The following is a 288,358-nucleotide window of genomic DNA, read 5'->3' as shown; positions in this document are numbered from 1 at the left end:
CTAAGGGCCCGGGTTCGATTCCCGGCTGGACTGGAGATTTTTTTTCCGCTCAGGGACTGGATGTTGTGTTGTCCTAACCATCATCATTTCATCCCCCATCGACGCGCAACTCGGCGGTTAGGACGACACTTTCGGTTTGACGCCGCTTCGACGTCTGCTTCATGTCTGCTGTGCAGCGAGCTACGTTATTTAAGTATTCACTGTATTTTTCTTACTTGTCACTTCTTCTTCCTTGTGTTTTTGCTTTTAGGAAGCTTTAATTGTCGAGTGCTATTAATAGTGTTCCATAGATTTCGTGTTTGTTTTGAAATACAGTCAGAGAGAGTCCCTTTAGTCAGCCATAGTGCCAGTAGTGCTAGTGTTTGTTTTCAATACAGTGCAGAGAGAGGTAGTGCTATTTTCATTGTTTTCTACAAGAAGTGGCTAGCAATCACAGTTTAGTCAATAATCAGCCGCCTTTAGTGAATTAGCAGTCTAGTTAAAAGTTGATTAAGTCTCTTCAGTAAATTGATTCCTTAGGATGTATAGGATGTGTGACTGCTGTGTACGGAAGCACGAGGAGCTGGCCACTCTTCGCGAACAGCTGAGCGTGTTGATGGCCGCGGTCATCCGTCTTCAGGCTGCTGCCTCGGAGTGTAGCGGCAGTGGGGAGTCTGGTGCGTCGCAAGGTACACTCCAGGTGTTACATGCTTCACCCATTGCCCCTGCTGTCGAGACATCTGCGCGGGTACCGGGAGCGGTTGGGCCACCCTCTCCCCAAGGGGAGTGGCGGGTTCAGTGGCGTTCGCGGTGCACGAGGCGGAGAGTAAACGTGGATGCTGGCCGTGTGGCATCGCCCGCTCTGCCTGTGAGTGGACATGTGGCTGCTCCTTCAGCAAGGTCCGAGCAGGCACACGGGGGGATGAGTTTATTAGTTATTGGGAGCTCCAACGTTAGGAGGGTGATGGAGCCCCTTAGGGAAATAGCGGAAAGGTCGGGGAAGAAGGTCAGTGTTCACTCTGTCTGCTTGCCGGGGGGTCTCATCTGAGATGTGAAGGAGGCCCTACCGGCGGCGATAGAGAGCACTGGGTGCACCTGACTGCAAATTCTTGCTCATGTCGGCACCAATGATTCCTGCCGTCTGGGTTCAGAGGTCATCCTCAGTTCGTACAGGCGGTTGGCGGAATTGGTAAAGGCGGAAAGCCTCGCTCGCGGGATGGAATCTGAGCTAACTATTTGCAGTATCGTTCCCATAACCGATCGTTGTCCTCTGGTTTGGAGCCGAGTAGAAGGCTTAAACCAGAGGCTCAGACGATTCTGCGGAGATCTGAGGTGCAAATTTCTCGACCTCCGCTATCGGGTGGAGAAATGTAGGGTCTCCCTGAATAGGTCAGGCAGGCACTACACGCCGGAAGCGGCTACAAGGGTAGCGGAGTACGTGTGCACATGGGGGTTTTTAGGTTAGAGAATTCCCTCCCTAGGCCAGACAAGACGCCTCCTGAGACGCGGCAAGGTAGGAGTAGGAAAAATGCAACAGGGAATAACAATATTAATGCGCTAATAGTAAACTGCAGGAGCGTCTATCGAAAGGTCCCAAAACTGCTCTCATTAATAAACGGTCACAGCGCCCATATAGTACTAGGCACAGAAAGTTGGCTGAAACCAGACGTAAAAAGTAATGAAATCCTAAACTCAGATTGGAATGTATACCGCAGAGACAGGCTGGACAGTGAAGGTGCAGGCGTGTTTATAGCGATAAGTGCGATAGTATCAAAGGAAATTGACGGAGATCCGATTTGTCAAATGATTTGGGTGAAGGTCACGGTTAAAGCAGGCTCAGACACCGTAACTGGATGTCTCTATAGGCCCCCGGGCTCAGCAGCTGATGCGGCTCAGCACCTGAAGAATAATTTGGAAAATATTTCGAGTAGATTTACCCACCATGTTATAGTTCTGGGTGGATATTTTAATTTGCCGGATACTGGGAGACTCAAACGTTCATAACGGGTGGCAGGGACAAAGAATCCAGTGAAATTTTTTAAAGTGCTTTATCTGAAAACTACCTTGAGCAGTTAAACAGAGAACCGACTCGTGGCGATAACATATTAGACCTTCTGGTGACAAACAGACCCGAACTATTTGAATCAGTTAATGCAGAACAGGGAATCAGCGATCATAAAGCGGTTACTGCATCGATGATTTCAGCCGTAAATACAAATATTAAAAAAGGTAGGAAGATTTTTCTGTTTAGCAAAAGTGACGAAAAGCAGATTACAAAGTACCTGATGGCTCAACATAAAAGTTTTGTCTCAAATACAGATAGTGTTGAGAATCAGTGGACAAAGTTCAAAACCATCGTACACTATGCGTTTGATGAGTATGTGCCAAGCAAGATGGTAAGAGATGTAAAAGAGCCACCGTGCTACAACAACCGAGTTAGAAAACTGCTGCGGAAGCAAAGGGAACTTCACAGCAAACATAAACATAGCCAAAGCCTTGCAGACAAACAAAAATTACGCGAAGCGAAATGTAGTGTGACGAGGGCTATGCGAGAGGCGTTCAATGAATTCGAAAGTAAAGTTCTATGTACTGACTTGGCAGAAAATCCTAAGAAATTTTGGTCCTATGTCAAAGCGGTAGGTGGTTCAAAACAAAATGTCCAGACACTCTGTGACCAAAATGGTACTGAAACAGAGGATGACAGACTAAAGGCCGAAATACTAAATGTCTTCTTCCAAAGCTGTTTCACAGAGGAAGACTGCACTGTACTTCCTTCTGTAGATTGTCGCACAGTTGACAGAATGGTAGATATCGAAATAGACGACAGAGGGATAGAGAAACAATTAAATTCGCTCAAAAGAGGTAAGGCCGCTGGACCTGATGGGATACCAGTTCGATTTTACACAGAGTAGGCGAAGGAACTTGCCCCCCTTCTTGCAGCGGTGTACCGTAGGTCTCTAGAAGAGCGAAGCGTTCCAAAGGATTGGAAAAGGGCACAGGTCATTCCCGTTTTCAAGAAGGGACGTCGAACAGATGTGCAGAACTATAAACCTATATCTCTAACGTCGATCAGCTGTAGAATTTTGGAACACGTATTATGTTCGAGTATAATGTATTTTCTGGAGACTAGAAATCTACTCTGTAGGAATCAGCATGGGATTCGAAAAAGACGGTCGTGTGAAACCCAGCTCGCGCTATTCGTCCACGAGACTCAGAGGGTCATAGACACTGGTTCACAGGTAGATGCCGTGTTTCTTGACTTCCGCAAGGCGTTTGACACAGGTCCCCACAGTCGTTTACCGAACAAAGTAAGAGCATACGGACTATTAGACCAATTGTGTGATTGGATTGAGGAGTTCCTAGATAACAGAACACAACATGTCATTCTCAATGGAGATAAGTCTTCCGAAGTAAGAGTGATTTCAGGTGTGCCGCAGGGGAGTGTCATAGGACCGTTGCTTTTCACAATATACATAAATGACCTGGTGGATGACATCGGAAGTTCACTGAGGCTTTTTGCAGGTGATGCTGTGGTGTATCGAGAGGTTGCAACAATGGAAAATTGAACTGAAATGCAGGAGGATCTGCAGCGAATTGACGCATGGTGCACGAAATGGCAATTGATTCTCAATGTAGACAAGTGTAATGTGCTGCGAATACATAGAAAGATAGATCCCTTATTTAGCTACAAAATAGCAGGTCAGCAACTGGAAGCAGTTAATTGCATAAAGTATCTGGGAGTACGCATTAGGAGTGATTTGAAATGGAATGATCATATAAAGCTGATCGTCGGTAAAGCAGATGCCAGACTGAGATACGTTGGAAGAATCCTAAGGAAATGCAATCCGAAAACAAAGGAAGTAGGTTACAGTACGCTTGTTCGCCCACTGCTTGAATACTGCTCAGCAGTGTGGGATCCGCCCCAGATAGGTTTGATAGAAGAGACAGAGAAGATCCAACGGAGAGCAGCGCGCTTCGTTACAGGATCATTTAGTAATCGCGAAAGCGTTACGGGATGATAGATAAACTCCAGTGGAAGACTCTGCAGGAGAGACGCTCAGTAGCTCGGTACGGGCTTTTGTTAAAGTTTCGAGAACATACCTTCACCGAAGAGTCAAGCAGTATATTTCTCCCTCCTACGTATATCTCGCGAAGAGACCATGAGGATAAAGTCAGAGAGATTAGAACACACACAGAAGCATACCGACAATCCTTTCTACGAACAATACGAGACTGGAATAGAAGGGAAATCCGATAGAGGTACTCAGGGTACCCTCCCCCACACACCGTCAGGTGGCTTGCGGGTTATGGATGTAGATGTAGATGTAGAAAGACTTGCACCCGGCGAACACTCTACCCTACGGGTGGCCATAGTGACACGAGATTTACATTTTAATGATTCCAGCCACTGGTAGATTATTTTCACGGCACTCTCCTATCTCAAAACTAGTTACCTCTTTCGATCCTGTCTGCTAAGGACCCTGTACGGCAAAACTCCATCGTGATTTAACCAGTCCCTCTGCACCTTGTAATTCTCCCTCGGTCTCTGCCACGGTCTCACTGCAGCCTTGTCCATGTGGTCATTACAGTTTGAGTTGTAACTGAGCCGAAGTTGGAGAGACAAACACGGTGAGCTGAGTTAATGCAACGGGACCATCTTTTTACCGTCTGGTGGAAATGGGAACATTTTGTCGTAGCTCTGCTAACCGTGTGCAATGTGTAAAGCCAGTGCCAAACAAAGCTTTCTCCTGCGACACAAGCTAGTAGGAAAGACAGTACCAGCAGTTACAGTAGTGTTTATGAGGAAAGTTAGGTAGACTCCACATAATATGTGAACTAGAAGATGGACGAAGATTTTGCTACAGCATTGAGGGATGTTTTCAAACTACAAATGGTTCAAATCGCTCTGAGCACTATAGGAATTAACTTCTGAGGTCATCATTCGCCTAGAACTTGGAACTAATTGAACCTAACTAACCTAAGGGCATCACACACACATCCATGCCCGAGACAGGATTCTAACTTGTGACCGTAACGGTCTCTCGGCTCCAGACTGTAGCGCCTAGAACCGCATGGCCACTCCGGCCGGCCTTCAAACTACATAGAGTACTGCAGCGCACAGGTCTTCATCTGTCAAGGTGCATTTCTATCTGTCACCAAAACATTATCTCTATCATCGTTATTTTGTAACATCTAATAGAATAAAACTATGAGCTATAAAAACTTCACTCTCACCCAGTAGAGAATTTGATAAGGTGTTACTGTGTTCCTCTCTTCCGATATATCAAAAACAAGTACCGTCTGTGTGCTATGTGGAGATCCTACTGAAAATATACAGGTACTGCAGCAGGTAACCAGTGATCGAAGTCGCTTCAGCACCTGCACTGTCGGACCACCATATCCCACAGACTATCAATTAAAATAGTGTGTCCCTGGGCGTTTGTTTGATTGTTTGATATGTTGCTTTTCGCTGTAACACATCGAAGCAGTATATGTCTGCAGCTTTGTACACCGCCATACATTTTTCTCTCTTTTTTTTTTTTTTTGTCCACCATTACTTCAAGGTCTGTGTCAGGTGTTAAACCGACATAAACACATTTCGATCCATTGGCTCTCACAGAAAGCTGGACATTGCATGGTGTAAACTATGATGCTGTTCTCACAGCACACAGGATGGTTGAAATAAGACAGAGGCGGTATTTCTTACTGACAAAAATGTGGAAAACATCACAACATGTGGAAAATGGAAGAGTTTGCGGCATTTTGGAGCGTTTCCAAACAGCTATACAGAGGTGATGACCTGTACATTTCATCTCATCTTCAATAGTGATGGGGTAGCAGACGTCTTGGTGTTCCATTATGATTGAAACAGATATCACGTACATAGCTGCAATATAAGGAATCAGTGCTGGTCATCCCTGGAACGTGTTGATCTCATAAAGACTCTCTCCCTCTCAAACAGGTGGAGTCAGTCAATCATTATGTCGTAATCAACCATGTACCAGTAGATGGAAAAGATGCCACCGGTGTACTGTAATAAGCACCACAGTTGATGGTGCTATCAATTTCAGCAATATTATCAGTTTTTCCATAACGTCAACGCGGACCAGTGACTTGGTAGCATGTTTCCCAGGTTCTGCATCATCACTAAACTGCCCCCCTCTACTTTGCGAGTACCATTGCGAATGTAGATAGATGACTGTGCAGTACATCCATTCATCGATAATTCTTGTACATAGGCACCAAAGTAGACCAGACAGCATCTCTACTTATGAAGTTTGATCAAACTACTAGAAATACGTAGATAACCTTAGTGCGTAATTTAGTATTACGATTGCCCATCTTTCCCTGCGTGGATGTGGGTCACAGACTATTCTTGCATTGATTAGATAAAGTTGAAAATTAAATAGGAGACAGTTTGCAGGGAGGGTTGGTCAAAGACAGTGCAAGGAGACCTTTCAATATCCAACTGACTAGAAGTAGGAGGTTATTATACCCATTAAACCCCAGGTCTCGTGAAGGAACAGAGAGAGCTGAATCCGTAACAGATGTTCAGGGAGACTATTCTACACCAGTCCTACTCACAGCGCATCTCCAGATGCAGACATGTCGAAGAGGTTAGCACCCCTTATCGGTGTGTGGTAGATATGAAAGTGTTGTGATGATATAACAGATGGTCATAAAGAAGAAATTTGTGCATGATTGAGCTCCAGACGAATATAGTTTAGAACTGGTAGCACAGTAGATTCATATAAAATATTCCAAATTATTGGTCCTGTGTTTGGTGCCCATACAAGTACGGTATCAGAAAGAGAGAAATGATCGTGGATCATAAACACATTCCAAGGGCTACATGGTCCTGCATTAAACACGCTATAATGCTAGAGCTGTGCTGCTTGTGACTTCTTAGTCGTGTGGAATACAACGCTGTTAATATTCCAGTGTAATAAAGCGCATGATATACATTCTTCCTGTGAGTTTGTTTATGGTGAACTATGGTGACGCACTGTAAGGTGATAAAACTACTACCTACCACGCCAAAGAAGGCATCAATTCTTTGTAAGACAAACACTCCAACTTTGTAAACACCAGGTGTCATACACCTCTGTAAATGTATGAAGCCCAATTACAGTTCAGAAATTGTGATATTTTCACAACAGTCCCATAAAATGTTCTTCAACAGGCAAAAATGCATACGAAGGAACAGCGACATCTTACAAGGAAATAAGCACTACAGGCAGTGCCAGAGAATGTGTAACAGTCCTACAGTTTACCATTGCCCCCTTGTAACCTTCCTCTTGCACACAGAAGTCATGGTCCGATTTTAGGTTGTATTGCTCATGTGCACAATAATATTGCCATCTCCGCTATTAAGGTGTCTTTATGTGGCGCCATTCTACCACCATCCTCCAGAATATGCAGTCCTACTGATTTCGCTAACTTCACATCTCATGGCATTCTTCTCTAATTTTATGTATTTAACTAGTTTTTCGCGATTTTACGTATTTTATCGTATTTCCCTCAATTTCAACGTATTTCACATCAGTTTTTCGTGATGAAATCGGTAAAATTCGAGAAAAACCTGGTATAATGTCTTATTCAATTTTTCGTCAAAGTTTCCCATAAGTGTGGTCGTAGTGCTGACATCCCATGTACTGTCCGATATTCTACAAGAATATTTGCGTTTATTGTACACCAAACTATTAAAAATCCTAAGACTTGCCCTCTCCCTTATGGTCCACATGCATGAATTTTGGATAGGGCGATCATTAAAAATATAGTAGCAGTCGATTAGTACCTCTATGAGACTCCACTACATCCATCATCTGCGCCAGTCGTTGAAAAACAATTCCGTGTGCTGATATTATCCATGAGAGAGGCTGTCTGCAGACTCATGTAGTGCAGCTCCCGTGGCTTCAGATATTGACTTGTGTTGTGCAACCAATCACCTCCTTTGCTTTTTCTAATGTTTAGAATTAGCATTCAGTGTAATAGATAGTCTGAACACAAATAAAATGTGCTAATCAGACCCCTGCTGCAAATATGAACATCTGCATCTCTTGTAGATGCCCTGTGACACCGTTTGGCGCTGATCCAAATCAACAACCTCCATTCAATGGATACTTGTCTGTCGGCATTTACTTCTCACCATTCAGAACTTGCAGACTGGTCTTAAACCCCTGTCTTCCCTCCATCCTCTGTTAGGACACCACAACATTTAAATTCGTGCTGCTAAAGATCATACCATCTTCGATATAATTTATATTACCAATATTTGTGCAAGACATTTCCAGGGGCAGATTTGGACTCTGGCCACAATCTATTGGTTATGAAATGAAGATTAAAGCTGAAGAAATTGCAAAAAGGTGGGGATTTAAGGAGATGGGACCTGGATAAACTGAAAGAACCAGAGGTTGTACAGAGTTTCAGGAAGAGCATAACGGAACAATTGACAGGAATGGGGGAAAGAAATACAGTAGAAGAAGAATGAGTAGCTTTGAGGGATGAAATAGTGAAGGCAGCAGAGGATCAAGCAGGTAAAAAGACGAGGGCTAGTAGAAATCCTTGGGTAACAGAAGAAATATTGAATTTAACTGATGAAAGGAGAAAATATAAAAATGAAACAGGCAAAAAGGAATACAAACGTCTCAGAAACGAGATCGACAGCAAGTGCAAAATGACTAAGCAGGGATGGCTACACGACAAATGTAAGGATATAGAGGCTTATCTCACTAGGGGTATGATAGATACTGCCTACAGGAAGATTAAAGAGACCTTTGGAGAAAGAAGAGCCAATTGCATGGATATCAAGAGCTCAGGTGGAAACCCAGTTTTAAGCAAAGAAGGGAAAGCAGAAAGTTGGAAGGAGTATATAGAGGCTCTATACAAGGGCAATGTACTTGAGGACAATATTATCGAAATCGAAGAGGATGTAGGTGAAGATGAAATGGGAGATATGATACTGCGTGAAGAATTTGACAGAGCACTGAAAGACCTGAGTCGAAACAAGGCCCTGGGAGTGGACAACATTCCATTAGAACTACTGACAGCCTTGGGAGAGGCAGTTCTACCAAATTCTACCATTTGGTGAACAAGATGTATGAGACAGGCGAAATACCTTCAGACGTCAAGAACAATATAATAATTCCAATCACAAGGAAAGCAGGCGTGGACAGATGTGAAAATTACCGAAGTATCAGTTTAATAAGTCACAGCTGCAAAATACTAACGCGAATTCTTTACAGACGAATGGAAAAACTTATGAAGCCGACCTCGGGGAAGAACACCTTGGATTCCATAGTAATGTTCGAACACGTGAGGCAATACTGACCCTACGACTTATCTTAGAAGAAAGATTAAGGAAAGGCAAATCTACGATTCTAGCATTTGTAGACTTAGAGAAAGCTTTTGACAATAAGCAAGCAATAAAGGAAACAAAAGAAAAGTTCGGAGTAGGTATTAAAATCCATGGAGAAGAAATAAAAATTCTGAGGTTTGCCGATGACATTGTAATTCTGTCAGAGACAGCAAAGGACTTGGAATAGCAGTTGAACGAAATGGACAGTGTCTTGAAAGGAGGGTATAAGATGAACATCTACAAAAGCAAAACGAGGGTGATGCTGAGGGACTTTGATTAGGAAATGAGGCACTTAAAGTAGTAAAGGAGTTTTGCTATTTGGGGAGCAAAATAACTGATGATGGTCGAAGTAGAGAGGATATAAAATATAGAATGGCAATGGCAAGGAAAGCGTTTGTGAAGAAGAAAAATTTGTTAACATCGAGTATAGATTTAAATGTCAGGAAGTGGTTTCTGAAAGTATTTGTATGGAGTGTAGCCATGTACGGAAGTGAAACATGGACGATAAATAGCGTAGACAAGAAGAGAATAGAAGCTTTCCAAATGTAGTTCTACAGAAGAGTGCTGAAGATTAGATGGGTAGATCACATACCTAATGTGGAGGTATTGAATAGAATTGGGGAGAAGAGGAGCTTGTGGCACAACTTGACTAGAAGAAGGGATAGGTTGGTAGGACATGTTCTGAGACACCGAGGGAACACCAATTTAGTATCGGAGGGCAGCGTTGAGGGTAAAAAACGTCGAGGGACACCAAGAGATGAATACACTAAGCAGATTCAGAAGGATGTAGGTTGCATTAGGTACTGGCAGATGATGAAGCTTGCACAGGATAGAGTAGCATGGAGAGCTGCATCAGACCAGTCTCAGGACTGAAGATCAAAACAACAACCAGTATTGTCTACATTCTCCAGTAATAATAAACATGCAAGGTGTACGACTGCTCCTATCACACCTCCTTTTATACTCTAAAGATCCACAGTGATGGCACATGATCACCCCAATCAAACTATTTTGTGAGCTGGATGTCCATTGCACTAATGCACCAATAGCCCCTAGGATAATGAAGCATTTTATGTGTAAAACTGTACCCAGTTATAAGAGGGATATTTCCAGAGTCAGTGTCGAATGTTATGAGATTAGGACTGCAAGTGTAATATTTAATTCTAATTACAGCGATAAATAAGTTTTGCTGGTTTCCTAGGACGACGCGGTTTGGAATGCGAGGCGTGTGCCAGAGGTGGCATGTGGCCAGAACAAATGGGCTTTTCTGGCAATCGGTAGTTACAACGAAAAGTTCCAGTAGGCCAGCTAGTCGGTTATTGCACACGCCTATAGGAGTAAGTCCCAGCCACGTCTTTGTCCTATCCCCTCACAGACCCTTCCTCCTCCTCCTCCTCCTCCTCCTCCTCCTCCTCCTCCTTCCGAATGTAGTGGAGAGAACCAATTTAGGAATGCTACAAAGGTTTAAAAATCCAATCGCAATATCCAATTCCCGTTTAATCAATTTATTGTTGTTGCTTTATTGCGAACACACATAGCAGTCCAAACTCTCCACAGATTGTCTATGGACACAGCATGCAGCTGAGCTGAAATTTGAAATTTTCAGCTACCTCCAGCGTAATGGACTTCCTATAAATGACTTAACTGTATCAGTATACACCAATAGGAGGCAACGGGAAAAAAATAACAGTAGGGTTCGGAAATTGGGAAGTTGTAGGATCGAATCCCATCGAATATTCCAATCCTAGTAATTCACCTATAGAAAGCAACGGAAAACTGTCCCACACGAAGGGCATCGATTTAATTAATTAGACAATCAATCTGATGGAGATATTATCTCACTCTAAGAAATCCACAGGTGGGGTTTACTAGGTAAATGCTGCTTTGTGTGTGGTTCGATCCGACCATGGCCAATGGTGCATGCAGTCCTAGCAGTGTTACACTACAGGACATGACCGGTTGAGAGGAGGGGGAGGGTGAGAGAGGGGGATAGGGGAAAGAGAGGGAGCATGTGCTTGAACAGGAATTTCTCAGGAATCAAATAATAAAGGACAGCCACCATCAGAAGCTCTTTTGTTTGGGGATTACTGCCACGTCTGCTCTCATAGTGGCCAGTCACGGACCTGAGCAGGCGTAGCGTGGCCTCCACATATAGTAATACGTGTTGGGGGGCTAAAAAAAAAAAATGTCGAAGTCGTTTAATATTCCAAGTACCTTCTCACCCTCAAAGAATTTGTAGGGAATGGAATCTTGTCTATTTAAATATTTAAAGTAAATAAATAAACTATATGATATACACTGCCTTGCATCCCATAAATTGTTTAAATAAAGAATCTTTCACACATTGTCTTGTCTATGAGAAACAGTTTAACCCTTTATTTGGCAAATGGTGAAAATAAAAACAAAAAAAAATTAGTGCTTATATCCATTTATTATGCTTAAAGAAATACAATTCAGTCAGTTTTAGAAATTTTTGACAAAAATTATGAAAATTATGAAACGTTGCTTACAAGCAACATTGCCAGCAGTAAATCACACTTACACATGTTATAGAAAAAAGGAGTTTGCCGATAACCTCCAGCAAAATGTTTCCCGTACGTGAATAATTTAATTTATAAACACATTTATGCATTCCTGCTCTGTAATAGAACTGTTTCATTTTCCCTTCTAGTTCTTCTTGCAATGGTATTTTTGGAAACAGTTCCTCTTTGGATCGAAGTACAATACTAGATTACAATTGGAACACATGACTGTAGAATATTCAGATGCACAATAACGACAACGACCTTTGGGACCGTATACAGGCCAATGCTCCATATTATCAAATCGGACATCTTGTGTAACAGTCGGAGCTGTTGCCTTCCTCCTCTTCTTTTATGGTGGTGGTTTGTCTATTGAAGGTCTTCTTACTTTCCTTTTCCCTGAAAATATCAAACCATTGGCAGTATCTGCCCTAAATGACTTCGATGAGGTGGTCTTGTCCAGAGATTCTCTTCCAAAAATGCAGGCAAGCATTTAAAACACTCAGATCTAGCATAAATCTAAACCATCTCATGTACCAAGGACTAGTTTTCATTGGTACTCTGTAGACCTCTAGCAGCATACCAGCAAGATCAACTCTTCCCATGTGCTTGTTGTACTGACGTACAATACTGGGACAGGGCACGTCAATTCTTTTTTGATTGCTGTCCCATCGTTTTCCTGTTGAGAGTGGTTGGACACCAAAAAATGAGCTTGCAAGTTCACCATTTTATAGCCTGCCCACCTTACTAAAATGAGGTCTGGGTGACTGTCCTTCCTGTAGTCATAGCTGACTCGTCATTGTTTCAGTAACCGCTTCTCGTCATGTAGAGAATAGTTCTTTATTCAGTTCTTCCTTATGGTGCCCATGGACTCAATGTTTTGATGTTTTTCTAAGTATGTTTTAAGTTCAAAGCTGCAAAATAAATTGAGAAAGTAATGGAATTGGAATACTTTTATTTTGACCTCATCAGCAAGATCAGTTATCATCCCCTTGCCAGTATATGGAAGAAAATCATAGACAACTCTAGACACACCAGCACGAACAAAAATCTTAAAACCCCACTTGTGTGGCTTATTTGAATATATTGGCGCAAATTACCTGCTCTTGTACCTTTATATGGAACCATCTTCTCATGCATAGAAAATGCATACTCTTGTTTCTGCTCACGGCAGTTCTATACAATTGACTCAAGAACAGGTCTTATTTTGAAAAGTCTGTCAGAAGAGTTCACAGCATACTCATTCACAAACATGTGACGTCCAGTGAACGAGAGGGCCATGCAATGTACCCATTTCGGGAGGTCATATCATTTGGAAACAAACGACTGACAATATTCATGCTTACTAGAGCAGTATGGGACGTTGCTCCGTCCTGCTGGAAACATTTACTCCACAACTTGCACACTATGAAGTGAACGATGAGACATAAGTTTTCTAAAACGTCTGCGTATCTCTGCGAAGTCACTGTTACAACTTAAAAAACATTTGGCCTTACGATCCCTAATGAAGACATTACGAACCACACAGTAACTTTTGCCCAGTGCAGTGGTTGCTGATGCAGTTCTCTAGTATTAACGTCACTGCAAAATCGAAAGTTCTGCTTGTTCACATCACCGGAGAGACGGAAGTGAGCTTCATCCCTCACCCACAAACGGTTTACAATGTCCTGGTCCTGATTAATCATGACCAAAACTTCTAATCAGAAGCGGTGCGGATCACATAATCTATTTCCTTAAGGACCTGTACCGTTTGGATTTTGTAGGGGTGAAAGTGCAAATCCTGGCGTAAAATCCTTCCTACCGTTCTCTTTGAAATCCCAAGTGTAGCGCTGTGCCGGCGAACTGAGCGACGAGCGTGTCTCTCAATGGCAACTGTAAAGGCTAGGCGCAGCGCAGCGCGCGTTTTTGTAACTTCACAGGTTCAAATGGGACCGCGCAAACTGCGACGCGACGCGACTGGGACGCGACGCGCGCCTGCGCCAGGTCGCGCGGCTTTGTGGTTGCGGCGCAGTTTCTCGCGCCGCGCGTCACGCGGGTACTGACGGATGTGTGAGGCGGGGAGCGGGAAGGCAGTTCTGCCATATACTCACTTCGGCATGGCGCATACGGACAGTGGAAGTATTGTCCATCCGAAAAGTACGGCCTGTAATGTAAACTGAAGTTTTCTATCACTGAGCAGTGTTCTTTTTTTCACTGTTTAAGCGCTCCGTCCATTTTCGTTAGCACGTAACAGTTTTCATTTACATATATCTGTACAGTTCTTTTGTTTTGTTTATTCTTTGTCAAAAAACCCAATGCACAGTTCAATAACCGGCGAGCCACTAGCCACTAAAAGTATATCGTCTGCCTTATCAATGTTTTCAGAACGTAAGAAGGGACAAACGATTTACCGTGAGGGTAGTGAATAAGGATGTAAGGAATATTATAAAATCGTGTCATCTAGAAGCAAGACAGGAAAGTAAAACAAGGTTATATACTTGCTGCCTCTTATGCTGAAGTATCTCTGCGATCCGTTACAAAAAGTCGGAAAGGCATAATTTCCACAGGCTCCCGGCAAAAAGCGTCCGAGATATGAAGTAGGTAAGTTTTACTATCATTATGTGGATATGGGTCTAATAAGAGACGTTATACTTCGTACATGTGGAAGTGACACATGCATTGCAAGCCCGAAATAGTCGAGAAGCCCTCGTAAATAACGATGTTTTAATCGGCTCGTCGTGACGAGGAAAAGTATTTCAGTGGTTGCATACACGCTATCAGCATTAATAAACTAATTACACAACAGGCTACACAAAGGAATTAGTGGTCGGTATTATTATAAAAGTAGGGAGATCCTGAAAGAGTGTGATGATATGTAGAAATGTAATGGTGACAAAGGCAGACCTACTTTCATGACAAAGTTTTCGGAACGATGTGAACTCTTCCTCTCACAAAACACACTTGCTGGCTTCCGCATTCCTGTAGCGCGATTTATTCGTAGCTGCTGACGATACACTGGCCATTGTGTTGTGCCACGTATCAGTTGTTTACTTTTCTCAGTAACAAATATTTTATTCGCGAACCACGGACTGTCAGTTTGGCAAGGCGTAGGTGAGGAACCGGCATTAGTAGCGTGCGTGGCATCCCGCCTGAAGGCCACGCTCTTCATTATTTTGCTACAGCTCAGACGAAGGAAAGGAATAAAACTCCTTTGGTAAGTTTCCATTTCAGTCGCTCGGTGTTAAAAGTAAAATGGGTTGTGGGTTTCAACCAAAATTCCAACAGAATTAGCGATTTATTTTCGTGTGAGTTGTTTACCTCTTCTCATTCGAAGAAGCAACACCATTTGCGAGTAACGGCCACATTTCTCTTGTTGACGGGTTTGCATAAACTCTTTTTGCAGCAGTTATTGTGACACACTGTTTCAGAAATCTGTCTCATTAAACAAGTAATTGGCGACCAGAGAGCAGAATATCTTATCAAAAAACTCATTGCGACGGTTTGTGGCAACATAAGAGAAGAAATTTCATGTTTACTTTCATATTAGGACACTCTTGTCTCACTAGCTGTCGATAACTCCTAAAAAAATTGTCAGTGGAATGAAAAAAATAAATAGGGAAGTGCAACTACTGATATACCGTGATAGATAAGAAAGCTCAATGTGTTTACGACGTGGCAAAGTATGGTTCAAATGGCTCTGAGCACTATGGGACTTAAAATCTGAGGTCATCAGTCCCCTAGAACTTAGAACTACGTAAACCTAACTAACCTAGGGGCATCACACACATCCATGCCCGACGCAGGATTCGAACCTGTGATCGTAGCGGTCATGCGGTTCCAGACTGAAGCGCCTAGAACCGCTTGGCCACACCGGCCGGCGTGGCAAAGTACTCTCCTCCTTGTGTCGTCATTCGCCAAAATCTCGTTTCGATGTCTCGAGCGGTTTAGGAAATACGAGTGATGTAGGAATATTTCATTCCCGTGGCGTAAGATTGGGAGTGAATGCGCTACATGGGATCCATTTTCTCGAAATCGAAGACAGATGGAGACCTCCTCCCAAGTCTAAACAAAAATTTAATATGTTAGCTGAATTTCATACTCAGAAGCGTATGGTGTAATACGCACCAAACGCAAAATCATAGCGACCCCTATTTTTCATTGCAAACTTTTTTAGTTTTGCGTAGTGACTTACTAAAATGGGTAGATCACAATAAGCATGACCATTAGCGAGATGATGGGCACTTGGCCAAGAAGTTCACACATAAAGCTACAAGTACGGAAAAAAATCAAACATTTTCACTGAATAGTTTCTGTAAATTATTTGAGAAAGGTAAAAGGGTACGCGCGCTCCGGTTCTGTCAGCGCAGAGCGTCGCCAGTCGGCGCGTGCGAAGTATGGTGTACGCGTCGCAATATGCGCTGCAGCCGCGCGACTCGTGCGTGTCGCGCTGTAGTGTCGTGTCAAATCACACGTGCTATACGCGTTTCATTTGGCGTACACGTTCGATGTTTTTCAGGCGAGCGCACAGTTTTTGGTCTCCCAGTTGGCGCCGTCTCCTCAATTTTCCCCAGCCACTTTTTAATCGCCCAGGCAGGTGCACCGGCCGATTTCGATTAACGCTGGTTGTGGAATGCACGACGTGCTAGCTGGTACGAACTACCGTTTTGATAAAATGCTTTGACAGTGTACGCACGATGATGTGACGTCCAGCGCCCCATTATGACTAAATGCTATTTCGCGTCAAACGTAACTGACGCTATCCCCTCCACCTTTATCCGACGCAGCTTGATTCACTCGCTTTTTAAACTCGCTCGATATTATATCTCACAGTGCATAAAACTATAAAAAGGTAGCACGTGCGAGAATGCAATGAATCATGAAGAAATCCCAAGAAAGATCATCGAAATGCCAGCAAGATTATTACCGAAGTAGACGCCTTGTGATTAACCGAAGAATCTTAACTTGGAAGCCACGGTCACATTAGTTGCTACTCGTGGATGTCTGCTCATGCCCGAGAAAAGTGAACTAATAACACAAATTAAGTCCATAATACTGAAGTAGCCAGATCAGTTATTCATGTTTTCCGAGTGAGCTACGTGGTGTGCTCACAATTTAAAGCCACAGTGGCCACAAGACGGCAGCCTTTTCTGATGAACGGAGTGCTCCAGTATTTATCTACAGACAAGAAAACGAAGTAAACGCGCTCTCATACGGCTTGTATTTGACTTTCTCCGCAGGAAAGCCACAACAAACGACAAGACTGAAAAAAAAAACTTGCATTAAGGTCTATGTCCATTCGGTTTGAATGTTTTTTGTTTTGTCATATTTTGCCTGATAAAGAGCTGATACCTCGAAACGTGTTGCAATATTAAATAAGTTAAGTAAGTGAACTGGTAGGAATTTCTGAAAAACCTGTCTGTAAAGTCCTGTGATAATATTCTTTTGTACTCGCTTTCGAAAGATGTATTCGAATCCAGACCGATTGCTTCGGTTTAAGCTTTCGACGGCACCACCTAAGAATGGGTTTTTGATGGCACCGTAGAGAACGTTACAACTACTTCTCACCTCAGCTGTGTACAAAACGGTGGGACCCCGAGCGAGTAAACAAAAGAGTTACTATAACGGATTCAGTTTTTAGACTACAGTAACGCATCGATAACTGATTAACGCCCGAGTGCACGGTTATTGGTTGCGGGACTGAATACACGCAAAAGATAACAGCAGGAACGAATCGCCTTACGTAACAGGTTAAAGAGTGACTGATACGGCGCACTCGGAGTGTCTCTTAAAAACAGTGTAAATTACCAGTCTGTGTGAGAGGATCTCTTGAAAAATACTCAGCCAGTAAGCAACTATGTCGTTCCACTATACGAAAGGTATCGACTGGATTTTTTACCTAATTCTGCCTGAAGTAAAACGTATGAAAATGTAATTTTATTCGCGTTTCGTACGCCTAACACAAAGTACCTCTTAGAAAGCCATTGAATGATTTTATAAAATAAGGGCAACAAAATATATTAGGAAAATACTTTAATCGGTCTTCATGATCAACTCCGTTAGCCACGATACACTTCTGGCTACATTTATAAAGCTGCAACTGCCAGCTCGAACTGTTCTTCGGACAGTTTGAAGCATTACCGTCACACTACTTCGGATGTCTGTTCGGATACTAACCACACAGCTATACCCAATTATCGTAAAGGCTACCTAAACCGTTCTGGATTGAACTATTAGTACTACGTTTTTTTGAGGATCAGCCTCAATAGCCACGAGGCTAACGATGTAGCTTGTATTCTTATGGGAAACGATTTCGATAAAGGAGAAACCACGAATAGATCTTACATCAAACCTCCTCCATCCTTTCTGGTGCGATAGAAACACTTGCATATAATTTTATATGCAGGGAACAAAACCAGATCTAGACGTAGGCTGGAAAAAAGTTAGCATAAATCAAGAGAACCACCCACAACGTTAATAAATATTGAAGGCATCTTATGTTCGTCACTCTTCTTTTAACCTGTAGTGCAAAGTGTCTAATATTTCGAGAGGTGGGGCTGTCCATCAAAACAAGAAAAAAAAATCCATTACACGTGGATCGGGAAACGTATACTTTCTGCGATCTGTATACTTGTCCATAGGAGAGGTCCATCCTGATGTCCACTCATGACATTTCTCATATGAGGTGCTCAACGTGACGTTCCTCCAATGGCAACGTATCGCTCTGATCCTCAGCTTAAGAGATCACGCACTCTCCGAAATACGCTTGCTTGTTGTTGCGTCGAAGGCGCGATCCTGTAGTGTCTGGGTATCGTTGACCGAAGTACGTCGGCTGAAATGTTACAAGCCGTCTGGGTTGCCTCCATCCATTGATAAACTAACACCATCCGCTCCTTGCCATGACGGAGAAATGATGGAACACGATTCTCATCACTTTATTAAACTCTCATTACTATACTTGATTTTCACTATTGTGCCTGATAAAAAGTCCAGAGGTTGTGTGTCTTAACTTACGTCACTTCAGCTGAGAGAATTCGTGGGAACTTCGGAGTTCGTTTCGCCAGGAGTTGTAGAACGTCCGGGGCACACAACAATGGGAATAAGGGAGGGACAGCCTGCTCACCGCTCAGAGCATTGAGTCCCCGGTTGGGGCCCGCATGGGTCTCGCGCCGTTTGGAGGAGAGTGGGATCTTCGTTGTTGCGTGCGCTACTGGCGGCTAGCAGGTCTGAGTCTCAAGACCCGGCGTTAATTCCTTAGCTTTCTGGGATTGTGGCTCGCGACGGCACGCCACAGGTACCCACTGCTGCCGCTAGGTGTCACACTCAGCGAGTCGATACCAGTGAGGGGGAGAGAGAGAGGAAGGCCAACGCCGCGACTGTGCGGCAACCGGGGTTCTCTCCAAGAATGTAGCGGCGCATACGAATGGATGACAGCCAAGCGCAAACTCTGTTGTTGTACCTCTGACACTGAGGCAAGAACGTAAGATCAAATTGCGGAAAATGAGGTAGTAAACGAGTTTTGAAGTATTGTACGCTTACTGAATCTATAATACACCTCCCTAGCGCTATTTACGCTAACAGTGTATACAGTTTTGTACAGACAAAGTAAAAATGTACATACATCAAAAAAGTTTCGCATCACCACGGCTCCAAGTGCTCCGGAACCTGTACACAAAATTGGAATTGAGATCAACATGAATGTCCTTTGCACCCTTTTTATTGCTCATGAAAATCAGGCATTGCATGTTGTACCACCATACAGGGACACCTTCGGAGGTGGTGGTCAACATTGCTGTACACACCTCTACCTCTAATACCCAGTAATACGTCCTATTGCATTGATTCGTGCCTGTATTCGTCGTGGCACTTTAGCCATAAGTTCATCAAGGCACTGTTGGTCAAGATTGTCCCACTTCTCAACGGCGATTGGGCGTAGATCCCTGAGAGTGGTTGGTGCGTCACGTCTTCCATAAACAGCCATTTTCAATCTATCCCAGACATGTTCTATAGCGTTTATGTCTGGAGAAGATGCTGGCCACCCTAGTCGAGCGATGTCGTTATCCTGAAGGAAGTCATTCACAGGATGTGCACGATAGGGGCGCGAACTGTCGTCCATGAAGACGAATGCCTCGCCAATATGCTGCCGACATGGTTGTACTATCGGTCGGAAGATGGTATTCACGTATCGTACAGCCGTTACGGCGCCTTCCATGACCACCAGCGGCGTACGTCCGCCCTCCATAATGCCACCCCAAAAGAGAAGGGAACCTCCACCTTGCTGCACTCGCTGGACCGTGTATCTTGAGGCATTCAGCCTGACTGGGTTGCCTCCAAACACGTCTCCGTCGATTGTCTGGTTGAAGGCATATGCAACACTCATCGGTGGATAGAACGCGATGCCAATCCTCAGCGGTCCATTCGCGTGTTGTTGGGCCCACCTGTACCGAGCCGCAAGATGTCGTGGTTGCAAAGATCGACCTCCGCATGGACGTCGGGAGTGAAGTTGCGCATCATGCAACCTATTGCGTAAAGTTTGAGTCGTAACAAGACGTCCTGTGGCTGCACGAAAAGCATTATTCAACATGGTGGCGTTGCTGTCAGAGTTCCTCCGAGCCATAATCCGTAGGATGTGGTCATCCACTGCAGTAGTAGTCCTTAGGAGGTCTGAACGAGGCATGTCATCGACATTTCCTCTCTCTCTCTGTATCTCCTCCATACCCGAATAACATAGCTTTGGTTCTCTCCGAGACGCCTGAACCCTTCCCTTGTTGAGAGTCCTTCCTGGCACAAAGTAACAATGCGGACGCCATCGAATACGGTATTGACCGTCTAGGCATGGTTGAATTACAGACAAGACGAGCCGTGTACCTCCTTACTCGTGGAATGACTGGAACTGATCTGCTGTGGGATTTCCAGCTATTTTGGTGGAACGAATTATGTTTGCAGAAACAAAATAGTATAGTCACATAAAACTCTCAGAGTTCATGTGAGTAAAGTGAAAGAGCAAATAAATATCGTGATAAGCATCCTTCACAGAAATATATTCTAGTACTTAAAAATTCAAAAGGATAGACTGTATCTGCAGAACAATGTGCTGGTCAACTGCAAATGTATATTGATTGCCCTTTTTGTACATACTCTAGTCACTGTGAATGTCGAGTATTTCTTTTTTCTCCATTCCATGGAGAAACGAACATATAAAACGCACCAGTATTACTGATGGAACTTTCTGGCAGATTATTCTAGTTCTGAGAGGACGTTTCATCGCAGCGCACTCTCTGCTGCAGAGTGAAATTCTTTCTGGGAGTTTGATTCAGACATGTGAAATGACTTGTCTATACTAATAAAATTTTGATTTATTTGATTTGACTCAAATAAAATCGTATTTTCATTACAATATTATAATTCAGTATTTCCAATTGACAAAAAAATACAATATTAATACAATTAAAGAAACTGCTGAAAATGAGGTTCTAATCTCGACACTGTTTCAATATGAAACTCAAATACTTACGAATAGTTTTGTATTTAACTGAGCCGGAAAAAATCTCCCTTTTTTAGAATTAACAATTTTGAGTTTTTTAAAATTGTGTCACGTTGTTTTAGTAAACTGATGTCTGGGCACAGATTTTCGAATTATATAAATGTTAAAGGAAATCGAACAGGGCCAGTCCACAAGCTCCGCTAGTCACATAACAACGTATATATACGCTCACAAGCGTAAAATCTATACCAGCTGCTGTATGAGCAGGGTGAAAGCACATACAGAGCGCATAACAAATCCGGCAATAACTCACGCATTACAGCCATTTTCACGCCTTGAAGAAGAAAGTTTGTCTGAGTCTGACATCCAGTGGCACACATAGTGACGTCACGAGTCACGACCCCAGGAAGCTGAGTGTCTTTCCCGATAACATCTGGAGAGAACTGACCTGTTCTTGACGAGGAGCGGCCTTCTGCTGTGTGAACCTAACCTGGTGGAGTTCAAGCGGCGTTTGCTTGGCTTGTTGGAAATTCTGAGTTGTTTATACAAGGCTCTGATTCGTCTGCTGTCAGACGGAAATGTTTCCGATAGACTTAGAGGGCTAATCAAGGCACATTGTCTCTCTGTAACTAAAATTATTTGTCGCTGCAGTTTCACGTCATTGGACAGAAGTACATAACGTTTTACCTGACATGCTTGTTGCCATGACGGCCCAAACTGAGGAGTTGGATGTGGATGATCGAACACTCTTGGATCAATCGTCGTAGAGGAGACTTCTCGCACTCGATCGCTGAGGGGGGCGATCATTCTGGTGTTCTGCACTGGGAAGTCGTCCCAACAACTTAGCTCGGTCAACAAGTTCCATGGGGGCGCAGACCTCGTGTTGACGCACATCTTAGTGTTACAAGCCCTTTGCTGTTCCTTATCCGTATAAACGATTTGCGAGACAATCTGAGCAGTCGCTTAGGTTGTTTGCAGATGACGCTGTCGGTTATCGACTAATTAAGTTATCAGAAGATCGAAACACATTGCAAAGAAATAGATAAATGGCTCTGAGCACTATGGGACTTAACATATGTGGTCATCAGTCCCCTAGAACTTAGAACTACTTAAACCTAACTATCTTACGGACATCACACACATCCATGCCCGAGGCAGGATTCGAACCTGCGATCGTAGCGGTCACGTGTTTCCACACTGTAGCGCCTAGAACTGCACGGCCACACCGGCCGGCAAACAAACTGCAACGACCATAAATAACGAAAAGTGTGAGGTCATCCACATGAGTGCTAAAAGTAATCCGTTAAACTTCAGTTACACGATAAATCAGTCAAATCTAAAGGCCATACATTCAACTAAATACCTAGTATTACAATTATGAACAACTTAAATTGTAAGGAACACACAGAAAATGATGTGGGGAAGGCTAACCCAACACTGCGTTTTATTAGCAGGTACATCGAAAAAGTGCAGAGAAGGCAGCATGTTTTGCATCATCGCGAAATAGGGGGGAGAGTGTCACTGAAATGATGGAGGATTTGGGATGGAGATCATTAAAAGAAAGGCATTTTTCGTTGCGGAGCAATCTTCTCACGAAATTCCAATCACCAGCTTTCTCCTCTGAATGCGAAAATATTTTGCTGACGCCGATCTAGATAGGAAGAAACGATCACTATGATAAAATATGGGAAGTTAGAGCTCGTACAGCCGGTCGTTGTGGCCAACCGGTTCTAGGCCCTTCAGTCTGGAACGGCGCTTCTGCTACGGTCGCAGGTTCGAATCCTGCCTCGGGCATGGATGTGTGTGTGGTTAGGTTAGTTAATGTTTAAGTAATTCTAAGTCTAGGGGACTGATGACCTCAGATGTTAAGTCCCATAGAGTTTAGAGCCATTTGAACCATTTGAAGAGCTCGTACGAGAAAGATGTAGGTGTTTATTATCCAAATGTCGTATAGCGCGCGGAAATAACAGAGAATTTAGAAGGTGGTTCGAAGAACCCTCTGCCAGGCACTTCAACGTAATTTGCAGAGTATCGATGTAGATGTGGATGTAGATCGAGATGGCTAGTGATTGGTGAGCACATTGTAGCGGCACGAACTTGTCTTGGAGCTTACCATTTTATAGTTGTACACCACTGCAGTACCGTAAGATTCCAGATACGAAGAGAGGTTCTTTTCATTTTAGTCCCGACAAGAAACCACTACATAGTAAAATTCAGATTCGTAGGGTTTATTCACATTATAATGACACATTCCGACGCAGAGACATACAACACCTTAAAGGCTGCGTCAAAGATCAAATTGAGAAGGATGTAGAATATAATCTCTGTAATGTGCATATTGGATTCTCTTTCGTTTCATACTCCAAGAAGGAGCTAAGAGACACTTTCGATTGTTGTCTTCTGGAGGACGGAGGTAATTTCGGAGTGTGCGGAAAGGCAGCCATGTTGTTAGTAATTATGATTTGTGCGACGAGCAGAGCAAGTTTATTGTCTTGTGAATAAATAATTTTCGTAACACTTCGATACTTCTCACTATTTTTTAAAGTGACGTAGCATTGTATTCCCTTGGTTTCCACCGTCTTCGTGAAGTGAAGCGATGACGACTTAGGAAGGTACACACGGTCAACAAAGAGAAGCACATCGAGGGCGACTAATGAATTAATATTGTGGCAGAAGGACTAATTCTACGTCTAAGACGACAACTCTGATTAAATCAACAGTGACGTAGAATTCAAAAATGTAATTAATCGGAATGGTAAATTATATTACAGGCATATTTCACGCAGCACTGAATTTGTCCGCATTCAGGCTGGTCAATACAGCCCGTAAAAAAAAAGGCCTTTCAAAAATTCTGAAGTTACAATTCCATGTCCACAATTTTTCCTCTTTACAAAAAACCAATAAATTTAATTTTTTTATTTATTTCGCCACAACATTGTGGAGTGAATGTGCAGCATGAACACATTATCCTTCCCTGGACATTATGCTTTTCCTGATTGTCTATCATATTAGACTAATGTTGTCAGTTAGTCTATTGGTTTTCTTGTGTACGAAGAAGACTTTTTGCAATAAATCACCAGTTTATTTTTTTTCCTTGAATTTCATTTAAAGAATTTAGTGTTCCTTTCATTTGATTTGCATTATTAATTGTTTTTAAAATACAGTTATTAAGTAATTTTATACAAATTGTTCACCCTAGGACCTCACGTAAGGGCCAAATTTCAAGTAGCATATTTCCATTGTATTATGTATAGCAAAACTGTATCTAAAGGGATTTGTCAGAGTCTAAATAGTCTCCGACTCTCGTAACGATTTCTAATTTCACATACATGTGGTACTGCAAGACTAACGCCTTGAACTGTTCCCATAACCAAAACTACAGAGGACTGAAGTCGAGGGAACAGGGGACCAAGGTGTGCCCCCTCCGCCCCAACCATTCCAAAAGACATGAAGCGTCAGCATCCGATATTCACACACATTGCAGATGAAATGTGCCATAATGCATAAACCACATCGGTAGTCTTTACTGGTGTGGTACCTCCTCCGACAAGGTAAGCAAAATGTTAACAAGAAGTTGACGATAATGGGCTCCATTAAATGTTTGGAGTAGGATGTATGGCCCTAGTAACTTATCACCAAGAATGTCTATCCATTAGTTGACGGAGAAATGAGGTTGATGTACTCTTTGTACAGCAGCATAGGGGTTTTCATAAGCCCACACGTGCTGAGTATGGAAGTTCACAGCGCGGCCCTTTGTGAACCGCACAGGATTAGAGAAATAAATTCTTCGTCGAAAACAGTGGACCTGCAGCACGCTTCTGTATGGGCCAATGACACAACTATGATAGGCTATCGTGGTCCTCTGGCATTAGTGCCTGGATGTGTTGAAGGCGTTACGGATACAGCAATAGCTCAAGCAGTACCAGCCGGACAACAGAATGACTTATGCCTTCTGTTGGTGTCAATCGCCAAATCCCCACACTGCGGTTGCACGTCTTTCGTCCAGCAAATCTGGTATGTCCTCCTCATTCTGAGGTGTGTGAACTGACTCATTCCGTCCACTATTCGTCTTTTGGAAGCTAGAAAATCCGTGTCCTTAAAAAGCCGAAAACTTTGGGTCAACAACTTATCGCATGGTACTCTGCAACGTGGGTATTTCTGCGTAGTGGGAACGGGCTTACGGGCTATTTCCAATTGCTAACCCATAGCAGATAATTATATCCGTCATGTCACTTTAGGAGTAGTACGCTTCCATTGTTAACAAGCAGAAGAGAAAAGGAAAATTTACCAACCCATTCGTGCACAGTGCAGTACAAATATCACAGTGACAGTAAACATTGCGATATGACTTACAGGGACTAGGTGTTTGTCCGTGAATACATGTAATGTAGAATAACGTGATGCAATTCTGAAATGTACTTAAATGCCACACTCCAAATAAATAAATACGATACATACCCATAGTTGCAAGCAATTTACTACAAAATAACACACACTAACAACGCTGAAACTATAGTACATGCAACACAACTGCCTGCAGATTACCCAGTGCTCAGACTTGTGTACATTGGAGTACGTCAATACGGAAAGACACGTACAGTAGTGAACGCCATTGACGGATCATGGGTTGGGGTGCGGTTGTTTGGGGAAGGAGAGCAGACAGTGAGGTCATCGGTCTCATCGGATTAGGGAAGGACGGGGAAGAAAGTCGGCCGTGCCCTTTCAAAGGAACCATCCCGGCATTTGCCTGGAGTGATTTAGGGAAACCACGGAAAACCTAAATCAGGATGGACGGACGCGGGATTGAACCGTCGTCCTCCCGAATGCGAGTCCAGTGTGCAAGCCACTGCGCCACCTCGCTCGGTTCACGGATCATGGGGGCAGCACCTGTGGCCATACAGCATTTGTTCCCTTAATACACTCCTGGAAATTGAAATAAGAACACCGAGAATTCATTGTCCCAGGAAGGGGAAACTTTATTGACACATTCCTGGGGTCAGATACATCACATGATCACGCTGACAGAACCACAGGCACATAGACACAGGCAACATAGCATGCACAATGTCGGCACTAGTACAGTGTATATCCACCTTTCGCAGCAATGCAGGCTGCTATTCTCCCATGGAGACGATCGTAGAGATGCTGGATGTAGTCCTGTGGAACGTCTTGCCATGCCATTTCCACCTGGCGCCTCAGTTGGACCAGCGTTCGTGCTGGACGTGCAGACCGCGTGAGACGACGCTTCATCCATTCCCAAACATGCTCAGTGGGGGACAGATCCGGAGATCTTGCTGGCCAGGGTAGTTGACTTACACCTTCTAGAGCACGTTGGGTGGCACGGGATACATGTGGACGTGCATTGTCCTGTTGGAACAGAAAGTTCCCTTGCCGGTCTAGGAATGGTAGAACGATGGGTTCGATGACGGTTCGGATGTACCGTGCACTATTCAGTGTCCCCTCGACGATCACCAGAGGTGTACGGCCACTGTAGGAGATCGCTACCAACACCATGATGCCGGGTGTTGGCCATGTGTGCCTCGGTCGTATGCAGTCCTGATTGTGGCGTTCACCTGCACGGCGCCAAACACGCATACGACCATCATTGGCACCAAGGCAGAAGCAACTCTCATCGCTGAAGACGACACGTCTCCATTCGTCCCTCCATTCACGCCTGTCGCGACACCACTGGAGGCGGGCTGCACGATGTTGGGGCGTGAGCGGAAGACGGCCTAACGGTGTGCGGGACCGTAGCCCAGCTTCATGGAGACGATTGCGAATGGTCCTCGCCGATACCCCAGGAGCAACAGTGTCCCTAATTTGCTGGGAAGTGGCGGTGCGGTCCCCTACGGCACTGCGTAGGATCCTAGGGTCTTGGCGTGCATCCGTGCGTCGCTGCGGTCCGGTCCCAGGTCGCCGGGCACGTGCACCTTCCGCTGACCCTGGCGACAACATCGATGTACCGTGGAGACCTCACGCCCCACGTGTTGAGCAATTCGGCGGTACGTCCACCCGGCCTCCCGCATGCCCACTATACGCCCTCGCTCAAAGTCCGTCAACTGCACATATGGTTCACGTCCACGCTGTCGCGGCATGCTACCAGTGTTAAAGACTGCGATGGAGCTCCGTATGCCACGGCAAACTGGCTGACACTGACGGTGGCGGTGCACTAATGCTGCGCAGCTAGCGCCATTCGACGGCCAACACCGCGGTTCCTGGTGTGTCCGCTGTGCCGTGCGTGTGATCATTGCTTGTACAGCCCTCTCGCAGTGTCCGGAGCAAGTATGGTGGGTCTGACACATCGGTGTCAATGTGTTCTTTTTTCCATTTCCAGGAGTGTATCTATCTTGCGTGTCAGGCGGACATATTCTCACCCGAACGTCTTCAGCCACTATGGACAAGTGTAGAGATCTCACAAAGTATGCATTTCCAGACCCACGTTCAAGGTATTTTTTCTTGTTCTTGTGGTTGGTATCACCTATCAAAATATTGGCCACTATTTCTCTAATATCCTGTGTAGGTATTCCACCCAAGAGTCTTCAGGCACATTTGCTCTGGTGTTCCGACAGATATTTGCAATTTCGTGTTTGGAATGTGTAGGTGGAGTCAGTCGAAATTAACACTGTTCATTGCGCCTGTCTTGATGTGCCACTGTCGCCGCAAAGCGTCGGTTTGTTCCCCGTTAAAAAAATTTAATTTATTTTCAAACCGGAATTTCACGTACCCATTCGGATGGACGGGCCACAAACTAGTCTACAACGTTATTCGCTTCATCCATTTGTATTAACAGGAGCGGGAAGACGCGAAGAATAACCGATACTCCAACAGCGACAACAAGGCCCTTCCCCAGATTGATTGCTACCGCCACTCTCCGTTTTCCAGTTTTCCTGCTAATACGTATCGCTAAAACGAATACCAAGCTGGACTAATCTCGGGCCGCTCTATCGAATGAGAATGTAAAATTCCGCTTCAAAAAGCATTTCGCGTGTAACGGAAACAAACCGAAGCTTTCCGTCGACGTGATGACCAGTACACGTTTGGACTGACTGCATCTACACATTTAAAATATCTACTGAAAAACCAGAAGAAATGTGCCTGAAGACTTTTAAGAGGGACATACGGTACTTTTATACACTGAAGTGGCAAAAGTCACGGAGCACGTCGTAACATCGTGTCGGACCTCTTTTCACCCAGTACAGAGCATCATCTCCGTGTGGCGTGTACTCAAAAAGTCGATAGAAGTCCCTTGCAGAAATATTGCACGCTGCCTCTGTAGCCACACATAGTTACGAAACGCTGCCTCACCTGTAATCGAACACAGGCAGATGCAGCTCAAGTGCGTTCTGGGTACTGATACTCTAATAGAGGTGGTGATATCTGGCATAAAAGCTGAAACCTTACTGCCTGCAGCCTCCTGTAACAAATCGTCTCGTTTGCTGGATTTTTCCACGTGTAGAACATTCGCACTTACCTTTCTCAGAGATCCGTCCTGTTCCGCACCATTCTGTCGCAAGAGTTCCAGCCACTCATTGACGTTAAGTGGATTATGTTGTGGGTCAGCGGGTTCGATTTTCTCCAACTGTGATGGCCCCGCCAAGACATTCCTATTCTGCTCACTGTCCCCTCGTGAGCAGTCTCTGCTTTCGTGGTGTAACGTTCTCTGGCAGCACGCATCTAAAGTAAAAGTTAAAAGAACATTGCAACAAATAATTTATATGTATTTCTGTTAATAGTATTTCAAAAGGACATTTAAAAGATAATTATGAATTTTGCTATTATAAATGATTATTCAAAGACACTAAAATACTATCTGTGGCGGAGGATGTGAAAACCGCTACAGAAGAAAGGATATGTTATCAAAAACGACAAAGACTGAACAAAAATTAGGTAAGATATAAATAGGCAATATATTGTAATAGAATCGCTTGTCTTCTGCACAGACTGAATGGGAGAGGAACCCGTAACGTTGCATTAGGCTCTTACGTAGTCTTCATTTGTCATAAGTCGATGATCGACGCCATTTGTAGCTGGGATTGTAAACGGTGTGTAAAGATTTTAATTGTTTCTGTTAAAATATATTTATCTAGTAAAATCTGTTTGTCACAATTACTGCAAAGTTCGCACCGGACATTACCCATTTTATTTAAGAATTTCCAGCATTTTATTGGATATCGCTGGCGGTACGGAGCTGGGCCGTGAGCGAGCATTCTGCAACAGCGGCAGATTAAAATATACCATCGCAATAACGACCACATCCTAAAAAGGGTACAGGTAGAGGTGAACAAAAATAAAAAAGTGTTTCTTTTCACAGCATTCCATACGCAGAATACAAAGAGATAGTAGATTTTATCTTTTGCATTCACAGGTGGATACAAGCTGCAGCTCTTTTAAATTTTCATTCAAAAAGTGATAAATTCTGAACATATCGTGAAGTGTATTTAAAAGTGGATAATTCTTCAGGAGAGCTTAGCAATATAAAAAAGAATTCATAAAGTAAAGATAGTCTTATGCTTCAAAGCTAGTCGGGCTATATCCAGTAAACAAAAATCCACTGCAACGTGAAAATCTTTGCTAAGTTCGATGGAAAATGTTATTTTCATTCTTGTACAAACAGCTTTAGACCTTGAATAAAAATAAAACTTGAATCATTATTTTGGGAACTTTCAAAGTAATTCGTTTTTTTAATCTGCAATAGAATATATCATACGTAAAGTAATAATCACAGATGAAAAATTTATTGCAACCTTTGAAACCTCCCTTTAGAAAAATTTATGAATGATTGTGCTGATAATCTCTTTTACGTTATTTGATTTTCAAACAGCTGAACAAAACTGAACGTACTCAGACATTTCTCTTTACTTACTCTGATCATCACTAAACGGACACACAATATTTTTAGTGCAACGCAATCTGACCTATATAATCCCTACAAAAGAATGGCCCCCACTAACAATAACCTATACCTTTCATGAATCACTAACATCATAAAAATCTTCCTTACTCATACTACTGCAATATAGCGAGCGCCAGTACTGCCAGCTACATAAAAGATTCTAACTATTGAAGGCACTATATATATAAAGTTCATGACATCCAGTCCTACAAATTTACTGTGTCTGATGGACACACGTCCAGATCATCCGCTCTCAAAACTCTGCCATCTCTCTCCCCACATCCAACACTGCTGGCGGCTCACCTCCAACTGCGCTACGCTAAGCGCTGTTCACATCCAACTGCCCAACACTACAATAGCGAATATTTGAACAATGCCAACCAGCCACAGACTGCACACAGCACAATCAGTGATTTTCATACAGAGCGCTACGTGGCGTTACCAACATAAAAACCTAAACAGCCTACTTACACCTTTCATTTCTCATGTCCATCCATGTATATGTTAAGTTCAATCTCAACGGTTTCCCAATCAAATTAAACGCAAAAACCAAAGAAAGTTTAAAACCAGACGGTCAGCTATCGAATAATTAAAACAGACAGAAACGCATTAAAGTGGTTTCTGATCCCACTGCTTCCAGGGTTTTGTGATTGCGTTCGTGTGCCTCTTCATTTCTGTACTGATTTGCCCTATCTTTTTCTATTCCCCAGTTGTTCCCAAATTATTGCCACCCGTTATTGCCACCACTCCGCTGATCCCAGCCCGTATTCGGTCTCACTACGACCGTCCGTTGTTGTCGCTACCACATCTACATTTATACTCCGCAAGCCACCAAATGGTGTGTGGCGGAGGGCACTTTACGTGCCACTGTCATTATCTCCCTTTTCTGTTCCAGTCGCGTATGGTTCGCGGGAAGAACGACTGCCGGAAAGCCTCCTTACGCGCTCGAATCTCTCTAATTTTACATTCGTGATCTCCTCGGGAGGTATAAGCAGGGGGAAGCAATATATTCTATACCTCATCCAGAAACGCACCCCCTCAAAACCTGGACAGCAAGCTACAACGTGATGCAGAGCGCCTCTCTTGCAGAGTATGCCACTTGAGTTTGCTAAACATCTCCGTAACGCTATCACGCTTAATAACCCTCTGACGAAACGCGCCGCTCTTCTTCGGATCTTCTCTATCTCCTCTGTCAACCCGATCTGGTACGGATCCCACACTGATAAGCAATACTCAAGTATAGGTCGAACGAGTGTTTTGTAAGCCACCTCCTTTGTTGATGGACTACATTTTCTAAGGACTCTCTGAATGAATCTCAACCTGGTGCCCGTCTTACCAACAATTAATTTTATATGATCATTCCACTTCAAATCGTTCCGCACGCACACTCCCAGGTATTTTACAGACAGAAACGCATAAAAAATGGTTTTTGATCCCACTGCTTCCAGGGTTCTCGTGACCGGCTTCGTGTGCCCCTTCATTCCTGTACTGATTTACCCTACGTTTTTCTATTCCCCAGTTGATCCCAAAGGAACTACGGTGGCCGCATCCGGTCAGTCGCTCTGGTCTAGGTTTTCGACTACGCCCGCAACTGGAATCGTGCGTTTGCGCACCGCATGACTAGATCGTATACTTAGACACATACTGCCCCAAATCGTACTCGAACTCTAATTGCACCGCTTTAAATGCTTCCACATCATCCTTTCATTTTGCAAAAAAATTGCTCTGAGCATTATGGGACCTAACATCTGAGGTATCAGTCCCCTATAACTTAGAACTACTTAAACCTAACTAACCAAAGGACATCACACTGAAGCGCCTAGAACCTCATGGCCACACCGGCCGGCTGCATTTTGCAGCTGGGATGATGTGACATATGTGGGTTGGCATTATAGTCAGGCAAATACTGATAAGCTCTGCTGGTCCGAACGTATAAAATAAAAATTGATTAGCATGTACCATGTGTTCGAGCAAACGGGCGGCGCACGTAAATCCAGAATATTTAAAGAAGAGTATTACGATAGTGTTGTGTGGGCTCGTGCAGCCTTCGACCAATAGGCTGAAAGGAGTGTGTGTGAGTGAATTCCTAAAGTACCAAACTGCTGAGATCATCACTTACACTAACCCCAACTAAGAACAACACACAACCCATGCAAGAGGCAGGACTCGAACCTCCGGCAGGAAGGGCTCTCAATCCGTGACATGGCGCCTCAAACCACGTGGCTACTCCACCCGGCGCTGAAAGGAAAACCTGCCGAAATTCCCTTACTGTTGCACAACGCCGCGATCCGGTCCTCATTGGCATAGCAGGTTCCCCTGCTAAGAAACAACACACGAATTCAGTTGTGTGTGCTGGGCCACACTGGGGAAAGCACAAATTCGAACAGTTCCGAATAGGCATAGGGGTGAATTCAGTTAACCGAGTTCAGGAACAACTCAAACTCACGTAGTGAAAGGAAATGCTTAAAACAGAAGCTTTGCCTTTCTCTCGCGAAAGTCTGTCCTCCGATGCGAGAGCCTCCCGCAACATTGCTTTCCCTGTAATCGCACTTATCCTCCTGTTCCGAGTCCCTCTTTGCACCTTATTCCCTGAGGCTCCACCTCCATCAGCCCCTATACATCTACATTTACATGGATACTCTGCAAATTATATTTAAATGGCTGGCAGAGGATTCATCGAACACCGCGCGACCGTTACGGTCGCAGGTTCGAATCCTGCCTCGGGCATGGATGTGTGTGATGTCCTTAGGTTAGTTAGATTTAAGTAGTTCTAAGTTCTAGGGGATTGATGACCTCAGATGTTGAGTCCCATAGTGCTCAGAGCCATTTGAGCCATTTCATCGTACAACCTTCACAATTCTCTATTATTCCAATCTCGTATAGAGCGCAGAAGAAACGAACATATATATCTTTCAGTGCGAGGTCTGGTTTCCCTTATTTTATTATGCTGATCGTTTCTCCCTATGTTGGTCTCCGTCAGCAGAATATTTTAGCATTCGGAGGAGAGCGTCGGTGATTGAAATTTCGTAGGAAGCTTCCTCCGCAACGAAAAACGCCTTTGTTTTAATCATCTCCATCCCAAAGTCTCCAACATTTCAGTGACACTCTCTCCCCTATATCGTGATACTACACTTTTTCGATGCACCCCGTCAGTCCTATATGGTAAGGATCCCACACCGCACAGCAGTATTCTAAAAGATAACGGACAAGCATTGTGTAGGCAGTCTCTTTAGCAGATGTATTACACTTCCTAAGTCTCCTGCCAGTAAAATGCAGTCTTGGGTTAGCCTTCCCCAGAACATATTCTGTGTGTTACTTACAATTTAAGTTGTTCGTAATAATAATTCCTAGGTATTTAGTTGAATTTACGGCCTTTAGATTTGTCTGATTTATCGTGTAACCGAAGTTTAACGGATTACGTTTAGTACTCATGTGGATGACCTCACACTTTCCGTTATTTAGGGTCGATTGCCAATTTTCGCACCATCCAGATATCTTTTCTAAATGGTTTTGCAATTTGTTTTGATCTTCTGATGACTTTATTAGCCGATAAACGACAGGGTCATCTGCAAACAATCAAAGACGGCTGCTGATATTGTCACCCAAATCGTTTATAGAGATGAGGAACAGCAAAGGACCCTGGAGAACGCCAGGAATCACTTCTGTTTTACTCGATGACTTTCCGTTAGGTACTACGAACCCGGTCTTTGGGTACGGATCTTTCGTCGAGCGAACAGTTGCATGTAACTGTTAAGTATGGAGCTATTGCACCACCACACTCTGATAGGAACCTAATTGGTATACACTCTGGGACAGAAGACTTGCCTTTGTTAAGTAATTCAAGTTGCTTCACTACTCCAAGGATATCTACTTCGACGTTACTCATGTTGGCACCTGTTCTTGTTTCGAATTCTTGAATATTTACTTCGTGTTCCTTTGTGAAGGCATTTCGGATAACTTTGTTTAGTAGCTCTGTTTTGGCAGCACTGTCTTCCATAGTATCTCCTTGCATTGGCGCATTGATTGTGTCTTGCCGCTAGCATACTTCACATACGAACAGAATCTGTCTGAATTTCTGCCAGGTTTGGAGATAAAGTTTCGTTGTGAAAACTATTATAAGCATCTCGCATTGAAGTCAGCGCTAAATTTCGAGTCTCTTTAAAAGATCGCCAATGTTGGAGATTTTGGGGCCGTTTAAATTTGGCATGATTGTTTCGTTGTTTCTGCAACAGTGTTTTGACCCGTTTTGCGTACCAATGAGGATGAACTGCGTCGTTTGTTAATTTATTTGGTGTAAATCTCTGAATTGCCGCCGATACTATTTCTTTGCATTGAAGTCACATCTGGTCTGCAGTGACATTATTAATGTGGAAGGAGTGGAGGAAGATGTTGTGTGAATTTTTATCTGCTTTTTTGAATAGGTATATATTTAGTTTGTTTGTGGAGGACTTGCGGGTCTGGGTACGTTCAATAATACCAGTATCCGTTTTAATCCTCATTACTAGTTCAGGATTATTCCTTGTTAAGAGGTAAAGCGTGTTTTCACAACCTTTTACTATTCATGAAGTAACTGCTCGAAATAGTTGTCGGAGAAAGCGTTTAGCAAAATTTCGGATGATGTTTTATGCGTACCTCCGGAATTAAACATGTATTTTCACTAACATATCAAGGATAGATTAAAGGCACTACGAACTATATTTGTATGAGTCGGGTAAGCGTTTGAAATTAAACTGAACTCGTCTTTGAACCTTTCAGCTACTGTATCATCTGAATTGGGAGGTCGGTAAAAGGATCCAGTTATTATTTGATTCCGGTTGCCAAGAATGTCCTCTGTGCATACTAATTAGCAGGAACTGTCTACTTCAATTTCGGGACAACCTGCTTCGAGGTGAGCCACACGATTTTTCAAGTCACGGGCTACGTATCGTCCCCTCTGGACGAGACCTGGGTATATGCTCACAGTAGCCGGCAGTCTGTTGCTTTACCGCCACCGCCTGCGGCCGAACTGCTGTTCGCTGTCTCTGCAACGTGAACTCCCTGCTCTCGGCAGCTCTTTGGAGCAGGAACTCGGGCGCAGCAAACGACAGAGTACGTATCGCGCTGATTCTCTGCTCTGCCTGACCCTTAGTGGCTTCATCAAATAGCTTTTCATTCACTTTCCCCGGCACAGAAGTTGTTTGAGCATAGTGGAAAAAGAATTTGCATGCCGTTAATACGATACTAAATCTAACCACAGTACATAACATCGTTAAATGAACCTGTATAATTAATCAATGGATTGTGAATTTGGCACATTAGTTCTACGCAATTCCTCTCTCTGGGTACTTCGCTATCACTGTCTTTTTGTGCAGCATATAAAAATCAGGCTAATATTTCAAAGAAAGAAGCCGTTAAGAGCATCGAATTGCAAGTCTGGCAGCTATATGGTGCGTTCTAAAGTAGTTAGAGGACACACGATTTCAGTTTTCATGAAACACATTTATTCAAAAATAGCCACAAAGAATTACGGGTGGACATTCTGTAGATATACTTAAGTGGTGCCTGAACACGAAATAAACTAATCTGATCTGGTAAGAAGAAATTACATAGCGCAATTTAACTATGCATACGTGAGGGAAAATAGAGGAAAGGGAACAGAAACGTATGACTTCACTTATCCAATCAAGCTTCACACGAAAACGACGAAATTCAGAGGAACGTTACCTACATTGCCTGCATGCACTAACTGCAAAGGGGTTTACACCGATTGAAACATCTTGTTACAGCAAATACACCACCTGAGAATTCACGCAAGCATCATGAAAAGAAGTCATCTGAGTTGCACATCCAACTGTTTCAAACAGATGTAAGTGAAAATCGCTAAATGTATACAGTCAATGAGAGAACACCACTGTAAGAACGAATAGATCATGAATCACACCGAATTCATAATAAAACTAGCAAGGCGGAAGGCCCCAATGATTCGAGAAACATATGGCCCCCCATTAAACAAAGGCAGCTGCTACACGTTCCCACAAAACACGGAAATGCAGTAATGCAAATATTCACCCATCACTTATCAGTTAAAATAACACGGACCAACTATTGAGATTCAGTAATAGAGCGCAACGCTCACAGAATAAAGACAACTCGAGAACACAGCAGAAAATAGAACATGCGATAAAAGTACAATACACGAAGTAAATATTGCACATACACGAAAACACAAGTTCTGTCATATTCACAAAGCTTTAAAGCACATTAACTCGGGCTAACCATATCCCGTAGAGCGCATTGACGCCACAATAGTGGAAAGGAACAAAGCAAACTCCGGTTACTGATAAAATCATAGACTCAAGCATTGCCTATCAAGAGCAATATAAAGCAAGAAGTAATCGAAACACTTCATTCAGGCCAAGAGCTTTTCCGAACGGCTCCACGCATGAAGACCACGTTTGAAGCTACGACCTATCTCGTCACTGGCAGGAGAGGGCTCACTTAAGAGCACAGCTACATCCACCGAGTTCAGTCCGCAACCGCGCGACTGCTACGGTTGCAGGTTCGAATCCTGCCTCGGGCATGGATGTGTGTGATGTCCTTAGGTTAGTTAGGTTTAAGTAGTTCTAAGTTCTAGGGGACTGATGACCTCAGATGTTAAGTCCCATAGCGCTCAGAGCCATACATCCACCGACAGCCACCGCTCGGCTCGGAGCGCATGGAAAGCCCACACGGGAAACGGACAATACCAACTTGACAACCACGAAGCTGTCGAACAGCACCGATAGACCTCTTTGTCCACATAAGAGGTACAAAACTGGTTATCCTGTGCTTCTAGCAGACGAAAAGCAGCTCGAGTACCAAACGCAAGACAAACCTGAAAAAGACACATAAAAAGACCTGGTCACACAAGGTAGGCTAATGGACGAACTTTATAAATATGGGTCTCAATTACACATGGAATATAAATGGATCACTTAAAGTACTGACATACTGATGCGCAGAACAAGTTGCTTGCACTTAACGTCAGATTATCACTGAAACTTCTCAGTCCTTCTGGGAGAGTTAGTAGAACCAACTGCAGACAAACAGAATCAAACAGGGCAACAGTCTTATCAAGCGACACTACAGAGACATTTCAACATATCATAAACACACTAATTATAATCCTTCATGCAGTGATTTTTGCGTTTTTCTCTTGTGGAGTTACGAGGTACTTTTATTGATATGAGCGTCCACTATCTACATCTGTATCTACATGGATAGTCTGCAAATCACACTTAAGTGCCTGGCAGAGGGTTCATCGAACCACCTTCACAATAATTCTATATTATTCCAATCTCGAACAGCGTGGCGGAATAACTAACACGTATATCTGTCAGTGCGAGCTCTCATTTCCCTTATTTTATTATGATGATCGTTTCTCCCTATGTAGATAAGCATTAACAAAATATTTTCACGTTCGGAGGAGAAAGTGACTGACTGAAATTACGTGAGAAGATTCCACCGCAACGAAAAACGCCTTCGTTTTGATGATGTCCTCCCCTAACTATGTATCATGCAGTGACTCTCTCTCCCCTATTTCATATTAATACAAAACGAGCAGCGCTTCTTTGAACTTTCTCGATGTACTCCGTTAATTCCATGTGGTAATGATCCCACACCGCGCAGCAGTACTTCGAAAGGAGACGGACAAGCACAGTGTAGCTAGACTCTTCAGTAGATCTGTTATATATTCTAACTGTTCCGCCAAATAAACGCAGTCTTTGGTTTGTCTTCCCTTCATCATTTTCTCTCTCTTCTTTCCACTTAAGTAGTTCGTAACTGTAATTCTTTGGTATTAATTTGAAATTACGGCTTTTAGATTTGATTGATATATCGCGCAGCCGATGTTTAACGGATTCCTAGTAGCACTCTTGCGGATAACCCCACACTTTTCATAACTCTGGGCCAATTGCCAACTGCCAACTTTCGAACCATACAGATATCTTTACTAAATCGTTTTGCAACTGATTTCGATCTTCTGATGACTTTACTAGGCATTACCTACAAACAGTGATCGTAGATGGCAACTACTTGTGATCGCAACAGAGTTTCACTAGACACGGGGAGAAGAACATTTTTCCGTAACACATCCGTCAGTAGTTCTCTTTGATGAACAGGATAAGCTTCACTTCAGCAACTGCTTCATTTCTGCACAACAATAGGGCGTCTCACGGGGACCTAGGAGCTATAAAGGGCTTGGAAAATACCTGTCGGCTAGTCTCATAGTCATTATACCGAAGATGCTTATTTTGCTGTAATTGGTTTTGTGGGACCGAGAATTCATTGGGATCTTCTCTTGCAATGCTGCGTGGTGATTGCCCTTTAATCGCCTTGATGAGCTCCGGTCTTATTGCCAAAGGAAATTCAAACTGAGTTCTAGGATGTTAGAAATGCATAAGATCCAAAGATGATGAGATGTAGATTGTTTACATAGGAAAGTATTACTTTGCTTATGTCACCCAGAAATACTGCCACAGAGTGTTGTGTATAGAGTGACTAACTTATACTTCTCCACAGTACTGCTTGTGAGTCAGGTAGATCTGTGGCACTTAGGTTATCTGAACATGAGAGAAACTACAGATTAAGAAAGAAAGGTTAAACCTTTGCTGATTATCTGATAACAGAAAACCAATAGCTCAAGTTATGTTGATTGTAAGATTTTACATTCTGTAAAGAATATCAAAACGATGATCCTCCTGGAAATACTTGAAATGAAGAAACATGTGACTCAGAAAGTCATGGTAGTATTAAATGACAAAACTCAGTTTCCTTGGGTCTCTGAGTGGAGGACCATCCTGCAGGTGATGTGCTGTTAATTAGGTAGGTTTGTTGCAGATACTGCTCACCTCTCCAGAGGCATATTTTGTAGCGCTGTTCTACAAACACAGTAGCTTTGATTGGAAGCATCAAGATATTGCTATGACATCACAATCGACGATGTATTTGGTATTTATGTATCACAGTGTGGTATTTGTTATACATAGAATATCTTTGGTTGGAAATTCTTTATTATGTATTAGACGTGACGTCACTATTTCTACCAATTTGTTCATTTCTAACACTATAACGTAACACACACACACTAGTAATGAAGTGGTGGCTTAGCAGTGATCCGTAAATCGGGACCATGCTGGACTGTGATTGGCAGATAGAGTCACAATGGCGACGTGACGTCGGGAAAACTGTGGTGGAAAATACGTAAAATTGTGGAAAATCTGGTAGCAATAAGAAAACGAATGATAAATACGTAAAACTGGGGAATATACAAAAAAATATGAAAATGGGTGAAAACTACAAAAAATATGAAATAATGAGAGTACTTCCTGGATGCGGCATCCGCTGGTTCCTCTAATTATATAATACTGGTATTAACAAATATAACTCAAGTGACGTGACTTAACGTAATTCGTTACAAACAAATAGCCACTGGCTGATGCTCCCCCCGTGCTCTGGAGTAGTCCCTCGCACTCAAGTGTCCCAGTTATAAAAGAGGGGAGGAGGGGGTGCTTGATCCTAGTTGGTTAGAGGGGAGAGTAAGTCAGTCGGTTGCCGTCACCTTTGTCACATGACACAGTTGCCTCGATGACTACTCTGGGGACTTAATCAATTCCCACTGGTTCTCGGGGAATAGGGAGGGGGGGGGGGGGGTGTTTACCAAGCATTCCCAAGTTGGTAACCTGACACCTAATGTATGATATTTGCAGATTCGACACACCTATCCTGCAGTCCTCCATTGCCTCAATAGACACCTCTGCTGGCCAACGTCCCGTACTGAACAGAAAGACTTGCTATGTGGGTCCCATTAAATAATGTAGACGGCATTAGCACATCTGCATCTTAGCAGGATGACCAACTGAAAATAGAATGTTTGCAGTGGTGCACACGTACATTTAGATTTGAGATCTGCACCTCAATATTGCACATAGACCGAGTATTGGGGACAGAAGACGCCAAATAAATTGTTTCAGCGCAGTGGCTCCTGGGTAGCGTATGGCATGATAAACTGACCTTATGGCATCTTCCTCAACCGAATCAGTGCATGGCATCTAGGAGAGAAGGAGCGCAACGTCAAACTGATAAATGGGCTCATACTGTCAAGTTGTTTGTAATTTGAAATGATTGTGTAATCACTAAAATAGCGTCCACATGCAGTAACCACTCAGAGACGGCAGGTGCAGCTCTAGCAGTAGAGGGTGTACGCATAGCGTGTCAGGGGACGCGGAAAACGGTGCAGTCATTGATAGAATTCGGAAAAGGAGAGACTGAATTGTCGCCCAAAAGGATACGACAATTGCTTTTCGCGCCAGGGATGGAAACGGGTAAGTTAAAAAATTGTTTGCTGTCACCGTGGCTGAAGCATAAAGCGCACGGTAAGACGGCGCTAACCAAACCTGGCGCCAGTGGAAGTGTAGTGCAGCACGCCCCACAGATGACAGGAGTGAATGATGGCTGTGGAGACGTGTACGGCCGAGTAGACGAGCAGCTGTTGGGCAGCTGGCCGCCCATCCAAGCCGAGGGGCTGCCGACTGCGTTTCCTCAGCGGCCGTTCACCAGACGTTGCTGTGTCTGAACCTCTACAGCAGGCGCCCGCTTCAGGTCGGCATGCTGACCGCTGTTCGTCGTCGACAGAGGCTGGGATTCGCAGCCCAGTACCGTAATTGGATGTCCACCCAGTGGTAACAGGTGGCCTCATCACGTGGTTCCCGTTTTTATGGTCCACTAGACTTACCGCTGCTGGCGTGTATGGCTAGAAACATCTAAAAGAAAACACCCTGCAACAGTCGTCAGAAGAGTCCAGGCACGGAGGCGGGAGCGTTGTGGTATTGGGAACGTTTTCATGGCATTCCCTGAACAGTTTTGTGAACGAAACGGCATTCGTCATCTAACAAGTGCTCCGTTTCACCCGCAGACCAGCGGACAAGCAGATCGCTTCATACGGACTTCCAAATAACAGTGGCCAAGCTTCTCACCACCTACACATACATTTACTATAATACAGAATAAAATCTGATTAATAGTTTAAATTAAAAACCTCGGAATGGTGTTTTATTGTAAAATGGTAAAATTATTAAGATTCTAATTGGGAACAGGCGCTGCAACTCTTTTCCGCCTCATATCGCTCCCACCCACGAGACGGACCATCACAGCCGGAACTTCTGCACGGCCGCAGCCATCGGTCGGTACTTCACTTGCTACACCCACCACAGCATCCGGTGTCGCGAAAGGGCCGCAGGTACCGCTTCGTGCCGCGTAATCTTGTTTTTTTTTTTTCACAGTTTATGGCAACAGTGAGCGCTGGGGCAAGAGGCGTGGTTCAGGAACGCATTGGCTCTTTACATATTTGACTGCAGCTCCCAATGATCTGCACCGCCGCCATCAGAACAAAATTCGTGCGTGTCATTTCTCCGCGATTCTGCTGCTTTTCTTCCCCCATGTTCACTGCCTCATAGGGGCGCACGGCCTTCGCAGATGCCCACTGGTGCCACCAAGGAACGGATGGACGATACGCCCTCGCCCTGACCGTACCCGCTCGCTGACCCAATGAAGCTGGACAAGGCATCAGTATCGCCGTCGCCCTCGTCGCCCCAGGACACGCCCTTAGGCCTGGATATGTGGCCTGGCAGCAGTTTTCTGGAGTACGTTGCTGTTGCCTCACAAGCCAGAAGGCAGGGTACAGCCAGGAGCACGCCATCCTCCACAGCTACGGCTCCTGGCTCATCTCTACGTTCAGCATTCTGCCTCCCTCCCCATTGTCGTTCACTGCCTCACTACACGGCAACAGTGCCTCCCCCCCCCCCCCCTCCCCGAAATGGCGCAATGTGCTGGCATAAGCTCTCGCCAGTACAGCAGGTGACACAGGCTCGCTTGCTCCGGTGCCTACAGTCAATCTTCTCACAACATCTATCAGAAGAGAGGCCAAAGACACACTCGCAAACAATGCGCCGCCAGCGCTCTCTCGACCACCAATATTTAGATCGCCGCCGCAGATTGGGGGGAGGGGGGGGGGGAAGTCAGCAGGCGTCCAGTGAGTCAACGAACTGAGTCATCAGTCACAGCCTAGTGGGGGTCAAAATCGCAGTTAGCTCAGCCTCTAGCTCACAGTTAGTCAGTACCTAGCCATCAGAATAGTGTGCATAGTCCATGTCTTGCGTGAAGTAAAAGTCGGCTATCTTAAGTAACTTCTTGTTCTTATAAGTAAAGAACCCTGTTAATACATGCATGAACTTTTTGTTATAGAAGAGGATACTGGCCACCAAACAACATGCTCTCCTTGCTTCCCACGGTACAAGCCTACAGTGACAACAAGACGACACAAAATCCCTTGAATGATCTTGTCATTCTGGAAGCCACAGTGGATCAACACAAATATGCTTCGATGTCAACCTCTACATGCAGTTTGTTTTTCCTAGGCGCTATGGCATCTACCAGCAGGACAATGCAACGAGTCACACAGCTCACAGTGTACGAGTGGTTTCGAAGAGTGGCTGGATGGGGCTGCTCGTTCCATGCTTGCTCAGCTGAGACAAGTAGCCAGGCTGGCCACGGCTGTAGACTTGGCACGGCTCCACATCCCTGCCGGTACCTTCCAGAACCTCAGCGGCTCTCTTCCCACGCGTCTCCCAGCACTCTTAGCCGCAAAGTCATCCGACAGATGGTCACATTAATGTGAGTGCACATTGGAAGTCACAGGCAGCACTGCAGCCCTGCACGCCTTAGAGCTGAAGAGTGGGAAGCAATCAGGGCGCCATGGTTCTCAGACTCTTCGTACCTCCTGTAAACCTCCAGAGGCAAAGAAGTAAGGAAGGCTGCATAGCACTGGCGTAACGGGATATTAAGGTTTGTGTTGGGATAGCAACTTTCTAACGAAATACGACACAATTAAATAAGAAACAGCTCGAATATATCGCTCTTGAATATTATAAGAATTCTCAACATTATTAAGTACCGTACAAAAATTTTATTACCATTAACGTATTCACTGGCATTGAAATGCATAGTGTTAAGGCCTTGGCCATGTATGTGTGTAATGTCCTTAGAACTACTTAAACCTAACTAACCTAAGTTCTAAGTGACTGATGACCTCAGATGTTAAGTCCCACAGTGCTCAGAGCCATTTCGTAGAGGCCTGTAAGCGTAAAATCGTTAGTTCGAATTTCGCTATTAGCAACCACTTTTACTTTTATTTAAATACCGAATTTATGATGATATGGAAACAGTTCTTATCAAGTATCGAATCACATTTTTCAATAAAAAATAACGTACTTTTTTAAATTTATTGGGTACAAAAATGCAAAACATCAGATACAAAATAAACCCTATTTTTATTTCTAGAGATTGAACTGCGTTGTTGATGTACAACTTTCTTATTTAATAAACGCATTTCGCCTCTCTATATCAAATTTTTACGCGGCCACTAATTTCAAATGGAGAGATTTTATTTAAAGACTATGAGATAATGTCAGTTAATAACATTTCCATTTGTTAATAAATGTGAAACATAAATACTAAAAATAGACATTGCTACTAGCAAGATTCGAACCACAGCTACGCTCCTTTTTACTTTTCCCATTTAGCTCCGTCTTACGCTCACCATAAAAAAATTCCTAAGTGGATTTTATTTTACTCAAAATCTCTCTACCACTGGCAAAGAAATCTAACACTAAGGAGTTCAAGAAAATGTCAGATAAAATCCCAGCCAGGGGGCTTCCCATGGCCAATCCAAACGGTTGCGAATACATTCTATCATTAAAGGTAAAATTATCGCATGATGAAATTGATGAGCTAATGATGTTGCTACGGATTGTCCTGAAATATAATTATTTTACCTTTAATGATAGAATGTATTCGCAACCGTTTGGATTGGCCATGGGAAGCCCCCTGGCTGGGATTTTATCTGACATTTTCTTGAACTCCTTAGTGTTAGATTTCTTTGCCAGTAAAATAAAATTTTATACAAGGTACGTTGACGACATTTTATTTGTCATTAACGGTACTCAGAATGATGTAGACCGTATTTTGTCTATCTTTAGTGAGTTTCATGATAACATCAGGTTTACACTTGAGAGGGAATCCTTGACGAGGTCCTTGAACTATTTGGATCTCACGTTGACGATGGTGGATAGCCATATTGAGTTTAATATATACCGGAAAGACACGTACTCTGATAACATCATTTCTGCAGATTCGGCGCATCCGCATGCCCATAAGATGGCCTTCTTCCATTCGAATATACATCGAGCTACAGCTATCCCTCTGTCACCGGAGGCGTTAGAGACCGAATTGGTCACACTGGAAGCTATCGCTAGAAATAATGGTTATAGTTCACAATTAGTAAGACGTTTGTACAACAAGAAAATAAATAAAAATAATGGTACGGCTTCCACATTAGGGGATTTAGCAAATGACAAACCGATGGCAATATTATCTATCCCTTTTGTAGGTAATGTAAGATACAAATTAGGGCGTTTGCTTAGAGCCTATAACTTTAGGGTAGCCTTTTCTACCAACAACAATCTGCACAAGAATTTAATCCACTCGTTGCACATCACAAGTGACAAACTTTCTCAGTCTGGTGTGTATAAAGTTACTTGCGGTGACTGTCCGAAATTTTATATCGGTCAAACAGGCCGAGCTCTCATGACTAGATATAAAGAGCACATCACCACCAGAAGCGGTGATGGCACGAGGGGTTCCACTTACGCAGAACACCTTATACAAATGGCTCATGCGCCAAGTCCTCTGTCTAATATAGAGTTGCTTCATGCTGAAATTAAGGGCTTAAAATTGGACATCTTAGAGGAAATGCAGATTTTTAAACACCTGCAGTAAGCCAAAGGCGATGTCCTCAACGATCAGCTACAATTAAAAAACAGGAATTTCTTTGAAGGTTTCGGTCCCTTACTTAATTCTTTTCATTAAACCACATGACGTGGAAGTTGGCTGATGCATGCACAGGTTGTTGATTGTTAACGGATGATACCGATGCCCCTCCCCTTCTCTTTTTTGGCACCTTTCCCTTTCTGTGAGTTGAAGGTTTGGTTAGCCAAGATGAACGCCTTTCGGTCATCGTAAGTTCATATCGCTGCGCGCTTTTAAGACGTATTGTATCTTCGTTGGCTTCTATATTTATAAGATCGTGGAGCCAAGATATGTCCTAAATCTTTTATGTTTTTTGATTACGGCCTGCTCAGCCACTTAGCATTTTGGTGATGTAGCGACAGTGATGGTTTCTGTTAGCAGAAATTGTGTGGTTTTATCCGTTAACAACATTTTGAGATTTTGTTTCCACCGCCCCCCCCCCCCCCCCCACACCATTATCCGTTAAGGTGTCAAGTTTTGCAGACCGTTTGCTCAGTGAGTTACAACTTAATGGTTCCCGCATGTAGTATGGTTTGGAACCGATTGCACTTTACTATGTCCTCATGCATAGCCATTTCTGTACGTTAGCTGTAATTTTTACCTAATTTTAGTGCCTCTATATTAGTTAGTGGCTGATGCACGACCTGTGTGCAATGTTGGCTGAGAATTAATATGTCGTAATTTCCGCATCAACGCTTGTATCACTTACTATTTGGGCGACAACTTTTTGTAGTTACTTAGGCCCCGATTCATGTTAACTGTTGTATCCCGTTTCTATGCATAAGAAGAGCGTTTCTTAGCCGTGCGCATGCGCAGAGATTGTCGACAGTCGCTCAGGGGAACAGCCGGCGAGGCCTTAGTGCAGTGGAGAGCCTGTGACCCATCGCACGTTGGCTGGGGCGAGGCAGCACACACAGTTAAGTAGTGTTATTGACTTGGTACGGATGTACCGTGTAATGTTAATAAATTATATGGGGACCTGCCGTTGTGGGTGTTCATTTCAGAAATTGACTATGCCCATTTAGGCAAGCTGTTTTTTATTTTGTTCTGAAGAAGGCGTGGTTATCCACGTTGAAACCTGGGTAAACACCGGGAATTTTCGCAATCGAGGCGGATTATTCAGAATTTATTTAGATAATTACGATTGCTGACGCGCTGCAATGCTGAAAGTTCGTAAACTAGGAACAATAACAGAAATATTTGAAGAGGTTTTTGTCTCCAGAAATTGTCAACATCATAATAAAGCATAACAATCAAGACAGACAGACAGACAGACCTGCGTTCATGGCGTATATAGGACTATTTATTATTATGGGGAAGGAAAACGACAGTAAGTCATCATTTACTGATTTATGTTTCTATACTTAAGGAACGTTTGTTTATACTGCTACAAGTCGTACCAGATTCGAGCAGCTTACTAAAGTAATACGATTTGATCACAGAGAGTCACGAAGCGATCGCAATAAACGTGATAAGTTTGCTGCAATACAAGAAGTTTTTGAGAAAATGAATGAATTTTATCCAAAATATTATTCTGTTGGTATGCACACTGTTATTGATGAAAAGTTGCCATTGTTCCGTGGCAGGTGTCCCGTCAAGGTCTTCGTGAAGGAAAAGCATGGTAAATACGGTGTACTTACACGCATGCTCACAGACGCTAAAACCAGATATGTTATCTGCACGGAGCCTTATGATGGGAAAAGAAATAATGGTACACAGCACTCAAATTCCGCTGCAGCTGTTGTCAATCGCCTGAAAGTTCCTATACATAATTCAGTGAGAAAGGTTACCACATATAGATATTACACTTCAAGTGATTTGGCCGAAGATCTATGGAGGAATCACAAGATGACTCTCGTGGGAACATTACAAGCTAATTGGAAACACATACCTCAAGAACTGAGATACATCTCAAGACGAGAATTACATATTAGAGTTGGAAATATTCCAATCACAATTGTATCCCCCGTGAAAAACCCAAAAGAAATCTGATATTTCTATCATCTCATCATAAATTTATACTATAATGAGACTAAAGGTGGCGTTGACACGATAGATCAAATGGTGAGGAAATATTCAACTAACAGGGCTACAAGAAGGTGGGCGCTATCTGTTTTCTGTACTCTTGTGTACATAGCAGTGGTGAATAGTTTTACACTATTTTTGTTGAACTTGCCGGACTGGGATACGAAGAACCTAGTAAGTGACGACTTATTCTTCAAGAACTTGGACGACAGCTCACAAAAGAAGAAAGGGCTACAAATATTTCAGGACTGCCAAAGCCTGTAGTTTCAAGAATGGAGGGTATTCTCAGAGGAAAATCCAGCAGGACTACGGTGCAAAGCAAGCTCATGGAGGTAGAGGTAGATGTCTTTTGTGTGTTAGTGAAAGCCTTTCAAAAGCAGAAAAGTACAACCAAGTGAACAAAACAACAATAGCCTGCAACAATTTTAAGAGATACATATGTGCAAAACAGCAAAAAACTGTTGTATGTTCCAAGCCCAAGACAGTCGTGAATAATTACTCTCACGACACTGTGTTATGTACCTAAGATATTTGTATATTACCTCATGTATTTGTAACTATTTTAATTATAGTAAAGTGCACTTCAATAGTATTATAACGACTTTTACTCCTAATTTTTCTCAAGATAATTAGACTTACTAAACTTTAAAATACAGTAAGTGAAAGGTTAAAACTGTTTTCAAACATGCATTTTATAAGACATATTCAGGTACTGGATCCTGATTATGTTCAATAGATCTTCCAATAGTATGCTATTATCGCAATTTAAAAACAATTAATGAAACGTATTTATTTTTTAAATTCTTTACGGTGGGTACAAAGTAACCCCCCGCCCCCCTCTCTTTCGTAATACACGTTACTGAAAATGGCTTGGTATTGCGAGTGTTAAAACTACACTGGAAGGACAGTAAATAACTAAATCTTCTCACTGTGTACTTCACACAAATTATATACATGTTTGTATGTACATGTGTATGTATGTAGGTTCGTTCCACATGTCTGTCTAAACCACAGGACGAATTTCAACCAAACTTGGTGCACGTATCATTTACTGTATGGAAAGGATCACTGTGGTGGTAACGACCACCCACCTGTCAAAGGGGTGGGGGTGGGATTGCAAAACCAGCGCAGCCCACAAGCGAGAACACACAGCATTTGTAGCTCAGATCACTTAGAGACTTGCAATAAACTTGACACATAATTTCAAATCTTTACGAAACTTTTTCTCTCTCATAACCCCAAAAAATGATGTAAACAAAAAAAAATGTCGCTTACTACAGTGTTTCTGTTCACGTGGCACGTGACTTTTAAATTAATTACGTATTTGTTGCTAACGTATTCGTGACAAATTTTTTTTATGCAGACACTATTCACCTATACCTCTGAATGTATCAGAAAATTACATCATGGAACGACATTTAGTTTAGGCGACAAGTCTTCATAAACACTGACTGCGTGGAAAACTACCATATCATGCAAGACGTTAAAATCTATTACTTAGTTGCTACTTATTCTATTCGCAACATTTTTTGCAGACAATATCCACATTTGTCGCTGAATGTACCTACAAAAATATATCATTCTACAACTCATCTCAGTATTTGACATGTGTCCTGAACCATGAATGAAAAACGTTCAGATTAAGCATGACGTTTTAATTTATCACTTATTTGAAACCAACTCTAGTCGCAAAACATTTTGCAGACATCATCCATATATGTCGCTCAACTTACCTACAAAAATATATAATTTTATAACAAATAGTTCAAAAGATATGACTTCATAAACAGTGAGATGCGCGAGAAACTGTCAGATGGTGTGTGACGTTTTAATTTATTACTTCTTTACTGCCAACTCTGTTCACAACGCATTTAGCAGATAGTGGCTACGTATACTGCTGGATCTACCTGGAAAATTATCGCATTGTACAACACATATTTCAGGATAGGACGTTATAAACATTTAGCTATATGAAAACACAACGGCAGGGTGAAAATTCGCTAGGAATACAGGTGAAATATGTATACAAATATGATCGAAATTTCTCTGGAATTAGGTGACGTGTACGTATACGAGCAAACTAGCGGTAAAATGCTCATCCTAAACCTTGATACGACTTCAGTCATATTTGGCACACATATTAGTCGCTGTCTATAATGAAGAGCTAAAAACCACCAGCTTCCTGCTGGGGTGAGCGTGATAGCGTGGAGAGAGACGAGGGGAGGAGGAGGCGGAGGACATGGACAGCAGAAGAGAGGAAATGGACAGAGAGAGGGGAGAGGACAAGACGGCAAGTGACAGGGGAGGTGTGGAGGCGGTGGATAAAGGAGGGACGGGAGAGGAGAGTGGATAAAGAGAGAGGGAGGATGGCTAGAGAAAGGGGGGGGAGGAGTTGGACAGAGAGAAGCGGGAGGAAGAGATGGACTAACGGAAGACTAGAAGAAATAAATACCTGTTCAATGCCTGGTTTCTCTTCTAGTTAGAGTACTTAATTTTTTGTTCATTCAGGCTTCGAAATTTAATAGACAGTGAAGCTACATCTGACAGTGACAAGCGGCTGCACATCGAGTCGAACTAAGCTTGTGTGACAGACAGGGGTGCCACGAGGCATTCCACGCTGATACGACTCTGTATCGTACTGAATGGAGGGTGGTGATCCGCCACACAGAATACCAAAATATCACAAGAGCAACGACTATGTTAAGGTACGGTCGCAGAGACCGACACTAGCGCTACAAATGGCCTGGCGGTGAACTTTGAATTCCGTGAAATATGACGTGATAATCTGTATTCTTGCTCTGCAAAATGCGAGTACTATATGATAATATTTTTCATTTATATGAGTGGGTCTGGTGCCAAAGTGCATTTATTTTAAAACCCAATATTGCAATTTCTACCGTTTGGCTCTAATCGAGTTGAAATTATGTTCCCGATTAAGACATCTCTACCGCGCGACCGCTACGGTCGCAGGTTAGAATCCTGCCTCGGGCATGGATGTGTGTGATGGCCTTAGGTTGGTTAGGTTTAAGTAGTTTTAGGGGACTGGTGACCTCAGATGGTAAGTCCCATAGTGCTCACAGACATTTGAACCACTTGAAGACCTCTCTGTGTGTATTGCACTCTTTGAATTGCATTGCAAATACGTTGCTCATATACTGCTTAATTTTTGCTGACATCCATATTATGGGCTGAGCTAAATGCTTCTGCATTTGTTTTTGTTGCATACTCAAGGACGCTGGTTTTGTCGCACGGTGTTCTGCAGACTCACGTATTTTTGTTACAGTTTAAGAACATCGATTGAAATACATTTTTAGTGTACTCTTCGTATCCTTTGTTATTTTTGTTCCCATTCGTTTTTCGTACTCCACCAAAATTTTCATTGACTTCTCCTAAAATGCACTATCTGCACTGCCTGTTAATAACGTGTGAAAACATTTGCTAGTTACTGAGACTACGAAACATAGACATCTACACCTCTATCGACACTCTTCGAGCCATTGTGAAACGCATGGCATTCAGTGACGAGAAGCAACAGCACTCAATGCAGAATTAGATGCACGTTCCGCAACAGATGTAATAATGTGGAATAGCAATACTGTCGACACCTGCTAAGATGGAGTTCTTCATTAAAAGTGAGAAAGTAAAGGACACGTATGTAAACAGATATAAAGTGTTGTGTTGGCAGAAGAGCCAACACCGTGTTACAAGAGGAGGCCGAAATGCACGCGTTTTAGGTCACGCAGGCTGGCGTGAGGAGGGAAGAACTATACTGACGTCAGGTCTGGAACATGATAAGGAATTAGAATTCAGAAAGCGGACGTAATTATTTTGATACTTAACTTTAATCCATTAATAATGAACGTCGCTCTTGACAGTACATGATTCACAATATTATCTGTTCAGAATACATTCATATTAACTGAATATGGCGCCTTGCTAGGTCGTAGCAAATGACATTGCTACCGATGGTTCACTGTCTACATACGCTCTCATTTGCAGAGACGACAGTTTAGCATAGCCTTCAGCTAAGTCGGCTGTACAACTGGGGCGAGTGCTAGGGAGTCTCTCTAGACTATACCTGCCGTGTGGCGGCGCTCGGTATGCAATCACTGATAGTGGCGACACGCGGGTCCGACGTATACTACCGGACCGCGGCCGATTTAAAGGCTACCACCTAGCAAGTGTGGTGTCTGGCGGTGACACTACATAAAGTATAATAAAAGCAGCGTTCTTAATAATTGTCTAAATCGCGTAGTTAACACACTGATTCGTAAGTGGTAACAAATACCAAAGATCTCAGAACATCATGTGACGAAACCAACTTCTGCTTTATATGAACAACAACCAAATATGGAATCATTTACCCGACCCAGTATTACTGATGTCAACAGAACTCAATCAGAATATGAGCAACATACGTACAATGTAACTCAAAGAGTGCAAAACACACAAGAACGAATGAGAAGCACAATGTTTTGAAACGAGCTTCTGTTAAGTTCCGTTCACTACGGAACGAAAACAAACACAGAACCTAAAGATCATCCAATTAGAAAACGACATGATGCACTAATAAACTTGCAGCACTGCAAGTGGCCTGACAGCGAACCGAAGTCGTGTTACGTGTAGCCCCTACACGGGTTTCACCCCCTGTTGTGGCTGTCTCTGCACAGTTCGTAGCCAGTGTTTCTGGTGTCTGTTTAAAGCAATAGTCTGGAACGCTCTGTATCGACGCAAAGAGGATTATATACTGAGCAGGGTGGCGCAGTGGTTACCAGACTGGACTCTAGTTAGGGAGAACGACGGTTCAAACCCATTCCGCCATCCTGATTTAGGTTTTCGGTGATTTCTCCAAATCGCTTCAGGCAAATGCCGGGATGGTTCCTCTGAAAGGGCATGGCCACCTTCCTTCCCCATCCTTCCCTAACGTGAGGGACCGATGACCTTGCTGTTTGGTGCCCTCCAACAATTCAACCAACCAACAGTGGATTACAAGTTCCGAAATCCTGGCCAAAATTATTTTTGATAGTTTCAAACCTAACCTTTAAAGCACTCCCTTTCACTACTAGGCTAACTGTAGTTGTGAATACCCCTAAACTACTCCACTGCCGTCCACAGAGAGGGGCCTGGGATGACTCGGCATGCATTTGTTAGTTTGTCTGCCTGTCTTTCAGTTTGTACCATGCCACTTACCCCAAGTTCGTAACCTTTTGTACTTGAAAATTTCAAAAATGGTTCAAATGGCTCTGAGCACTATGGGACTTAACATTTGTGGTCATCAGTCCCCTAGAACTTAGAACTACTTTAACCTAACTAATCTAAGGACATCACACACATCCATGCCCGAGGCAGGATTCGAACCTGCGACCGTAGCAGTCACGCGGTTCCGGACTGCGCGCCTAGAACCGCGAGACCACCGCGGCCGGCTTGAAAGTTTCAAAGTAGATTCGTGTGATACCCTTAATTTGCTGTACCGATTTTACTGGCGACGTGATGACAGGACTGCTTCTACTAGGGCGCCGCATTGCTCGTCACGTGTATGATTGTTCCATATGTAGCTGGTTTGCCATAATTTCTCGCAATTTTTTAAATGCGCTTTCAAACTAATTATACCTGTAGCTATATACTGTTATATATATGTGCGTATTGAGGAGTGTATGTTAGTGTGTGTAATCTAGGTTGGTTGTGTTACGTTCACTTGTCTAATGTTATCGATCACAGCAGGTGTTTCTCCCACGCCTCTCGCAAAGTTCTTTTCAATTGCAGGTTGGTTTTTGTTTCTTACTTCTTGCAGTTCACAGCCTGATGCGATGGATGGTGCTGCATGCAGCGCTAGAATGCAAACAAAATCTATCGACGTATGGGGGAGCAACACATCTGTACGCTCCACCGTGACGTAATCCAGCAAATCAGATGCCTTCCTATGAGTATGAAAGAGGGAACCTTGCCATTTCACGACAGTCAGTTGTAGTCCCTGACGACGATGGTGGAGGGTATCATCGAAAGCGTGGAATTTTCTGAAAATTTGACGAGGCAAGTGAACCGAGAACATTTCATGTACTTGCTACAATAGTTGACCAAACGTCCATTTTTGTCATTTTGGCCATAATTTCGGTAAATATACTCCGGTGTGCGGCACAGGTCAGCACAGCATGGGCAACATGCGATGTTGCTGTAATGTGTTGAAAGATAATGTCACGAAGATCTCGAAGAAGGGTCATAGCCACCGTCCTTAAGGCGCCAGAAATGTGATACGTGCAGTCCAAATTACCATCTGTGTGGACAAGACGCGATCATCTTATTTACCCAGTGGTACCCCATACCAACAAGTCAGATGATGAGCCCATGAGAAGATGACGAAAGCAGTCTGGCAACGTTCGTCCTCCTCAGAGCCTGTACGCGTGGATGCGTCCAATGTGATGTTGTACACAGGACTGGGACTCGTCTGAAAAGACGACATGGTGCCACTCTGGTAAGTCCAGTCTCCTTGTTGGGAGTTCCACTGTCGGCCGCCTCGGTCTGCTGCCGCGTCGATGTGGGCTTCGACAGCAGTTGTCGCTGGACGTCGCCGCACTGTCCGCGAGGGCGCTCTTCTGGCCACCAGTGAGCGCGCTGAGTTCCCTGACACAGGGAACCTGGCGTGTCTGTGCGCTCCTGCACAGCCAACCAAACAGCACGTCGAGCCTCTCAGGCGCTAGTCACGTAGGGCCATTAACAGCCTACATGGCGCTGAACGTGACCCTCACGAACCGATAGGCACCGTATTCACGTGACAGCGCGAGCAGCGTAACGACAAACTACAGTCTCGGACTTTGGTACGTGCTGGTAGACGTTTCCCCTTCGTACACAAGGTGTCACACAGTCTTCTCACAAACAAACAACACTCAAATGCCATTTCTGAACGACAAACCGGCTGTGAAATCTTCACTTACATACAGAGCATAGTGGCAGCTGTGGAAAATCACTGGTCCAAATCTACCCTATACCCTGCAAGCCACATAACATGCTGTGGCAGATGGTGGAGTCCGTGCTGGATACAGTGGCCGATGCGCAGAGAACAGTTACTGGGCGAGTTCATTTGTTTCTTTAGGCGGGGCCGACCTTGTCTGGCCACTTCCAGCCGGCTGGCGACAACTCTGCGATGGCAGAAGCGAGCCGTACGCCCTGCGTTCTTCCTCAAACGATTTTACAGAAATTATTCCGTAAAAAAAAATCATTTTTCCCTACTTATAGCTTTATATGCCAGCTTCGTGTGACGTGCCCATCATTTCGTTAATGGTGACAGTTATTATGGTATTTCGATTTAAGTAAGACACTACATGAAATATGAAAAAGTTTGAAATAGAAAATAGGGGTTGCTAAGATTTTGCGTTTGGTACACATTATATAATATGTTGCCGCGTATAAAATTCAGCTGAGATACTGAATTTTTCTTTAGACTTCGGTGGAAGTCTCAGTCACCAATGACGGGAAAATTAATGTGATGTAGCGCACTCATCTGCAACCGTCCGAGCCAGCGAAAAAGCCAGAATGAGATATCCTCAACATTCCTCACATCTCAAACGGTTTGAGATATGGAAACAAGATTTTGGCAAATGACAGCACGCAAAGAGAAGAGTGCTTTGCCGTATGGTTAACATGCAAAACTTCATTATTGACCGCGTTATACGATGAAACAATGTAATTATTAAGGGGCATCGATAGCTGGTGAAACGAGACATACTGTGGGATATAGTACAACGTAAGTGAAGACATTACAAGCTCATTTTTGTACCGACAATGTGCTTTTTCATAAACGTTTCCTTCGTTTCTCACTTAAAAAACTTCATAACCACTGTCCATTTTCAATTTCTCGCGGCGTAATGAATAGTCCATTAAATTTCGGGCACGCAGCCGCGCAAATAAAATTTCCTCCACTGATATTTCGGCCGCGTATCGTCCGGCCATCCTCAGAGTGAGTCATAAGACTGACGACAAGATGCCAAGCGCGGCCTTATATGCTCCACCGCGGCGGTACTGCGCATGCGAGTCAGAGATGTTGGTCGGCGGCAAAGAAATACGCTTATATATGCACCGCCTGTGGCGAAGGCGTACAGACATTCGATTCGCTTATCGATGTATGATCGGCGGCGGTGACACCGTGACGACTTCTCTGCAGTTTAATTACCCCAAGAGCCGGATTCCATGCTTTGTCCAAATTAAAACAATTATCTCCGTTTATTAAATTATTAGCTACTCTAATCTCTATACCTTCCTTGAAGACAGATTCTCAAAAGGAAGAGGTGGATGTTAAAATCTTCACATCACTGTAATTCATGGAATGACCTGTACCAAGACAATGTTCGGTCACAGCTGCCTTGTCTGGCTGTAATAAGCGTTTGTATCTTCGATGCTCTACACACTCATGAACGGTGCGTGTTGTTTGATCTGTGTACGATTTCTCACAATTTCCGCAATAAGTCTGATACACACCCGCTTTACGAAGCTGTAAATCTTCCTTCACAGAGTAAAGCTGCAGTCTTCGTTGGGGGGTGGGGGTGAAAGATCACCACAACACAGAGTTTCTCAAGAATACACCCACATAGGGCAAAAACGTACTAGATCTGAAGGAATTACTATCTTCTTCCAAGGTTTCACATTGAATGCTCCACAAATTTGTTGCGGAGAAAATCCATTCGATTTAAAAATGTTCTTAAGGTATGTGAGCTCTTGTTGGAAATTGTCTTTATCGGATATATAGTGTGCCCCATTCACTAAGGTCTTAAGAACACCTACGGTCTGTGAAGGGTGATGGCAGCTACTGGCATGAAATTATAGATTTGATTTGTATACGTTGGTTTCCGGTATACGGCATGTCCTAATGTGCCATTAACTTTACGGCGAGCGACAACATCCAAAAATGGGAGGTAGACGTCTTTTTATATTTCCATAGTAAATTTGGCACTAGAATGGATGGAATTCTAATGCTCAACAAATCGATGTAATTAATTCATCCCGTGCGGCCATACCACAAATGTGTCGCCCACGTATCTCCAGAAGACCGTTGGTTTAAAACTTGCTTAATCCAGTGCCTTGTCCTAGAAGTCTTCCATGAATAAATTAGCTACCAGAGGGTAGAGGGGGCGTCCCATGACAACACCATCGATCTTGTATGAATGCATGGTTTCTCGGCGATATGAATTAATAAAATTTTCTCAGGCTTCCAGCGGTTAAAATCGCACGAGCTTCCGACCGAGCTCTCCCCGGTCATCGTCAAGTGGTAAGACTGACTGCTGTGTCGCCGTGGCCGCGTCGTTATACAGCCGCACTGCTGGCTGTGATGGCACTGATGCTCTCTTCCTCGACATACAGGGTGTTACAAAAAGGTACGTCTACCTTTCAGGAAACATTCCTCACACAAATAAAGAAAAAAATGTTATGTGGACATGTGTCCGGAAACGCTTACTTTCCATGTTAGAGCTCATTTTATTACTTCTCTTCAAATCACATTAATCATGGAATGGAAACACACAGCTACAGAACGTACCAGCGTGACTTCATACACTTTGTTACAGGAAATGTTCAAAATGTCCTCCGTTAGCGAGGATACATGCATCCACCCTCCGTCGCATGGAATCCCTGATGCGCTGATACAGCCCTGGAGGATGGTGTACTGTATCACAGCCGTCCACAATGCGAGCACGAAGAGTCTTTACATTTGGTACCGGGGTTGCGTAGACAAGACCTTTCAAATGCTCCCATAAATGAAATTCAAGAGGGTTGAGGTCAGTAGAGCGTGGAGGCCATGGAATTGGTCCGCCTCTACCAGTCCATCGGCCACCGAATCTGTTGTTGAGAAGCGTACGAACCCTTCGACTGAAATGTACAGGAGCTACATCGTGCATGAACCACATGTTGTGTCGTGCTTGTAAAGACACATGTTCTAGCAGCACAAGTAGAGCATCCCGTATGAAATCATGATTACGTGCTCTATTGAGCGTTGGTGGAAGAACATGGGGCCCAATCAAGACATCACCGACAAACAATGCATGCCCAAACGTTCACAGAAAATCTGTGTTGATGACGTGATTGCACAAATGCGTGCGGATTCTCGTCAGCCCACACATGTTGATTGTGAAAATTTACAATTTGATCACGTTGGAATGAAGCCTCATCCGTAAAGAGAACATCTGTACTGAAATGAGGATTGACACATTGTTGGATGAACCATTCGCAGAAGTGTACCCAAAGAGGACAATCAGCTGCTAATAGTGCCTGCACACGCTGTACATGGTACGGCAACAACTGGTTCTCCCGCAGCACTCTCCATACAGTGACGTGGTCAACGTTACCTTGTACAGCAGCAACTTCTCTGACGCTGACATTAGGGTTATCGTCAATTGCACGAAGAATTGTCTCGTCCATTGCAAGTGTCCTCGTCGTTCTAGGTCTTCCGCAGTCGCGAGTCATAGGCTGGAATTTTCCGTGCTTCTTAAGACGCCGATCAATTGCTTTGAACGTCTTCCTGACGGGACTCCTTCGTTCTGGAAATATGTCTCGATACAAACATACCTCGCTACGGCTATTGCCCTGTGCTAATCCATACATCAAATGGGCATCTGCCAACTCCAGATTTGTAAACATTGCACTGACTGCAAAACCACGATCGTGATGGACACTAACCTGTTGATGCTACGTACAGATGTGCTTGATGCTAGTACTGTAGAGCAATGAGTCGCATGTCAACAGAAGCATCGAAGTCAACATTACCTTCCTTCTATTGGGCCAACTGGCGGTGAATAGAGGAAGTACAGTACATACTGACGAAACTAAAATGAGCTCTAACATGGATATTGAGCGTTTCCGGACACATTTCCACATAACATATTTTCTTTATTTGTGTCTGAGGAATATTTCCTGAAAGTTTGCAGTCCCTTTTTGTAACACCCTATATATATAGTCATGTTTTCATTCCGCGTCCGTCGCGCCCGTTTTAACATCGCGATAGTCGGGTCCCGTCCTTGTTGTTGGTGTTTTCAGCGGTTTTTATCTGAATAGGTTCTTTTATGACGCTATCGCAAAATCCGTCCTTCATAACGACATGTTTCGTCGAATAGAATTCGATGTCCATTTTCTAAGGCGTGTTCTGCCACGGCTTATTTTTCTGGATAGTGTAGGTGTAAGAACCTCTCGTGTTCCGTCCGACGTTGCTCTACCATGTGTACTGTTTTGCCGACGTAGTAACAGCCACACTGACATGGTATCTTGTACACTCTAAGCGTTCTAAGCTCTAGATCGTCCTTCACAGGCCTCAAGAGTTGACGAACTTTTGCTGGGGACCTGAACACCGATGAAATGTTATATCTCTTCAGGAGCCGGCTAATCTTTCCCGACACTGTACCACAGAAAGGCTAAAACACAAGTTTCTTGCTTTCTTCTTCTGTGGTGTTTTCTTCTCTGTTGGTGTGTTTCTGCGTGTCACGCCACATATAGCCTGTGACTCCTGTCCGTGGCTGTACCCGTTTTCCCGGAAGACGTTTCGGAGGTGGCTCAGTTCTAGTGGCAGACTTGCTGCGTCTGGGACGACTTTAGCACAATGAACGAGGGTATTCAGAGCGCCACGTTTTTGTGCCGGATGGTGGTGGCTGAGGTACCGATCTGTGAGTGTAGGTTTCCTGCAGACACTGTGGCTGAGGTGCCCCTTGGTTTTCCGTCGAACGAGGACGTCAAGCAAGGGCAGTGAATCATCTGTCTCGACTTCCATCGTAAACTTGATGTGGCCGTGGAGAGCTCGGTCGAAAGCTCGTGGGATTATAACCACCTGACGCGGCTGGAAGCCCGAGAAAATCTTATTAATTCATATCGTCATGAAACCATGCATTCATCATTCATACATGGCGTACCTCTACGATGGTACGGGGGGGGGGGGGGGGGGGCGACGTGGCGCCTAAGGAACGTGCGTGATAAGAAGCCTAACCTGTTAAGCTCTCTAGCCTTCCTGCTACGCTGTCGACATGAGAACGCGATTGCACGATTTACCTCGGCAGCCAGGTGAATCTACCGTTGAGCCAGCTCTGCCCTGTTGCGGGAAACGATACGCTTCACTAGGAGGCAGCTGGATTTAAAAGGTCGCGAGCTGCTGGCTATACATCTGCAGTTGACAGAGGTACTCTCACAATTAGATTTGGAGTGGGTCGACGCGGCCACCACAGCAAAAGAAGACCACAGAGAAACAGAAAGGGAAGTTCGCGCTGATATCTTAACAACAACACGGTGCAGAACGGAAATCAACGGAACGAACTGTCATCAAAATGACGGAGAAAGAGATCGACGCGGGTGCCATTTGGGCGCTTAAGAAAGGTCGTAACTTCGCACCAGCGCCTCAGATCATCCCTGTCTGTGATATTATAAGTGGGGTTGAACAAGCAATCCGTAAGATGCCTAGTGAGAATGCTGACGAAATTCATCGCGAAACGTGTCGCATCATTTCAAAATCTAAACCACCGAGGTCTAACTTGACTAGGGCTAAACGCAAATGTCTTCACGCACTCCGCAACGGCGCACTCATCGTGGTTCTGCCAGTTGACAAGGGCAATGCATCCGTCATTCTATATAAAGCTGACTACGATGCCAAAATTCAGTTAATGCTTCAAGAGGATATATAGCGTAAACTGCCACGGGACCCGACGTCAAGAATAATGAGGAAGACATCAGAGCTTCTAAAACAGTCAACGCTGGAAGAGGGCGTTATTAAGACTCTCCTCCCTCAGGCGCCAAGACCACCTACGCTTTATGGACTACCAGAAATCCACAACCGGATTCTCCTCTTCGTCCCACTGTGAACACCATTGGGTCACCCACTTACAGACTGGCAGAACACCTGACCAGCCTCCTTGCACCGCATGTGTGTCGTTTTGTGCATCACATCAAGAACACCGACGACTTTCTCAACAGAACTAAACAACTGCGTCTTAGTCAAGGAGATATAATAATTAGTTTTGGTGTGGTCTCCCTGTTTACAAGTGTTCCGGTCAAAGACTGTATAGATCTCCTCTCCCAATTATCTGATATCAAAATTGTGGGACTGTTTAAGCACACAGTGACATAGTCGTACTTCCTACATGGCGGCCAGTATTTCGACCAGTTGGACGGCGTGGCTATGGGAAGCCCTCTGTCTCCATCCATAGCCAGACTTTTTATGGCAAAATTTGAAGACATGGCCTTGGACACGGCTCCAGCTAAACCAAGCTGCTTTTAGCGTTACGTCGATGACACTTTCATCATGTAGCCCCATGGTCGTTAAAAACTGGGAGAATTTTTGGAACACCTGAACAGCATTCACGGCCACATCAAGTGTAAGATGGAAGTCGAGACAGAGGGTACATTGCCCTTGCTTGACGTCCTCATTCGACGGAAAACCAAGGGGCACCTCAGCCACAGTGTCTACAGAAAGCCGACACACACACAGATCAGTATCTGCACGCTCTCAGCCACCACCATCCGGCACAAAAACGTGGCGTTCTGAAAACCCTCGTCCATCGTGCTAAAGTCGTCCCAGGCGCAGCAAGTCTGCCACTACAACTGAGCCACCTCCGAAACGTCTTCCGGGAAAACGGGTACAGCCAAGGACAGGTGTCACAGGCTATATCTGGCGTGTCAAGCAAGACACACACCAGCAGAGAAGAGAACACCACCGAAGAAGAAAGCAAGAAACTTGTGTTTTAGCCTTTCTGTGGTACAGTGTCGGGAAAGATTAGCCGGCTCCTGAAGAGATATAACATTTCATCGGTGTTCAGGCGCCCAGCAAATATTCGTCAGCTCATAAGGCCTGCGAAGGACTATCTGGGGCTCAGAACGCCTGGAGAGTACAAGATATCATGTCAGTGTGGCTGTTACTACGTCGGCTGAACAGTACGCATGGTAGAGCAACGTCGGGAAGGAACACAAGAGGTGCTTACACCTACGCTATCCAGAAAAATCAGCCGTGGAAGAACACGCCTAAGAAAATTGACACCGAATTCTATTCGACGAAACATCTGTCGTTATGAAAGCGGAGGTATTTTGCGAAAGCGTCATAAAAGAAGCTATTGAAATAAAAACAGCTGAAAACACCATCAACAAGGACGGAAGTTTGCAGCTCAGCACAGCCTGGGACCCGGCTATCGCGATGTTAAAACGGGCGCGATGGGCGCAGTATGAAAACATGATCATATATGGCGTGGAAGAGAGCACCAGTGACGTCACAGGCAGCAGTGCGGCTGTATAACGACGCGACCACGGCGACACAGCAGTCAGTCTTACCACTTGACAATGACCGGGGAGAGCTCGGTCGAAAGCCCGTGGGATTTTAACCACCCGACGCGGCTGGAAACCCGCAAATTTTATTAACTATCAATATTCTCATAAAATTCACCATTAAACTGGAAATAAGATGATAAAAGCACATATTCAAATAAGGCCGTAATGTTATCAAAATGTTGGCTGATAAGAGATAAAGAGTCCTTTAAAGGTACCGGTGCATAATGACAGAAACGTCAGGCTAAATAATAATGATGTGCTAGTTAGTTTTGACGTGTTAAGTCTCTGAATAAAATCCATAGAATTACGAATGTGGTGACTACATATTCCTACCAATTGTTTTAATTAGGAAGCCAAGTATTTGGCAGAAAAATACGTCGGTGAACCAATAGCGCTCGTTATAGGTCTCATAGACCTCTAGACTCTCATCCTTACACATTTTGTGAACTTTAGGAAGACCATAATATCTCGATGGTACTGCACCTGGCACTTTTAAACACCTTTTGACTTCCTTTGGTAATGATGAAGCGTTCTGCAAGGCAGCAGTCCATACTGTCACTTTGATAGTAGGATCTTTGTTAATCTTCCGGTATGCACCAGAACTAAGTAGACCACAGAGCTTTTCCTTGTAGACTTTCTGAGGCAAAAGGACCGTAGCATTACCCGCACACGGTGCAGTCGGAAAACTATAAGCGCGACGCCAAAGATAGTACAAGGGTACGAATATCGATACACACTGCTGCTGCGACTCACGGAGAGAGAGGACAACAGCATAACCGCGAGAGACTAATCACAGAATATCAACCAAAACCAAGGTTTAATGCGAAGTATAACACGAGCCAGCCACGGCTCAACCTCCCGCCCTCAAACAAACCCGATGCCGGAAGAGGGGGTGGGGGGCGGGGAGGGGGGCTACTCAACCATCAGACTAACTAACTGGATTTAACCTGGCTAAGGTGAACCCAGTACTGCTTACCGGAATGGTTATCCTTAACCAGCAGATTCACCGGGCCTAAAATGCGCAAATTGGTGCAAGGCCCCAGAAAACGAGGAGTAAATTTACTTATATTTCCGACACGCACCTGCCTACTGGGGAATCTACGGACATAGACCTGATCTCCTGGCCTCCCTCTAAAGGTTCGCCGATTACGATTGTAACGCTCACCTTGATTATTAAGGACCTTGAGTATAGTACGTCTGGCACGGTTCCAGTTTTCATTGATGACTTGAGGAACTTTATCTTGAATTCCCCACAAGTTCGAAAAAGGGGAATTAACAGGATAGGAAAGGATCAAAGAGTAGCTCGCAAGGCTTAATGACTGGCGGTATTAAAAGCTTACTAGGCGTTTTCTGATGATAAATAATCAAAGCGGATTTAAGATTTCGGTTAACCCTCTCCGTAAAGCATGCCTGCGGATAATACGACGCAGTCGTGATATGCTTGACACCGTTCTGAAAATAGGACGCCTTGAAAGGAGCCGAAAGGAAGGCCGGCGCATTATCGCTAACAATTTTCTTAGGGTGGGGGGGGGCAAAAACACTGAGAACATTAGTTAAATTAGAAATAGTGGTGGTAGCAGTGACGTTATGGTTCGGAAGGAGCCAAGTGAATCCGGAGAACGCATCAATAATAACTAACACATATCGGTGACCTTTCTTAGTACAAAGTAAGGGTCCTAGATAATCGATATAGAGTTTGTGCGTAGGACAGGACTCGCGCTCAGAGCTCAGCAAACCCTGTTGAAGAGCATTCTTGGGTTTTGCTACATTATACAGCCGATATTGTTATATACCATCTCTCTGACATTTCGGTCCATGGAGCGCCAAGTCAAATGTTCCTTGATTTTTTTCAGAGTCTTAGGAACTTATAAGTGGCTACCCACCAACAAATCATGAAAGTACCGAAAAACCGGGAACACCAGAGCTACTGGCAAACATCTGGAACTGCTTCACATGCCCGACCCTTTTACGCAGAATGCAACTCTTAATAATATACTCATGCGACAGTTCCCCAGCCAAAAGGTGTTGCTTAATCGGCCCCCAAATAGGGTCCTGATCCCGATCCTGAGCGACATCATCAAACAAAAGAGGAATTTCTCCCAATACTGCCTCCATCTGTCTCCCGGGTTCCCTCACTAGGTGTAGATTCGGCGAACTGCCGGCTGAGGACATCCGTAAGGATATTTTCAGTGTCTCTCACGTGTTTAACTTCAAATTGAAATGCGTACCTCTCATCTGGCACTACGGCCAGTCTTACGCGGCCTACCCAGCACCCAGCTCAAAGCCTGATTGTCGGCTTATAACTGAAATTCCCGATTCTCAAGGCAGAAGTGGTACTTCTCCAATGCAAACAAAAGGGCCAACGCCTCGCACTCGTAGACGGAGTACTTAAGTTCGGCGCCAGTTAACCGACGAGACGCGTAAGCTAATGGCTGCCTCTGACCTTCGAGCAGCTCAAATACCAGCATTAGGTGTGCCATTTTGGACAATAAACCTTTTATTAAAGTATGGTACTCCTAGAAATGGAGGATTGGCTACAACTGCCTTAATATACTCAAACGCGGGCTCCTCGACAGGTCCTCATTCAAAACGCACTCTCTTCCGGCACAGTTCGTTTGATGTCGCGGCCAACTAAGCAAAATTAGGGACAAAACGCCTAAAATAGTTCGACATGCCTATGAACCTAGCAATTCCGCGTTTATCAGTAGGCGGAGGCAACGCCCGTATGGCCTTAGTTCGCTCTTGTTCGATGAGAATACTCTGACCTGACACTAGGTGAGCTAAGAAGAACACCTGCTGCCTGGCTAACGTCACCTTACTGGGTTTAATAGTCAGCCCGGCTCCCTGAAACGTCGAAAGAACTTGCTGGATATGATCCAAATGGTCCTGAAACGAACGGCTGTAGATGACTAAATCGTCCAAATAATTATAGGCAAACACTAATTTCAAGTCCCTAAGGATATTATCCAGCAAACGAGTTGCCAAACCAAAGGGAACTCTGTCAAACAGATTCCAATCAGTACAAAATGCGGTAACATGTTTACATTCTTCAGCTAATGGAATCTGATAACAGGCTTGGTTCAAACCATGAACAGTAAACCAATTAGCACCGGCAAACCAGGTAAAAGTTATGCAGATCAGAGGCAGAGGCACATTCGAAGACAACCTTAGTGTTCAAGCACCCGGTAGTTAACCACAGGTCTGAAATAGTGCCCCTCATCCTTGGGAACATGGCATATGGGGGAAGCATAAGTAGATGTAGAAGGCGTAATAACTCCTTGTTGGAGCATTTGTGATATTTTCGCCTTCAGTATCTTCACCTTAGGAGGTGAGAGGCGACGTGGGGGCTGCCTGACACGACTATCGTCGGATAGACGTATATGGTAATTACAAACATTAGTGACACCCAAGTTATCACTAAGAAGCTCAGGAAAACTCTGTAACAAATCCCGTAGTTGAGAAGCGTGATGCGGCGAGAGATGGGTAAGATCAAACTCATTAGCCACATCCTGAACGGCCAATGCATCTGCATTTCGATGCTCAATACGTTTAGCGCACTTATAAAACGAAACTTCTCCACAGGAGCTAACTTAAAGAAAACGGTGTGCCCAGAATAATCCAAGAATAACCCAGTATTTACTGAAATCACATCCCAAAATTAGATCGACCGGCGGCTCCTTGACCGAGGATAATGACAAGGGCCAGGAAAAATCCCCCATCGATATACTCCCTCGGACCCTATCATGCAGAGGCAACACCTGGCCATTGGCCACCCGACATCTCTGCACCGGAGAAAGCACCGACCGAAGTTTCGTAAGATGACCAACTTCCAAAAACCACTCGAAGCACAATAATGAAAATGAGCTACCAGAATCGGAAAGAGCACAGATCGGTTCGCCACCTACTCGAGAACAAACGTAAGGCGAGGGCGGTGATGAGGGAACGACAACACGGGTACGCCAGCGTCTAAAGGCTCGATCCCGAGATCGCTGCCAGCCCGGCGTCAGTTATTGGCTCTGAGTGCGCGAGGCTCAATCCAAGAGCGCTCCAAGTGGGCCGTGCTGCCGCACCTGAAACAACATCTACATCTACATATACATCTACATGACTACTCTGCAATTCACATTTAAGCGCTTGGCAGAGGGTTCATCGAACCACAGTCATACTATCTCTCTACTATTCCACTCCCGAACAGCGAGCGGGAAAAACGAACACCTAAACCTTTCTGTTCGAGCTCTGATTTCTCTTTTTTTTATTTTGATGATCATTCCTACCTATTTATGTTGGTCTCAACAAAATATTTTAGCATTCGGAAGAGAAGGTTGGTGACTGAAATTTCGTAAAAAGGTCTCGCCGTGACGAAAAACGTCTATGCTGTAATGACTTCCATCCCAACTCGTGTATCATATCTGCCACACTCTCTCCCCTATAACGCGATAATACAAAACGAGCTGCCCTTTTTTGCACCCTTTCGATGTCCTCCGTCAATCCTACCTGGTAAGGATCCCACACCGCGCAGCAATATTCTAACAGAGGACGAACGAGTGTAGTGTAAGCTGTCTCTTTAGTGGACTTGTTGCATCTTCTAAGTGTCGTGCCAATGAAACGCAACCTTTGGCTCGCCTTCCCGACAATATTATCTATGTGGTCCTTCCAACTGAAGTTGTTCGTAATTTTAACACCCAGGTTCTTAGTACAATTCTCAAGGCTTTCAATTCAACTATTTATCGAGTAATCGAATTCCAGCGGATTTCTTTTGGAACTCATGTGGATCACCTCACACTTTTCGTTATTTAGCAACTGCCACCTGCCGCACCATACAGCAATCTTTTCTAAATCGCTTTGCAACTGATACTGGTCTTCGGATGACATTACTAGGCGGTAAGTTACAGCATCATCTGCGAACAACCTCAGATAACTGCTCAGATTGTCACCCAGGTCATTTATATAGATCAGGAACAGCAGAGGTCCCAGGACTCTTCCCTGGGGAACACCTGATATCACTTCAGTTTTACTCAGTGATTTGCCGTCTATTACTACGAACTGCGACCTTCCTGACAGGAAATCACGAATCCAGTCGCACACCTGAGACGATACCCCATAGCTCCGCAGCTTGATTAGAAGTCGCTTGTGAGGAACGGTGTCAAAAGCTTTCCGGAAATCTAGAAATACGGAATCAACTTGAGATCCCCTGTCGATAGCGGCCATTACTTCGTGCGAATAAAGAGCTAGCTGCGTTGCACAAGAGCGATGTTTTCTGAAGCCATGCTGATTACGTGTCAATAGATCGTTCCCTTCGAGGTGATTCATAATGTTTGAATACAGTATATGCTCCAAAACCCTACTGCAAACCGACGTCAATGATATAGGTCTGTAGTTAAATTGATTACTCCTACTACCCTTCTTGAACACTGGTGCGACCTGCGCAATTTTCCAATCTGTAGGTACAGATCTGTCGGTGAGCGAGCGGTTGTATATGAGTGCTAAGTAGGGAGCTATAGTATCAGCGTAATCTGAAAGGAACCTAATCGGTATACAACCCCGGGGTTCCCGTTTTACGGCTTCAGCGGATGCAGACACTTCAGAATTCCCCTTGCCAGCGCCGGTGGCCTGCCCCTTAACTTCGTGACATACCTCGTATCGAAGCGGCAACGCCCATATCGCTACAACCGCGGCACGGAGTTCTTCCCAAGTTGAAGGCTGATTACGGAAGACAAAGTGCTACTTATCCGCAACGCGCATTCCCCTAAGAACAATAGACACCGGCTGTTGTTCAGGCAAATCGATTAACAAAGCCAAGGACGCCGTCTTGAACTCTGTCCACATACTAATGTAACTGCTCTTTATCCCGCTGCATCTCCCAAATGTAACGACATTCAAGCTTTTTTCGAACTCCGGTGGTCAATCTCTGGATAATGATGAGCTCGCTCGATTGCTGTAAGGAGAACCCTTCAGCCATGGCTCGGAAGAGGAGGTTCTGCAACTCACTTCTAGCTAACAGGTACGACAGTGACAAAATTACTTGGTGTGGAACCACGAAAGGGAGAAGCATAAAGATGAAGACGAACCGACAACCATAATAATTTTTCGACCTGTTCAAGCCGCTCCACGACTAATTCAGTAATATCACGAAAGACATACACCAGAGGATTAGGCAACTTGGCAAACATTGAGTCTAACTTCACAGAGGACGTAACAGTACCACCCACGGGCAGGCTCTCGCCCTCTCCCGAACACAGCAAGTCCCGCTCCTCAATCCTCTTCCCACCAACTCTAAACACGTAAGCTTCAACTGCAATGCACTAACCAAAGAACCCAATTCGGCGGCTAATTTTTTATGGTGATCTTCCAAAGCTAACATGCCCAAATCCGCTTTCCGATTTGTTAAATGCGTTAACTGGGCCTACACCCTATCCAATAGACCGACACTAGGTTGAGTGCCTTCCAAAACGCAAATAGTATCCTCAAGGCCCCTAACAGCCTTCAACAAAAATTCAGTGGCCGCTCCTGTCTCATCCAACACCGCCGGCCTGACGTCAACCGGCTGCAAAACGGCAGCACCTAAACGGGCCACTAAATCCGGAACACTGCCCTCAGTAGGTTGGCGCCTTATTTCCAACTCGTAAAAAAGATGGTCCTGAGCAGGCCGATCCCCGGACTCTGACTGGCCGCCATTACAATACACCTGAAACAATCAACACCCAAAACAATGTGGTGTCACAGAACAGAAATAAAATTGAAACTAACAGTAACTGGAATGGCAAGAACACAAACGTAACCACGCTCTACTACCAGTGAAATCCCTGGGCTAGCAGGACGGAGCGGATGCGGTTATATTTGTGGAAAGGGGTCAAAATATGTTACTGTCAGTTGCACACCAACATACAAAATTTATTTCTTAAAACACACAATCACACAAGCAAGAATCAAAACTCTCAAGGTTTTAACGAAAGACCTCATTTGATTTAATTTAGATCGGCTGAAGGCCACATCGAAAATCCAAGGCACAAGGCCTAAGCAAGGAATTGAGGTACAGGAGTTCTTCTGGCGGTTTCACTTCTTTAGAATTTTTTTTTATCTTCAATATAAATGGGCTGAAAGCCTTAGCTTCAATTTTATCCAATATAACGCGGCTGAAGGCCTCACGTTAATCAAGAGTAGTGTCGCGGCTTATGGCCGAGACAAAGATTTTCAAAGTTTAATCTAAATAGGCTGAAAACTCAGTTGAAGGCCGCATATCAACAAAACAATTTTACGGCTTTGGCCTGGGAAGAAGAGCTTTCAATTTGAAAAGGCTGAAGGCCTTATCTCAAAATATTTCGTGTTTAACTCTGCTGCAGGCCTCGTATTAAAAAATATGAATCTTATGACTTAAGGGCAAGACAAGGATTTTGAATTTTTAATGTAATAGAGATTAAAACTCGACTGAAGGCCACACATCATGGAGAAAACAATTTTACGACTTAAGGCCTAAAGGGAAGAGAGACTGAATTTCAACTAAAATAGGCAAAAGTCTTTATCCCAAAATGCTTCACATAACTCTCGGCTGAAGGCCACATACGAAACCCAAACAATCTCACGTCTTAAAAATAAAAATTGGAAATTTCTTTGTCTGGGCTTTAACTGGAAAACTCGGCTGAAGGCCACATAAAAACTACAAAAGATTTCTTTCGGCTTAAATCCTAGACAAAATTATCAACTTTTGATTTGAAAAGGCTGAAAACTTGGATGAAGGCCACATAAAAACTACAAAATATTTCTTCCGGCTTAAAGCCTAGACAAAATTTTCAACTTTTGATTTGAAAAGGCTGAAAACTCGGCTGAAGGCCACATACCAACTTGAAACCAATTTACGGTTAATGCCTAGGCACAAGGAATTTTCAATTTTAATTTTGAAAGGCTGAAACTCGGCTGAAGGCCACATACCAGTCAAGAAACTTTTTTTACGGCTTAAGGCCTAAGAAGAAAAACCTTGAAATTTCAATAAGCAAAAACTCCGCCGAAGGCCACACAGAGTACTTAAGACTAAAAAGGAAATCACTATGTAAAACACAAGGAGCGGCGCTCAGAAGGTTCCAACCTGGGGAGGTAACTAACGCACTTTTAGGTGACACAGGCAGCCAGACCGACAACTTCTTAATCAGAAGGCAATCCAACTAAAAGCCAGCCGACGAACCAACCAACAAGATCAGTTCTACTGCACCTGAACAGCAAAACGACAACAAGATGTCAATGGCACAACTTTCTGGATACTGGTGGCCAATCAAGCCAAATGAGAATAAACGCCCAAAACTACCAACAACACCTCAGCTGTCAAACTACACGCTGTGCTGTACAATACCAACACGATGTGGAAAATACACTGCCAGAAACTACGTCAACAACCAGTGCAGGTCACTGGAACGTCAACGGCCACAACACAGGAGATACCTCTGGTACACTTAATTTAAGTCATTCCTTCATTAATGAAGTTTAACACCACACAGGAAGACGGCTGCAATTCTAGTCGACTTCAATGCACACATGTTGTTGCTCGCGTGAATCTCTCAGAAAGTGACAACCAGGATCAAAGCAAGAGATGTGATAGCAGTTGAGGCTTGATAGTAGGTTAACTGAGCACTCAACTTTAGTGTCCAGTTTCGGTGGCTGACGAACTTCGTAACCCTCGCAAGAAGCGCCTCACAACTCCAACCGCACGTGCACGCCGCCAGCGGCTCCGGTCTGACCACGCGCCACAGAGACGTCCTCGTCGCACTGACCCAACGGACCGACTGTCACACACAGCACACCCGGAAAACATATCCGCCACACCAGACATAGTACAGCAGTACTAGTATCGATACACACTGCTGCTGCCGCTCACGGAGAGAAGACAGTAACGTTATTGCGGTAACCACTGGACTACAACAAATGATAAAAAAAAACAAAAACAAAAAAAGCAAGGCACCAATCCAGCCAGCCACGGCTCACATACGTTGTAAAGAGCAATGGTCCTGACAATTCTTTTCAGTATTCAATACTGCCTTCTCACGTTGCCATCCTGATAAGTCAATGTTGACTTTTTTAGAAGAGATATTCATTTTCCAAAAACATCGCAGTTCTTCCACATAAAACATGTTCCTTAATTCTACAACAGTTATTCAAAAAATGGCTCTGAGCACTATGGGACTTAACATCTGTGGTCATCAGTCCTCTCGAACTTAGAACTACTTAAACCTAACTAACCTAAAGACAGCACACAACACGCAGCCATCTCGAGGCAGAGAAAGTCCTGACCCCGCCGGGAATCGAACCCGGGAACCCGGGCGTGGGAAGCGAGAACGTACAACAGTTATTGTTTCTATACAGGCTACACTTTAGTTTCTTTTTTTGGCGTGCTTCTGCCGAGAGCGGAATTCTGTCTGTGTATTTCATTGGTCAAATTTTTCAGTGTAACGAAAATATGATTCTCTATAAATTGCGCAGTGGGTTTTTGTTCGAAACAAAGAGTAGGATATGACCAAATGAGGAAGCAAATAGACCAGCGTGAGGCCTAGTGTTGCGAAAAACGATTTAACTTCTTTAAATAAATCAGGGTAACTGAGAAAAACTTAAATCTTTCATTGGTGATGGGATACATCTGTCATACTGAAGTCATACGCAGTGTTTAGAATTGTCACGTCGATGTCTCATATCTGCCTAGTGTTAGCGAGATGCTTTAGGAACTTGAAGCAGAATGCTACGGACCACAGGGTGTACTCAAAAATTGTCTGAAGTAACTAATTGTGTTTTCTTATACATCATACGTATTGTTTATCAACACTACTATAAATCTCAGAAATTCTGTTGGTTTGTACATAATGCGGATGTAGTGGAACATAGATGCCCCAGAAAATGGCGCAAAATGTGCAAAATATTGATTTGTGTTATGTCAAAGCCATCTGTTAATATTATGTCGAAATTTTGTGACCAATATTTCATGATTTGTTATACTTTGTCCATAATTAGCGTCCTGATACAATCGCTCTAAAACAAAAAATTGAAGTCTGAAAATCCTAGGTTCACTTGAAAATATTTGAAAATATGTATCTATTCGGCTGGTGCAGTTCACAGCGTGGGTTTTCTCTTTTTTTTTTTTTCTTTTTTTTTTTTTTTTTTTTTTTTTGTAAGCTGTTATTCAGGTTGCTATGGGTTTATTTAATATTGTCAATTTTTATTTTTAGTTCACTGTTGTTATTTGAGTTTACATGTTGAAATTTTGTGTCTGAAGATAGTGAGTGGAGCTGTCGACGCTACAAAATGGAGTACAAACAGGAGAAATCGGAACATTTCCGACATTTTTCACGGTCTGAGTTCATACGAGGGGCTACAGCAGCAGAGGCACCCAGAAACATTTGCACCGTCTGTGGGTATAATACTATTGGACAGAGCACTCTAAGGAAGTGGTTTTCCCTTGTTAAGGAGGATCGTTTTGACGTTAATGATTTCGCTGTTTGATGGAAGTCGTTCACACTCATGAACCCACAATGATCCACGCGAGTGTACTCGAGAGCTGGTTAATGTGGTAAAGTGCGATTATTTCACCACCGTACGGATTTACGTGCAATGGGAAAGGCTCAAATATCAAGAGTACGGGTGCCGCATGCCCTAAGCCAAAATAACAAAATCAGCTGGTGACCACATGTGCATCATTGCTTGGCTCGTGAACAACACCGATGATGACTACTCCGTACCGCTACTGGGATGCAAAATAACTGATGATGGTCGAAGTACAGAGGATATAGAAAATAGACTGGGAATGGCAAGGAAAGCGTTTCTGAAGAAGAGAAATTTGTTAACATCGAATATAGATTTATGTATCAGGAAGTCGTTTCTGAAAGTATTTCTTTGGAGTGTAGCCATGTATGGAAGTGAAACATGACGATAAATAGTTTGGACAAGAAGAGAATAAAAGCTTTCGAAATGTGGTGCTACAGAAGAATGCTGAAGATTAGATGGGTAGATCACATAACTAATGATGAAGTATTGAATAGAATTCGGGAGAAGAGTAGTTTGTGGCACAACTTGACTGGAAGAAGGGACCGGTTGGTAGGACATGTTCTGAGGCATCAAGGGATCACAAATTTAGCACTGGAGGGCAGCGTGGAGGGTAAAAATCGTAGACGGAGACCAAGAGATAAATACACTAAGCAGATTCAGAAGGATGAAGGTTGCAATAGGTACTGGGAGATGAAGCAGCTTGCACAGGATAGAGTAGCATGGAGAGCTGCATCAATCCAGTCTCAGGACTGAAGACAGCAAACAACAACAATGCTAACACAGGGAAACGAAAGGAATGGTTGAGCCCAGCAAAGCAGCAACTCCCCGAACAACGACCTGTAATCATCTACAAAAGATGTTATGAATGTGGTGCGCTACGAATTGCTTCCCCGAAGAGTAACCATCACTGCTGACGTTTATTCTCAACAACCGAGACGTTTTGCAGACGCAATCCAAGAACGACAAGCAGGAAGGCCGCGTGAAGTGATGCTACTCCACGATAACGACCACCCGTATTTTGCTAGGCTGAGGGAAGACACTATACGGGAGTTGTGTTGGGGAGTCCTTCCGCAACCACGTTATTCAGCTGATCTGGTGTCCTCATACACAGATACAACCTTGAAGGAACTTCCCTTTCCAATGAAGATGCTCTATGAACATGGCTCGACGAGTTCTTCGCCTCAAAACCACGTGATTTCCACAGTCGCGGAATATAAAACGTACTCCAGCGTTGACAGATTGTTTTAAATAGAGAAGGAGAATGTATTATTGATAAACGTCTGTGTTACGTTAGAACTTATGCACCAGTCAAATACCTTTTCTGCATGAGACACGGCAGTCCGCAGAGCTTACCGGTGTGACGGGATGCCGCAGCGTGAGGGAAACGTGCATCCAGCCATGAGGTTGCCCCGCTGAACCGCAGGCGTTCACGAACAGTAGAAGGCGTAGGGTAGTATCTGACAACTTCTCGCGCTTGAAACTACCCATTTCAGCGGTAGTATTGCTCGTAACGTGAATATTTTTCACTCTCTGCTTTTTGACATTATAACAACAGCAGCTGCCGAAGAGCACTGAAACACATAAATCAAAAGAAGGCAGCTGTAGTAGACGAAATTCCTTCAGAATTCTTGAAACTTTGGGTGAACTTACCTTCGTAGCACCATTCCACTTGGTAAGCGAGATATATGTAGCGAGTAACACATACTCTGACATCAATAAAAAATATAAAACAGCAATTCGGAAGATGCTATCATCTGTGAAGAATATTACGGCTACGAAGAAGGCTCGGACGAAATGTCAGCACAGGTCAGTTACTGGATGCAGCAGTATTCCGAGCACTTTATTCACCGTGGTCGTTTCTTTACGTTTGATTAGCCAGATAGGATTCTACAAGCAGTCAGCTGAATTACTTCTTAGCAGCTTCCCTTACGGTCGGGCAATGCCTTTGCCACACACATAAAAAAAGACGTATTTCACAAAAAAATTGTCAATGTAAAAGGATTCCTTTCCTGGTTAATGGTTGGTTTACGATATCTCTCAGCATTCGCAACCACTGTGTCCTGGTGATTAGTAAATCTTCTTGGTCTCAGTATCATCCACGGGCAATTATCGTCCTAACTTAAAGGCAAAGCAAGTGGAGGTCCTTTCTGTGCATACAAAAGCTTGGTGAATGTTGGGCGGTCACATCATTGTCCGGCGAGTTGCCATACCTACCTGTCACTCTGGGAATGATGGGATTCCCTCAAACATATATACATGAGATAGTCCTTCAGATGTACGCGTGAGACTCCTAGCAGTTGACGTCTAAATGTGGTTTTTTATGTATTTATTTGCAATGGATTTCGGTGTCTCTCCGTCTTCTGGCATGTCTACGGTACCACGTGATGAGGCATGTACAGGGTAATCATCATTATACACATGTCTCATAGTGGGTATAACACCATAAGTGCAGACAAAGTACCGTCTGCAACATCCAAAATTTTCGCCGTTTAATTTTCGTTGATATCTTGCACTATACTCTTGATTCTGATGCTATATGCTGTACTACAGAAACTAAATACATCAATACTTCGATTACGTATTAAATACAAATTTGACTTATATAATTGATTGTAATTATAATAGAAATGTTATAAATTGCTGGGTAATTGCCAAGGGAACGTTATTGAGATGTATCAATAGCAACGACGAAATGATAATAGCTGTACCGATGTTTATCTTTGCGCATGGAGAGCCTCTGTCGCGTGGCGTGCAGATGGGAGGCAGAGCAGTTTGTGTCATGAAAGAGTGCGGAAGTGTTTGTTGAACCCTCCGGCCGACCCGGTGTGCACCTATACTCGCGCCAGTGTAGACATCCCTCACTCGTTAACCTGCGATTACTGAGAGCACGGTAGGAGTGGACCGGCGGGGGAAGCTGCAGTTTCAGCTGTTGCCTGTCCCGTAAGTATCCGTGGCTCTGGAGACGACTCGGGGTTCCTCTCATCAAGCAGCAGCAGCAACAGCAGCTCCGCATTGTCGTCGGCTACATACTTGTCATCCGCACAGCTACAATATCGAAGGACTGTTAATTGACAAACAGTGTAGTGTAGAGAGGCTTCAACCAGCAACATTTCATTCACAGAGTATGAATAACTTGAATAATAACTTGCAAAAGTTAAAATTTCTAGGACACCTGTGTTGCATTGTCCTCACACATTATTACCATGCAGGGTCCCTTTCCTTTCCATGCAATCATCGAGTGTCATAAGAATATCAAAACTGATTAAATATTTACTGCTAGTTTCGTGTACTTCATACTGACCAGTTTCAGTCTAAATTTTCTGCCTTAGTAACTACATTGTTGTATTGCTTAACAGAATCTACTTACAATAAAGTAAGTTTCGCTGGCAAAACCAATAACTACAGATACAATATAAATCTCCCAGATGAACCATGGACCTTGCCGTTGGTAGGGAGGCTTGCGTGCCTCAGCGATACAGATAGCCGTTCCGTATGTGCAACCACAATGGAGGGGTATCTGTAGAGAGGCCAGGCAAACGTGTGGTCCCTGAAGAGATGCAGCAGCCTCTTCAGTAGTTGCAGGGGCAACAGTCTGGATGATTGACTGATCTAGCCTTGTAACACTAATCAAAACGGAATTGCTGTGCTGGTACTGCGAACGGTTGAAAGCAAGGGGAAACTACAGCCGTAATTTTTCCCGAAGGCACACACCTTTACTGTATGCTTAATGATGATAGCGTCCTCTTGAGTAAAATATTCCGGTGGTAAAATAGTCCCCCATTTGGATCTCCGGGCGGGGCTACTCAAGGGGACGTCGTTATCAGGAGAAAGAAAACTGGCATTCTACGAATCGGAGCGTGGAATGTCAGACCCATTAATCGCGCAGGTAAGTTAGAAAATTTAAGAAGGGAAATGGATAGGTTAAAAATAGATTTAATGGGAATTAGTGAAGTTCAGTGGCAGGAGGAACAAGACTTCTGGTCAGGTGAATACAGGGTTATAAATACAAAATCAGATAGGGGTAATGCAGGAGTAGGTTTAATAATGAATAAAAAATAGGAGCTCGGGTAAGCTACTACAAACAGCATAGTGAACGCATTATTGCGGCCAAGATAGGCAGGAAGCCCACGCCTACTACAGTAGTACAAGTTTATATGCCAACTAGCCCTGCAGATGACGAAGAAATTGAATAATTTCTTTTATTTGATCATAAATTTCTTCAGATGGTGAAGGGAGACGAAAATTTAATAGTCATGGGTGACTGGAATTCGGTAGTAAGAAAAGGGAGAGAAGAAACGTAGTAGCTGAATATGGATTGGCCTTCAGTTGCTTCAAGTTATTCATCTGCAGAGCTAGTTGGCATATAAACTTATACTACTGTAGTAGACGTGGGCTTCGTGTCTATCTTGGCCACAAAATGCGTTCACTATGTTGTTTGTAGTAGCGCGTAATGGGGCCCCTTAGGGATATGGCGGCTAAGAAGGGGAAGAAATCCAGTCTGCTCTCCGTGTGCTTTCCGGGTGGAGTCATTCCTGATGTGGAAATGGTCCTTCCGGATGCCATGTAGAACACAGGGCGCAGCCAGCTGCAGGTGGAGACACATGTCGGCACTACTGACGTGAGTCGCTTTGGATCTGAAGAAATTCTCTCTGGATTCCAGCGGCTATCTGATTTGGTGAAGGTTGCCGGTCTTGCTTACGAGATGAAGGCAGAGCTCTCCATCTGCAGCATCGTTGACACAACCGACTGCGGACCTTTGATGCAGAGCCGGGTGGAGGGTCTGAATCAGAGGCTCAGACGGTTTTGCGACCGTGTTGACTGCAGATTCCTTGACTTGCGTCAGAGGGTGGTGGGGTTTCGGGTTCCGCTGAATAGGTCAGGAGTTCACTACACTAATCTGGCGGCTACACGGGTAGCGGAGGCTGTGTGGCATGGACTGGGCAGTTTTTTTAGGTTAGAAGGCCTCGGGAAAGTACGGGGTGGGCTGCAATCTCAAAGGGTTCATAGCAAATACAGGACGTGCTTGGATCAAGGAACAATCGGAATTGCAGTTGTAAATTGTTGTAGTTGTGCTGGGAAAGTCCCTGAGCTTCAAACGCTAATAGAAAGCACAGAAGCTGAAATCGTTATAGGTACAGAAAGCTGGCTGAAGCCTGAAATAAGTTCTGCAGAAACTTTTACAAAGTCTCAGACGGTGTTCAGGAAAGATAGATTAGGCAGAATTGGTGGTGGAGTGTTTGTGTCTGTCAGTAGTGGTTTATCTTGTAGTGAAGCCGAAGTAGGTACTCAGTGCGAATTCGTATGTGTGGTGGTTATACTTAACAACTGAATTGGCTCCTCCTACCGACCCCCAGACTCCGATGATATAGTTGCTGAACAGTTCAGAGAAAATTTGAGTCTCGTAACAAATAAACACCCTCACTCATACGGTTATAGTTGGTGGGGACTTCAACCTTCCCTCGTTATGTTGGCAAAAATACTTGCTCAAAACCGGTGGTAGGCGAAAACATCTTCCGAGATTGTCCTAAATGCTTTCTCCGAAAATTGTTTCGAGCAGTTAGTCCACGAACCCACGCGAATCGTAAATGGTTGCGAAAACACACTTGACCTCTTAGTCATGATGCTATTTGCTCTGGACTGTTTGTGGCTGATACAGGGATTAGTGATCACAAGGTCGTTGTAGCTAGGCTCAATGCCATTTCTTCCAAATCCACCAGAAACAAACGCAAAATAAAAGCGGATAAAGTGTCACTAGAAGCCTTCCTAAAAGACAATCTCCATTCCTTCCGAACTGACTACGCAAATGTAGACGAGATGTGGCTCAAATTCAAAGATATAGTAGCAACAGCAATTGAGAGATTCATACCTCATGAACTGGTAAGAGATGGAACTGATCCCCCATGCTACACAAAACAGGTCCGAACGCTATTGCAGAGGCAACGGAAAAAGCAAGCGAAGTTCAGAAGAATGCGAAATCCCGAAGATTGGCTAAAATTTACAGACATGCGAAATTTGGCACGGACTTCAATGCCAGATGCTTTTAATAGGTTCCACAACAAAACAGTGTCTCGAAATTTGGTAGAAAATCCGAAGAAATTCTGGTCGTATGTAAAGTACACAAGCGGCAAGACGCAGTCAATACCTTCGTTGCGCAGTGCCGATGGTACTGTTACCGACGACTGTGAAGCTAAAGCGGACTTACTGAACGCAGTTTTCCGAAATTTCTTTACCACGGAAGACGAACAGAATATTCCAGAATTTGAAACACGAACAGCTGCTAGCATGAGTTTCTTATAAGTAGATACCTTCGGGGTTGCGAAGCAACTCTAATCGCTTGACATGGACAAGTCTTCAGGTCTAGATTGTATACCGATTAGGTTCCTTTCAGATTACTTTGGTACAATAGCTCCCTACTTAGCAATCATATACAACAGCTCGCTCACCGATAGATCTGTACCTATAGATTGGAAAATTGCGCACGTCGCACCAGTGTTTAAGAAGGATAGTAGGAGTAATCCATCGAACAACAGACCTGTATCATTGAATACAGTATATGCTCCAAAACCCTAGTGCAAACCTACGTCAAACATTATGAATTACCTCGAAGGGAACGATCTATTGATATGTAATCTGTATAGTTTCAGAAAACATCGTTCTTGTGCAACGCAGCTAGCTCTTTATTCGCACGAAGCAATGGCCGCTATCGACAGGGTATCTCAAGTTGATTCCGTATTTCTACACTCCTGGAAATTGAAATAAGAACACCGTGAATTCATTGTCCCAGGAAGGGGAAACTTTATTGACGCATTCCTGGGGTCAGATACATCACATGATCACACTGACAGAACCACAGGAACATAGACACAGGCAACAGAGCATGCACAATGTCGGCACTAGTACAGTGTATATCCACCTTTCGCAGCAATGCAGGCTGCTATTCTCCCATGGAGACGATCGTAGAGATGCTGGATGTAGTCCTGTGGAACGGCTTGCCATGCCATTTCCACCTGGCGCCTCAGTTGGACCAGCGTTCGTGCTGGACGTGCAGACCCCGTGAGACGACGCTTCATCCAGTCCCAAACATGCTCAATGGGGGACAGATCTGGAGATCTTGCTGGCCGGGGTAGTTGACTTACACCTTCTAGAGCACGTTTGGTGGCACGGGATACATGCGGACGTGCATTGTCCTCTTGGAACAGCAAGTTCCCTTGCCGGTCTAGGAATGGTAGAACGATGGGTTCGATGACGGTTTGGATGTACCGTGCACTATTCAGTGTCCCCTCGACGATCACCAGAGGTGTACGGCCAGTGTAGGAGATCGCTCCCCACAACATGATGCCGGGTGTTGGCCCTGTGTACCTCGGTCGTATGCAGTCCTGATTGTGGCGCTCACCTGCACGGCGCCAAACACGCATACGACCATCATTGGCACCAAGGCAGAAGCGACTCTCATCGCCGAAGACGACACGTCTCCATTCGTCCCTCCATTCACGCCTGTCGCGACACCACTGGAGGCGGGCTGCACGATGTTGGGGCGTGAGCGGAAGACGTCCTAACGATGTGCGGGACCGTAGCCCAGCTTCATGGAGACGGATGCGAATGGGCCTCGCCGATATCCCAGGAGCAACAGTGTCCCTAATTTGCTGGGAACTGGCGGTGCGGTCCCCTACGGCACTGCGTAGGATCCTACGGTCTTGGCGTGGATCCGTGCGTCGCTGCGGTCCGGTCGCAGGTCGACGGGCACGTGCACCTTCCGCCGACCACTCGCGACAACATCGATGTACTGTGGAGACCTCACGCCCCACGTGTTGAGCAATTCGGCGGTACGTCCACCCGGCCTCCCGCATGCCCACTATACGCCCTCGCTCAAAGTCAGTCAACTGCACATACGGTTCACGTCCACGCTGTCGCGGCATGCTACCAGTGTTAAAGACTGCGATGGAGCTCCGTATGCCACGGCAAACTGGCTGACACTGACGGCGGCGGTGCACAAATGCTGCGCAGCTAGCGCCATTCGACGGCCAACACCGCGGTTCCTGGTGTGTCCGCTGTGCCGTGCGTGTGATCATTGCTTGTACAGCCCTCTCGCAGTGTCCGGAGCAAGTATGGTGGGTCTGACACACCGGTGTCAATGTGTTCTTTTTTCCATTTCCAGGAGTGTAGATTTCCGGAAAGCTTTTGATACCGTTCCTCAAAAGCGCCTTCTAATCAAGCTGCGCGCCTATGGGGTATCGTCTCAGTTGTGTGACTGGATTCGTGGTTTCCTGTCAGGAAGGTCGCATTTCGTAGTAATAGACGGCAAATCATTGAGTAAAACTGAAGTGATATCAGGTGTTCTCCAGGGAAGCGTCCTGGGACATCTGCTGTTCCTAATCTATATAAATGACCTGGGTGACAATCTGAGCAGTTCTCTTAGGTTGTTCGCAGATGATGCTGTAATTTACCGTCTAGTAAGGTCATCCGAAGACCAGTATCAGTTTCAAAGCGAATTAGAAAAGATTGCTGTATGGTGCGGCAGGTGGCAGTTGCTAAATAACTAAAAGTGTGAGGTGATCCACATGAGTTCCAAAAGAAATCCGCTGGAATTCGATTACTCGATAAATAGCTGAATTGGCAGCCTTGAGAATTGTACTAAGTACCTGGGTGTTAAAATTACGAACAACTTCAGTTGGAAAGACCACATAGATAATAGTGTGGGGAAGGCGAGCCAAAGGTTGCGTTTCATTGGCGGGACACTTAGAAGATGCAACAAGTCCACTGAAGAGACAGCTTACACTACACTCGTTCGACATCTGTTAGAATATTGCTGCGCGGTGTGGGATCCTTACCAGATGGGATTGGCGGAGGACATTGAAAGGGTGCAAAAAATGGCAGCTCGTTTTGTATCATCACGTAATAGGGGAGAGAGTGTGGCAGATATGATACGCGAGTTGGGATGGAAGTCATTAAAGCAAAGACGTGTTCCGTCGCGGTGAGATCTATTTACGAAATTTCGGTCACCAACTTTCTCTTCCGAATGCGAAAATATTTTGTTGAGCCCAACCTACATAGGAAGGAATGATCATCAATATAAATTAAGAGAAATCAGAGCTCGAACAGAAAGATTTAGGTGTTCGTTTTTCCCGCGCGCTGATCGGGAGTGGAATGGTAGAGAGATAGAATGATTGTGGTTTGATGAACCCTCTGCCAAGCACTTAAATGTGAATTGCAGAGTAGTCTTGTAGATGTAGATGGGGGGTAAGAAATGAAAGAGGAAGCAGCCTGGTAGAATTTTGCACAGAGCACAACTTAATCAAAGCCAACACTTGGTACAAGAATCGTAAAAGAAGGTTGTATACATGGAAGAATCCTGGTGATACTAGCAGGTATCCGATAGAGATTTAGGAACCCGGTCTTAAGTTGTGTCTTACCATTGTAGAGTCTAAGAGATTTCCAGCGGCAGATGTGGACTCTTACCACAATCTATTGGATATGAACAGTAGATTAAAACTGAAAACTGCAAAAAGGTGGAAATTTAAGTACATGGGACCTGGATAAAGTGACTAAACCAGAGGTTGTACAGAATTTCAGGGGGAGCATAAGGGAACAATTGAAAGGAATGGGGGAAAGGAATACAGTAGATGAAGAGTGGGTAGCTTTGAGGGATGAAGTAGTGAAGGCAGCAGAGGACAAGTAGGTAAATAGACAAGGGTTAGCAGAAATCCTTGGGTAACAGAAGAAATATTGAATTTAATTGATGAAAGGAGAAAATATAAAAATGCAGAAAATGAAGCAGGCAAAAAGGAATACAAACATCTCAAAAATGAGAACCACAGGAAGTGCAAAATGGCTATGCAGGGATGGCTACAGGACAAATGTAAGGATGTGGAGGCTTATCTCAGTTGGGGGAAGATAGATACTGCCTACAGAAATAATTAAAGAGACCGTTTGAGAAAAAAGAACCACCTGCATGAATTTTAAGTGCTCCGATGGAAACCCAGTTCTAAGCAAAGAAGGGATAGCAGAAAGGTGGAAGGAGTATATAGAGGGACTATTCAAAAGGCGATGAACTTGACGACAATATTATGGAAATGGAAGAGTATGTAGATGAAGATGAAATGGGATATACGATACTGCGTGAAGAGTTTGAGAGAGCACTGAAAGACCTGAGTCGAAACAAGGCCCGGGAGTATATAACATTCCATTAGAACTACTGACAGCCTTGGGAAAGCCAGTCGTGCCAAAACTCTACCCTGTGCAGGCGAAATACCCACAGACTTCAAGAAGAATATAATAATTTCAATCCCAAAGAAAGCAGGAATTGACAGATGTGAAAATTATCGATCTGTCAGTTTAATAAGTCACGGGTGCCAAATACTAACGCGAAATCTTTACAGACGATTGGAAAAAGTAGTAGAAGCCCACCTCGGGGAAGATCAGTTTCGATTCCGTAGAAATATTGGAATACGTGAGGCAATACTAACCCAACGACTTAGGAAATGGATTAAGTCTACAAATGCTAGAAACGTAGGTTTGCCTTTCCTTAGAGTATTCCAGTCAACACTGTCAAAAGCTTTCTCTCTTTCAATTTCTGAAGGTGGCAGGGGTAATATACAGGGAGCGCAAGGCTATTTGCAATTTGTACAGAAACCAGATGACAGTTGTAAGAGTCGAGGGGCATGAAAGGGAATCAGATGTTGGGAAGGGAGTGAGACAGGTTTGTAGCCTCGCCCCGATGTTATTCAATCTGTATATTGAGCAAGCAGTAAAGGAAAGAAAAGAAAAATTCGGAGTAGGTATTAAAATCCATTGTAATTCTATCAAAGTTTTTATTTCATCTCAATGTCATCGGCAAACCTCAGAGACAGCAAAGGACTACGAACAGCAGTTGAGCGGAATGGATAGTGTCTTGAAAGGAGGATATAAGATGACGTCAACAAAAGCCAAACGAGGATAATAGAATGTTGTCGAATTAAGTCGGGTGATGCTGAAGGTATTAGATTAGGAAATGAGACACTTAAAGTTGTAAAGGAGTTTTGCTATTTGGGGAGAAAAATAACTGATGTTGGTCGAAGTAAAGAGGATATAAAATGTAGACTGGAAACGGCAAGAAAAGCTTATCTGAAGAAGAGAAATCTGTTAACATTGAGTATAGATGTAGGTGTCAGGAAGTCGTTTCTGAAAGTATTTGTATGGAGTGTAGCCATGTATGGAAGTGTAACATGGGTGATAAATAGTTTAGACAAGAAGAGAATAGAAGCTTTCGAAATGTGGTGCTACAGAAGAATGCTGAAGATTAGATGGGTGGATCACATAACTAATGAGGAGGTACTTAATAGGATGGGGGAGAAGAGAAGTTTGTGGCACAACTTGACTGGAAGAAGGGATCGATTTCTAGGACATGTTCTGAGACATCAAGGGATCACCAGTGTAGTGTTGGAGGGCAGCGTGGAGGGTCAAAATCGTAGAGGGAGACCAATACATGAATACACCAAGCAGATTCAGAAGAATGTAGGTTGCAGTAGGTACTGGGAGATGAAGAAGCTTGCACAGGATAGAGTAGCATGGAGAGCTGCATCAAACCAGTCTCAGGACTGTAGGCTACAACAATATAAATTAAGAGAGCGCAATTTCATTTACTCTGTATTAACCTTAGAGAGTGACTTCTGCTACCTTGGTATTTAATTGATTGTTGTTATTTTAAAAGTGAAACCGATTTCTCATATGCTTAAAGGTAATTCAGTTCAATCTTTCAATAGTTAAAAATAAATGCTTGCCGTTTTCTTAATTTTGCATTAAGTTACACAGAGGTTACTGAACGTCTTTTTTTTGCATAACATTTAACGTTACTTTCAAAGTTTAGTGTTTCAGAATGAGTAACTTCAAGTAGTGGGGCAACTGATGACGCGATTGATGTTAGGTGATGACACGATTACCGTTATCCAAGATGGCGGCTTTTGGAGGGAAGATAGCTCAATTGCGCTACCTCTACTAACCTAAAAAATGGCGGGAAATAATTGGCTATCTCCACTAACCTAAGTCAACTCTTCCTAGGAAGTAGGCATAAGTCTTTATTTAAACCATTAGAGGTAGTACCACTATCAAGTGTTTTCGCCATGCTCTTGTCAAATGTTCACGAATTTTCCTCTAAGAGCTTACTCCTGCAGCTGAGGCAAGTTATTATGATAGTGCCATTCAATTCGAATATAATTTTTATATATTTGTTTAAATATGTTTAAATTTCATTAGATTTGTTTAAATTTATTATCTACCTACGGCATTAGTGTGTTACCACCACGAGGCTGAGATATGTGTAGAGTTGAATGATTTCATGTAACATACCGACAACATATAAGTCCTTATTTAAGCAGTTAGAGCGAAATTAACGTGCATTTTCCAAGAGGATTGTGGTACTCCCTCTAAGAGCTTACTCCCACAAATCATGGGAGTTAGTGTTGTGTTGCCTCCACTAGAGCCTGCTCATTCAATTCGGATATAATTTGTTTAAATTTATTATCTACCTACAGCATTAGTGTCGTGTTACCGCCATAAGAGGCTAAGATATCGATAGCTCTATTACTTGCAGTGGACATAAGTCCTTATTTAAACAATTAGAACCTCTACAACCATCAAGTGTGTTCGCCACCGTATTTGAGAATGTTCACGAAATTTGCGCTAGCAGCTTATTCTTGCAGCTGATGAGAGTTAGGATGGTGTTTCCTTTCAATTCGAATATAATTTGTTCAAATTTTTATAAATTTATTGCCTATCTACAGCATTAGTTTCATGTTACCGCCATAACAGGCTGAGATATGAATAACTGTATTACATGAACTAGACATAAATCTTTATTTAAACGATTAGAGCACTACAACCATCCACTCTGTTCACGAAATTTGCTCTAGCACCCGATGGGAGTTAGTATCGTGTTTCCAATTCACTTCAAATATAATCTCTATAAGTTTGCATTAATTTCTTTAAATTTGTTTAAATTTATTATCCACCTACAGCATTAGTGTTGTATTACCGCCACAAGAGGCTTAGATATCGATGTTTTAATAGCTGTAGTACATGCACTGTATCGACGTGACAGCGTTGTGTTTCGTCCTCGGATAATAAACATCGTCCGGTTAGAGTAGAGTGCGGGAATCGGCATAAGAGGGCGACATACGTAAAAAGAGAGCCAGACTTTGACGCTCAAAACACCAGATCTCTTCCACTGGCCCACAACGGAGCCGGTGTTCGTCTGTATTCTAGACGTTGCAGTTCACACATAAGGCGAATCTGCAAGATGGGTCCTATGGAGAGTCCCTCTAATACCAGCTCGAACGTACACCAGGATCGAGCGTCACCGCGTTGACAGTGCACCATACCACGTTCCAGTGCACGGTAGGACACGTCAATTCGACGACATTAAGCGACCGGCGGCGAAGTAGTGTGCGGCAGGTCACTGGCTGTTGGTAAGCGAGAGACGGGGAGGTAGACGTACTCCAGGTAAAGCCTGCCAAAGCAGGAAAAGGGCACCCGTGTCTCTGTGAGCGCGACCCGAGGGTCAAGGGAACACGGTGCCAGGCCATCCATCAGTAGGCCGGTGAGGCTGGTCGGTCATCGTCGCCAAAGCCTGCGGTGCAAACTAACGTAGAGAAATACTGCTCGATAGTGAACACTGACAAGGCCAAGTCCGCCCCGTTCTTTTGGAAGAGTGACGGAGTAATATCGAACCTTTAATATCATTCCAGCGCTGACAAAGGAACCGAATGCGGCCACGATGCTCCGAGCTATGTGTTTAGGCATCGGTAGTGTTTGCGCTACGTGCGGAATTCGTGATGCCCGATAGACGTTAACAAATTCGGTCCGTTGATGAAGGTCCAACACACGAAGATCCACAAGTCCAGCACTTGTAAGAGACTCCGATAATTAATGGTGGTCGTGCGTGAGATGTAGTCCGTGAAGTCGATACCGAGACAACGGGTTTCATCGCGCAGTGCCACCCTTACATGTGTCATCCCAGCGCCAGTGTTCAAAGCCATTGATTTATGTACATTTACACGGCATCTCGAAGCTTCGAAGTGGCTAACCAACGCAATGCTTTGCGAACATCACGTTCGTCACGAAGAGTTAACATCAGATCATCTTCATACGCAGTGCACCTGAAAAAGAAGCAACCAAGAGACAAACCCGTGAGGCGGTGTCGCAGCCCGCACAACAAAGGTTCTAATGCTAAGACGTACAGTATTGTCCATAATGGGCGTACCTGTGTAACACAGCGGCGAAATTACAAGGTGTTCGACAGTCTAACGTTGACAAGCGCTTTCCCTGTTGCGCCACGTAGGAGACGAGTAGTACCTCGGAGGAAGCGTCGGGGTAATGCTTATTCTGAAGAACAGCAGTTTAGTACGTATGACTGACGCAATCAAATGCTTGACGAATATCACAGCCAGAGCTCCCGATACGCGACGCACCTTAGCGAGGGCAATCAGCGGCACAGTGCGGAGCGGATATTATGCGTCCCACCTATCGATGACTCATCCATTGATAGGACACGGGATGTCGTACGCAGAATTCGAGCTGCCACTCGATGCGGGAAGATTTTCGTATCACGGTTCAACCAAGTAAATGGTCGGTAGACTGTAGTACGTGAACCTCCGTGAGGTTTACGGATTGGGATGGTGGTACCTTCCACAAATGCAGCTGGAAGTTGCGCCTCTATTGTCATGAGCTCTTGACATATAGTAGTCCAATAGGGCACCAGTAGTCCCTGGGCCGTCCTATAAAACTCCAGAGGTAACCCATCCGGTCCTAGTAGCTGATTGGGTGCTCCTTTTCCTACGGCATCCAACATTTCTTCTTCAGTCTCCAGTTCTAGCAGTTCCTGTTGGAGTTCCGGAGTAACCGCCCCGTGCGTCAAACCAGCGACAACACTAATGATCTCTTGATCAGATCTCGTCCTCGTGTACAGGTGAGAATAAGGGGTAAAGAATGCATTGTTTATGTCTCTTTCCGTGGCGTGACGGACGCTGTTTTCTGTAGGCACTTCATAGATCAATGTCCCGTGTATCTGCTTTCTTTCCATGGCTATATGGTACATGCCGCCCCCCCCCCCCCTCCCATGAACCATTGAACCATGGAACGTGCCATTGGTGGGGAGCCTTGCGTGCCTCAGCGATACAGATAGCCGTACCGTAGGTGAACGCAATATTGTGGCCAAGATAGATACGAAGCCCACGCCTATTACAGTAGTACAAGTTTATATGCCAACCAACTCTGCAGATGACGAAGAAATTGATGAAATGTATGATGAAATAAAAGAAATTATTCAGATAGTGAAGAGAGACTAAAATTTAATAGTCATGGGTGACCGGAATTCGACAGTAGGAAAGGGAGAGAAGGTAACGTAGTAGGTGAAGATGGATTGGGGGTAAGAAATGAAAGAGGAAGCCGCCTGGTAGAATTTTGTACAGAGCACAACTTAATCATAAAAGAAGGTTGTATACATGGAAGGGATCTGGAAATACTGACAGGTTTCAGATAGATTATATAATTATAAGACAGAGATTTAGGAACCAGGTTTTAAATTGTATGACATTTCCAGGGGCAGATGTGGACTATGACAAACAATCTATTGGTTATGAACTGTAGATTAAAACTGAATAAACTGCAAAAAGGTGGGAATTTAAGGAGATGGGATCTGGATGAACTGAAAGAACCAGAGGTTGTTCCCTTATGCTCTCCTTGAAACTCTGTACAATTGAGAGGAATAGGGCAAAAAAATATAGTAGAAGAAGAATGGGTAGCTTTGAGGGATGAAGTAGTGAAGGCAGCAGTGGATCAAGTAAGTAAAAAGACGAGGGCTAGTAAAAGTCCTTGGGTAACAGAAGAGATATTGAATTTAATTGATGAAAGGAGAAAATATAAAAATGCAGTAAATGAAGCGAGCAAATAGGAATACAGGCGTCTCAAAAATGAGATTGACAGGAACTGCAAAATGGCTAAGCAGGGATGGCTATAGGACAAATGTAAGGATGTAGAGGCTTATTACAAAAAACTCGATGGTTTGTCACCCCATGGTTCCATGTCACACACATCAGCGAAAGTTCTTCACCAAGTGTTTTGCGCAGATCACATCTGGATCACCAGTGAAGACGGAACAGGCTAATATTGCTGCTCACATGCCAGTTGTGCAGTGAACTGGCTTTATTGCTGTACACTTTTACTGTGTTGAGGGACAAGGATAAAGTGATGGTATGGCGACGGAACTTGATGAGGTTTGTTTGCCATAAATACATTGACTCTGCACAAAAGAGTAAACAAGTAACCGGCAAATTAAATCTATTTATAATGTCTACGAGCTGGTGAATGCGGTAAATGATGTTCTCACAGGAGTGCACCTTGAGGGTATACAGGCCTCAGTGATATGAGCATGTCGTCCGATCACGTGACCACGGAATAACAGTGGACGTAAGTCTGGAGTGAAGCAAACTTTCTTTATGAACCACTAGGCACACTGTACTTAGGAACGAAAGCGAAACATGTGGACAGAAAAATTACCCTCAGACTTCAAGAAGAATATAATAATTCCAATCCCAAAGAAAGCAGGTGTTGGCAGATGTGAAAATTACCGAACTATCAGTTTAGTAAGTCATGGCTGCAAAGTACTAACGCGAATTCTTTACAGACGAATGGAAAAACTGGTAGAAGCCGCCCTCAGGGAAGATCAGTTTGGAAATATTGACCCTAAGACTTATCTTAGAAAATAGATTATGTCTACAAAAGCTAGAAACGTAGGTTTGCCGTTCCTTAGAGTATTCCAGTCAACACTGTCAAAAGTATTCTCTCTTTCAATTTTTGAAGGTGGCATGGGTAATATACAGGGAGCGAAAGGCTATTTACAATTTGTACAGAAACAAGATGGCATTTATAAGAGTCGAGGGGCATGAAAGGGAATCAGTGGTTGGGAAGGGAGTGAGACAGGTTTGTAGCCTCGCCCCGATGTTATTCAATCTGTATATTGAGTAAGCAGTGAAGGAAACAAAGTTTTTATTTCTTCTCCATGGATTTTAATACCTACTCCGAATTTTTCTTTTGAGGTTCGGCGATGACACTGTAATTCTGTCAGAGAGGGAAAAGGACTTGGAAGAGCAGTTGAACGGAATGGATAGTGTCTTGAAAGGAAGATATAAGATGAACACCAACAAAAGCAAAACAATGATAATGGAATGTAGTCGAATTACGTCGGGTGATTCTGAGGGAATTAAAATAGGAAATGAAACACTTAAAGTAGTAAAGGAGTTTTGCTATTTGGGGAGCAAAATAACTGATGATGGTCGAAGTAGAGAGGATATAAAATGTAGACTGGCAATGGCAAGGAAAGCGTTTTTGAAGAAGAGAAATTTGTTAACATCAAGTATATATTTAAGTGTCAATAAGTCGATTCTGAAAGTATTTGTATGGATTGCAGACATGTATGGAAGTGAAATGTGGACAATAAATAGTTTGGACAAGAAGAGAATAGAAGCTTTCGAAATATGGTACTACAGAAGAATGCTGAAGATTAGATGGGTAGATCACATAACTAATGAGGAGGTATTGAATAGAATTGGGGAGAAGTTTGTGGCACAACTTGACTAGAAGAAGGGATCGGTTGGTAGGATCAAGGGATCACCAATTTAGTATTGGAGGGCAGCGTGGAAGGTAAAAATCGTAGAGGGAGACCAAGAGATGAATACACTAAGCAGATTCAGAGGGATAGAGAAGCATAAGGAGCTGCTTCAAACCAGTCCCAGGAGTGAAGACTCCAACAACAACAACGTGGGACATGGAGGGCAGTCGTTGGTGATTCCAACCATTTGACGAGTACAAATGATTGTCAACCGAGCACGTCAACACTGTGAAGGGACCGTCATCTGTCGAGCCCGTGATTGTGGCATAACGGAACACTTCCTGAGGATGGCGTAGTAAAACTCTGCGATTCCCGGCGGCTGCAACGTGATGACCGGGTGTTGTGTCATGTCCTTAGGTTAGTTAGGTTTAAGTAGTTCTAAGTTCTAGGGAACTGATGACCATAGATGTTAAGTCCCATAGTGCTCAGAGCCATTTGAACCATAAAACTCTGCAGTGCTCCACCTACATATCTCAACTTCCCCACTAAAAGTCTTCAAGGTACTTCAAAGGCTCGGCTTCGCACAGTCCAGCCATTACTGCAAAGCAGATGTGTACGCAAGTCATCGTCATAGGCACAGTCTACACGTGTCTCCAACTGCCGGTTGACATTCCGGTGAGATCAGGTGAGCAGGCAGCGGCTACGCCATAGTAGTTGTCGTCGAAGCTTGGTGGTACAGGCGTAAGCAGTGTGGTCAGTAAATGCAGCTGGCCACAACTCGGCTGCCTTGACCGCATCCTCGAGGGAGCGAGATGTATACATCATTTTAATTCTGCTTGATGAATGTTCCGTAAAGTGCGCGAAACCCTATCAGCACAGATGATGATCCAAATGTCTATTAAATCGAGCTCGTAAATGACAGTGCCGAGTTCTGGACATAGTGTATGCTGAGGAATTTTGTCATAGCGAATTGTACAATAAAACTGCCCCCGATCACCATATCATCTATCCTGCCTGGGCACAACTGTGTTAATTCCTCAGTAAAGAACTGAGGAACGTTCACGCCTTTGTTGGTACCGGACGTTGCGTACTCAATGACGAGGAGTATCTCTGGGATTATAAGAGCCATGCCCCTGGCATTTGATAGGTAACATATCGGTCGCTATTAAACTTCCTTTGAAAAGTTTTGCGAGGCCACTGCCTGTATCCAACGCATGTGATATGAGTGTCGTGCATCCGGAGATGTCCTGGAAGCCAAGAACGTATATTTCCTGTAATAAGGCCACCTCAGCGTCGGCTGAATAAAGTGTGTCGCGTAACAATGCAAGATTCTCGCGCAACTGGATGATATTGATGTTAATCTTCACGAATTGACATGACTGTCGTTCGTTCTCGACCGCAGCGTCAGTCATCGGTGTACCCGGTGGCGACGGGTTCGCTCACCCGCACGCCACCCTGAAGTTACCATTACCATGTTGTCCGCAGGAGATGGGTAGGATTATGTAACTCCCCCTCTTCTGCATGTGATGTGTCCACCAAAGAGTCGTCCGCCCACGAGTTACTGGAGAGAGGCTGTCGGTGTGGTTCATCGGCTATCAAAGAAGCCCCTCTTGTTACGATTCCTCGCGGCTGCGTCGGTGTTCCATCGCCCCTCCATCCGCGCACTGGTGTCAGGAAGAAGAAAAGTCCGTCGTCGCAGTTCCTAAGAGTGAGCAGCGTCGGTCGACAACTCCGGAACACGGACATCCACGACACTGTCGAAATCGGTATGATCGTTTGCACCTCCCCACAAGAGACAGTCCCGAGGCGGCGTGTCTCCGTGACAGAATGTGGATGTAGATCCGACTCCTCGGCGCCTTCAGAGAGGAAAGTTCGGGTTGGCACGACTCGTGAATCAACATCCAGCCGCTCGTTGTGAGGTGACGATTGCTGTTCAGGTCAATCAGGCGACTCCGTCTGCATAAGGAGGACGGTATGTGGCTCATCAACAGCGCCTTCGCCCGCCTGCGGTGGCAGCATGTCCCGATCCCCGCCGCCCGTCGTCGCTGATGTACATAAGTAACTGGCAGGATCGATGGAGGAACGTGCTGTGCCGCTTCTCTTGAAGGACTCTTGGCGATCCACCGCTGCAAATAATCAGAGCGAACGCGACTCTCCTGGCTGCTTCCTGAGCATGTGAACGGTTGTCCATCGTACGCGATAACTGTACTACAACCGGCGGTGTTTAAGTATGAAGGAACACTCTTCGTCAGTTCGATTTTGACCCGTTTACTCCGTTGAGTCTGCCACTTCTCAGCCACGTGGCTAATGACAGTCCCGTAGGGCTTAATAGGGGGAATTACAATTAAAGAGCAGCCTTAGGTGCTTACAGGCGTTGACATAGGTCAACGGGGACACATAAAAATATGTGCCCCGACCGGGACTCGAACCTGGAATCTCCTGCTTACATGGCAGACGCTCTATCCATTTTTTTAAAATCTCATTTTCATTTTGTTCGTTGCATCTGCTTGTGGCGGACGTCGTAAGACATCCGTTAAAGTTTGTTGTTGCTCGATTATCTCAGTTTTTTTTTTTTTTTTTTTTATTACAGAGGGCAGCTAAACCTCTGACCGAGCACGCTGAGCTACCGTGCCGGCGTCCATCTGAGCCACCGAGGGCACATAGCGCGACTGCAGGGATTTATCTCTGGCACGCCTCCTGCGAAATCCACATTGTGCGAATGCACAAACAGTGCCCGAACTCTTACGGGAATCGGCAATGCGCCGCGACGAATGAGTATAATGGGCGGGGGCACTACGAATGTAGTGCGGGACAATACGTTGAGAATGTGGGTTTCGCAGGAGGCGTGCCAGAAATAAATCCCTGCAGTCGCACTATCCTCTGTGCCCTCGGTGGCTCATATGGATAGAGCGTCTGCCATGTAAGCAGGAGATCCCGGGTTCGAGTCCCGGTACGGGGCACACATTTTCATCTGTCCCCGTTGATATATATACTGGAAGTGTCCTTATACCCCTGCCTGCGTGTTCAGCGGTAACAGCGCCGGTATGTCCATCAAAGTGCGTAAACTGTGGTTTGTCGGCAGTGCACTGTTCTTCGTCAATCATCTAAATATTGACTACGCTGGCTGTGTGCGAAAAGTGAATACCAGTTGCGTCCTGTGGATCTAGACGCAGTTCGTCACGCAACAAGTTTTCTACTTCGTGTGCTCGCGGTCTCGGATATTCGGCTTGGAATGTAATCTTGGTAGTGTTCTTCCTAAAGGAGTTCAGCATGTCATTGCAGTGAGCTTGTAGTAAGCGTCTCGCGATCGCGAGCGCCACGAGGCCGCGGGGCGGCGGGCACGCGTTCTCGCCGGTCCGTCACTGACGGCCAACATTGGTCGCAATAATTCTACCGACGTGGAATTCTTATTATTCGAAGTCGCAGAAACGGTCGAAATATGATTTCCAAACGAAGTGAAAGGATGAGTTAAATTGCAATGTATCTTGACAAATACTGTATCCTAACTATTGTGGTGCTTCTATTTGCAGTCGTAAACAGCAAGCTGAATCTCCACAAATCGCTGAGATGTGAATACTGGCTCTTCTGAACTTGGGCATTGGCAATGCTCTGTTCTTGGACTCTAAATTATTATTTTGCCTAAATTATTATTTTGCCCCTCATTGTACATTAGCCATAGCAGGACGTCAGGTTTGCCGGCCTCTGTGGTCGAGCGGTTATAGACGCTTCAGTCCGGAAACACGCGGCTGCTACGGTCGCAGGTTCGAGTCCTGCCTAGGGGAATAGATGTGTGTGATTCCTTAGGTTAGTTAGGTTTAAGTAGTTCTACGTTCTAGGGTTAAGTCCCATAGTGCTCAGAGCCATTTGAGCCATTTTAATAATATTGTTTACTTTTTTCGCACTCCTCGGGGTCAGTAATCGTGTTCTGATGCTACCACAACTCCAATGGCGAGACGAGCTGCAATAGGTATCTAGGTTAAGGATCCGTGGTGCGAACACACCGATCCATGTGGTCCCCCAGATTCTCGACTGCTTTTAAATCCGTGGCGTTTGGTGCCCTGGTCCTCTTCCAACTACACACGTACACTGCCAACTGTGTGACAAGTTGCATTGTACTGATGATAGATGCCGTGGTGCTGAGGAAAAACGAACTGCATATAGAAGTCGACACGGTTCACAGTGGTGGATGCATACTTGTTTTGATCGACTGTGCCTTCCAGAATGACGAGATCACCCACGGAAGGCCACGGAAAGATTTCCAGATCATAACGTTGCCCCCCCCCCCCCCCCCATCCTCCCCGTCTGGACCATTCCGAAGACTGCTGCAGGGTACCTGCTTTCAGATGTCTCATTCAGATGAAGAGTAAAACGTGATTTATCTGAAATGGCCACTCGGTGGACGTCCAGTTGCAGTACCGGCGTGCAAACTCCAGCCTTCGCCGCCAGTGAATGGCAAACAGCAGACGCCACGGGAGCAGGAAGCGGGCGCCTGCTGCTCAAGCCCACAAGTAGCGCCGTTCGCTGGACGGTCGTGGATGGGACACCGTCGGGGGTTCTGCTGAGCAGTCAGTTCCAGAACAGTCGCACGTCTGTCTGCCGGGCGCTCAGACCTGTCGAGTTAGGCCCACGGTGCACCAGGCTTGCATCGCCGCCGATATGGATTCCACGTTTTTGCCACGCCAAAAATGGTTCAAATGGCTCTGAGCACTATGGGACTTAATTCTGAGGTCATCAGTCCCCTAGAACTTAGAACTACTTCAACCTAACTAACCTAAGGACATCACACACATCCATGCCCGAGGCAGGATTCGAACCTGCGACTGTAGCAGTAGCGCTGTTCCGGACTGAAGCGCCTAGAACCGCACGGCCACCGCGGCCGGCGCCACGCCTGGTCTTATCTAACCATGGCGGCACGCCACAAATTTACAAACTTAGCCTCGGAAGAGTTTCAACCCTTGGCACGAGTGCTAATGATCATATCCCTTTGGACGTCGGGTAAATCGCTCCATTTCCGTATTCAACACAGTTCCCCACAGTCGTTTAATGAACAAAGTAAGACCATATGGACTATCAGACCAATTGTGTGATTGGATTGAAGAGTTCCTAGATAACAGAACGCAGCAAAAAAAATGGCTCTGACCACTATGGGACTCAACTGCTGTGGTCATTAGTCCCCTAGAACTTAGAACTACTTAAACCTAACTACCCTAAGGACATCACACACATCCATGCCCGAGGCAGGATTCGAACCTGCGACTGTAGCAGTAGCGCTGTTCCGGACTGAAGCGCCTAGAACCGCACGGCCACCGCGGCCGGCGCCACGCCTGGTCTTATCTAACCATGGCGGCACGCCACAAATTTACAAACTTAGCCTCGGAAGAGTTTCAACCCTTGGCACGAGTGCTAATGATCATATCCCTTTGGACGTCGGGTAAATCGCTCCATGTCCGTATTCAACACAGTTCCCCACAGTCGTTTAATGAACAAAGTAAGACCATATGGACTATCAGACCAATTGTGTGATTGGATTGAAGAGTTCCTAGATAACAGAACGCAGCAAAAAAAATGGCTCTGACCACTATGGGACTCAACTGCTGTGGTCATTAGTCCCCTAGAACTTAGAACTACTTAAACCTAACTACCCTAAGGACATCACACACATCCATGCCCGAGGCAGGATTCGAACCTGCGACCGTAGCAGTCACACGGTTCCGGACTGCGAGCCTAGAACCGCGAGACCACCGCAGACCGCAGTTTCTCATTCTCAATGGAGAGAAGTCTTCCGAAGTACGAGTGATTTCCTGTGTGCCGCAGGGGAGTGTCATAGGACCGTTGCTATTCACAATATACATAAATGACCTGGTGGATGACATCGGAAGTTCACTGAGGCTTTTTGCAGATGATGGTGTGGTGTATCGAGAGGTTGTAACAATGGAAAATTGTACTAAAATGCAGGGGGATCTGCAGCGAATTGACGCATGGTGCAGGGAATGGCAATTGAATCTCAATGTAGACAAGTGTAATGTGCTGCAAATACATAGAAAGAAAGATCCCTCATCATTTAGCTACAAAATAGCAGGTCAGCAACTAGAAGCAGTTAATTCCATAAATAGTTTTAATCTGTCAGGAAGTTTCAACGACTGTATTGTTTTCCGCGTCCCTTGACATCTTTCATGTACCCTCCACTGCCTTTGCTGCCGCCTGCTGTCTGTGAGTGATTATTGCACGCTGACGTCAGACTTAGGCAGTGGTCACGTGGACTGTCTACATACAGATCATGCACGCCACTGAGCGAGGTGGCGCAGTGGTTAGCACACTGGACTCGCTTTCGGAGAATGACAGTTCAAACCCGTGTCCGGCCATCCTGATTTAGGTTTTCCTTGATTTCCCTACATCGCTTCACACAGATACAGTCCTTCGAAAGGGCACGGCTGATTTCCTTCCCTATCCTTCCCTAATTCGAGCTTGTCTGCGTCTCTAATGACCTCGTTGTCGACGGGACGTTAAACAATAATCTCCTCCTCCACAATGCACGCCCTGCCTCCACAACGCTTGCGTGTGACACCAACTGAGCCGTGCTGCGGTCACATTGGTGCTGTTCTACAACGTACAGTTTCCGCCCTCTGTTTGAGGCCAGACGGTATCGTTTAGTTGGCACGGTTGCGTTCGTTTGTCAGCTCCTCGTGTTGACTGGCGCCACTCGGTTTCGCAAGGGTTGCCTGCCAGCTAGTGGCAGCTGCGGCTGTTATCGATAGTAGTAACTGTTGCTCCATCTTTGGGGCGACGTCGTTGGTTTTCTGGGTCGTGTGAGTTGGCCAGTTCGGTTGGGGACTCAGGAGGAGCCAGGTCCGCACAGTGCCAGAACACGTCTGGGCCGCTGGCGGTACGCGTGGACTGCCGGATGGAAGGGCTGTGTTCACGAGGGAGTACGACCTCGTCGTAAACCGGATCCAGCAAGCTTTAAGGTCAGTGCATTTCAATCCATGTACAGAAACCTCCACCAATGTGATATCTCACGATTCTAAAGTGACTTGGGTTCGTGTTGCTGCTCGTAGTTTCGCCGACGCGAAGAGTAGCGAGTGGAGTGCTTGGGAAAGGCAGATCTGATTAGCTTTCCTCGATTTGTTACAATTTGTTAAGTTCAACAAACAGAATTTTTTTTTTTGCCTGGTGGCCGCTAACGTCCCAGTTACACTGCCGTTACACACACTAACCCCCAGGGCAGGTAAGTTTCCTCGCCTTTCCTCTGCTGTCCAGTAAAGTGCGTAGTTTTGGAAGCTTTCTTGATCGTAGGCCGGCTGGTGATTCTTCTACTCCGGTTGTAGTGATTGCTTTCTCGTTCCGGGGGCTCTAAACACAGTATTCTGGGGACGTAATACAGACTGCCGGTTCCAGCTTTGGCGTATTGTTCCATCGTTGCATTTGGTTTATCTGACGTCACCAAGATTACCATTAGTCATTCGTCTGAATTACCATCTCGTGAAGTGAATGCAACTCTTGGCTGTCAATCTCATCGCTCGCGAAAGTGTTTGTTGCCGGAGCTTCTCAGAGGTCGATTCCTGGTGCACTGTCTGTGGCTCCTTGGTTCTTTGCAGACATGTGTGTTCCAAAAGGACTTATGGCCAATAGTTCTGTGTTACGCTCTTTCAGCCCACGCCTTCTGCGGGTATAATCTGCCTCAGTACCCTTTAGGGAACTTATGTACTGGTCCTCGTGTTTTAGTATTGTATTATTTATTACAATAGCTTGTAATGCCTACATTAAAGGTTATATATGTCTAGTTAATAGTTCTGGTCGCCTTCTGGAATAAATCTAGCAGTGTAGTGTTCAGTGGTTGGTAAACTTTGTAAGCGTTGTTTTTTAATTAACCTTTGCTATTGTATTTGCTGTTTTACAGCAGATTTCTAAACTTTTTATATTATTGCCGTTCCTGGCGTGATTGTGGGCATTTGCCTTAAAATTCTAATTTGTCATTACTGGCCTCTGATGCCTTCTGCTGTGTTTGTGGCGACTTACCTTTAATATTCCAATACCAGTAAGTTGTGAATTGTAGCTAGTTCTTATACAATTCTTATTTTATTGCCATTCCTGGCGTGTAAGACTTTCTGCCCAGATCACAGTGGCTTGCTTTTAAAACATTATCTGCTGTATCAGTATTTAATGGTGATTTGTTAAATTCTAACACACTGAAAACTCTATTATTTAGACGTTTACTCCTTCATTAATAATGTGTGGTATTTTTTATTTATTGTTGAGTATGGAATTACTCGTTTAAAATAAATTCTGTATAACTGTAAAAGGCAATCAATAGTAACTGATTACGGCCCCGTCCACAATCGTAACTATATATGCTGCATATATATACTGCATCATCTGCGAATAGCCTTGAAAGGCATCCCACGCTTTCTACTATATATATATATATATATATATATATATATATATATATATAGTAGAAAGCGTGGGATGCCTTTCAAGGCTATTCGCAGATGATGCAGTTGTCTGTACCACAGTAGCAACGCCACAAGATGGTACGAATTTGCATAACGACCTGCACAGATTCGATGAGTGGTGCAGGCTCTGACAGTTGACCCTGAACGTAAATAAATGTAACATTGCACATAAGTAGGAAAAGAAATCCGCAACTATACAGCTATACCATTGATGACAAGCACCTGGAAATAGCATATGCCGTAAAATATCCGATAGGCGTAACTATCACGAGCGACCTTAAGTGGTATGACCACGTAAAAGAGATAATGGGAAAAGTAGACACCAGACTCCTATTTCCTTACGATTCTTGCGATCAGTCTAACTCAGCAACGAAAGAAGTGGTTTATAAGGCGCTTGTTCGCCCGATTCTTGAGTACTGTCCATCCATCTGGGATCCCTGTCAGTTACGACTGATAGAGGAGAGAAAGAAGTTCCAACGAAGAGCGGCGCGTTTCGTCACGTGATCGTTTAGCTGGCGAGAGACCATCACGAAGATGCTAAACAAACTCCACTGGCAGACGTTACAAGAGAGGCTTTGTGCATCACGGAGAGATTTGCTACTGAAATTTCGGGACAGCACTTTTCAGGAGGAGTCGGACAACATATTACTTCCCTCCACAAACCACGCGGAGAAAATTCGAGAACTTAGAGCCAATACAGAGGCTTACCTCCAATCATTCTACCCAAGCAGTATTCGCGAGTGGAACAGGGCTGGAGGGACCAGATAATGGTACCGAAAGTATCCTCCGTCACACACAATTAGGTGGCTTGCGTAGTATGATGTAGACGTAGGAGAAAATCTGAGTTTCTATCATTAAACACGATGCGAAGTGGAGCTGACATTTGCAGTTTTTCTCATTTGTAACTAAAAATCAAGTACTCATTTTAACAACTGAACGAATTATATTAATATTACTTTTGTAATACGTAGTTAGTGTAATTTTTACGAAATTCGTAATTTTATTGCGATTATTAAAGTTTTTACATCTGGCCAGGTGAAACGTATTGACAGTCCTTTTTACAGGCGACACAGTTACAGTTCTACAATGATTTCCTGGTTTTTGTTTCATTGTGGGCCATTTAGTTCACTGCTTCCTCAGCAGTAGAAGAGAGAATGTTAGTTTGGCAGGAAGAATAGTTTCCTGACGATTCCTGAAAAATGTTTTTCATCCTTTTGTAACAAATGAGTCTCCGTTTCTGTCCACAGCGTCTGGTTCTTACACAAATGAAGCGTTTATGTTTTACGACTTTTACTTTCTCCAATACATACAAGGTAAGGTCTACATATAAGGGTTGATCAAAATGTTTCCGTTCGAAGGCCGTAAATCCAGAAACGATATTTCAATCCGGCAAAATCCCCATGAGCATTGGGGCACTCGTCCCATAGGTGCACCAGGTTGATGAAACACGGTGTCCTGCTGCGTGAAGAAGTCCGTTGTTGAGTGCTGCACATCGTCCACCCTTCAGTGGCTTTTCTGAAGGGACAGAAGGTATGACAATCACATGGGGCACAGATCAGTAGTCGGCTCAAATGCGTCACGGCATGTGCGATGTGGAGACGTACGTTATCGTGAAGCACCAGAAGCCCTTAGCGCACGCATTCTTCATTCTCTGAAGGGCGTCTACCGCAGCTTATCCTTCGGCAATGAAGGAAACAATAACAGCACGTTGGTCCTTTTTCGACGCATTTGGTAATGTTGTTGTTGTGGTCTTCAGTCCTGAGACAGGTTTGTTGCAGCTCTCCATGCTACTCTATCCTGTGCAAGATTCTTCATCTCCCAGAACCCACTGCAACCCACATCCTTCTAAATCTGCTTAGTGTAGTCATCTCTTGGTCTCCCTCTACGATTTTTACCCTCTACGCTGCCCTCCAATACTAAATTGGTGATTCCTCGATGCCTCAGAACATGTCCTACCAACCGATCCCTTCTTCTGGTCAAGTTGTGCCACAAACTTTTCTTCTCCCCAATCCTATTCAATATTTCCTCATTAGTTATGTGATCTACCCATCTAATCTTCAGCATTCTTCTGTAGCACCACATTTCGAAAGCTTCTATTCTCTTCTTGTCCAAACTATTTATCGTCCATGTTTCACTTCCATACATGGCTACACTCCATACAAATACTTTCAGAAATGACTTCCTGACACTTAAATCTATACTAGATGTTTACAAATTTCTCTTCTTCAGAAACGCATTCCTTGCCATTGCCAGTCTACATTTTATATCCTCTCTACTTCGACCATCATCAGTTATTTTGCTCCCCAAACAGCAAAACTCCTTTACTACCTTAAGTGTCTCATTTCCTAATCTAATTACCTCTGCATCACCCGACTTAATTCGACTACATTCCATTATCCTCGTTTTGCTTTTGTTGATGTTCATCTTATATCCACCTTTCAAGACACTATCAATTCCGTTCAGTTGCTCTTCCAAGTCCTTTGCTGTCTCTGACGGAATTACGATGTCATCAGCGAACCTCAAAGTTTTTATTTCTTCCCATGGATTTTAACACCTACTCCAAGTTTTTCTTTTGTTTCCTTCACTGCTTGCTGAATATACAGAATGAATAACATCGGGGAGAGACTACAACCCTGTCTCACTCCCTTCCCAACCACTGCTTCCCTTTCATGTCCCTCGACTCTTATAACTGCCATCTGGTTTCTGTACTAATTGTAAATAGCCTTTCGCTCCCTGTATTTTACCCCTGCCACCTTCAGAATTTGAAAGAGAGTATTCCGGTCAACATTGTCAAAAGCTTTCTTTAAGTCTACAAATGCTAGATACGTAGGTTTTCCTTTCCTTAATCTAGCTTCTATGATACGTCGTAGGGTCAGTAATGCCTCACGTGTTCCAACTGATCTTTCCCGAGGTAGGCTTCTACTAGTTTTTCCATTCGTCTGTAAAGAATTCATGTTAGTATTTTGCAGCTGTGACTTATTAAACTAATAGTTCGATAATTTTCACACCTGTCAACACCTGCTTTCTTTGGGATTGGAATTATTATATTCTTCTTGAAGTCTGAGGGTATTTCACCTGTCTCGTACATCTTTCTCACCAGATGGAAGATTTTTGGCAGGACTGGTTCTCCCAAGGCCGCCAGTAGTTCTAATGGAATGTTGTCTACTCCCGGGGCCTTGTTTCGACTCAGGTCTTTCAGTGCTCTGTCAAACTCTTCACGCAGTATCGTATCTCCCATTTCATCTTCATCTTCATCTACATCCTCTTCCATTTCCATAATATTGTCGTCAAGTACATCGCCCTTGTATAGACCCTCTATATACTCCTTCCACCTTTCTGCTTCTCCTCCTTTGTTTAGAACTGGGTTTCCATCTGAGCTCTTGATGTTCATACAAGTGGCTCTCTTATCTCCAAAGGTCTCTCTAATTTTCCTGTAGGCAGTATCTATTTTACCCCTAGTGAGATAAGTCTCTACATCCTTACATTTGTCCTCTAGCCATCCCTGCTTAGCCATTTTGCATTTCCTATCGATCTCATTTTTGAGACGTCTGTATTCCTTTTTGCCCGCTTCATTTACTGCATTTTTATATTTCCTCCTTTCGTCAAGTAAATTCAATATTTCTTCTGTTACCCAAGGATTTCTACTAGCCCTCCCTCGTCTTTTTACCTACTTGATCGTCTGCTGCCTTCATTACTTCATCTTTCAAAGCTACCCATTTTTCTTCCACTGTATTTCTTTCCCCCATTCCTGTCAATTGATCCCTTATGCTCTCCCTGAAACTCTGTATAACCTCTGGTTCTTTTAGTTTATCCAGGTCCCATCTCTTTAAAATCCCATCTTTTTGCAGTTTCTTCAGTTTTAATCTAGAGGTCGTACCCAATAGATTGTGGTCAGAGTACACATTTGCCTCTGGAAATGTCTTACAATTTAAAACCTGGTTCCTAATTCTCTGTCTTACCATTATATAATCTATCTGATACCTTTTAGTATCTCCAGGCTTCTTCCATGTATACAGCCTTCTTTTATGATTCTTGAACCAAGTGTTACCTATGATTAAGTTGTGCTCTGTGCAAAATTCTACCAGGCGGCTTCCTCTTTCATTTCTTTGCCCCAGTCCATATTCACCTACTACGTTTCCTTCTCTCCCTTTTCCTAATAACGAATTCCAGTCACCCATGACTATTAAACTTTCATCTCCCTTCACTATCTGAATAATTTCTTTTATTTGATCATACATTTCTTCAATTTCTTCGTCATCTGCAGAGCTAGTTGGCATATAAACTTGTACTACTGTAGTAAGTGTGGGCTTCGTATCTATCTTGGCCATAATAATGCGTTCACTATGCTGTTTGTAATATCTTACCCGCATTCCTATTTTCCTATTCATTATTAAACCTACTCCTGAATTACCCCTATTTGATTTTGTGTTTATAACCCTGTAGTCACCTGACCAGAAGTCTTGTTCCTCCTGTCACCGAACTTCACTAATTCCCACTATATCTAACTTTAACCTATCCATTTCCCTTTTTAAATTTTCCAACCTACCTGCCCGATTAAGGGACCTGACATTCCACGCTCCGATCCGTAGAACGCCAGTTTTCTTTCTCCTGATAACGACATTTTCTTGAGTAGTCCCCGCCCGGAGTTCCGAATGGGGGACTATTTTACCTCCGGAATATTTGACCCAAGAGGACGCCATCATCATTTAACCATACAGTAAAGCTGCATGCCCTCGGGAAAAATTACGGTCGTAGTTTCCCCTTGCTTTCAGCCGTTCGCAGTACCAGCACAGCAAGGCCGTTTTGGTTATTGTTACAAGGCAGATCAGTCAATCATCCAGACTGTTGCCACTGCAACTACTGAAAAGGCTGCTGCCCCCCTTCAGGAACCACACGTTTGTCTGGCCTCTCAACAGATACCCCTCCGTTGTGGTTGTACCTACGGTACGGCCATCTGTATCGCTGAGGCACGCAAGCCTCCCCACCAACCGCAAGGTCCACGGTTCATGGGGGGAGGCATTTGGTAATATGCCACGTTTATACATTTACCGAAAACACGTCGGATATAAACTGGTACCACACTAATCCCTTGCCTGCATATTACTGTTTATATACCCGCATATAAGTCACGTTACGTTGTATATATGCTGCAGCAACGCCCTAAAACAGAAACTTTTTGGTCGACTGTTATATTATACAGAGTGTTACAAAATGTACGGCCAAACTTTCAGGAAACATACCTCACACACAAATAAAGAAAAGATGTTATGTGGACATGTGTCCGGAAACGCTTAATTTCCATGTTAGAGTTCATTTTAGTTTCGCCAGTATGTACTGTACTTCCGAGTTTCACCGCCATGATTTCATACGGGATACTGTGCTGTTAGAACATGTGCCTTTACATGTACGACACATGTGGTTCATGCACGATGGAGCTCCTGCACATTTCAGTCGAAGTGTTCGTACGCTTCTCAACAACAGATTCGGTGACCGATTAATTGGTAGAGACGGACCAATTCCATGGCCTCCACGATCTCCTGACGTCAACCCTCTTGACTTTCATTTATGAGGGCGTTTGAAAGCTCTTGTCTACGCAACCCCGGTACCAAATGCAGTGACTCTTCGTGCTCGTATTGTGGATGGCTGTGATACAATACGCCATTCTCCAGAGCTGCATCAGCGCATCAGGGATTCCATGCGACGGAGGGTGGATGCATGTATCCTCGCTAACGGAGGACATTTTGAACATTTCCTGCAACAAAGAGGTTGAAGTCACGCTGGTACGTTCTGTTGCTGTGTGTTTCCATTCCATGATTAATGTGATTTGAAGAGAAGTAATAAAATGACCTCTAACATGGAAAGTAAGCGTTTCCGGACACATGTTCACATGACATATTTTCTTTCTTTGAGTGTGAATAATGTTTCCTGAAAGTTTGTCCTTCCCCTTTCGTAACACCCTGTACATATTAAACAACGTTCGTTATGGAGCAAACTCTTCTAATGAGTTAGATATTAACACGTTGTCGTCTTACAATCCTCGTCATTTCCGGAGTTTTAGATCTGAGTACCAACATAGCAATTTCCAAGCCGTGTAAATATCTCTACAAGCACTGAGAAATACTGAAATTTATTTCTGAAATTCAACTTAACTGTAAAAGGTTTAGATGTACTACCGATACGACATATGAAAATCTGAGACCCGGGCCGGCATAAATTTGTTTACAAGGTGTACAACTTTGCTTCCCCCGTTTTTTCCCCAACATTTGAGGCTTTGAATAATACAAGTGTAATCAATTTGTTTCATTGAAGTATTTTCCACCGGTGGCCACTACTTTCTCCCATCTTTCGGGCACTGTACGAATCCCGAGTCGAAAAAGTTGTTCATCTTTTGAAGCGTTCCACGAATCGATCAAATTTGTGACTTCTTCACGAGTTCGGAACTGTTCGTCAGCCAGGCCATGCGCCATTGATCTAAACAGGTGATAGTCAGAGAGAGCAATGTCTGGAGAACACGGCGAGCGGGGTAGGACTTCCCATTTAAACGTTTCCAAGTACGTTTTGACCTGTTTTACAACGTGGGGTCGAGCGTTGTCGTGCTGCAAAATCACTTTATCGTACCTCTCGCTCTATTGCGGCCGTTTGTCTTTTAATGCTCTGCTCAAACTCATTAACTGCGTTCGATAACGAGCACCTGTGATGGTTTCACTTGCTTTTAACACCTCATACTGCACTACACGACGCCGAGCTGATCCGACCAAATGCAGGGCATGATCTCGGAGTCGTGAATATTCGGTCTGGACGAGATATCCCCATGATTTTTTGCCTTTAGGGTTATCGTAATGAACCCATTTTTCGTCCCCGGTCACAATGCGATGCAGATCCCTTCCGTTTTTGTCTCTGAAGCAACTGTTCACACAAAAACGCCGTTCAACATCTCTCGGTTTCAGCTCACAGGGGACCCAAGTTCTTTCTTTCTGAATCGTGCCCATAGTCTTGAGACGTTTTGAAATAGCTTGCTGTGTCACTCCCACTAATCGTGCCAATTCTTCTTGAGTTTGACGCGAGTCTTCACTCAGCAATGTCTCCAATTCTGCATCTTCGAAAACATTCTCTCTTTCACCACTATGCCGGTCTACGACGTTAAAATCACCGCTCATGAATCGTTGAAACCACTCGCGACACTTTCTTTCACTAATAGCGTCCTTACCATACGTGCTTGAGAACATTCGATGAGACTCGCCGCTGTTTTGTTCATATTGAAACAAAACAGTAACACCTCTCGCAAATGACGAGAATTAGGATCGTAAACTGACTTTATGACGCAGACACAAATCGACTAATGTCTGAATGAGGTTATGTTGACCGAGGTCCAAGCTAACTGCCTGACGTCTGCGATCTGTTTCTCTCGACCGCAACCTACCGTTGTCGCCACCTATCGACAAACGGCGGAAGCAAAGTTAAACACCTTGTATATTACAGTTAAGTTGAATTTCAGAACTAAGTTTCAGTGTTTGAAACTGTAGTTCGTCATCAAGTATAAATTCAGAAATATTTTTGCTGCTTTGTCGTTGGCTGTGTTGACTGTGGTGCTGCGAAGTCTGCAAAACTTCGTAAGAGGAGTGTGGACACTGAGATTCCGTTGCAATTTCATTGCGGACTTTGCGGAAAGCGAACCAGCATCAGGAAAAATTCGTGGTTCGAGACCTCCAAATCATCGATTCAGACGAGCGTAATCCTTGTGTCGTGCTGGATTCGAGATTACACGTTGCAAACCACCGCATTAGAAACTGAGTTATGAGCAAATACCGTGTGTGACTATTTCAGGTTTTGCCTTGAAGCGCGTTACGTGGTAGTGACAAATGACAGTGTGCCACTTAGTGGACCGAATAAAGTAGTAGAAGTAGACGAATCTCATATATATATTATGCGAAGTAACCAGAGAGGACGACCTTGTAAAAGTGAAGTAGATCATATTTGGGTTATCGGTGGAACAGAAAGAGAGTCCCGCATGTGTTGTGAGGGTATTGTCCCGAGACAAGTTCAGTTTAATGGGTCTCATAAAACACTTCATACTGCCTCGAACAAAAGTCATCACACAAGATTTCAGTCGTACCAGGTACCAGACTTTGCAGGCTGAAGGGTTCGACCACGAATTTGTGAACCACTCTGGCGTCATCCAAACAGACGAACTCCACAGTGTCCACACCCAGAATATAGAACGGCTGTGGAAGTCTGTTAAGTCTACCATAATAAGAGAAGGGCGTCCAGGACAGAGGAACGGACTGTACTTCTTCCAGTGCCTGTACTTCCACAACTTGCGTTTGCAGGGGAAAGTCGACGCATGCGACACTCTTCCGATATTCCTGCGCGATATTGGCAGAGTTTATCCTGGCTACAGGAAAAAAGGAATTGCCCCTGTACTTTATACATCACACGGACTGTTACAAGACGATAACACCGACGACGAGTAAGGTACGTCGTCTCCTTTGAATTTACAAATGCCTCTCCAACGCTTTTCTTTTGTCGTTGTTGTAGTGACAACTTGAAACATACTCATAACGCCGGCCACGAGACTTCCTAATCGATTTACTATCGCACGTTCGATATGTATCGTTTGGACCCCACCAACTTCGATAGGCAATCATTCTTGGGAATCACCAAAATTTCAGTATCTGTGCACGTACCAGAGACGTCAATACATGAATATATTTTATACACAAAAATTAGGGCTAACATCCTGAGCAGTGAATCTGACAGACTATATTTCATTTTTCAGATCAGCAAAATTTTATGGAGAAGGTCTGTCTGTACACGGCATATAAACTGATATAACAACTAGCATTTTTCGCCTATTGCAGTTAATGGTGCCGAATTTAGCGCACGGTCTGTCAAATATCATTATAAACAGACAGCTACTCAGCGAGGAAGGCTTTCAGTTGAGATGTCAGTGAGGAAGAAGTCCACCTGAGGAAGTAAGTCGTCGTTCTTTTCGTTGTCTAAACAAAACTGTTGTGCCCACCGTATGAAAAACAAAGAACAGAAGCCCTACACTGAGTTATCATTAATGATCGAAGAGCCTACTGAAGGCTTACAATAAATATTAGCTAGATGACGTGGGGTGTTAAAAGTACAACAAAAAAGACAGTTTAAACACAGGAATGTAGACCGTCACTATTGTGTTTTAATTTAACGGTATTTCTCGAAGCTGATACTGAGTAAATGATTTATTTGATAATTCGCGTAACTCGACTCGAAGCTGTCCATTTAATTTTGTGATTTTCTCGTGTTACGTTAGTTGTGTGATGAAGGCGTTGTATAAGAGTTTGATTTCTTGGTTACAGACAATGATAGTTCAGCCTAGCTAAATGAATCACAGTGCACTGAAGTACGATTCTTTCCTTTCCTGGCAGTATAGACTTGGTGGGTCGAATATTAACACTCGATTGCAGCCCAAGTTGCAAGGAAGTATAAAGGGATCTGTCTGCTTAACAACGCGTATGTATACTGAACAATTGTCACCAGTAAGCTGGTTTGTTAATCGTATGATTTCAAAATTAGTTGTTGAATACTAAAATTTTGTTAAACTGTCTCGCGAGGGTGCAGTACATGAGTGACAGAAGACACAGTTGAATCAAAAATGGATCTATACCTGAGGCGAAAAAAATTAGTTGACAAGTTGAGCGACTGTGTAGATGATATAACCTGAAAACGGAAGAAAATGGACTGTTTAATAGTTTATACGTTACATAGCCACTTCTGTATCGGAATATTTAAACAACTCCACAAAATATATAAAAGAGTGTCTGCGCCGATGATTACACATTAACACTGAGCGTTTTAATAAAATACCAGCGCGAAAATAATGAGTAATGAAAGAGAGACTGACGACACACATGAAATTCTTCCACTTTTAACTGAGTAAGCTTGGTGTCCGCCATTATAAGTGATGCGCGCTAACTTTCCATTACCTGTCATGTGTTCTTGTAGCTTTATAACCACGTGCTGCGTGGACATCTCTTTTTTTTTACATAACGCAGGGTGTTTACGTTTGCATAATCGGTATTTTCTCGTAAGCTAATATACATTAAATCATATTATCGATCCGTACTTGTAGTGTATGCCTGTAGTCAACTAACTTTAATGCCCCCTAATAATAATAAAATAAATTTTGGGTTCTTTGTTTCTATGGGTGATGGGCGGTTTAGGCTCTTTGAGTAAGAGGAACTGTTTCATGTTTGACTAACATATTCAAACAGAAAGATTTTAAACAAAACGAGCTTTGGTCACCACTTTTATACTGTCAATCATACTATTAAAAAACTACATCGACCATGCCATTGTGTTAAAATCCTATATCGATCCGATGTGACAACATATAAAACTAACAGACAAGTTCATTTGTATAAGATTTAGTCATCACAAAATTTCTGATATATGTGCAACCTACACGACTCTGGATGAAATTCACATGTGAACATTCTTCGTTTTCTTTTATACACGCAAATGAATAACGCAAGTGCGTTATTCGATAACAGGGAGTCGTAATGCAAACAGATGACATGATCACCACTAGAAATGTAAATAACAAAGTAAAAATTTATTCGAAGATTCGAAATATCTCTGACAGTAGATTATTATTTCAGCACTATCATCCCAAAATAACTTTAATAAAGATTCCTATCATTGTCCACTATTCCGTTGGTGTAACTACTTAATTAAGAATAGAGGGCTTCACCACATTAGAAACCCCTGGGTTCGTAAATGACAGAAGTGGATTCAAATCTATGAACAGGGGTAACGATTTCTCTTACATCAACGTCCTCAAAACAGAGACAAACTTTAATGACGTTTCAGTTTTCATTCCCTTCAGCAATTTTACAAGAGGGCATATGACTCCGTTTTCGATGTGTTAACAGAGAACTGTAAAGTTTTCACTCCAGGAAGCAGTTAACATATGTGCTGTTTCTTTACTTCGGTCACTGAACCTCTTGTTGATGTTGTCCGAAACACACAACCGTGGCCAGGGAATGTTTGTCCTGACGTCGTCCTTGTGCCTCCACAAAGTGCCATGTTTGTTTGCAGATTGCTAATGTGGTTACTGCAGACAACTGGCGTCGCCCTCCCGCCACCCTACCGCCGAGTGACGCCTTATATGACGTCAAACAAACAAAGGCGGGCAGCCGCCACCCCTAGTCTCGCGGCGGGAGGTCACTTCTGGGAAAGCACCGGCCCTCCACAAAATGCAGCTCCGGATTTGTTTTGCGCCGAAGCTCTGAGGATACAGTTAAGAAAGCACACAAACACGCAGAAGGCTTGCTTAGCGAGTGGCTACACGTTTTGGAGGCCCTTAGGCCACCAGTATCTCTTTTCCAACTGGTGATAAGTTCTACAAAATGAGTAGTGTCGCGTTTAAGCAGTTCACGCCTTTTCTTTGGATGTTCGTCATCCGTACGTTCCAGACTCTCACTTCAAGGCATGCATGTTCAAAAAAGTTCGGTTTATAAACGTTATATTGTCCATGATCGACAGTAACTAGTAAACTATAAACGATGCACAAAATATTCTTAGATGATTTTAAAGATTAAGACCTTAGCTACGTAATCTCGCAATAATTTGTAGGCCATATCGTTTTCTGTGACAGCGAGAGGAGGCAATCTTTATGCCGGTCAACTGACGTGATAGTATGTGATTAGTTCACGTTGTTTGATCAAAATAAACAAAGACCTGAACCGATTTGTAGCACCTGAGTATTGTACTGACATAAGCATGTTGAGGTTACTAATGAGGTAAGTAAATCTGAAGAAATCATTATTGCACTCAACGAACAGCAAGACTAGACAGACTCAATAACTACAGTAATTTATTTATTCCCCAGACATAGGTTATCGATCTAAAATACAAGGTACGAAGTACAAAGCGGATCCTGCCTCGTACTTTTCTAACAATCGCACCAAGACATTTGCTTGCAGTCTTACAACTTCCCAATTTTATCGCAACGTGTGATAGTCTAATTCGTTGACGAAAGCCGCCGTTCGTATGTAAACTATCGTCCAAGTGTCGAGAAAAAAATAAATATGCATCCACGAAGATAAAAAAGAGAGGGGAAAGGAGTCATAGAGAGAATAAACCTAATATGTATACAAATCGATACCAAAACTGTGTTCCAATATGATTCTTCCGATATGTCGCCTGGTTGGTTGATTTGGGGAGGGGACCAGACAGCGAGGCGACCGGTCCCGTCGGCTTAGAGACAGAAGCCGGCCGTGCCCTTTCAAGGGAACCATCCTGGCATTTGCCTGAAGCGATTTAGGGAAATCACGGAAAACCTAAATCAGGATTTGAACCGTCGTCCTCCCGAAAGCGAGTCCATTGTGCTAACCACTGCGCCTCCTCGCTAGGTCCGATATGCCTCTAAGCCATTATTTTAGAAGGTCTTCTGCTATTTCACTTTTTTCGTTTGGAAATAATCTTTGATTGTTCGTCAGTTTTTTCATGCGCTGATACCTTCCAAATTTCGTTGAAGCTATAAACGTTTATAGATACACATAGAACCTATACAGGGTGTTACAAAAAGGTACGGCAAAACTTTCAGGAAACATTCCGCAGACACAAATAAAGAAAAGATGTTATGTGGACATGTGTCCGTAAACGCATAATTTCAATGTTAGAGCTCATTTTAGTTTCGTCCGTGTGTACTGTACCTCCTCGATTCACCGCCAGTTGGCCGAATTGAAGGAAGGTAATGTTGACTTCAGTGCTTGTGTTGACATGCGACTCATTGCTCTACAGTACTAGCATCAAACACGTCAGTACGTAGCATCAACAGGTTAGTGTTCACCACGAACGTGGTTTTGCAGCCAGTGCAATGTTTACAAATGCGGAGATGGCAAATGCCCATTTGATGTATGGATTAGCACGGAGCAAAAGCCGTGGCGCGATACGTTTGTATCGAGACAGTTTTCCAGAACGAAGGTGTCCCGACAGGAAGACGTTCGAAGCGATTGATCGGCGTCTTAGGGAGCACGGAACATTCCAGCCTATGACTCGCGACTGGGGAAGACCTAGAAAGACGAGGACACCTGCAATGGGCGAGGCAATTCTTCGTGCAGTTGACGATAACCCTAATGTCAGCGTCAGAGACGTTGCTGCTGTACAAGGTTACGTTGACCACGTCACAGTATGGAGAGTGCTACGGGAGAACCAGTTGTTTCCGTACCATGTATCAGCAGCTGATTGGCATCCACAGGTACACTTCTGCGAATGGTTCATCCAACAATGTGTCAATCCTCATTTCAGTGCAAATGTTCTCTTTACGTGTGAGGCTTCATTCCAACGTGATCAAATTGTAAATTTTCACAATCGACATGTGTGGCCTGACGAGAATCCGCACGCAATTGTGCAATGACGTCATCAACACAGACTTTCTGAGAAAGTTTGGGCAGGCATTGTTGGTGATGTCTTGATTGGGCCCCATGTTCTTCCACCGACGGTCAATGGAGCATGTTATCATAATTTCATACGGGACCTGTGCTGCTAGAACATGTGCCTTTACAAGTACGACACAACATGTGGTTCATGCACGACGGAGCTCCTGTACATTTCAGTCGAAGTGATCGTACGCTTCTCAACAACAGATTCGGTGACCGAAGAATTGGTAGAGGCGGACCAATTCCATGGCCTCCACGCTCTCCTGACCTGAACCCTCTTGACTTTCATTTATGGGGGCATTTGAAAGCTCTTGTCTACGCAACCACGGTACCAAATGTGGAGACTCTTCGTGCTCGTATTGTGGACGTCTGTGATACAATACGCCATTCTACAGGGCTGCATCAGCGCATCAGGAATTCGATGCGACGGAGGGTGGATGCATGTATCCTCGCTAACGAAGGACATTTTGAACATTTCCTGTAACAAAGTGTTTGAAGTCACGCTGGTACGTTCTGTTGCTGTGTGTTTCCATTCCATGATTAATGTGATTTGAAGAGAAGTAATAAAATGAGTTCTAACATGGAAAGTAAGCTTTTCCGGACACATGTCCACATAACATATTGTCTTTCTTTGTGTGCGAGGAACGTTTCCTGAAAGTTTGGCAGTACCTTTTTGTAACACACTGTATAAACAAGAATGTTAGATGTCAATGATGCATAACTATTGCATTGAGCGTATTATGTGCGAAAATTTGTTAGCTGACAATGTTCAGGATAAGAAATTTGTCCACCAGCTGGTCAAGGTCATTGTTGTTGTTGTTGTCTTCAGTCCTGAGACTGGTTTGATGCAGCTCTCCATGCTACTCTATCCTGTGGAAGCTGCTTCATCTCCCAGTACCTACTGCAACCTACATCCTTCTGAATCTGCTTAGTGTACTCATCTCTCGGTCTCCCTCTACGATTTTTACCCTCCACGCTGCCCTCCAATGCTAAATTTGTGATCCCTTGATGCCTCAAAACATGTCCTACCAACCGATCCCTTCTTGTGCCACATACTTCTCTTCTCCCCAATCCTATTCAATACCTCCTCATTAGTTACGTGATCTATCCACCTTATCTTCAGTATTCTTCTGTAGCACCACATTTCGAAAGCTTCTATTCTCTTCTTGTCCAAACTATTTATCGTCCATGTTTCACTTCCATACATGGCTACACTCCAAACAAATACTTTCAGAAACGACTTCCTGATACATAAATCTATATTCGATGTTAACAAATTTCTCTTCTTCAGAAACGCTTTCCTTGCTTTTGCCAGTCTACATTTTATATCCTCTCTACTTCGACCATCATCAGTTATTTTACTTCCTAAATAGCAAAACTCATCTACTACTTTAAGTGTCTCATTTCCTAATCTAATTCCCTCAGCATCACCCGATTTAATTTGACTACATTCCATTATCCTCGTTTTGCTTTTGTTAATGTTCATCTTATATCTTCCTTTCAAGACACTGTCCATTCCGTTCAACTGCTCTTCCAAGTCCTTTGCCGTCTCTGACAGAATTACAATGTCATCGGCGAACCTCAATGTTTTTACTTCGTCTCCATGAATTTTAATACCTACTCCAAATTTTTCTTTTCTTTCCTTTACTGCTTGCTCAATATACAGATTGAATAACATCGGGGAGAGGCTACAACCCTGTCTCACTCCTTTCCCAACCACTGCTTCCCTTTCATGCCCCTCGACTCTTATTACTGCCATCTGGTTTCTGTACAAATTATAAATAGCCTTTCGCTCCCTGTATTTTACCCCTGCCACCTTTAGAATTTGAAAAAGAGTATTCCAGTCAACATTGTCAAAAGCTTTCTCTAAGTCTACAAATGCTAGAAACGTAGGTTTGCCTTTTCTTAATCTTTCTTCTAAGATAAGTCGTAAGGTCAGTATTGCCTCACGTGTTCCAACATTTCGACGGAATCCAAACTGATCCTCCCCGAGGTCTGCATCTACCAGTTTTTCCATTCGTCTGTAAAGAATTCGCGTTAGTATTTTGCAGCCGTGGCTTATTAAACTGATAGTTCGGTAATTTTCACATCTGTCAGCACCTGCTTTCTTTGGGATTGGAATTATTATATTTTTCTTCAGTTTTAATCTACAGGTCATAACCAATAGATTGTGGTCAGAGTCCACATCTGCCCCTGGAAATGTCTTACAACTTAAAACCTGGTTCCTAAATCTCTGTCTTACCATTATATAATCTATCTGATACCTTTTAGTATTTCCAGGCTTCTTCCATGTATACAGCCTTTTTTTATGATTCTTAAACCAAGTGTTACCTATGACTAAGTTGTGCTCTGTGCAAAATTCTACTAGGCGGCTTCCTCTTTCATTTCTTAGCCCCAATCCATATTCACCTACTATGTTTCCTTCTCTCCCTTTTCCTACACTCGAATTCCAGTCACCCATTACTATTAAATTTTCGTCTCCCTTCACTATCTGAATAATTTCTTTTATTTCATCGTACATTTCTTCAATTTCTTCATCATCTGCAGAGCTAGTTGGCATATAAACTTGTACTACTGTAGTAGGTGTGGGCTTCGTATCTATCTTGGCCACAATAATGCGTTCACTATGCTGTTTGTAGTAGCTTACCCGCATTCCTATTTTCCTATTCATTATTAAACCTACTCCTGCATTACCCCTATTTGATTTTGTGTTTATAACCCTGTAGTCACCTGACCAGAAGTCTTGTTCCTCCTGCCACCGAACTTCACTAATTCCCACTATATCTAACTTTAACCTATCCATTTCCCTTTTTAAATTTTCTAACCTACCTGCCCGATTAAGGGATCTGACATTCCACGCTCCGATCCGTAGAACGCCAGTTTTCTTTCTCCTGATAACGACATCCTCTTGAGTAGTCCCCGCCCGGAGATCCGTATGGGGGACTATTTTACCTCCGGAATATTTGACCCAAGACGACGCCATCATCATTTAATCATACAGTAAAGCTGCACGTCCTCGGGAAAAATTACGGCTGTAGTTTCCCCTTGCTTTCAGCCGTTCGCAGTACCAGCACAGCAAGGCCGTTTTGGTTAATGTTGCAAGGCCAGATCAGTCAATCATCCAGACTGTTGCCCCTGCAACTACTGAAAAGGCTGCTGCCCCTCTTCAGGAACCACACGTTTGTCTGGCCTCTCAACAGATACCCCTCCGTTGTGGTTGCACCTACGGCACGGCTATCTGTATCGCTGAGGCACGCAAGCCTCCCCACCAACGGCAAGGTCCATGGTTCATGTGGGGTCAAGGTCATTATCAGTTTAATACAAAAAAATATTTACATGTGAGTTTTTTCCAATAACTTGGAGTTTCAAATATTCTGTTCAACCTAATTTTACAATGAACTTATATTTGATCTCTTGCGTTTGTTTCTATGAAAATGAGGTTAGCAAACAGTATAGAAAATTACTGAAAGCGAAATTTGTAGTGTGAGGAGCTTCTGAGAATACGTTGTCTTGTCCGTTTCACTCAACTGACAACTGTCCAGCAACTGATTTCGTTATCTTTTACATATCTTCCTGTTCTAATGTGGGTGAATATTTCGCACATTATCCTGAATTACTGCTGTAACGAGTCCATTTTCGTATATACTCTTTACACCTCCGCCCTCTAATTCTGGTCATCCTATGGCAGCCCTTCTACTTTCTTCTTAGTTGCTCTAATACATTATCATCTGCATTTTGCGGTTCCATCATGTTTTACCATTCTCCTTCATGCTTCCATCCTCACCATCTGAAGAATTTCTATGGTCCACGTTACACTTTCAGACAACTATATATTGCTGCAAGACGTAATATACCACCAAATCATGTTATGTGGCACGAATAATTTCCTGTTGCTAATGGACACTTTCGTGAACAATATTTGCCAGCTCTTCGTCATTGACTCAATTGGACACAATAATTGAGGAGAGAAACTATCGTTCTAGAAACTTTTTGTAATAAAATCTTAGACAACTAAGTAAAATTTGAAATCGCTGGGTAAATTACCAAAAAATTTAATTACAATGTTGTGCATCCTTTTTTGTGCTAACACAACTTTTATGTCATATTCCCGTTCTAAAAACACGAATTCTTCGCTTCTCTTGCTGTCTTTGTGCCACACTGTCTTTATTTCTATTTCGCTGGTTCTAACACGTTTCCTCTGCCCTTGTTCGTTTTTAAAACAGTTTCTTCCCTAACCTATTTGTTCGTTTCTTGAAACACTTCACTCAGTTAGTTAGTTAGTTAGTTTCAAGTTCCATGGATCATTTGCAATGCAAACCGTACCCATGTGAAACGAGTCATTTTTCATTCACATCACAGATTAACCTGTAAATATAGCTACATGCTCAACATTTATCAGTTTGCATTATTATTATTATTATTATTATTATTATTATTATTATTATTATTAAATGTAAGATTGTTATTTCTATCCACCATATTTTACACTTTACAGTAATAGAAATTCTTCCTAGGAATAAGAGGAGTTATCAAGGAGAAACTTTCGTTCTAGAAACTTTTTCAGTTTGTAATAAAATCTTAGACAACTAAGTAAAATTTGAAATCACTGGGTAAGTTACCAAAAATTTTAGTTGCAATGTTGTCCACCCTTTTTTGTGATAACTCAACTTTAATGTGGAATAAAGAATGTCATATTTGTTCTGGTATTGTAATTTGTTCCTTTTGAACTGCACTGGATTATTTATAACCAACTTCATGAGGTAATAAATATACTGTGAAGAAGTAGTCAGAACGCCCAACTCCTTAAACAGATGTCAACAAGATGATTACGGGTCAGCACTATACATTATTCTTGCACGACATTTTTGAGCGATGAAGACTTTCTTCCTTAATGATGAGTTATACCAGAACATTATTCCATAGAGGTCATTGAATGAAAATACATGTAATGTCAACTTACTGTTTTGTTTCTCCCTAAGATTTGCAATGATTCTAAATGTGTTTACATGGACTAGGTTTTTTCAGGAGCAACGAAATGTGCTTTTGCAGTTTAAATTGACGTTAGCTTGGACACCTAAGAATACTGAAGTTTCCAACCTACTTATTATTTCCCCACTATGTGCCTTACCCTCATCATTGATATAGTATCCCTAGATGTTCAGAACTGAGTATGTGTCTTTTTATAATAGAGGGTAAGCCTATCGGCAGAAAAACAATGATGCTTTTAAGAATCTTGTTTACCATCTCATTTGTTAAGATATGTACGCTTGGAACGATTACCATACTAGTGTCATCCACAAAAATAACCAATTCCACTTGCTGTATATTAGACGAAAAATCGTTTACATATATGTGGAACCATAGCAGACCTAAGATTGAGCATTGGGAGACTCCCTATGTGATTATTTTGAAAAGTTTTTGTAATGTTCAATTACTGCAGGATCTCTACTTGTCCTTCCCAACAGATAAATTTCCATTTTCCTTTCACAAAATGCTTAAATTCCTCCAGTGATACATGTTTTTTATACGCTTGTTAATGTTCTTTCTGATTTGCTTATGTTGAAAGCTGTCTTCTGATTCTGATATAAATTTGTAATTCCATAAATTAAATTTTAAGTCAACATTTGGCTAATTATAAATTTCATCCCATGTCATAGCTTGTAAACCATTCTCAAAAATGTTTGTCCTAGAGTCATTAATTACTCTAATTGGTATCGACTTAGACGTCTTATACAGTAAGGTAGTGTCTTATTTATCCTGAGTAACTGTGCATCATGAACTGAGAGAAAATTTATTATTAGTTATGCAACTATTGCCTTGCTTTGAGCTTCATCAAAGGAAACATTGTCAATATGAATCCCTCTATCTTCTTAAACTATTTTCAAACAATTATATAAATTTATCATAGAATAAATTAAATTTTGTGTTAGCATTTAGTTCATTATAAATTTCATCCCATGTTTTTTTCTCGCAAAGCATTCTTAAAAACATTTGTTCTTTAATCATTAATTATTCTGATTTTCAATGAGGAGAGGCACTGTCGTTTTTGTTCTAACTAACTGTGCACCATGATCAGAGACAGCATTGTTAGTGAGTGTACAGTTATTTTCTTGCATTCAGCTTCATCAAAGAAAATACCATTAGTTGGGGTGCTACTTTTATCCAGCCATGTTGGAAAGTTAGTCACTGAGATCACACTGTAAGACCAAATATGGTTTCCACATCATATGTTTTATCAGAACCCTTTAGTAAGCTCATGTTGAAGTCACCGCAAACCGTTAACGGCTTTCTGCTGTCGGGCAGATAGCATAATAAGAGTTCCAAATTCCTCATAAACGATTCAAAATATCCCAATGGAGGATCTACATATAGTAAACAAGTAATTATGTAATGAGATTAATTTTTCCCTTTGAGCAATAGAAACTCAGTAAGAGAATTGGAAGTCAAAACTTATCTGAACTGAGAAATTGATGCTCTACATCCCCATATTTTTCTCACTGCAAGATTTAGCAACATAAATATTGCAGATTTGTGCCATGTAACTAGTAACTCTGCCTTTAACATCTTATTTCATAGTTCGCTGACGATGGGAAGGCATGTGGGTGAACTTTGTTCGTAAAAGAACGTGCTACATTTTTCTGCGAGGGAAATACTCACAACAGAATTTTCAGATTAATGGCAAAACAAATATCGTGACCTAAACTATCAGTTTGTATAGTAAGTTATTCTAACGCGAAGCGACTCTGCGAATGTGCATGCATGAAAATTAGCCATGCCACGTATGAAACGCAGTAGACATTACGCCAGAAGAAGTCCAAAATAGTTTAAAGAGCTTAATATCTGACTATATCAAGACATAAATATCAGAAACATTATATACGTTTTTAAACACAAGTGCCTTATTAAGGACAGTGGTACTGTCATGCTCAAAACTACCCGAACGACATGAATCGCGTTTCGCTTGATTTATATGCAATCTCCATAACGGAACTGTCTTGCATATCCTCTGTTGTCTTTTAGATACAGTTGTTTGACTAAATAAAATGGTTATTACAAGAGGCCTCAAAAAATAACTGCCCTTAATGGGTATCAATCCACATACAAATTAATATTACGGTAACGCAAGTATCAGAAAACACGTTATTAGAGATGACACAGCCATTACGCTTGCAAACTCAAATTTATTACAGTAAATAACATTTAAAAAAGGAAAATTCAACTTGAAATTATATTACGGACATTTTTGTACTGGAATGGGACTGAAGTCTCCAATCCAGCAATTGTTCTTCATGTTAAGTGACAACGAAAAATTTTAAACATGGTTTAGGTCAAAAGTAACAAGTGTGTGCAGGTTTGAATTTGAAATGACATGGCATAAAGTTTTGTGGTGGATTGGGATTCGAACCCAGTTGATACTGAATTGTTAATCGAGCACAATCAAATATTAGATCTGAAATCTTTTCAACAGTAGCAAGACGACTAAAACTGAAATATCGAGGTGAATAACTTTTGACTTACCGGGATTCGAAACCAGTACCCCTTTTAGTGTTATACAGTCATGGACACGCGTTACAAAACATTTTATTTCACCATTTGTGAGATGTACAGGTATCTGAACTGGAAATAACATGACGAAAAGTTGTGTGCTGATTGGAAGCCGAGCCCTGCAAATATCTTCGTTTCGACTACACACGAAGAGGCATTGACTATGAAATACTTTTTCACCAAACTAAGCGACGATGATTGTATATGAAATTAATATGACGAATCGTTCTGATTGCGAGTCGAAACCGGCACCAATTAATAATGTTGAAAAGCACGGAGAGACGTTGACAGCTATAATTGTCACCTGCAGGCTGGTGTGGGCGTACTGCAGCTTGAAACGTCGTGATGGAAACTTTTTTGCGAGACCAGGTGTCGAACCCAGATATGCGCCTTTCGGAGAGACTTTGAGAACTTAGAAATCCAGGGGAAGCACTGAAACGTTGGAACTTTAACATCTCAAAAGGGTGAAGCCTGACGAAGGGAGGGATGTGAGTTCGAATCCCAGTCCCAGACCAATATTTTCAACATCTCGGGTTCAAACACCGTAATAAATAATTGCCCTGCGATCTTACATGACGATTCGTTCATTAATAATAATAAATCTCGTATAAGGAAGCTTACTGATAACAGAAAAGCTATGTAGCGTGACTTCAGCCTCTATTACGTCTCCAACAATTACCGACTCTCCACCAGTAGACGGAGCGAGGTGGCGCAGTGGTCAGCAAACTGGATTCGCTTTCGGGAGGACGGCGGTTCAGTCCTGCGTCCGACCACCCTGATTTAATTTTCCGTGATTTTCCAAAATCGCTCCAGGCAAATGCTGGGACGGTTCCTTTCAAAGGGCACGGCCGACTTCCTTCCCCATCCTTCCCTAATCCGATGAGACCGGTGACCTTGCTGTCTGGTCTCCTCCCCGAAACAACCCAATCAAACTCCACCAGTATGTAGCGACCGGTCGTCGCGTTTAATGTGGATATGGAAGCACGGTGCAACACTGCACTGCTCAGCCGGCCTTACCACAGGTGAAGTGGGTCTGTTTTTGCTTGTTAAAAATGGTTGCCTGATGTGTGAATCCCACCCAGACCTTAAGCATACAGAGAATGTTCATACAAAACACCAAGCATTTGTTCCCGTTTGCGTCGTAAGGAAGGGTGCTCCACGCTGAAAGAGAGTTCTGATTCTCTGTAGGTTTATTGCCACTTGTTCGACACATTCATTACCTTGTTCGTCCACATCGATATTCATTATCTGCATTGACAACCTTCGGCGATGTGGCCGAGCGGTTCTAGGCGCTTCAGTCCGGAACCGAGCTGCTGCTACGGTCGCAGGTTCGAATCCTGTCTCGGGCATGGACGTGTGTCGTGTCTTTACGTTAGTTAGGTTTAAGTAATTCAAAGTTCTAGGGGACTGATGACCTCAGATGTTAACTCCCATAGTGCTTACAGCACATTTTATTTGCATTGACAACCGAAACTTGCATTTGACTTGATTCTATAATCTTTGGAATGAAATCACATAACTATCAGTTGTACATAATGTCAACACGGTAGTATGCGGAAATTTTTGCTGGAAGTGTTGCTTTCCGTCTGTGATTCTGTGCTGATGCATGTGTTTATAGTCTATTCAAAAATATGCCAGAGTGTAAACGCAAAAACCAGATCTCAAGTACATTCTCACCCAATGTTTTAAACCAAATTTCGTGTCATGTAACTGAGTAGGTAAGGGCGTTGTGACCTTTTGTCATGCAGCACATTATTTGAGGAGTACTGACATATGTAATCCACCTGGGCAAAATTTACCAAAAACGACAGTACAAGTGGGAGGATGACCACGCTCTGATGGTTCTGTACAAATTACTTTTTTATATAGATAATAATAATTTAGTGTGGCTCAGTGGCGTGGTGCAAGTCTTCGTATTCAAGGCCACCAGAGCGACTACCGTGTCCCTAACCTGCTTCCGTTATCGAACCGGGTAAAGGCAACCTATATTTTTACGCGGAATCTGAACCGCGTGTTGTTTCTCACGATTCCTCACATCGTTGAGATGTGAAGACTAGGTTAAAACGATGAATGAGAAATTGGTGGTCCGATCGAGAAACGATAACGACCTCTCGGTTTCTGCGCTATACCTGCACAGCGCCAGGCCCCAGGACCGAGCTCTGATTTCATCGATAGGATTTGACGAGTGAGTTTGCAAGTAACGATATATGTGACATGTGTGTCGTATCGTTTGACTACATTGACTTAGAACCTTAAATTATTTACATCGCAAAGGGATCGTTTACCACAGTATAGCCATTCTTGAGAACGGACAGACAGACGAACAACAAATGACAAAAAAATCAATTTTATGAAATAACGTAAAACCTACATCAGAATAGTCGGACGTGGATTCGAACCACTGCACATGAACTCCGAAACCACCAAATAATACACACAGACAGATTCACAGACATAATCAGAAAACGTCGATTAATATTCTTTGGGCACATACACAGAATGAACAAAACCAGACTCAAAAAGAGGTTTTCTTGATGTAGCTAGCAGCTCACTCAAAAAACACCCAACTGATTTCATGAAATAGAAGAAGACCTAAAACAAGCAAAAATCAGTAAAGAAATTATAGATGAAAGAGACAAATTCAGATACAAAATTATGAACACGAAATCTGAAGTAAAAGAAAGGAAGTGACCAGGGAAAATATGGACAGAACAAAGGAACACAAACACAGAATGGAGAGCTTTCGGGAAGAGAAAAAGAAGAAGAATATATGAGGAAAGGGAAATAATTAATAATCATGTAAAATTCAAGTTCAGTCGCAGTCATAGCGGCAAAAATGGGCAATAATAATAACAAATAATGGTTTGTGCTAAAAAAAGAAAAACAGAATCGTAGGCCAGTGTTAGTCCTCAAAGTATAATGTAATGCATGTAGTGTTACAAAGATGATGTTCTGTGTTAAAAAGTGCATCCCATAGGTGTGTCCATCGCAGTTGGCAGCTGTCTCAGCAACTGTTGCGCCTTGAGATCGCAATATACGAAAAACGACCGACACTAAGTTCAGTACGAGCTTGCCCAGAAACTCACGCCTTACCAGGACGTTATGCGCTTTTGTGCCTGATCTGGTGTGTATCTAGTGAAGTCCTGAGCAAGAAACATTTCGGAAAATCCTCGAAAATATACAAACAACGCTTTGAGAATAGATCCAAACAGAAACCCAAGTAACAAATTATTCAGTGCCACACATTGACAGTTGAAAATATTCTCTTAGGATTTAAATGTTGGGTACAACGCGCATACATAAGCTCTGTAATCTAAGATATTGTTGTCGCGCTTCGCAGCGCACGTATTAATTAGTGGCAGTTTGAAAGCCAGTGTAGGACCCCGCCTGATATGGTGTGCACGTGTGTTGTGCGAGGGGTCGTCGCCGACCTGCCGTACAACCGTGTCCGCCAGCAGCGACACAGGATTTGGTATTGAGTTGATATTTTTTATAATTTGCAGCGCGCTTATTGATCTAAAGAAAAGGGTTTGTGTATGTGCGTAGCAGCAGACGGTAATTTTGATAATGATATGAGTTGAATTCTTAAGGGAAACCATTTTTAGGCGAATAGGTTAAGTATTGATTTTTGTCATTGATTTCTTTTGTAATTGTCAGGGAATTGTTTCACTATATATTTAATTGAGAAGTATTCCAATCTGTCTCAAGAGTTTGATTAATTTGTAATGTTGGTTTAATGGCACTGGAAGCAGATTTACATACGAAGCGATTGCTCAGAGAACTTCTAGAGTTTTGTTAACTGAATGAAAAAGAATCGCTTTCAGAACATAGTTTTTGAAAAAATGAATTACTTGTTTGGGTTATCATTTATTTAGTTTAGATTTGACCAAACCCTTTGTCTTGAATTATACGTAGTTGTAGTAAGCAGCAGCAGCCGCAGCAATAGCAGGAGCCCCCATATAGGTCATGAATTGCACTCAGCATCAATAAGTTTTTTTTATGTTTTTGTTAAATAATGGAATGCAGCAGATCAAGCAGTGGCAGGATAAAGACCAAGTAAGTTATTTGTTGCGCACAGTACCAATAAAAAAAATATAGTTCAGGCAACCTCTGTAATAGTAAAGTTAACAAGAGTACAAGCACGAGATTTTCAGTAGAAAACACGAGATAAGAAGATAGAGCTCGCGACATTCTCTTGGCGACACTGCCAGGATACGTTTCTTTTTCTTTTTCTTTTGGATGAGTCGTAGTTAGATATGCTTTGTCTTTTTACTGCCAACTGCAAGCTTACGCAACAGTAATCATTAGTGGCGGTACAGCATTTTGATTGCCTGCGCACTGCTTTGTATTAACACAAAATTTTATTTCAGTAGTTTTGTCTTTGAAATTGTTGGTGCATTGCGTAATAGTTAATTGAAGAGTGGTATTTTTAGGATAGCGATGTATTTTAGTGACAAGTTTTCGTTCGTATTGCGACAATGATGATGCGAGCACAAATGAAAATGCAAAAGAATGCAGATGCTGCTGCAAACGCGGTTCTCAACATGAATATAGAAGCAGTTTCAAACGCAGTTTCCGAAAATTCGGAACAGAGAGTAGAAAATTCTTGTGAGAAAATGAGATTCGGGAATTTTCGAACAATACTGCGGAGAATCAGAATGTAGGCGATCACTTGCCAACAATGCGTGATGAACAACTGTGTGCTACAGGCAACTTAGGACATGAATATACAGTGACGCAAACCGAACTCATTAAGAGAAGTTCCAGCGTTGCTTCCGCCTCAAAAGTGCAGAGTAATTTTGTTTTCCCCACTTTCGGTGGAAATTCAGGTCTCGTTGCCACTCCGATAGAGCGGAGTACTTTTGCCTTTCCTTCTGTTAGTGGAAATGCAGGTACTGCCAAAGAAGAGTAACGCTGGACTCCCTGCCTCCAGTAATGATGTTTTACAATAATTACTGAATAAACTCACTGAATTTAATGACAGAAAGGAGAGTAAACTCACTGAATTTAACAACTATAATGCAAAGAATTTCAAATCGCTTCAGAACGAAATTAACGACAATCTCACATTGTTTAGGGGTGAGGTGAATGACAGTTTAAATCGTAAATTTGAAGAAATTACCAGTCAGTTGAACAGTCAGGTACGTGAAGAATTCAAATCAGATATTATGTACAAAATGTTGATATTGTTGAAGTGAAACGACAGACGTCACAACAAGAACTGCAAGTAGAGGAATTAGCGAAAAATGTCGAGTCATTGCAATTAGAGACCACCAATGACGTTCAAAGATAGAAACTAAGATAACGACAGTAGCTAAACAGGTAGATTAATTATCCCTGAAAGTGACGGAACTGACTAGCGGGTTAGATAAGAGGTCATATGACACTCAGCCGGTACCGATCGCGCACACCGCCGAATTTCAGTCTCCGCAACGTTTTAAACAAGGGCAGATGACAATTAATCAGCAAAACAAACATGACGTGAAAATATACAGGAACAGCATGCCAGCATCGAAGAAAAGATCGATCGCAGCAATGACACCGGTAGATCCGATAATTACCAAACTGGTAACGACAATGAGCGCGTTAATTATGGAAAAGCTGACCACTTTTCTCGTGAATATGACACGTTTGCGGGGCGTAATGAAGGTGTGGTGTCACCGCCAGACACCACACTTGCTAGGTGGTAGCCTTTAAATCGGCCGCGGTCCGGCAGTATACGTCGGAACCGCGTGTCGCCACTATCAGTGTTTGCAGACCGAGCCCGGCCACACGGCTGGTCTAGAGAAACTTCCTAGCACTCGCCCCAGTTGTACAGCCGACTTTGCTAGCGATGGTTCACTGGCTTCTACGCTCTCATTTGCCGAGACGATAGTTAGCATAGCCGTTAGCTACGTTATTTGCTACGACCTAGCAAGGCGCCAGTATCCGTACTATTGATATTGTGAATCATGTACCATAAAGAGCGACGTTCTCCATGAATGGGTTAAAGTTAAGTATTCCACCAGCTACGTCCGTTTTTCTAAATTCTAATTCCCTTGTCATGTTCCAGACCTGACGCCAGCCTGCGTGAGCTGAGACGCGTGCATTTCGGCCTCCTTTAGAAAAGCACGGTTGGCTCTCCTGCCAACCACAACAGAAGAAAACGTGAGTCATGCTGTAAAAGAAAACTCATCCCCTAAGAAAAATGACGTGTTTGACTATAAGCATTTTCTCACAGTTGGGAAATTAAAATTTTTTCGGAATGATAGTCACGAAATCCACCCTCGAGAGTGGTTACAACAATTTGACTATTCTTTACCACCAACATGGCCAATTGGCCACAAACTGGAATTCATTTGCAGTTATGTTGAAGGAGAGCCTGCAACAAGAATGTGCTCAATGGTACGTGAATGGCACACACATGGTGATTTTTATCACACATTCTTATCTGCTTACTGGTCAGAGACTACATAAGATCTTGTAAAACATTACATCATTATGCTGCAAAGTTATGAGCAGTCGAAATTTTCAACTTCAGTGCAATATTTTGAAAACACGATGCGCATGAACAGATGTTTAACGAATCCATACAGTCAGTTGGAATTAATTCGTATTTGTTTGACAAAACTGCCGATCAGTTTACGCCACATAATTTTGGCAGATAGGTGCAAAGATGACTTGGAGGCATTCAAAGCTCTTTTGCAAGAATTAGAATTTGACAACTATGAAAACACACAAAGAGATAATAGTAATCAGTATTGGGAAAATAATAACCCTGGGCGTGAGCGTAAACACGTATGGGAGTCGGACGAACCTCACGAGTACAGGGCGGAAGAAGATAGGCGCGATATGCGGCATCAACCGTATAACACAATCATAGACGCCAGAGAAATGATTTTTATGATCATAGCAACTCTCAGCACAGTGATAGAGATAGCGGACTGCGAGAGCAAAGGCGTTGTGGAAATGAAAATTATTTTGGAAGGAATGGTCGCGGTAGAGACAACCGAAATTGGCGCGAACACGAAAATTACAATTCAGAACGCGGTGCTCATGCAGAATACAGAGCATCGAGCCCACGTGATAATTATGGTCATAAAATTATGGGCGGCCGCGGTGGTCTCGCGGTTCTAGGCGCGCAGTCCGGAACCGTGCGACTGCTACGGTCGCAGATTCGAATCCTGCCTCGGGCATGGATGTGTGTGATGTCCTTAGGTTAGTTAGGTTTAAGTAGTTCTAAATTCTAGGGGGCTAATGACCACAGCAGTTGAGTCCCATAGTGCTCAGAGCCATTTGAACCATTTTTTAAAATTATGAGAACCAAAACAGTTATGATGAGGGGACAAATCAAAATCGGCAGGATCACAGAAATTCCAATTTACAGCGTGGCGACAATGTAGAAATCAGACCACCCAACCCAGGTACAGTCGCACTGGATATGACGCGTTTAATACTTGACATTCTCAACAACATACATCACAAACGAGACAAGTTTTCAGTATTAATTAATCATTTTCGGCGCTCTGGAGACAAACTGTAGGTATATAGACAGAGACAGACAGACAATTTCACAGAGTTTCGCACTCAAGTTACCATGTAGTCACGACTTATTTCCTTACTCGAACGAAAGGTCTTTCACACAAATATTTCGATAGAAACAGTGTAGCACTTTTGCAACCTCATAGTCTTGGAAAATCTGTCTGAGAAAAGCAATGTAGACGTCCCAGACGTTTTATCGTAAAAATATTTGTAATTAAAACCGAACTTACCTTGCAGATCAATCAGTTGTATCTGCACATGCGTAGGAGAGGTTTCAACTGAAACGACGAACAATCTCGAAAAGAGTTCAAAAACAGATGTGAGATTGACAGCGTCCTCAAAACCTTTGTAAAACTATCGTCTTACTTCACCCACAAGGAATTCTTCAAACCTTGCACTTCCCTTAACGTCAGTGACCTTAAGGAATTGGATTACCTTTGTCCGAATGCATCCCTTCTACAACGCGTTTTTCTTTTTATATGCATCCCCCATCAGAAGTCACTTGGCAATGTGCAATCAAGCCCACTTAAAATGCGACGTCTACAGTCCATTCTGGATGCTCTAGTTTCCATTCCTGCACTCCTTTTTCCTTCATAAATTCAACAATAGTGAGTTTTAAATCGAATTATCGTTCCGCGAATGCCCCTCGACTTAACCAAGGTACTCTGCAGTCATGTATTAAGTCACCATACTCTCCGTTCATTTTAGTCGAAAACTGTTGCAATTGAAAATGTAATAATGGGTGTGATCTCAGAAATTTTACTATTCATTCCACCAATTTCATCAAGTGCTCCATGCCTGCAAAGTTAGGACGGGGAGCTTTTTATTGTGTAGAACATTGAATACCACCTGTCAAACGTTATAATTTTTTGCTCTTTCATAGCCACCGAAAAGCTTAAATTCTTTCTTCATGGTACCACAATGAAGAGCCATAAAAACTGGCACACCTGCTGAATACCGCGTAGGGCTCCCACGAGCTTGCACCAAGTGCCTCAGCACCACGTGGCTTGGACTCGACTAATGTCTGAAGCAATGCTGCAGGAAATTGACACCACGAATCCTGCTGGGCTGTCCATGAATCCGTAAGAGTACGAGTAGGTGAAGATCTTTTCTGTACACCATGTTGCAAGGCATCCCAGATATAATCAACAATGTTCATGTCTGTGGAGTTTGGTGGTGTCCCATCGCTCGTGCGCCGACTGCAACACCACGTCCAAACTAACTTAAATCTTGCTAGCTTGCTACTCGAGCGGCACTAACCGATGTAACAACTGCGCCAGAAACTTGTTGTCTTACACAAGCGTTGCCGACCGCAGCGCCCTCTTCCACCTGCTTACATATCTCTGTATTTGAATACGCATGCCTATACCAGTTTCTTTGGTGTTTCAGTGTATTATGTAAATTGAAGGGGCAGGGGGAGAAATGAAAGGAAAGGGCAGGAATTCATGGTGTCAACTACATCGAGGCTTTATGGAAAGTCAGCAGCAGCGACTGAAAGTGTCTGCCGCACCGGGATTCGAACCCAAGATCTGCTTACTAAGCAGTTGCGTCACCCTGAAACGTTATTTATCGCAATTGCGCGGCCTACTTCGGTACACCCCTCCGCTGACTCACATTCCCACATAGTGCCACTTGTACGCAGTTCCCATCCATGTCATCGTTGCTCACTACTTTAAGATTCTCGCAGGAGATCCAACTTGATTGTGCATTCACACTACAGGATCTGGATTCGTAGCTGATGAAGGCGAATCAGTTATACCAAGGCGTGGTGTCTGTTCTTTCGAACAGGTCACAGCAACTGCTGCCATTACTATCACTGGCAGACAATGACTTTAATCCCCATTTTTGTAACTATGATTTTAATCTAATACATCAGATTTCCTTAAGAATGCTACCAGTGGCATCACCTCTAAGATATTGCAACACGAAGGAAAAGGCAATATAACACTGATTGCAAAAGAAGAACATCTGAAAAGGTATTTCGTAAGCTGTGAATAACACACAGCTTCAGATCATAAAACCAAATAGTGTCCAAAGAACAGCACTCAAAAAGCAGTGAAGAGAAAAAAACAAGTGAATGAGTACTGTGCAAATTCTGTAATGGTAGATAATGTGGGACACTAATTGTTAATGATCAAATAAAGTAACGAAAAACGGTATATTAATACAGATGAACTGTAATTTACTTTGGCAACATTACAACAAAATACTCATGACAAACGGCATCGAACCCTCACGAATTAGCAAGATATTTTACACTTTCAGCAAAAAAACCGTCTATGACGGTCACACTGAAGTAGCGTTACAGAACTACCATAAAAGTGAGAAAACGTAGAAATATGGGAGGACACATAACGAAATACAATTAACGAACTATTAAGTGCCCCAATTAAGTCACCACAATTGTTATTTCATAAAAAAACTAAAAAATTATCACTGCAGAAACAGAAAAAGCAGCAATAATAAGTGCGCAAACGAGTAACTTTTTCACTTGTAGAGGCTAGTGAATCAAGTCAGCAAAAAAACTTATGATGGAGAAGTTTTTTAAAGATTTATTTACTGATTGCCGATCTGTAACTTTGTCACAGAAAAGGTAAAAATCGTGCCTCCAGCGAGTTCGCAATTTAATAACCGAGAACGGTTCTTGTATCAGCATGGAATGAGTTTCCTGCGTTCAGAATCATAAATTTTGTACGTCATCTCTTAAGAGACATTTAATGAAAATGACAGGAAAATATCAAGTCATTATAAAATAGTAAGTCTCTGCCATTCCAGAAAGTAAGTCAAATGGCTCAAATGGCTCTGAGCACTATGGGACTTAACATCTACGGTCATCAGTCCCCTAGAACCTAGAAATACTTAAACCTAACTAACCTAAGGACATCACACAACACCCAGCCATCACGAGGCAGAGAAAATCCCTGACCCCGCCGGGAATCGAACCCGGGAACCCGGTCGTGGGAAGCGAGAACGCTACCGCAAGACCACGAGATGCGGGCGAATTAAGTCGAAAGTCACGTTGTTACAAATATATTCTGGGATGATGTTATATGTCTACCTAGTAGACGGAAAAATGTTTCCACAGATAAGCTGTATCTCGCGCTTCTCCTACTTGATTTTGAAAGACACAGAGCAGCCAGCCGCCTAGAACCACATGAAAAGGCAGATGAATTTTATTTGCATTTACGTAACTAGGACTCGATGATTAATAATACTTATGAATAATTTTGAGATTCACTGACTACAGCCTAAGCACCATAAATTAACATTACGGAAAACATTAACATTATGGAAAATTACGTGAGTGGCCTAATTCCCAATAGCTGTTACAGTTATTGTTTTCGGTTTTATTTTCGCTGCAAACTGAAAAGTGGATTTGCCGGACACAATTCAACAGCAGCTGTTTGTAGCGGCGCTGTGACATATATTTAATCTTTGACAGGGAAAAAGCTGATAAATGATATCTTAACTGCATCGACACCCCATCTCCCCACACATTACACACGTGCCATATCGTGGTTAGTAAATAAATTATTTGCACTGTCTAAGGCTTAATACTGACAGCTTTGGTGATAGATAAACAAGGTCCTTAGATAGCACGTAAGACACTGAACTGAACTGACAGAATACTGAACCACATAAATCTAAATAAGGCATTTGGAGTAGACGATATTTCCTCATAACTGTTGCGATCATCGAGAGAAAATACCATGAAAAAGCCATATCAGCGGGTATGCAAGATACATGATACAGGAAAAATACCCTCAGACATCAAGAATAACATAAGAATTCCAGGAGGAAAGATGACAGTTGCTGACAGGTCAGGCTATTACCGAAGCTCTGGTCTGATAAATAATGGTTGCAAATTACTGGCACAAATAATTTACTGACATGCTAAAAAAAACTAATGGAAGCCGGGCTCAGGGAAGATGAATTTGGATTCTAGTGAAATGTAGGTAAACGTGAGGCAATACTATCTTAGAAAGTACGTTAAATAATGGCTAACTTATGTTCCGGATTTTGCGAAAAGAAATTATGAAGGTAGCAGGGATCAAATCTGCAATTTGTATAAAAACCAGACTGTGGTTGAAGGACATAAAGAGTAGTAGTTGTTGAGGAGGCAGTGAGGGAATGTTGTACTCTATTCCTGATGTTATTCAATATGTGCGTTGAACAACTAGTCAAGGATGTTGTTGTTGTTGTGGTCTTCAGTCCTGAGACTGGTTTGATGCAGCTCTCCATGCTACTCTATCCTGTGCAAGCTTCATCATCTCCCAGTACCTACTGCAACCTACATCCTTCTGAATCTGCTCAGTGTATTCATCTCTTGGTCTCCCTCTACGATTTTTACCCTCCACGCTGCCCTCCAATACTAAATTGGTGATCCCTTGATGTCTCAGAACATGTCCTACCAACCGATCCCTTCTTCTGATCAAGTTGTGCCACAAACTTCTCTTCTCCCCAATCCTATTCAACACTTCCTCATTAGTTATGTGATCTACCCATCTAATCTTCAGCATTCTTCTGTAGAACCACATTTCGAAAGCTTCTATTTTCTTCTTGTCCAAACTATTTATCGTCCATGTTTCACTTCCATACATGGCTACACTCCATACAAATACTTTCAGAAATGACTTCCTGACACTTGAAATCTATACTCGATGTTAACAAATTTCTCTTCTTCAGAAACGCCTTCCTTGCCATTGCCAGTCTACATTTTATATCCTCTCTACTTCGACCAGCATCAGCTATTTTGCTCCCCAAATAGCAAAACTCCTTTACTACTTTAAGTGTCTCACTTCCAAATCTAATTACCTCAGCATCACCCGACTTAATTCGACTACATTCCATTATCCTCGTTTGCTTTTGTTGATGTTCATCTTATATCCTCCTTTCAAGACACTATCAATTCCGTTCAATACCCTAACATTTGACACCTTTTGGAGGTTATTTTGCTTCTAATGCTATTAAACGTAATGTAGATGCGGTGAAATGAAATACACAGCGCTAAATCTACCGCCTGTACTTCATTGCTACTCCTCTATACTCTGTGAAACTTGGCCTCAGGGCCGCGAGCACACTTTCGGTTGTGCACTTTTTAAGAAGCTTCTACACATGCACTGCTGGCGTGACGTAATTGCCTTAAAGGCCAGATACGCAGTGATACGCACTGTTCACAGTTCACAGCGCGCACTGCTAGCCCTTACCACTCACCTTAAAGTTTACGTTAATACGACCAGGTAGCATCCCACTGCAGTAGACTTTTATCCGAGTTCGCTTCACATAAGGCCTGCTAGACAGCAGCACACTGTGCAGATAGGCCAACTCACAAATTATATAATAAAATTAGATTGGACATGAATACATGTTCTAGTTGTGCTGACATTGTGAATGAGCCCATGACGTCGATTACATAAGAGCGCTGATAACAGCCGCTGCGAGGAAAACACGGGAGCAAAATAGCGTACGCGCGCTGTAGTCGTACTAACAGAGTGCCTACCCGCTGGCGTGTTGGCCCCAGCGGGTTGCATCGTGCGGCCTCGCAGGCGCTCAGCGGCCAACGCGGCACTATGTTCTCGATTTTTTTCCAATTGTTGCATCCTTGAGCCCCCGTTCACCAGATATACGTCTAGCGATTGGCGGCTGACGCTACAGATCAGACTTTATTAATAATTATAGTACAAGATTACATCACCAGTTACAGTCTAAGCAAGTGCATCAAGTCGTTTGATCCATACACGTATTTTTTCATCATTACTAACTTTATGACAGGAGCGGGTATACAATGTAAATGGCATATTACTATATACATAACTAGGTCCACATATTTCAGATGTCCATAATTTAAATGAGACGTATAGTTCCTAATAAACAACCCTCTCGATATCAGCAAGTTATATTTACAAATAACGAACTTATTAACAATTCAAGTTTTTAGTGTTAAAGTCCCATAGGCTTTCCAATGTATAAGGACTTTAACTTTTGTCGCTTAATCTGTGAGCGATGACGTCACAAACCTGTAGACGTACATCACGAACCGGGGGCTCAAGCATGCAACAAATGGAATACCAGGGAATAATGGAAGTGGATGGTTTACCCTCGCTATCGTCCGATGTCAGAATGCCTCTCTACCTGGATTGGAATCATTCGCCGATCGGGATGTCATCGCTTATGAGACCTGGCATTGTGGAATAGATGCTAAGTCCCGATCTAGACCTACTTATGTATATAGTAATATGCCATTTACATTGTATACTGGCTCCTGTCGTAAAGTTAGTAATGATGGAAAAACACATGTATGAATTTTATCACTCAGTAATCAATTTGAGGCGCTGAGAAGCATAAAGTACGTCATCATCGATTGTGAGATTGTAGCATTTATTCGTCTGTGCTGTAGGCCCACACTGTATATACAGTCTGACAATTATTGAACTACATGAAAAAAATCATAAATTAGTTAAAAACTACGGCATGCACACTTTATTCAAAATATAAACGTCGCTACAGATATTCGGATTTACGTTACGACATTTTCGATATGCCTGCCGTCATAGGCGATGATGTGGCGCAAAGGAATAGCGGAATTCTACACGATCCCTGAAGTGTCGGAACATCGAGATGTCGATGACCTCCTGAATGGCTGTTTTCAGCTCAGCATTGGTTTTTCTTTAATACGGCCACGCGAAAAGGAGTCGCATGTTTTCAGATCCGGAGAATATGGTGGCCAGTCTAGGCCTTTGCCGGTAGGCTCTGGTTACCCGAGAGCCAGGATGCTGTCCCCAGAGTGCTCCTCCAGGACACCAAACACTCACCTGCTCCGATGGGGTCGAGCTCGTTCTATCATGAACCACATCTTTTCGAAATCAGAGTCACTCTGGATAATGAACATGAAATCATCTTACAAAATCTTCACGTACCGTTCGTCACCGTGCCACGAAGGAATATCACACTGATTATTTCGTGATTGGACACTGCATACCTCACAGTCACCCGTTGAGGATGAAGAGAGTACTCGATCGCGAAAACCGGATTCTCAGTCCCCCAGATGCACCGATTTTGCTTATTGACGTTCCCATCTGCATGAAAGTGGGCTTCGTCGCTAAATCAAACCATATTAATTAGCGAGCACGGAGAACGTGTGCGGGGAGCGGGGATAGGTGGGAGTGTGGGGCGGTCGGGGAGGGCGCTGAGACAGTCCGCCCATTTGTGCTGAGCACTGTGTTCAGGTGCCGTAACGGTTAACGCAGTTGCAGTTGCCTCGTAAGCAGGAAGTCCTCAGATCGAGTCCCAGTCCTGTTCACATTTTCACTCGTAGCAGTCCCGATGCATCACATCTCATTAGGTCCTTGCCTTCCCTTTGCTTTCTCCGCCTTCACCTTCGATTTATATAGTAATTAAATGACTCAACAGTATGTAATTTTTTTAAATAAACTATTCGAACCTGTACATACAGGGTGTTACAAAAAGGTACGGGCCAAACTTTCAGGAAACATTCCTCACACACAAAGAAAGAAAATATGTTATGTGGACATGTGTCCGGAAACACTTACTTTCCATGTTAGAGGTCATTTTATTACTTCTCTTCAAATCACATTAATCATGGAATGGAAACACACAGCAACAGAACGTACCAGCGTGACTTCAAACACTTTGTTACAGGAAATGTTCAAAATGTCCTTCGTTAGCGAGGATACATGCATCCACCCTCCGTCACGTGGAATCCCTGATGGGCTGATGCAGCCCTGGAGAATGGCGTATTGTATCACAGCCGTCCACAATACGAGCACGAAGAGTCTCCACATTTGGTACCGGGGTTGCGTAGACAAGAGCTTTCAAATGCCCCCATAAATGAAAGTCAAGAGGGTTCAGATCAGGAGAGCGTGGAGGCCATGGAATTGGTCCGCCTCTACCAATCCATCGGTCACCGAATTGCTGTTGAGAAGCGTACGAACACTTCGATTGAAATATGCAGGACATCCATCGTGCATGAACGACATGTTGTGTCGTACTTGTAAAGGCACATGTTCTAGCAGCACAGGTAGAGTATCCCGTATGAAATCATGATAACGTGCTCCATTGAGCGTAGGTGGAAGAACATGGGGCCCAATCAAGACATCACCAACAATGCCGGCCCAAACGTTCACAGAAAATCTGTGCTGATGTCGTGACCTTTACAGTTGCGTGCGAAGTCAACATTACCTTCCTTCACTTGGGACAACTGGCGGTGAATCGAGGAAGTACAGCACATACTGACGAAACTAAAATGAGCTCTAACATGGAAATTAAGCGTTTCCGGACACATGTCCACATAACATTTTTTTTCTTTATTTGTGGGTGAGGAATGTTTCCTGAAAGTTTGGCCGTACTTTTTTGTAACACCCTGTGTAATAATTAAATGACTCGAACAGTACGTAACTTTTTTAAGAAACTATTCGTACCTGTACATAAACAATCTAAACAAGATATCTGCAGAGAACTTGGAGGAATTATTGACAGTTATAATATTATATTCTAGTTTTGGCGTGAACAAAAAGTTTTGCAGAGACAATCGAAATACGCCAATTTTTAACTAGCGCTTGAGGCTCGAAGGTACATCGGAGGAAAAAAAAATCTTAAGAGAGTTACTTATATAGGAAATTTTATGTACTATCATTTTGAATATGGAGTTTATTTATGAAAAAATGACAGTTTTCGAGTTATAAGCAAACTGCTGCCAGAAATGAGACTTTTATCTTTCTTTATAATTTTTTTCCAATGTTTCGTAACGAAATATAGTTACATACCTCAGATTCGGATTCAGCACCCCAAAATCATATGGAATGGAACGTCACAACTTCCCTGGTAAAAATAGAATCCGACTGGAGTAACTGTACATGCTCCCTGTATCAGCCCCGTGTATCCGATAACGGCCAAGAGCAATTATATCGTGGTTCAGTAATAATCTCTCAATAGCCATATGACAAAAGACGAATGATGAAGACCCCGATCACCCCGTATGTAAACAGTTTGGGTGTGAGGCCAGACACAAAAGCTTCTCCCGACCAGAACGCCAGGTTCGCTCTGATGTTTCCCACAGCATTCCTACGCGTGAGTGTCGGTTAGAGTTAGACCATCAGCGAGAGCAGTACGCAAGTTCCTGCTACTAATAAGGCCAGTACACCGTTCGCTTTTCACATATTTTTACGACCTTCAAACAGGAGCGACTGCAGTAATGGATAGGAACTGTCATTGTTGTGTATAGATGCGAGCTGAGTTGGCGACCCTTCGCTCACAGCTCCAGGCTACGTTGGCTTCCGTCACACAGTTTGAGGCTGTTGGCAAGGGGCGTCACTGTGGGGGATCGAACGTGGGGATGCGAGGGACGTCGAGCACGGCCCACGTGTCCTCCGATCGGTCCACTGCTGTGTCCGCCCTGGGTACTGCCTGCACTGAGGTTGACCCCTCACCCGTGGTAGAGTGGGAGATCATTCCAAAGTCTGGCAGGCAGCGAAAAACTTTCCGAGGGGCCAATCGTAGGGTCACCCTGGTTCGTTTGACGAACAGGTTTCGGGCGTTATCTGTGGCTGACGATGTCTGAGCCGGATGCAGTCGTCCACCCTGTTCCAGAGAAAGCATCTCTGCCCGCAAGATCTGGGCATTCACAGAGGGCGGGTTTGCTGGTGGTTGGGAATTCAAACGTTAGGTGCGTAATGGGGCCCCTTAGAAACATGGCTGCCAAGGAGGGGAAGGAAGCCAGTGTGCACTCCGTTGCATTGCATTCCGGGGGGGGGGGGGGGGGGGTGGAGGTCATTCCGGATGTGGAAAGGGTGCTTCCAGATGCCATGAAGAGTACAGGGTGCAGCCAACTGCAGGTCGTGGCTCATGTCGGTACCAATAACGTGTGTCGCTTTGGACTAGAGCAGATTCTGTCTGCTTTTGGGCGGCTAGCGGAAATGGTAAAGACTGGCTGTCTTGCTTCCGAGATTAAGGCATAGCTCACCATCTGAAGCATCGTCGATAGAACCGACTGTGGTCCTTTGGTGCAGAGCCGAGAGGAGATTTTCAATAAGAGGCTTAGGCGGTTCTGTGACCGTGTAGGCTGCAAATTCCTTGACTTGCGCCATCGGGTGGTGGGATTCCGGGTTCCGCTTAATAGGTCAGGAGTCCACTACACACAGGAGGCGGCTACATGGGTAGCGGGGGCTGTGTGGAAGGGACTCGGGGGATTTCTTAAGTTAGAGAATCTTAGGGAACCACAGAAGAAACGTCCGTCTAAAAGTGGGCAGGTAAAACACAGAAAGGTAGTTGTAGAAACGATCGGCATTGTTGTTGTAAATTGTCGTAGCTGTGTTGGGGAATAACCAGAGCTCCAAACCCTAATAGAAAGCACTGAAGCTCAAATACCGACCCCCCCCCCCCCCCCCCAACCCGACGCCGACTCAAAAATATAGTTGCTCAACAGTTCAAAGAAAACGAGTCTCATTTCAAATAAGTACCCCGCTCATACAATTATAGTCGGTGGAGACATTAACCCACTTTCGATATGCGGGAAAAACTATACGTTTGAAGCCGGCGGCAGGCGCAAAACGTCATCCGAAATTTTACTGAATGCTTTCTCAGAAAATTATTGTGAACGATTAGTTCATTACCCCACTCGAAGCCGAAGTGGTTGCGAAAGCATATTTGACCTTTTCACAACAAATAATCCTGGACAAATAGTGAGTATTGTGACGAATACAGGGATTAGCGACCACAAGGCAGTTCCTGCTAGGCTGAATACCGTAACACCTATAACCATCAAAAAGAAAAGCAAAGTATATTTGTTTTAAAAAAGCTGATAAAAATGGTCTTAACGCCTTTTTAAGAGTCAGTCTTCACTCGTTCCGATCTGATCATGTAAGTGTAGAAAAGTTGTGGAATGTTTTCAAAGAGGTAGTATCGACAGCAGTTGAGAGATATATAACACATAAATTAATAAGTGATGGTACTGATTCCCCATGGTACACAAAACGGGTCAGATCGTTGTTGCAGAGGCAACGAAAACAGCATGCCAAATTTGTAGTTGTTGAGGTCTTCAGTCCTGAGACTGGTTTGATGGAGCTCTCCATGCTACTCTATCCTGTGCAAGCTTCTTCATCTCCCTGTACCTACTACAACCTACATCCTTCTGAATCTGCTTAGTGTAATCATCTCTTGGTCTCCCTCTACGATTTTTACCCTCCACGCTGCCCTCCAATACTAAATTGGTGATCCCTTGATGCCTCATGTCCTACCAACTGATCCCTTCTTCTGGTCAAGTTGTGCCACAAACTTCTATTCTCCCCAATCCTATTCAACACTTCCTCATTAGTTATGTGATCTACCCATCTAATCTTCAGCATTCTTCTGTAGCACCATATTTCGAAAGCTTCTATTCTCTTCTTGTCCAAACTATTTATCGTCCATGTTTCACTTCCATACATGGCTAACCTCCATACAAATACTTTCAGAAATGACTTTCTGACACTTGAAATCTATACTCGATGTTAACAAATTTCTCTTCTTCAGAAACGCTTTCCTTGCCGTTGCCAGTCTACATTTTATATTCTCTCTACTTCGACCATTATCAGTTATTTTGCTCCCCAAATAGCAAAACTCATTTACTACTTTAAGTGTCTCATTTCCTAATCTAATTCCCTCAGCATCACCCGACTTAATTCGACTACATTCTATTATCCTCGTTTGCTTTTGTTGATGTTCATCTTATATCCTCCTTTCAAGACACTATCCATTCCGTTCAACTGCTCTTCCAAGTCCTTTGCTGTCTCTGACAGAATTACAATGTCATCACCGAACCTCAAAATCAATGGAGAAGAAATAAAAAATTTAACACCTACTACGAATTTTTCTTTTGTTTCCTTCACTGCTTGCTCAATATACAGATTGAATAACATCGGGGAGAGACTAAAACCCTGTCTCACTCCCTTCCCAACCACTGTTTCCCTTTAATGTCCCTCGAAGCTTGTAACTGACATCTGGTTTCTGTACGAATTGTAAATAGCCTTTCGCTCCCTGTATTTTACCCCTGCCACCTTCAGAATTTGAAAGAGAGTATTCCAGTCAATATTGTCAAAACCTTTCTCTAAGTCTACAAATGGTAGAAACGTAGGTTTGCCCTTCCTTAATCTAACTTCTAAGATAAGTCGTAGGGTCAGTATTGCCTCACGTGTACCAATATTTCTACGGAATCCAAACTGATCTTCCCCGAGGTCGGCTTCTACTAGTTTTTCCATTCGTCTGTAAAGAATTCGCGTTAGTATTTTGCAGCTGTGACTTATTAAACTGATATTCGGTAATTTTCACATCTGTCAACACCTGCTTTCTTTGGGATTGTAATTATTATATTCTTCTTGAAGTCTGAGGGTATTTCGCCTGTTTCATACATCTTGCTCACCAGATGGTAGAGTTTTGTCAGGACTGGCTCTCCCAAGGCCGTCAGTACTTCCGATGGAATGTTGTTTACTCCGGGGGCCTTGTTTCGAATCAGGTCTTTCAGTGCTCTGTCAAACTCTTCACGCAGTATCGTATCTCCCATTTCATCTTCATCTACATCATCTTCCATTTGTATAACATTGCCCTCATGTACATCGCTCTTGTATAGACCCTCTATGAACTCCTTCCACCTTTTTGCTTTCCCTTCTTTGCTTAGAACTGGGTTTCAATCTGAGCTCTTGATGTTCATACAAGTGGTTCTCTTATCTCCAAATGTCTCTTTAATTTTCCTGTAGGCAGTATCTATCTTACCCCTAGTGAGAAAAGCCTCTACATCCTACATTTGTCCTCTAGCCATCCCTGCTTAGTCATTTTGCACTTCCTGTCGATCTCATATTTGAGACGTTTGTATTCCTTTTTGCCTGCTTCATTTACTGCATTTTTATATTTTCTCCTTTCATCAATTAAATTCAATATTTAAACGAACGCAAAATCCCCAAGATTGGCAAAGTTTTAGAAGTTCGAAATATGACGCGCACTTCAATGCGAGATGCTTTCAATATTTTACACAACGAAATTGTGTCTCGAAATCTGGCAGAAAACCCAAAGAGATTCTGGTCATACATAAAGCACATCAGGGGCAAGACGCAATCAATGTCTTCACTGCACGATAACAACAGTGGAGTCACTGATGACAGTGCCACTAAGGCAGAGTTATTAAACACTGTTTTCCGAAAGTCCTTCACCAATGAAGACGAAGTAAATATTCCAGAATTACAATCAAGAACATAGAAGTAGATATCCTCGGAGTAACGAAGCAGCTTAAATTACTTAGTAAAGGCAAGGCCTCCGGTCCAGATTGTATACCAGTCAGGTTCCTCTCAGAGTATGCTGATAAAATAGCTCCATATTTAGCAATTATACACAACCACTTGCTCACAGAAAGATCCGTACTTAAAGACTGGAAAATTGCTCAAGTCACACTAACACCCAAAAAGGGAAGTAGGAGTAATCCGCTGAATTACAGGCCTATATCACTAAAGTCGATTTGCAGTAGGGTTTTGTCTCGAAGAAAACGGTTTATTGACACATAGTCAGCACGGTTTCAGAAAATATCGTTCTTGTGATACACAACTGGCAATAAGTGCTATCGACAGGGGATGTCAAATTGATTCCATATTTTTCGATTTCCAGAAGGATTTCGACACCGTTACTCACAAGGCGTCTTCTAACCAAACTGCGTGCCTACGGAGTATCACGCCTCAGTTGTGCGACTGGATGCGTGATTTCCTGTCAGAAAGGTCACAGTTCGTAGTAATAGACAAAGTCAACCAGTAAAACAGAAGTAGTATCCGGCGTTCCCCAAGGAAGTGCTATAGGCCCTCTATTGTTCCTTATCTGTATTAACGACATAGGTGACAAACTGAGTAGCCGTCTTAGATTGTTTGCAAATGATGCTGTCATTTACCGTCTTGTAAAGCCATCAGATCGTCAAAACGACTTGTAAAATGATTTAGATAAGATATCTGTATGGTGCGAAAAGTGACAGTTGACCCTGAATAAGGAAAAGTGTGAAGTTATTCACATGAATACTAAAAGAAGTCAGTTAAATTTCGATTACGCGATAAGTCACACAAATCTGAAGGGTGTAAATTCAACTAAATACTTAGGGATTACAATTACAAATAACCTAAATTGGAACAATCACATAGATAATATTGTGAGTAGAGCAAACCAAAGACTGCAATTCATTGGCAGAACACTTAGAAGGTGTAACAGGTCTACTAAAGATACTGTTCACACCACGCTTGTCCGCCCTATTCTGGAGTATTGCTGTGCGGTGTGAGATCCGCATCAGGTGGAACTGGCGGATGACATCGAAAAAATACAAAGCAGGGCAGCTCGTTAAGTATAATTGCGAAATAGGGGAGATAGTGTCACAGACATGATACGTGAATTGAAGTGAAATTTCAATCGCCACTTTTCTCCTCCGATTGCGAAAACATTCTGTTGGCACCCACCTACATAGGGAGAAATGATCATCACTATAAAATAAGAGAAATCAGGGACCGTACAGAAAAATTCAAGACCTCGTTTTTACCGCGTGCCGTTCGAGAGTGGAACGGTAGATAGCTTGAAGGTGGTTCATGAACCCTCTGCGAAGTACTTTATTGTGAATAGCAGAGTAATCACGTAGTTGTAAATGCAGAACTCTTCTTACGCACCACACTGCCGTGTGCTTTGTGGAAAAGGCGACAGCAGAGAGTTGGTATCGATTTTCTGTGTCTCGTTGCTGTTCTCGCGAACGTTACAGTTGCTGCATTGCGCTAACTATTTTTACGGCTAGGAACGGCACTCATACAATTCTTATTACAGCCACGAAATAATTATTTCAGTAAAAATGAATTTTCAATTCGCTATTTTTGAATCGGACTGAAAGCATAAAATAATTTCTCTTAGCCGTGTACAGATTCCTTACCCCAAACGTCTAGTCCTGAAAGTTTGTGATAGTGCATTTTTAGTAGCTGTGAAAGTACTTGTAACATTTAAAACGAAAAATGTGGGGAACATGTAACAGATAACACTATTCATTCATCAAATAGATAGTAGTGTAATAGTGAGGAGATGAACTGTTTATACATAAATTATCTGTTATGCACTGAAGAGCCAAAGAAACTGGTAAACCTACCTAATGAACTGTAGGGCCTCAGCGAGCACGAATAGGTAACGCAACACGACGTGATATGCACTCAACTAATGTCTGAAATAGTGCTGAAGAGAACTAACACCATGAATCCTGCAGGGCTGACCGTAAATCCGTAAGAGTGCGAGAGGTTGGAGATATCTTCAGGCACGTTGAAAGGTATCCCAAATATGCTAAATAATGTTCATGACTAGGGCGTTTGGTCGCAAGTGGGTGTTTAAACTCAGAAGAGTGTTTCTGGCAGCAGTCTGTAGCAATTTGGAGGTGTCGCATTGTCCTGCTAGAATCGCCCAAGTCCGTCGGAATGCACAATGAACATGAATGGATGCAGGTGGTCAGACAGGATGTTTACATACGTGTCACCTGTCAGTCCCATATCACTCCAACAGCCCATGCACCACACCATTACAGAGTCTTCACCAGCTTGAACAGTCCCTCGCCGACATATAGGGTCCATGGATTCATAATGGTGTCTTCATACACGTCCATCCGCTCGATATAATTTGAAACGAGACTCGCCCGACCAGGCAACTTGTTTCCAGTCATCAAAAGTCCAATGTCGGTGTTGAAAGGCCCAGGCGAGGCCTAAAACTTTTGTCATGCAGTTATCGAGGATACACGAATGGGCTTTCCGCTCCGAAAGCCCATATCTATGATGTTTCGTTGAATGATTCGCACGCTGACACTTGTTGATGGCCCAGAATTGCAATCAGCAGCAATCTGCGGAACGGTTGCACTTCTGTCACTTTGAACGATTCTCTTCAGTCGTCGTTGGTCCCGTTCTTGCAGGATCTTTTTTCGGTCGGAGCAGTGGCGGAGATTTGATATTCACAGTACACTCTTGAAATGGTTGTAGGGACAATCCCCACTTCATCGCTATCTCGGAGATGCTGCGTCCCATCGCCCGTGCGCCGACTATGACACCAAGTTCAAACTCACATAAATCTTGATAGCCTGCCATTGCAGCAGCAGTAACCGATCTAACAACTGCGCCAGACACATGTTTTATATAGGCGTTGCCAACCGCAGCGCCTTGTTCTGCCTGTTTACATATCTCTGTATTTGAATACGCATGCCTATACCGGTTTCTTTGGTGCTTCAGTGTATATGTCCCACTTTTTAATTTTAAAACTTACAAGTATTTTCTCACCTATTAAAAATTCAGAATCATAAATTTTCTGGATTATCTGTACGGGGCTAAGAATCTGAGCAGGGCTCAGAGAATTTATTTTACATTTCTTACTTCAGTTTAAGAACGTGCCCATTTAAAAAATTATTTAATTTAAATAATTATTTTCTGCTTTTTATTCTTGTGGGCGTGAAATTTTTAAACTTATTTCGGACATTGTGGCGAGACTGTTGTAAATTTCAGGTTTATTTTAATTTCTCTTCACCTGACTTAATCAACGTATCGCTTATTTCTGTCTACAGACTTTGAGAGAGATCGAGGTCACTTAGAGGCTTTTGTGCAATGATTCTTCCTGCAGCAAAACACAGTCCTTCTGATATACACCAAATACGAAAGCGAGCTAATATTGCGTTTTCATTAGCTGTGTTTAACTTTTCAGCTCTCGCTCTCATCCGGAAGTTACTGTAAAATCAGTTGCGATATTTGTACCCAACAGGCAGACAGCTGTGTCCGACCACTCACACACCACTCAGAATGCATTGCGATGCTTCCTGCACGACACACCATTTGTGTAGGGTAGCCTAGATGTCAGACGTTTAGGGTGTTACCAGCGTCGTTCACCACACCGCTAGCGAACAGACCGACAGGGAAGTGAGTCAGTAATGCACTGTAATGCAGTTCTGATCTATCTTTAAAATTTCAAGCCTCTAGCTCATTGGGAAGTTAGTTTAAAATCAACTGCAGAATCTGTACCAAACAGACAGACATACAAGACTGCGACCTAATAGAAATGTGGTAAAAAATAAAGTTACTTAATTAATTTTTCTTTATTTGCCGGTAAATATGTGTAATCCTGGAGCACATTGAAATTGCCTTTCGACAGTACTGTCGAAAAGTGCCAGAGGAGGCAAAAGAAGAATGAGACATCCCATTGCCTAAGTGGAGTATAGTGTAGTGCGTTGTTTCGTTGTTTTACATTTGAAGAACAACACTGTGGCAATCCGTGCTGAACGGAAGTACGTGTATGTCAGCAGTGCATCACCATATGACACAGTAGTTACGTGGCACAGTTTCTGCCATTGTGTTCAGAAAAACCTGAACGATGACGAATGTTCAGACGCTCCCTCTGTGAAATATGTGAAAAATCGGCAATCACAAGATGAATGGTAATCTGGTGCTTGAAAATCGGCATTTCGAAATAAAGTATATAGCGGAAAAAGTTAAAAATGAGTGTCGGGATAGTTTGAGACACCCTTCACGACGTGTTGGACATGACAAAGGTCTCTAGCCGCTAGGTTCCGCCGCTGCTCACATCCAGTAACTAATCCGGCCGTTCTGTAACAGGAGCGGACAGGTCGCAGCTGTGTCTCACCAACCGTCTATTGCCTGCGGACGAGTGCTGCGTTTCTCCGTACGATCCCGAGACGAGACCGAAACAAGCAGTTGCAACACACAGATTCACCACCGCCAAAGAGGGTGACCATCTACGGGCGTGGCCATCGTAGGGCGAAGTGATGCTGGGACCTCCATGGTGGTGTGGTAACAGACTGTGCTCGTAGATGCCAAACCGTCATAGGAGCACACTACTGAAATCTTCTGACAAAGGTGCGGGAGGCTGTGAAGATGTAACGCCGCGGGAATCTGTCCGAGGGTCTGTTTTTGATTAACGATGACTCCCAAGATCATTCTGCACAAGACACAGTTACAAATGCTGCTTCTTTTGGTCATCGTATTTCGTCTGGCTCCTACATTCTCCTGACGTGGCACACGAGGTGAGTTGCGAAGTGGAACTTCCTGAACAGCCAACATGCAGATTTGTGTAACCAAGATGTCCACAATGTCATACAACGTTGAAGGGTGACTATGCGGAGTAGAAGTAACAACAAGTTTCGAGTCGATAATTAAAACATTTTGACTGCCCCCTCATATGAGCAAGAATGAATGATTGTCTACAGTTTTACTCGATAGCGGTGGTCGTTGTTTTGATATTATTAAAACAGTTCACGTTTTCTCGACATGAGTCCAGAACCATAAGAAAACCTTTCGGAACTCGATTGCCATTGCCAAATCACTTAGCTACTCACCTGCTTCTGCAATACCAACAGCTTCCCATGCCACAGATTCCTGTGGAGCTTCTTGCTGATACACTGTGTCACCTTCCCAAGTGGTAAATACTGGTGGTTATTTCCAAAAATATAAATTATCTTTTTATTGCACTTTTTCCAGTATTCGTCATTCGAGTGTAAGTGTGTATTTTAATCTCTTCGTGCAAAACCCAAAGGACTTGAGAGGTATACACACTCGGCAAACACAATATGTGGACCTATTACGCAATTTTCTCTGTATCCACACTACAGTGGTCCAATACCAAAGGTAACAGTCATCACATTTGGCAAAAAAACCTAAACATTTGATTGAAGCGTAATATGTAGCACTAACACATCGGAAGGAAACAGCTCGTACGGAGATCTGGACAATAACGCCTCGTTTATAAATGGCTCAAATGGCTCTGAGCACTATGCGACTTAACTTCTGAGGTCATTAGTCGCCTAAAACTTCGAACTAATTAAACCTAAATAACCTAAGGACATCACACACATCCATGCCCGAGGCAGGATTCGAATGTGCGGCCGTAGCGGTCCCTCGGTTCCAGACTGTAGCGCCTAGAACCGCATGGCCACTCCGGCTGGCGCCTCGTTTATAACCCTTGCGAATCTGCCGGCCATAAGTGTCTGTTGCACGGTACTGCTGCTATAGCGTCTTGTGTTTATGTTCTCATAAACATAGATTGTATACAAATGGAAAGTTTCATACGTAAATGACATTCATGAGTGACAGAACAGTCATATCGTTGTATTTTAAAATCATTTTTATTCGGTTTTACCCATTCGAGGTGTGATACCTCTTTTGCTAGTGGGATATGTTTTTGTTACAGTCTTATTAACAACATAAAGATTTATTTATTTCCATTTTATTAGCACGAAAGTTAGCAGTCTTGCTATTTCTTAACTCTCTTTTGTCGACAATCTTGGAATATTTCAGTAAGTAGCCTTGGAGGATTCTGTTACAGTTAGTCTCATATTCACATTAAAAATGTGGCACAAGCAATAAACACGGTTTACATATATCACAGATTCCAGTTACATTTTCCTAATTTCTACACACAGAAAAAATATAAATTAAAATAAAATCTCATATACAAAATCAAATTATAGAAACATCTCTTACTATATTTAATTACACCGCCGCATGCTACTTACATCAGCGTAATGTGATCTTGACATTTTGGGTAAATTCTTGTTTCACCAAGAAACCATATAAAACTTTAGACGGAATTAATTATCTGCGAGCTTATTTCTAGGCACATTTACTTCTCTATCAACTACGTGTCGTTACCTCTACCACTCTTTTCAATCCTAAACAAGAAAGACTACGTATTTTGACATCTCTCCTGCAAATTCAAAATCAATTTAAAAGTCACATCGTTGAGCACTGTCTTTCTCCTATAATCCTTAACGTCGTTAACGATATGAGAAATGTACCTACTCAACTCCGCTAACCAGATTCTCAAGCAAAGAATAGCATGCGCAAGAAGTACAGACGTCGTTTGATTTCTTTGCGAGTCTTTCGTGTCGGCCAGGACTGCATCCTGCCGTGCTGCCTGAGCCACCAGCGCGGAACGCTTTGCCTTCGATCGGCGAGTGCTTGTCGCTGTAACCAAAAACAACTGGGGTGTGCTTGAAAGAAAGTAATTAGAAATGAACAGAAAGTATAGTCTCATTTTATAAACCTATCTTAGTTACAATAGAAAACAGACTTGGTCATCATAAGACAGCAAAGCGTTAAACTGATCCCACGTTCTGCTGAGTGAAAAGCGTTGTAGAGGTTGTTTAGTGCGGCCAGTGAATCACGCAGAAGTGAAACATGCATACGTATTAGTAATGTTCCGTGCCGCTTTTTGCGTTTTCCTGCGAAGACTGATCCGAGGAACTACTGTAGGCGTTTAGATGCGGTTCTCACTAATATGCTGACGGGTTCCCGTCATTGTAATTGTTACCGCTGCGCCAGAGAAACGATCCGCTCGTACATACTTGTTAGTGCCACCCGTGCGTAGCTGGGGAGAGTCGCCTTGTATAAACTAAAGAGGTCGCGACGTAATCTCTTTTGCTTCGAGATAGTTTTTATCAAGTAAACGAGTATTGCAGTATGGGCGCTAATATCGTAACACCATATGTAGCACGATGTCCATATCTGATCAGTAGTAATCACAAATTAAAAAGTATGTGCCAGCCACTATATGTTTAAATATAACTTAAAAACGAAAAAAACTTTAAATCTAAGGACATCTGGCAGTAAGTAATACGACTGGAAGGTCAACAATGACATTTCGTGCTCAGAAGAAGGTAAGATAGGCTTGTAGACATTATTATTTCAGTAATGTGTGGTCCAAGTAATAGCAGTGAAACAAAATTTCGAAGATAAAAAATAACTGCAAGGGACTTTTTAGCATGTGCAAGTCTATATGGTATTAGATACTATCTAGGTACAACTATGACAAAAAAAAATTGTGAATGGGACAGGTGCCAGCGTCAACTTCACGCAGACGAGAGAATACTTTTATCTATACGCATTCCACCTACCCACTGAATATCCAGAGACCATCCACGGTAGTTATATCACTTTCAAGTAACATTGCACTGAAATGTAAATGAATACAAGAACTAAAAACCTTTCTACGTATGTTAAAGATTATGCTTCCGTTTCTATGTTTAAAGATTATGTTGTCGTTTACAAAACACCCCACGCCTGCCATTATCTGTGCTAATCGTTCGTGTCATTTCGACGTGTAGGCGCCTTCCATGTGTGAACTGCTGAAAGTCTGACTTACACTAAACCACACGGCTGAAAGTAAGCAGTACCTGGTGAATGAGATATCATATAACGTGTGTTACGGACAAGCTAAGATAAGATTGAAGGAGTTATCAGTAACAGAAAACGTGGTTGGCGACCTCATTATCATCGGAATTAGAGTAAGTGAAAGGAATACCCCATCTAGGAGGCACGAACATCAAGCATAGTTAAAGGAGCGGAGCTATTATAATTTTAATGATGCAGAGAAGACAGAATTCTATAGCAAAAGAGCTCTACTGGCTCGAAATGTAGTCTGGAAATGAAAGTGAATCTTGAGAAAAGTAGGGAACAAAAACTGGTATCACTGGTATTATAGGAAAATGTTAGACGTAAGTCAACAGATGAATTAGTAGATGAAGAGGCTGGAAAAGAAAGTAAAAGAGCGTTGTGGGGTTATGCGAAGAGTATGAGGGAATATTAGGTTATTAGAGACATAAAATGAGCTTAGGTTGTATAATGATCGGTTAGCAAACTGGTCGTGTCATTTTTCAAAGCAACCAACTCAGAATTCTCGTTTAATGATTTATCGAAAACACGCAAACCTATAACTGATTGATGAATTAGTCTAAGGTGTAAACCGTTTGGCCGCATCATTCAGTTTCGCAGAGGATTAGAGGATAGCTTTAATCAGATCAAAAGAGAATTAAGGACGAATTAATATATATTAGAACAAATAAGTCCTCGATCACAAATATTAAGTCAAAATTGACCAGGTTTCGACGCTACTATGAACGTCGTCTTCAGAATTAAACTAACTGTTCTAAAACATAATAGGTATATAAGACATTAATAAACTAAAGTGTGTACTGACTGGAAAGAGATGCAGTACTTAGATGTCACATTCTAAAAAAATTTTAAGCCGGAAAGGCGACGTCATGAATATTGCTGTCGCCAATGGCTTTAGGCACGTGTCCAGTGACTAAGAGATGATCGGCAAAGGATGAATTTAGGGGACTGGTGCCGTTTTTTTCTCAAAAGATGTTCTTTATATCTGATGGTGAAAGCACGTCCAGTTTGCCCTATATAGTAGGAGGAGCAAGTATCACAGATGATCTTATAAACGCCAGAACTTTCTGTAGGGAAGCGAATGGATTTCAAATTATGACTGAAGTTTCTCTTCAGATTATTATTAGTACAGAAGGCAACAATGCAGTTTTACTTGTTGCGAAGCATGCGCTGAATCTGATAGGAAATTGGTCCTACGAATGGAATAGAAACACGTTTTTTGGGTTAACTTCAGCATAGTGGACGATATCCTCAAAAAGGAAACTGTAAGGACTACTACGCTCAACACCTCACGCGCTTGGCGATATCAATATTCTGCATACCTAAAAGAAGGGGCGTAGGTCAGGTGTTTTAGAGGAATTGGAGATTTTCAAACATCTCTCTCGTCATGATGGCCTCATTCTCAACGAACAGCTGCAGTTGCGAAATAAAAACTTTTCCGACTGTATAAAAGCCGTTGCTTGATCTTTGATTCAGATTTCCTCATACAGTTTGCCGAAATATTATTTTCCTGTTACGTCTTTGCTGTTTTCTTGTATGTCATAACTGACGTTTTCTTACGTTACAAAATGTATCTCTGTTTAAAACAGTACTTTATCTTACTATTAGTAGTCCTTACGTTATGCCTGAATCAGCTTCGTTACAATTTCGTGTGTCTAATTTTGATTGTACAGTAGCCTAATTGTTTCTGCGGCTACTAGATGGCGCTCGTAGCAACACCACGCTTACTTGCCCACACTTTCTAACGTGGGCACCTCAGTTTTGTTGCAACCTGTGGTCACTCAGGTACGAGCAGCTCTTAGCGGCTCGCCATCTTATCTTATTTACAACTTTTCATGACGTCGCCTTTCCGGCTTAGATTGTTTAAGAATGTGACTTGTAAGTACTGCATCTCTTTCCAGTCAGTACACACTTTAGTTTATTAATGTCTTACATACCAATTATGTTTTAGAACAGTTAGTTTAATTCTGAAGACGACGCTCGTAGTAGCGTCGAAACCTGGTCAGTTTTCAGTTAATATTTGTGAAGGAGGGCTTATTTGTTCTAATATAATTCTGACACGGTCACTGAACCTTAGCAGCTATGTTCAAAATTTCTCGAATTAATATATGTTCGTAAGAATGCCCTTGTTCACTCAGGATTGTTTATTTTTCAAACGTCTCAGAAGAGGTACATAACAAATCTTATCGGCGTCATTAGGAAGATGTGCGATATCCAGAAGCGATCATCACTTCGAGTTACAACAGAAACCACTTTGTAACTGGGAGCACTTTGTCAATCTCTGATGGCTTTCGCCCAGCCTTTAGTTTCTGTTACTGTTCTTTCTATATGCCGGCCCTTCTACTTTTTTCTCCCTCAGTGAGCTACAGATGAAGTATAATATGGCCCGTGCATACTTATATTCTTACTACGATAGCTCCACTGCTGACTCCTAGTCTTTCGCAGAATATCTTGCGTGCTGTAAACATTTTCAATTTCTTTCTCAATTCAGCAAGTACTAAAAACCTCCGCTATTCAGAGGGAAAAAATCAGACGATACTGTTTAAGTGCGGAGAGGACGTGCCGAGGGGAGGAGCGGCATAATGAAATTCGCTCACACTCGACTGAATACAAATTCACTAACGTGTCAGTCAACGAGAACTCTTTTCTTAAAACATTGACGCGACTGTAATGACGATTTATTAGAATGCTAGGGCGACCGTGGGGCATGACTAATGTTCATATAATGATTAGACGAGGCACTTTACAGAAGCTATGCCTTGCTGGGCAACATGTTCTGTGACTTCGCTAATTTATGAACAAAAAAAAAGACCGAAGAAAAGAAAAGGCTCTTTCGTAGCAGCAGAACCTCACATTCTTCATTATATATAGCAAAAGAAGTGTAGCACGCATTTATCCACTTTACTTCGAGCGTCAGAGGGTATTACTGAGTACTCGAGAAGGAGGGAAGGAATCAGTCGCTGTTGACATTGCACTCAGGAGACAATACTGTTAAGTTGGAAGAGCGAACGAGACCATTAGAAAGGGTATGACAGTACTGGGGTTTAATAGCTCATCTATTATTCTTACGGCCTGGAAGCGAACAGGGAATGTTTTCTTGTGATTCTCTTTAACTCCAGTGCTTGATGACAAACGTACATAGGCTGATATTGATTTCTAGTGTTGACAACTGACGTACGCCTGCGATATAACATTGGGGTTAAAGAGAATTAAAATCAACATTCCTTAGATAGCTGTTCCTTTCCATTTTCCAGGATTCGCAACTCTTACTGCGTTCCTCAGAATATTTTCTTCGCCTTGAGTCACTATCAGACTGTTAGCTCTATGCAACGGCCAGAGTCTACTTACTCGCTCCCACTCAACGCGGAGCAGTCAGTAAGCACGGAGATACGCCGTCCTCCGCCAAGTCACGTCTACGGGGCGGTGTAAGGCTGTCCTGACAGCAACAACGAAACAGCGTCATTTTTAGTCTGCACGGCTACAACGCACATGACAGCTACCGACTTATTGACGGCCCTCGCTGAGTGCTTGAACTGTAAATTCTGCCTGTCCCTCGCTGGACTTGTCACAGAAGTACATCGGACGTGGCCTTTACTCACGGAGATGCAGTACTTCATGGATTTCTTAACATCGCAGCAGTCAGCCAGATGTTTATGCTATGCATCAAGGTCTCAACCGGTACACAACTGGTAGCTAGTGTTTAGTTAAAACAAAGCATCGTTCTAACAGTGCGTCCAAGTACACGGCGATTTAAAAAAAGTTTTACAAATTGATACGGCACATCAGGGATACAACATAGATCAGTAACCACATAGGAACCGGCGGTCGCAAACCCCATAGAGGGCGGTACTGTCATGAGAACAAAGTGTCTCTTCGCCGATGAGTCTGCGTTCTCTCTCGAGGGCGCGATTAGCTTCAGCAACCTGCGTACGTGGGCGGATGTGCACCCACATGCCGCACCGACGCATCACTCGTAACGCAAATTTATCCTAAACGTGCGGTCTGGCCTGGTCGGGGGCTGTGTAATTGGGCCGTACATTCTCACGGACCGACTTGACGATCGCACGTGTCTCGCATTCTTGCGAGAGGTTCTGCCGGACACTATTCGTCGTCGCATCCGATTTCTGCACGACGCATGTCAGCAGACAGGTGAGGGCACGTCTGCAGGCAGCCGCTGGATTGCTCGCAGTGGGCCAGTTGTACGGCCACCAGGGTCTCCTTATCAGCCCCCAGTCGATCTCTTCCTGTGGGAGTCATCTGTAGGTCCCCGTGTATGAAAGAACTGTTACATCGCCAGAGCACCTAGTATGCAGGATAGTTGCGGCAGCACGTTGTCCTCTAGATACTCCAGCTACCTTCGCGATGGTACACCATTCAATGCAGCGTCAATGTCACGCTTGTCTCGATGCCTCTGGACGAAACTTTGAGCATCTCCTGTAGTGGCATCCATTTGTAGCGTGTGATGAAATGGTTGGAACGTCATTTAGTAGCCTCAGATGGCCTTTGCGAGCCGCTGTTCCTGTGTGATTACAGATGTTGTATGATCGATGTGCCGTATCAGTTCGTAAACGTTCTTTTGAATTAAAGGATGTTCACACTCTCCCGGTGAATTCTGTAAGTGGGTGGTGCGTGTTGAGAGGTGAGTGACCCTTCACCCGAGGTGCATCATCGCGTCGGAGTAGGGCAGGTGTGCAACGTGAGACTGCAGCTGAGGATGGTTCTGTTGGTGGTGGTGGTGGTGGTGGTGGTGGTGCGGCTGCTGCTGCTGCTGCTGGAGGTGGTGGTGGTGGTGGTGCTGTAGCTGGTGCTGACGGTGGAAGAGTGGGCAGTCGTCCTCGTCTAGGTCAGCGTCGGCGTCGCCGTCGCCGTCGGCGCTGCAGGAGGAGGAGGGCGAGGGCGGCAAGTGGGGGCGGCAGGTGGCCGGCGGCCAGCCGGGGGCAACGGCACACTGCAGCTCGGCGCCGCCCCCAGCCGGAGGCGGCAGCGCGGGGGCGGGATGCGGCTGCGCCGGCGCCGGAGCCGGAGCCGCGGGGGCGGACGCCGTCTGCTGCTGGAAGCTGAACGGCCACGTCTGCAACACACACACACCGTCACTCAGCAGCCGTGCTAGCCACACGTCGATATACTGACTGCACGGTATCAGCGTTCATACATGGATACCGTGCTACCGGTATATCAATCATAATGTTATTTTCCCCGATGGTCAGCTAGTAATCTACGTGTCCCATAACCCATACTCACAGTAAATAATGCGATGTGGAACATATCAACAGGACAAACACACACACACACACACACACACACACACACACACACACACACACACGCACTATATACAACTGCCGGAAAAAAATAGTACACCAGTTTAAAGGTTTCCAGTTCATTCGAGATTGACTGTGTAAGTAGGCCGGTTTAGGTTCTTATGTTGGTAACGGTACGTAGCGCTCTATATGAAAATCACTGGATCTGCTGTGTGCAGTTTGTGGCTGGTTGGCATTGTTGGAATAGTCGCTATTGTAGTGTTGGGCAGTTGAATGTGAACAGCGCGTAGCGTTGCGCATTTGGAGGTGAGCCGCCAGCAGCGGTGGATGTGGGAAGTCATTATATATAGCTCAGTAGCTCGGTACGGGCTTTTGTTGAAGTTTCGAGAACATACCTTCACCGAGGAGTCAAGCAGTATATTGCTCCCTCCTACGTATATCTCGCGAAGAGACCATGAGGATAAAATCAGAGATTAGAGCCCACGCAGATGCATACCGACGATCCTTCTTTCCACGAACAATACGAGACTGGAATAGAAGGGAGAACCGACAGGTGACCAGTTTCGGTTATATTTATATAACCATCTTAATCAACTGGTCAGTTGACTTCATTGCAGCTGAAGAGAGCTCCGCCTACCATCCTCCAAGGATGGCATAGATCTGAAGATTGTTATATATATATATAACCGAAATCGGTCACCTATAATATTGAAACGTAAGTGTTGTGCTCAAGACTCAACTTTAATTAAAATATAACACACACCCATGCCCAAGGGAGGACTCGAACCTCCGCCGGGACCAGCTGCACCGTCCCCTCGACCGCTCGGCGAATCTCGCGCGGCCATCTTTGTTCTATCGCGTACCAATGTCATTCATTCGATTTTCATTTTATCATTATCTTAAAGGCTTCTAAAGATCTGACTAAGTGATATAACTTAAGTAAACATTTTGTGAACCCTCGAATATGCCAGTTTACTTGTGCGCGGCTCATGAGTGTATTCAGATACCAGTCTGTACTGTGCATTCGTTAACCTTAGCAATGTTGTTGTTGTGGTCTTCATTCCTGAGGCTGGTTTGATGCAGCTCTCCATGCTACTCTATCCTTTGCAAGCTTCTTCGTTTCTCGGTACCTACAGCAACCTACATCCTTCTGTGTCTGTTTAGTGTATTAGTCCCTCTACGATTTTTACCCTCCACGGTGCCCTCCAATACTAAATTGGTGATCCCATGATGCCTCAGAGTATGTCCTACCAACCGATCCCTTCTTCTAGTCAAGTTGTGCTACAAACGTCTCTTCTCCCCAATCCTATTGAAAACCTCCTCATTAGTTATGTGATCTACCCATCTAATCTTGAGCATTCTTCTGTAGCACCACATTTCGAAAGCTTCTATTCTCTTCTTGTCCAAACTAGTTATCGTCCATGTTTCACTTCCACACATGGCTACACACCATACAAATACTTTCAGAAACGACTTCCTCATACTTAAATCTAAATTCGATGTTAACAAATTTCTCTTCTTCAGAAACGCTTTCCTTGCCATTGCCAGTCTACATTTTACATCTTCTCTACTTCGACCATCATCAGTTATTTTCCTCCAAAAACAGCAAAACTCATCTACTACTTTAAGTGTCTCATTTCCTAATCTAATTCCCTCAGCATCACCGAACTTAATTCGACTACATTTCATTAAATAGCAGCAGTATTATTTGCAAAACAAGTATCCAATATCCTCGTTTTGCTTTTGTTGATGTTCATCTTATATCCTCCTTCCAAGACATTATCAATTCCGTTCAACTGCACTTCCAAGTCCTTTACTGTCTCTGAAACAATTACAATGTCATCGGCGAACCTAAAAGTTTTTATTTCTTCTCCATTGAACTTTATACTTACTGAGAATTTTTCTTTTGTTTCCTTCACTGCTTGCTCAATATACAGATTGAATAACATCGGGGAGAGGCTACAACCATGTCTCACTCCCTTCCCAACCACTGCTTCCCTTTCATGTCCCACGACACTTACAACTGCCATCTGCTTTCTGTACAAATTGTAAATAGCCTTTCGCTCCCTGTATTTTACCCCTGCCACTTTCAGAATTTGAAAGAGAGTATTCCAGTCAACATTGTCAAAATCTTTCTCTAAGTCTACAAATGCTAGGAACGTAGGTTTACCTTTCCTTAATCTTTATTCTAAGATACGTCCTAAGGTCAGTATTGCCTCACCTGTTCCAACATTTCTGCGGAATCCAAACTGATCATCCCCGAGGTCGGCTTCTACTAGTTTTTCCATTCGCCTGTAAAGAAATCGAGTAACTGTTTTGCTGCTGTGACTTATTAAACTGACAGTTCGGTAATTTTCATATCTGTCAAAACCGGCTTTATTTGAGATTATTATATTCTTGCCGGTCACGGTGGCATTGCGGTTCTAGGCGCTTCAGTCCGGAACCGTGTGACTGTTACGGTCGCAGGTTCGAATCCGGCCTCGGGCATGGATGTGTCTGATGTGCTTAGGTTAGTTACGTTAAAATAGTTCTAAGTTCTAGAGGGCTTACGACCTCAGATGTTAAGTCCCATAGTGCTCAGAGCCATTTGAATCATTTTTATTATATTCTTCTTGAAGTCTGTCTCATACATCCTGCTCACCAGATGTTAGTGTTTTGTTGGGACTGGCTCTCCCAAGGCTGTCAGTAGTTCTAATGGAATGTTGTCTACTCCGGGGGCCTTGTTTCGACTCAGGTCTTTCAGTACTCTGTCAAACTTGTCACGCAGTATCATATCTCCAATTTCATCTTCGTCTACATCCTCTTCAATTACCATAATATTGTCCTCAAGTACATCGCCCTTGTATAGACCCTCTATATACTCCTTCCACCTATCTGCTTTCACGTCTTTGATTAGAACTGGGTTTCCATCCGAGCTCTTGATATCCGTGCAAGTGGTTCTCCTTTCTCCAAAGGTCTCTTTAATTTTCCTGTAGGCAATATCTATCTTACCCCTAGTGAGATAAGCCTCTACATCCTTACATTTGTCCTCTAGCCAACCCTGCTTAGCCATTTTGCACTTCCTGTCGATATCATTTTTGAGACCTTTGTATTCCTTTTTGCCTGCTTCATTTACTGCATTTTTATATTTTCTCCTTTCATCAATTTAATTCAATATTTCTTCTGTTAGCCAAAGGTTTCTACTAGCCCTCGTCTTTTTACCTATTTGATCCTCGACTGCCTTCACTATTTCATCCCTCAAACCTACCCATTCTTCTTCTACTGTATTTCTTTCCCCCATTCATGTCAATTGTTCCCTTATGCTCTCCTTGAAACTCCATACAACCTCTCTTTCTTTCAGTTTATCCAGTTCCCATCACCTGAAGTTCCCACCTTTCTGCAGTTTGTTCACTTTTAATTTGCAGTTCATAACCAATAGATTGTGGTCAGAGTCCACATCTGGCCCTGGAAAAGTCTTTCAATTTAAAATCTAGTTCCTAAATCTCTGTCTTACCATTATATAATCTATCTGATACCTTTTAGTATCTCCAGAGTTGTTCCATGTATACAACCTTCTTTCATGATTCTCAAACCAATTGTTAGCTATGATTAAGTTATGCTCTGCGGAAAATTCTACCAGGCGGCTTAGTCTTTGATTTCTGAGCCCCAATCCATATTCACCTGCTACTTTTCCTTCTCTCAATTTTCCTACTCTTGAATTCCACTCACCCACGACTATTAAATTTCCGTCTCCCTTCACTACCTAATAATTTCTTTTATCTCATCATACATTTCATCAATTTCTTCGTCATCTGAAGAGCTAGTTGGCATATAAACTTAGACACGAAGCCCACGCCTACTACAGTAGTACATCTTGGCCACAATAATGAGTTCACTATGCTGTTTGTAGTAGCTTACCCGCATTCCTATTTTCCCATTCATTATTAAACCTACTCCGGCATTACCCCGATTTGATTTTGTATTTATAACCCTGTATTCACCTGACCAAAATTCTTGTTCTTCCTGCCACCGAACTTCACTAATTCCCACTATATCTAACATTAACGTATCCATTTCCCTTTTTAAATTTTCTAACCTACTTGCCCGATTAAGGGATCTGACATTCCACGCTCCGATCCGTAGAACGCCAGTTTTCTTTCTCCTGATAACGACATCCTCCTGAGTAGTCCCCGCCCGGAATGGGGCACTATTTCAGCTCCGGAATATTTTACCCAAGAGGACGCCATCATCATTTAACCATACAGTAAAGCTGCATACCCTCGGGAAAAATTACGGCTGTAGTTTCCCCTTGCTTTCAGCCGTTCGCAGTACCAACACAGCAAGTCCGTTTTGGTTATTGTTACAGGGCCAGATCAATCATCTAGACTGTTGCCCGTGCAACTACTGAAAAGGCTGCTGCCCCTCTTCGGGAACCACACGTTTGTCTGGCCTCTCAACAGATACCCCTCCGTTGTGGTTGCACCTAAGGTACGGTTATCTGTATCGTTGAGGCATGCAAGCCTTCCCACCAACGACAAGTTTCCGTTACTTCCAAATAGACAGCGTAGTTGCAGCATAGTTTCAAAATGGCGTCTGTAGGTGATGTACGTTACAAGGAACGTGCTGTCATTGAATTTCTCACTGTTGAGAGAGAAACTGTGGGTAATATTCTCCAAATGCTTGTGCAAAGTCTGTGGAGCATCTGCTGTTTACAGAGGTACAGTTGATCATTGGGCACGAAAGGGGGGGGGGGGGGGGGGGTGAGGTATCAGAAGGCGTTTCGGCGGTGCTCCACGACTTGTAGCGATCGGGAAGACCATCCACGGCTGTCACACCTGACATGTTCCAGCGAGCTGACGTTGTCATTCACAAAGACAGACGCATTACGACCCGGCAGTTGGTGCTGCGTGTATCAATCAACAAAGGAAGTGTGGATGCGATTATCCGCACTCCCGGATATTCAAAAATGTGTGCCAGATGGGTCCCGCGGTGTCTAGCGATGGCTCACAAATCGCACAGAAGAAACATCTGTGTGGATTTGTTGCAACGTTTTGAAGCTGAGGGGGAAGCCTTCTTGTCCTGGACTGTTGCAGGTGATTAAACCTGGGTTCACCATTTTGAGCTCGAAACAGAACAACAGTCTATGAAACGGCGCCATTCCCACTCCCCACAGAAGAAAAAAATTCGAAGCAACTGCTTCGGCGGCTAAGGTCATGATCACCGTGTTCTGGAACTGCAAAGGTGCGGTTCTCATTGATACGATGCCAAGAGGCAGTACCATTAATTCAGAAGCATATGTCAATCCACTGACAAAATTCAAAACGCGCTTCCGGCGAGTTCAGCGCTACAGAAACCCAGGAGATGTTTTGCCGCAACATGATAACGCTCGGCCCCACCCGAGCCTGAGGACTGCTGAACACGTCGCAAAACAGGGCGCAACGCTGTCACCCCGTCCTTCGTACGGCCCTCACCTGGCCGCCTCGGACTTCCACATTTTGAGGACGATGAGGAGGTGATTCACACAGTGAAACACTGGCTCCATCACCTGGATAAGGATTGGTACTGATACCGTTTGTTTCACGCTGGAGGAAGGCCATGGAATGGGACGTAAATTACATGGTAAAATAGGATGTGCACATAGAACACCATTGTTTCATGAGTGTAATTCTGAAGAAGAGAAATTTGTTAACATCGAGTATAGATTTAAGTGTCAGGAAATCGTTTCTGAAAGTATTTGTATGGAGTGTAGCCACGTATGGAAGTGAAACATGGACGATAAATAGTTTGGAGAAGAAGAGAATAGAAGCTTTCGAATTGTGGTGCTACAGAAGAATGCTGAAGATTAGATGGGTAGATCACATAACTAATGAGGAATTGTTGAATAGGATTGGGGAGGAGTTTGTGGCACAACTTGACTAGAAGAAGGGATCGGTTGGTAGGACATGTTCTGAGCCATCAAGAGATCACAAATTTAGCATTAGAGGGCAGCGTGGAGGGTAAAAATCGTAGAGGGAGACCAAGAGATGAATACAGTAAACAGATTCAGAAGAATATAAGTTGCAGTAAGTACTGGGAGATGAAGAAGCTTGCACAGGATAGAGTAGCATGGAGAGCTGCATCAAACCAGTCTCAGGGCTGAAGACCACAACAACAAAAACTCTCATTATGTTCAATAAAGAAAATAAAGAACTGTCGAAGAAAAATGTAGTGTATTACTTTCTGAAAAGCCCTCGTACATTTAATCACGGTCAGTTTTAGGGTATAGTGAGCGGGGAGGAGTGTTACACGAGCACCCTGTTCGTTCTTCTAGTCTGTGTTTCCACGTTCTCCTACACTCGCCGATTCAGAGCCTCATTTCTGATCTTTTCAAAGGACTTAGATTACAACGTCGATTTCTAAAGCGGCAACTCAAACTCTTCGATTGGTTTTTTTCTTTTATGAAATCTAGCTTGGACTGTGGTAAAAGCGAGAAAGATGTTCTGTAAGTGTATATTTGGCGGTCTGAGGAGACCAAGCCTGTAAATTTACCAGATTTTTCTGGAACGGTACCGCATTCCCTCGGCTGGCAGAAAGGATATCTTCGCAATATGAAATTTTCACTCCGCAGCAGAGCTTGCGCTGGTATGGAACTTCCTGGCATATTAAAACTGTGTGTCGGACCGAGACTCAAACCCGTGCACGGGCAGCGCAGTCGGTAGGGCACTTGCCTGCGGAAGGCAAAAGTCCCGAGTTCAGTCTCGGTCCGGCACACAGTTTTAATCTGCCAGGAAGTTTCAAAGGATCTCTTTATCAGCCGGCCGCAGTGACGGAGCGGTTCTAGGCGCTTCAGTTTGGAACCGTGCGACTGCTACGGTCACAGGTTCGAATCCTGCCTCAGGCATTGATGTGTGCGATGTCCTTAGGTTAGTTAGGTTTAAGTAGTTCTACGTTGTAGGTGACTATTTTAAGTCCGATAGTGCCATTTGAACCCATCTCTTTCTCGCTGCCTCGCACAAAGACCTTTTGCCAACTACTACAATGTTGTGGCAATCAGCCTGTTGTTTTCAAGCATCTTCGCAAACACCTGTGTTCGTGTTGTCATAGACAGAAACTGCTCTCATCGACCAAAACTAGTGCTCCGTACTGGCATCAGTGAAATCGGACTCTGACCTCCGTACTGCTTCAAGACCGTTATTGCGTTGGAACAACGAAGTGCCGACTGCTGTACCACAGTCAGATGTGGGACGAATGCGCCCGATCGGTCCATCGACGACTTCAGAGAGTACCTTAGCTGCTACCTGGAGTCCAGTGCATCAAACACTCAGCATTCGCCCAGTCACTGCGGTGCTCTTTCGTACTGCGCTTAAAATACACCGACGAGTCAAAGCATCGTGATTGCCTGTCCAATTGCGTGTTGGTCCATTTCTGGAAAGCGATACCGCAGAGATTCTGCGTGGCGTGGATTCGGCAGGACCTCGGTACCGTTCCGGAAGTACGTCTACTATCAGGTCATGCAGTTTCCGTAAATTGCGGGCGCTTATCTTTGGGCACAGAGCTGGCACCACTTGTGTGAGTTCAGATAAGGTGAATCTGGTGGCCAAAACGTTGTCAGCTCTTAGAACCGTTGTAGCAGTATCCTAGACTTGTGACACGGATACTTATTCTGCTGGAAGACATCACGGACAAAGGGGTGAAGGCAGTTCTCAGTAATGCTCAAGTCGTCGACAGCTGTGACGGCGTCTTCGGTCGCCACCACGGCTGCCACACGGGCCCCGCCGGCCTGCGCCGTCGCGCGGTGCAGTTTTGCAGCACCTGTTCGCCTGGACGACGGCGTGTCCGGACACGATTGTCGACCAGGTGTGACAGGAAACGTGGTTCGCACGGGGCGGCGACGCGTCTGTTGGTCCTCGGTCTAATTCCGAACATCCTGTGCCGTCTGTTATCGTCAGCGGCCGTGTAATTGTGTCAAAATGGGAACGTGAACACCCGGAGGTCGTCTTCTGCGTTTAAGGGTGAAAAGCGTCAGAGCTTTTCATGTTTCTAATTAAAGGAGATAATTGCTTTTAAAATCAGTCATTAGTTTATTGCAGTATATTAAGTGTGAGGGAGGTGAATTATTGTGTCATTAAGCATCGGTAAAGGGCTATGATTCTTCTCTTTGCAAACTTGGTACACTTTGTGCAGGAAAGGAATTCTTCTGATGCTTTCCTAGCTGGGAAGCCCGGCGACCAGGTGGACACAGGTAGTGCCCACGGGCGAGCGGCGGTCGCGCGCCCATGTCCGCACGCTTCACAGAGGGCAGGCCCCCAGAGGATTAGCGACTGGCGAAGATGCTGCATACATCGACATGCTGCCAAGGGAAGCCGTGGACATTAGCGCGTGTGCCCGAGGCAGCGGAAACTAAAAACTTAGAGCGAAAAACAGTTTTGTCACGATTCGTAACGTGGAAAGACCGGCGAGTTGAATAGCAACAACACGACTTGGGTATCCAAGAACCTCAAGTGGCCCGGGGAATTTTGGCCGTTTCCCGGGAGCAGGACAGCTGGGAACGTAGCGGCAATACTCAAAGGGAGAAGTTGGGTTGCGTTGTTTGGAGGAGGAGACCAGACAGCGAGGTCATCGGTCTCATTGGATTAGGGAAGGACGGGGAAGGAAGTCGGCCGTGCCCTTTGAAAGGAACCATCCTGGCATTTGCCTGGAGCGATTTAGGGAAATTAAAAAAAAACTAGATCAGGATGGCCTGAAGCAGGATTGAAAGGGAGCAGTCTTAGTTTATTTCTATACTCTGTCTCACACAGGGTATCGCTCTCTTTTCCTCGCGGAATGCGACTGCAAAGAGGGAGGAAATTCTGAAACGGTCCTCTTTCTTGGCAAGAATCTCATGTTCGCTTTGAAAAATAGTACGAGTTACGTAATTTGCGGAAGGGCAGAGACAAGACGCTGGAAGGGAGCGGCTCTCTCTCTCTCTCTCTCTCTCTCTCTCTCTCTCTCTCCAGGTGCGAGGAGCGCACTAGTATTAAGGATTCCGAATATTGATTCTGAGGAGGCAGGAGTTATCTGGAGACTGCTTCCGATAAGTCGCAAGGATTCTCTTATCGCTTGTCATGAGAAAATGCACTTTGAATTCGTCACAAACAGCGTAGAGCGCAAAGTTTGTTAGATCCAAGTAGGCGAGCTTCATTCACTGTGCGCGTTATCAAGAGCTTAACTGAGGATCACACTTTGATTTACTACACGTCCGATGACGGTAGTACTGTTAGAACAGTTTTGAGCTTTGTTTAATGCAGTTTCACGTAGGTTTGCACTTGCAGATGGACGCATACCGTCGTCCAGTAATGATAACTGCCAGTAGAAGGTTTCGTCACTATTTTCAGCGAAGGGCATGTTACACGCTATCAACTACTTTGCCGGCAGTCTTGATGCAGCCGCACGCAATCAGCCGACTCCACCGCCACGCCGACCACGCTATGAACATGGTAATACAGAAAACGCCCGCTTTCCTAGCTCCGCATTCTTTTTCGCTTTCTTAAATTTCCTTGCAATGTGTTAGATGCTCATAAAGACACAAGGCTCAGTATTCACCGTTTGCCCTTTAAAAGGGTCATATGTTCAGCTGCTTTTTTTTTATTCCTTCCTCATTTATTACACCAGGTCAACCCGTCTCGTGTAATTTATTTATATGTTAAATTAGAATGAAATCATACAATGCTCATGTTAAAAGGCAGATACTAGGGCAGGCAGCTTGTATTATTTACTTGTTGTGAGCGCTTCGTGTCAATTCAGTTCTATTTGTTGTTTTTTATTTGATACTTTCTACAGTATCTGGCGACCCAATTTTTTATTTTTGTTTATCATTATTTCAATAATTTGTGAGTGAATGTTTAATGAATTTGATAAAATTCCAATAATTATTGCATATGCAGTTTAATGCAGCTTCACTGAATAAACCACTTACATGTTGAATAGCACTCCTTGCATTTCACTTAGAGAATCTGAATAAAATTCACACATGGTATCTTGCAAAGGACACTTTTTCCCAGGTGCCGGGTCATGACAGTGAGGTCTTTGTCAGAGGCGCTTACGCCTGTGGTTTCCCCGTTTTGCGGTCCGTATCGTCGCTCGAGTGATTTTCCAGTCCCGTCTGCTGCATTTACACATTTTCCTTACCGCGACACGGGCCTGCAACAGCACTAGGCGGTGGGCAGTGGTCATCACCATGTTCATGAAGTAACTCTGCAGTTAGGACGTCGTATCGAGTAATTAGTTTCGTCGTAGATTTGTGATGTGCTTCTGTCAACACGTCATACGAGAAACATTTTGACTTAATGGAAGAGGTATTTTGGAAACCCCGATTAAACTAAACGAACTGTAAAGTACGTGCGCGTCGTATGATCAGCGCTGGAACGCTCAAAGCAACAGATAAGTTGGGTGTTGAGATTCTGCCGAAATGTGTAACGGCATGCGGAAAAGTGGTCTGTGGGTTAAAGACAGCTCTCTGTCAAAAATCATTGTCTTTTGCGAAAAATGCATGTGTGTCAAAACTTCATGACACACTATATGCCGCACCGAGACTCGAACCTTGTACTCGTGCCTTTTACAGGTCAGTGCTGTACCGACTTTCCAAGTACGATTAACGCTCCGTCGTCACGGCTGTACTTCGGGCAGCACCACGTGTCTTACCTCCCAAACGTCACACAAGTTCTCGTGCTAGCCCCTCGTAGTATGTGCAAGAACATCTGTGAAGCTTGTAACATAAGAGACGAGGCTCTAGCGGAAGTAAATCTGTGAGGATAGGTCGTGACTGATACTCCTACAGCTCAGTCGGTACAGCAAATGCCCGCAAAACTGAAAGGTCCCAGGTGCGATTCTCGGTCCGGCACACAGTTTTAGTGTGGCGGGAAGTTTTATACAGCCACACATTGCGCTCCAGAGCGAAAATTCATTCTGAAATTCAAATGTGTTGTCTGAACAAGACCTACCCGTCCTGAGCTCAATTTTCTAAAATTGCTGTCAGCCTTGGTGATGTTATATTCGGAACCATTTAACATTCACTGGTTTTTTTTTTAAATTCCCCTACTTTTCTGTCAGTGTTTCCCCTCTCCTTTCGCAAACATGAGCGTTAGTGTGTCCTATTCAGACAACAGATTTTTCTCCAGAAAAATAATTGAGAAGCATGTGGTAGTCAATAGTGGAATACATCTACTGTTTGATGAACAGGTGAAAGTCGTTGATAATGTAGATAGGAGAATATTATTGAGAGAATATTAGACAGGAGAGGCATACCATGCTATTTACTTAGAGTAACGCAGCAAATCTATCAAGACTCCAAAATTCTCGTTGCTGGATGAGAGAATGATAAACTAATTAATTTAATATAATTTAATCTTACGACAAGGATGCATTTTGTCTCGCATATTTCGTAATACACTATTGGCCATTAAAATTGCTACACTAAGAAGAAATGTAGATGATAAACGAGTATTCATTGGACAAATATATTTCACTAGGAATAACTGTCTTGAGGAATGTATGAATCATTGACTGTCCTGCCCCGACTCTTACTTGGTTACAGGGCAGACATGCCTTGTGGGTAACAAAGCAGGGGTCTGGGTAGGACAGTCAATGTTCCGTACATTCCTCAAGACGGATACAGGGCAGACATGCTGTGTGGGTAACAAAGCAGGGGTCGGGGCATGACAGTCAATGATGCGTACATTTCTCGAGACGGTTACAGGGCAGACATGCCTTGTGGGTAACAGTCTTGAGCAATGTGCGGATCATTGACTGTCCTCCCAAGACCCCTGCTTTATTACCCACAATGCATGTCTGCCCTGTAACCGTCTCGAGAAATACCCCGACCCCTGCTTTGTTACCCACACAGCATGTCTGCCCTGTATCCGTCTTGAGGAATGTACGGATCATTGACTGTCCTACCCAGACCCCTGCTTTGTTACCCACAATGCATGTCTGCCCTCTAACTGTCTTGAGGAATGTATGGATCATTGACTGTCCTGCCCCGACTCCTACTTTGTTATCCATAAGGCATGTCTGCCCTGTAACCCTCTTGAGCAATGTGCGGATCATTGACTGTCCTCCCCAGACCCCTGCTTTATTACCCACAATGCATGTCTGCCCTGTAACCGTCTCGAGAAATGTACGCATCATTGACTGTCATGCCCCGACCCCTGCTTTGTTACCCACACAGCATGTCTGCCCTGTATCCGTCTTGAGGAATGTACGGAACATTGACTGTCCTACCCAGACCCCTGCTTTGTTACCCACAATGCATGTCTGCCCTCTAACTGTCTTGAGGAATGTATGGATCATTGACTGTCCTGCCCCGACTCCTACTTTGTTATCCATAAGGCATGTATGCCCTGTAACCCTCTTGAGCAATGTGCGGATCATTGACTGTACTGCCCAGACCCCTGCTTTATTACCCATAAGTCATATCTGCCCTGTAACCATCTTGAGCAATGTGCGGATCATTGACTGTCCTGCCCAGACCCCGGCTTTGTTACATACAATAGGAGAAACTCGACCAACGTTAGTCGTTCCGCCAGGCGTTTAAGCATATTGTAGGAGCCCCTCAGAATTCAGGGAAATGCAGCCCCCAGCCGGAAGTGCCGTGTGCCGCGTCCTCCGATGCTTGCGTCGCACAGGACACTCAGAGAAGTAAAACAACATGTATGGGAATCAAGTGAAAAGTATTTTTGAGCTCTCAGTACAAATACCCTCATTACAATAACCTTATTCAGTTTGTTACTACCGTTGAATGACACATGACATTAATAAAATTGATGAAAATGAGAGGAGACATGCAAAAGAGCGCATGGAACCTCTCAACGTAACTAATGAGGAGATAGTGAGTAGAATTGGGAGAAAAGGAATTTGTGGCACATGTCGTTTAGAAGAACAAAGACATCGAGGGATCACGAACTTAGTTTTGAATTCAAACGTGGAGAGTAAAATCGTAGAAGAGACCAAAAGGTGAATAGACTAAGCAGTTTTAGGAGGATGTAGGTTACAGTAGTTACTCGGAGATCGAGATGCTTGCGCAGGATATAGTAGCATGGGGAGCTTGTAATGGTACTTGAATTACGTAACCATTACGGTACCCCACCTCAACCTCTCGATACCAGCAATATTCTATTATGTTTCTGTAAAATAGTTAACATATTTCTGTGAAAACATTCAGATTTAATTTCATTAATGTAGAGGTACTTTGATACTTCGATATGTTTATATTGCAATGATATTATTCGTATGTGTATTCTTTCTTTTGTGACTATGATCTTTGACGTACTTGTAACTCTGATTTTTGGGCGCGTAAGCGGTTATTGGAGAGCCAAGTTTGGTCGTCATGATGAAAAGACGCAATTTGTAGTCAGTTTAAGAAATGTGAACTTAAACAGTGAGGAAGATATTTTCAAGTATGTTTTATATTGTGAAGTGATATTGCAACAAAAGTAATAAAAAAGAAGTGTAACTTAAATTCGGAGTGCTGATTACTATTTTACAAATTCATTGTCCTAACTTGCAAATGTTTAATCTTCAAGAATGGTTTATGAAACACATGTATAAAACTTTTGAATATCGCAGAATAGCACCTACGCCTCTTTGCACCCGAGCTTGGAATCACCACCACCTAGATTTTCGACGATTGAGCCATGAGTTCACAACGAGACCAGCGTAGGAAACACGAAAAGATGAGTGCCTAGTTTATCCATTATTACATGAAATGTCTTTATTAACTGTGCTCTAATGACACCTGCTCCATAATATAACTTTGTTGTTGCCCGAAAATGTAATATTTAGCAGCGTGAGCAACACTACAACCATAATTAATTTTTGACCTTTGTTGTTGTAGGGTTGTTAGAAGCTCCATCGAACCAGTCTTTGTACTGAAGACCACAACAACAGCAACAACAACACAGCGATTTTTCGTAGCATGGACTCAGAAGGTCGTAGTTAGGCTTCCTGAAGTACGTGGCACCACGTGTCTCGGCACAGTTACGCAGTTCCCCTAAACTACAAGTCGGTGGTTTGTGGGCACAAAGCTGGCGCCCATTAACTTCCCAGGTGTGTTTCATCGGGTTCAGGCAAATTCGGTGGCCAGTGCATCGACGTACCTTCACTATTACGTTCCTCGTACCGTTATAACACAATTCTGACCTTGTGACACCGACAGAAAAAAATAACCTGCTGCAAGATGTCATCACCGTCAAACAGGCCGACTTGGAGCAGGAGAGGCACCAAAGGACATTTTAATTTGCACTGTCTATACTTTTACAAATAAATTCATAAAACTTTGTCAGCATGACCAGGAGGGACACAGGATTCACACTCGTAGCAGTCGAAGTTCAAAAACATAACAAAATAATTTTTTTTAGATATGAAATTTCATCATTTTTTCACTTACTGTTAGTTGCATTTGTTGCTATAGGGACATTTTTCTTCACAAGTAAGCACAGCATACAAGCAGTACTTACAGGTGTATGAAAATCTAGAATTTTCCAAATCTATGAAAAATTGTGGTAAAAAAGTGAGATAATTAACTACAAAACTTGTTTTTTTTTTCTAAATATAAAGTTTAAAACGTAACAGCTCATTCATTTTTTCATAAATTAAATTGATTCTAGAGTCTCCTGCTCCAAGTCGGCCCGTTTGACGTCCTACCCCCCTTAATTAGTTCTATGTTCTAGGGGACTGATGACCTCAGATGTTTAGCCACATAGTGCTCAGAACCATTTGAACCATTCGTTGAGAAGGCTCCTGTTGAACAATGTGCACCGAACGGAGTGTTGAGAAAGGCTTGCGATCTGACAGATTTGCGACTGTTCCGCCTGAGAGGGCAGGCCTCCGATCTGCATGGTCTGGGGCGCGGTGTGAACGTCATACACTTTGTCGCCTACTCTTTCTTTCACCGTCTTAGACCACTTTCCATAGACGCTCACGACAGTAGCATGTAAACAGCCGACAAGGTTCGCCGTTTTCTAGATAACGGTTACCGAGCGCCAGACCATAACAACTAGGTCTTTGTCAAAGACGTTATTTATTCATACACATTTCCGGAGTGTACTTTCATTGGAATGATATCTCATTCGTCTTTCCTCCGTTCGTGTAATTTCCTTACCTAGTCGGTTGGCGGCGGCGCCACGGCGGTGGTAATGCTGCGACACGCCGGTGTACGTTGGCACCCTCTGAAGATGACGAGGATAGAAAAAGAACGTGGGCAATGGAAGGTCGAAAAATACTTGTCAGTGAGGGTAAAATACAGGGAGCGAAAGGCTATTTACAATTTGTACAGAAAACAGATGGCAGTTGTAAGAGTCGGGGGTATGAAAGGGAAGCAGTGGTGGGAAGGGAGTGAAACAGGGTTGTAGCCTATCCCCGACGATATCCAATCTTTATATTGAGCAAGCAGTAAATGAAACAAATGAAAAATTCGGCATAGGAATTAAAATCCATGGAGAAGAAATAAAAACGTTGAGGTTCGCCGATAACATTGTAATTCTCTCAGAGACAGAAAAGGACTTGGAAGATGAGTTGAACGGAATGGACAGTGTCTTGAAAAGAGGGTATAAGATGAACATCAACAAAAGCAAAACGAGGATAATGGAATGTAGGCGAATTAAGTCGGGTGATGCTGCGGGAATTAGATTAGGAAATGAGACACTTAAAGCAGTAAAGGAGGTTTGCTATTTGGGGAGCAAAATAACTGATGATGGTCGAAGAGAGGATATAAAATGTAGACCGGGAATGGCAAGGAAAGCGTTTCGGAAGAAAAGAAATTTGTTAACATCGAGTATAGATTTAAAAGTATTTGTATGGAGTACGTGGACGATAAATAGTTTGGACAAGAAGAGAATAGAAGCTTTCGAAATGTGGTGCTATACAAGGGTGCTGAAGATTAGATGGGTAGATCACGTAACTGATGAGGAGGTATTGAATAGAATTGGGGAGAAGAGGAGTTTGTGGCACAACTTGACGAGAAGAAGGAATCGGTTGGTAGGACATGTTCTGAGGCATCACGGGATCACCAATTTAGTACTGGAGGGCAGTGTGGAGGGTAAAAATCGTAGAGGGAGACCAAGAGATGAATACACTAAGCAGATTCAGAAGGATGTAGGCTGCAGTAGGTACTGGGAGATGAAGAAGCTTGCACAAGGTAGAGTAGTATGGAGAGCTGCATCAAACCAGTCTCAGGACCGAAGGCCACAACAACAACAGTGGACGGGGCTCGGGCAGATTGGGGAGCCGTGCTGCAAGGGTTGGCGGGCTGTGAAGGGTGCAGCGGATCGGTGGTCGGGCTGAGAACGGGCCACCCGGGAGTCTGTATCAGCCGCGGCCCACAAACAAACCCGAGAACGTTGATCGCGTCGCCCGCTCCGCCGCCGCCTCACCAAAAAACGCGCCCACCTCCCTGCCGCAGCAGACCACGGCGGCCAGCAGGCCGGTCTGACCCTTCTTCCCCTGTCGCGCTATTACTCTTCTTCACTTGGTTGTATCGCCACGTAATGACAAATTATATTTACTTGCTGACTCATTCCTTAGTTATTTACAGCTCATGGCAGCCATATACAGCTCGTTTCACAATTTCTATTTCAAGCTTCTAGGTGTTTTAGAGGAGACTTAGTAGACACAGTTTCAATAAGGAACTCGTTCCGGATTTGTACCATTTGGACGTAAAATAACTTTGAAGATGGGTCACTTCCAAATCTCCAGCTTCCCGGAAAGCATGCCAGCTGAAAAGAGGGTGACGTCTCTAGACCCTGTTGTCGTTGTGACGTCACATAACACCTTCTCGAGGCCCACGAGAAAGACAGGCCGCGGCGCGTACGTCCAACACCGACTCAAAGGTAGGCCTCGGCGCTTGTTGGTGACGTCACATCAGATGGGCACGGCGAACGCCACGTCTGTTGCTGGCAGAAACGCCTGGGCGTGCTTATCACTATAAATCTCTTATTTTTGGACAAAATGTTTGGCATTGTTTTGGATTCTGCAGTTTTATTTAGATGAAAGATTTTCTTACTATCGTAAAGCTACAAATGAAGATCATAGTTCTGTATTACTGAATCCTGTCGAAACAAACGTAGATCAATATGAGAAGATGCTTTGCCCCATTGCAAGCTTCGGAAATTTTACATTCAAGTAACTATATTTACTTGATCCATTTTGCTATCGAAACTTACCCCAAAGCCCTTACAATTAACACGTTTTGTTTATTTATTTATTTTCGTTTGACATCGTCACTGGAAATGGGAACTAATTTACATGTGTAAATGTCCAACTGTAGCCAGTCATTAGATTACAGTCGTTTTCAACGAAAGGAATTCTAAACAGGAAACAAAATAGCTTCATACATCGAAAATACTGCTGAGCTTAAACTTTTTTAAACATGCACATTAGAAAAGATAAATATTCCCCTCTTGCAACTGAAAGGAGAAACTTCATAAGATAAAAAATTTTATTTGATAAATCAGCTATCTCTCTTTTGTCTCTTCTTCTGTCCCCCACCCCCTCCCCCAACGTGTACAATAGCAAGATATTTCATTAACATTCTGTGCTCCTCACCCCATAGTCAACCAAGACACCTAAAGAAGACCACCAATATGTTCAGAGTTTCTTGTAAAAGCAACTCAGTACAAACGTAAACTTCCTCAGATTCACAAAGAAGGTAAAGAAGCACGAATTCTGTTGCTGCTGGACAATGAAGTTGTTTTTATATGTCAATCCTTAAAACACGTGGAAATTTAAGTTCAGGAGTACACTATTTGTTAAGAAGCGTAATGAATTGCACAATTAATTGATTACAGAAATCTCTAAGAACAATGTGTGTTGGTCAACTACCGTCAATAGTTTCACATTTTCCTGTGTCAGACAGAGAGACACCACCATTATGAGTATACCTGCAACCTAGCTGACGTGACGTCACGAACAAGCGCCGAGGCCTTCCTTTGAGTCGCTGTTGGTACGTCACGAAGATAGTCCTGAACTCGCTCTCTCGCTCAGCTCAGCAGACAAAATGCGTTTCTAAAGCTGGGCGTGTAAGCACTAACGAGAATTGCATCTTCCACTGGAATCTGCTATTATGAAGTGTTACTGATTAACTGCACTACAACAAAATTTAATTCAACATTAATACTCGGTATAAATGGTATAACGGCTTGTTTATAGCATTTAGTCTCTTCTGCTTAACAGTACTCATTACCTGTAGGAAGTGGTGCCTTATGCAACTGATAATCATTTTAGCATGATTTGATTTTATTTTACGCCAGTACAGCGGTGACAAATTATAACCAGGCCCATGAACTTCCCATCATTATAGGACTAATAACAGTAAGGATCCATAATTGTACGGACGCACCTAGTTACGAGTTAACAGGTGTAGAAACGTAGTTTGCCTGCTGATTTGAGCCAGCGAGCGAGCGTAGGACTACCTTCGTGACGTACGCGCCGCGGCGTGCCTTTCTCGTAGGCCTCGACACTTTCGTCCGGCTGCAACAAGGGCCGCGATAAACTGGCTCGTTCGCAACGACGACGAACACCCGAAACACTGGCCGTGCCGTGAGACTGGGAAGTGATTCGATCCTCAGATTTGTTTTACATCCAAATGGTACATTTCCAGAGATGCATTTCCTATTAAAACTTTACCTACAAAGCCCCTCTACAGCCACTACAAACCTTTAATAGAAACTGTGAAACACCCTCGATAAGAGTGAAATGCAGTGCGTGCCTTGTATCCCGACCACACCAAATAACTTTTTTGTCCAGAAATAAAATAATTTTTTTTCAACTAAGTTCATTTAGCAACACGGGGACCTTAAGCAGCACCGTTGCCTGTCTTGTACCTTCGGTCGCTACGAAGATTTGATATGCAATAAGTCTATTTTAAATAGCACCCTATATTTTTTTCTCTCCTCAAGACTTGTTCAAAATCGTATCACAGCGGACCACTCACGTAAACATGACGTTGCTAAAAACTTAACACAAAATTTAACCAGTCCACTCGCTGGAGCTGACCCTACACAGAGAAAAGGAAATGCGCACCTGTTGTTGAGGTAACCGCCTTCACGCGAACGACTGCGTGAGTACTGTGCTGCTAGCACAGGACAGTTACATTGCTAACTGCGTCAGGTTTACGTGATGTGTTCACCGCGATTAGTTTTTGAACAGGTCTCGCGGAGAGGAAGTGAATTATCGAATAAAAAATATAGGATGCCAGTTAAAAGGCACATACCGCTGTTCGTATCCTCGTAACTAAACCAAGTTACAAGAAAAGTGTTCTAGCTGGTTAACATCCCCATGGGAGCTAAACAGCACTTACTCAATACATTTTTTGTTTTGCTTCTGGGCTGAAACTTATTTGTAGTGAACAAGATAAATTCACACCCTGTGTAGGGACGATATATACAAATGGAAAGAAAATTGATAGTCTTTTAGACGACGATTTTGGCTTTAGGAAAGGTAAAGGCACCGCAGAGGCAGTTCTTACGTCGCACTTCATAACTAAGGCAAGACTTAAGAAAAAGAAAGACACATTCATACGATTTTGTGACCTCTACAAAGTTTTCTATAATGTAAAATGGTGGAAGACGCTCAAAATTCTCAGTGAAATGGGTATAAGTCCAAAAGCTGATTTGATTTCATGCACCTTTCTACCCTACTATATCCTGTGCAAGCCTCTTCATTTGTGAATAAGTATCACAAGCTACATCCACGTAAACCTGCTAACTTTAGTCCAGCTATGGTATCCTTGTACAATTTCACCTTCTACTGACGCTTCCTTGATGACTAAAGATGTGTCCAATTAAGCGACCACTTCTTTTAGTCAAATTGTCCACAAATTTCCTTACTCAGATTCAGTCCCTCCTTCCAATCTTCAGCATTCTTCTGTAGCACCGCATTTCAAGAGCTTCTATCACTTTTGTGTCAACTGTTCATCGCTCGCAATCGACTTCCTAACATTCAAATTTGTAATCAATATTAAGAAATGTTTTTCTTCTGAGAAGAGCTGTCGCAGGTCCCAAACAGTAAAACTCTTCTACCAAGTTCTAGTATCTCGTTTCCTAACCTAATTCCATCATCACGTGATTTAATTTGACTACGGTTCAGTACCCTTGCTTTTAGTCTTGCTGATCACCTTATAACCTGTTTTCAAGAAACTATTCATTCCTTTCAACTACCCCAAGTCCTTTGCCGTCTCTCATAGAATTTAAATGTCATCGTCAAAATTCAAAGTTTTTATTTCTTCTCCCTGAACTTTAATTCCGCTTCTCTTTGGTTACCTTTGCTGCTTGCTCAGTGTACAGATTGAATAACTTTGGGGATAGGCTTTCGATCTCTGGTGAATACATCGGAAATGACACGTGAAAAACCAGGTGTTAATTATAATTCTTCAGTTTCTTCACAATCCTTGAACGCAGACGAATGTAACATATTGCGGATATGTGATCTGAGGCTTTCCCAGCGTATGCACTGTTTTACAGGTTTTCGGGTGTCCAGCCGGATACGATCGTCGAATGCCCACGATATTTCGGCGAACAACCGTTCCGCCATCATCAGGTGCTACTGATGCAATGCATCGACGACCGTGTCCAGTTGGACACTCGAGAACCAACATATTGCGGATAAATAGGAGGAAAGGCTTTTTATTTTGTGATTCCACTATTGGGAAACAAGAACAGGAAGCAGTGACATCCATCAAATATCTGAGGGCAAGCGTGCAGACTGGTATAAGACGGAACGACCACACGAAAATAATTGCAGAAAAGGCAGGTCCCAGACTAAGATTCATTGGAATAATCCTCGGGAACAGTGGCCCACCCTGTAAGGAGGGGTTTAGAAAACCCTCATTCGACAGGTACTTGTGCGTTGTTCATCAGTCTGGGTCCCTTGGCAGATAGGGTTCGTACAACAAGAGCAGTGATAACAGATACTTTTGGTAAGCGCTTAAGCGACACAAAAAAGATCATACAACTCCAATAGCAGGCGCTACAAAAAAGGCAACGTCCATCACAGATTAAATTCTGAGAGAGTTATTCCTAGAGCGGCAGACCATTGTGTTGCTCCCCCCCCCCCCCCCCCTTCCCACCGGGGAAGGTAAAATTAGGGAGGCTTCCCAAGAACCGTTCCTTCCGCACCATTCGCAGCTGGAATAGGGAAGGGGGGAGTGATGGTGGAGCACAGAGTACGCTCCGCCACATACCAAAATGTGGCTTACGGGATACGCACGTAGATCAGGATGTGGATGTAGAGGGGCAACCTGAACCTTCGATATCGTCCGATGGCTTGGAGCTTTCACGTAGTAGTAGTGTTATAGTGCCTGGCATTATTCATGTGGTTCTTGTTGCTCGGGGGCGCTTGTAGTTTCAGTTATTGCTGTGTTTCTATTGGGTTTGCAGAGGGCGTTTTGAATTGCGATGGTGTGGCCGAGTTATTGAAGTTGCCAGTTAAACTGCCTGAACAGAAGATAAAGACTGTTACTGCAGGTTATGCGTCTTGAGCTAACTGCAATCGAATTAAAAAGAATTACACAACACGCTTTCGCTTTTATTTATAAAGCATCTTCCGTGGTTATTCTGTAAATTGGATACATACGTTTGTACATTTTTGATTGTTTTAGGTTAAAAACAGCGTTTTCTGTAAAAAGTTGCTCTGCAAGTTACTTACGGTGTTTCTTTACATGTTCTGGTCCCTTCCTCCCTGCTAGCAGCGGTTCGTGTCGAAAGGCTTAATTTCACAAATGCATTTGGCAGTTTTTTCCATTGTGCAGTATTTCCCGCAATGCACTATTTATGGTTTATTTTCTGAAACTATTTCACACTCTGCACAGCCAAAGTATTTATGTATGTTCGTTTGTTTTCGTTCACGTAGTGTTACTATCCTGTGTAACGATTTATATTTATTTATTTTTCTGTTTTTTTTTTTTTTTTTTTTTTTTTTTTTTTTTTTTTTTTTTTTTTTTTTTTTTTTTTTTTTTTTTTTGCAGCGTAGGTGGGAGGGGAAGACAAGAGATGGGCCTGGACAGTGTTTATAGGACAGAATCTGGGAGGGGATGGTATCGGTAAATGGAGCCTGTGATTATATGTGAACATTTAATGTTAAGTTCAAAGAGTTTGTGGTTTGCCAATTTGGTCTGTTCATTTATGAGTTGCTTCTTTTCTGTTATCGATTTTTGGATGTGGTAGTGTTTGTGTAAGGCGAGGAGGTGTTTTTGTTGTTGTTTATCCTTATGGCTGTAATTTTACGTTGCTGCTGGTGTAAGTATTCTGCAAAAGTTTATTGATTTGTGCTATATTTCAATGCTCTTCCGTGTTCTTTGTATCTGATGTCAAAGTCGCCTGTTTTAAACTATGAATCTTCCATCACATTTATTGCATTTCGATTGGGATATTCCCGATTTCAGATACAGATCAGTTTTTTCTATTGTTTTTGGGAAGTATTTTTAATTCGATTGCAGTCAGCTCAAGACGGATAACCTATAGTAAGACAAGTTAACAGCTGCTGCGGAAGATGGCCACAGAAACAAAACTATTGAAGATACGAGCTTAAGCTCCTAATACTCAGCACTTTCGAAATGGGAAAAGCTGAACTTCACAGGCCCTACATCTGAGGCAGTACATTGAAGTGGGATATGAAAATCATAAATTAACAGAGTAGTCTTTAGCGATTTATCTGCTGCATATGACACGGCTAACCATCGGATATTGTTACGTAAACTATACAGCAAAACACAGCATTGTAAGATTCCTCAAGTTCTTAGCTATCTTCTTGAAAATCGCAAGTCCCTTGTCGAAATCCAAAGTTAGGGTAGTCGATGGAGGAAACAAAAAAATACATAAAAAGTCAAAATCAAACATTATATTTGGTTGTGATAGTAAAAAAAGTAAACAGTAGTCACAGTTCACTCGAACTTGGAATTACTTACAAATAAATTTTTATTCCTTTGTTTCATTCTTTTATTTCCTCCTGTTGCCACGCTGTGCTTCTTGGTAAATGGTAACTGTACGGTAATTTACCAATTTTTGGCATAATGCATTAGTATCGATTTTTGGCTTTCTTTTCAGTTGAGCTATTTAGGTCAAGTGTTTGTTTTTAATACCATTTATAACTGTTTCACAGTCCGCCCTCGGTACCTGAGTGTAGCCGGCACGGTAGCTCAGCGTGTTCGGTCAGAGTGTTACACGCCCTCTGTAATAAAAAAAAAAAACTAAGTCAATCGATCAAAAACGAACATAAATGGATGTCTTACGACGTCCGCAAAGAGTAGATGCAACGAACAAAAGCGAACAAAATGAGATTTAACAAACAATAAAAAAAACGTGGTAAGCGCGACAGAATGTCATTCCTAAGGGCCCAGGTTCGATTCCCGGCTGGGTCGGAGATTTTTTTCGCTCAGAGACTGGGTATTGTGTAGTCCTAATCACCATCACTTCATCCCCATTGACTAGCATGTCGCCGAAGTAGCGTCAAATCGAAAGACTTGCACCCGGCGAACGGTCTACCCGACGGGGGGCCTAGTTGGACGACTTGGGGGATTCTTTCACAAATTTTGTATTTCTTTGCGTCTTTGATATCGGCCACTGTATCGCTTTCTGCTTTTGCGGTATTTTAGAATATTTTTTTAATTTTTTCGTTCTTGCTTGAGATTTTTGTTTGTCCCTGCGAAAAACACCAATTTTTCCTGTTAGCTTCAATATTTACTATTAATAATTCGTTCATTTCCGTACCTGATTACTTTTCATTTTCGCGGCAGGGGAACGGCTGATGTCATGATCGACATTTTGGAATCATGTTTGTGTTGTGGGGCTTGCAATTAAGTCACTGGCCAAATTCGGCGTATAGTATCGAAGACTCTGTTTTATCCGATGTGACGATGTTTAGATTACGTGTTGGCTGTTGATTAATATTTCGTATTTAAAGACAGTAGAAATCTGGTAGAGGCGGGCACCTCGTGGAGACTCGGGGCACGCGACCCCGGATGCGCGGCCTTCCACAATAGCCGGGCCGGGTAAACAGCGGCCGCGGCGCCAGCTGCGCGCGATCCGCGCGCCGCCGCCACTTTTAATGGCGCTGTTTATTTTCGGGGGCGCTGCGCGGCGCGGCGCGCCGGCTGGCCCGCCGCCATCTTGCCCAGGTGCGTCTTGTCCGGTCGCCGCCATCTTTGTTTACGGAGCGCGCGCGACCAGCGAGCCGAGGAGCACTAACTCGGCTTTTAATAGATCCCCGTTCCCTTCTAAATGCTCGGCTCTGAATTCCTGATACCCCGTGCTTTGTAGAAGCATTTCCTGCCGAGAGACACCGAACGGCAAAATTTGAGAAAGTTTGTGCTGCCAATTCCCAGAATTGCTGGGTTTATTTCTATGTTGTTAAACAAAACAGAAAAAGGATATTTCACAGTACTAATTCTACATCCACTACATCTACATCCATACTCCGCAAGCCACCTGACGGTGTGTGGCGGATGGTACCTTGAGTACCTCTATCGGTTCTCCCTTCTATTCTAGTCTCGTATTGTTCATGGAAAGAAGGATTGTCGGTATGCCTCTGTGTGGGCTGTAATCTCTCTGATTTTATCCTCATGATCTCTTCGCGAGAAATACGCGGGAGGGAACAATATACTGCTTGACTCCTCAGTGAAGGTATGTTCTCGAAACTTCAACAAAAGCCCGTACCGAGCTACTGATCGTCTCTCCTGCAGAGTCTTCCATTGGAGTTTATCTATCATCTCCGTAACGCTTTCGCGATTACTAAATGATTCTGTAACGAAGTGCGCTGCTCCCCGTTGGATCCTCTCTATCTCTTCTATCAACCTTATCTTGTACGAATTCCACACTGCTGAGCAGTATTCAAGCAGTGGACGAACAAGCGTACTGTAACCTACTTCCCTCGTTTTCGGATTGCATTTCCTTAGGATTCTTCCAATGATTCTCAGTCTGGCATCTGCTTTACCAACTATCAACTTTATATGACCATTCCATTTTAAATCACTCCTAATGCGTACTCCCAGATAATTTATCGAATTAACTGCTTCCAGTTAATGACCTGCTATTTTGTAGCTAAATAAGGGATCTAAAGAGTTGGGCGCGAACAGGCGACTGTAAATTTACATTGCACGACGATTACCACTAGACTACGATAGTCTTCGAAAGCGTGACATTTTTTTTATTATTTTATCTCGCCGATGTACATTTCTGAGCAGATTTCCTTCATCAGGGTTACAGCTCGCTAATAAGACAGCTTAATCGTAATGTCACCACACATCTGTCGCGCGGGATTAGCCTAGAGGTCTGAGGCGCTGCAGTCATGGACTGTGCGGCTGGTCCCGGCGGAGGTTCGAGTCCTCCCTCGAGAATGGTTGTGTGTGTTTGTCCTTAGGATAATTTCGGTTAAGTAGTGTGTAAGCTTAGGGACTGATGATCTTAGCAGTTAAGTCCCATAAGATTTCAGACGCATTTCAACATTTTGAACCACGCAGCTAATGACGAAAGGTCAATTGAAACGGAGAAATATTCGAAACTCTGTTACAATTCGTGGATTGCATCCCTGGATATTGCATCGTAATACGCAAACACTGACGATGCAAAACGTTGTGACCACTGCCCACAGCAAGACTCAGTGCCGACTTGTGCCGTTGCAGGAATGTGACGCGGTAAAGAGATAATATAAGGGGAGCAGAGTCGAATGGAGAATCATTGTGTCGACGATACAGGTTGCAAATGCGGAAGTCCGCTGACTAATGCATTTTGACATTAGGCAGAGTGTTGAAGCCTGGAGCCCGGGGAGCAGCATTTCGGAAACGGCGGAGCTGGTCGACTGCTGGACTGAGCCACTATAGGAAGTGGTTTAAGGACGGTGAAAGCGTGAGAAGATAGCGACGTGTGGGACATCCATGTGTCAAAACGGAACATGTACATGAGAGCTTTGCCCGTTCAGTGAAGCACGATAAACAGCGATCTGTAGCAGATTTGAAGGCAGAGTTCAACACCGATGCAGGCAAAAGTGTTTCAGTGCACAGTAGTGAACACATGGCTCAAGGCAGTACACGACCCGTACGTGCTCTAATGTAGACCTAACAACATGGGAAATTACGATTGCAGTGGAAGTTGTATCATCGAGACTGCATCGCTGATAAGTCGGAACGTGCCGCCCGGTTGGGTGAATGACGTTTCTCGTTAGGCGAGGTCGACCTCCGCGTCTGCATAGGCCATCGTCCAGGCGAACGGCTGCTGGGAACATGCGCTCTGAATGCTGGCTGGTGGGAGCAGCAGCGTCCTGTTAATGCTACACTTGGACATCCGTCCGACATGTCATCGTTATCGAACCCGTCATGACACCAGTGGACTAAGTAAATATTACTGTCGCTCCATCCATTTATGCTCGATGCGAGAATCGTATTACAGTCGTTTCAGGATCAGCCTAGTTAACTCACATCGACGTGTGTGCCACCAAATTCTCCCGATCTGAATCCAGTGGGACACGTCTGGGCGCTATCAGGCACCAGCGCTTCACCCGTAAACCACCAGCCCATATGATTACGTAGGCTTTCCCGGCCTAATAAGTCTTGAAAGTGTCTTCGAGTTTGCTGCCGGATCCTAAAATGAACTTGATATTTCGGCTATCCAACTGTTCACCATCTTCAGGAAAATGCTGCCTCTGCTGATGAGTCCCGCTGAGAACTGCGTCAGTTCTCAGAGGGACTCATCAGCAGAGGCAGCATTTTCCTGAAGATGGTGAACAGTTGGATCGCCGAAATATCGAGTCAAGTTCATTTTAGGATCCGGCAGCAAACCCGAAGAGACTTTCAAGACGAGCCTATAATTAGCGGGAACTGAATAACCCGTGCATAGACACAGGACGTGCTAAATCCGTGGCATGCAAAGTCGCTGTTATGTTGTCAGGTCAGCACTGTATTAAATGTTTTGTATGTGCCAAATGCCGACGTAATGAAGCACTGTAAAAGTACCTCACACTGTTGATAGATTTCTATTTTGATCTAAATATTGCACAAAATTTTGTATGACACATTCCACAGAATCTAAACTGCACAAAATGTGGTTTACATCCCCTTCCTATTTGCAAAACGTGTGCGTGGTTAGTTTCAAGACGAGCATGGATGAAATAATAAGCCTTATAAATCTAAAAAAAAAAGGATACTTTAGTGTGAAACGAAAGCAAACTAATAATTAAAATAGAATCAATCTTCTGAAAGGTACACATCTTTCGAACAAATGGAATCTAAACATATGGCTAGGTAAAAATCAGTATCGTGGTACTCCATCGTGTGTACTGTAACGTAAAGTGGATGCATCGGCCCTGTCCCACTCTTCGAACAGCAGCTCTGCTGACGTCACCCAGTGTGTGGGATGGGTTTCTGCGATGATGCAATGCGACTTTCAACTGAACTCCAGAATGCTCCGTTAGGAAGAAGAGAGCGACCGGTCATTCCGTTTGTTTGACTCCTGACTGCAGAAAGAAGACCGTGACGAGGTGGGAACGGTGTGCTAATTACTGTTGTTGTTGTTGTTGTGGTCTGCTTTCTAGCGCCGGCGCCAATGGTCTATGTACCTGCGGCACGTGTTTTGCTCCACGTGAGCTGCCACGTCGGAAGTCGGTACCCGTCTTCTCTGTCCACGGTGGCGGGTCGCTTGGCTATTTCTATTGCCTCTCTAATCTTCCTCCTGAAAGTAAGAGGCTGTTTCTCCAGTACGCGAGCTTCACCGAAATCAGTCTGTATCTTTCGTGTGCCGATATCCGTGGGCTGATGGATCGCTTTATCGACATGCCCCGAGGACCGCTTTACTTCCATGTTAGTGCTCAGTTTCTACAGACAATCAAGAGATTAATAGTGGGAAACACATAGCTCAGTATGAAACACTTTCCTAAATGAAATGTTCCAAATTCCCTCTTTTAACGAGGCTACCTGCATCAAGCAACCGTCACGTTTTCACAGCCTTCCACAATACGGGCACGAAGACTGTGTACATACCATCTGGGGTTCAGGAGACAGGAGGTTTCAAATGGCCACCAGAAGTAAAAGATAAAATGGTTTGGATACGGAGAGGGTGCACCACGAGAAGTCAAATCCCCATCCTGCCATCCAAATTTAGGTTTACTGCGATTTCTCTAATTCGTTCCGGGTAAATGCCAGAATGGTTCCTTTGAGAATAGCATGGCCGATTCTATTCCCCATCCTTTTCAAATTCGAGCTTGTACTCCATCTCTAACGACATCGTAGTCGATGGGCCGTTAAACCCTAGTCTCGCTTTCTGCTTTCCTTCCTTCATTTCTCTGCGCATCGAACGTTGACTGCAGAACATTTCATATCATAAAACGCTTATGCAGTGTTGGTACATTCCAGTTCCGGCGGGGTCAGGGATTTTCTCTTCCTCGTGATGACTGGGTGTTGTGTGATGTCCTTAGGTTAGTTAGGTTTAAGTAGTTCTAAGTTCTAGGGGACTGATGACCATAGATGTTAAGTCCCATAGTGCTCAGAGCCATTTGAACCATTCCAATTCTGTCTGTTTTCCGTTGTTACTGCGCTCTCGTAAACTGACATACGGTCGGGAGAGCGGTGTGCTGACTGCGTGCCCCACCACCACCACAACCGCATCCAGTGACGGCAGTGGGCCGGCGGCCCGTCGCTACCGTTGGGCCTTTGTGTCCTGTTCAGGCGGAGTTCAGTTTACTTCCGTGTTTACTGCGGTTATGAGAAGTAGAAAATGAGTTCCGAATTGAAAATGAAGCATTTCTGGACCCACGTTCATACAACACATTATAATACTCTATCTGTGACGAATGTTTCCTGCGGGTTTGGCCACCCCTTTTTGCTACGCCCTGAGCCGCCTGCGGCTCGCGTTGGTAGGTTGGCCTCGTGTAATAGGGATGGTGGAGTCTCGTTTTGTTCTTTTGTTTACTGGAGCTACTATGTTTGCTAGCGTTGTCTGTCCGTGAGTGGCAGCAGCAGCGTTATCGATACCTAGTACCGTGGTACTATCTTTGGAAGGACGCGAAGTGTTTTCCGGGTCGGGTGCGTCGGTAATTCGGTTGGGGCAGAGCATCAGTGAGGTACGGCAGCGAGAAGACATTCCGCGGCAGCTGGCGGCACGCAGGCACTGCCGGGTTGAGGGGCTGCAGTTGCGAGGGCCACAACCTCGTTGTCCACCGGACCCAGCACGTTTGAGTTGAGCGAACATTAACCAGTAGTGAAACCTCCACTATTTTGACATCACGCCGTTTGTTCGCGCGTTGCTGCTCGCAGGTCGCTCAGACGAATAGCAACAAGTGGAGTGCTTGGAGTTGGCAAAGTTAATTAGCCATCCTCCACCTTTTATTATTAATCACTGAATTCCTTGCGTCTACTGATGAAGTTCAACCGGCTGTATTTTTCTGTCTAGTGCCCGCTAACGCCCTAGTTACCTGCCCTGGAGGTTAGCGTATTTTCGCGGCAGTGTACTTTTCCTCGCCTTGCCACTGCTGCCCGGTAGGACGTGTAGTTTGACAGCCTCCTTAATTGTGGTTCAGATATATTGTTCTTTTGGATTACCTTGGTCGTAGTGGTTCCTTCTGCTTCTGGGTGTTCTAAACACCGCATTCTGAAGACGCTGTGCTGTCCGCCAGCTCAGCCTTGCCTGGGTTATTCCACCGTTACCTGACGTTAGGTACATTTTCCAAGAGTGTCGGCCTGCGCTCAAACTGTCACTGGTTTGAGTTGCCATCCGGTTACGTGAATACAACCCTTGGCTGTCTGTCTCATCTTTACGAAGTTGAGCGACTTTCCCAGGTCGATCCTTGGAGCTGTGTCGGAGGCCCGCTTCTCTCTTGATTTGATCAGATTGTGATGATTGTCAATAAGGCCTTCAGCCATGAGTGCATTTTTCTTAAGAATTTTTAATTAGATACTGTCTCTTAATATGATTGTCCTTTTTTATAATATTTTAGTAATTATTTGCTATTTAGGCCTTCAGCCATCAACTTGTTTTTTAAGTTATTACTATTGGGGCCTTCGGCCGACAAATAATTTGAATTCCAGTCGTCTTGGAATGGGTGAATATAGAAACCTTATAGCATTCTTCGTGAAAAATAGGGCAAGTTGCCAGAGGTGGATAGCGATCTATGCATTATCGGCTGATATCACCCCGTCCTGTGACAGTGCTATCTTGCATTTAATCTTATTTCTCAGTGGTCAATACATATTTATTCCATTGCTTTGCTACTTGTCTTTACTTGTTTCTAGCCTTCCTGCTGTCCATAATTACATCAATTATTTGCCAACAGAAACACCTGTCTTAAGTTAGAATTCCGACTCCTCGACAGTTAACGATGATCACAAATAAGAATGCTTTTAGCAGCTAATTCAGAACTGGTATCACAGTAGAGAATCAACTGAGTTAACTACTTCTCATCATCTCGTGTAACGAACCCTGCAGACAAAGTGCTAACGCAAAGATAAGTTCGAATGCATGCAAAAAAAAAAAATAGTCGCTCGAAACGAACAGAGCCGCGGACACGGTACGAGCCTCAGACACACGGACAGGTAGCTTGCGTGCTCCCTCCTACATCTTCGTGCAGCAGCAACGTCCACCCAGTGGCGCACGGAAAGTTACCCGCGCGTAAACCCACCTCTGGTGTCGTAAGTTGGGCAATATCGGCAACTCAGGCTGTATCATCGACGGCAGCTAACCTGCGTACAAGCTGCTGTGATTCTTCACGGCACGGCGGCACTGCTAGCTGCTCAGAGGAAGTGCGCTTCTCGGTTGTGCAGCTCGGCGCGCGTCCCTGCCCTCCTGGCAGTGGGCGTCGAGGCGTCCTCTCGGCGGACGCGGAAACGTTCCTGGAGGCGACGGTGACGTCACGGCGCGAGACACGTGGCGTACGTACGCCTCGTGGAGACGGAGGTGGTCACTGAGACGTGGTGGCAGGCTTACGTACACGCCGTACTGCACGTGTTAAACTCGGTATTTTGTAGTTTTTTTATTACAGAGTACATGGTAAAAGTATACGCTGTTTCAAAGCATCAGCACATCGAGGATGTCTCGGAGACGATTAGTTATAATAAAATAACGCGAAACTACCTGTCGGTAGTTAAAGACTATCCATATGTGATGCTCTTAGTGCCATAACTTGTGTAGTGTGGAAGTTTACCATTTCAGTAATGATCAGTCAAAAGCGCATCTCTTTTTTGCACAGTTGTGGTTAAATATCAAATAACGGCCTCTGAAGTTACAACTCTTAGCCATTTTTACAAACAATATAGCATGTAATACAGTTGCGTCATATCAAAACCACAGCATTCTCGCCAGCGTCGAGACAGCTGTGAAAGAGATTGTAGCAGGTTCACCCCTGACTACTTACATTTTTTCACTAACATTTATTGTAAGCTCCTATGGGACCAAACTGCTGAGGTCATCGGTCCCTAGCCTTACAAATTACTTAACTTAAACTAACTTACGCTAAGGACAACACACACACACACACACACACACACACACACACACACACACACACACACACACACACACACACATCCATGTCCGAGGCAGGACTCGAACCTCCGACAAGGGGAGCTGCGAGAACTGTGGCAAGGTTCCCTAGACCGCCGCGACTACCCCTCACGACTTCATGTTTTCAACCTAACTTTTGTATTAGATTCTGGAATTTAATTATTAATTTAATACAACACTCGATGTTACTTATAATGGGTCCGCTGCAATTCTTGTTGCATAGGCCAACGACTGCAACGTTGCTTCAGTTACCAGAAATTTTAACGTTACTGCCACTCTGTCAGGAAGTAAACACAAATTACATACTGGAAGTTTTTGCTATTATGAACCTTTGTGTGCAAGATATACACCTATCTCTCAGTTTGACGGACTGCGTCATGTTTGTATCTTCCGGTTAATACCTTTTTCCGTGACGGTAAATAGCTTAGAACAAACCTGCCGCTCCATTCGTACGGAATTATGAAACAGGTCTCAATCTCGAAATTTACGTGATACAGTGCGTCACTCCGACCGCCTCGGTAGCTAAAAGTTCGGCGTGGCACGTTGCCAGCCAAAGGGGTCGTGTTCGATCCCTGGCCAGGTCGGAGATTTTCTGCTCTGGGGGCTTTTGAGATGACTGTTTGGTACTTCCCGGAAAGCAATAAATGGAAAAAGTAAAGACTGATTGTAGTCAATACAGCATCGAAAAGAGGTGTATTATGCACACGGAAAGTGACGTCAGACACTATATTTTAACTATATTCAATTTAAAACCAAAAATGTTTGACGAATAACCTCTATTAAACTTCGCGTCATGTAGGAAGAAGGCCCCTAATTTCATGCGTTCTGCGCATCCCCCACCATTAACTACTAGTAGTCAATAAGATTCATTCTCTCTCCTTGCGCCTAGTGGTGAATTACAAACTAGACTGCGAGTTGTCAATTTCGCGACAACGCAGTTTCATTCACAGAGCGACCGAATTATTCATTCAGATGTCGCTGTTAGTTTCTTGTAGCAGTTGATCTGTGAACTTGTTTCTGTAAACGTTTTAGTCTGATTTCCAAATGAATGTCAGGTGACGGCAATAAACGTGAAGTTCCTCACAAGCCACTTCAATTAAATTACGTATCTGTGGAGTAACGTTTTAGTTGTGCAACTGGATTCGTGATTTCCTGTCAGAAAGGTTACAGTAATCAACGAAAAATCGAGTAAAGCAGAAATGATGTCTGGCGCTTGCAAGGAAGTGTTGTAGGCCTTCTGCTGTTCCTGACCTAATAAACGATTTAGGAGACAATCTCAGCAGCCCTCTTAGATTGTTCGCAGATGATGTTGTGATTTACCGTCTTATAAAGACATCACATGGTTAACACAAATAACAAAACGATTTACACAAGCTCTGTGTCTTGAGAAAATTGTCAATTGACTCTAAATAATGAAAAGTCTGAAGTCAACCACATGATAACGAAAAGAAATCTGCTAAATTTCGGTATACAAGACAAAACACACAAATCTAAAAGCTGTAAATTCGACTAAATACTTATGAATTACAATTAAAAATAACTTAAACTGCAACACTCACGTGGATAATGAGTGGAAAGGAAAACAGACTGCGATTTATTGGTAGAACACTTATAAAATGCAACAGATCTACTAAAGATACTAGTTACACAATATTTTCCGCCCTCTTCTGGAGTATTGCTCTCCAGTATGGGATCCACGGCATATAGGATTGATTAATAAAGTTCAAAGAAGGGCAGTCCGGTTTTTTTTTTTTTTTTTACTACCGTGAAATAGGGAAGAGACTGCCACGTATATGATACGCGATTTGTGGTGGTAAGCCGGCCGGTGTGGCCGTGCTGTTCTAGGCGCTTCAGTCTGGAGCCGCGTGACCACTCCGGTGTGTGTAAATACTTTGTTGGCGCCAGCCTACATAGGGAAGAGTGATCATCATAATAAAATAAGGGAAATCAGAGTTCGCGCGGAAAGATTAAAGTGTTCGCGTTTCCCGCGCACTGTTCGAGAGTGGAATAGTAGAGAAATAGCTTGAAGGTGGTTCGATGCACCCTCCGCCAGGCACTCAATTGTGAATTTCAGAGTAATCACGGAGATGTAGATGCTTCACGAGTAGTCGAGGCGGTTTATGTCCCGCATTTATAGCTTTTTCAAGTGAGAATCTGAAAGCGAGACTTCTATTTTTGACATTTTGAAAACTCAAGAACGAACTGCAGAAGCAGGTATCGGCAAGAGAACTGTGCAGAGAATAGTAAAAAACAGTGTCGAAGCTGTAGAAACTTCCAAAAAATTTGTTTTCGTGTCGCCTGAAAAGCACCAAATCGAAAGAAACCTGTAACACAAATAGATGGTTTTGATAACGATAAAGTTGCCATAGGAAAAGGTTCTCGAATACTTATTCTGCATGCTGGCTCTTCTTCTGATTTACTTCGGGGAGTAAAGTTGTATTTAGGTGTAAGGTAAACGGTAGTGCCTGCCATTTGGAAATGGAAGTTGTCACTTTCATGAAGTGGTTCACTGATCAATTCTTGCCATGCCTTGCTTCGAAGTCGGCCATTATAATTACCGCGGCAGTTACCAGTCAGCTGTTACAGAGAAAAGACCAAGTACGAGCACCAGGAAAGGGGAAATTGTGCTCAAAAATAAGAATATCCCGAACAATATGTGCCAGCCTCATACTGAACTCTTATAGATTGTTAATTTATAGAAGTCAGGCGACAGAATGCATAAAACTTGACTTTCTTGCAAGTGAATGTGGTCACACTTCGGAACAACGGACAGCATCCTCCTTTAGCGTGGGCTGGCTGAGAAGTTTCAGAAGCAATAATCTGGCAAGGAAGTCAACCTATCATCCTAAATTTACAATCAGATGGTTCAGATATGGGCTTGGATAGCAGATGTTATTACGGTGTAGACGTTGAAACAAAGTAAAGTAATAATCTTTGTTGTTTTTAAAGATGCATGGTTCAAAAATGCTTTTGCCAACATACCAATTGCGCACAAAGTGCATGAGAACTTCGTAGCATTTATTGATTAGGAGTATAAGGCCTATGAAGTATTCAGATAATGATATTCAACACTTCGCCCAAGGAGAAGTTAAGCTTTTTCCAGAGTGTTGTATGCTGTAATTACTCGCGAGAATACGGCCGTAGAAAATTCGTCAAAAACTTCAATATTTCGACAAGTAAACCCCTGTCATTTTCAAGGCATGAGTTGGAAAATGCCCTAAAATAAAAGGGAGGGTAACCTGTCAAGATATCGGTGATTTTCGACATTATCGGTCAGCATAATTTATTCACAGGTGATGCTTAATGGCTTGCTTGTTCATTGGATCATAAATGAGTTCTCCCACTGTAATCTCGAACGAGTTGGTTTAAACTTATAATGCCTGTTGACACCGAAAAATATGTCATACTGAAAATTTTTACAATAGTACTTTGCGTTAGTCTTTGCTCCCAGTAATTCCTTTTTACGCATAATAATTTACATTGAACTACAGTGAAACATCCCGTCATAAACGCAATTATACTCATTTTAAATAATTATTTGGAGTAGAAGAAGTTGTCATAGAAAAATAATTTCGGTATTAGTTTGAAGTTTACTTTGCTGTGTATTACATATTTACTTACACTACTGGCCATTTAAATTGCTACGCCAAGAATAAATGCAGATGATAAACGGGTATTCATTGTACAAATATATTACACTAGAACTGACATGTGATCACATTTTCACGCAATTTGAGTGCATAGATCCTGAGAAATCAGTACCCAAAACAATCACCTCTGGCCGTAATAACGGCCTTCATACGCCTGGGCATTGAGTCAAACAGAGCTCGGGTGGCGTGTACAGTTACAGCTGCCCAAGCAGCTTCAACACGATACCACAGTTCATCCAGAGTAGTGACTGGCGTATTGTGACGAGCCATTGCTCGGCCACCATTGATCACACGTTTTCAACTGGTGAGATATCTGGAGAATGTGCTGGCCAGGGCAGCAGTCGAACATTTTCCGTATCCTGAAAGGCCCGCACAGGACCGACAACATGCGGTCGTGCATTATCCGGTTGAAATGTAGGGTTTCGCAGGGATTGAATGAATGGTAGAGCCACGGGTCGTAACTCATCTGCAGCGTAACGTCCACTGTTCAAAGTGCCGTCAATGCGAACAAGAGGTGATCAAGACGTGTAACCAATGGCACCTCATACTATCACTCCGGGTGATACGCCAGTATGGCGATGACGAATACACGCTTCCAACGTACGTTCATCGCGATGTCGCCAACACGGATTGCGAGCATTACGTTGCTGTAAACAGAACCTGGATTCATCCGAAAAAAAAACGACGTTTTGCCATTCGTGCACCCAGGTTCGTCGTTAAGTACACCATTGCAGGCGCTCCTGTCTGTGATGCAGCGTCAAGGGTAGCCGCAGACATGGTCTCCGATCTGATAGTCTATGCTGCTGCAAACGGCGTCGAACTGTTCGTGCAGATGGTTGTTGCCTTGCAAACGTCCCCATCTGTTGACTCAGGGATCGAGACGTGGCTGACCGATCCGTTACAGCCATGCGGATATGATGCCTGTCATCTCGACTGCTAGTGATACGAGGCCGTTGGGATCCAGCACGGTGTTCCGTATTACCCTCCTGAACCCACCGATTCCACATTCTGTTAACAGTCATTAGATCTCGACCAACGCGAGTAGCAATGTCGCGATACGATAAACTGCAATCGCGATAGGCTACAATCCGACCTTTATCAAAGTCGGAAACGTGATGGTAAGCATTTCTCCTCCTTACACGATGCATCATAACAACGTTCATCAGGCAACGCCGGTCAACTGCTATTTGTGTATGAGAAATAGGTTGGAAACTTTCCTCATGTCAGCACGTTGTAGGTGTCGCCGCCGGCGCCAACCTTGTGCGCATGCTCTGAAAATCTAATCATTTGCACATCACAGCATCTTCTTTCTGTCGGTTAAATTTCGCGTCTGTGGTGTAGCAATCTTAATGGCTGGTAGTGTATATTGTCCAAATCGCAATAAGTGGCAATTATTGCAACCATTTTCGATTACCTTGTCGTTAGACAATAGTCATTTTGAGAAAATTTGTACTAGACCTGTTCGTAAAGCTGCGTCAGCTGTTCTCGCATTCCGACGTAGAACAGACGGTCGCTGCGGAGCAGTGGAGACGACGTCAACACGTGAAGCAAGGTTTCTCTCATGTAGACGACTGATAAAAATCGAATAGTCATTCACTCGTAGATTTGAACGCATATGATGTACTGACAGCAAACGAATCTGATTGTTGTCCGGAGCAACACAATTCGGCAACACGGACTTTTGTTTGCCCACTCTCTGCCGCCACGCCTGCGCAGACCTCATCCCCTCCGCACTTCCTTATCGCTCCGCCTGTATGAGCGGAGGCGACGTCCTACGTGACGCAGACTATAGTACATATCTGACATTGTTGTGCACGATACATAGTGTTCTTCTACCAGCAAATGCCTGGTAAATCCATCGACGAATTCAGAATCTGCTCCACGATTTCATACATCTATCTTCGACGATTGCTGACAGTGTAAATGCAACTACCAGGTAATCAAAAAGTCACTATAAATTTGAAAACACAATAAGCCAGGGAATAATGTAGATAGAGTGGTAAAAATTGACAGACGTGCATGGAGTGACATGGGGTTTTATTAAAACCGAAACAAGCAAAGCTCACAACATTTCCGACGGATGGCGCTGGACAGCAAAACGTCAGTGACTGCGCGTGACAATCGTGTATAAAAGGAGCTGTAGTAAGAGAGAGAATCAGATGCGCCAGCAGTCGCAGCATGTTGACGTCACCTGAAAAGGCGCTTTTAGTGAAGCTGTATTATCAGAATGGGGAATATGCTAGTTCAGCGTTACGATCCTATCGCCATCGGAAGGGGATTCGAACGGGTAAAGGTCCGTTGACAAATGCAGCTGTGACGAGAATGATTTCGAAGTTCGAAGCCACGGGTTGTTTAGACGATAGACCCCGTAGTGGCCGACCGAGCACAAGGCGTAATTCTGCTGAGACAGTTCAGGAAGAAATGGAGACTGTAGCGGGTTCGTCTGTGCACGGAAGTCAGCGCTCGAGCAGTTGCACGTCGCACCGGCATTCCATACACTACTGTTTGGTTGGCACAGAGGCGTACTCTGCGATGCAATCCGTACAAAATCCATCGGCATCATGAACTGTTACCTGTCGATTTACTGAAGCGGAGGGCATTTGCGGCGTGGGCGTTTCAAAAGATGGCGGAAGATGACGATTGCTTGAGTAACGTGTTGTGGACCGACGGAGCTCATTTCTCGCTCCGAGGGTCTGTCAGCGCCCACAATTGCAGAATTTGTGCTACCGAACATCCTATAACTGTCGTGGAAACTCCAATGCACGACGAGAAAGTCACGGTATGGGTTGGAGTTACCACATCTACCGTTATCGGGCCTTTTTTGTTCGAGGAAATGCGTGATTCTGGTTTTGTAACTGCTACCGTGACGGGTGAGAGGTACGCCGATATGTTACAGAATAACATCATCCCAAGCCTGGGTGATAAACACCTGGTGGAACGTACGATGTTTGTGCAGGATGGCTCTCCACCCCATATTGCTAGACGCGTGTAAAATGACTTGCGCGCGTCGTTTGGTGATGCTCGTGTGCTCAGCCGCCACTTTCGTCATGCTTGGCCTCCCAGGTCCCAAGACCTCAGTCCGTGCGATTATTGGCTTTGGGGTAACCTGAAGTCGCAAGTGTATCGTGATCGACCGACATCTCTAGGGATGCTGAAAGACAACATCGGACGCCAATGGCTCACCATAACTCAGAACATGTTTTACATTACTGTTCACTACATTATTCCTCGACTAATGAGATTGACAGGAAGTGCAAAATGGCTAAGCAGGCATGGCTAGAGGACAAATGTAAGAATGTAGAGGCTTATCTCACTAGGGGTAAGATAGATACTGCCTACAGGAAAATTAAAGAGACCTTTCGAAAGAAGAGAACCACTTGTATGAATATCAAGAGCTCAGATGGAAACCCAGTTCTAAGCAAACAAGGGAAAGCAGAAAGGTGGAAGGAGTATATAGAGGGTCTATACAAGGCCGATGTATTTGAGGACAATATTATGGAACTGTAAAAGGATGTAGATGAAGATACAATGAGAGATATGATACTGCGTGAAGAGTTTGACAGAGCACTGAAAGACCTGATTCGAAACAAGGCCCCCGGAGTAAACAACATTCCATCGGAAGTACTGACGGCCTTGGGAGAGCCAGTCCTGATAAAACTCTACCATCTGGTGAGCAAGATGTATGAAACAGGCGAAATACCATCAGACTTCAAGAAGAATATAATAATTCCAATCCCAAAGAAAGCAGGTGTTGACAGATGTGAAAATTACCGAATATCAGTTTAATAAGTCACAGCTGCAAAATACTAACGCGAATTCTTTACAGACGAATGGAAAAACTAGTAGAAGCCGACCTCGGGGAAGATCAGTTTGGATTCCGTAGAAATATTGGTACACGTGAGGCAATACTGACCCTACGACTTATCTTAGAAGCTAGATTAAGGAAGGGCAAACCTGCGTTTCTAGCATTTGTAGACTTAGAGAAAGCTTTTGACAATGTTGACTGGAAAACTCTCTTTCAAATTCTGAAGGTGGCAGGGGTAAAATACAGGGAGCGAAAGGCTATTTACAATTTGTACAGAAACCAGATGTCAGTTATAAGAGTCGAGGGACATGAAAGGGAAGCAGTGGTTGGGAAGGGAGTGAGACAGGGTTGTAGTCTCTCCCCGATGTTATTCAATCTATATATTGAGCAAGCAGTGAAGGAAACAAAAGAAAAATTCGGAATAGGTGTTAAAATCAATGGAGAAGAAATAAAAACTTTGAGGTTCGCCGATGACATTGTAATTCTGTCAGAGACAGCAAAGGACTTGGAAGAGCAGTTGAACGGAATTGATAGTGTCTTGAAAGGAGGATATAAGATGAACATCAAGAAAAGCAAACGAGGATAATGGAATGTAGTCGAATTAAGTCGGGTGATACTGAGAGAATAAGATTAGGAAATGAGACAAAGTAATAAAGGAGTTTTGCTATTTAGGAAGTAAAATAACTGATGATGGTCGAAGTAGAGAGGATATAAAATGTAGACTGGCAATGGCAAGGAAAGCGTTTCTGAAGAAGAGAAATTTGTTAACATCGAGTATAGATTTAAGTGTCAGGAAGTCATTTCTGAAGGTATTTGTATGGAATGTAGGTATGTATGGAAGTGAAACTTGGGCGACAAATACACTCCTGGAAATTGAAATAAGAACACCGTGAATTCATTGTCCCAGGAAGGGGAAACTTTATTGACACATTCCTGGGGTCAGATACATCACATGATCACACTGACAGAACCACAGGCACATAGACACAGGCAACAGAGCATGCACAATGTCGGCACTAGTACAGTGTATATCCACCTTTCGCAGCAATGCAGGCTGCTATTCTCCCATGGAGACGATCGTAGAGATGCTGGATGTAGTCCTGTGGAACGGCTTGCCATGCCATTTCCACCTGGCGCCTCAGTTGGACCAGCGTTCGTGCTGGACGTGCAGACCACGTGAGACGACGCTTCATCCAGTCCCAAACATGCTCAATGGGGGACAGATCCGGAGATCTCGCTGGCCAGGGTAGTTGACTTACACCTTCTAGAGCACGTTGGGTGGCACGGGATACATGCGGACGTGCATTGTCCTGTTGGAACAGCAAGTTCCCTTGCCGGTCTAAGAATGGTAGAACGATGGGTTCGATGACGGTTTGGATGTACCGTGCACTATTCAGTGTTCCCTCGACTATCACCAGAGGTGTACGGCCAGTGTACGAGATCGCTCCCCACACCATGATGCCGGGTGTTGGCCCTGTGTGCCTCGGTCGTATGCAGTCCTGATTGTGGCGCTCACTTGCACGGCGCCAAACACGCATACGACCATCATTGGCACCAAGGCAGAAGCGACTCTCATAGCTGAAGACGACACGTCTCCATTCGTCCCTCCATTCACGCCTGTCGCGACACCACTGGAGGCGGGCTGCACGACGTTGGGGCGTGAGCGGAAGACGGCCTAACGGTGTGCGGGACCGTAGCCCAGCTTCATGGAGACGGTTGAGAATGGTCCTCGCCGATACCCCAGGAGCAACAGTGTCCCTAATTTGCTGGGAAGTGGCGTTACGGTCCCCTACGACGTGCGTAGGATCCTACGGTCTTGGCGTGCATTCGTGCGTCGCTGCGGTCCGGTCCCAGGTCGACGGGCACGTGCACCTTCCGCCGACCACTGGCGACAACATCGATGTATTGTGGAGACCTCACGCCCCATGTCTTGAGCAATTCGGCGGTACGTCCACCTGGCCTCCCGCATGCCCACTATACGCCCTCGCTCAAAGTCCGTCAACTGCACATACGGTTCACGTCCACGCTGTCGCGGCATGCTACCAGTGTTAAAGACTGCGATGGAGCTCCGTATGCCACGGCAAACTGGCTGACACTGACGGCGGCGGTGCACAAATGCTGCGCAGCTAGCGCCATTCGACGGCCAACACCGCGGTTCCTGGTGTGTCCGCTGTGCCGTGCGTGTGATCATTGCTTGTACAGCCCTCTCGCAGTGTCCGGAGCAAGTATGGTGGGTCTGACACACCGGTGTCAATGTGTTCTTTTTTCCATTTCCAGGAGTGTATTTTGGACAAGAATACAATAGAAGCTTTCGAAATGTGGTGCTACAGAAGAATGCTGAAGATTAAATGGGTAGATCACATAACTAATGAGGAGGTATTGAATAGAATTGTTTCGAAGAGGAGTTTGTGGTACAACTTGACCAGAAGAAGGGACCGGTTGGTGGGACATGTTCTGAGGCATCAAGGGGTGACAAATTTATCACTGGAGGGCAGCGTGGAGGGTAAAAATCGTAGAGGGAGACCAAGAGATAAATACACCAAGCAGATTCAGAACGATGTAGGGTGCAATAGGTACTGGGAGGACAGAGTAGCATGCTGGACATATTGAGCATTTCCAGTAAAGAACACCATCTTTGCTTTGTCTTACTTCGTTATGCTAATTATTGCTATTCTGATCAGGTGAAGCGTCATTATTCCGTGAGTTATTCAGTTTTAAAATTTATACTGGCTTTTTGATCACCCGGTATTTTCCCGCACTTGTTTTCGCTAACAAACTGTGCAACTGTGCGATTACTGCGGCAGGAGCAGCTGACAACTGCCGCTGGAAAATGGTGGGATCAAAACCCACGAAGAGGCGCACACATTGCGTTCCGCAGCAGGCCGAGCGCTTGACGGTGTGAGTAGTGAGTACTCACGAGGTTGAGCGGGTGCTGCGCGGAGGGCGGCGCCGGCTCGTCGGTGAGGATGGCACGCAGGTGCGCGATGTAGGAGGCGGCGAGGCGCAGCGTGTCCAGCTTGCTGAGCTTGGTGTCGGCCGGCACCCAGGGCAGCGTCGTCTTGAGCCGGCAGAAGGCGCGAGCCAGCACGCGCATGCGCGCTCGCTCGCGAGCGTTGGCCGCGTGCCGCTGTTCGGGCCGCGCGCAGCAGCCGGGCTCGTCGTCCGCCAGCGCCGCCGCCGCCGCCGCCGCCGCCGCCCCCGCGCCCGCGCCGATGTCCGCGCCGCGGCCTCCGCCCCCGCCGGCTGCTCTGCGCCGGCGAGGCATCTCACTTCCTGTGCAAAGCACGCCGTCATTACAACCCTTCTCAATATTTATTTTGACGAAATCGTTCGCGAATGGCTCATTTCATTAAATGCACTGAGAAGTGATACGTCGATTTCAAGACACTGCTACTCCCTGGTGATCAGCTTATAATAGGAGAACCTTGAAGAAAAATTTCATTTAGGGCACTTCGAGGATTGGGGATATAACACTGTCAAAAGTATTTAAACCGACAAACTCTGTAGGGGGCATCAAAACAAATATTTTTCCCTAATGTCATTTTTTCCTATGAGGAGTATTTAAATCGATAGAAGAAGATTTCTCTGGCGGCAAATTAATTAAACCAGCAAACACTTTTCCATTTTTTTATGACCAAGACACATCACATGTTCAAAATTGCCTCCAATGACACGTAAACAAAGTTTACACAATCGGATCACGTTCTGTCTCACACGGGAAAACACGCCAGGAGTATCATGAATTGTTCCTGCTGCTGCTACTATCAGGGCAACCGATCCACTTCTGATGCAACAGGCGTTGCGTAAACAAGGTTGCGCATCTCTCCCCACACATAAAAGTCCAGAGAGGCCATATCTGGGGATCGAGCAAGCCATGCTACACGACCACCTCTGTCAATTCTGGGAACCGTCGGTCCAGGAATCGACGCACACGACGACTGAAATGTGCCGGCGCCCCGTCATGTTGGAACCACGTGCGTTCTCTTGTAGGGAGGTCTTCCAGCAATTCTGGCAATGCTCTGGCGAGAAAATTGCAATAGTGCCTGCCATTTAATGGCCTAGATACCAGATACGATCCAATTAAACAGTCGCCAACAAAACCGATCCACACATTAACGAACAATCGCTCGTGATGAGCGCTACTAACTGTGGCATGAGGGTTATGCTCACTCCAAACATGCGGATTGTGCACGTTGAAGACTCCATCACGCCCGAACGTTGCTTCATCGGTAAACAACACAGAACATGGAAATGTAGGATGCACTTCACACTGTTCCAGGTACCACTACCAAAACTGTGCTGTGGGTGGATAATCAACTGGTTCCAGGTTGTGGACACGCTGTAAGTGAAATGGACGTAGCAATTGCTCTCGAAGGACATTCGTCTGATTCGTTTCCATGTTACGTGTAATTGCACGAGTGCTGATTGAAGGATCCCGCTCCACAAGCTGCAAGACAGCTTCCTCAAATTGCAGCGTTCTTACCATGCAACGGCGTCCCTGTCCAGGTAATCTGCAAAATGACCCGCTGTCACGCAGACGATGGTACACAGTAGAAAGGTCGTATGATGCAGGATACGCCTATTAGGATATTGTTGTTGATAAACTCGCTGTGCAGCTCGTTCGTTGTGGGGCGCTACGTAGTACGCACCAACCATATCAGTGCGCTCACTCCGGGTCTATCGCTCCACTAGTAGACAGAGACAATGCACTACTACACTGGTGGACAGCAGTTTGTTCAAATGGCTCTGAGCACTATGGGACTTAACATCTGAGGTCATCAGTCCCCTAGAACTACTTAAACCTAACTAACCTAAGGACGTCACACACATCCATGCCCGAGGCAGGATTCGAAGCTGCGACCGTAGCAGCCGCGTGGCTCCGGACTGAAGCGCCTAGAACCGCTTGGCTACCGCGACCGGCTGACAGCAGTTGCTTACAACTGAAGAGCGTAGTACGACCTCCACAGGTTTAAATAATCCTCTTAGGAAAAAGTCACATGAGGGAAAAATATTTGTTTTGATGCCCCCTACAACCTCCCAGAGTTTGTCGGTTTAAATACTTTTCGTCGTGTATGAAAAGCAAAACTGTTATGTAAGAAACTAAACTCCGGCCGAACAGGCCACGAAGGCCCGACAGTACCGAACAAATAAGGGATTTTAAATTTCTAGAGTCCAGTTTTAAACTTCCCAGCTCATATGATGTAAAACAGTCCATATTCAGATACTTCTCTGAACCAGTTACAACTACAACTGAAAAATACGGACTTCAAACACCACGTCCAATGTACAATTAAAAAGAGATAACTAAAGTTGCACTATTATCTAACACAACAGGAAAAAGAAATTACAAAATTTATTCCCTAATTGCGAATATCTTAACATCAGTTGCATTAGCTAGATATATAGACTACCTGTTAGTGTCACACGAATATTTGTGCCGGTCCGGTACTCGAAAGCGGATTTTCCACTTAACACTGACGGTCGCCACAAGCAGCTCGGCAATCAGTGCCCACATTCTCGACCCATCTAAACCTCCATATGTCACCACATCCACAACTCTTACTACTCGCGCGCTTCCTATAACGCGTCCGTGTCTCAACTACATTGCATAGTATTATACAGACACTGTAAAACGTAGGCATTGCAAATTTGTACCCTCACTTGATTTTACCAACATTCCGGATACCTTAATAGTGGTAAATAGTGTTTCGACAACAAGTGTGTCGGTCATGGCTCACCAATAGCCTCGCCTCCTAGACACCCAACTTGAACTCGCTGGACTTTCTTTTGTTTGGGGGATATTTCAAAGTTTTCATGTATTCCAGTCCTGTTGATAATGTAGAAGGACTGCAGGAACTCACTGTCGATGGCTGTCAATGTTCAGGGTGTCCCACTCAAACTTCCCTGATTTCAAGTAGTAGCAGTAGTATGTTGTCCTGCCTTATGGAAAGTCTTGTCATTGGTGAAACCTTTTCCACTTTTGTCTGTCTATAGTCAGTCTTTTCATTTCAGAATATTTGTCTCCTTTGATATTGTCCAGAATTTGATATCTTTTTTTTCCTCTTCCCCTTTTTCCCTCCACCATTCCTTCTATTCCTTCCTTCAATAAACAGTCCCTCCTCAAACAATGTCCAAACCAATTATCTCTTTCTAATGACTTTCAGCATGTTTCTTTCTTCTCCGAATCTTCTTAATACTTCTTCATTCCTTACTCGGTCTCCCATTTCACTTTTTCCATTCTTCTCCATATCCGCATCTCTAGTGCCTACAGTCTTCCTTCATCTTCTTTCCCCAATGTCCAGGTCTCTGCACCACATAGTGCGACGCTCCAGATGTAACATTTGGCAAGTCTTTTCCTCAGATCTTTGTTTAGTGGTCCACAAAGTAATTTCTGTTTCCTCTTGTATCCTTCTTTTCCTATTGGAATTCTTTTCCTAATTTCTATTGAGCAGTACATATCATCCGTTATTACACTTTCAAAGTAATTGAAGTTACTCACTTGCTCTATTTCCTGTCCCCCTATTTTCATACGGCATTTTCTCCCCTTTCCTCCAATTACCATGCTTTTCGTTACCTTCTTGTTAATCTTCTGATTTCAAAGACCCAGTAGAAAAAAAAACACAGTAGATACAACAATGAAAATTGCACCACATTGTAGAGCACCTCAAAGAGTTTATTTACTTATCATCAATACACCTCTACATGTGAACCATTTGTAGCACGAAGAAGTTTAGATTAGGGCTATCACGAATATGTTCAATGACAATGTGCGGATTTTGCGAACCCCAAATGCGAACATTTTCCCTTTTGACCCTTCCTGCTAGATCGGAGGTTGCCTCATCTGAGACTAAAGATTTTTCCAGGAAGCTGGCATCCATATCAATACGCTGTAGCATATCTGTAGCAAATTGTTGTCGGCGCGGTTTGTCGTTCGGCGTCAGATGTTGCAGAAATTGCACTTTGTAAGCACACATGCGAAGACGCTGCTGAACTACACCATGCAATGTTGATCGAGGCACATCACGTTGCCTAGATGCTCGACGAATTGACTTACGTGGGCTTCTGGGAAACTTTTTTTTTTTTGATGTCCTCCACTGTCTCTCCTGAAACGCCGTAATGTGAACCTCCAGAGTGTTTCAGAACACTTCCTGTTGCCAGAAACTTCCTATACCATGCCTTAATTGTTTTCGCACCAGGTGCATTATATTGATACACACGACGATAATTTTTTTTCACAGTAATTGGCGGTTTTGTTTCTGCAAACCATACTACTGCTTGCGCGCACTGCTGTGGAGTCGCCATTTTCACTTCATGCGACCCTGCTGCACTCTGGCGACGATACTTGGCAATTCTGACGCGGGAATTCAAATTCTGTGAGCTGCTCTACACTGTGGTACATTTTTCATTGTCGTGTCTACTGTGGTTTTTCTCCCCTTTGACCATGAAATCAGTGAGGTTTGAGTGGGACACGCTGTATTAGGAACACGCGTGCGATTTTTGAACGTGCATGGGTAGCTATGACGAGAAATGCTGAAGCCTGTGACCATCTAGAATACTTGTTGTCATGTATTTGCATGTCTGCAGTTTGGATCCTTGGGGGACACTCTTACAAAGTGTTCATCCACTGAGTCGTAATGCTCTGTATCAGGGAAACGTTGCTTTCCGGATCCATGTCTGTTGCGATTATTTTTTTGTTTCATTGTCCTCCGCTCATCCTGTGGTATCGTAGCTCACCAGTACTGCCAGAGCTGAGCTGGAGCCTCGGTGGAGATTCCCGTGGGCACTGCAAGTGGCGGTTTGACAGACGCCATCATTAACGTGACCTTATATTTCTCTATTGTTCATTTAAATATTTATAATTTTTTGCTTCAAAATTTTCCCATATTACACTACTGGCCATTAAAAATGCTACACCACGAAGATGAAGTGCTACAGACGCGAAATTTAACCGACAGGAAGAAGATGCTGTGATATGCAATTGATTAGTTTTTCAGAGTATTCACACAAGATTGGCGCCGGTGGCGACACCTACAACGTGCTGACATGAGGGAAGTTTCCAACCGATTGCCGGTCGGAGTGGCCGAGAGGTTCTAGACGCTACATTCCGCCACGGTCACAGGTTCGAATCCTGCCTCGGACATGGATGTGTGTGATGACCTTAGGTTCGTTAGGTTTAAGTAGTTCTAAGTTTTAGGCGAATGATGACCACAGCAGTTAAGTCCCATAGTGCTCAGAGCCATTTGAACCATTTTTTTCCAACCGATTTCTCATACACAAACAGCAGTTGACCAGCGTTGTCTGGTGAAATGTTGTTGTGGTGCCTCGTGTAAGGAGGAGAAATGCGTACCACCACGTTTCCGACTGTAGCCTATAGCGATTACGGTTTATCGTATCGCGACATTGATGCTCGCGTTGGTCGAGATCCAATGACTGTTGGCAGAATATGGTATCGGTGGACTAAGGAGGGTAATACGGAACGCCGTGCTGGATCCCAACGGCCTCGCATCACTAGCAGTCGAGATGACAGGCATCTTATCCGCATGGCTTTAACGGATTGTGCAGCCACGTCTCGATCCCTGAGTCAACAGATGGGGCCGTTTGCAAGACAACAACCATCTGCACGAACAATTCGACGTCGTTTGCAGCAGCATGGACCATCAGATCGGAGACCAAGGCTGCGGTTACCGTTGGCGCAGCATCACAGACAGGAGCGTCTGCGATGGCGTACTCGACGACGAACCTGGGTGTATGAATGGCAAAACGTCATTTTTTCGGATAATCCAGGTTTTGTTTACAGCATCATGATTGTCGCTACCGTGTTTGGCGACATCGCGGTGAAGGCACATTGGAAGCGTGTATTCGTCATCGCCATACTGGCGTATCACCTGGCGTAATGGTGTGGGGTGCCATTGGTTACACGCCTCCGTCACCTCTTGTTCGCATTGACGGCACTTTGAACAGTGGACGTTACAGTTCAGATGTGTTACGACCCGTGGCTCTACCCTTCATTCGATCCCTGCGAAACCCTACATTTTACCAGGTTAATGCACGACCGCATGTTGTCGGTCCTGTGCGGGCCTTTCTGGATACGGAAAATGTTCAACTGCTGCCCTGGCCAGCACATTTTCCATATCTCTCACCAATTGAAAACGTCTGGTCAATGGTGGCCGAGCAACTGGCTCGTCACAATACGCCAGTCACCACTCTTGATGAACTGTGATATCGCGTCGAAGCTGCATGGGCAGCTGTACCTGTATACGCTACCCAAGCTCTGTTTGACTCAATGCCCAAGCGTATCAAGGCCGTTACTACGGCCAGAGATGGTTGGTCTGGGTACTGATTTCTCAGAATCTATGCACCCAAATTGAGTGAAAATGTAATCACACGTCAGTTCTAGTATAATATATTTGTCCAATGAATACCCGTTTATCATCTGCATTTCGTTTTGGTCTAGCAATTTTAATGGCCAGTAGTGTAGAACCACATTTTCTATATATGTAAAGTAAAGTGTGCTATACTGGAGGTTGAAGTTCTTTATGTGTGTAAAATACTAAGTAAATTGTTTGTTACGTTAAATAATTTTTCTGATGACCTCTCGTATTGAAAAATATTTGTGGGTATAAATTGTTCATGTTTATGTGAATTTGACAATTTAAGAAATGGCCACGCTTAGGAACAATATAAGAAACACTGTAGGTTTTGTAAAAGCGAGTGCGCTTTTGTTTAAAACGAAAGTATCTTTGGGGAGTGGAAAAGGTGGCAATGGCGAATTGGCGCGCTACCTGGAGCTAGCGCGTGAAGTCAGTCACACAGTCTGTAGGCAGCAGAGATTGAGGCAACACTTGCAAAGTAGCACAAAATGCCTCGTATGGAGACTGCAAACCGCTTACGGCTTAGCTGCGAGTTGTTGGGCCACTGTATGTATATTTGACCAACGCCAAGGAGAGAAATTGAGCCTATACAGACTTGCAGGGCGTACTATGGGTGGTGTAGCCGCCATAATTGTTCGCCACACCTAAGCCTACGGCTACCAGAAAAGACTTTTATTGTAAATTTACTTCTGTACTGCGTGAAGCATTAATTTAAACTGTGTTTTAAAAATCGTACTTGAACTTTAAAGAAAGTGGTTCACCCTATTATTTCATCCTAATCATACACCTATACAGGGTTTCGTTTGGGTGTTTGATGAATAAGCGTATCCTATTTTACAGACCTATGAAGTGCCAAGCTAATATAAAGAGGCACCATTTAAATTGTTTTTGTGTTTGCTTAACAATTAGAAAGTGCTGCAGTAAAAGTCTGCTTACGCAAAGTTCAATCAGAGTGTAGACAAGTTACGAGAATCTGGTAAATGCCTATACTGAGCTAGTTCGAAGAATAATAGCTTCTGAAAGTAAACTCCAGTAAGAGAGAGGTTTTCTTGAAGTGAAATGATCAGTATAAGAAAGTGTGTCCTTTAGTATGTAAGTGTTTCAGTATTTCAGTTTATTTATTGTAGAAAATGCTTTTCTCATGGTCCCCCGTGCCCAATTTTTTTTTAGCTTCCCTGAAGTTGTGTACTGAGTTTTTTCTCTTTTTAATACGTAATTTATAAGGATATAGTAGTCAAAATGAAATTCCAGTGTCTGTACTAACATTGTGTACGTGGAGTAATATTACTTTGAAGATCCAAATTAAACATAACTGTAGGAAGAAAGTAGCCAAAATTCATACTTCTGCTTTTCCAGATACTTCACTGTTTCGTTGCCTGGATAAGCTGACGACCATTAGTACATGTTTTGAAGCACTAAATGAACTTGGAACTGAGTTGTCCTAGCTTCAGTGTAATATTATTCATACTGCGCTTCTGTTTAACCGCAGGGTAAAATCCTAGGAAAGAATTGAATAGTCTGACTTACTTATCCATTAGACACAACACACGGTCAAATCCTGCAAAAAGGGTAACTGTATTGATTAGCTTTTCATATTAACAGGACTATCCTCCCATAGAGTATTTTAGTTGGAAACTAAACAAAATTTTAGTAAGAGCTTTATACGTGGCTTTTCCGGTAACAGTTTTATTTGGGCTGTTGGGGAACAGTACAAGTGTCAACATAGATACAGGGTTTTCTGTTATTTAGGTAAAAGCATACTAAATTACAATAGTAGAGATAAGGTTATACGTCGCGCTTGGTAAAGGTACCTTTTACAGAAGTTAAGAGCCAGTAAGCAGTTAGCCACAGTAATTCATTTTACAGATAGATGATATTCTTTTGAAAAAAGTATGAAGGTCTCAGGGCACGAATTTGTTAAAGCAGTTAAGAGAAATGTACAGCAGTATAAATTACTATATGTGTGGTTTAAGCAATTATTAAAAATTGATAAAGATAAGCGTTGCAGCATAGAGAAATAAAGCAGGGGGGTAAGTGTGTTGACACTTCAGTAAACAGTGATCAGGAGTAGGACATAGAGGAATCAATGTTATTGATGGAAAAGGAGGTAGAAAATATTGATTTGGGGAATGAGACTTCTATGCTGTTAAGCTCATCTCAGATTAGGAAAGAAGTAGATTCAGAAGAGGAAGACAATGGGGTAGACAATAATCAACAAAATGAACAACAACCGATTGATTTGTATGCATTACTACACAATCTGCATTCACAAATTCTAGCACAAAACAAGTACTTGCAGGTTCAAAATGAAAAATTTGAAAGTCTGAATTAAATTAGTCAGGAACAGGCTAAGGTTGCAACAAGTCTATCTGAAAACACTGCTAGTAATAACGAAAAAATTAAGAAACTGAGTGAACAAATAGAAACGAATGACCAAAAGTTAGAAAAATTAACAGTGAAATAGGTTTACTGATTGAGGAACTTATTAACACGAAGAAAGATGAAAAAGATTTAGATGAAACTGTCAGTAATATACAGGCAGTAATTGTGGACATTAATGACAGGTTTGAAACCGAAATAAAGAAAATGCAGGAACAGGTCGAGTCTATTGTAGAGTTAAGGATTGAGGAAAAGTCTTCCCATGTTAAGAAACCAATAACGAAAGCGAACGAAGAACAGATTTCTCAACTGAGAATGACTGTTCAAGAGACTAAAAGAAACCTAGAAAGGAAAGTAGAGCATTGTGAGAGAAGTGTTGCAATAACGTCTCCAGTATACAAAAAAAGTTATTGACCCAGAAAGGAAGATTACGTGTAATGCCCTTAACTGGTAGACAGAACACCAATTTACAAGGTTCTAGGGGGCGAAGAAAACTTCGGCCCTTACCGAAAACGCAGTGGATTATCCCCTGTGGATTTTATTAAGAACTGCGAAATAACAGCAATCATGAGCAAAACGACGGTTCAAAGAGGAAGAGGCAGAGGAAGATTTTCCTCTAACCATCACGGAAGAGGACATAGGCCGCGAAATAACTCCCGAAGGGAAGAGTTAAAGTAAATAACGCGAACGTTGTGGGTCTGTCGGACGCGAGAATAAGATAGAGGAGGCCCAAACGTAAGAAATATTCTCGACATAGACAGAGAAGCTTCCATACGCTGCAGTTCGGTGCAGATGAGAGGCAGGGCACCAGGCCTGCCGAGACAGATGGTACTTCAGGTGAATCGCAGCGCACGAAATACGTCCGTTGCTGGCCGACTAACAAGCCGCTGTAGCGAGAAATGCAGACGGAGCGTGACGTCACAGGACAACCAGCGGAGGCTGTGAGTACGTCAGTAGAGGGGGCATTGCCCGCTCGAACCAATTCCGAGGCTCTGGACAGACAACGTGCAGCAACTGAGATAGAGGAGAGTTTGTACGGAACTGATAATTGGCGTATACAGATGAGTAGTCTGTATGACGGTACAAAGCAGTGAAACGAAAAGGAAGACAGCGTTACTGCGACCGAAAAGGAGGTCAGGGAGAAAGGTTCATTGTCTGAAGCCTCGCAGAGTACTCGAGCTGCCAGTACAACTGAAATCAAAAAGCACTGCACCTAGGACGCGTGTCGCTAATTTTAGGGAAAATTAAGAGGTCGTAAGTAAACGCGAAGTAGGAGATGCACATTTACACTTTGATGAAGAATCATTCCGTGACAGAGAATCTGCGGATAACGTTTGTCATTTATAAGTCTGATTTCAAGGAAAACGAATTTGTGCGATTGACAGAAATCCACAAAGATTGTAATGTTTATGAAGTCCAAGCTGGTGACATCAGGAAAGATAAGGAGGACAGTTCTGATGAAGACGAACTATCATTGAAGACGAACGATCAACCGAGGAATAAGAAAGTACCTGCTACAAAAGATAAACAAGACGAACTAGTTACTATAGAACGAATCCAGAAATCCATGAATTACGAGACTAGAGTTCTCAAAGAAATTAAGAAGGCCTTACATGTTAGAAGCCGACAGTGATAGCGAAGATGCCGACTTAAATGAACATAAAGAAATCAATGAGTCTAGTGATTCAGAATCCGAGGAAACGAAGCTTAATGAAAATAGAAATACGAATACCACAGAATTAGAATATTTCGTGTGGAAAGTTGTCGAAACTGGACAGTAAACAGGAAAAAGAAGTCAGTCGAGAGGAAATACAATCTGTAAATGACGAGACCTGTAAAGAAGCAGTAATGTAAATACAAGATACAGAAGACGTAATGGGTTCTAAAGAAAAGGAACCACCGGACGAAATGATTAGTAAACAACAACTAAGGGTCGTGAAGGATTTTGCGACAGGAAAGAAAAAAGAAGCACCCGACTTAGAATGTAAAGAGATGAATATCATTTCGTGGGAAGATGTAAGGTAGACCAAGACTTATTCTGACAGAAACAAGAGGACAAGGAAGTGAAAGTGACAGAAACCAATGAGGGTAGAACTTTCGAAATGTTACTTAAAAGAGGTAGTTGGTAGTAAAAAAATATCCAATATATGTAAAAATATTAGGAGATTCCAAAACGAAGATGTAGTGTGGAAATCAGTAAAGAACAAATTTGACAGTGATGATTGTCCACAGATACCAAAATTTTACAAAAAGTATTTAAAGGGGTACCGTTTATTAGTGAGGCGAGGAATAGTGAAGAATGCCAAGTCCGTTGACGATCGCAGTTTGAAATAGGATTAACTGATTACTTTCATTTGGCATATGGACATCGTGGGGTGAAAAAGTGCCATGAAAAAATTCAAATTGTTGCCAAAATTGGGAGTAATGCTTTGAAAAAGGTTACCCAACGTTTAAAATCGTGTGATGTTGGTCAAAGTACCGAAGAGGCCCACAGTATCAACACAGGTGCTACGCAGAATCTCAACCATTAGGTAACTTAGTACTGCTGTCTTTGGACCTATATGGGTCCTTACATAAAACCACTGGACATTTCACATACATTCTAGTTGTTTTAGATGTACTTTCAATATTTATTAAACTGTATCCAATCAGGAAAGCCCCAGCTAAAGCAGTATTCCATAAAATGTTGGAATACTTTAATGAAACAGGAATACTAAGGAGAGTACTATCTGAGAATGGTCTGCAATTTATTGCGAAATTGTGGTTAGAACCAACGAAGCAAAAAGGAATACAAGTAACACACATTTCAGCCTACCGTCCATCTAGTAATCCGGTAGGACGCTATATGCGAGAATTAGCAAGACTATGCAGGACATACTGTCGCCAAAACCATACACCTTGGCGCAAATTTATTCCAAAATTTTAGATAATTATGAACTCTTTACAACATGAAACTACTTGTTTCACACCTGAAGAAATTATGTTAGGCCATAAAACCAAAAATTTTTATAAATTAGCGTTAGAATACCCACACAGTAAAGAAATAGATTTGGTAAAGAAGAAGGAAATAATGAGGAACTAAGTAGACGAAAAGCAGAAGCAAGAGCCAAAAGGCACGATGAAAAGGTAAAATTTTCAAAATTTAATTTTAACTTCTTAAAGCTCCGAAAAATCTAGTGAGGAAAATCACGAGATTTCAAATTTTAAATACGTTTACTATGGTCCTTTTGAAATTCAATACCACACCCTAATGCATACTTTCTGGTTTATCCTAAGTCCAGAAAACCACTAGGAAAAAGAAACATTGTTGACCTAAAGAAGTATATAGCCGGAAATGTGTACAAGTTTGTAACTATTATTATTATCCAATGTTAATATCTATTAAGTTTCAGGTTCTGAGATACTTTTGTATAAATGTGCAAAGATAGAAAATTGAAACAAATGTATCACTTAGAAGACTGTTAAAGGAAATACTGTAGCCTAAGGCGTATGACAAACCAATGGTTTTTCACGAAAAAGGGCTAACAAAAATTATATCAAAAGAAAAGAGGAAGAATGCACAAGTGTTCTTGAAGAAAATGTAAAATGGGCTGCATTTGATCTCATAAAGAGGAAGTCAAAAGAAAAGTGTATGCTATTGGTTCACAGAAGGCAAGTACACATACTGGTGGCAGTAAATTTTTCTATTAACGTGTTGTAATTATGTATTATTAATGTCAAAACTTTTGTGTGTAAAGTGTGTTTTTATGATTAACTTCTAACAAACTAACAGACTTAGGTTTCTTTGGTTCATTTACATTAAAGCAATGTTCTCCTGAACAAACAGTATACACTTATTATTTTTGGGTATTTCAATTATGCTTACCTTCAGGGCACATAATTAAAACAGGGGCATATATATTTGTCTATTGTTAATTTAAATTTTTATAATTTTTTTGTTTTGAAATTTTCGCATATTGGTACTACATTTTCTGTATATGTAAAGTAAAGTGTACTATACTGGATGTTGAAGTTCTTGGAGTTATGTATGTAAAATACTATGTACATTGCTCGATGAGGTTACGGGACTGCAGCCGGATCATGTTGACTTCTTGCCACGATATTTCGGCTGGCAATCGTCCAGCCGAAATATCGTGGCAACAAGTCAACATGATCCGGCTTCAGTCCCGAAACCTTATCGAACATTCAGTACGCCGGGAAAACGTAAAGAATCATGCTATGTAAATTGTTTATTACATTAAATAATTGTTTGATGACCTTTCGTATTTAAAATTAATAAATGGGTAGAAATTGTTCATGTTGGTGTAAATTTGACACTTTAACAAATGGTCACGCTTAGCAATAATATAAGAAATAGGAGTTACGTAAAACCCAGTGTGCTTTTGTTTGAAACGACATTGGCTTTGGGGAAGGAAAAGGAGACAAGGGTGAATTGGCGCGCTACCTAGAGCATGCGCGGGAAGTAGTTCACACAGTCTGTAGGCAACAGTGTTTGAGGCAACACCTGCAAAGTCGCACAAAATGCCTCGGATGGAGACTGCAAACGGTTTACGGCGTAGCTGCCAGTTATTGGGGCACGGTATATAAATTTCACCAACGCCAAGAACAGAAATAAGGTTGCTTACGTAAAATTCAGAGTGGAGACAAGTTGAAACTTCCTGGCAGATTAAAACTGTGTGCCGGACCGAGACTCGAACTCGGGACCTTTGCCTTTCGCGGGCAAATGCTCTACCGACTGAGGTACCCAAGCACGACTCACGCCCCGTCCTCATAGCTTTAATTTCGACAGTACCCCGTCTCCTACCTTCCAAACTTCACAGAAGATCTCCTGCGATCCTTGCAGAACTAGCACTCCTGGAAGAAAGGACAGACAAGTTACTAGAATGTGGTAACTGACTATACTGAGTTAGTTCGAAGAATAATAGCTTTTGAAAGTAAACTCCAGTAAGAGAGAGGGTTTCTTGAAGTGAAAAGATCAGTATAAGAAAGTGTGTCCTTTAGTATCTAAGTGTTTAGTTTATTGTAGGAAATGCTTTTCTTAAGGTCCCCCCCCCCCCCCCCCCCGCCCCCCAAGTTAAATTTTTTAGCTTTCCTAAAGTTACCTGCTGGGCTTCCTCTTTTTAAAACGTGATGTATAAAGGTGAAGTAGTCAAAATGAAATTCCAGTGTGTGCACTAACATTGTTTAGATGGAGTAATATTACTTTTAAGAACCAAGTTAAAGAGTAGGAAGAAAGTAGCCAAAATTCATACATCTGCTTTTCCAAATTCTTCACTATTTCGTTGCCTGGATAGGCTGGCGACCATTAGTACAAGTTTTGAAGCACTAAATGAACTTGGAACTGAGTTGTCCTAGCTTCAGTGTAATATTACTTATACTGCGCTTCAGTTTAACCGCAGGGTAAAATCCTAGGAAAGAATTGAATAGTCTGACTTACTTATCCATTAGACACAACACACGGTCAAATCCTGCCAAAAGGGTAACTGCATTGATTAGCGTTTCCAATAGTGTACTTTAGTTGGGAACTAAATTTTAGTAAGAGGGCAATAAGTGGTTTGTCCCGTCTGTTGGGGACGTGACAACATAGAGACAGGTTTTTCTGTTATTTACCTAAAAGCATACTAAATCACAGTAGTAGCGATAGGGTTATCTTCACCAATGTTATCGAGAATCTGACCGCAGAACCTATTATCGGTGTCTACGTTATGAAATTTATGTCGTTATAAATCAGCAGATGTAGTTTCGGTTTGAAGAGCTAAAGTTTCTTCAGTTATTGAATGCTAGCGAGAAAAATAAAACGCCGCCGATCAATGGAGACCGCCAGGGTGGCGCTGTTAGCGGCAGGCGCCTGGGCACCAGCCTCCTAGCTCGAGGTTCGGTGGCGAGCCGCAGTGTACGTGGCAGTGGTCAGTTGCCGTCCAAAGAGCTTGGCGAGTTCATTCGTTTGTTGAGACGGCGAGGCCGACAAGCCTATGCCACCTTTCGGCCGGTTAGCGGTGACAGAATCGACACGGACGTTCTGCAGTCTTTCTGGAACGATTTCTCACGAACCAGTCGAAAAAAAATTGCTCTACTTGTAACTTTATATGTCAGGTTGATTATTATGTTCCCATTATTTCTTTAATGGTCATCGTTATTGTTATATCTACGTGGAAGTAAGACAGTGCGCGAAATTCGAACAAGTTTGCAATGAAAAATAGGAATCGCTATGATTTCCGGATAGCTATATTGAGCATGTATCTCACAGAATCGATATTTTAACCAAGTAGTTTTTCCATTTCATAGTATGTCATCATAGTTTATCGTCGAAGTCCTAGAAATATGTAGATCACTGCCAGGTATACTTTGATGCAAATATTCTAGAATTAACAATGAAATGACGAACTGCACATCCATCAATCTACATTCGCAATGGTACTCGCGAAGTAGAGGAGGGGCAGTAAAGGTGATACAGAAACTGGGAAGCATGCTGCCACATCACTGTTCGGCGTTGTAAAAAACTAGTAAAATTGCTAAAATTGATCGCAGAATCAACTATGACGCTTATTACAGTACATCGGTGGTGGCTTTTCCATCCCATCCGTCCACTGGTATGCTGTTGATTACCACTTAAGGATCGACTGACATCGCTTCTTTGAGACTGAGAAAGAGTTTTGGTGGAGAGGCAACACTTTCTGGGGATGGCAAGCACCAAACCAGTGATCGCGTACATGACTGCAATTTGAGGAATCGGCCGAATTGAAACACCGAGTCATCTGATACCCCGTCACTGTGAAAGATGTATTTAAATTCAGAGGTCGTCAATCACCTTCAGATATCAGTTTGGAAACTCTCCACAATGCCGCAACACTCTCACAGCTTCCTTATGTTGAGACTGTCTTTTACGCAGTGTTGTGTTGTGGGAGCAGCAGCAACATGATTTACATCATGCTATGTCCAGTTTTCTGCGCGAGCCAATGGACCGAAATGTGTTAATGGCAGTTTAGAACCTGACACAGACCTCAAGTCGTAGGGGGAAAAACAAAATATTTGACGGTGTACAATGCGTGTTACAGCAGCCAAAACAGGGAGCCTCTCTTGCAACTGATGTCTGCTGGATTCGATCCTCTTACAGTACAGGCGATGAGACTTTACGCTGGTCTGTGCAAGCGAATTCGATCACTGGCCACCTGCTCCAATGGTTCGGTAAATGTATATTTGTATATTTAATAGGATAAACACCTATACTCGATGCTGGTATACAGACGGTATTTGTTTTCGAAATATCGGGAGAGAGAGATGCGGTAAAAGTCTTTTCGAGTTGTCTGTCGGATGAAGTTTGCGGAGCTCTTGTACTTCGTAGTTTTTCTCTGTTGGGTGGTACAAAATAACGATGATAGAATGTTTGGGTGACAGACGTGAATGCATCCTGAGGGAAGCAGATCTCCGTCAGACTCAAACGCCTGTATGTAAATGCATCGCAATGCAGTAGCAAAAAACCCTCGCCCCTTTTCCATTTCCTGTATGTGGAAACTTCCTAATTTTCCCATTAAGAAGCACCGTGGTAACTGTTCTTACTGTCTTTTATACTAACTCTTATCGCAGGAGAAAGCTTCGTTTTGGAAATTAATTTACACAGCGTACACCATTGGCGGTGCTACGACAAAATGTTCCCATTTCCACCGAGTGGTCAAAGCACGGTCCTGTCGCATTACCTCAGCTTACCCGTTTCTACACGGATTGCAGAAGACAGTAGATATAGTGTTCTGCTCAGTTCCGACCTAAACTGGAAAGATCACGTGCTCAAAGCCGTAGGAGTGGCGATAGAAACTGAGAAACAGTTACAATTTGTAGAGGAATTGTCTGAAACAATGTTGGAGTTTTACTGAAGTAGATAGGTTCGAAAAAAGGTGACTCGTTTCGAGATATGAGGGTGCCAAGAAAATAATTCACTAGCAGCTGTAATCATTAAAAGACATCTCCATAGGATCAAACGCAGGTATGTGGTTGAATGGATAGACATGATTCCAGATCGCTGACTGCATTTCCACCAGAAAGCGTTACAGAATCAGCGACTCTTATGTGTGCTTGTATACCCAAGACCGCTTTTTATGAACGGTGACGGTAACATAGTCATTGTGATCATGTGTTTAATAATGCGGCCCTTAAGCGTAATGTATGTTGCCAGCGGAATTCTTCTGTGGTCATCTTCAATTGTCGGTTCTCAGTAGTGTTCTTCTCAGTAGTGTCTTCCCACCAGAGATTCTCATTTAAACTATCTGGTGAGTGTATTCCGACTACTGAAAAATAAAAATTACTCGCCATACAAAGTGACTCTCATGAGGAATTTAATTAATTAACCTGTCGAATTGATGTCGGTGACATGTCTAGCATTTGTAGGTGATATCTTTTAACGATATTTCTATCGCCCAACTATACAGGGAGAGATAACCATCGTAATATAGTCAGATGTATTACCGAATTTATGTAGTGATACTTAATATAAAACGTATATATTTTCAACTTCTCCGTGTCGTTACCTTAAGAGACTTCCTGTGTGGCGAGATATCTGGTTCTCTTAAGACAGAGTTTGAAAGTGACTAACCTCTCTGTGGCAGTGGTAGACCTTAGCGCTCCATCATAATCCGAATATGAGTTTAATACTCTAGTCGTGTGATGGAGGATGTAACACACAATAAAAGATATTTTTCTACCTGATGAAAGAATACTTAGAGGGAACATAGCAGCCGACCAGTGTGACCGAGCGGTTGTAGGCGTTTCAGTCTGGAACCGCTCGACCGCTACGGTCGCAGGCTCGAATCCTGCCTCGGGCATGGATGTGTGTGATGTCCTTAGGTTAGTTAGGATTAAGTAGTTCTAAGTTCTAGGGGACTGATGACCATATATGTTAAGTCCCATAGCGCTCAGAGCCATTTGAACAATTAGAAGGGAACACAGCCCTGCACAGGATTTCCACAACAGTAACGATGCTTTAGCGATTTAAAAAGCTGTGTACTGTCCGATTTCTTCGAAAAATCTCGTGTTAACGGGAGGAATCTACATTTCGCGTGAGAAATTCGAGGTGTATTGCCAACAACATCGTTGCCTCGGATTGGGTAAAGTGGGTTTTCTAATGTGGTTGATCTATGTGGGGGTGAAATTGTTTAGAACTGCTGTAGACGTCAAGTCTGCTGGTGCTTGTTTCGCAGTGCACCGTGGCTGCCTGCAAAGAGGGTCACAAGGAGTCGTCAACCGGAAGTAGCGGATTAGCTCAGCCTTTGATGTGTACAAACAGTGATCTTGCCCACAATAGCGAGAGGTAGAGAAGTGATTAGTGTGCTGGGTGAGCGCGACAGAAGCGGGCCTGTGTGTATTGCGTGAGAGAAGACTCAAAACGATGGACATTTGGGCTGGACGTGTTGATAGCATCGAATACCTACCTCTCCAGTCATCACCGGATGCCCTGCATGGCTGGGAATGGTGCACCCTATCGCACACGCGCCTCCACGCCTGCCGCTGCGGCCGTGGGTGTAGTTTCTCGGGTCGCTGAACTTTGGTGACTGTGGAATTTGACTGGTCCGGCGCCGTGTCTGACGCCTGGGAAGTGAGTGCGAGTGTATTCAGCTGTCTTCGATTTCTGGCCATGGCAGCCTACTGCTGCGAACTGGATCGTGGTCTCACTGAGTCGTGTTTAGCGCCTGTCAGTGCATCGCAGTGTGTCTTGCAGTGGTATTTGCTGTTTCTGTTCTGTCACACGGTAGAACCTTGCCCCTCCTTCCGAATGCAGCGGAGAGACTTTAGGAAGTCTACAGTACTTTTAGAAACCCAATCGCGAAGTTAAATCCCCGATTGGTCAATTGAATGTTTCCGATAGTTGCGTGCATGCATGCTTTTGGTGTGGGTAAGTCGGTAAGGATGGGGCTACCCTGCAGTCGGTGGTTCGCGCTTCGTTATCGCAAGTTTGTGTGACCGCCAGGATTTTTCTTTTGTTTTCATCAGATATGTTTAGTGGAAACGTTGTGGTGGAGAAGAACGCTTACGAGACCCCAGATATATTTAGTATTGCAATCTACTTGTGACGGTAGTCTCATTACTTGATTTGCATAATGTTCGTGTGTGATAAACAATCATCGAAAATTTGTTTTATTATGAAGCGGTATCATCGTAAGGTGGAAGCGAGCGTTTCAAGCGATCTATTTGACTAGCGTAAATTGTTAAACAATTAATTTAGAGGGTAGTGCAAAAGGATTATTTCGCTCTATTTTTGACATCGAAATTCCGTCATCTTTCCCTTTGCCTCCAGCGTTAGCCAATGGGAATGTAATATTCTGACGAGAAATGGTTCACACAGACAAGCAGGGAATGACATCTTGAGAGCTACAGAGACAATAAGCCATTTTGCAATTTGCCAATCAACAGAATGCTGCAACTTGACACCTTGTTTGGGGGCCTCGAGATCAAAGGAGGCCGATATCCGGACCGTGGTTGGTCGTATTTAGTGTCAGGACATTGGACTGTTTTTACCTTCGTGTAAGCGAACTCCATTGTCATTACAGTTATTGTGTCAAGGGGGGGGGGCAAGGATGGGGCATGCACTCATGATGTCTACCTAAGTGGGGAAATCCTGCCTCTCAAAAACTGATTAAATAAGGAGTATGTTGGGCCGTGCTTGGCTCCCGTTCCCGCCATCATGTATTTTACACCCTGTTTTTAACTGTCACCGAGTTGCTGCTTTGCCACATCGTGAGTGCCACTAGCAGCGCGTATCGATATGTCCCCTCTCGTAGTATCTTTGTTCGACGGATATTACTTCCCCGTCGTTATCTGTCGTATGTCAGTTCGGGTCGCGAGTCCGGGCTGCCAGTCAGTTGGAACGCGTCTGTAGCGCAGTCCGGACCTGCTAGTCGGCCAATTGCAATGCCGCACTAGTGCAGTCGGGTCGGAGCTGTGAGATCTGCGTCGACATGGCTCGCCTGACCATTGCCGCCACGCATCGCTTGGGCCGAGCCACGGTCTCGGTGGATCGTCGGTCCAAGTCGATTCGTCGGTCGGTCCGTGGCTGTCTCCTGGTTGGGTTCCGACGGATCAAGTGTAGTTGCGATCACCACCTGTCTCACCATAGTGAACGAGGGCAGACTGGCCTCCCTGGAGGCTTCTGAGTGCCGTTGTCTTTATTGTCTTTCCCACAGGTGTTTAATTATCTGTTTTCAGCTACTTAAAATTTAAGGCTTATGGTTGTTTTTTCTTAAAAATTTTACCAAATTAATTGCGGGCTTTCAGCTTTGCAACCGTACTCTTAAAATTATCTTTCAAAAATAAACATTGCGGCCTTCTGCCTTTAAAACTCTATGGTAATAAATATTCTAAAATTTTGAAACTTCAATCATTTGTATTGTACCTTGCATATGTTTGTTCTATCTACTTTGCTTTGAGGCTTTCCACCTAGGTATCATAGATGTTTTTTTAATTATGTTATTGCTATTTTAATTTGATTTTTATATTGTTGATTTTCTTATGATTTCTCGTTTGGAGGCCTTCAGCCGTGAAAGAGTTGCATTTAGTAAAGGTTCGGCTATTTGCCGCTCTGGCTGTAAGTGTGTTATTAAATTACAGTAAATTACAATTAGAAGTTGAAACTGACTCCAACCTTATTTTGCCTCTTCCACAATCCTAATTACCTGTTCTCACCAGTGGGTTTAGTGGGCGTATCATATGTATTTATATATTATTGACTTTGATTTCAATTTTGTGTCATGTGATCCTTCTTCACCAGCATAGGGCAGGTCTTTTCTCTACAAATTTTTTTCTGGCAGCGGTGGGGGCGAAAGATAGGGCGGTGGGACATCCTCTGGTGGTGGCACTGTGCACTAGCTCAGTCGATCCCTGCATGTCAAGGTGAGCACACGCAGGAAAATTTTCCAGTAAGATGACACCTGAGTTTGAGCCCCTGCAAACTGAATTTTATAAATAAACAGTATATTCTGTGCTATGTAATTGAATTTCTTGTTGTGAGACCCTTTCTTTCCATCACAGATGGCAGTTTAGAGACCATAGCGGAATCGATTCTTAGACTGGCACTTGCCATGGAAGGAGTTCTCGTGCGCGCAAGCAGTAGTATGGTGTGCAGAAACAAAACCGCCAATTACTGTGCAAAGAAATTATCCTCGTGTGTATGAATGTGAAGCACCTGATGTGAAAACAATTAAAGAATGGTATGGGAAGTTTCCGACAACAGGAAGTGTTCTGAAACACTCTGGAGGTGCACATTGTCCAGGGGGCTTAAATGACAGTTTGCGTCACTACGAGGGTCGTTCAATAAGTAATGCCCACATTTTCTTTCTTGGAATATATTTATCGTTAAGAGTCTGGTGGCAATATACATCAACATGTCTTGGCCGTGTGCTATTTTTCTACTTAGTCTCCATCAAGTTCTATGGCCGTACACCAACGTTGTGGAAGAGCATGTATTCCGTGCCGGTGAAAGCTACTCTCCTGTAGGCGTGAGCATGTTTTCACTGCATGACTGACACTGTCGTTGTCTTCAAAGTGCGTTCCTCGTAGAGATTCTTTAAGGGGCCCAAAGAACTGGAAGTCGGTTGGTGTCAGATCTGAACTGTAAGCTGGCTGAGGCAATGATGTCCAGCTTGAAAACGTCGGAAACGGTTCGAGTTTATTCAGAGTCTTCACGTATGCCTCTGAATTGATGGTTGACCCCTTGACATCACATCCACGACAATGACGCCATCACAATCCCAGAAGACTATCACCACGACCTTTTCGGCAGAAGGAGTTGTCTTGAATTTCTTATTTTGTGGTGAATGAAGATGATGCCAGTCCATGGACTGCCTGTTTGTTTTCGGCACAAAAGTGGTTCACCCTGCTTTCGTCTGCCGTAACGTTCCGTGACAGAGACCTCTCCGTCGGGCTCAAAACGGTCCAAGAATTCAAATCAAATGGCCTTTCTTTGAATCGTGTGGTCCGCTGTGAGCATTCGTGGAACCCATCGTGAGCACCTCGCTGGATATCCGAGAGTCTCGAATATTGCAGACGACAACTTTAGAGACAATTGTCGAGTTGTGATGCTGCGGCCGGCCTGAACAATGGCATCCGCATCATTCACCATGTCTGAGCAGCGGCTGTGACAGGACGTCCAGAGTGCGGCTGATCACGGAGCTCTGTTTCTGCATTTCCTGAGGCTGTAACGTTCTCTACCCATCGCCCAACTGTACCCCTATCAACTGCAGTAACGCCATACACTGAACACAAACGTTTATGGATGTTCACCACGGTTTCTTTCTTTGCGTACAAGAATTCAATAACAGCACGCTGCTTGTAACGTGAGTCGTATGTAGATGTCATTTTGACGCTGTACTTCGCCTCTGCCATCTGCCAGAACGGTTCAAAACTTCACTGCCGCACAGAGCAAACGTGAAATGTGAAGCACCAACAAGGACGTTTGTCTATGTATGTTTTTTTTTTTTTTTTTTTTTTTTTTTTTTTAACGTGGGGCACTACTTATTGAACGACCCTCATACTTTATCCTGGAGGACTGCCTAGACTGTGCAAAAGTTTCTCTTGTAAAACGAGGCCAGTTTTTAATAAAAGTTTTCCTAATAAGAATAGTAAATATGCACCTGCCGACTGTTACCAAAGGTAAGTAGTAACCTGCCAAATTCCTCCACGAAATTTTGATTTCGATATTGAGCAGTACCGTACAAAATCTGAGACTGGACGTTTCGAAGGTAAATGTAGCATTACATCCCACACCAGAACCAGTTAACGTCCACCATAATGGACTGACTCCTGCTCCTCCTCATGTCTACCACTGATCCACACATCCGGTAGCGGGCGACTGAGAGTCCTGTTATTGTTGAACTGTTCGGCACTGCGGCGTCTGGATATTTCTCACCAAATGGTTTTACAACAGGCGCATACGAACGCCTGCTGAACAATGAGACGTCGTTGCTCTTGAGAAACCAAAGTCTACGACGCAGTGAACTATGCAGTAGTATTACAGACGTCACGTGATCTGTGCGCGCTACATTGGCGTCTTCGTTCGCTGTCGAGAATACCTGTAGTGCTTTCCTGCGGTGGTGGTCCCGACAAAAAAAATGCAGTTCCAATTTAGAGACTACTTATTTTTCACACGTACGACTTTTCCATCACGCTGTATTTACAGTATTAAGGCTACACATAGGATAAAAGTTTCCTCACGTTTCCATATTTTTCTTCCTGTCGGTAGCATTTCGATTGTATTCCCACGTTTAAGTAATTACTTCAGTTTTCGAGGACTTTACTTCGTGAGGTGAAGAGTTCAGCTTTGTGCGACGAAGACTGACAGCAGCTTCTCTCTCGGTATCCGTTAACTGCGTAGCCATTGCCATTAATGGCACAGTGTGGCACCTTTACTGTGTTCAAAATAACAGCTAGCCCTTGGTCATGCAGTTTGTGGATTATCTGCGAATAATACGGCGATTTGAAAAAAAGAAAAAAAAGCCTTAAGTATTCTAGTAGGGCGAATATTTTAGACTGGAATGCACTACTGTGCGTGTCTCACGTGTTTTACCACCAGACGACTAAGCGAGCCATAATCTCACCTCCAGGCATCTCTGAAATATTTGTCCGCTATTTCTCGTATCATCCTCAGCAGAATGTGTTACGTTGTAACGGATCATTGGCAATTAGAATTGACCTACATGACATAACTTGTTATTGAAGTTACGAACAGCTTACATGTGTTAGCAGAATGACAGATAAACGCGAAACTATCGTTGTAACAGTCAAAAGAAATTAGAAGCTATAGCTAGAAAAGTCACGTCTGCAAAATACTAACAGGAATTCCTTACAGACGACTGGAAAAGCTGGTAGAAGAAGGCGATCTTGGGAAAGATAAGATTGTATTTCGTAAAATGTTGGAACACGTGAGGCAATACTGACCCTACAACTTATCCTAGAAGATACATTAAGGAAAGACAAACCTACTTTTCTAGCATTTGAAGCCTTAGAGAAAGGTTTTGACAATGCTGACTCGAATACTCTTTTTCAAATTCTGAAGGTGGTAGGGATCAAATACAGAGAGCGAAAGCTATTTATAATTTGTACAGAAACCCGACGGCAGTTATAAGTCGAGGGGCATGAAAGGGAAGCAGTGGTTCGGAAGGGAGCGAGATAGGGTTGTAGCCTATCCCCAGTGGTATGCAATCTGTATACTGAACAAGCAGTAAAGGAAACAAAATAAAAATTTGGATTAGGAATTAAACTATTCAGAAGAAATACAAACTTAGTGATTTGCCGATGACATTGTAGCTCTGGCAGCGACAGCAAAGGTCCTGGAAGAGCAACTGAACGGAATGGACAGTCTCTTGAAAGGAGGCTATAAGATGAACATCAACAAAAGCAAAACGAGGATAATGGAATGTAGTCGAATTGAATTAGGTGATGCTGAGGGAGTTAGATTAGGAAATGAGACACTTAAAGTAGTAAAGGAGTTTTGCTATGTGGGGAGCAAAATAACTGATGATGGTCGAAGTAGAGAGGATATAAAATGTAGACTGGCAATGGCAAGGAATGCGTTTCTGAAGAAGAGAAATTTGTTAACATCGAGTATTGATTTAAGTGCCAGATAGTCGTTCCTGAAAGTATTTGTATGGAGTGTACCCATGTATGGAAGTGAATCATGTATTATCAATAGTTTCGGCAAGAAGAGAATAGAAGCTTTCGAAATGTGGTGCTAGAATGATGAAGATTTCACTGGTAGTAGCTAATGAGGAGGTACTGAATAGAATTTGGGAGAAGAGGAATTTGTAGCACAACTTCACTATAAGAAGGGACACATTTTGAGGCATCAAGGGATCACCAATTTAGTATTGGAGGGAAGCGTGAAGGGTAAAAATTGTAGAGGGAGATGAAGGGATGAATACACTAAGCAGATTCAGAAGGATGTAGGTTGCAGGAGGTACTGGAAGAGGAAGAAGCTTGAACAGGGTAGAACAGCAGAGAGAACTGCATAAAACCAGTATGTGGATTGAAAACCAAAACAACAACAACAGATAGAAAAGGCGACTGTGTAGAAAAAATTTCTCTGGATTATAGGATAGTGTTATAGGACAATGGCAGAGTTAAAGAAAAATAAAGAAAAGATGTTAAATTTTATAACCACACAAACAGACGTGAAGTAACCTGTGACTTATTGGTGGAACGATTAGTTGCTAGTCTTTGCAGTAACTCGAGCCAGTTACCGGTTTAATGACAGTGTTCCACACAATGTCCTAGTGAGCGTGCTCACAAACGGTCTCCGGACTGGGAATCCGAGCGTTTTACGTGGTGCAGGCTGGGCCAAATTCAGTTTGTTTACAACGATGTTGTGCCTTGCGGCAGTAAGAATGCCGGCCGCTGTGGCCGAGCGGTTCTAGGAGCTTCAGTCCGTAAGTGCGCGACTCCTACAGTTGCAGGTTGGAATCCTGCCTCGGGCATTGATGTATGTGATATCCTTATGTTAGTTAGGTTTAAGTAGTTCTAAGTTCTAGGGGACTGATGACCTCAGATGGTAACTCCCATAGTGCTCAGAGCCATTTGAACGATCTGAGCAGTAGGGGTGCAGAGTTCCGCATTGGAAGTTTTCCAATTGCGCTGCTCGGCCTCAGCCCCGTATTTGCGCGGGACGCCACCGGAAGCCGGCCTATGAAGGAGTGCACTCCCAGGACGGCCTCTTCCGCGGCCGCCCCCGTTGGCTTCCCACGGCTGATTCTACACTCGTCTCCTCTCCTCTGGCTCCACGGCCCGCACTCCGGAGATTCCTCCCCTCCGTTCGGTGGCTGAACACCGGCCTTTCCTCTCTGTCCTGCCACTCCAGCAGCTCAGGTCTGCGACCGTCTCGTCCCACGTGGCCCGCTCCCTCCCTTCCTACCGCTCCGGCCGGCCCTCTTCTTCCCGCGGGCAGCCAGCGCGCCCCCAGCGGCACCCTGCGGCTTTCCAGTTGCGCTGCTGCTGCTAGCCGATGTTCCCCCGCGCCTCGGGCTGAGCCCTCGTGGAAGTTCCGTCACAAAACCTGCCTTCCCGAGACCCACCACATCGCCACCTCCAGTGGTCACTTTGATTTTCCCCTGCGCGACACAGCATCCGCCTGTTTTCTTCGTTTCCTTACCTTCAGATTCCCCAGTTAAAGGATTCAACTGGCTGTTAGTTCGTACACCCTGTACGGCTGTTACACGATTTTTCTTCAGAGATTTCTGAGTTTTCGTGAGTTACTATTATTCTATTTTTTTTAAAAAGTGCGTCTAGCGCGTCGGTTATGTTCGGTACTTTTGGAATGGAATATTGTGTTACAGTTACTACCAGTTTCTTAGTGGTAATTTCTCAGACTAACATCTGTAATTTGGCTGAATGTACCTTTGTTCTGTTCAAGTCGTGGAGTCTTGATATGATGGCTGACTTGTGCCTCCTCAGTTTGGGTGCCGCGCCTCCTACTAAACTTTAGCTCCATCCTGCCCCTAGTGAGGAAGGGTTACGGTATACGCCAGACGCGCTCCTTCAACAAGGCCGCCACACTTAGTTGGTACGGCCCGTCTCCTGCTGGTAGTAGTTCTGTAACCCGACGACGATATTGTAGCATTTGGCCTCCTCGTTGCTGTTGTTGGAAACGTCCAGCCATGTTGCAGAAAGCAACTACAGTGGTTATTAAGGAAAACTCGTAGGATTGTGCATGTGTTCGCAAATGATGTGCGTATACTACCAAGTGATTCAGCATGTCGTCGTGAAATAACTCGATAAAACTCACCACAAGCCGACCGAAGCGTGCTCGCTCCCGGGTGAAATAATGTTGCGATCGACTGATATTCCTAGCGACCGGACGTCGAGAGCTCGCCGGATTGTTTTCCTCCGTGCCTCACGCAGCTGGGGCACGAGCCGCATTGACGTGCGACACGCGTGTCGTAGTAAAGAGCGCTGCCGTCGCAGGCGGCTGTCCGCTTTGGCGACACCACGTGTCCCCGCAGCTCCCCACCTGGGGGCAGAACGCCTGCCCCGTCTGCTGCCCGTCACACCGGACGACTCGCGAGGGCAGCGCCTCGCTGGAGCCTACGTCCACAGCCTCATAGGACCACCGCTGCCACCTCCCTACTTATCGCCACTTGATTGATATTTCAGTTTGTAATCGAGTACTGCGGACACTCGTCCCCAGAAACTGTATTGAATTCTGTTCTTAGTTAATAAACGCACGGTTATTAATGCAGCCCGTGCATTTCATTTCTCGCCTGACGCTCCCCTCAGCTACGGACAAGAAAGTAATTACACTGTGTGATATACTCTTTTTACGGGGTTAATCAATAAACTATTCTCCCAACCAACTTCAATAAGGAGCGGCAAACAATCAGTTTTCTTTAAAGGTTATGATAAGGGGAAGGATTAATTCGCTCCAACGCTTCACTTTAGATTTTGCATTTATTGTCACACCCTTCAGTGCAAACCATAGAACAAGCGAGCGTACCAATGAGAGAATAGTTGCACTCGTAATATTTCCTATGTAACTTAAGAATTACTTAATAAACAATCGGAATCTAAGATTATTACTCTTTAACAAACATATTTTAAGACCATAAAGGATAAATATCAACGGTTAACAAAGTCCCATAAACTTGAGCAAGGATCACGTTATCAGTCTCTGAATGACGTAAGTAGGTGACATAGGGGACAATCAGACGTACATTAAATGTTACACCATTAAGGACGATCACTCATTAAGAATTATAACCACAGATTAAAGAAGATTCATTTAAAGCAAAGAACATCAATAGAAACTAATTAAGTCACGTCCCAGCAAATATATCAAAAGCAAATATTTCAGTTCTATAACAGTGTTGGAGCGTGAAATACGCCGGATTACACAGAAGGTTAAATTTTACCAAACAGCAATGTCCCCAAACCTAGTACTATCTTAATAGTGTACAATACTTAGGTTATCCAGAACTACTCTAATTCGCCTTTCTTGGGCATAACGGTGGACTATATAATTAACCTGTTATTTCATTCTCCTGGAACACTGAGCGGCAGTAGGCACTCGGGCAACTCTTACCCCAGCGTGGCTCGGTAAAGAGGACGGCTCCACCAGCAGGAGGAAACATTTATCCGAACTGGAACGGGAACTCGTCTAACACGAGCCACTAGGTTGGACGAAGACCAGTTGGCGATTTTTAATCATTAACAAAAGCTTGCTGGCCAGCGGACAAAAATTACAGAGGCGAAGCTTGCTTTATTTGTGCTCACAAGAATGAATAACTTCTGCAAATGAGATTCCGACAGAACTGTCGCCTTAGTTTCAATACGGGACTTCGGAGCTGAGGAGAGAAAGTCAACAATGGTCTCTGTCCAATAGGCCCAACATTTAACTTACATATTAGGGACGGTATAGCCACCATTGTTGTGCCCCTCCCATCTCTTTCTTTCTCCTCTCCATCACAGCTTCGAATTTTACCATTCTTTTTCTCTTACTTTAACCTATCTACCTCTTATATATCTCTTTCACCCCATTCTATCGTCTTATGTCTCTGCTCGATGAGAATAACTCACAAGCTGCAAGAATATAACGAGAAAATTTCCAACTATCAATGGGACTGACATTCACAAAAGAAAAGTATGTTTACTTTCATATACTTAGTCACTATCATTATTATTATCATTATTATTCTTGATTGTTATAATTATTTTTATTGTTATAATTATCATTGTACTACTGTTATAATCTCAATTTTTTTGTTTAACATCAATACTGCATAATACGTTAAATGTCCTTAATGTTATTTAGAAACTGTAACTCGTTCAATCTGAGTATGCCTGGTTAGGTGTAAGAGAGGGCCTGAAGGCCCTAATCTTGCCAGGTAAAATAAATGCATAAATAAATAAATTTCAGACAGACCGAGCAACCGACATCAGTTGTGGCTAGACGGATCACCAAATAGAAACTCTAGCACTACCTTAAATATAATTAAATACAGCACTTAAATGCCATGGGGACTAAACTCATTAACACGAGAATATATGCACAATAACAACTAAAGTTATAAATGCCTACGTAATAAAACAACAGATATTAGTGAACATTAACATAATGTCGCGTTTCAGACATCCATAAAATTCATTGGCTACAGTCCACTCTATCTCTCTGCCAGATAGTACACGGTTATTTAACATTTTATAACGTGCTTATCCAAACAGTGACCTACGCCGTCCATGGGGAAACAACGGCTTGCAGAAGGTCCACAGCAATTTTTTTTCCTTTTTCTTCTTCTTCTTCTTCTTCTTCTTCTTTACGAAGCGAGCCGTAAGTCAGCATGGCGTTCAAGTGGACGATCATGCAAGGAGGCAGTGACACACACGCAGGGCAATTTCCGATCACAAACTCAAAGTAGAGAAACGTTGCCACACAGTTATTTATAGCTCCCACAACACCGGGAGATTGGCCCCGCCAGACGACTCTTACACTAACTGGATGAAAAATCTTACTTTCAGTGACGACACCACCTTCTGAAGGTTATTGGCAGCCGCAGACGGACTTCATAGCTTCCCCAAACCATGAACGGAAACCAAACGTTGTCCACAGATTTACGGCCTCTTGTGTTCTCACGACCCGGGTTTTGGGCCCGACCAGACTTAGCATAGAGGGACCGAGCGTCCTGCTGCAAAACGGTCATCGAGAGACAAACACACGTCTCAACTGCCTCGTCCGCCCTCGGCACGGCACACAGCGCTTCCTCCCAGCCGGCGCGCTAGCAGGGCACTCGCGGGGGCTCCGCAACGCCCTCTAGGAAAGCGCGGAAACTCCAAACAGAAGTAAACCAAGGGGAAAACTGGAACCGTGGCAAACGACACGGTTCACTATGTGTTTATGAGGATTATGTCTCGACATATTCGAAAATTATAAATTGCATCTTTTATAAAAAAAAAAAGACTAAATACGACTTTCGTGGTTTAAACAAAGAGTGAAATGTTTGCAGTCGACGGGATAGCTAAGTGAAATGTAGAATTACGTCCTGTAGTGAGCAAAAGTGGAACGACAGAGAACTGCAGAGATCGTTAGTGTAGCTTGGACGCATCGTGGAATGCTTACAGAAGGTGTTTAAAAACTTCTAAATGCACCTATGAATTTTAGAATTAACTTAAACGAATTTATCAGTTACAGAATGGTAGTTGTCCAAAAAGAAGTGTGCATTTCTCATAGAGTGTCTTTTATTTGTTTTTTTTTCAGGAGGGCCAAATTTCAAATTCTTGATATATGTCCGTAAACAATCCCATCTCCATTTTACAAAGGATTACAAGGTGGTTTTTGATATTGTTCTTCATTAATTTAACAATCTGTTGCAGGATCAGCAGATGGAGAAACTAATAAGTCGGACATCATTCCTTATGAGCCTTGACCACTGGATGACATTCTTACTGTTTCTCGTAGATGCATAAGACACGGACGTAAATCTTCAGCTTTGATGAATACAGTTTGTCGCATAGCGAAACGGTATTCCATATATATGACGTGTTACTTATTTTTCGGGATACCCACGACACCATGCCAGCCACTCTTGCTTCATCATACTCATGACAGAGGCGATCAGATTAAACTATCTTTTTCTACGAGTCTCAGTTCCGTTTTCTGCTACAGTCGTGCGTTCGTCTTCGTGTTACTCTATAACTGTGCGCAATCTAATCAGAAGTAATCGGTCAGCTATTATTGCACAGTAATATCGGGTGTGTCCACCTCCCGTGAGGTGTCTGAGTGTTCTTGGAGGGATGACAGACCATTCCACCTCGAGTTCCGAAACCAGGAAAGGCAGTCATGTTGGACTCTGACAGCTGGACCAAGGTCGACGTTCTGACTCGGCCTACAGATGTCACATTTGGATCAGGTCAGCACTGTGAGCTGGCCAGTCCACGTCAGGAATGTTGTGCTCCGCAGACCGCTGCCTCACATCTCCTGCTTTATGGTAGGCTGCATTGTGACGCTCATACAATCGATCATCGTCTTCGAAATGTTCCTCTACTGTAGGCAGTACACTGTGCTGTGTAATAAGCTCGCATCCTTCCGTATTCAGCGTTTTGCCGAGAGCATAAGGGGACGATCGACGACTCCTAGTCACCATAGGATTACATTCTCCACACTCCTCTGCTGGCACTACACGTGATGGCATTAGTCAAACCCAAGCCCTCCCATTGGGTTGTCACAGGGTACAGAGTGATTCATGACTCCAAATCAGTCGTCTGCAGTCACTCAGTGTGACGTTGCTCTTTACATCAAGTAAAGCGTCTCTTATCACTGTTGCAAAAAGATACGCGTGTGAGAGACTGATCGCCCTTGGTATCCATCTTTATTACTCCCTACGAATTGTCACTGCGTAGTTGGACTGCCGGTAGTAATTTGGAGCTCACGGATGATTCCATCCGCTGATTTCATACAATTTTTGTACGACAACCTTCGGAAATGCTCTACAGTCCTTGTCCATCAGTACAAGAGGTCTCCCTTGTCTTCGTTTAGCTACGGTTGTTCATTCTCCGTAGCCTTACAACGACTGAAATGTCCGTGATGGATATCAGACCCAGGTGGTATCCGATGACTGGTCCACGCTCGAACTCACTCATGTCTCCTGTCAAACCCTTTTTTTTATTTTTTTGTGACATGTTGTGTCCAAAGAGTGAATGTCTTTGGCTATTTTTTCTTCTGCCGTGGCAAGTTGAGAGTAATAGTTCACTTGATTCTATATTCGCTTGCAAAGGGACTTGGGTAATCTGTGCGTCCTTGAGTTCTTTGACGCTGTTGGTTAGGTAGTCGTACAACTATTTACATGTTGTTGTTGTTGTTGTTGTTGTAGTCTTCAGTCCTGAGACTGGTTTGATGCATCTCTCCATGCTACTGTAACATGTGCAAGCTTCTTCATCTCCCAGTACTTACTGCAACCTACATCTTTCTGAATCTGCTTAGTGTATTCATCTCTTGGTCTCCCTCTACGATTTTTACCCTCCACGCTGCCTTCAATTCTAAATTGGTGATCTCTTGATGCCTCAGAACATGTCCTACCAACCTATCACTTCTTCTAGTCAAGTTGTCCCACAAATTTCTTTTCTCCCCATTCTCTTCGATACCTCCTCGCTAGTTATGTGATCTTCAGCATTCTTCTGTAGCACAACATTTCGAAAGCTTCTATTCTCTTCTTGTCCAAACTATTTGTAGTCCATGTTTCACTTCCATACATGGCTACACTCCATACAAATACATTCAGAAACCACTTCCTGACACTTCAATCTATACTCGATGTTAACAAATTTCTCTTTTTCAGAAACGCTTTCCTTGCCATTGCCAGTCTACATTTTATAGCTTCTCTACTTCTACCATCATCAGTTATTTTGCTCCCCAAATAGCAAAACTCAGTTATTACTTCAAGTCTCTCATTTCCTAATCTAATTCCCTCCTCATCACCCAACTTAATTCGACCACATTCCATTACCCTCGTTTTACTTTTGTGGATATCCATCTAATATCCTCCTTTCAAGACACTGTCCTTTCCGTTCAGCTGCTCTTCCAGGTCCTTTGGTGTCTCTCACAGAATTACAACGTCGTCGCTGAACCTCTAAGTTTTAATTTCTTCTCTATGGATTTTAATTCCTACTCCGAATTTTTCTTTTGTTTCCTTTAATGCTTGCTCAATATACAGATTGAATAACATCTGCTTCCCTTTCATGTCCCTCAACTGCCATCTGGTTTCTGTACAAATTGTAAATAGCCTTTCGCTCCCTGTATTTTACCACTGCCATCTTCAGAATTTGAAATAGAGTATTCCAGTCAATGTTGTCAAAAAGATTTCTCTAAGTTACAAATGCTAGAAACGTACGTTTGCCTTTCCTTAATCTATTTTCTAAGATAAGTCTTAGGGTCAGTTTGCCTCACGTGCTCCAATATTTCTACGGAATCTAAACATCTTCCCCGAGGTCGGCTTTTACCAGTTTTTCCATTCATTTGTAAAGAATTCGCGTTAATATTTTGCAGCCGTGACTTATTAGACTGATAGTTCGGTAATTTGCACATGTGTCAACACCTCTTTTCTTTGGATTGGAATTATTATATTCTTGAAGTCTGAGAGTGTTTAGCCTGTCTCATACATCTTGCTCACCAGATGGTAGAGTTTTGTCAGCACTCGCCCTCCCAAGTCTGTCAGTAGTTCTAATACAATGTTATCAGCTCCCGGGGCCTTGTTTCCACTTCGGTCTTTCAGTGCTCTGTCAAACTCTTCACGCAGTATAATATCTCCATCTTCGTCTACATCCTCTCCCATTTCCATAATGTTGTCCTCGTGTACATCGCCATTGTATGCACCCTCTATATAGTCCTTCCAACTTTCTGCTCTCCCTTCTTTTGTTAGAACTGAGTTTCCATCTGAGCACTTGATATTCGTACGAGTGGTTCTCTTTTCTCCCATCGTCTCTTTAATTTTCCTGTAGGCAGTATCTATCTTACCCCTAGTGAGATATGCCTCTACATCCTTACATTTGTCCTCTAGCCGTCCCTGCTTAGCCATTTCGCACTTCCTGTCAATATCATTTTTGAGACGTTTGTATTCCTTTTTGCGTGCTTCATTTACTGCATTTTTATATTTTCTCCTTTCATCAATTACATTCAATATTTCTTCTGTTACCCAAGGATTGCTATTAGCCCTCGTCTTTTTACCTACTTGATCCCTTGCTGCCTTCACTACTTCATCCCTCAAAGCTACCCATTCTTCTTCTACTGTATTTCTTTCCCCCATTTCTGTCAATTGTTTTCTTATGTCCTCCCTGAAACTCTGTACAACCTCTGGTTTAGTCAGTTTATCCTGGTCCCATCTCCTTAAATTCTCACCTTTTTGCAGTTTCTTCAGTTTTAATCTACAGTACATAACCAATAGATTGTGATCAGAGTCCACATCTGTCCCTGGAAATGTCTTACAATTTAAAACCTGGTTCCTAAATCTCTGTCTTACCATTATATAATCTATCTGATACTTTCTAGTATCTCCAGGCTTCTTCCATGTACACAACCTTCTTTTATGATTCTTGAACCAAGTGTTGGCTATGATTAAGTTATGCTCTGTGCAAAATTCTACCAGACGGCTTCCTCTTTCATTTCTTGCCCCCATTCCATATTCACCTACTATGTTTCCTTCTCTCCCTTTTCCTACTCTCGAATTACAATCACCCATGACTATTACATTTTCATCTCCCTTCACTACCTGAATAATTTTTTTTTTATCTCATCATACATTTCTTCAAGCTCTTCGTCATCTGGAGAGCTAGTTGGCATATAAACTTGAACTACTGTAATAGGTGTGGGCTTCGTGTCTATCTTAGCCACAATAGTGCGTCCACTATGCTGTTTGTAGTAGCTTACCCGCACTTCTTGTTTTTTTATTAATTATTAAACCTACTCCTGCATTACCCGTATTTGAATTTGTCTTTATAACTCTGTATTTACCTGACCAGAAATCTTGTTCCTCCTGCCACCGAACTTCACTAATTCCCACTATATCTAACTTTAACCTATCCATTTCCCTTTTTAAATTTTCTAACCTACCTGCCCGATTAAGGGATTGACATTCGACGCATCGATCCGTAGAACGCCAATTTTCTTCTCACCGTAATATGTAAGATAGATAACATGTAAGATACCGAATAACTGAACATTGCATCATCTTCGATAGTCCTATGGGGGTGCAATAATGGCTCGAGGTACCTTATATTTGTGCGAGTATCGCGGTAGGTCCTGGCCTACATTCGCAAGTAGTGGGAAAATTTCCCGATACTCGTCTAATTTGTGGAAAAGACGAGTAGCCTGGTCCTTTATCTTTTCAGCACGTGTTTTTCTCCAGTCAGTTCGTATATTTTTCTCGTCCTAGCGCACCTTGGGGTACCTACGCTCCACTTCAAACACCTGTTTCGCAGTGGTTGCAAACTGCGTGTTTGGCTGTGGTTGCAAACTGCTTATATAAGAACCACGTGTTGTTCCCCAAGACGTCGAGCCGTACAGCAGAGAGGGTTGTACCGTTGCTCTATAAAGTTTTAATTTCGTTGATTGGTTTAGATTCCTACTCGTGGAAAACGGCGTGAGTCCCCGGATCATCTTCATAGTATTCAGTTTTCTGTCTTATACGTGTGAGGTAAGAGTCATTCCTTTATCCAATATCACTCCCAGGTATTTCATCGTCCAGGGTATTGGTTGTCCACTGATGGCAAGTCGCACTCTCAGTTCCGGCCGTTTCTTCGTAAACAGTAATGCTGCAGTTTTCGTAGGGTTTAGGGTGATTTTATTGCTCTTTACCCACTGTTCGTTGACGGTGAGTTGTCGCTGCATCTGTTGACAGGTTGTTCGATGTTCATGGCAGAGGTTAGGAAGGCCGTGTCATCGTCATACAGACTGGCGGTGGCGGGTTGAGCGGTGGAAATGTCGTTAATATGAAAATTAAACAGGCATCGCGATACCACCGCTCCCTGTGGGATGCCAGCTGAGACAGCTTTCAGTGATGACTCCTGCCATCTATTTGTACAAACAGACGCCTGCCCTGCAGAAAGCTATGAATCAGCTTGATGTAACAGTCGGGCAGACGGGTTCGATCGACTAGTTTGGATGTAAGCTTGTCACGCCACACCCGGTCGTGTTCCTTTTCGATATTTAGGAAAACTCCTGCCATGGATTTTCGTCTTTTGAGGTTGAGTTTTACGGATTCTGTGATCAGAAGCAGCTGAAGCTCCGCCGGTAACCGTAGCTGGAAGCCAACTGTTCGTGGTAAGGTGATGTTACTTTCTTTCAGATAGTCTTTGAGGCGCTGTAGCAGCAACCGTTCCAATGTGAGCATCAGACTAATCGGGCGGTAGCTATCTGGCAAAGTTGGATTTTTTCCTATTTTGTAGATAGGGATCGTCTTCACCGTCTTCCAATCTGCAGGGAAGTAGCCGTTGAGTAAGCAGCCGTTGATAATTCAAATTAAGAGAACGATGGCCTTTATAGGAAAATGCTTGAGATCGGCGTTTGTCACAGAGGCGCCGGGTTGTTCGTCTTCCTAATCTTCCTAATCAGTTTCGAACTTCGGGGGATTGCTAAGAACAGGCCTCTGTTGTGTGAGGAGTTGGCAGGAGTCGTCGATTCGCTGCGGATACGGTCCTCGTCCCTTGCATCCTTTGCATCCGGTGGGGGCGGAGCTGTCGGTGGTGTTTGTGTACGTGGGAATACAATTCGGCTTTGTCAATCGAGTCGTATATGAGGCCAACGGGGCCCCATATTGCTGTCTTTGGTGGTCTCGGTTGGCGTAGTGCCCTGACAAGTTGCCACTCTTCCGTAGTCTGGAGGAACATTTCGTCCATCTTTCTTTCCCATAAGCCTTGCTGCCATTCTTCAGCACGGCGGCGTAGCTCCCGGCACAAAAGATGCATCCGCCGTCTATCTTCTGGATATCTGTATCGCTGCCATAGTTTTCTGTGATTATTCCGGCGATGCTTGATGCTTGATTTCGTCGAGACGAGGAGGGAATGTTTCAAATTGATCCTCGTGACGAAAGATATCAGTTTCTGTACGTCTTGTTGCCCTTTGGATTTTAGCTGTCAAAGCAGCCACAGCGATGTCAGTTGCCGGATTTGTAGAGACTGTTTGGGTCAGTCGGACGTTATTGTTAAAATATGTCGCAAAGACATCCCAATTAACAGTGGTGGAGCTTGGAGGAAGTATTGGGAGGGCACCACCCTCGAGAAGTCCGAGAAGTGTTAGATATGAGATGATAGGTGGTGGGTGGTCTTGAGCTGTAGATTTGCAGCGATATTTTTTTAAATCGCTATATCGAGAATGTTAGCCTCCTGGGCGGCGAACTCTGGGATGCACGTCGGCTCCCGTGGCCCATAGATGGTGGCTTGAAGGTCGTTCTCTAGATCATAGAGTGGCTGTCCCTTTCGGTTGGTTCTCCTTGAATGCCAAGCCCTATGTTTGGAGTTAAGGTCTCCTCCCGGCAAGACCTTATTGAATCTGTCGAAGACAGCATGAATATCTCTGGCCACCAACTGTTTCCTGGGACTAAGATGCGCTGCCGCCAGAGTAATGTTTGCAATTGCCTTGAAGATTGTAGCAGCTGTGGCTTCCAGTGAGTCCAGGGGCGGTAGATCTTCCTGATGATGTCGTATGGTGTTTTTGACGAAGACTGCAGATCCGCCACCTCGTTGTCGAACCCGGACCGTTCTATAACCATGCATGTTGCGTAATTTGAAAATAGCCGTCAGGTGCGTTTCCGAGATCAGAACTATGATCCCCTGTGCCGACTAACAAATTAGTTCAGTTTGTTTAATTGCTACAATGGCATTACAAATGCAGAGTCGGAAGTGTCTCGTTCTGCGGCCATTATCGATTCTCTCCACCAGCGTGAGGATTCCTGGCAGTTTTTGTTGAAGTTGTATGGCTGGCGTGAAGGTGCCTGGGGTGCCTGTAGTGGAAACAGATGTTGCAGGTTGGTCTGTGCTAGGTGACAGTGTGTGCATAGGACCGTGAAATCCGTCGTCTGTGTAGGACAGCTGTACGGATGGCTGTGGTTCTGGTGCCTGATAGCCCATCTCGCTGGTCGTCGCTGCCATTGTTCATTGTTGAACGATGTTCACCGTCGGTTGCATGGCCTGCTGTTGCGGCTGGACTTCAGATTTTCGGAAGTGTGGCTGGTATTTTTCGCAGCCGCGCCATGAGGCTCAGTGGTCTTTGTCACAGTTACCACATTTTGCTTTGAAGGTGCAAGGCGGGCTGCAGGCCTCGGTTCGATGGTCTCCATCGAACTTCATGCAGCAGAGTAGCATCCGGCAGTCATTTGCCGTACGTCCAAAATGTTCAGTTTTTGCACTGTGTTGGCCCATCCTTGGCCCGATAATCTTCAATGCGCAGCCTCGTGTAGAGAAGGAAACGGATGTCGTAGATTTTATGGTTGTCTTTTGCCTTAGGAAGGCTGATACAGTAGGTGGGCAGCCTAACTAAGGCACTAGTGACTTGATCTATCTCTCTCCTTTTGTATTCATGTACCATGGCGTGGGGGAATCGTTTTTCACTTAATGCTTCCTGGAGTCGACGTTCTGTAACGTTTGCAGGCACTCAATTGATCGCCAACTTAAGTTCCATTTCCTCCGGTGGTTGGTGTGCAAAATGTGGCAAGTCGTAGGTCTCAAATAAATTGTGAGCCTTTCTTTGTTTGATGCTCAGACGACTCGAAATGGTATTTAATCCGGTCCTACTGGAAGATGGCCTTCAGGGTTTCGGAGAGTTAATGCTGTTGAGCATTATTCAGTGCCACACACTGGCCATTATAATGAATCGTCACTTGTGGAACACGTTTTTGTTTTGCTGCGTCAGACGCAGCATCGACTTGTTGTTCCGACGTTCCTAGTTCGAGGTTCGCGTCTGGGTGGAGTCGTCCTCGTCGTCATATTTCGGAGCAACAGGTATGAATCCACTCATAGTCTGAGCGGCCTCAGCTCGTGATTGCTGAGTCTTCACGTCTTCTTCCGAGTTCCTCCGATAGTGCCGTTTGTGTCACACTAGCGTTTCTGCGACGCTGTTGTGCCTTTCCAGTGGTTCTCGGTCCATGAATTCGATGTTCTCGCCGAATTCCAGACGTATTGTCATATCGTGTTCGACGTCGGGCTAGTAGTGGAGGACGCACCCCTGTGGAGGGTTCGAGTTTTCTTCGTCCGTGAAGGTTTCAGTTTTTGCGCGGCGCCAGCCTTTGTCGCATCCCTCCAGTGTCCATCTGCCGGTGCGAAGTCGTCGTAACTGGAGTAACCGATGGACAGAGCCCTCCGACCGGCGACCGGCCCCCTGCTGCTCGCGTTACCACCGCGCTCTCCGCTGTGCCCGCTCAGTACTCCGTGGGTCCACGTCTTGCGACATCTAGTGGTCAGTCCGGTATCACAGAGGGTTCTGCGGACACTTCTGATCAGATAGCGGGCGCCACACCGTGCGATCGAAGCTCGTGGCGCGGTGATTAGACTCCTGTAGCCAGTAGAGCTGAGTACTGGACTTAAGCTGAGCCTATGTGTAATTTTATTCCCGAGGTGGACAGTCACACCATGTTTGATACGGTACTACAACGTGTAGAGGCTCTTATAACAACGCGTTGTGGATTCTGTAAGTATTGATTCCACTATTAGTCTGTACAGTTGATCCATCCTTTTTGTGACTCTAAAAGAAGCTAAGATTATACTTCATTCGTTACTGACGCTCCCTGTACGGTCTTATCTTGCTGGCGCACATATTATCAGCATCGGGAACTGTAAAGGCGCTCGAAATTTAAATCCAATGCAGTGGGCAAAAATAAATACAGTACTGGCCATTAAAATTGCTACACCACGAAGATGACGTGCTACAGACGTGAAATTTATCCTACAGCAAGAAGATGCTGTCATATGCAAATGGTAGCTTTACAGAGCATTCACACATGGTTGTCGCCGGTGGCGACACCTGCAACGTGCTGACATGAGGAAAGTTTCCAACTGATTTCTTATACACAATCAGCAGTTGACCAGCGTTGCCTGGTGAAACGTTGTTGTGATGCCTCGTGTAAGGAGGAGAAATGTGTACCATCGCGTTTCCGACTTTGATAAAGGTCGGATTGTAGCCTATCGCGATTGCGGTTTATCGAATCGCGACATTGTGATCTCGTTGGTCGAGATCCAATGACTGTTAGTAGAATATGGAATCTGTGGGTTCAGGAGGGTAATACGGAACACCGTGCTGGATCCCAAAGGCCTCGTATAACTAACAGTCGAGATGACGGGCATCTTATCCGCATGGCTGTGACGGATCGTGCAGCCACGTCTCGATCCCTGAGTCAACAGATGGGGACGTTTGCAAGACAACAACCATCAGCACGAACAATTCGACGACGTTTGCAGCAGCATGGACTATCAGCTCGGAGACCGTAGCTGCGGTTACCCTTGACACTGCATCACAGACAGGAGCGCCTGCGATGGTGTACTCAACGACGAACCTGGGTGCACGAATGGCAAAATGTCATTTTTCGGATGAATCCAGATTCTGTTTACAGCACTATGATGATTGCATCCGTGTTTGGCGATGTCGTGGTGAACGCACATTGGAAGCGTGTATTCGTCATCGCCATACTGGCGTATCACCCGGTGTGATGGTATGGGGTGTCATTGGTTACCCGTCTCAGTCACCTCTTGTTCGCATTTTAGATGTGTTACGAGCCGTGGCTCTACCCTTCATTCGATCCCTGCGAAACCCTACATTTCAGCAGGATAATGTCCTGTACGGGCCTTTCTTTATACAGACAATGTTCGACTGCTGCCCTGGCCAGCACATTCTCCAGATCTCCCACCGATTGAAAACGTCTTACCCATGGTGGCCGAGCAACTGGCTTGTCACAATACGCCAGTCACTACTCTTGATGAACTGTAGTATCGTGTAGAAGCTGCATAGGCAGCTGTACCTGTACACGTCACCCATGCTCTGACTCAATGCCCAGGCGTATCAAGGCCGTTAGTACGCTCAGAGGTGGTTGTTCTGGGTTCTGATTTCTCAGGATCTATGCACCCAAATTGCGTGAAAATGTAATCACATGTCAGTTCTAGTATAATATATATGTCCAAAGAATACGCATTAATGATCTGCATTTCTTCTTGGTGTAGCAATTTTAGTGGCCAGTAGTGTAAGATGCAGTTTTTCCAAGTTGCATTACGACTACCAGGACGCGCTATCTTATTACCCGAGACATGTTGCAGTGGTCCACACAGACCTCCTAGCCAGCAGAAACGCCCCCAAGCGGGCACGGTTGCCCTTGTAGCACCAGTGGAGGTGGCGCTGTGTGCAGCTCTCTTGTTTGCCCTTTAATGTTATCTTTCATTTACTTGCAGCAGTTTAAGGAAAAATACTTGAATTTGGATGTTGTAAGTTGACGTTATATTTCAAAAAGAGAACAAAGACAAGAACAGAAATAAAAGTCCCTTCATCAACACCATCAAAGGAGTGGGACATGGATCTGAACCTCAAGTCTGGCAGACGCGTGAGGTGTGTGTTAGTATTATTCGCACGGCTATCACGCCTCGGAGACACTATATTTGTACAGTCCATGTGGATCTACTATAATATATGTTGATGTTATTTGTCATTGTGCTGTGTGTTGATGTCTGTTAATTTGTAATCCAACTATCACAACTAAGTTACTAAACAAACTAATTTTGCATGGCTTCGGAACAATATCCCGCAATCCTCTAACCCATGTAACTTCCGTACAGCTCTTTTGGAGCTATAGAAAACAATAACAGCCACAGACTAACTTCATTATTTTTCTGTTGATCTATACTTGTCTAATAAAACTAGTTACGTGTATATTCAAGTAGTGTACTTGTCAATCGGTATGTATGCGGTATTTAGTAATTCCAAAACTCCTCTCATAAAAACGGTATTTTTCCGATGCTCATACCTCATGCTGTGTTGGTGACTGAAAGGTATGTTCGAGTGTATTGGATAGCCCTTTGGCTAGCGAACATTTGTATACCCAACAGAAAGATCGCCGTACAATAAACTTTGAATGTTACACACTTCCCCAGCTCAGGCAAATGGACCAAATCGATTGGTTCTTTTTCCATTTGATGTAGTCTACGTCGCACCTCAAGGAGCTTCAGCAGGCACCATTTAGTTCGTAGGCGGTTCCTAAGAAAAACCGAAAAACATGATTTTTGGCTATGAAAACGGAGCCGCGGATTCCAAGACTATAACGAACAGCAAATCGCTCAGAATGTCACCATACATTTCTAAGATCCAGATTTCGAAAAACCTCGAACATTTTCTTGATATCTTTACCAGTTTCAGAGATACAAACGTACCCAATTTGAACACGTTAAACGCGCTTGCAAAATTCGGTGTGGGGCGAAATGGAAACAATAAATAACCGTATCACATTGCTCAGATTTTAAGGGTATATTCACTACCATGTCACTATAACCGCCGTCTTCCTGCTTTCAAAATCTTTATTCATTATGGATAAACTGTCCCAAAACCGTGGTTTCTGGGTACCGAAACCGGGCCGCGGATTCTATGACGGCTAAGCACAGCACACGGTTGTAATTTTTGCCATATCGAAGAGCCTTGGCATTTTCTTGATATCTTCATCTGTGTCCAGGATACCGAGGAACAAGTTTCCCCTATTTCAAAACGTAAAATACGGACATAAAATCCGATGTGAGGCGAAACCGTAGTTTATAAAGTGCCGTAGCACGGAGAAATAAGTTGTAAAGTATCTAGGTTATCATCAGAAGCCTTCTGGGAGCCGCGTGTAGTTGTAATAATGAAGCACATACAAATTTTTTATGCATATAAAATCCTGTCTGAGGTGTAAAACTATTACACCTTCAAAATCGTTTTGCAACTTGTTTTGATCTTCTGACGACTTTGTAAGTCGATAAACGACAGCGTCATCTCCAAACAACCTAAGATGGCTGCTCAGATTGTCTGCCAAGTCGTTTATATAGATAAGGAACAGCGAAAAGCCTATAACACTACCTCGGGGAACGCCAGAAATCACGTCTGACCACCTTGTATATTTTAGTTACTTCTTACGCCGTGTTTCTGATGTTTAATCAAAACTTTTACGTTCGAGGTCGAAAAGCTGTCGGACACTTTGTGAACTTTGTTTTTTTGGGTCTAATAAAACCCCATGTCATTCCATGCATATGTGTCAATTTGTACCTCTCTATCTACATTATTCCGTGATATATTCAGTTTTCAAATTTGTACTGACTTTTTGATCACCTGGTACACTGAAGCACCACAGAAACTGGTACGCCTGCCTAATGTCGTGTAGGGCCCCAGCGAGCACGCAGAAGTGCCGCAGCACGACGTGTCGTGGACTCGACTTGTGCCTGAAGTAGTGCTCGAAGGAATCTACACCATGACTCCTGCAGGGCTGTGCATAAATCCGTAAGAGTACCAGGGGGTGGACTTGCCATCTAAACAGCCCGTTTCAAGGCATCACAATTAGGCTCAACAGTGTTCATGTCTGGTCTGTTTCGTGGCCAGCAGAAGTGTTTAGAAGAGTGTGTCCAGAGCCACTCTGTACCATTTCTGGAGTTGTGGGGTGTCGCATTGTCCTGCTGGAATTGCCTAAGTCCGTCGGTATGCACAATTGACATGAATGGCTACAGGTGACCAGGCAGGGTGCTTAGGTCTATCAAAGTTGTATCTAGACATCTACATCTACATGATTACTCTGCAATTCACATTTAAGTACTTGGCAGAGGGTTCATCGAACCACAATATACTATCTCCCTACCATTCCACTCCCGAACAGCGTGCGGGAAAAACGAACACCTAAATCTTTCTGTTCGAGCTCTGATTTCTCTTACTTTATTTTGACAATCATTTCTACCTATGTAGGCTGGGCTCAAAAAAATATTTTCGCATTCGGAAGAGAAAATTGGTGACTGAAATTTCGTAAATAGATCTCGCCGCGACGAAAAACGTCTTTGCTTTAATGACTTCCATCCCAACTCGCGTATCAAATCTGCCACACTCTCTCCCCTATTGCGTGATAATACAAAACGAGCTGCCCTTTTTTGCACCCTTTCGATGTCCTCCGTCAGTCCCACCTGGTAAGGATCCCACACCGCGCAGCAATATTCTAACAGAGGACGAACGAGTGTAGTATAAGCTGTCTCTTTAGTGGACTTGCATCTTCTAAGTGTCCTGCCAATGAAACGCAACCTTTGGCTCGCCTTCCCCACAATATTATCTATGTGGTCTTTCCAACTGAAGTTGTTCGTAATTTTAACACCCAGGCACTTAGTACAATTCTAAAGGCTGTCAATTCAACTATTTATCGAGTAATCGAATTCCAACGGATTTCTTTTGGAACTTATGTGGATCACCTCACACTTTTCGTTATTTAGCGTCAACTGCCACCTGCCACACCACACAGCAAACTTTTCTAAATCGCTTTGCAACTGATACTGGTCTTCGGATGACCTTACTAGACGGTACCGGGGTTCGATATAATTCCAACTGCACACGCCCCACACCATTATAGAGCCTCCACCAGCTTGAAGAGTCCCCTGCTGACATGAAGTGTCCATGGGTTCATGGGGTTGTATCCATACCCGTACACATCCATCCGCTCGGTACAATTTGAAACGAGACTCGTTCGACCAGGTAACATGTTTCCAGTCATGAAAAGTCCAATGTCGGAGTTCACGGGCGCAGGCGAGAGTTAAAGGTTTGTGTCGTGCAGTCATCAAGAGCACACGAGTGGGCCTTCGGCTCCAAAAGGCCATATCGATGATGTTTCGTTGAATGGTTCGCACGCTGACATTTGTTGATGGCCTAGCACTGAAATCTACAGCAATTTTCGGAAAGGTTGCACTTCTATTACCTTGAAGGATTCTCTTCAGTCGATGTTGGTCCCGTTCTTGCACGATCTTTTCCCGGCCGCAGCGATGTCGGAAATTTGATGTTTTACCGGATTCCTGATATTCACGGTACACTCGTGAAATGCTCGTAAGGGAAAATCCCCACTTCATCGCTACCTCGCAGATGCTGTGACGCATCGCTTGTGCGCCGACTATAACACCATGTTGAGACTCACTTAAATCTTGCTAACATGCGATTGTAGCAGCAGGAACCGATCTAACAATTGCGCCAGACACTTGTTGTCTTACAAAGACGTTGCTGACCGCGGTGACATATTCTGCCTGTTTACATATCTCTGAAGTTGAATGCACATGCCTATACCAGTTTCTTTGGCGCTTTAGTGTATATTGCAGTAGAAATGTTGCATTGCTTTCCTCCAGGCTGTCTGAATTAGTTTAACACGGTTTCAAGTAAACAACGTCGCCTTTCTTCCGAAGGTCCTCATTAAGCTCGTCTTTAAAGTTTAGTATTGGCTATACCGATCTGTTACGATCCTAGAATTGGTCTCTATATTCGGTCGACATCTGCTACCATGCGTATTTGGTAAAGATTCCAAACACTATATCACTACTCTAGAACTGAGCTCATTAGCGCCTTGTATGCGCTTTTCTTTACAAATACACTGCACTTTCTCAGTAATTCCAACAGTCTTCAGTTCGTCTTCCTTACAAAGGATTTCACATATCTGCAACATCATAACTTAGTGAAGCATCCTGTCTTAGTAGAGGGTGCTCAAAATAAAATTTACCTGCAAAATAATGCATGCAACCCAAGATAGACGACAGAACTTACATCGTACTCCCGATGTGCGAAAGATGTATGGTGGGTTGCCTAACATAAGGAGCACGATTTTTTTTTTTTAATTTTCAGGGCAGTTTCAATTTGACCATTGTGTCAATGTGTTCCTGTACTGACGGAATTAGTGTAGGTGAGCAGATGCACGAATCCCGCATCGCCGCCCTTGCAAAGTGCCTAGCGGAGGCGATTTGCCGTGGCCTTCCGCCGACTTGTTGTGAAGTGCCGAATGTAAATATGCTCCGTGTGGATGGTACTGATGACTCATTGTACAGTACAGTGTCGTTGTGGATGAAGTGCGAGATCCGTGGTCGGTGGACTGTCTGCTCCCTCGAGTCGCTGAGCTTGTCGCCCCCGTGCAGTGTATCACGGTCAACAATGTCACGTGCCCCCACTTCATGAGACTCTGTGGACAGTCAGTCCAGGACACTGGCGCACAGACTGCTGATCGGAAACTCAACACCACTGTCTCTCTTCCCCTTGCTGGCCAAATACTGGAAGTGAAAACGTTTCACCACTATGATTCGAAACGGCTTAGGTCCACCTAGACAGATGTTCAGCGACTTCGGCTACGGAGGCGGGTGCGAACCTTTTATAGTATCTAAATACTTAAACGACGTAACAGGCTAAAAAAGTTTGCTGCTTATCTTATAATTGCATACTATTGGATTCTTTTTCGCCTGGGAACGTCGACTACCCATAATGGAAATACTGCTCAGCTTTTTGATCACCCGATATATCTGAATAGCTTAGCGTTGATTTAATTACGATCCCTCGCTTTCTGTCCACATGCAAACACAGTTCTAGATAAGGTGAACTTCCCGCTGTGGATGTGTGAATGACATCGCAGCAATACCAAGTTCACGGATCGCAACTCAAATTAATATCGGCTCAAAACGGAATCCATTAGATTTCAAAAAAAGGTTGATTAATGAAATTAAGCTGCTTGGTACATCTAAAAACGGTTGGGCATCGTGATTTAGCGAACAACCACCATATTCCTATATTGTATCGGTTGCAGCATCATTATCCGTGTTCTGAATTTTGATTTAACATTGTTTGGAAAAATTTGGAAATTTGTGGTAAGGTCTTATGGGACCAAACTGCTGAGGTGATCGGTCCCTAAGCTTACGCACTACTTAATGTAACCGGAACTAACTTACGCTAAGGACAACACACACACCCATGCCCGAGGGAGGACTCGAAGCTCCGACGGAAGGTTAACACTGTTTAACGGAGATGGAAAAGGCAAGGAATGATAACGTCGGGGGAACATTTAATGATACATAGCGGTGGAGATACAGGCCTTTGTGGCACTGGTTTCCTGCTACATAGGTCTGCAAAGGCTAATGTAATTGGTATTATGGCAATACGTGATAGAATGTGTTCTCTAAGGATAAGGGAAAATTTTTTTTAACGTTATAATAGTGAAAGTCTACGCCCCTACGGAGGAAACAGATGAAGATGCAAAGTATATATTTTATGCCAAATTTGACGAAGGAATTGGTAAAATTCAAAGGCACGATGTGAAAATAATACTCGGAGACCTAAATGGAAAAATAGGGAAAGAAGAGGTATATAGAAGTATAATAGGAAAGGAAAGACTACACAATGACAGTAATGATAATGGACTCGGACTGACAGACTTCGCCAGTGGGAAGAACATGATAATAAAAGCACCTATCATCCAAGGAAAGATGCTAAGAAATGTACATGGGTATCACCAGCTGGAAACACTAGAAACCAAATAGATCACGTACTCATGGACAAAAGGCATGGTTCAGATATTATGGAAATTAGCAGCTGCAGAGGGGCAGATGGTGACACAGACCACTATGTAGTAAATTAGATATAGGTAGAAGATAGATTTAGTAAGAAACCAAAGGAATAAGATTAGAATGAAACATAATAGACAAAGACTCCAAAGGTAGGAAACACAGGAAGAATATAGGAAGAAACTAGAAAAGGTGTTGGAAGCAGGAAGAAACACAGGGAATGAAGATAATGCGGAAACTATATGGGAGTCGTTGACAACTGCCATTAGCAGTGGGAAGAACATGATACCGGGAGAGAACAACGCAAAAGAGTGGTTAAGTGGTTCGACGAGGAATGCTTAATGGTAATACACGAGAGAAATGAAGCGAGACGGAGAATGTTGCAAAGGTTAGCGGCTGAAGAATACAGAGAAAAGAGGAAAAGAACGGATAAGCTTTTTAGGGTAAAGAAAAGGCAGCATGAAAGGAGAAAGATTGATCAGCTGGACAAAATGGGAGACAATAAAGAGATCAGGTTCTGTGAAAGAACAAGAGATTTGAAGAAAGGTTTCCAACCTCGAGCAGTTTTTTATAAGGGCGGGAATCTAATTGGAGATAAAAGCAAAGTGCTAGAAAGTTGGCAAAAGTATTTTACCGAACTGCTTGACGGGAAGGGCTTTAAGAAGAAGAATACGTGAATGAAAGGGAACAGGACTCAGAATTGGAATCAGATGTGGAGGATCAGGAAGAGGAAGTAGTACCAGAGCTAGAGGAAGTGAAGAATGTTATCAAGAGCCTAAAAAATAATACAGCAGCAGGAGAAGACGTCATAGAGGCCGAATAATTAAATTGTAGGGGAAAGAAAATGGAGGAGGCAGTCCATGAATTGATAAAGGGGATATGGATAAAGAAGGTGATGTCTAAGGATTGGAACGTGAGAATTATCTACCCGTTACATAAAAAAGGCGACAAGTCAGAATGTAGTAATTATCGTGGAATCACTCTCTTGGACGTAACATACAAGATATTTATTAAACTTTTAGCCTCCAGACTTGAGGGGATGATAGAAGGGATATTGGGAGACTATCAGGCTGGATTTAGGAGGAACAGATCCACGATGGATCAGATATTTTTATTAAGACAAGTGCTAGAGAAGTTTTATAAGTATGACAAACAACTACATCAGTTGTACAGTGATTTTATGCAAGCGTACGACAGCCTACACAGGAAGAAAATTATATAAATCATCAAAGAATTTAGAACCCCACTAAAACTGGTCAGTTTAGCGGAAATGACAATGAAAGCAACAGTGTGTAAACTAAGAATAGAGCGAGAACTGTCTGATGAATTCCAAGTACAGAGGGGGCTAGGACAAGGAGATGTGATCTCTACAATGCTATTAAATTTAGTATTAGGAAAGGTGACGCGGCAAATGCCAATAAACCCAGGAGGAACAATACTTAATCGGCAAGTTCAAGTGGTAGCACATGCGGATGACGTAGCATTAATGGCAGGGGATGTAAGAGCACTAAAGGGGAACTACGATACGTTAGAGGGAGCAGCAAGAGAAGTAAGTTTAGAAGTAAACATAAACAGAACAAAGTATGTGGTGATGGGGGAGCCCAATATAAACGGACAAAAGAATTCAATAGTAATCAACGGGCAAGAATATGAAACAGTGAAAACATTTAAATATTTAGGTTCAGTAATAACAGAGGACAAGAAAGTAGAAGTAGAAATTCAAGAAAGGATAGCGAGTGGAAATCGTTGCTATTTTGCCTTGCAGAATGTATTTAATTCCAGGAATGTTAGCAGGAATACAAAAATCAAAATAATCACGACCATATTAAGGCCGATAGTAATATATGGATTTTAAAGAAGGAGAACTTGTTATTGAGATTTGAAAGAAAAAACTGAGAAGGATTTCTGGAGCAATGAGAGAGGAAGGTGGCTGGAGAGTAAGGAGAAATGTAGAACTAGAAGCACTTTTTGGACAGATGCATATTGTTAAAATTAAGCAGGGAAGAATAAGATGGGGACGACATGTACAGAGGAAACCAGAAACTCGGAGTGTCAAGAAAGTTTTCATGGGAAAACCTGACGGGAGAAGGAGAAGAGGTAGACCCAGGAAAAGGTGGCTGAACGATATGGAAGAAGATCTAAAGGCGATGGGAATAAGAGCTGGAGAAGGAAGGCGGTGGACAGAGAAGAATGGAGGCAGGTGATAACAGGAGACCAAGGGTCTTCAAGGACTGTAGAGCCAACCAAGGAGGAGAAGAAGAAGAAGAAGACTGGAGAGAGAAATCGTGTTAGGGAGCATCACTTGTGCTAAACTGAGGCGCTGATTCTCTTCATGCACGATATGTTTGTTACAGCAGCGCATTTCTAAAAGGAGTAGGATACTGCGCCCAAAAAATTTAGTAATAAGGAAGGGTCTCTTCAAGTATGAGGCTTGTTCAAGTAATTAAAAATCGAGGTCGGTAGCGTCTTCCGTATTACTGCGTAACAGATCAAGAGAAGGGAGAAGGCAAGTGATACTATTTCAGCAACTACAGTGTCGAGTCAAATTTAGAAAGAACTGTGCAATGTGTGACTGGCTAACAGCATGACGTTGCACCACTTGCCGCCCGGCTGCACGCATTCGTTTGGGAAGGCCGTCGTCCAGGCACCGTGTCCTCTCCTCGGGCAGACTGGCTCGCATGTTGCAACTGCTCTCTGGCACCTCGGCCGGTCCCACCACGAACTGTACTGGGGACAGAGGTGGGCACCTGGAGCACCTCAGCATCGCGCAGACACTCCATACGCACATGTGACGTGTGTCCTCTTGTAGAATGACCCGACGATAGTGTTGCATTAGAGGTAACTCGTGACGTCCGATGCCTGCGACGCACCCGTTGTGTTCTCAGGTTCCCTTAACCACCGCCAGTCGTGACCTGAAGCCGAACAGTATTTTACGGACTATAAGACGCACTTTTTTCTTCGAAAAATTGCCCCCAAAATTCAGGTGCGTCTCTTACTCCAAATTACTACAAAAATGTCCATTGTTTGATTTAAAATTCGCGCCAGTCTTAAAAATGGCCATATATTCGATGCCGCGGGGAACCTATGTCTCTCTCGCAACAATGGATTCAACTGGCAGCAGCGGTACACCGATGCGACGAACACTAGTTGTGGGAGTTCACGGGCTAGCCAACACCGTCTCCCTGTCCGCCCCTGGTAGCTGAGTGGTCAGCGCGACGGAATGTCATACCTAACGGCCCGGGTTCGACTCCCGGCTGCGTCAGAGATTTTCTCCACTCAGGGACTGGGTGTTGTGTTATCCTTATCATCATCGTTTCATCCCCATCGACACGCAAGTCGCCGATGTGGCGTCAACTCGAAAGACTTGCACCCTGCGAACGGTCTACCCGACGGGATTCCCTAGCCACACGGCATCTCCCTCCCGCTCCGCCATCACAAGCCCAAAACATCGTCTAGCCTATGATGCCTAATTGCTGTCTACGGTCCCAAAGAACTAGAACTGAAAGCGATTTGTGTTATTAGTAACAGTACAATATTCTTGTTAGTACCCAACATCGTAATGAAAAAAAAAGTTATATGGTGCAGGCTACAAATTGAAAGTAATAGCAAGTGTGGAAGAGCATGGAAACAGAGCAGCTCCACCAATAGAAAAAAATCATTCGCGACTGGTGGACTAGTAAAGAAGAACTGAAAAATATGGGGAACACTAAACCTGCATATAGAGGACTGAATGCAAAATGACCAAAGCTAGAAGATGATGTATTGAACTGGATTCAAGGACACCGTCAAAATGGCACTGCAATTAATACAAAAATGATTCAAACACACGCTCGTAAGTTAGCGCAACAGTGGAAATTAATAGACTTTAAGGGCGGAGTTGGTTGGTGCTATAGGTTTACGAAGTGTCATGGGCTTCACATGTGAATCAAAACCAAAATATCTCAGAAAATTCCACAAGAGTGTGAAGAGAAACAATTATCTTCCGAGTGCTTTATTATTCCACATCGAGAGGAAACCAGTGAGGAAGTAAGCCAAACAGCGGATATGGAAGAAACTTTTCTGAGATTTGGTGTGCCGAGTAACAGAACTGTTGCCGTGAAAGATGCTAAAACTGTAACTATAAAAACAAGCGGACATGAGAAAATACACTACACTGTTGTCTTTTGATACTGTGCTCACGGTACTAAACTTAATCTAATGATTATTTTCAAGGGCAAAACAATTCTAAAACCTGAAACGCCGTCAGGTGTTGTTGTTGTTTACGTACACGACAATGGTTGGATGGATGAGGCTGGTATGAAATTATGGACGAACAGAGTGTGGGAAGGAAGGAAAGATGCTTTACTGTAAAACAGTTCTCTAGCTTAATTGTAAAACAGTTCTCTTCTGCTGCTAGACCAGTTTAGAAATCATTTGAAAAATTATGTTAAAGAGAAACTGAGACAGGAAAATTCAAATGGCTCTGAGCACTATGGGACTTAACTTCTGAGGTCATCAGTCCCCTAGAACTTAGAACTACTTAAACCTAACTAACCTAAGGACATCACACACATCCATGCCCCAGGCAGGATTCGAACCTGCGACCGTAGCCGTCGCGCGGTCCCACACTGTAGCGCCTAGAACCGCTTGACATTCGTAATTTAGCGTCAATGGTGTGTTGGAGCGAAATGAGGTTGGCATCCCTGCATACGTCTGTGTTTAATGTGTAACTTCCGGAAGTTTCATTGTTGTATGTCTGTTAATCATTGTGCAGTTCTGTATTCAGTACAGTTTGAGAATTTCGAGGTGGCAGAGTTAGAGGAGCAACGCGTCAGGATTAAATTTTGTGTGAAACTCGAGAAAACTTTTACAGAGACACCAAATAACGCAAGAAGCCTACGGTGAAGAGTGCTTAAGCCGTACTCGGCCGGACAGAAGTTGAAGATGGCCCTCGTTAAGGAGGACCATCGACGTCAGCGAAATTGTGCGTGCCAGTCGAAGACCTACTGCCCGAGTGATTGCAGAAGAATGAAATACACTCCTGGAAATTGAAATAAGAACACCGTGAATTCATTGTCCCAGGAAGGGGAAACTTTATTGACTCATTCCTGGGGTCAGATAAATCACATGATCACACTGACAGAACCACAGGCACATAGACACAGCAACAGAGCATGCACAATGTCGGCACTAGTACAGTGTATATCCACCTTTGGCAGCAATGCAGGCTGCTATTCTCCCTTGGAGACGATCGTAGAGATGCTGGATGTAGTCCTGTGGAACGGCTTGCCATGCCATTTCCACCTGGCGCCTCAGTTGGACCAGCGTTCGTGCTGGATGTGCAGACCGCGTGAGACGACGCTTCATCCAGTCCCAAACATGCTCAATGGGGGACAGATCCGGAGATCTTGCTGGCCAGGGTAGTTGACTTACACCTTCTAGAGCACGTTGGGTGGCACGGGATACATGTGGACGTGCATTGTCCTGTTGGAACAGCAAGTTCCCTTGCCGGTCTAGGAATGGTAGAACGATGGGTTCGATGACGGTTTGGACGTACCGTGCACTATTCAGTGTCCCCTCGACGATCACCAGAGGTGTACGGCCAGTGTAGGAGATCGCTCCCCACACCATGATGCCGGGTGTTGGCCCTGTGTGCCTCGGTCGTATGCAGTCCTGATTGTGGCGCTCACCTGCACGGCGCCAAACACGCATACGACCATCATTGGCACCAAGGCAGAAGCGACTCTCATCGCTGAAGACGACACGTCTCCATTCGTCCCTCCATTCACGCCTGTCGCGACACCACTGGAGGCGGGCTGCACGATGTTGGGGCGTGAGCGGAAGACGGCCTAACGGTGTTCATGGAGACGGATTCGAATGGTCCTCGCCGATACCCCAGGAGCAACAGTGTCCCTAATTTGCTGGGAAGTGGCGGTGCGGTCCCTTACGGCACTGCGTAGGATCCTACGGTCTTGGCGTGCATCCGTGAGTCGCTGCGGTCCGGTCCCAGGTCGACGGGCACGTGCACCTTCCGCCGACCACTGGCGACAACATCGATGTACTGTGGAGACCTCACGCCCCACGTGTTGAGCAATTCGGCGGTACGTCCACCTGGCCTCCCGCATGCCCACTATACGCCCTCGCTCAAAGTCCGTCAACTGCACATACGGTTCACGTCCACGCTGTCGCGGCATGCTACCAGTGTTAAAGACTGCGATGGAGCTCCGTATGCGACGGCAAACTGGCTGACACTGACGGCGGCGGTGCACAAATGCTGCGCAGCTAGCGCCATTCGACGGCCAACACCGCGGTTCCTGGTGTGTCCGCTGTGCCGTGCGTGTGATCATTGCTTGTACAGCCCTCTCGCAGTGTCCGGAGCAAGTATGGTGGGTCTGACACACCGGTGTCAATGTGTTCTTATTTCAATTTCCAGGAGTGTATTTCAGTTTGATCATGTCATGAAATCCTTACACACCATCTTGGAATGCATCCTGTTGCCGCCAAGTTCCTCCCGTGGCTCATGAGTCAATACCAGAAAGATCATCGGTTGGCAATTTATAGAAGCTTCTGGATCGCGCAAATAAGAACGAACCTCCGGCCATGTTTTTATCTCCAGAGTTGAACCCCGTTGAAAGGACGAAGATTTTCAACGACAGACGACATAAAAGAAATTCGCAGACGGCGCTTCTGCTACGGTCGCAGGTTCGAATCCTGCCTCGGGCATGGATGTGTGTGATCCAGCAATAGGCGTAACAAGACTGCTTCCGGTGTATCAATTGTGGAGGAGCGTATTTCGAAGGAGACCATGTACAATAAGTAAAAGGCAAGCGTAGACAAATAGTGAGGAGAAAGTTCCGGAAATTTTTGAACAGACCTCGTATACCTTGTTGTTGTTGTACCTGCTAGCACTCATTGAGGACAAGACACTGCTGCGTCCACACATTGTTGGTTGACGTGGCGTAGTCCAGTTCGATCAAGCGTCGCCAAATGTCTAGGGGACTGATGTCCTCGCACATCGTGACGGAAGTGTGCTGGTAGCCATCGCGTACGAACGACATTTGTATTCGTTGCTGCAGTGGCACACCCTCCAGCAAGGTAGTCAGTACATTGGTGAGCAAGTCCAGATAATGCATCACAATTAAGTTTGTGGCAGCCTGCCGACTTAGAGTCGGTGTTGATGCCCTCATCTCCGAATTGCTTGGGAATTGACATCTTCTCATAAATGATGGCTATGGAAATTTACAATACCGTTTCTTGTGACTCCTGCCTCATCGATAAATAAAATCTTGGATGTGAACAGTGGATCTGCGGCGCACTTCTGCAACAGCCATTGACAGAACCGCTGTCCACCTACGATTCTGTGTCCTTAGTGCCTGAACGCGATGCAGATGATATGGGTACAGCGACTGTTCATGAAGTACCACCCCCAGATGAGACACGCCCTCAGCTGTTGCTAATCGTCGCACACTGCTCCCAGGGGTTCCTTCCAGCGAACACGGCGCAAGAATCCGCATGTCGGCGGTGCAGAATGTGCGGGGTCTTCCACTGTCAGTCTTCCGAGGCGCGAGGGTACCACCTGTGTCCCCCTCAGACGCTGTAGAGTCTGCCGAACAGCTTATCAGGATATTTCTCAGCGTAGAGGGCACAGGCTCGCAGGCTACGTACATTTGCTAAACCGTAGCAGAATATGATATTCGACATTTCACTTGTCGAGTACTAGGCTTCCATTGCTAACAAGTGGGAAGAGAGAAAACATAAATGTACTACACCACTTGCACGCACAAATAGCGCAATAACAGTAATCACATAAATGAATCCGCGTTTGGAAGGAGGTGGAAAACCACGATACGTGCCCAATGTTTATAGTACTGTGCAATAAGCCACACCCAAATACGACGAAAGCTAACGTAGCGTACAACAGAATTTAAACCACACAACGGACTGCAGACAACCTAATGGTAGACAGAGTACTGTAAGACATCGGAATACCCTGCCGACGCATTTGAAAATGGTTCAAATGGCTCTGAACACTATGGGACTAAAGTGCTGAGTTCATCAGTCCCCTAGAACTTAGAACTACTTCAACCTAACTAACCTAAGGACATCACACACACCCATGCCCGAGGCAGGATTCGAACCTGCGACCGTAGCGCTGGCGTGGTTCCAGACTGTAGCGCCTAGAACCGCTCGGCCACACCGACCGCCGACGCATTTGACGCAGCGTCAATGCGACGACCGTGCTGATATCCGCAACAAAGCGTCGCGCTGTCATTCCTATAAACATTCGCTTATCTCGGAAACTATGCGTTTCCGGAGCCATGCTTTCCGGAATTACGTTTTTGTTTCGATGAATACTGCAACCTCTCGAGGTATTTGATGCTTCTTTTTAACATCGCGTAAACCGTACCACGTCTGGTAACAACGCTAAAGACGAGCAACAAGGTAACGCATTACGCTGACCGCTGTACTTGTCACCGAGAACTGCGGCTCTGCCGATAGAGTGTCTGTGTACGCCGCTACCACGTCCTCTGGGTGCTTCACTTTTTTTGACAGACGGTGCATGTACAGATAAAGTTGACGGTCGGTTTGGACACCGTACGCTATTGGAGGTGGTATGAGTGTTGCTTTCCACAGATCTTTGGAAGACTTACCCAGCCAGCGACAGGAGGATCCACTGTTTAACGTGGCTGCGAACAGTGGCGCAGTTTGCCATTTTCACAGCAATTAATCGTTCTCAGAGGTAAAAGAAAGGAAAAAAACTAACACCCGTTAAGGGTTGATTGGCAGACCTATGAATTTTTAAATTCGTTAAATGACGTCATTATCCTCTTTTGGCTCTAACTGGTTTTGTGCTGCTGCTGTTCCGGCTTATGTGTCATTCTCAAGCATAGGATTCGATGTTATATTACAAGATAGAGACAGCTAAAAGATAGTAACACTGTGTGAACGAAACGAGTAACATGATGCGTTAACTTGTGTTGTTTACAACCACAATAAAAACTATTACATCCAAAAGTATAAACTTACGTCATTTCAAGACTTTATCGAGCCTGTGGAGCCGTATTTCAAGAAGTTCGCATCCATCCTCATCATCTCGATTTCGCCTAGAGATATTTCCAGGTCACTGCCATGGCTTTCGGCCTCTATTTGTCACTAATACCCTGATGCCAGAAACTGGAGGAATCTCTAAAGGACTCACTTGCTTTGAGGTTCCAGGAATAACCTGCGGAGCAGTGGGGTTGGAAGTCAGACATGATGGTAAGGCAACAACGTTAGGAGAGATCTCAGCGGTTTTGATGAGGTAGAACTGCTTCTCTTCTCTGCTTCAATTTCGTAAGTTAGAAAATTAAAATCAGAAAGACGCCTTTATTTACAGAAAATAGTCCCGTATCTTTGGAAACGCACGACACAAAGTCCAGACTGGGGAGATGATTCAGACAGCTCGATTATGTGATATGCTGTGGCAGGACGATGGGAGAATCGAGTCCAGTGCCTAACTTTATCACTGTAATAAGCTTTCAGTGGGCCCATGAATGTCTCATCCAGAGGCTGAAGCTTACATGTGGAATTACGAGGACGAGAGACGATCGCCACGTAGTTTCCTCTAGTCACATTAGTGATAAAGATGTTCTGTACCTTAGTGGAATAACCACCTAAAATCAGTAGAACTGGTAACCCTTCTTTCGGGCCGACTTTTACAATCAAATGAGCGAGCAATTCTGTAAACAGATTACTTTGCACCCATACAGATGGGTGAGCCCTACCTATCAAACACGGAGAAGATGCTTTCATTAGAACGCGAGTCATGTTTGTGGAAGAATGACTATAGGAGGAAGAATACGCCCAGCTGCACTCATGCAGACAATAATTGTCACTGCAGAGCCTATCTCAGCCGAAGTCAGAGCTGCTATTTGCTACTTGTTCTTTTTCCCAATGACATATGGGATCTTGGTCTGAACAGTTGAAAGACCTGCTTCATCCACCTTGAATATTCTTTCTGCAGCGAATTTGTGCTTTTGGTAGTATCTCCCATAAGATTAAAGGAGGCTTAGATATTTTCTTTGTTGAAACCCAGTGCCCTTGCAAACGATGTTCTGCAAGTGTTGCGAAATGACAGACAGTCTTTGTGTCGAATTGGAAAAGGATATAGCTAGCCTCTGTCAGCGTCATTTGACTTGAAAGAAGTTTATAGACCATTTCCTAGTGAAAGTTGAAGTGTTATGCATCTCGGATCTGCTCCAGTATATCCCTGGAATTTTTGTACCATGATAAGATGGCATTTAGCCATCTCTTCTTGTAATTCTGCACCCAAATAGGATTTTCTCCGCAGTTTATTACGAGCTGCTACAACTTGACTCATATCAGGCTTTTTACTTAATGTTTAGACTTTCGTGCGAGATACATTACACATCTTTGCTGCTCTCGTACGAACTCACTTTTCTCCCACACCTGTAATAGCCTTTTCCATGTCCTCTTCATTCCAGCACTTTCTTTTATTCTTTAAGTTATAGCGTCGCGTTTTTTTAGGCATTCTGAAACAACAGGTATGATAAATGAACCGTTTGCGTTGTGCGTAGCAGAACAAAGTGTAAATATGGGCTAGCCCATAATTACACCCTTTTGTGTAGCCCATAGTTAGACCAATTGGATAAGACGTCTTAGAGTGGTAGTAGCTCATTGCCAAAATACGTTATACTATAAATAACATATGGAAAGGAACTGTGGAATATCAAGTTATTAACAAAAAGTACCTTACTGCAACAACTAATGGTAAATAAAATAAAATAAACGTACCTACAACACGTTTCAAGGCACTATAAACGCCAAAATAACGCGTTCTGTACCATTGGGTGCGAACACTTTGGCTGCTAGCGACCTGCTGCCCACTTTCGCTTGCTGGCTCCCTCTCTCTCACATTTTAACACTTTCCGCCACTAGTCTGCCACAACAGTATTCGCTTAGGCAACAACTAGATTGCAGTTAGTGCCTGGACTATTTCCTCTATATTTCTCGACAAATGAAAGGACAACGGAAGAGAGATCAAAGCAAGCGCAGAGATTCTGGCAGTATTTTTTTCCCTGTTCAAGACTTTTTGACATTTCAGAGGGGCAACAGCAATATATCCAAAACAGTATTACTAGATTAGTTTCGAAGACAATTCTAATATTATGTCTGCTACAAACAATGAAACATTTGTCTATTAATATCGACGGAAGTCGGCGTTACAACCGACGAGCAATCTGCTTTCAGGTGCGGTGGGTAGAACAATACTTACGAGACTTTTCGGTTTTGGCGAGTGACTGAAGATGCCACGTAATTGTCCGTTTACGCTCTAGTAGTACCCAACTTCCAGAAATTATTGTAATAATTCTACTGAAATGTTTACAATAGTTTCATGACGCCTACCAGAAAATCTGAGACACTGTTCGATGCCGAAGTCACCGCCGTATCATCACTCGCGACGTCAGTAAGAGAAGGATTGGATGCTCCCATCTTAGTACATCCCATACTGCCTTTTTCGTTAGATCGTGTGAAACAGCTTACCTCAAGCTTACGTTGCACCAAGGACACCGTGACGTGCAGCTCACAGAAATAATGCGATCTTTTCAGTGTCCGTCTTTGCGGCAGATAAGACTGAAGACGCCTCCAATTGAACCTTTAAGAGAATAATAAACGATTAAACGACGTCACCCAGGTTTTATATGGACAGTACTACGCTTTACAAGAACACTCTATCTTCGTCACTTCCACTGTGCAGTTGAGTCGCATTGGGAGCTACGCGGTTCCTACAAACGGACACGGCAGGGCACCCGTGCTCAATCCGACCCTGTGCTCCGTCTCTAATGATCTAGCCGTCGATGCGACATTCAACCAAAATTTTTCTCCTCTCCTCCATCATAATGTTCAGTACAGATAGGCTGTTACCTTAGATCACTTTCATGTTTTTGTAACCTTATGCGAACAGTAAAATTTTCAAAAAAAAAAAAAAAAAAAGCACTACAAAGGACTTTTATCGTTTTAGAGAAGCTAGATGTACTGCTGTTTCGAAAACAAACTTCGGTATGGGTTGCTCCTTTTTGAGGTGACGAATGTTCAAAATTACAGTGCATGGCAGACTGTAGCACGTAACTACAAAGACATGGAAAATACAGCTGTTCTATTATATAATCACTAATTAATTAAAGGCAAAGTGAATCGTCACAGCCGTAGGGAGTTAGCACACACCCAGAATCTCAACCCTTCACCAGAGATGAAGTCTACACATATAGACATATATCATTAGACTGAAAAATACCAGGACGTCCGGGGAAGACGGCATCACTGGGGAGTTATTGAAGCAGGAACGAACACACACTTAGGACTTACACAGATCCCCAGGGATATTCAGAAAGCAGAAAAACTGCCAGAAAATTGGACGCATGCAACCATCCACTCACTCCACAAGAGAGTTGACAGGAAAGACTCACATGCAAGATATCCTCTGTATGTTTATTTCAAAGAACACTAGCATAATGTGAACGTAAGATCGGGGATACCAAGCGGGCTTTCGACCAGGCGCTCGTGTGCAGAACAAACATTCAACCTACAAGGTAACCCAAACAGCCCGAATCATCTCCACTTTCGCCAGACTTGTTTCGACAACCTAGAGGGCAGAGACTATACCGCATCAGGCAAACACACACGGACATGTAGCCGAAAATAAAATTTGCTGTGGAAATGTCACACTACTTTTAAAACCGGTGCTCGCCAAGTGGATGGACTGTCACCTCTCTTCCTCACTCTCATTCTATACAAAATCTTTAGGGAATGGAAAAGGAATTAAAAATCCAAATTCTATGGAAGCCTGTTCATCTTGGACGGATATTAAAGACCCCTTTACTTAGCTTCTCGCAGAGGATTTAGCGATACTATCGAACAGTGATCATAGAAATCAAACAGAAGTCCTCAAACGATGCGCTGGAAAAGTTGACCTACAAATCTCCTCTGAAGAAAGCAAATTTATTTGCATTAAATTTAACTTTCAGAAATTAAACACGAAGTACGGGCAAATGAAGAGGGTTAGGTACTTCACGTAAGTCGGTGAGATTGTAGAAACAACGGGACTCGACGACGAAACAAAGACCGTTCGATTACAGAACGCTACGGCAGAACGCACGAGATTCACAACAAGATACGTACGCCAGTACATTCAAAGGTTAGACAGAACAACACGGTGACAAATTCTGAAGCTCAGTAAGCAAGCGAAGCTTTAATTCTGAACAGAAAAGGCGATCTTCAAAACATACTGGAGGAAGAACGAAGTATTATGCGGAAAATTCTTGCCACTAAAAAACTGAGGATGGATACGGATTGAAATCTCATATTAAAATTAAAGAATGTACCACGGATCCAACAAGTCAAAAGGACCGCGAGAGAGCCCAGACAGATGCAGTGGAAGTATTAAACAGAAAAATATTAAATAAAAAAGTGAACTGTTGGGTACTTTACGATATGTGGCAGAGAGTATGTGATATAACAACATAATGTTGTCCCTGTCCTACCATATTCATGAGGAACGGTTATTAGGACACCTTCGTATACGCCAATATCCCACTAATATTACCGCTATGGTCATGTATGTGGGATACTGTGCTATGTTCCTTGAGACGTCTGAGGAAGTCGTAATTTCAGAAGCAATCTTTTTCCTAGCAAACAGCGGATATTTGTATCTTCAGCTAGCGTTTGTTGAGAAGTTATGTTGCTCTCGTGCTGATGCAATAAATCCCTGAAGAATTTTATAGATTTTCCCCGAAATTTCCGCTTCACTTCCATTAATCCAACTTGATTAAGGTGTCAGGCTGACAAACACCACTCACCAGCCTGACGTAAGGAACTTCCGACGTCATTCACAAATGAACTGTGCTTCGTTAAGATTCTCCCAAAGACTGTCTGTCATTTTCCATCCCCTGAATCAACTCTGTGTGGATGTTTCACAACACATCGTTCCGGATAGGTTGTACAACTTATCGTCGTGACAGATCGGCATTATTGTAAGCAAATAACGTCGACAACTATTGTCTTCATATTTAATTACAAGTACGTTACATGACTCGTATATAGAAAGCAAAGAACGATAATCGCCCCTGTCTTCTTGCAAGTTACAACACTTTTATGACGTTCTGCCTTTCCGTGGGCTTGCCGGGGTTGCAGAGCGGTTCTAGGCCCTACAGTCTGGAACCACACGTCCGCTACGGTCGCAGGTTCGAATCCTGCCTCGGACATTGATGTGTGTGATGTCCTTAGGTTAGTTAGGTTTAAATAGTTCTAAGTTCTAGGGGACTGATGACTTCAGAAGTTAAGTCCCATAGTGCTCAGAGCCATTTGAAGCATTTTATTGAGAGGAGTGTTCCGAATTTATTGGCCCGCTTGCGCGCTGGAATTAGGGAATAAATTTCATAATTTTGTTTTTCCTGTTGGGTTTGGCCAGTGTGGCCGAGCGGTTCTAGGCGCTTCAGTCTGGAACCGCGTGTCCGCTACGGTCGTAGGTTCGAATCCTGCCTCGGGCATAGATGTGTGTGATGTCCTTAGGTTAGTTAGGTTTATGTAGTTCTAAGTTCTAGGGGACTAATGACCACAGATGTTAAGTCCCATAGTGCTCAGAGCCATTTTTATTCTCGGTTCTGCTGATGCCTCACTATTAGGAACGATGTTCTGAGGAGTAAGTGATAGAGTAGTATTTTGGTAGCACGTATTTTAATTAGCAGCCGATAAGGCAAGACTGTATCGGAAGCTTTTCATGAATGGAATAAGGACCCGTAAAATTACACAGAGGCACATCGAGAGCTGGAGCAGCCGTCTACCTAAATCTGGCACGTAGGATTTGTTGAACATATCGTTCAGTTCTGCTGCAGAAAAAAAAAATATTGTTCAAAACGACCCAAGAGATTAAAAAAAATTTCTAATGGAAATAACAACCTGGTGACAAGATATTAAGCGACAACTGAAATAATTGTTTTCTGCTTCACTAACAAACTCAAAATCTCGAACTGACGTGAATTTTTATTTTAATTTGAAATGGCAACAACTGCAATAGCAAGAAACGTTGAAGAACAGTAACAAAAGCAGCAACTATTTAATTAGATCGTATAATACCGTGTACAGTCAATGAATCAGACTCCAGCTTAGCGTCCGCCTCTGTAGCGTAGCGATAACGTTTCCGTCTATCACGCAGGGGGCACGGGTTCGATTCCCTGCAGGGTACTGGGTGTTGTGTGTGTCCCCCATCATTTTCATCATCATTGACCCGCAATTCGCCGAAGTGCCGTCAACTAAAAAGGACTTGCAATACGGCTGCCGAACTTCCCCGCATAGAGCCTCACGTCCAACAATGCCATACGCTCATTTCCATTTTATCCCAGCTTGGTTACAGTTTCCAATATTTGATGTGAAACGTAAAAGGAAGCTTCAAAGAAGTTAGGGGATGTCAGGGAAGGATTTCCGATTATGTCCTTAGTAATGCAAAGGACAGTAAAGAAACCTCTAGGTAACACAAAACAGTTGTAGAACTATCGACAGTGAAAAGTGACATGTAAAGTTCGAAATACGGAAGTGGATAAACATGAAGAAAAGAGACCCGCGAATGATCCTCAGAGCGGAAAGTAACAACTTGGAAAAGACAAACGTGATAGAGAGAGGAAAATAATATCATGTTAAGAAGGGAAAAGACAGTTTTGCAGGTTGTCGCTCTGTATGTTGACAAAAATACGTAGTTATTAAAAGAAAAAAAGAAAAGAGTAGAGAGTAACAACTAGTGATGCCGAGTTTCGACCCGTCTTTAATAATGGCACCTTCGAGGAGCAATGAACTCGTTTCTGTCTTTACAAAATTTTTGCTTCGGCGCTTTTAGTCTCTATTCATCTGGGTTCTCCTCTTATACTCATATGGCGGCAGCTGCTCCTAAAACTGATAAACTCCTTTTATAGGATAGATGAGAGGGATAGCCGTGAACATACAGAAACTCATCGGTAATCTTAAGTGAGATAAAGTGTTGCAAATTATGAAAAGATTATAAATTGCGTACAGAGATAGTCATTGATATTACATATTTCCCTATAATTAAGAAATTCGTTCCTGAAACTGTGCACCCGGAATCAGTAGGACAGATCCACATGGGATAGGCAAAATAATGTGAACACCTGTACCTAGTTTGGAATGGTTTACTAGTAAGGGGTTGGATCCCCATTTGCTCGTAATACAACTGTGATTCTGCTTGGAATACTGGCATAAAATGATCGTGTAGTCTCCACTGGAAAGTTTAGCCACTCTTCGATAAGAACCTCTTCTAACTCCTGTAGTGACGAGGGAGGTGGAAATCTGCTGCGGAGTCTGCGCTCCAATACCGACCACAAGGATTCAATAATGTTCAAGTTTGGGGACTATGCTGGCCAGGGGAGACGCTGCAGTTCAGTTGCATGCTCTTCATACCGCGATTTTACTGTCCTGGCTGTGTGAATTGGTGCATTATCGTCCTGAAATATCGCATCATTGTTGGGGAACAACGTTTGAATCATGAGGTACACCCGATCATCTAATTTGTTCACATAATAATTCGCTGTAACGCGGCCTTTGAGAGTAATGATGGGACCAGAAGAATACCATGATATGGCTGCCCACACCATCAAACTTCCACCTCCATTCTTAAGCGTTGGGATCAAGAAATCAGCATTGCAAGCTTCTTTTAGCGTTCTCTAGACGTAAACCCGGCCCGATGTTGGAAATAACGAAAACGTTGACTCGTCGGACCATATGACGTGTTTCCACTTATCAGCTGCCCAGGATTTATGCTCCTGACACTGCATTTTATGGTTCTTTGCGTTGGTTGTCGTCCATGAATATTCGCTTTAGGGAGTTCTCGGTGGACATTGTCGATAGATACGGGGTCTCGAAGATGGCTATTGAGCTCTGCAGTCATTTTAGCTGCCATAGTTCTGTGTTGTTTTGACACAATTCGTGTTAGCGTGCGACGATCTCTGTCATTTAGTTTTGATTTGCGCCCACGATAATGTCTTTCCATGTTCTGTGTAGGCTGTCATGACTGTTGAAACAGTTGTTGAAACATTCATAAGTTGGCTGTCTCGGTTAATGATGCTCCAGCAAATCGGGCCCCCACAATCTGCCCTCTTTCGAACTCTGTTACGTCTTTGATTGCACGTCGACCTCGGCCTCTGAATGCATATACGAAGGGTGCACTACTCGTAAACAACCTGCACTGATGCTAAGTCCGTACTGAATACGCTCAGTCCAGGGCTACACGTGCGTTGTTGACCATCAAACAGAATCATCCCATTACTACCAGTGTTCACATTATTTGGCTATCGTCTGCTCTACAAAACGGCTGAAACAATACATGGTGCACAGTCGGAGTTGTAGGCTGCCTATCTAATAGCTTCCAGGGGCGACAAACATTTGAGTTTCATTATTTCGTATGATTACTGACCGAATTTAAAATTTTGTCATACTCGTTAAGAGGTGTAGCCTTGAGTTAAACGTTTAACAGAATAAGTCAAATATTGAAGCTTGAAACTGTGCACTAGTCCTGTTGCAGCGGAACTCACCGTGCGCAGCCTATGCAAATTCTTTTCCTCCAGAATTTGAGAATGAGAGCACTTAGTTACTTGCAACAAACCATTCACAGTGTCAAATCTTTCCGAAAATTATTCACACTGTTACCACCACTCACTCCCCCCCCCCCCCCCCCCCCCGCTCCCCCCCTCTCCCTCAAACCCAAAATAATAAAACGAAAAAAAGTTTTTCGCTTAGTACAATTTTCGGTATTCGTGCAGTAAAACTTGATCGGCAGGTATGACTTTTAATTTATTACTTCGATACTACGAGCATCTCTGTTTTGCAACACTATTTGCAGGCGGTGACAACATGTAAGCGAGCTGTTTAGGTTTTTATGTTGGTAACGTCACGTAGCGCTCTGTATGAAAATCACTGGCTGTGCTGTGTGCAGTCTGTGGCTGATTGGCGTTGTTGGAATATTCGCTATTGTAGTGTTGAGCAGTTGGATGTGAACAGCGCGTAGGGTAGCGCAGCTGGAGGTGAGCCGCCAACAGTGGTGGATGTGGGAAGAGAGATGGCAGAGTTTTGAGAGCGGATGATCTGGACGTGTGTCCATCAGAGACAGTAAATTTGTAAGACTGGATGTCATGAACTGATATATATATATATATATATATATATATATATATATATATATATATATATATATATATATATATTTTATGACTTTTGAACACTATTAAGGTAAATGCATTGTTTGTTCTCTATCAAAATCTTTCATTTGCTAACTATGCCTATCAGTAGTTAGAGCCTTCAGTAGTTAGAATATTTTATTTAGCTGGCAGTATTGGCGCTCGCTGTATTGCTGTAGTTCGAGTAACGAAGATTTTTGTGAGGTAAGTGATTCATGAAAGGTAGAGGTTATTGTTAGTCACAGGCATTCTTTTGTAGGGATAATTGAAAGTCACATTGCGTTGCGCTGAAATTACTGTGCGTCAGTTTAGTCATGATCAGAATAAGTAAAGAGAGGAACGTCTGAGTACCTTCAGTTTTGCTCAGCTGTTTGAAAATCAAATACCGTAAGGGGTTTACCAGCACAGTAGTTCATAAATTTTTCAAAGGGGACGTTTATAACATATATCACTGAATTCTCCTCTAAAATAATATCACTGAACGACATATAGCTTACGAAATATCGCGTCATAAACACTGAAGAGCGTGAAAAATTAGTTTATTTAAACGGAGTTCAGTCCTTTAAAGAATCGGGGCTGGGGTCACACTGTTCAAGGACTAAGCAAGAAGGCAGTAGCAGGTGCGTGAAGGACAGTATGCAAATATTTTACTGACAGAGGGGACACGTTACTGCTAAAGTGTCCAGAACTGTGTTTCTGAGCGTATCGCCAGTTACGACGACACGCTGTCGGCTAGAGTTCACACCACACGCTCGTGTTCAGCTGTTCAGACTGCAACGTCAGGCGTCGAAGCTGAGGGCAGCGCCAGCGCGAAGGAAGTCCCCGAGTGCGTGTCTGCAGACAGTTAACGTAAAAGTGTAGTGGAGAAAACTATCACGCCGAAACTACAGCAGTATTACCAAGGAACACAGGAGTATGCTGTTGACAGAACACGTAATGAGGTAGGGCGTAGTGCCTGCGAGGTTGTAGTCTGGCGATACTCTTACCTGTGCACAGGCAGCAACACCAGAAGAGTACAGCAGTATGCAGCAAGACCGGCAGAGGAGCCACGAATCATGCAGCAACCTGCGGATGGTTCTCAGTATAAATAAATTTAACTAACGTATTGCCGGCCTCATTACATGACTCGAAACAGTAACATCGGTAAAATCAGAACCAGTAACCGTTCGTAGTGGCACATGGTTTGGCAATTGATCCCAAATAACGAAAAGTGTGGCGTCATCCACATGACTGCTTAAAGGAATCCGTTAACTTCGGCAACGCGACAAATCAGTCAAATCTTCAGGCCGTAAATTCAACGAAATACCTAGGAATTACAATTAAGAGTAAGTTAAATTGGAAATAAGACATAGGACATGCTGTGGGGAAGGCTAACCAAATGCTGCGATTTATTGGCAGGACACTTAGAAAATGTAACAGATCTACTAAGGACACTGCCTACACCACGCTTGTCCGTTGTCACTTAGAATACTGCTGCGTTGTATAGGACCCTTACCAAGTACTATTGACGGAGTACATCGAAAAAGTTCAAAGAAGGGCAGCACGTTTTGTATTATCGCAATATAGGGGAGAGAGTATCACTGATGTGATACAGCATTTGGGGTGGACATCATTAAAACAAAGGCGTTTTCCGTTGCGGCGGAATCTTCTCACAAAATTACATTCATCAACTTTCTCTTCCGAATGCGAAAATATTTTGTTGATACCGACTTACATACGACGAAACGATCACCATGATAAAATAAGAGAAATCAGATCTCTTACAGAATGATATAGTTGTTCGTTCTCTCCGCGTGATATACGAGATTGGAATAATAGAGAATTCTGAAGGTGGTTCGATGAACCCCCTGCCAGGCACTTAAATGTGATTTGCAGAGTATCCATGTAGATGTAGATGTAATTGCATGAATGGTTACACGAAACTAGTTGGAGGAAAATCAGGTACCAGGCTCAGATTTATTGCAAAGAAGAAGACTTGCAGTCGCCTATGAGTGTTAATAAGTGTGACGTATTGTGCGTAACTGTTCGACTGTAAAATGTAATGAAGAGTAACAGAAGTGAGGTTAGTCACAGACTTAACATGAAATTTGGAGATAATGAAGTACGCAAAGTTAAGGTATTTCGTTGCCGTACAAGCAAAATAACCCAAGACGTACAAATAAAGGAGGGACATAAGAAGTAAAGTGGCACAGGTGAGCGGGCTATTCCTAGCGAAGAGAAGTCTACTAGGGCTACCATCGTCGTTAATCTGAGTAAGAAATTTCTGAAAATGTACGTTTGGAGCACGGCATTGTGGGGTAGCCGGAAAAGAAGAGAATCGAAGCGTTTGAAATGTGCTACTATGGAAGGATGTTTAAAATTAGGTGGAAAGATAAGGAACGAGGACGTTCTCAACAGACTCAACGTAGAAAGGAACATACGGAAAACACTGGAAAGAAGATGGAACAGCGTGACAGCAGATGTGTTAAGACATCATGCAATGACTTGCATGCTACTAGAGGGAGCTGTAGAGGGTAAAAACTGTAAGGGGTGCCAGAGGATGCAGTACACACAAAAATAGCACTGTTCCAGAAACAACGAAAAAACCATGCCACATTTAAACGAACGCAACATCCGCAAGATTGGCCATCTTCTACAGAGGCTCGAAATTTATCGCGGACTTGAATGCGAGATGCTTATAACACTTTCCACAACGAAACTTTATCTCGAAGCCTGGGCAGAAAATCCAAAGAGAGTCTGGGCGTATGTTAAGTATGCTAGCGGCAAGACACAATCAGTGCCTTCTCTGCGCGATAGAATTGGAAATACTATCGATGAATAGTTAGTAAGTACGGCCTTCTCAATTTCCTTCACAAAAGAAGACTAAGTAAATATTCGAGAATCGGAATCAAGAACAGCTGACAACTTGAGTAACTTAGAAGTAGATCTCATCGGAGCAGTGAAGCAGCTTAAATCACTTAATAAAAGCTAGTCTTTCTGTCCAGATTATATACCAATTCGGTTCCTTTCAGAGTACACTGATTCAACAGCCCCATACTTAACAGTCGTATACAACCGATCGCTCGATGAAATATCCATACCCAAAGATTGGAAAGTTGCACAGGTCACACCGGTGTTCAAGAGAGGCAATAGAAGTATTCCACTAAATTATAGGCCCATGTCTTTAACGTCGATATGCAGCAGGATTTTGGAACACATATTGTGCTTGTACAATAACAGTTACCTCGAAGAGAACTGTCTATTGATACATGCTCAACACGGATTTAGAAAACATCGTTCTTGTGAAACAAAACTAACTCCACTCACACGAAGGGTTCAGTGCTATCGACAAGGGACTTCAAATTGATTCTGTATTTCTGGATTTCCAGAAGGTTTTTCGCACCGAAACTCACAAGTGTCTTGTTATCAGATTCCGTGATTATGGAGTATCGTCCCAGTTACGAAACTGGCTCTTCTGATTTCCTGTCATAGAGGTCGTAGTTTGCAGTAATTGACGGAAAGTGATCGATTAAGACAGAAGTGATTTCTGGCGCTCCCCGAGTTAGTGTTATAGGCCCTCTGCTGTTGCTGATATGCACAGACGATTTAAGAAAGAATCTGAACAGCGCTCATAGATTGCACATCAAATGGCTCTGAGCACTAAGCGACTTAACATCTGTGGTCGTCAGTAGCCTAGAACTTAGAACTATTTAAACCTAACTAACCTAAGGACATTACACACATCCATGCCCGAGGCAGGATTCGAACCTGCGACCGTAGCAGTCGCGCGGTTCCGGACTGAGCGCCTAGAACCGCGAGACCACCGCGGCCGGCATATTGCACATCGTGCTGTCGTTTACCGTCTAGTAAAGTCGTCAGAAGACCAAAAGTAATGCAAAATGATTTCGATAAGATATCTGTATGGGGCGAAAATTGACAATTAACCCTAAATAATGAAAAGTGTCGTGTCATCCACATGAGTGCTAAAAGGAATTCATCGAACTTCAGTTATACAATAAATCAGTCAAATCCAAAGCCCGTAAATTCAACTAAATACCTAGGAATTAAAATTACGAACGAGTTTAATTCGAAAGAACACAGAAAATGTTTAGGGAAGGCGAACCAGAGAATGCGTTCTATTGGCAAAACACTTAGAAGATGTGACAGATCTACTAAAGAGACTGCCTACATTATGCTTTTGCGCCCTCTTTAAGAGTACTGCTGCGCGGTGAGGGACCCTTACCAGATACTACTGAAGGAGTATATCGATAAAATTTAAAGAAGGGCAGCACGTTTTGTACTATTGAGAAGAGTGCCTCGGACATGATACCGGATTTGGGATGGACAACGTTAAAACAGGCGTTTTTCGGTGCGACGGGATCTTTTCAGGAAACTTCAATCACCAACTTTCTCCTCCGAACGTGAAAATATTTTGTTGGCGCTGACCTACGTACGGAGAAACGATCATCATAACAAAATAAGGGAAATCAGAGCTCGCACGGAAAGATAGAGGCGTTCATTTTTTCCGCGCTCTGTTCGAGATTGGAATAATAGATAATTAGTGTGGAGGTGGTTAGATGATCCTTCTGCCAGGCACTTAAGTGTGATTTGCAGAATAGTCATGTACATGTAGGTGTAGATGAGCAATCAAACAAGTGTGCTGTAAGTGGTACTCTGAGGTGAAAAGTTTGGCACAAGACAGAAATTCAGAGCGGGCTGGAAAAAAAAAATTGGGGAACCAGTCAGTGGAAACAGTAACTCTAGAAAAATAGCCGAGAGCGACATACTTAGAACGACAAGAAAAAACTAGCTTTCGAAAATCAAACAGTAGATGGGGATTTATTGGGTAAATCTAATACTTCATCTAAGAAGTTGGTTGCTTCGATTCTTGGGTACTGGTAATCATTCTGGACCCCTTATCAGGTATTTCTATTAGAGGAGATATCTAAGCTCTAAAGACGTTTAATGCGTGCTTGATCTTCGCGGAGACGCTCACCACAGTGTATTAGCAGACGGTACAAAATGCATGTTGTTAAAATTATGAAACCATTCGTTTCCGAAGAAGCCAGGCAACGCACTACTTTTTTGGTAAGATTCTTCTGGGAGTGCGATAAAAATTTTCCACTATTTCTGTAGGAAGCCTTCATGAATTGGCAGTCTGATGAAGGCGGCGTGGTATTGTAGCTGAAACGATGGAAGTTTCATCAGGTCACGAGACGGTCCGATATGTAAAAGGATTTTGCTGAAATGGAAGCCTAGGTGCAGATACTAAAACATTACTTCGGTCCAGAATGGTTTCGTGAAATGGCCGCGGCGGGAAAAGCAGAGAAATCGAATCTCAGGCGCTATTAACGGATGAAACAGGAAAGGAAGGGTATAACGGAAGTACCCTCATTCACATGCTGTCAGGTGGCTCGCGGAGTGTGTATGCAGATGTAGTAGCTATGTAGAAATGAACCAATTATCACAAGAGAGAAAGAAACGTTTTATAGCATCTGTAGATTCAGTGAAAGCTTTTGACAATGTTCACTGCACTGCATGCACTCTTTTAAATTTCATCAGGGATGAAATACAGAGAATGATAGGTTGTTTGCAACCAGACCCCAGCTGTAAGAGACGAAGGACGTGAAAGGGAAGGAGTAGTTGAGAAGAGAGTGAGAAATGGGCTGTAGGTCATCCCCAGTATTTTTCAGTCTGTACATTGAGCAAGGTGTGAATGAGAAAATTTTGGAAAGGCAATTGAAGTTCAGGGGAAATAAAAATTTTGTGGTTTGCTGATGACATTGTACTTCTGTCGCACAACATGAGGAAAAATGGAGGAGTAGCTGGACAGAATCGATGGTGCCTGGGACGGACGTTATAATACGAACATTAACGAAAGTAAAACGGGGGTTGGTCAAAGTGGTCAGATTAAATCAGGCTGTTCTAAGCAGATTAGCTCAGGAAATGAGACAGCGAAAGAAGTAGACGAGTTTTGCTATGTGGGTGGTAAGGTAACATGTTCGTCAAAGAAGAGGAGATATAACATGGAGACTAGCGACAGCAAGAAAAGCATTTCTTGCGAAAGCGAAATTTTTTAACATCTAATACCAATTTAAGAGTTAGTGATTCTCTTCTGGAGGTGTTTGTCTAGAGTATATCCTTGTATGAAACAAAAAAGTGGACGAGAAGTAGGTGAAACGAACAAATAGGAGAAACTTTGAAATGTCTTGCTATAGAAGAAAGAAAGGCGTTTCTCGTTGCCGCGGAACCGTCTCACGAAATTTCAGTCACCGATTTTCTCCTCCGAATGCGAAAATATTTTGTTGGCGCCGACCTAGACAGGGCGAAACGATCACCACGATAAAATAAGAGAAATCAGAGCTCGTACGGAAAGATATAGGTGTTCGTTCTTTCCGCGCACTATGCGAGATTGGAATAACAGAGAATTGAGAAGGTAGTTCGATGAAACCTCTTCCTGGCACTTAAATCTGATTTGCAGAGTATACATGTAGATCGAACTAATGAGATGTTGCCAGATCGGATTGCGTAATGAAGAATTTGTGGCACGATTTCAAGAAATTATACAGGTGTGTGAAGTAAAAATTTTGGAGGGGAATGACGCCTCGAATACAGTACACAAGTCAAATGGGTGCAGATCGGGGCCCTTATGCGCAGACGAAGAGGCTTGCACAGGACGGAGAAGCGTGGCAGCTGCATCAAACGAGCCTCCGACCGTAGGCCATAAGAGCGGGAAGGGATGAAGGATGGCATCAAAGGTGTCGGAAGTAGCACTAAAAGGAACTCACTTTGGTGGCTTGTGAAAGTACGACTTACATGTGACGCCGCGTCAGAGTCCGCCTGGAGTGTGTCCGCGCCTCTGCTCGGTGTCGGGAGCAGAGCACCGTGCAGGATCCATAGCAGGCGTGGCGGGCGGGCAACTGCTCGCAAGCGGACCGAGGGCGGCCGGCGGGGCGGCGGCGACGGCGGCGGCGCCCGCAGCACCGCGGGGGGCGTGTCCGGCCGCGCCCATTGGCCGCGCCACCGCCCACCGGGGCTCCCCATTGGCTGCCGCGGCGGCGGGGGCGGCCGCGGCGCCCGGCGTCCGTCCCTCCCCGAGCCGAACGCTACGGGAACAGGGAGGCTACCGACTGCCGGCAGCTGCGTGCGTCCTTGATGCGGCGATTCCCGGTCAACGTGTCGCCGTCGGTCCCTGAACGCACGCCTCTGACCCCCGGAAGTTACCGGTTCGTGCACTGCTGTTATAAGCAATTTCCGTGTAGAGTATTCGCCCCATATGGGGAGGCGAGGTGGTCCAGTATCCCAGTTTAAACTGTAAACCTGATTGCAGTCACTACCTTTGAAACATCTCTGTCGAGTCTTTTCATACACGTTTGCCTCATATGATTCAGTTACGTCTCATTTGATCCACTGCGTAATTGCGATTTTGCTTATTAACTCTCCCAGAAAGGCTGAGCAGTGAAACTGAAAGTAATTCACTATATATCCAACGTACAATGCAAGAAAATGGTGCTTTGCACTAGTATTTCAATGTATTGTATTCTAATTTTATGTTCTACGTGAAATCATGAGCCATATTTATCATGCCCCTCCGTTATGTTACCTCATGTGTGGTTGAATGTGAGTGAATGGGGGTTTCACGTATCTTTTAGAGCTTATTATGTGGTGGAAGCTAGTTGGTTGTCGTCTGCTGGGAGTAGAAGATGAGTGCCTGTCGTTTGGCAGGGTTCACAGGCTCACCAACTTAGAATTGCTTACCTGAGCAAAGAGGTTCATCCGAGGTTCATCCGTTTTGTCCCGAGATTTGTGTGTTTGTCAGGTTGGTGGCGGAAACGATCCCTCTGGTCGCTTCAGTCTCAGCCAGGGGTTGCTAGGAGCTTTGTGCAGAGCAGGCACTCTTCTCCAGGCTGTTGGTGAGTACGGTTCGCACCTCCTAAGAAAGGCTTCTATTACTAATGACAAAGTAGGAGGTAGTGTTAATCGCGATTTTCCCATGTTAAATTCGTTGGAATATTTAAGTCGTCCAGTCTAACTGAAACCTTACGAATTTCTGCTCACACTTTGGTACAATTGGTTAATAATAGGTCATGATCGTGTTTAAAAATAGTTGTGTAGGAAATTGGCTTTGTTCCTTTGGAACATCGTCGTGTGGACCATTCACTATTGAACATGATTAGGAACAGCTAGTGGACTTATATCTCGTGCCAATGTGGGAATAATTTTGTGTTTTGCGTGAGTGGTTTTATTTTTTTCTATTTTCTGTGGTTTCTTGGTGATAGTATATGCTTGTGTTCGTATTGTACTACGGGATTGGTAAACCATGTACGTTTCCGATTCCTACTGCGTACCGATAGGTTTTTCCAGTGGTAATTTAATCTGTTTAGTGCCGGATAAATTCATTGAAACATCGGCTTTTCGTGAATTAAGGCGAACTTTTGTAATGGTTTAATTCTTAACGGACCACGTGTACGTAGAATCGTCGGAAGTTTCTGACATGGTGATTTAGTTTTCCGTTGTAGTCACAAATTCATTTTATAGTCGTTCCCTAAGAAAAGAAACGTATCTTGTATTTGTGCTTTCCACTCAAATTCTGCTTTGAAACCATAAATGTGTGACCCAATTCACCACGTAATGAACTGCGTTCTTTGCACGTGGGCGCACGGGTTCTCAGCTCATGTACTTACGCTGACCAAATCTTGCAACGAAAATAAACCTGTTTGCAAATCAGTGCATGTTTGTAAAGGTGGTCGGTTATTCCTGTGATCTATCTCTGTCGTGTGAATCTAGATTAAATGATTGAGGGGATGTTTCCAGTTTCCCCTTTCTCACCTTTTCCATTATTCACAACAGTTAAATTGTACAATATAATTTCACTTATCGAAAATAGATTAATGTAGTTAATGTTCAGGCACCAGCTAAGTGTACCCATAGGATGTGCACGCAATTTCAAAAATATTTATTAACGAATAACTTGGCTGTAAATGGGATACTGTGTGTCGTGCTACTTCATTTGTTTCCATTGATATCCAAATTTGAATTAATTCCAGTTCAGTCATTCTTGTATGTGCCAAGTGTGGATGCAATTCTGTATTTAATATGGTTAGATTCAGTCCATTATCGTCGATAATGTTACGACGTGTACTTTACACCTACAAAAAGAAATAGCTCCCACTGTATACCAGCGAACTAGCGGTATTCATAAGTAGCTTACACCTTTATATGGAGCACCCAAAACTGGATGTCGTAAACCGATTTCCCTATTTCGCACCTAGTTGCTCTTGTGAACACTCTAATATCCATTCTCGTTATGCGATTCTATCTGCCGGATTTCGATTTTCGCTCCCACGTTAAGTCACAACCTTTCGCGAAACGTACTTGCATTGTCACTATACGTTTTATTTTTAAAACTTTTCGCCTAATCTGGAGGATGTGACTTTTTGTGTAGTGAAGTAGAAGTAGAAGTATTGGCTGAGCTCGAAGTTTTCTGCCTCCTATACGTAATTGAATTGTGCTAATGTAAGTCAACAATTGGTTTAAGGAAGCCAAATCTGTAAGACAACTGACGACTGGAAAACCGATATTTCACCGGACTAACAAACACGTTTCAAGCCTTAACATGTAAACACAGCTGTGGAAAACTATTTCCGAAATGCGGTTTTCGTCTTCCGAAGGTTGTGTCTTATGTAAAGTGAGTGTCTTATGGACTGAGAGCATATGACACAGTTAATGATCTTCTGACCGTTCGCTGGGGACGCTAACACATGGAGTGACGGCAAGTCCGATGGGAGTCCGTCTGCGTTATTCTACGGAGCTGCGCTGCAGCTTTAACCCTTTCAGGGGAAAAATAAAAAAATAATTAAAATTTTAATTTTTCCCTGTTTTTATTGTATTAATTTTCATACAGTGAGACAGAAAAATGTAAAAATTAAATGAAATATACATAAACTGAACACATACAAGGTGGTTTCAAATGGAACCACTGCCCGCTAAATGTCATCACTTCTGATGATAACAGTAAAAAGCAATTCCTTTCTGCAGATAAGCATCAGGCTACCTGGCAATGACTACACGTCCATCTGCTTCTGTCGGATTTTTTTCTTTGTGCTGCAGTGCACACAGCGCCTTGAGGTTCCATGTTTGGCAGCTGTTTTGCTTCCGATACAAGTTTCTCATGGGGAACAACAGCTTTGAATTTTTTTGCAGATGGTTCTGACGGTGTACTGGCTGGTTCAAATGGCTCTGAGCACTATGGGACTCAACTGCTGTGGTTATTAGTCCCCTAGAACTTAGAACTACTTAAACCTAACTAACCTAAGGACATCACACACATCCATGCCCGAGGCAGGATTCGAACCTGCGACCGTAGCAATCGCACGGTTCCGGACTGCGCGCCTAGAACCGCGAGACCACCGCCGGTGTACTGGGATGGCCAGGCAACACATCTTCGAAAATCCTTTAGCACTTGCTTCGCTATTGGATTACATAATCGAAACAGAATAAATGCATATCCAATAGAAATATCAAGATATACCAAAATAATATTAGCCACCACCCTCGTGATTCCCTGTCTACTGCATAAAAACTGTTCATCATTTGTAACTTATCGACTCATCCCATATTTGCATTATATGATTTCACTATTTTTGGGCAAGGTACCTTTGTGATTTTTGCATCCTTTTCTTTACGGCTGACTTCTTCAACACATACTGGCGAATCAGTTGTAGATAGCAATATGACTACACGTTTGTCTTTCCATTTGATGCAGGCAATGCCATGAGAACGAGCTGACCAGTCAAACTCTCCTCTTTGCAACTCTTTGTCTGTTTTTAGCGTAGGAAGTCCTTTTCTCTGTGATCTAATTGTTCCACAGGCAAAACGTCCGTCATCTTTTAGCTTCTGTAAAAGTGAGACACTGGCAAAAAAATTGTCAAAGTATATGTGGTGTCCCTTTCCTTCCAAGCCTTTACACATGTTGTTGTTGTTGTAGTTGTTGTCTTCAGTCCTGAGACTGGTTTGATGCTGCTATCCATGCTATTCTATCCTGTGCAAGCTTCTTCATCTCCCAGTACCTACTGCAACCTACATCCTTCTGAATCTGCTTAGTGTATTCATCTCTTGGTCTCCCTCTACGATTTTTACCCTCCACGCTGCCCTCCAATAGTAAATTGGTGATCCCTTGATGCCTCAGAACATGTCCTACCAACCGATCCCTTCTTCTGGTCAAACTGTGCCACAAACTTCTCTTCTCCCCAATCCTATTCAATACCTCTTCATTACTTATGTGATCTACCCATCTAATCGTCAGCATTCTTCTGTAGCACCACATTTCGAAAGCTTCTTTTCTCTTTTTGTCCAAACTATTTATCGTCCATGTTTCACTTCCATACATGGCTACACTCCATACAAATACTTTCAGAAATGACTTCCTGACACTTAAATCTATACTAGATATTAACAAATTTCTCTTCTACAGAAGCGCTTTCCTTGCCATTGCCAGTCTACATTTTATATCCTCTCTACTTCGACCATCATCAGTTATTTTGCTCCCCAAATAGCAAAACTCCTTTACTACTTTAAGTGTCTCATTTCCTAATCTAATTCCCTCAGCATCACCCGACTTAATTCGACTACATTCCATTATCCTCGTTTTGCTTTTGTTGAGGTTCATCTTATATCCTCCTTTCAAGACACTGTCCATTCCGTTCAACTGCTCTTCCAAGTCCTTGGCTGTCTCTGACAGAATTACAATGTCATCGGCGAATCTCAAAGTTTTTATTTCTTCTCCATGGATTTTAATACCTACTCCGAATTTTTCTTTTGTTTCCTTTACTGCTTGCTCAATATACAGATTGAATAACATCGGGGAGAGGCTGCAACCCTGTCTTACTCCCTTCCCAACCACTTCTTTCCTTTCATGTCCCTCGACTCGTATAACTGCCATCTGGTTTCTGTACAAATTGTAAATAGCCTTTCGCTCCCTATATTTTACCCCTGCCACCTTCAGAATTTGAAAGAGAATATTCCAGTCAACTTTGTCAAAAGCTTTCTCTGAGTCTACAAATGCTCGAAACGTAGGTTTGGCTTTCCTTAATCTTTCTTCTAAGATAAGTCGTAAGGTCAGTATTGCCTCATGTGTTCCAGTATTTCTACGTAATCCAAACTGATCTTCCCCGAGGTCGGCTTCTACTAGTTTTTCCATTCATATGTAACGAATTCGTGTTAATATTTTGCAGCTGTGGCTTATTAAACTGATTGTTCGGTAATTTTCACATCTGTCAACACCTGCTTTCTTTGGGATTGGAATTATTATATTCTTCTTGAAGTCTGAGGGTATTTCGCCTGTTTCGTACATCTTGCTCACCAGATCTTAGAGGTTTGTCAGACCTGGCCCTCCCAAGGCCGTCAGTAGTTCCAATAGAATGTTGTCTACTCCGAGGGCCTTGTTTCGACTCAGGTCTTTCAGTGCTCTGTCAAACTCTTCACGCAGTATCGTATCTCCCATTTCATCTTCATCTGCATCCGCTTCCATTTCCATAATATTGTCCTGAAGTACATCGCCCTTGTATAGACCCTCTATATACTCCTTCCACCTTTCTGCTTTCACTTCTTTGCTTAGAACTGGGTTTCCATCTGAGCTCTTGATGTTCATACAAGTGGTTCTCTTATCTCCAAAGGTATCTTTAATTTTCCTGTAGGCAGTATCTATCTTACCCCTAGCGAGATAAGCCTCTACATCCTTACATTTGTCCTCTAGAGATCCCTGCTTAGCCATTTTGCACTTCCTGTCGATCTCATTTTCGAGACGTTTGTATTCCTTTTTGCCTGCTTCATTTACTGCATTTTTATATTTTCTCCTTCCATCAATTAAATTCAATATTTCTTCTGTTACCCAAGGATTTCTACTAGCCCTCGTCTTGTTACCTACTTGATCCTCTGCTGCCTTCACTACCTCATCCCTCAAAGCTACCCATTCTTCTTCTACTGTATTTCTTTCCCCCATTTCTGTCAATTGTTCCCTTATGCTCTCCCTGAAACTCTGTACAACCTCTGGTTCTTTCAGTTTATTCAGGTCCCATCTCCTTAAATTACCACCTTTTTGCAGTTTCTTCAGTTTTAATCTACAGGTCATATACCAATAGATTGTGGTCAGAGTCCACATCTGCCTCTGGAAATGTCTTACAATTTAAAACCTGGTTCCTAAATCTCTGTCTTACCATTATATAATCTGATACCTTTTAGTATCTCCAAGGTTCTTCCATGTATACAACCTCCTTTCATGATTCTGAAACCAAGTGTTAGCTATGATTAAGTTGTGCTCTGTGCAAAATTCTACCAGGCGGCTTCCTCTTTCATTTCTTAGCCCCAATCCATATTCACCTACTACGTTTCCTTCTCTCCCTTTTCCTACACTCGAATTCCAGTCACCTATGACTATTAAATTTTCGTCTCCCTTCACTATCTGAATAATTTCTTTTATTTCATCATACATTTCTTCAATTTCTTCGTCATCTGCAGAGCTAGTTGGCATATCAACTTGTACTACTGTAGTAGGTGTGGGCTTCGTATCTATCTTGGCCACAAGAATGCGTTCACTGTGCTGTTTGTAGTAGCTTACCCGCATTCCTATTTTCCTATTCATTATTAAACCTACCCCTTTACACATATCTCTCACAATTCTCTCTCCTAAGTATTTTTCCACTGACCCAGATTTTGTATCCCCTCTTGTCATAATTTCTGCTCTCCCTTGAACACGTAACAGCGTTGTCATTGATGTGAATATGTGTCAAAATGCAACTGAACCTTTTTACCGACATTAGTGGGGAAATGTACTCAGCTCGAAATTCCTTATGGGATGACCAGCAATCACGATAATAACAAGGTGTCTTGATTCCCATTAGAATGTTTATAGCCAAAATACTTTTAGTTCTGCTTTAGAAAGAGGCCTAAAATTGCCACCTTTCTGTGTTGCATACAGGTTAGACTGGAAAACTATGTGTTCTAACATAGTGTCACAAAACAAACACAAATAAATCTACTGGTTGCATACCTTCACTGTCATTTTTAAGTTTTTCTAGTACACCAGCTTCCTCTGAAAAATTGTCGGCGAAGTTCATTGCACTGACGTCCTTTCTCCACGAAAAATTCACAATGGAAGACAGTGGCAAATTGTCATTAGTGCTGAAATTATCGTGTGTGTGTGTGTGTGTGTGTTCGAGGTTTTACGGGCGCTAAACAGCGTGGTCATCAGCGCCCAAACGCATAGAAACAGGAACACAAGCGGTGAAGGGACGAAGACGGACGCCGAACAAGGAGAACGGCTAAAAGACACAGGCCTGACGCACTTCCAAATGCGCACATACAGAGGCAAAACAAGAGGAGAAGAAACACACTAAAAAAGGAAAGGAAACACAAGTAAAAGAGAACAGATACCGAAGGGAAACAAGGAGGTAATCGTGACTGGCGGACCTCTTACCTAAAACCTGGGTGAGCCAGTCACCCAGCAGCACATTAAAACCTTCTCCCTAAAATCCGAGGCAACAGATTGGACAGGACACAAAACCGTAAGACCTTAACCACAGTCGCTGCGTCGTCTTGCAAAATAGAGGGCAAATCCGGTGGCAAAGAAACCACCGCCCTCTGGTCAGAGAATAAAAGACAGTCAAGTAAAATGTGGCGGACAGTAATCTGGACGCCACAAGCACTGCAGATTGGGGGGTCCTCCCGCCGGAGTAAAAAACCATGCGTGAAGGGACTGTGTCCAATGCGGAGGCGAGTGAGGAGAACCTCATCCCGCCTGTATGACTGGTAGGACGTACGCCATGGTCGCGTAGTGGCCTTTACCAGACGCAGCTTATTGTCAGAAACTGCCAACCACTCCTCTTCCCATTGATGCATAACACGAAAACGCAAAAGGGAGGTTACAGCATGGAGGGGGACGGCACATTCAACAACGTGAGGGAGGGAACATGCATCTTTGGCAGCCACATCCGCCACTTCGTTTCCCCTAATACCCACGTGCCCCGGCACCCAGCAGAAAGAAACCTCCTTCCCCTGCCGTTGCAGGTGGAGTAGGGCATCATGGATGTTCTGGACGACCGTATCCGCTGGGTACAGGTGTTGCATGGTCTGAAGGGCACTCAGGGAGTCAGAAAAGATGAGGAACTTAAGACTGGTAACACATCTCATCTGCTCCAATGCCCGCAAGATTGCAAACAATTCGGCATCGAGGATGGTAAACGCCGCAGGAAGCCGTAACTTGACGACTCGATCAGGGAAAACAACAGCACAACCAACAGAGTCCCCCTGTGTAGAGCCATCTGTGAATACAGGTACATGGTCCGGATGCTGGTTTAAAATATCGTAAAATAAGGAGGTAAAAACAAACGCCGGAGTGCAGTTCCTCCGGTTCTCCGACAAGTCTAGAAGGATGCTGGGCCTCTGGAGCAACCAGGGAGGCAGGCGAGTAAAACCTTGTCGTTGGGGGGCCACACGCTCCACACCAAGGGACTCAAGCAAATGCTTGGCACGAATCCCAAATGGTCTTGTTGCCCTGGGACGACAGGAAAAGAGACGTTCCATAGGCGGTCGGGCAACGGTAGGGTACGCAGGGGAGGTAGGACAGGCAAGGAAATGACACACCCGTCGCACCATGAGGAGTTTCCGCCGGATGGCGAGCGGCGGTTCCCCTGCCTCAGCACACAGGCTGGGGATGGGACTGGTACAGAAGGCACCAGTGGCCAGCCTGATACCCTCATGGTGTACTGCGTCAAGGATCTTCAGATACGAAGGCCTTGCTGACCCATACACGGTGCAAGCATAGTCAAGACGCGATCGGACGAAAGCCCTATAAAACTGCAGCAGACGCGCCCGATCTGCTCCCCAGGACCGATGGCTCAGACACTTCAAAATATTCAGTGCCTTCAGGGCCCGCACCTTGAGGTCTTTAAGGTGAGGCAACCACGACAACTTGGAATCAAAAGTGAGGCCCAGGAACCTCACAGTGTCTCTAAAAGGAAGAACGGTGTCCCTCAGACGCAATTCAGGGGAGGTAAAAAGACGCCGAGAACGATTAAAATGAACACACACAGATTTGTCTGCAGAAAAGGTAAAACCCGTCTTTGCAGTCCATGCCTCTAAGCGCTTTATCGTAAGCTGCAACTGCCGACTAGCAGTGACAAGACTGGAAGAAGAACAGAAAACAGCAAAATCGTCCACAAACGAGGAGCATTGGGCAGGACTTCGGATAGTGGACGTGATACTGTTAATAGCGACGGCAAAGAGGGTGACACTTAAAACGCTGCCCTGAGGAACACCATTCTCCTGCACGTACAAATCCGATAGCACATTACCAACCCGATACTGAAAGAGGCGGTGAGAAAGAAAGGACCGAATGAAGATGGGGAGACGGGCACGAAAGCCCCACTCATGGAGTTGATTGAGGATAAGGCGGCGCCAAGTAGTGTCATACGCCTTACTAATGTCAAAGAAGACCCCTAGACAATGCTGGTTACGTAGAAAGGTCTGCTGGATGGCGGCCTCAAGCAGGGTCAAGTTGTCTATAGTGGAACGACATCTCCGAAAGCCACACTGAGAGGGGCTAAGGAGCTGCCTGGTCTCGAGCAGCCAAACCAGGCGGCGGTTGACCATGCGTTCCAACGTCTTCCCAACACAGCTCGTCCAAGCAATACTCCGATAACTACGGTCCTTCCCTGGTTTGAGGAGGGGAATCAAAATCGCCTCTCTCCACGAGTCAGGGTACATGCCGGATAACCATATCATATTGAAACAGTTCAGGAGAACTTCCTTGGATGGCAGCAACAGGTGCCGCAGCATGCTGTACCGGATTTGATCATGACGAGGCGCAGTATCATGAGCCACAGACAGCGCAGAATCCAGTTCCCACATTGTGAAGGGGCAGTTATAGGGTTCAGAATTTAGAGACCGGAAGTCCAAGTGACCCCTTTCGATGGCAGTGCGGTAGCGGCAGTAATCTGGATCACAGTTAATAGTGGCGGTAGATTCCGCAAAATGCATGGCCAGTGTCTGGGCAAAGTCTCTCGGCGCCGTGAGGAGACATCCCTGATGCAGCAATGCCGTGACAGGTAGCTGGCTGAGTTTCCCGGAAATCCTCCTGATGGCTTCCCATACTTTCGTAGAACTAGTGGAGCGAGAGATGGAATTCAAGAACGATTGCCATGACCGTCGTTTGCTCTCTTTAATCACTCGCCGCGCTCTGGCCCTTGCCACCCGAAAGGCCGCAAGATTGTCAGCTGAGGGACGGCACTTGAAGTGGCGCAGTGCTGCACGGCGGGCGCGGATGGCTGAGTGGCACTCAGTGGTCCACCAAGGGACAGGACGCCTCTTGGGATGACCGGATGACCGTGGGATTGACAATTCAGCAGCATGTGAGATCACGGCTGCAACATGGTCTACCCATTCGTGGACGCTGGTACGGTGTTCCAAAACAGCCAGTTGGCTGAAAAGTGTCCAGTCAGCTCTGCAAAGGTGCCACCGGGGCGGCACTGGTAATGCCACAGCCTCATCCAGGAGGCGAATCCACAGGGGGAAGTGGTCACTAGAATGGAGGTCAGCTGCAGCCTCCCACAGAGCAGGATCCGCGAGTGCTGGAGAGCAAAAGGAAAGGTCAATAGCCGATGACGATCCGGAAGCAGTACAGAAATGAGTGGGAGCACCAGAGTTGAGGAGGCACAGTTCTTCAGACATCATGACGCTATCCAGAATGCGACCCCTGGGGCAAGTAGTCGGAGAGCCCCATAAGACATTATGAGCGTTGAAGTCCCCCAGAAGAAGAAATGGGCGGGGGAGTTGGCTAATAAGGTCCGTGAGAGCCTCAGAGTCTATCGCATCCGGAGGTGGTAAATAAACAGAACAGACTGTGAGCCTCCGACCCACAAGAATGTCAACTGCAACTGCTTGCAAGTCGGTGACGAGAGGGAGCTCAGATGATGGGTGCATGTCACGGACAAAAACCGCAACACCACCCTTTGCCCTTTGCCCCGTCAGATTATCTTTTCGATATACGGTATAGCCGCGTAAAGAAGGAGAATCAGTGGCCCGAAAATGTGTCTCTTGGAGACAAGCACAAGGGGCACTCTCGTATAAGGAGTTGTAATTCGGCCACATGCGTCCTGAACCCATTCAGGTTCCACTGTAATATGGGAGCCAGTGATCAGGGTTGCTGAACTTTCACCCTGCCTCTGTGCTTTGGAGGAGAGACCGTACTGGCCGGAGATTTATTCCTGGGGCGAGAAGATCGCCCCCGGTCGACATTAATGTCCATAAGCTCCGATGACGACCCACGGGAGATGTCAGACAGTACGATGGCCAAACAACCGCAGCAGCACAAGTGCACTGGCAAGCGCAGGTTTTAGTGCTAACACTAGCAACCTCCGTTTGTGTAGCAACAGTGGCCAGTTGTACCGGTTTTTTGAGAGCGGAAGCGAAAGATGTTGAAAACACAGGAGGTTGCATGGCCTTAAAGAGCTTCTTGGCCTCACCATAGGGGATGCGCTTAGATGTTTTAATCTCCTGTACCTTCCGTTCTTCGAGATAAATGGGGCAGATCCGGCTCCAGACAGGGTGACTCCCAGAGCAATTCACGCACTTCACAGGCGATGAACAATCGGCTCCGTCATGGGCAGGCTGACCACATTTACCACAAGTGGCTATCCCATTGCACCCCAACGTAGTATGCCCAAAGCGCTGACATTTAAAACAGCGCATTGGGTTGGGGAAATATGGCCGTACGGGCAAACGTAAGAACCCCGCTTTAACATGCTCTGGGAGTCTCGGGCAACTGAATGTGAGAATAAACGAGTCATATTTGACGAGGTCCCCATTGACTCGTTTCATAATGTGCTGTACGTCAACAATTCCTTCGTCAGCCCACTCAGATTTTAGCACGTCTATGGGGATATCCACCAAGTCCCTACACGTCACAACACCCTTACTATAATTCAAAGTGGAGTGGAGCTCGGTCTCGACAGCGTACTCTCGTAGACCATTTGCTTTCCGAAGGGCAGCGACTTGACGGGAACTAGAAGTCTCAACTAACAGAGTCCCATTGCGCAGTCGCTTTACAGATTTTAGTGTTCCTGCAATTCCCTCAAGACCCTTGTGGATGTAAAAGGGAGAAACCTTCTCAAAGCTACCCTCCTTCCTTTTAATAATCAAAAACACATTCTGATTATCAGCATGTGCTCCGTTACTACATTCTGTTAAATCTCTAGCAACACCAGGCGCTGGAGGACTCGCAGCGCGTAGCCGCTTTTTCGATGGGGTGTGTTTTCCTACCAGCGGCCCACCCAAGCCACTGGTAGGGGGAAATGTAGAGGTCGAAGGGTCCATTGCGGTCCCACGAGCAGCTAGGGAACTAAAAGTCCGCTCAGACAGAGCCCCGCGTGCCTGAGTAAGCCTTATACAACTGGGGTGCGGCAGGTGCCCCAGAGGTTGCCCGCTTGCGACTGTTCCACCCCAACAGCCATGCATCTTCTAGGCGCGGAGCACACCGAAAGATTGAGGCGTTTTTATAGAGGTTGGCCTTCCTCGCAATCCAGGCGGTCAAGCCAAGATTACCATTCCCCGCAGCACACAACATTTCACCGCCGCGCCGTACGGTGGTCGCTGAAGCATGTCCGGGGGTTACGGTGACAGGACACTGGCGGCGCAGACCAGTCCCCAGCTCAGGACCCCGGTGTCGCCAAGCCCGTACTCAGCAAGTGAATGCTGAGCCCCTGGGGGCACGTTTTCGGGAAATGCAACACCATAAACTTGCTGACGTGAGTGAAAGGGATTGTGAGTGACTTTGTTAAGGCTAGCACGTGCTTGGCAGTGATACTTGTTCACCCAAGTTTCAGAAGATATTAATTGAGGACAAAATTTACAACCTTCCTTTGCGTGTGAAAATTTTCACCCGAAACGTAGATTAGTGTCTTTAGTTGCAGCTTGGTTCACGTCGAAGTACAGTAGGTTTCGCACGACTTTACTACTGATGATCTGCTGAGACAATGTTCACTGTTAGGTGCAGGTTCGTCGTAAAGGGATGGAAAGAACCGCGCCGCCGCAGGGTGACACAGCAAAATGAAATTGATCGGCAGCTCCTCAACGAAAGCAAAAGACAATGGGCATGAGAAAGCCGCAAGCGAGATACTCGCTCGGACCTGTTCATGCAGAGGGAACACGCCCACTAGTTAACGAATCCCTGCACCAGGAACAGACCGACCTAAATCCCGCAAGATGACTAATTCAGGTCTCATTGCTAGGCCAAATGTGAAAGCGAGACACCCGCTCGAAACCAAACGGGTCGAGGAAACACATTCCGACACGCAACCCGACATCCCTGCACTGAAGAAGGTACCGCGATAAGTCTCAGAAGACGACAAGTTAAAGAACTATTCGCAGTTGGGAACGAAAAGAGCTATCGGAAGTAATGCATTAACTATGCCCGCAACCCTGGCTGCCCCTAATTCGAGTGCCTTCCAAACACAAAAAGTGTCCTCCAGGCCTCTAACAGCCTTAAAAAAATCAATGGCCCCGCCTCTCTCATCCACCATCGCTGGCACGACGCCAAAGGGATGAAGAACGGCAGCGCGCAAACGGGCCAATAAATCCGGAACACTCCCCTCAATAAAATGCTTCAAACGGCTCTGAGCACTATGGGACTTAACTTCTGAAGTCATCAGTCCCCTAGAACTTAGAACTACTTAAACCTAACTAACCTAAGGACATCACACGCATCCATGCCCGAGGCACGATTCGGACCTGCGACAGCAACGATCGCTCGGTTCCAGACTGTAGCGCCTAGAACCGCTAGGCCACTTCGGCCGGCTGCCCTCAATAGATTGGCGCCTTATTGCCAACTCGTAAACAAGATGGTTCTCCTGTGCAGGAAGATCCCTGGACACTGTCTGACCGCCATTAGAAGACAAACAATAAATGACATAAACACGAGCCGTGCACGACTCAGTCGGCCTGTGCGCTTTTGTGCTGGACGTATCCCTTAACGTTTGCACTTGACTATCACATCAGAAAAGAGTGGGTCTAGGGATGTTTAGGAGTGTGTAAATCTCGCGTACAGATGTATGACACAAGTGACACCCAATCACCTGACCACGTTTGAAGTCCGTGATTCTGCAGGGCGCCCCATTCTGCTCTCTCACGGTGTCTAATGACTACTGAGGTCGCTGATATGGAGTACCTGACAGCACAATGCCTCTAATATGAAAAACGTATGTTTTTGAGGTTGTCCGGATACTTTTGATTGCCGGCATGATAACTCAGCGTGTTCGGTCAGAGGGTTAGCTGACCCCAGTAATAAAAAAGAAACTGAGTTAATGGATCAACGACGGACTGAAACGTGTGTCTTGCTACGTCCGCCGCGAGCAGATACAACGAACAAACACGAACAAAATGAGATTAAAAAAAAAACTGAGGTCGCTGATATGGAGCACCTGGGTGTAGGGGGCAGCATAATACACCTAATATGAAAACCGTATGTTTTTGGCAGTGTTCGGAAACTTTTTATCACGTAGGGTGAGTCACTAACTATTGCCACCTATAATAACTCCGAAAGTATAATTGTAAGTGAAACGTCTGGCAGACAAATGTTGCAGTGGACAACGGATGCCATAATATGACGTTGGTTTTTTGTTGCTAGGTAGGGTCGTGTCAGAGATGTGATTTTTTTAATCGGATGCTATAGTTTGGCACTTGGTCTCTGATAGCGGCTATCGAGACTAATCCAATGATGTGTCACAGTGAGGTACTTGAAGGTCAATGAAGGTCATAAAGGTGGCATCAACACCCATTTACAGATGGTGTTCGAAGCGATGACCATTAGTATCAATGCAGTGCTGCAATCTTCTTATCATAGATTGAGTGGTAGAGTGGTATTCCTTATCACTTGGGCACTTATCGAAGCACTCACCCTATATATATAAATTGCATGTTATGTTAAAATTTTGTGCCTTCTATTGAAATGCTGTCGTCTGGCTAACGTACGTTGTAGACTAAATAGCACGTTCAAGTATATTTTATTTTAGCTGCCAAACCCGGCATTATATGGGTGTTCATTTCGCCAGTTTCCTATTACAAACGAGACCTCGTATGCACTCCTGCAGCAGAGTCAGTGAGAGATGATTCCGAACACTTTCCGTGCGCTGAGCGCAGCTATTTCGCGTGCCTAGAATACGATTTAGTAAACGCCTGTGTGCCAGCACCTCTTCATAGCTCTATAAAGACGGGACGGCTGTTGTTTTCGCCCACAGCCGTTTGCGCTTCGCAGCTGAAAGCCATCAAAAGTGCTATCCGGGTCGAGGGTTTCTTTAAGCTTATTTGATTGTAGAAGTGTCTCAGTGCTAAAGAAGAAATGCACTAAAACTTCATGCAGGATGTGGCATTTTTTCATGTATCTCCGTGTTATGAAGTCTCTTGATCTTTGTGTCAGACAGTGATTTAATTGTGTAGGTACATCCTGCGGCATATGTGGGAACTGTCTGCAATATGTGTTGTGAGTAGAGTTGGTATCACAGAAGTAATCACATAACGCAGCAGTTTTTGACGCATTTCGTTGTTTACGATGTCATATCTTCTAGGTATGATGGGTATGTGTTTCTTACCCACTCAGCGATTTTTGTCTGAGAGTAAGAGATGTGTGTACCAAGCATGGTTGAAATCAGTCCATTGATTTTGGAGGAGATGTGGAACGTACATACGCGCACATATTTGCACATATACATACATCCATTTTTATAATACAATACAAAAAAAAGTTACTTTTACTTTACATGTGGCAAGGGGTATCGACCATACGGCTGCTCTATGAGCCTCTTCCACTTCTTCCTGTCCAATGCGCTGTTTGTCGAGTTGCTGTTGCTGTTCATCCTAGTTGTGTCCTCCCGAATGTTATCCCGCCATCTGATTCTGGGCCTCCCTCTTCCTCTCGTTCCATCTATTGTTCTACTGAATGCCATTCTAGGTAGTTTATTCTCTGTCATTCTTGCTATATGGCCTGCCCAATTCAACCTCCTCCTCTTGAGCACTTCGACGATGTTACGGTGTTTGTACAGCCCTCTTAATTGTTCTTTTCTTATTATTCTCCATTCCATGTTATTTTCGTCGTATACAGGTTCAATATTTTCCTTAGTACTTTTCTTTCGAATATTGACAGTTTTTCCTCATCTTTCTTTCTGATTACTAGTGTTTCATATCCACACATCATCACAGGTATAATGGTCGATTTATATAAACTAAAAAGTGTCTGTTTGCTGTTGATAAACGGGAATCTATTTCTATATCTGTTCTGTTGTTATTATTGAAAAGACTTCCTAGGTACTTAAAGTGGTCAACGGTCCTGTCTTGTTTCCGAGGCTGGCGTTGTGTATCCTGGCCGTTTCGTATTTTTACACGAGTGGGTTGGTAGCCCTCTGCACAATCCCCAACCTGGGGGACCAGGAGTCTTGATTTTGGGGTACACTACCCCTAGGAGTGTTGCTTTCACCGCGGCTGAGCGAACCTCTCCTGCCCGTGCTAGTTTTGGTCCACACCGGGTATTTTATTTCCCCGGTACACTCTATATCTATCTGCCACCTGGGGAGGCGCCCGATGGAGGACTAGCAAACACCACACGGGAAAAATATGTAGAGAATGAAATTTCGGGACTACGTTGGTCTTGTATTTAAGTGATTAACATTGCAAGATAGGTTAATGTATGCACGAGAAAAGCCGTTGCAGGTGTTAAATGATGGTACATTGGCAACCGGTGTAATCGCCAGACTATTGAACGCAAGCATGCAGACAGACGTGCATGCATTGTGTTGAACAGGTGCCAGATATCAGTTTGTGGGATGGAGTTCCGTGCCTGTTGCACATGACCAGTGAACAAAGAGGCGGTTAATGTCGTTCCTGGATGACGCTGGAGTTGTCGTTCTGTGATGTCCCATACGTGCTGGATTGGGGAGAGATGTGGTGACTGAGCAGGGCAAGGCAACACGTCAGTATTCCGTAGAGCACGTTGGGTTACAACAGCGGTATGTGGGCAAGCGATGGCGTGTTGGAAAAGAGCCCGTGGATTGGTGTTCGTGATGGGAGCACAACAGGCCGATTCACATAAAAATTTGCAGCCAGGGTGGCTGGGATAACCATAAGAGTGGTCCTGCTGTCATAAGAATTGGCACCGCAGACCACAGCAACTTGTACAGGTCCACTTGTACAGGTCCAGCATGCTGACAGTCTGATTGCAGGCCTTCGATTTTCCTCCTCTTAACCAACACAGTGGAACTGACACAGAACCAGTTCTCATCAGAAAACACAACAGACACCCGGCGCTGGTTTGGGGTCAGCGGAACGCACGCTACACGCTAGAGGGCGTCCGGCTCGGAGCTGTCCTTGAAGTTCTCGATTCGTTCGTTGTGTCACCGTAGTGCCGACTGCTGCTCAAACTGCTGCTGCAGGTGCAGTACAAAGCGCCATCGCCATCGCCGTGCGCGGAAGACTACGGTCTTTGCTCTCGGCAGTGCCACACGGCCGTCCAGAGGCCGGTGTTTTTGCAAGCGTTCATTCTCGTGTCCACCGCTGCCAGCAGTCATGTACAGCGACTACATTCCTGCCTGTACTCCGTTCATCATAAGAACACACCTGATGCAAACAGACACAAAAGCGATGATTAGTCAGCAGCCCTAACTCTCGTACACTCGTGTTGTTCCGCCCTTGGAAGTAGATCCAACTAACGTATCAGAAATCTTATTACTACGTCACTGTGTATGAAACCTTAATATATTCTGATGTATTAACAGCCATCAACGTTTTTCTTAATCGTACTATAGCCACGTAATTTTTATTTCAAAAATAGTATACAGTCACAGTCTCTGCTGCGGGCTTAAACGCTGCTTGTACTGTAATTGTTTCGCTGTTCACGCGGACCCATATTTTTTCTGTTCTGTTTGAATACCTAAATCATTTACGTACGAAATTCGTCAAATATACGGTGATTTATATTTAAGCATAGTTTATCAACAAAAATGCACGTCTTCCAGTTTCCAGTAATATATCACACGCGAAATTCTGGTTTTTATTGAAAATACAAATTATTAATTATCGATCTTTTATACAAGATTGTTGAAGTGGAGGAAAATGAAAAATCAGTCTTTCTGTGAAGACGCCCATCGGTTTGTAGGACAGGCGTCGTCTCGCGCGAGCCACAGTGATAAGCGCCGTACAAATACAGAAAACAGTAATTTTCGCGGCGTCGACCGCGTTGCGCACATGCTCCATTTTTATAGTTGCCAGCTCAGCACTGCTGTAAGAAGCCAACAGAATTGATCTGGAGCCAAGTTAATGGATTTGTCGCGAGAAATAGAGACACTTGCCAAATGTGCTGGGGCTAACGCACGACGCTTTGCGACACGTCACTGACGAACGATGGCGAAATACAGAAATGGACATAAGTCTTCCGAAGTAAGGGTGATTTCAGGTCTGCCGCAGGGGAGTGTCGTAGGACCGTTGCTATTCACAATATACATAAATGACCTCTTGGATAACATCGGAAGTTCACTGAGGCTTTTTGCGGATGATGCTGTGATGTGTCGAGGGGTTGTAACGATGGAGGATTGTACTGAAATGCAGGAGGATCTGCAGCGAATTGACGCATGGTGCAGGGAATGTCAATTGAATCTCAATGTAGACAAGCGTAATGTGCTGTGAATACATAGAAACAAAGATCCTTTATCATTTAGCTACAATATAACAGGTCAGCAACTGGAAGCAGTTAATTTCATAAATTATCTGGGAGTACGCATTAGGAGTGATTTAAAATGGAATGATAATATAAAGCTGATCGTCCGTAAAGCAGATGCCAGACAGATTCATTGGAAGAATCCTAAGGAAATGCAATCCGAAAACAAAGGAAGTAGGTTACAGTACACTTGTTCGCCCACTCCTTGAATATTGCTCACCAGTGTGGGATCCGTACCAGATAGGGTTGATAGAAGAGATAGAGAAGATCCGACGAAGAGCAGCGCGCTTCGTTACAGGATCAGTTAGTAATCGCGAAAGCGTTACGGAGGTGATAGAGAAACTCCAGTGGAAGACTCTGCAGGAGAGCCGCTCAGTAGCTCGGTACGGGCTTTTGTTGTAGTTTCGAGAACATACCTTCACCGAGGAATCAAGCAGTATGTTGCTCCCTCCCACGTATATCTCGCGAAGAGACCGTGAAGATAAAATCAGAGAGATTAGAGGCCACACAGAGGCATACCGACAATCCTTCTTTCCACGAACAATAGAGACTCGAATAGAATGAAGAACCCATAGAGGTTCTCAAAGTACCCTCCACCACACACCGTCAGGTGGCTTGCGGAGTATGGATGTAGATGTAGATGTAGATGTAGCCCGTCGTAAAAGAAGGGGAGCAAATGTGGACTTTTTTGGTGGCTCTGGATTCTGTTACTGATTGCCTCGCTATCAACGCAGCAGTACTGAAATAAATTTCTCGGAGTCCTATATGGAAGGAGTTCAGACATTACCACACGACTGACTGTAATACCTTCAGTGTCTTCAATAATTATGTAACAACGCATTAAAATCCCGTCAGTGCGCTTTTGCGTCACACAAAGCTCATGCCGAAAAATTGCCACTGATAAAGCCAGGAATTTTTATCAGTCTTTTTTTTTTATTACAGTACTACGTTAGCTAAGATCGAGAGCGAGTTGTTTTCCGTCAGATCGCCTAACAAGCGTATCGCCTGAGTTTTACCATATATTATCTCCTTCTGTTTCAAAATTAAATGACACTGAAAGCTATATTGTTCTCTGCTCGTCTATTTTTACTTCTTTACTGCGACTGTTCACATCATTGCAGGTTAGTTGGATCACTTGCCTGGCCAGCGCTGTGCAAGTTAAATCCGCCGGTAAAGCTGTTGCCGTGTATTATCGGCGAGTCGCTGTGCGCGCAACGCATATCACAAAACATGTCCTCAGTATCCTATTTAACTGTACTCGAGGCAGCTTGGCTTCTGCTCCACGTGAAACGAAATCCAATGAGGTTCCAGCAGACGCGTAATATTACATCAGGTTTATTCCTATGATTTTTCCGCAGTATCCAGCTTGTCGGTGCCATATTACACGACCTCGTTCAAACACAGTGTGGTGCTGTGCTGACAATGGAGCCTTTATCGCCTTACAAGCATTCTGATATCAACCCACCGTCTAGAAGTTGTTATAAGGGGTCACAGCAGAAGACGGCCACGGAAAGGTACGTCTTAGCAGAGGCAACAAGCTTAATACTTGCTGCTGAGAACAGCAACCTCTGTAGTTTGGAGTGCTGTTACAGCAGTCTCCAGGACTGAGGGTGGGCCGAAATGACGTAAAACACTGTTGTTGCTAGCCATAATAGGAGTGGCTGTGACGTTTAGCTTTCAACAAACTTGGAGTTTGTCAATGTAAAATCCAGAAGCATCCCTGCTTACCGAACAGGAGTAGGGGAGGCTAGAGGAGGTTCAGAACGATCAGCCAGACTGGCCGAGGCTTGTTAAGTGACGGTGGACTGCTGGGTCGATTATAGGTAGGAAGAAATAGTGTGCCACCACGATTCTTTAAAAACCCATGTTTTTCTCAGTCAGTTTCTCGGCTCTCAGTCATACAGCTGGGGAGCCGACTCCACGTCACTCGTGGCCGACCTCACTGAGCTTCGACATGTCTGTTCTTCTCACTTGGAGTGCTGCTCTCAAGTTTGCTGCTAATGTTCGCTACTTCTGTTAGCACCTAACCTCATGGCTACACACGCTGACTTCAGTTGTGCGACCAATTGCTTCCTTTTTAATGTTTAGAATTAGCCTTCAGTGTAGCACTTTGTCTGACTGCATATAAATAGAGTTGTGATTACGTAGGCTTTCCCGGCGTAATAAGTCTTGAAAGTCTCTTCGGGTTTGCTGCCGGATCCCAAAATCAACTTGATATTTCGGCGATCCAACTGTTCGCCATCTTCAGAAAAATGATGCCTCTGCTGATGAGTCCCGCTGAGAACTGACGGCAGGCTGCAAATCGAAGTCCTATATAGGCCACCGTTCAGTACACGGCGCATGCGCCGCCCATGATTTGGGCCCTAGGAAACACGGGGTGTACAAAATTCCGTGTCAATGTGGGAAAGCTTACATTGGCCGTTCGATTCGCACAGTGCATGACAGGTGTGTGGAACATCGCCGTCATACGAGGCTACAACAGCCGGAAAAATCGGCAGTAGCAGACCACTGCTTAAATGAAGGACACAGTATAAAATTTGATGAAACTGTGGTAGTTGCCAACATTTCCGGTCTGGAACAGTGTCTATAAAGAGGCGATTGAAATTAGGTTGGCAGATTATTTAATCAACAGGGACAATGGGTTTCCTCTTAACAAGACGTGGAATCCTGTATTATCTCGCATCACAATTGAACGTTCTTCGGTGCGGCCCTGAGTGCGATATATCGTTGCCAGCAGTGCTCCATTAAGGGTGGCGCCGTGATGGGCGGCGCATGCGCCGTGTACTGGACGGTGGCCTATATAGGACGTCGATTTGCAGCCTGGCGTCAGTTCTCAGCGGGACTCATCTGC

The 288,358-nt window shown here is 43.9% G+C and overlaps 1 protein-coding gene across 1 annotated transcript; it reads right to left on the bottom strand.

Moving 5' to 3' along the window:
* Nucleotides 1–149,184: 149,184 nt before the first annotated feature.
* On the bottom strand, nt 149,185–266,662 carry LOC126355651 (neurogenic differentiation factor 1-like). Its single transcript, XM_050006015.1, has 3 exons — nt 266,574–266,662; nt 194,733–195,088; nt 149,185–152,704 (listed from the first exon to the last, which is right to left on the bottom strand). The coding sequence occupies exons 2-3, from the start codon at nt 195,078–195,080 to the stop codon at nt 152,285–152,287; spliced, it is 768 nt and encodes a 255-aa protein (XP_049861972.1). The 5' UTR covers nt 195,081–195,088; nt 266,574–266,662; the 3' UTR covers nt 149,185–152,284.
* Between the last annotated feature and the right edge of the window lie 21,696 nt (nt 266,663–288,358).

The sequence above is a fragment of the Schistocerca gregaria genome, chromosome 3, assembly GCF_023897955.1.
Source record: "Schistocerca gregaria isolate iqSchGreg1 chromosome 3, iqSchGreg1.2, whole genome shotgun sequence".
NCBI lineage: Eukaryota > Metazoa > Arthropoda > Insecta > Orthoptera > Acrididae > Schistocerca > Schistocerca gregaria.
This window is presented reverse-complemented; position numbering and strand designations above follow the sequence as displayed.

What these genes read in the sequence shown, in the direction of transcription:
- LOC126355651 (XM_050006015.1), bottom strand. Translation starts at nt 195,080, where the DNA reads ATGCCTCGCCGGCGCAGAGCAGCCGGCGGGGGCGGAGGCCGCGGCGCG. An exon ending in CGCAGCACCCGCTCAACCTC is followed by an intron (nt 152,705 to 194,732) that starts GTGAGTACTCAC and finishes TGTGTGTTGCAG; the next exon opens with ACGTGGCCGTTCAGCTTCCA.